Source organism: Astyanax mexicanus, chromosome 4 (assembly GCF_023375975.1).
Source record: "Astyanax mexicanus isolate ESR-SI-001 chromosome 4, AstMex3_surface, whole genome shotgun sequence".
Classification (NCBI taxonomy): Eukaryota; Metazoa; Chordata; class Actinopteri; order Characiformes; family Acestrorhamphidae; genus Astyanax; species Astyanax mexicanus.
Window position 1 is genome coordinate 31,568,498 of NC_064411.1, and position 288,358 is coordinate 31,856,855.

The 288,358-nt window shown below is 39.4% G+C and overlaps 7 protein-coding genes and 3 non-coding genes across 13 annotated transcripts; 4 read left to right on the forward strand and 6 right to left on the reverse strand.

Moving 5' to 3' along the window:
* Nucleotides 1-62,685: 62,685 nt before the first annotated feature.
* Nucleotides 62,686-107,637, forward strand: mms22l (MMS22-like, DNA repair protein). Its single transcript, XM_007230946.4, has 25 exons — nucleotides 62,686-62,778; nucleotides 65,865-66,054; nucleotides 67,244-67,369; nucleotides 67,462-67,514; nucleotides 70,518-70,605; nucleotides 73,035-73,212; nucleotides 86,252-86,345; nucleotides 86,465-86,595; nucleotides 86,763-86,876; nucleotides 88,227-88,397; nucleotides 88,519-88,581; nucleotides 89,453-89,572; nucleotides 89,667-89,902; nucleotides 94,588-95,097; nucleotides 98,884-99,068; nucleotides 100,140-100,290; nucleotides 100,385-100,509; nucleotides 101,512-101,657; nucleotides 102,376-102,532; nucleotides 103,600-103,790; nucleotides 103,887-104,098; nucleotides 104,208-104,374; nucleotides 105,851-105,947; nucleotides 106,810-106,977; nucleotides 107,436-107,637. Exons 2-25 carry the CDS (start codon nucleotides 65,882-65,884, stop codon nucleotides 107,509-107,511), a joined length of 3,732 nt encoding a protein of 1,243 aa, XP_007231008.3. The 5' UTR covers nucleotides 62,686-62,778; nucleotides 65,865-65,881; the 3' UTR covers nucleotides 107,512-107,637.
* Nucleotides 107,638-117,052: 9,415 nt separating this feature from the next.
* Nucleotides 117,053-146,042, reverse strand: klhl32 (kelch-like family member 32). Of its 2 annotated transcripts, XM_049478496.1 has the most exons (12): nucleotides 145,816-146,042; nucleotides 142,000-142,096; nucleotides 140,551-140,654; nucleotides 138,202-138,382; nucleotides 133,717-133,824; nucleotides 128,897-128,995; nucleotides 127,860-128,066; nucleotides 125,527-126,256; nucleotides 123,411-123,469; nucleotides 119,588-119,780; nucleotides 118,931-119,025; nucleotides 117,053-117,719 (listed from the first exon to the last, which is right to left on the reverse strand). In XM_049478496.1, the coding sequence occupies exons 3-12, from the start codon at nucleotides 140,571-140,573 to the stop codon at nucleotides 117,558-117,560; spliced, it is 1,857 nt and encodes a 618-aa protein (XP_049334453.1). In that variant the 5' UTR covers nucleotides 140,574-140,654; nucleotides 142,000-142,096; nucleotides 145,816-146,042; the 3' UTR covers nucleotides 117,053-117,557. The 2 variants fall into 2 exon arrangements, with proteins under 2 accessions (XP_049334453.1, XP_049334454.1); XM_049478497.1 differs by lacking the exon at nucleotides 142,000-142,096.
* A 3,865-nt stretch (nucleotides 146,043-149,907) lies between these two features.
* LOC103034273 (calcium homeostasis modulator protein 5) lies at nucleotides 149,908-152,602 on the forward strand. The gene is made up of 2 exons (XM_007230948.4): nucleotides 149,908-150,740; nucleotides 150,890-152,602. The coding sequence occupies exons 1-2, from the start codon at nucleotides 150,171-150,173 to the stop codon at nucleotides 151,268-151,270; spliced, it is 951 nt and encodes a 316-aa protein (XP_007231010.1). The 5' UTR covers nucleotides 149,908-150,170; the 3' UTR covers nucleotides 151,271-152,602.
* A 17,632-nt stretch (nucleotides 152,603-170,234) lies between these two features.
* On the forward strand, nucleotides 170,235-179,023 carry rwdd1 (RWD domain containing 1). The gene is made up of 7 exons (XM_007230949.4): nucleotides 170,235-170,409; nucleotides 173,427-173,492; nucleotides 174,235-174,365; nucleotides 174,797-174,940; nucleotides 177,675-177,807; nucleotides 177,928-177,990; nucleotides 178,750-179,023. The coding sequence occupies exons 1-7, from the start codon at nucleotides 170,337-170,339 to the stop codon at nucleotides 178,860-178,862; spliced, it is 723 nt and encodes a 240-aa protein (XP_007231011.1). The 5' UTR covers nucleotides 170,235-170,336; the 3' UTR covers nucleotides 178,863-179,023.
* Nucleotides 179,024-182,386: 3,363 nt separating this feature from the next.
* Nucleotides 182,387-195,326, reverse strand: zufsp (zinc finger containing ubiquitin peptidase 1). Of its 3 annotated transcripts, none has more exons than XM_022673181.2 (12): nucleotides 195,193-195,326; nucleotides 193,001-193,548; nucleotides 192,797-192,904; nucleotides 191,226-191,288; nucleotides 190,998-191,105; nucleotides 190,184-190,293; nucleotides 189,811-189,979; nucleotides 186,684-186,878; nucleotides 186,018-186,180; nucleotides 184,380-184,543; nucleotides 183,078-183,218; nucleotides 182,387-182,615 (listed from the first exon to the last, which is right to left on the reverse strand). In XM_022673181.2, exons 2-12 carry the CDS (start codon nucleotides 193,533-193,535, stop codon nucleotides 182,581-182,583), a joined length of 1,791 nt encoding a protein of 596 aa, XP_022528902.2. In that variant the 5' UTR covers nucleotides 193,536-193,548; nucleotides 195,193-195,326; the 3' UTR covers nucleotides 182,387-182,580. The 3 variants fall into 3 exon arrangements, with proteins under 3 accessions (XP_022528902.2, XP_022528901.2, XP_022528899.2); XM_022673180.2 differs by having other exon boundaries at nucleotides 183,040-183,218; XM_022673178.2 differs by having other exon boundaries at nucleotides 182,998-183,218.
* A 31-nt stretch (nucleotides 195,327-195,357) lies between these two features.
* Nucleotides 195,358-210,914, forward strand: kpna5 (karyopherin alpha 5 (importin alpha 6)). The gene is made up of 14 exons (XM_007230950.4): nucleotides 195,358-195,467; nucleotides 196,791-196,929; nucleotides 198,730-198,831; nucleotides 199,984-200,083; nucleotides 200,436-200,530; nucleotides 201,157-201,288; nucleotides 201,558-201,646; nucleotides 202,588-202,687; nucleotides 204,566-204,729; nucleotides 205,751-205,829; nucleotides 206,226-206,351; nucleotides 206,705-206,832; nucleotides 207,725-207,903; nucleotides 208,603-210,914. Exons 2-14 carry the CDS (start codon nucleotides 196,801-196,803, stop codon nucleotides 208,788-208,790), a joined length of 1,611 nt encoding a protein of 536 aa, XP_007231012.1. The 5' UTR covers nucleotides 195,358-195,467; nucleotides 196,791-196,800; the 3' UTR covers nucleotides 208,791-210,914.
* A 3,923-nt stretch (nucleotides 210,915-214,837) lies between these two features.
* Nucleotides 214,838-214,910, reverse strand: trnar-ucg (transfer RNA arginine (anticodon UCG)). The gene has a single exon. It is a non-coding gene; the product is annotated as a tRNA-Arg (tRNA).
* Nucleotides 214,911-215,091: 181 nt separating this feature from the next.
* Nucleotides 215,092-215,172, reverse strand: trnas-uga (transfer RNA serine (anticodon UGA)). Its single transcript has one exon. It is a non-coding gene; the product is annotated as a tRNA-Ser (tRNA).
* Nucleotides 215,173-221,978: 6,806 nt separating this feature from the next.
* trnaq-cug (transfer RNA glutamine (anticodon CUG)) lies at nucleotides 221,979-222,050 on the reverse strand. Its single transcript has one exon. It is a non-coding gene; the product is annotated as a tRNA-Gln (tRNA).
* Nucleotides 222,051-237,257: 15,207 nt separating this feature from the next.
* gprc6a (G protein-coupled receptor, class C, group 6, member A) lies at nucleotides 237,258-249,095 on the reverse strand. The gene is made up of 8 exons (XM_022673182.2): nucleotides 248,695-249,095; nucleotides 247,012-247,318; nucleotides 244,712-245,100; nucleotides 244,079-244,338; nucleotides 243,708-243,814; nucleotides 242,448-242,639; nucleotides 240,989-241,112; nucleotides 237,258-238,949 (listed from the first exon to the last, which is right to left on the reverse strand). Exons 1-8 carry the CDS (start codon nucleotides 248,898-248,900, stop codon nucleotides 237,853-237,855), a joined length of 2,682 nt encoding a protein of 893 aa, XP_022528903.1. The 5' UTR covers nucleotides 248,901-249,095; the 3' UTR covers nucleotides 237,258-237,852.
* Between the last annotated feature and the right edge of the window lie 39,263 nt (nucleotides 249,096-288,358).

A 288,358-nucleotide genomic window follows, 5' to 3' on the forward strand; every position in this document is an offset into this window, starting at 1 on the left:
AACATACAAAACAAAAATAAAAACAGAAATGGAAAAATTGCAGTGTAAATGAAAGTTTTATCACTCTGTATCAATTTTCAAACTCTTAAACATCCTGTTCCTTAGTTTAATTTGTTGTTATATTCACAAAATCCGTAACAATTTAAAGCAGCCTGAACTGCAAGAGAGAGATCACTCACTGCAGTCCCATTCTGCTCGTCTTCGCTCGTCTTCATTCTGCCTCTCCATTTTCACCTCCTTTCTGCCTCACTGTCTCTTTCTTCTCCCACCTCTTACATCTTTTTCTCTCTCTCTTTTTCTCCGTCTCTCTGTCTCCACCGTCTTCATGTCTCCTCCTGCTTGCTGAGGTGGTGGGTGTAGGAGGTTGGTGTGTGTTAATGGGCCTGGCTGGGCTCTATGGGACTATGATAACAGGCTGTTTAGCAGATGAAATGAGAACGAGCGAGTGCGAGGTGTACTGCTCCAGCGCCGACCGGGGAAACGGAGAGATCACATTAGCAGAGCTGAGACCAACACCTTGAATTGAGAGAAAGATTTCATTTCCTCAGATCTGGAGCCTTTCTGGCTCTTTAAAACCGCACTGGTGGATTCAGGAGCGGCATTTCCAGCAGGAAGTGTCTGGAAGAGATATAAAGTAGTTGGGGAGGTCAATATGGCAGTATCTTGTGAAGAAGTTGTGGGTGGTTCCAGCAAGGGTGTCACGAGTAGGACCTACTTTTAGAGGTGTAAAGGTCTTGCCACAAGAGGGCATGAAAAAAGTTCTTCCTTTGCTGCCCTTTAAAAGGCTCTCAAAGGCAACTTTTGGGAAGTGTACCTCTAGGTGAGAGATCTCACTCAAGAATATTGTCTACTCAACTTTAAGAGGAGGCTCTTCACTGAACTAAAAAAGCTGCACAGTCTTTCAAACAGTTGACCAGCATCTAGACTGTCCATCAACCATCCACCGTTTGCTTTAATTTGTAGTCATTTGGCATCATGAACGGAAAACCTCGACTGCTATGGACTAGACTGGTATCGTCTTTAGTGCTCTGTTTTTTTGGACTCAGTCCAAAAAGCAAGAAATGATGGACCGCATAAGTAAAGTGGTGTACCAAGTTGGGTTGAAGCTCAACAGCAATAGAAGCAAAGAAAATACATGACATGAAAAACACTCGATAGTCAGCCGCACTCAAAGATCTTTGACCTCTTCTTCGGGCAAAGCCACTGAAGTTTTGGAAAGACTTAGCAAAGCTTTCAAAGTCTTCAGAGGCCTCAAACTGTTTTGAGGTTGGAAAGATTAAGAATAAAAAACATGCCGCTACCTTTAGGCCGACCTTCTCTATGCCTGTAAAACTTGAGAACCTAACTTAGCAGACAAGAAGCATCTAGAAACCTTTGACAACCATTGTCTACATTGACTCATTATGAATACAAAATGGAATGACGAGAGAGTTCAACGTAACTGCAGCAGAAAATAACCCCTTTCAATTAAGCTTTATGGTAGGTTTTGGATATAGGTTGGATATGTGCTCTGTATGCCATTTGATTGTTGGCCAAACTTCAGCCTTCTGAAGGATTTTGAGCCTGGTTGGAAAAAGCCAATGGATCTTAAAGACATCGCCACAGACTGACATCAAGGCGTGGAACGGTCAGAGTGAGTGGTCTGACACTTAGTGGTCTATGACCCAAGAAGAAGGAGAAGAAGAAGAAGAAGAAGAAGAAGAAGAAGAAGAAAAAGAAGAAGTTCTGTTTGAGATCCAAAGATGGTTGGGTTAAAGTACCATACTATGAAAGTAATACAAAGGATGTTAACAGAACAGCTTCTTCTTCTTCTTCTTGGGTCGTAGCACCACTAAGTGGTATAGACTACTCACTCTGACCATTCCACGCTATTAATGTTGATCTGTGGTGATGTCTTCAAGGTCTGTTGGCCTTTTCCTATTCTTCAGAATCCTGCAGTAGGGTGAGCTTTGGCAAACTATCTGATGGCATACAGTGCACATATCCCACCCATTTCCAAAGCCTGCCGTGGAATGGTCAGAGTGAGTGGTCTTTCTACGACCCAAGAAGAAGAAGCAGAACAAGAAAAGTTCTGTTTGAGATCCAAAGATGGTTGAGTTAAAGTACCAAGGTCTCTTTAGGAGGCTTCAATCATGTCAACCATGACACACTGCCACAACACTAGCCATTACATACTATAACAGTAATACAAGGGACGTTAACAGAACTCTTCTTCTTTTTCTTCTTCTTCTTGGGTCGTAGCACCACTAAGTGGTATAGACCACTCATTTCTGACAATTCCACGCTATCGATGTTGACATATCCCACCCGTTTCCAAAGTCTGGCGTGGAATGGTCAGATTGAGTGGCCTTTCTATGACCCAAGAAGAAGAAGCAGTAACCTACAAGTGTGCAGGATCTCTAGGCCTTGCTGTGGACAAATATGCCAAAGGATGACAAACGTTACATGTTTGCCGCCATACCCAACAGTATCTCATCTTGTATCCAGGCTAGCGGCTTCTCCTTACTTATATAATCATTATATTTACGCAACAGTTCCTATGAAAAGTAGTTCGAAAGTTTAGAGAAGAACACGCAGGACTCTTAAGAGCCAGGTTCAGCATGGTTGGACCTGGATAGCCATGATGTCAGGCTTAGCAGGGATGCTCCAGGTGAGCCGTGATGCTAACAACCAGGCTCAGTAGGGTTGGTACCGCAATGCTAAAAAGACACTGCAGCCTCGGGTAGTTTTGGAGTGGGTAAGAAACAATGCTAACAGTTAAAGTAAAAAGTATACATTTAAGAGTTGATAACTCTGATTTTACAACAGACTGACCGCAGAAAGCACTGGCTACTCACCATCATCTATAATGCTGACCACCACTCCCCTTCCGGTAATGTTCCTGAGCCAAACCGGCATCACGTTCAGGTCAAAAACACTGGAACCCACCTGACCACGGTTAAACTGGAGATAAGAGAAGAAGCACATATCAACACCCATACGCACTACAGATTAGATTCTCAGGTTGAGTCCTAGTCCGAGTCCTAGCCTGACCTGATGCCAAACTCAGGCCAGGTTGAGATTTTCCACCACTTTTCTCAGGCCCTGTTGGGTCTGGGTCAAGAAAATTATCTGTGATGTAGGTCGATGTTTTTAATGCTATATTTTATTTTGTATAAAGCTATACCGTGATCTTTACAATATAGCAAAGTAACAAATCACACTGTGATCGTAAAAAAAAGGACAAAAGTCAGAATGTTACGCAGGATCACGCAGCACTGGCCCTGGTGGTCGCTATGGTGTTGCTATGTTTAAATCTGAACATTCTGCTATTCATTCTGATGAGTAAAATTTGTATGAAGAGTTTACGAAAACATCAAATCAGTTAACAAAGCATATTAGAAATGAGAAAATTAGGAAAATATGTGATGAATTCAATGAAGTTGCCAAATTGTGTACACCAGAGCTGACAATTTTGACGGACACTTTTCAGTGTTTTCCAATAGGAATATTTTGGCTTTGGATTAGGTTTTTTCATACGTTTTTGTTACGTAACCACAAAAACTTAAATAATATGCCTGTGCTTCTTCCATGTTACACTATTTATTTACATCATTCTGAACAGAGTTCACTCATTTAAACAGCTCAGAATTGTAGTTAAAAGCTTTAAGATTAAGTTTTAACTCCCAACTTTTTTGGGCCCAACCTAAACTCTAACACACACACAAGCTACGCACACTGACATGCCAAAAGGGAATGTGTCCCATTCCACATGGGAAAGAAATTGACCTTTGTGTGGGTTCTCTTGCACTGAATGTGGATGGGATTTCTGCCTGAATCTGTTCGCCTTGCCATGAGCATGTTGGCCAGTGTTTAACCTCACAGGTGTTATCATTAGATAACACCTCACAACTTATACAGCTCAATGTGGGCATTCCTAAGCTGTTCTTTGATTTAACACTTTATGATCAATCGATTACATTTTGTCTCTCCCACACTCAGCTCTACCAGCGATCTCCAGTCTCTGGACTACAATACCAAGGATGCACTATATGTACTGACACTCACGATCACATGACACTGCACACGGCACCTCTAGGAAGCCAATCACCTGAATTCTGAACACCTGCTCCCTGGCCTATATAAACCTCACACTCCACTCCTCCTTTTGCCGAGTACTGTCAGTTTATCCACTCTACAACGTGTTTAGTTTCCTTGCCTGTGATTTCCATTTCGTGTAGCCTTTAGCCCTATCCAGGCGAGATTAGTTTCTCAGGGGGTGCTGGGTTAATTTTCTCTTTTAAGGGGGTCCTCTGTGATTTTATTCCCGTCCGGACCGATCATGTATGTGTTTTTCTCAGATGTCCTTTTCTCAGATTACAAGCTGAATTATCTACTGTTTTTCGCTGAACTCTGTGGTCCTCCGGACCCACATCTCTGACTTTCGTCTCCTCACGTTTAATAAAATAGCTATTTGTCCACTATCATTTTGAAACCTCCTTGCCTGTGTGTGACCCTCAGACTGTTACTAGTCTATGGTATGTTTTCTCTCTCTTGCTGCTGTTCACTTGTTTTGACCCTGCTCATTTTGACTATCCCTTGTATTGCCCATTTTCTATTAATAAACCTGTTTTATTGTATCTGCCCCTGTCTGAGATCTGCCTAGTCATAACATCTGGCATGGCAGTGGTTATTAACAGCTATAGTAAAAACAAGGCCTACCCTCTCGTTTGCGCTTGAAGATTAAGACACTCTGTTTAAATCAGTGTAAACTCTCTTTTGGGAAGGGTGTGGGCTCTCAGATTGGTTTAAAAGACAACCTTCGCCATGATGAATCGCAACAAATGAAGAAAAAGAAAAAAATATATAAAAAGCTCATTTCAAGCAAATGCACCTATAACAGTGAAAGTACAAAATGTTCCCAAGCGTGTTTTTATTGATCTGAGCGATCAATGAGACATTAGTACAGAGAGCTTTAGAACTAAACTGAAAATAGACTTAGGAAAAAAGGACAGGAGTTTTTTTTTTTTTTGCAGGAGCTGAACAGCAAGGTGTTTGTGAAGAATTACTTTATTGAGTTTTTAATGCTGTAATTACCATCAGTTTCAGAATCTGAGCTCAAAGCAGGAGGGTCCATGTGTAGGTCTGTATCCAGTGTTGGGGTTAAAGCAATATAAAGTAAATTAATACAGTAATTTAATTACTTTTTTCTGTAACAAAGTAATGTAACATTACAGTTTCTAACCTAACAAAAGCAATGTAACTTGTGCAGTCATAACACATTATAATGCATCCACAAAGCATTATTAACTTGATTGTTACATGTTTTATATCCATTAGGTAAATTTTTAACATGATGCTTCCAATTATTGAGCTTTACTTTGGCTGGTTTGTCAGCTCCGCCCCAATTTCAGTAGTGGGTTCTGATTGGATAGTGATTACACGAAAAAATGCTGCTCCTAGACGAAATGCAATCCTATGGATTGTAAAATATGCTTTTTAACATTTGCAGCGCCACACAGTGGAAAAAAATGCAGTTGAGCTGATTCAATTTCAAGGAGGTTCGTGTGAAATTCTGACACAAATTCAGCATTTGGTTTTGAAAATGTAAATTCTTGTGTATTGTTTATCAATAAAGAGATCAAGTGCAGTGTACAGGGTTCCTCAGTGTAGCGCTGTCAGGCAGCATTAGCGTTAGTGCTAGTGGTTAGCAGCTAGCGCTAATGCGCCAGCAATTAGTGCTGGAGAAATTTGGGAATCTAAGCTTACTGTAAATAAACGGAAGCACTTTACTCACCCAGGAGAGAAATCTGTGTAGATTAATATCCAGCACTAGTTTAAAAAGAAAATGTTTCTTTAAGAATTACAGTTTTGTTTACTTAGCTAAGCTTTACTTAAATTAATTAACCCCCCCACCACCACACAGCGGCGAGACCTGCTGAAAGGCAACACCCTTGTTTCTTACTAGTGTTGCATAAAATGCGCCTTATAATCCAGTCTGCCTTATAGTGCGAAAAATACAGTACATACTTTTGCTACTCACTATAATAATGTAAATATAAAATATTGGATCATTTTCATTAACCCTTAGAACCCTACGGACGTGTGTTCTCATCTTTATTACTCAGGAATCCCTTCACACATAAACATAATCCATATATGGTTAGAAAATAACTCATTGAGAAAAACACCTAAAAAAGTGAGATCTCCTTTCTCAACCAATATTATTTACCTTTAGTGCTTCAAACATATTTATATGATGTTTTAAACCAAATAATATCAGTAAATGACTCAAAAGTGTCCAAAGAAAAAGTGTGAAACTACCACTACCTCAAACTACACTCAAACTAAAGCTTGGTATGGTGTGCGCACTACTTTATATAGTTTTTTTATTACTTGCACATTTTTACTAAGCAGTTATTTTTGCACTACATTTTTTTTTAGACTGACAAGTTTGCATTTTTGTATATAGTTTTCTTTCTTTCAAAATACTGAAAGGCATAGGCTGCTCTGAGTGTCAGGTTTTAAATAATAAAGAAAAATAAATCTGCCTGATGCTCTCCATGTATTTTGTCAAAGTAATAAACCATGTAATGAACAATCGTTAATATTCTTATGCTTTCAACTCATAAACACTCTAATCTAACCATTTTTGAAAAGATATCTTCAGTGTGAATATATTAAAAGTCTATACATTTAAAATTAAGTTAAAAAAAACAGGCGCTTTGTAAAATTTTGAGCAAAACATGGCCAGTTCCAGGAAAATATAACAATTCTGCTTCCTTTTACATTTTCAATTATTACATTTTTGAGCAGCCGTATGTCTTCTGGAGTAAAAGAGATCAGGGTATGTGACTGTCTGATATAATTACTGTGTTATAAGACCTGAAAGAGGAACTGACAAAAACAAAGAAAAAACACACCAAAACAGCCTAGGGTTCTTTATCAACTTCTAGGACTTTTGATGAGGAATTTGATGATGTTTCAGATCACGTTTGTGTAGAAATATAAAAAAAAAATCTTAACTTTAGGCAACACTGTAATACTGACATTCTGGTCACTCTGAGTGCAGCACAGTGTAACTTGCTGAGTGTGTGTGTGCGTGTGTGTGCGTGTGTGTGTTTAATGTGTTATAAAGAACATGACGTACCAGTTCCCACTGCACTGGCCACAGGGGGTCGTTAAAATAAAGCGAATCAGGAGAAGACTGTGTGAAACTCTGCCCACTCCGCTTCTGCCCAGAATGCTTAGCAAACTCTGGTGTGAGAGAGAAAGACAGAGAAAGAGTGAGAGAGAGAAAGAGAGAGAGAGAGCGAGAGAGAGAGAAAGAGAGAGAGAGAGAGAGAGAGAGAGAGAGAGAGAGAGAGAGAGAGAGCGCAGTACAATGCTAATGGTTCTAATAATAATGTCTTAACAATTCAGAAAATCCCTCTGTTTGCAGTCTGTTAGCATTAAGCTAAATGGTGCCTGTTGTTTTCCATTCATAGTTAGCTATAGTGTGTGTGTGTGTGTATGTGTGTGTGTGTGTATTTGTGTGTGTGTGTATGTATCCTCTGCTGATGGAGAACACTGTTGTCAGATTAGCATCTCATTAACATCTCTTTAGCATATCATTATCATACTCCACTTCATGTTGCGGATCAGCATTTAACCTCTGTAACCTCTCATTCTCTCTCTCTCTCTCTCTCTCTCTCTCTCACTTTTGCTATCTCTTTCTCACTCTACCTCCTTTCTTTCTCTTTGACTCATTTCTTTCCGCTCTCCTGTTTTTCTCTTTTTTTCTCACCACCTTTCTCTCTCTCCTTCACTCTTTCCATTCCGTGTCCTCTCATTTTCTCTCTTTTCTCACCACTCTTTTCTCTCTCCCTCTCTTCCCACCAGTCTTTTCTTTCTCTCTCTATCTTGTTCCATCCCCTCTTTTCCTCTCTGTCTCACTACTTTTTCTTTTCTCTCTCTCTCCTCACTTCCTCTTTTCTCTTTTTCTCCAACACTCTTTCCTTCCTCACACTCTCTCTCTCTCTTTCTCTCTCCTACTATCACTCAATCCACTTCATCACTCTCTTTTTTGTTTTCTTTATTATTCTCACACCATTTCCCTCTCCGTCTCGCTTTTCGTTCCCTCTCTTTTTCTCCACCACCATTTCATTTGTCTCTCTATCCTCTCTTTTCCTCTCTCTCCACTACACTTTCCTTTCTCTCACCTCTTTTTCTCCAACAAACTTTCATCTCTTTCTTTCTCTCTCTCTCTTTCTCTTGCTTTCCTCCTGTATTTCCTTTCCCTGTCCTCTCTTTTTCGCTTTTTCTCATCACTGTTTTCTTTCACTCTCTTTCTGTCACTCTCTCTCTCTCTCCACCAGTCTTCTTTCTCCCTCAATCTCTCTCTATTCTCTTTTTCCTTTTTTTCTCTTTCCCTCTCTGTCTCCACTATTGTATCCTTTCCTTCTCCTCTCTTTTCTTTTTTCTCACCACCATTCTCTCCATCTCTCTACCACTCTCTTCTCTATACCTCTTTTTCTCCAACACCCTTTCCTTTCTCTCTATCCCCTCTTTTCCTCTTTCTCTCTACTTTCTCTCACCTCTTTTTCAATCTTTCATCTCCCTCTCGCTCTCTTTCACTCTCTCCTTTCTTTTCCTGTATTTTTCTCACACCATTCCTTTCTCTCTCTCGCCTCCCTTTTCCTCTCTTTTTCTCCATCACCCCCCTCTTTCTCTTGCTCTCTTCCACTATTTCCTCTCTGTGTTCTCTCTTTTTCTCTTTCACTCTCTCTGTCTCTCTCTATCATCCCACCAGTCTTTTCTTTCTCCCTCAATCTCTCTCTATTCTCTGTTTCCTTTTTTTACCCACTTTCCCTCGTTTCCTTTCTCTCTCCTCTCTTTTCTTTTTTCTCACCACCTTGCTCTATGTCTTCCTCTCTACCAATCTCTTGCTTCTCTATCCTTCTCTTTTTCTCCACCACCCTTCTCTCTCTCTCTCTCTCTCTCTCTCTCTCTGAAATTGAAAGGGAGGCGTCGCTGTGGTGATGGGAGCATGTTTCTGTCGGCTCTCGGAAGGAGGCTCACTGCAGAGCTACGTGAGTGTTCACACACACACACACATACACACACACACACACACACACACACACCCCTCCCTAAAGTAATATAATGTATTGACATACCTAATTAACAACACTGAAACACTTCACACACCCAATAACACACACACAGACATGCACAAACACACACACACACACACACACACACACATACACACACACACACACAGCTGTACTGACTGTAGTGTGTGTTGTTGTGCAGGGCTGCTGTAGCGGCTCTTCTCGCCCTGTGGTGTGTGCTCTGCCTCTGGACCCACTTCACCTGTAAAACACACACACACACACACGCACACACACACACACACACACAGGGCTTTGATGTTTTAAACATGCAGTGAGAGCACTTTACTAAACACAGTTAGAACCCTTAACCCTGCAGACGACCAGACAGAGAGAGATAGAGCGAGAGAAAGAGAGAGAGAGAAAGAGAGAGAGAGAATCATAGACAGAGAGAAAAGTGAACACTGTGAAAGATTCATTTCTCAGAATGATTCATTACCCTGATATATTCTTTTTTTTGTCTTGGAGGTTAGAGATTAATTTCTCTGAAATATTTGTTCTTCTAAGAGCTTCATTTTCAAAAATAAAGATTCACTTATCTGTGACAGTATTTATTCTAATAGCAGTATTTTTTTCAGGGAGAAGAAGAGAGATGCCTGAGAGATTCTTCTGAAAGATTCATTCTTTTTTGAGATTTGTTCTTGTTAGAGTATAATTATTGTAAATATACAATAAATTATTTCTGTGAGACATTTGTTTTTCTGAGATGTTTCTAAATTGTCTTTGACAGTCTTTTCTATGACAGAATCATCCTTCTGCCAGATTTATTTCTCTGGTATTCATGAGAGAATAATATCTCTGATATTTATGATAGATTCGTTTCTCTAAGAGAGATTTGTTCTTTTGAGAGAGTTGTTCTTTTTAAATATTTGTTTCTCTGAGAGAGTCATTAATTTGTAAGATTTGTTCTTCTTAGAGATATGTTTCTCTGAGATTCATACTTCTAGGAGCTTCATTACTCTGAGAGATATGTTAGTTTGATAGAGTCATTCTTTTGATAGAGTCGTTCTTTTAAGAGAGTCGTTCTTTTAAGAGAGTCGTTCTTTTGAGAGAGTCACTCTTTTAAGAGAGTCGTTCTTTTAAGAGAGTCGTTCTTTTAAGAGAGTCGTTCTTTTGAGAGAGTCACTCTTTTAAGAGAGTCACTCTTTTGAGAGAGTTATTCTTTCAAAGATTTGTTTCTTTGAGAGAGTCATTGATTTGTAAGATTTGTTCTTCTTAGATATATGTTTCTCTGAGAGTCATACTTCTAGGAGATTCATTACTCTGAGAGATTTGTTAGTTTCATAGAGTCGTTAGTTTGATAGAGTCGTTTTTCGAGAGAGTCACTTTTTTGAAAGAGTTATCCTTTCAAAGATTTGTTTCTTTGAGACAGTCATTCATTTGTAAGATTTGTTCTTCATATATATATGAAACATTTATACTCTTAAGAGATTTGTTTCTCTGAGAGATTTGTTCTTTTTTGATAAAGCCCTTCTTTTAAAAGATTTGTTACTCTGCGAGATTTTCTCTTCTCTCAGAGATTCGTTTCTCTGAGAGATTTGTTCTTTTGAGAGAGTCGTTCATTTAAAAGATTCGTTACTCTGCAGAGATTCTTTCTTCTCAGAGATTTGTTTCTCTGAGAGATTTGTTCTTTTGAGAGAGTCGTTCATTTAAAAGATTCGTTACTCTGTGAGATTCGTTTCTCTGAGAGATTTGTTCTTTTGAGAGAGTCGTTCATTTAAAGGATTCATTACTCTTACTCTGCGGAGATTCTTTCTTCTCAGAGTTTGTTTCTCTGAGACATTCAGTCATTTGTGAGATTTGTTTTGTGTTTGAGAGATTGTGTTTTTATCTGCCTGGTATATCAACACAAATTGCTGTAAGAATCATTCATGCTTCCGCACAACACACACACACAAACACACACACACACACACACACCACAGTGATCAATAGGACTGATGCAGAGCTGATACAGAGCTGATGAGCGAGTGTGACCACACTGACACTGATCCTTCAGCAACTAATTCATCATCTAGAGGAGACACACACACTCACACACACACACACAGGAGTGATCAGTTTATATCACAATACCAAGACTCAGAGCATGTTATACATTCACTGCACCCCAGAGTGAACCGTTTATAGTTTGAGAGAGAGAGAGAAAGAGAGAGCTGTAGAGAGAGAGGAGAGGAGAGAGAAAAAGAGAGAGGAGAGAGAAAGAGAGAGAGAGGGGGAGAGAGGGGTTAGGCAGCTGTGTCGATGTGATAGTACCCCGTGTGCTCTGGAACTGAGGCTGATATCACCGCTGACATTTCAGACTTGGACACACACACACACACACACACCCGTCCTGAGACCACCAGACTCCCCCTGTCAGTCACAATGTTTATCACCCTCTCTCTCTCTCTCTCTCTCTCCCCTCATTATCTGCAGAGTGTGTTTCGTCCTCTGAAAGGATCACTGATCCACATCTCCACTCCTGACCAACATACTGAGAAAAAAAGAGAGAGAGAGAGAGAGAGAGAGAGAGAGAGAAGAAAAGACTAATTTCTCTAAATGATTCATTATTCTGAGGGATTCATTTTTCTGGAAGGTTAATTCTCTGATACGTTTGTTCTACTAAAAGATTAATTTCAAAGAGTGATTCATTCTTCTCTAAAAGATTAATTTCTCTGAAAGATTAATTTCTCTGAGATCCTTGTTCTTCATCTGAAAGATTAAATTTTTTGAGATATTTATTATTTTGAGAGATTTATTCTTCTGAGAGATTCATTTCTCTGAGATACTCGTTCTTTATCTAAGAGATTCATTCTTCTGAGAGTTTCTGTCTTCTGAGAGATTCATGTTTTTGAGATACTCGTTCTTCATCTAAGAGATTCTTTCTATTGAGAGATTCATTTCTCTGAGATACTCGTTATTCATCTGAGAGATTCATACTTCTGAGAGATTCTTTCTTCTGAGAGATTCATTTCTCTGAAATACTCATTCTTCATCTAAGAGATTCATTCTTCTGAGAGATTTATTATTTTGAGAGATTCATACTTCTGAGAGATTCTTTCTTCTGAGAGATTCATTCTTCTGAGAGATTCATTCTTTATCTGAGAGATTCATTCTTCTGAGAGATTCATTCTTCTGAGAGATTCATTCTTCTGAGAGATTCATTCTTCTGAGAGATTCATTCTTCTGAGAGATTCATTCTTCTGAGAGATTCATTTCTCCGAGAGATTCATTTCTCTGGGATACTCATTCTTTATCTGAGAGATTCATTCTTCTGAGAGATTCATTCTTCTGAGAGATTCATTTTTCTGAGAGATTCATTCTTCTGAGAGATTTATTCTTCTGAGAGATTCATTTCTCTGAGAGATTAATTTCTCTGAGATAATTATTCTTCTGAGAGATTCATTTCTCTGAGATACTCGTTCTTTATCTAAGAGATTCATTCTTCTGAGAGTTTCTGTCTTCTGAGAGATTCATGTTTTTGAGATACTCGTTCTTCATCTAAGAGATTCTTTCTATTGAGAGATTCATTTCTCTGAGATACTCGTTCTTCATCTGAGAGATTCATACTTCTGAGAGATTCTTTCTTCTGAGAGATTCATTTCTCTGAGAGATTCATTTCTCTGAAATACTCATTCTTCATCTAAGAGATTCATTCTTCTGAGAGATTTATTATTTTGAGAGATTCATTTCTGAGAGATTCATTCTTCTGAGAGATTTATTCTTCTGAGAGATTCATTCTTCTGAGAGATTCATTATTTATCTGAGAGATTCATTCTTCTGAGAGATTCATTCTTCTGAGAGATTCATTCTTCTGAGAGATTCATTTCTCCGAGAGATTCATTTCTCTGGGATACTCATTCTTTATCTGAGAGATTCATTCTTCTGAGAGATTCATTTTTCTGAGAGATTCATTTCTCTGAGAGATTCATTCTTCTGAGAGATTCATTTTTCTGAGAGATTCATTTCTCTGAGAGATTCATTTCTCTGAGAGATTAATTTTTCTGAGAGAATCATTTTTCTGAGAGATTCATTTCTCTGGGATACTCGTTCTTTATCTAAGAGATTCTTTCTATTGAGAGATTCATTTCTCTGAGATACTTGTTCTTCATCTGAGAGATTCATACTTCTGAGAGATTCCTTCTTCTGAGAGATTCCTTCTTCTGAGAGATTCATTTTTCTGAGAGATTCATGTCTCTGAGAGATTAAGTTCTCTGAAATACTCATTCTTCATCTAAGAGATTCATTCTTCTGAGAGATTTATTCTTTATCTGAGAGATTCATTCTTCTGAGAGATTCCTTCTTCTGAGAGATTCATTTTTCTGAGAGATTCATGTCTCTGAGAGATTAAGTTCTCTGAAATACTCATTCTTCATCTAAGAGATTCATTCTTCTGAGAGATTTATTCTTTATCTGAGAGATTCATTCTTCTGAGAGATTCATTCTTCTGAGAGATTTATTCTTTATCTGAGAGATTCATTCTTCTGAGAGATTCATTCTTCTGAGAGATTCATTTCTCCGAGAGATTCGTTTCTCTGGGATACTCATTCTTCATCTAAGAGATTCATTTCTCTGAGAGATTCATTTCTCTGGGATACTCATTCTTTATCTGAGAGATTCATTCTTCTGAGAGATTCATTTCTCTGAGAGATTCATTTCTCTGAGAGATTCATTTTTCTGTGAGAATCATTTCTCTGGGATACTCGTTCTTCATCTGAGAGATAAATTTTTCTGAGAGATTAATTTTTCTGAGAGATTAATTTTTCTGAGATATTCATTCTTCTGAGAGATTCATTCTTCTGAGGGATTCATTTTTCTGAGAGATTCATTTCTCTGTGAGATTCATTTCTTAGAGATATTTGTTTTTCTAAAATTAGAAATGTGTTCTGTGAGATTTATTTGTCTAAAGGAATACATTTATTTGAGGCATTCGTTCTTTTGAAAGATTCCGTTTTCTGAGAGATTGATTCTTCTTATAGATTCATTTGTCTATGAGATTCTTTCTTTTTTGAGAGAATAATTTTTCTGAGAAATGTGTTTCTTTTAGGTTTTTCGTTTCTTCAAGAGATTTGTTACCAAAAGAAATTCGTTTCCCTGGGAGATTCATTCTTCTGTGAGGTTCCACGATGTGAAAGATTAATTTTTCTGAGAGTATTGTTTTCTCCTGAGACATTCATTTCACTTTTTGAGAAATTAATTTCCCTGCAAGATTCCTATCTCTAACAGAAGGTTCCCCTTTCGTAAGAATTGTTATTCAGCAGGACACATTGTTCTGAGAGATCAATTCTTCTGAGATATTTGTTCCTCTGAAAGATTCGTTCTACAAAAAGATTTGTCTGTGAGACTTTTTATCTGAGAGATTCATTTGTCTGGAATATTCATTCTTCTGAGACTGAAAGAGAGTGAGAGAAAAAGAGAGAAAAGAAAGAGAGAGCAGAAATGAGAAAAATGAGACCGAAGAAAATGACATGAAGAGAAAGAGTATATGAGGGAGAAGAGAAAAGAGATGGACAGATGAAGAAACAGATTGAGACAGAAACAGAGAGAAAAAGAGAGGAAACGGGAGGATAAAGAAGAAGAGGAGGATGAAGAAGAGTGCGCCCCCTCCCCCCTGCTCCAGTGAGGTGGTTTCTGTGGTTTTGATTGGCAGCCGGTCACAGCTCAGCTGGCTGTGAGGCGTCCTGCGGGGTGTGTGTGGCGGCGGGTTTATCACACACAAAGGAGAGAGGAATTAAACGTCTAAAGCAAACCAGAGAGCATGAAAGCTCCTTATAGAGCCGCCGTGTGACCAGCATTCACAATCACACACCCCGCCGAAATTAATAAATACGCCGCTCCGGAGCAGAGATGATCCGAAAAGATCCCGCAGAATTCCCAGCAGCACCGCACCACTCCCGAATCAACAAACAGCTTCACACTGAACCTCACACAGCCCTGCTGCTGACATCAACTCACCTCATAACTACACTCACACACAGCTACACCACACCTCTCACCACGCAGACCATGCAGACTGACAGGCCAGTCTGTCTTTCAGTCTTCCTGTCTCTCTGACGGTCTGTCTGTCAGTCTGTCACATCTGTCCACTCAGACTGACAGGCAGACCAACAGATACATCTGACTACACAGACTGACAGACAGACCGTCAGAGAGACAGGAAGACTGAAAGACAGACCCAGAGAAAGAGAAAGAGAGAGAGAGATAGAAAGACTGAGGCAGTTCGAGAGAGAGACAGCAAGACTGACAGACAGATCAACAGATAGGGAGAAAGACTGACCGTCAGAAAGAGAAAGAGAGAGAGAGAAAGACAAGAAGACTGACAAACAGATCAACAGAAAGACTAATAGACAGATCAACAGAAAGACAAAAGACTGACAGATAGATTGACAGAGAAAGAGAGACAGGAAAACTCACAGTCAGATTGAGAAGGAGAGAAAAGAAGATTTACAGACTGATCAACAGCAAGAGAGAGAGAGAGAGATAGAAAGACTGAGACAGTTTGAGAGTTAGACAACAAGACTGACAGACATTTTGAGAGAGAGAGAAAGAGAGACAGGAAGACTGAGACAGATTAAGAGAGAGACATCAAGATTGACAGACAGATCAACAGAGAGGGAGGAAGACTGACCGTCAGAGAGGGAGAGCGAGAGAGAGAGTGAGAGACAAAAAGACAAGAAGACTGACAAACAGATCAACAGGAAGACTATTGACTAATAGTCAGAGCAACAGAAAGTCAGAAAGACTGATAAATAGATTGACAGAAAGAGAGACAGGAAAACTCACAGTCAGATTGACAGACTGATCAACAGCGAAAGGCAGGAAGACTGAAAAACAGACGGAGAGCGAGAGACAGAAAAAACTGACAGACAGATTGGGAGGTAGACAAGAAGACTTACAGATAGACAAACAGATTGACAGATAGAGAGAGAAAGACTATCATATGGCAGGTGGAAAGACAGACAGATCAACATATAGATAACAAGACAACAAAACAGACAGGAAGAGTGACAGAAAAAGATAGACACACACATAGAAAAAACAGATTAAACAGACTGTCACACATTGACAGAGAGACAGACAGAGAAAAGGGAAGATTGACATATTAACAGAAAAACAAAGACACAGACAGACAGACTGACAGAGACAGACACAAACCGACTGAGAGAAAGAAAACTGACAGAATGACAGCTAATAAGAGGTAGATGAAAAAGTTAGATAGACAGAACATCATGGACATGCAGGCAGACAGACAAATCAACAGACAAACAGATACAGATAAAAATACAAAAAACAGAATAACAAACTTAATTGACAGATAGACAGATGCAGCCAGTGACAAACAGACAGAGCTAGAGAGAGAGAGGCAGATATACAGGTGAACTGCCTTACTGATATTTAAACTAGAGGGCAGACAGATAGATAGACAGACAGACAGGTCAATAGGCAGGCAGACAGATAGACAGACAGACACCCAGAGAAAAGACAGAGAGACAAACTGAAACATGAGCAGAGAGACAGACACAAAAACAAAGCGACAGACACTGACTATCTATCTGTCTAGCATACAGGCAGATAGACAGACAAAGAGACAGACAGGCAGAGAGAAAGTTTATAGAGATGCAGAGAGTGTGTATTTCGGTGTGAATCCTGTGTTGTGTCTGGATCATGCTGGCTGTGTGTGGCTGTAATTATGTAATTACTGGTGTGAGTAGTGTAATTAACACAGTGGCTAAACAAGAGAAAGCCTGAGGGTCAGATTACACACACACACACACACACACAGGTTTCTTTTCTATCTTGTCAAGGCATGAGACATACCCTGACATACGAATAAGAATCAAAGTCTGAACATAAACAAGTGTATACACACACACACAGACACACACACACACACACACACACACACACACACACAGCGTGTGTTTAAAGGCAAATGTTAATGACCATATCAGCTCCCTCAGTGAGGCCTTGGCTGTTAGCCAGTTAGCACACTAACTGTATTTACTCTCTCTCTCTCACACACACACACACACACACACTAATTATTGTAATTTATTAGTTGCGAAATGTCTATACATATAGAAAAAAACAGACATTTAATGTTTATTTAAACAACACTGAGAGATGTAGGAAATATAATTAAACAAATAAAACTATATTGGGTTATTATTTGGAAGCTTAGATTCCCAAATTTCCCAGCACTATGGCTGAAGCATTAGCTTAATCTGCTAACCGCTACTGCTAGCTGTAGTTAGAAGCCAATGACATCCGACAGCACTACACTGAGGAACGCTGAGTGTTCCGATAAGCCAGGGAGGCCACGTAACTTGTTTTAACACATTAAGTGCAGGCTACAGTCCCATATACTCGCCTCTGAACGGCATGGTTAGCAGCTAATGCTGCTCCAGTAGTGCTAGCCAGGGTTAGCAGCAAGTTACAGGCTGATGATACTTACCTCTAAACGGCAAAAGAGCTAGCGCTTAGCGTGGTTAGCTGCTAATGCTAATACTGCTCCAACCTCCAACTCCTGTATAATGCTGTACTTCAGCGAAGTGGCTTTACTGCTCCCTAATACCTGACTGGTAGAATTCATACATAAGGAGCATCGGATTACAGGGTGTACTGACGATTTTTGGGAAAATTAAAGGATTTTAAGTGTGCATTACAGTGCGGAAAATACAATAATTAAAAATTATATATATTTTTTTGACATAAAAATTTTCTTTCTAGCTTGGTAATTCATTGATGTGCCTTAATGTTTGCTCAGTGCAATCTTGATTTTTAAATCGTATACCTTTACCATTGTTTTCTGGTACCAGATGCATTTACATATTGTGTGTGTTTGCACTCCTGTCGCACCATCTGTGTGTAGTTTTCTTCCCCCAAGGCTTTCCTTATATGGTAACTTACTATATAGTGCTCAGTGTTGTAGGCTGTAAGAGCAAGTTACCACTTAAATTACTGCTTATATTGCAAATAACTATTTTTTAGTATATACAGGTCTGGAAAAAAATAGAGACCACTTAAAAACTTATGAGTGTCTTTGATTTTACCAAATTGAAAATCTATAATCGAGAGGAAGACGGATGATTACAAGCCATCAAACCAAGCTGAACTGCTTGAATTTTTGCACCAGGAGTTACCAGCAGTCTCTAAGCAAATATTGATTTCTGAACTCTTAAAACTTGAATATGAATATGAACTTGTTTTCTTTGCATTATTTGAGGTCAGAAAGGTCAGCATCTTTTATGTTATTTCAAACATTTCTCATTTTCTGCAAATAAAAGACAAAATATTTATTTGGAATTTGGGAGAAATGTTGTCTGTAGTTTATAGAATAAAACAACAATGTTAATTTTACTCAAACATAAACCTATAAATAGCTAAATCAGAGAAACTGATTCAGAAACTGAAGTGGCCTCTTAATTTTTTTCCAGACCTGTTTATACACTTAACTGACATTACTTTTTGTAAAACTAATTGTTAAAACTTGTTAAAAAATGAGCATTATTTCATTTATAAAAGTAGGCTTATATACAAAAATGAAATGTGTACACTGGACATCATAAATGAAGAAGTTATATGAATGAGGCAGATTCAAATCTGTGGTTTCAGGAACTTAATGAAATCCTAAAAGCCCATATGGACTCGTTAGGGGCTGAACTAAATGAGGGTAATTAATCAGAGGTGATTTTACACACACCCCCACACAAACACACACATACACACACACACACAAACACTGGGAACTGTAGAAATGCCTTTTCACACACTCATACACACTCTTTACCTCCTCCTCTCTCATTTTGAATGCTAATCAAAACAGAATTTGCATAAACGCACAGGTTATAATGAAGCACACGGCAGAGTGTGAACGCTAGTGTAGACGACCTGCACCACCGTGATCCACAGTGTTCCGCGTTAACACATTAACACATTCCACACACACTGGGAACAGTGGTGTTGTTCTGTGGTGATGGATAATAAATAGTCTTAACACACGCCCCCTAGTGGTGCAGACACTGGCGTCTACACCATATATGAAAATATGAGGGGCTTTAAATAAATATTTGAATAAATAAACTGTAAAAAATAAATAAATACAATATAAATAATTGTAATTATATGTGAAATAAATTGTATTAATGCATATAACTATTTATTTCTACTTACAAATACACAAACTCTTTTAGAACACTTATTTATTTTACGTTAAAGTGACAGTATGTAAGTTTAGAGGATTTGGGGATTTGGAGACCTCTCTGGTGAGAATGTGTAATTGCACAGAGCATGTGGATGAGTACTTTTAATGCAGGTTGATATAAACATATTTCTGTGTGAAATTCTGTGTTTTTCAGTAAATTGTTTTTATTAACTATATTTATTATCAAAAAGGTGATAGCAAGCACATTCAACAAACCTACTAGACCACTTTTTTTAGATTAAATCAGATTAGATGTTGCAAAAATGGTTATCACAAGACACTGATAGCATTAAATACAATATTTTGTGTTCTCGCAAATAAGGAGTATTAGTCATGCTTTTAAAAGAAAGAAATGTTAGGGACTGCTGCTTTAAACGTATTTACTGTCCGTCCATTAAAATGATTTAAAATAGTCTATACACTACACACACAAATCATATAACTCTGAAATAAACTCTGTTTTGTGTGTGCACGTCTAGGGGTAGGTTGTCCCGATGTTTGTTAGGCTGGAGGGGTAGGTCAAGGGAAGTGTTAAGGTCCTTTAAACAGAGATTTTTAGAGGCACACTCCAAACAGAGGCATATGAGAATCACTAGCAAGATGGCAGCACAAGCGACCAAAGAAACCCTCAATGTTTACAGAGTATTTTCCTTGTTAAAATTACGATAAACACTATGATATACCATAGTTTAATGTGTAGTTTCAATGTTTTATGGCCATTTTCTTAACAAAAAGCACAAAAATATCACTAGTAGTTCATCTCACTAGCTAGCTAGCTAACATTCTCGTTCTACCTTAAATTGTGCAACAGACGGTAGCGGCTGCAGTTTTTAAGGTGGAACGGAAAAATAAAAGCTAATAAAATCAAATTTCAGCTCCCCATCTGACTCTGTACAGTGAAACACACACACAGACCTATAAACACAAATACTTAATCAGACTATTTTTGATCAACTGGTGTTGGTAACATTCACAGAAACAGTACAAAGTTCTTTGCATTTTGTTCAGGTAAGCTTGATGTGTGCGTAAAATGGCCAGTGTGATCCAATTAATTGTATTATGTACTGTATAATATATATAATATTAGCCACCCAGCTAATATTAGTGTAGTTCGATATACTTGGCTATGAAGTGTTCATCATAGTTATTTTCTGGTCCAATGTGTATAATGATTTTTTTTTTTTTAAGTTTGGGGGTTAAACTGCATTGTAGTAACTTAAGTTAATCTAAGCTGTAATCAGATCTGAGCTCTGGTTCTGTTATTTAATGGAAATGGAAATGGTTTGTTAAAAAACATATTTAACATAAATAATTACACCACCAAGTTTGCCCCCAACTTCCACTGTAACCTGACCCGCCCCCACTACGCGCTTTTTTTCTGGATTGGTTTGCTTGTGGTGAGCACATGATCTCGCCTCGATCCAACCCAGCTATCAACTACACATAGTTTTAATTGAGCTAAAATGCTGATAAGGCACAGTTTAATTCGGTATATTAGTCAGATAATATACTGCTATGAACAAACGCTGTCTCTGCTGCTTCATGCTGTTTACACACAAATGCAGTATGTGCAGCGTTCACTGCTTGCAGCTGCACTGTGCGTCCCGTTGAGAACACTTTGTTTAAAAGCGCAGCAGCTATTTTTCAGCATTCTGAGTTAAAGCAGCTTCACACTGCACAGATATACGGGCTGGAACACGAAATCTTTTTACTACATTTACTTTCTTGGTCCCACGCCAGACAGCTCTGACCAATCAGAGGAGACATTGTGCTGGTGTGGTTTATTAGTGCACAATTTGGTGCTTTTAGGTTTGTGCCTGTGTGAAACCAAACCAAACAGAGGGAGAACACACTTTAAGTGAACAAACTCATCAACTGATCCAGACCATAGAAACCAACTACAGGTGTGAAAACGCCCTTTTATACTTAATAAAAATTGGATTCCTTAATTTAATTTGTCATGTATTCTTTATTCCAGCACCCTACGTTGATTTTATCTCCCCTCAAACATACAAATATATACTAGTATTTCAATTGTCACCACTAATATAAATATAACTGCAGTTTACATTACATACATTAAGTATTTTATTTACATTTAAATATCCACTATAAAAACTTGTGTCTTAAGAAGAACAAGTGTGATTACTCAGATTATGCAGTTAAGCACAGAATATTGTTTTGATTTTTTTTTATTGATTGACACCACTAAATTAAACATATGAAATGCACTTTTACTGTTGAAACATAACATACTGAACAAACTGGGTATCCAGTGGAAAATCCACTTTGTTTCAGGTCCTTAAAGCTGCACTGTAAAAGTTTAGAAGTGTAGAAGTTCTAAAAGACTCTTGGTTTGGAAGAAGGGTGCAGGTCAGTTAAATGAGTAGGTGAGTTTGGCTCAACCTCTGTTCTCTACTGCGCAGACTCTGGTAGCAAATTAGACAACAAAATTTGCTTGGTTTCTAGAGAACGCAAAGATATAGAACCCCAATGTCAATAAATAAATACAGTCAATTATTTAGGCTTATCTACTGCCCCCTGCTGGATTACCTGTTTTCTTTTTCTTTTTTTCTTTTTTTTTGATGAGGTCCAACCTCAGACTGGCCAAATATTTGTCCACTTACCCCAGTGTGGAGAGCCAGTGTGCGGTCCAGTGTTGGGCTGCTGGCATTGCCTTTGAGTGTGTAATGCCCCTCCAGATTCCCAATCTGCCAAAACACACACACACACACACACACACACACAGGTACAAATGGCTTTAAAATAAATAATCTAAGAATTAATAATAATAACATCACAGGGACCATGTCCGATTGTAAGATCTTATATACACACAGCCTGTCTGACTACAGGACCTTTCATTACCACAGGACCTTATGTAGACCATCTCATTCTGACTACAGGAGCTTTAAAAGACCATATGACTTTAATGACAGGACCTCACAAAGACCACCTAAATCTGAATAAAGGATCCTACTGAGTCTGATTACAAGATATTGCAGAAACCATCCAAGTCAGGATACAGGACCTCTGTATTCAGTCTAAGTACAAAATATAACAAAGATTATTTAATTCTAATTTCAGAACCTTACAGAGACCATTTGAGTCTGACTACAGGACCATACCAAGTCCTTAGATTTAAATAAAGAATCTAAAAAATCAGAGACACTCTGGTTTTAAATACAGGACCTCATGGAGCCCATCTGAAGTCTTATTACAGGAACTTACAGAGACCATCATCGGCTAAATACAGGACCTCATACAAAACCACCTGTGTTTTATTACAGGACCTTAGAGAGACTATTCAAATCTGATAACAGGACCTGCTTAAAGAGGCCATCAGAATATAAATACAGGACCTTCCCAAAAGCATCTAAATTTTAACTCTGGACCTCATGGAGTCTGACTACAGGACATTGCTAAGACCATCTGATTCTAAATACAGGACCTCAGGGCTACAGGGCAAAACCACTCCAATCTGACTACAGGACCTTACAGAGCCCATCTAAAACTGACTAAAGAATCTCACATAGACAATCTGTGTCTAAATACAATACCTTTCAGAGACTATTTAATTCTGACTACAGGATCTTACCAAAACAAACCTAAGCCTGATTGCAGGACATTACTTAGACCATCTATTACTTAGTTGAAAATACAGTACCTCACAGAGACCACTCAAGTCTTAATACAAGACCTTACAGAGCCCACCTGAATCTAACTACAGGTCCTCTGCAGAAGAAGATCATTTAAAACTGCAATTAATCAAAGAAATCAATTTAGATGTATTTCCATTAGGGCACTCCCTTTGTCTCTCTCTCCACACACACACACACACACACACACACACACACACACACACACACACACACACACACACACACACACACACTAATAGAGTGGGTTTGGGGCAGTTATATAACTGATGGTCAGTAATTAAAGTCAGAGGGAGAGCTGTCAGTGTCCATTACCCTCACCTTCACTCACCGTCAACGTCTCACACACACCTGCCTCACTCATCAATCACACTTCACCCTCACACACTAATCTCATTTAGGCCCTGACATACACTCAGATCACACACACACACACGCACACACATATGCTTGCATTTGTCTGCGTGTTTATTATTGAATTATGAGAGTTATTAATGAAGTAATCAGCTCCTTCATCCACTCTCACTCCGTCCACTCCTTCACTATTCATATTAAACAGCTCTTACAGTGTGCTGACATTAAAGAGCCCATAGCCCAATTTACAGTTGTTTTGTATTTCTATTCTTTGTTAGCTTGCTACTGAATGTTAGCATCATTTGCTTCAGTGCTAATTGCTGGAAACTGACTTTATAAACACTTCAACATTCAATATAATTTTGCCCATGTTAGTCATTTTTAATGTTCTTTTTATGTAGAGCTTTTACTATAGTTGGTGCATCAGCATGTCTTGTATTGTATTAATGAAAACTATGACGAAAAATGATTGATTGATGACCCATTTCTCATGACAAAAACTAGATGAGAACTAAATAAAAATGAATTCTTGAAAATAAAATTAATAAAGAAATTAATAATACAAATACAACAAAAATGCTAACGTGAAAAACGGGTAAATTATTAGTAGTACATTTTATTATTGACCAGTGATCAAAACACAGCTGCCCCATACAGTGTCATGTGACCAGTCGAACCACAGTGTTAACCAGAGCCCCTCACACATGCCCCCTGATTCACACAGCATGTCTTCAGTTTAGTTTTAGGGCTGTTTAGTGTCTAAAAGGGCTCTATGCAATCCATGATCAATTAGCTGGGTCGTTTAGATTATACTGGCCACAAACACCTGTTGAGGTCGAGCCACGAGACACATTTCATTCAGCTTTCAGTGCATTTTTACATACTGTTAATTTAATTTGCGTTAGCCATGTTAATTCATTTTACGTGTAAATTAATAATAATAATAATTAATACCAGCATTCTTAAATAGTAAAACCATAAAAGGTAATACATACTAAAGACTAAAATGGATTTTGTAAAATGTAACTAAAACCAGACTAGAACTAATAATAATTTAATGACTAAAATGTGACTAAAACTATTATACATTTTAGTCAAAAGACTAAAAGTAAAACTAAATCACTTGTCAAAATTAACAATGTGCAGCGCTAGCGTCCACACTTACTCAGCTTCATTGTGAAAAAAAGATTGTATTTTTCTGACTATAAGGCTATAGACCATAAGGCGTGCCCTGGCTTACCGAATACTCAGGGTATCGCATTTGCTAGCGCTAATTTGTGGCTGGCTAGCACTGTTAACCACGACTGTCTAGCACTGCTAATCGTGGCTGGCTAGCACTGTTAACCATGGCTGGCTAGCACTGCTAACCACAGCTGGCTAGCACTGTTCACCACGGCTGGCTAGCACTGTTAACCACGGCTGTCTAGCACTGCTAACCACGGCTGTCTAGCACTGCTAACCACGGCTGGCTAAAACTGCTAACCACGGCTGTCTAGCACTGCTAACCACGGCTGGCTAAAACTGCTAACCACGGCTGGCTAGCACTGTTAACCACGGCTGGCTAAATGCTGCTAACTGCGGCTAGCACTCACCTTTGGACAAAATACTGGAAATTATAAGTTTATTGTAAATAAACGGAAGTGCTTTATGGAGTCAAAAAAGGGTCATAAAGATTTTGAGTTTGTAAAACAGAAGTCACAAATGTACTGAAACTTGTAACTGCGTTTAAACAACTACATGCACAAAAATCCAAATCCACAAATTAACTGGAATGTGCAAACTTGAAACAGAAAGTAATATTAATAATAATTCAAATGTACGAATGCGAAAAAAATATTTTAATTATATATAAATATATATTTTTTAATTTGTAAATCCAATCTCTTGAATGTGTGAATCAGTACTGCTCAAATGGCTTAAGCTGGGTCAGACCAAAAATCACATTGAATTTGTGAGGTTGTAAATGTGACAGTGGGCGTTTTTCACTGTGGAGCTAAAAATCCTCTCATTCATCTTCTCTGCTGCGGGTGCGAAGCTCTAGCTGCAGTTGCGAATTTTGACCCTGTTTTGACGCCTGATTGATGGACCAATAGGAAAGCTTTATCCGGACCAATCAGATTACGGGGTTTGTTTAACCAATCAGAACAATGGGTGGGTCTCTGCAGCTCAGAGTACTGGGCGTGTCGAAAGGTGTGGGCGTGTCGAAAGTGTGGCCGCCATTTTGGAGTCAGCCACCATGCGCCCCCGGTGGATTAATTTACACAGAGGAAGGAGTTTAATAAAACAATAATATTCATAACTCTACCAATTTTTTACCTGATTTACACATTACAAATACGTGCTTTCATGCTGAAATACTTTATATTATGTTCTAATTATATGAATTAATTTTATACTTATGTACATAGATGCACACACACACACACACACACACACACACACACACACACACACACATATATATATATATATATATATATATATATATATATATATATTAATAAATTAATTAATTTATGTACTAATTAATATGCTATACCATATGTCTGTCTTTGATAAAGAGCATAATGTAAAGTATTTCAGCATGAAAGCACATATTTGTAATGTGTGACAGCGTCCTGTATCATTACTACATCTCTGCTGTTTGTAACAAACCAAACCGTGTGTAAATTGGTAGAGTTGTGAATATTATCGGTTTATTAAACTCCTTCCTCAGTGTAAATTGATCCACTGGGGGGCGCATGGTGGCCGACTCCAAAATGGCGGCCACGTGGAACGTCAGCTCCAATAGACCAATAGACGACCACCTTTCGACATGCCCAGTACTCTGAGCTGCAGAGACCCACCCATTGTTCTGATTGGTTAAACAAACCCCGTAATCTGATTGGTCCAGATAAAGCTTTCCTATTGGTTCATCAATCAGGCGTCAAAACAGGGTCAAAATTCGCAACTGCAGCTAGAGCTTCGCACACGCAGCAGAGAAGGTGAATGAGAGGATTTTTAGCTCCACAGTGAAAAACACCCACTGTCACATTTACAACCTCACAAATTCCATGTGATTTTTGGTCTGACCCAGCTTAAGCCATTTGAGCAGTACTGATTCACACATTCAAGAGATTGGATTTACAAATTAAAAAATATATATTTATATATAATTGAAATATTTTTTCACATTTGTACATTTGAATTATTATTAATATTACTTTCTGTTTCAAGTTTGCACATTCCAGTTAATTTGTGGATTTGGATTTTCGTGCATGCAGTTGTTTAAACGCAGTTACAAGTTTCAGTACATTTGTGACTTCTGTTTTACAAACTCAAAATCTTTATGACCCTTTTTTGACTCCATAGTGCTTTACTTAGCCAAATAAACCATTCAGGGAAGAAATCTGTGTAGATTAACATCCAGCACTCGTTTGACTTTTTTTTTTTTAAGAATTACAGTTTTGTTTACTTAGGTACTTTCCCCACTGCCAAGACATCAGGACACCCTTGTTCACTTCAGTTATGCATTCGTACTATTAACGCTTAATGTGCCTTATAAGCTGGAGCGCCTCATGTGTGGAAATAGACCAGAAATGAGATGTTCATTGATAGTGCACTTTATAATCCAGTGCGCCTTATAGTCTGGAAAATACGGTATAAAGGCAACATGTTCCCCATGTAAACATTAGAAGCACCTTAAACCCCACAGCTAACAAAGAGCCACGCTGTGGTAATTCTGCTTTAAACTACTCGCAAACACACTCTGCTGAAAGTCCACACTGAATTATATATTGTTTTCATTTTAATCTAATTTTAAACTGAACCAGTTCTAACTGAAGGTGTATAAACTTCCAAATGCTTGTTTGCTTCAGAGCTCTAGTGCTAATTTTGGGAGTATGAGCTTCCATTACTGGTTTACTGGTCAAAAACATTAGCCTCTTAGCTTCAGTGCTAATTACTGAAGAGTATGCTTCCATTAGCTGCATTAGCCTTGTTAGCTACATTAGCCTTTTAGCTTCTGAAGTAAACTTCAGACAAAAGATTAGGTTTAATTTTCACCAATCTGTCACTTTAAGACTGCTTGTGTGTGTGTGTGTGTGTGTGTGTGTGTGTGTGTGTGTGTGTGTGTGTGTGTGTGTGTGTGTGTGTGTGTGTGTGTGTGTGTGTGCACGCACTCTGGTTTAAAAGCAAGACTTTTCAAAAGAAACCTTAGTTCTTCTCCACTCTCTTGCTGAACAATGCTGAGCTCGGCCAGTCCTTTGTCTGCACACACAGCAAACTCCACAGAAGGTAATTGAGGAAGAAAATTACTTTTCTTTCAGTTTAAAAGCTGAACAGTCCTTTAATCTGTTCTGGAGCTTCTCTTGAATTGGCAGAGAAATATAAAATGGCTTGTTTTATTATTACGAGATAATAAGATGTGTTTTGATTTGAGTTTAGATCTGAAGCCTGTACACACACAGCAAGCCTGCACAACACACTCTCTTTTATCCAGATATGAAGCTCGATCTCACACCACCAACATGGCACAGCATCCAGAGGTCCCTCAGACAGATTCTGTCCATTCTGATGGAATATTAACTGTTCAGCTACATGATAGCTAGGCAAGAGTCATAGCAAAAACTTTGTTTTTCTTGGAGGTACGCACACTAGCGTGTTTGGCAGTGTCAGCACCTGGGGCTCTATCTTACACCCTGTGTAAGCATTGATACGTGCGTAACGATGCTTATTGCTACCTTACACCACGTTAACAGTCTATTTTCGTACTATGCATGCCTTTCATGAAGCGATCTCACTTAAGCAATTCACTGCTAATTCAGCGACCCTGTGTGGATAAATCCTGCCCACAAAGCACACTGATATGTAAACTTAACACAAGGCCAGACCAGTCAAGCTTCATTTGTATACAATATAGAATGTTCTGATTTCCAGAAGACCATTTGCAAGCGTTAGGGAGCTGCTATCAATGTGCAGTAGAATCCCGGTAGTCATGGGAGAGGTGGGATGTTTGTATAAGTTATTTTCAGCCATGTTTGCCTTGTTGGAATACACTACCTTAGCAAGTCTGCATGCTCCACTAATGTGCACTTCCTAACATCTTTTTCTTTCCTTCCTTTCTGTTTATCTCTTTCCCACGTGTCAAGATGCCTTCAGATGTTTCTTCAGTCGTCTCCTGTTGCTGCCCAGCCTGGATCCCCACTACCCTGCTGCCCACTGCGATGCTGTCCTGCTCTGGATCTCTGCAGTGATTCATTAAAATAAATTCAATGGAACTTTGTAATTAGTGAAAATTTATATATATATATATATATATATATATATATATATATATATATATATATATATATATATATATATATATATATATATATATATATAAACTAGATACTATATTTACTGTATTTTACACACTGTAAAGCACACCACATTATAAGGTGCACTATCAATAAACGTCTAACGCTGCACACCGCATTATAAGACACTAGTAAGGAACAGGGGTGTTACCATGATTTCGTTTTAATGGAGGTCTTGCTGCTGGGTGGTGGTGAGGGGTGTAGGTTAACGAAGTTATGCAAAGATAAGCTAAGTAAACAAAACAAATTCTTAAAAAAACAAAAAACAAAAAACTTTCAAAGTCAAACGAGCACTGAAGTTAATCTACACAGATTTCTGTCCTGAAAACTTTTTATTTTTGATTTTTGAGTATAGACTAACAAATTTCTCCAGCACTTAGGATGGAGCATTAGCATTAGTGGCTAGCGCTTTCATCGTTTAGAGGCGAGTATATTGGACTGTAGTCTGCGTGTTTACCATGTTAAAATGTGGGAAGAACTGCAAGCTAGTTTTCGCTAGCTAATAACCGCTAGCTAATAACCGCTAGCTAATAACCATGCTAGTGCTAGCAGTTATTGGCTGGCGATATGAATTGATAGTTCTTCCCACATTTTAACACGGTAAACATATAGGCTACAGTCCGATATACTAGCCTCTGAACGACGAAAGAGCTAGCGCTTAGCACGGTTAATGCTAATGTTGCTCCAGCTGTGCTGGCCAGGGTTAGCAGCAGGCTACAGGCCGATAATACTGACCTCTGAACGGCGAAAGAGCTTGCGCTTAGCGCCGATAATGCTGATACTGCTCCAGTCTTGGTGCTGGAAAACTTCACTGAAACTCTTGTATAAATCTGTACTTCAGCGAAGTGGCTTTACTGCTCCTTACAACTTGACTGGTAAAATTCATACTTAAGGTGCACTGGATTATAATAGATATAATAAATTTTTGGAAATATTAAAGGATTTTAAGTGCACCTTTTAGTGCGAATAATACGAAACAAGTCAAGAATACTTTTTTTAGCAGGCTTTCTGCTAGAGTGTAATCTGTAATAGACATGCTCAGCATCTAAAAGCGTGAATGTAGTCTGTGTTTATAGATATGCTATTCTGGCATGACCTGTCAGTCAAAGCCTCTGCTCGGGCTGTCGGAGGAAAAAACACACAAAAAGACAAATCAAACAGAGACATCAGTACTGCAGAACCACGCCGAGCAGCGCTCCTCCTGCGGAGACAGAGTGTGTGTTTGAATGTATGGTGCATGCACACGCATACATGTGTGTGTGTGTGTGTGTGTGTGTAACAGCTGGTGAGTGCCTCTCCCTCAGTGGGGGTATAGTGTGTCTTATCTCTGCGTGGAAGCTGCAATCATAAAGCATGTGGAGCATGATTCCCTCAGGCATACACACACACACACACACACACACACACACACGAAAAGAGAGAGAGAGAGAGAGAGAGAGAGAGACACAATGTTGGACGTGAAGTCATACATGTTCCCTATATTTAAGGAACTACATAAAAAGAAATATATTCAGTTCTACTGATCTGATCAGATTTCTATATTTATAGAAAATCTTCTCTTCACATCACATGTTTGTGGAAAGTATATGATGGAAGAACAAAGGAGATTTCAGAGGACCTCAGAAGAAGAGATGTTGATGCTCATCAGGCTGGAAAAGGTTACAAAACCATCTACCAATGGAGGAATTTCAAGAACATTGTTACCCTCCCCAGGAGTGGTTGACCAACGAAGATCACATGAAACCATGAAACCATGAAACATGGTGGTGGTAGTATCATTGTTTGGGCCTATTTTGCTGCATCTTGGCTAGGACAGTTTGCCTTTATTTATAGAACATTGCATTTTGAATTATATCAGAGAATTCTTATATAAAGGAAAATGTCAGGACATCTGTTCATGAAATAAACCTCAAGACAGGGTGGGTCATGCCACAAGACAATGACCCTAAGCACACAAGTCGTTCTACCAAAGAATGGTTGAAGAAGAAAAATAAGTTTTTGGAACCAGAACCTTTTGGGTCACACCAGATATAGAAAGCAAAGGTTCACATACTTTTGCCGTTCTTAAATATGTAATATTGGATTATTTTCCTCAATTAATAAATGACCAAGTATAATATTTGTGTCTTATTTGTTTAACTGGGTTCTCTTTATCTGATTGTAGGATTTGTTTGAAAGTGTGATGATGCTTCAGATCATATTTATGCAGAAATATTGAAAATTCTAAAGGGTTCACAAACTTTTAAGCACCACTGTAGGTAGAAGTGTATAATAGAGTGGAGGACAGTGAGTGGACACAATGTTCAAGAGCACCAGCAGCACTGCTGTGTCTAATCCACTCATACCAGCACAACACACACTAACACATCATACACCACCACCATGTCTATGTCACTGCAGTGCTGAGAATAAATGATCCACCACCCAAATAATAATAGCTGTTCTCTGTGGTGGTGTCTTCTGTGGGGTCCCGACCAGGGGCTGATTTTACCACCACGCAAACCATGCAAATACTTGGTTTTGGCCCCTGCTGGCCAAAAGGTTGGCAAAAAGGTGCCCAAAAAAGAAAGAGCTTGATTTTTTCGCAGCAGCAAGAAATTAAACGTCTGATGAGGATGAGGTGCCTGAGACAGTTAGGTTGTCAGAGTCAATATTGCATTTTGCTATACAAAAAAAATCCATTTGATCAGGGCCCCTGTAAAAAAAAAAACATTGATTGGGGCCTTAGAACTTCCAAATAAAAGGAGGATAATAAAGTATGCAGAGAAATAGTAGAACTTCAGTCTTTCATAAAAAAAACTATATATATAGTGTCAGTGGATCTGCAGTAATGGAGAGTGAGTGTAAAAAATGGTTATAGCTTCTGTAAATTAGAAAACCCCCAACCCACCAGTCTACAGGTCAGGACGGAGTTAAAAGACAGCACTCCAAGGCAGTGTAAGTGTGTGTGTGCATGTGTGTGTATGTGTGTGTGTGTGTTTCTGTGACAGAAAGGGAGAAGAAAGGGGAAGGTGTGTAAAAGAGCAGGACAGTGAGATGAAAAGAGGGCATAAGGCCAAGAGAAAGGATAAAGGACAAAGGAGAGAGAGAGAGGGAGAAAGAGAGAGAGAGAATGACTGAAATATGAAGGATGCAGTATGAATCGAGAGGATGAGGATGAAGGAATGAGTTCTTTCTTTCTCTCTCCTTCTCTTTTTCTCTCGAGGGCAAAAGGGGAGCCAGTAATGATGGCTATAACTCTCTCTCTCACTCTCTCTCTTCTCTCACTCTGATTAAATATTCATATCTTCCACAGGCAGCAGAATTCATCAGCAGTGTACCAACCTTCACCAGCCAAAGCTCAGCCATGCAGTCCATTCAGATTTCAACCAAATGCAAACAATTCATATCAAAATCTTATGTACACACTACATTTCAAACCAGATCAAAACCAGAGGTACAAAATTCTAGAGTAGATCCAATACATACCAAACCACTTTTAATTCATATACACCACATCCTAAATCAGATCCAAACCATAAAAAGCAGATTCAAATCAGATGTACAACATTCTAGAATAGATCCAAAACCACTTTCAAATCATGTACACCGCATCCTAAATCAGATCCAAACCATTGAAAAAAAAAACACATCTAAATCATACAAGCCACATTCTAAAACAGATCCAAAGCAGATTAAAAACATAAATAATATATCCCACATTCCAGAACAGATCCAAATCAGATGCATCACATTCCAAGACAAATGCAAATCATATACACCCCACAATTAGACCACATCCAAACTATGTCAAAACCCGATCCAAATCATTTACACATCACATTCTTGAACAGATCCAAATCAGATCAGAAACAGATCAAAATCATATACACCTCACTCCAAAATTGATTAAAACCATGTCAAACCCAGATCCAAACCACATACCACATTCTAGAACAGGGTCGGCAGATATTTTCCAAGCCATTACGTGGTGGGCCACAAAAAAAATCTGTTTTTAAAAATGAAGTGTAATGGGATGGAGTGCTACAGACTAGTAGCTCTCCAGCCCAGAGGGTTGTTGAACCCAATTGCAGAACAGCTGATCTCAAAGCAGGTAAACCCAAGAAGAAAGGAAAAATTTAATGAAGAATCACACGCTCCTCACCTGGGATCGAACCCGTGTCGTCACTGTCCAATACACTACCGCTGTCCCCAGCTAGTAAAATGGGACACGGCTGGAAAAAAACGCCCATATTAGGAGATAGGGAGCCCTAGAACGGGTGGAAAAATGAAAACTGGCGAGACAGAGAGACGGGGATGAATGTAAACAAAAGCTCACCAGAGAAGCATTTTTTTTTTATTATCGTTATCATTATTATAAGCTTAAACAACCTAACCGGCCAAATATTTCATGCTTGCGGGCCACATTTGCTGACTAGATTTTGCTAGACAGATTCTGTTCTAGAATCTGCTTACATTAACGCAGATCTAACCAAACTAGTGTCTGAACCAGATCAATCCAGACGCACACAGAAAGGCAAAAACAAAATGCAAAACAGATCTAATCCATACCTAGACCCTAAAACAAATAAAGAGAGTAAACCGATCTAGACCTTCATTTTCATTGTATGTCAGGTTCAATCAGATCCAAACCAAATTCAGACCAGTGCACTTTAGTTTATCTATGTATAATACATAAGGGGTATATTATTATTGCATATAGATACTTGATGTCCTGTATAGTGTCCTGATAAGACATGAACCAAAGGTCTGTATGTGTGTGGGTGTGAGTGGGTGTGTGGGTGGGTGGGTGTGTGTGTCTAGACCTGTGTGTGGGTGTGTGTGTGGGTGTGTGAGTGCCAGTGTGTGAGTGGTGAGACAGTAATTTTCTTACAAAGTGCTTTAATCTATCACACTGCCTTTACAGCCATATGTCATACACACACACACACACACACACACACACACACACACACACAGACTCACTCAAGCCCAATTTTTACTTGTAAATGTATCTATTTTAAAATTTTGAAGGGGTTTGTGGATAAGCATAACCAAAGCTGGTTCTCTCCAACCAACCAACCAACATATAAGTACACTTCACTCATGAATGGGTATTCACATATTCACTTTTCATAACTATATTCATTACGTATGCATATTTAATTTTGTATTTATATTTTTATTTATATGGTACATCAGTCACTTTCATAATCAATGTCATTGCACCTTGCACTTTGCTCTGTTAATTATTTAATGACCATTAACAAAATCTACTGCACTGCTCTGTTTACAGATAGATTCTTACCTTGTACAGAACGTTGTTTAAGCCCTATCTATCTATCTATCTATCTATCTATCTATCTATCTATCTATCTATCTATCTATCTATCTATCTATCTATCTATCTATCTATCTATCTATCTATCTATCTATCTATCTATCTATCTATCTATCTATCTCATAGACTGTATATAGCTGGACAGAGCATCGTCTCTTAAAAGTGAAGCCACCACAGGTCAGGCGCCCCCTGCTGTTCGGCTGCAGAAAGCTGTGTAACTCCACCCACCCCCATAGGTTTCAATGGCAAAACAGACAACTTTCAATCACATTTTTTCTAATATACTGTAATTCTACCTCCATTATTTAAATGCAACAGTTAGTGTAACCTCTGCTTATATTGTCAAATTTTTATATCCCCACAGAATTCGGTTTTTAAAACTTTATTCAGCTCTATTCAAAAAAGGTGTGGTTATGGTAAAAGGGCTGCTTATGGGCGGGACCAATAACAGACCGTCAGCCCCGCTCTGCAGTCTGTGACCGCGAGGCAGCCCTCAGGGGCGGGGTTATTTAAATGAGTGAATCTGTCTGTCTATCTATCTATCTATCTATCTATCTATCTATCTATCTATCTATCTATCTATCTATCTATCTATCTATCTATCTATCTCAAAATTTCTAGATTGCACAGTTTGTATTGATAAGGACACACAAACACACACACACACACACACACACACACACACACACACACACACACACACAAGGATGTGTGTGGATGCATCTCCAATAATAGCATCTTTCCTCACACACCCAAAACTGACCAGCATCTTCAACACACACACACATACACACACACACACACACACACACACACACACACACACACACACAAGGATGTGTGTGGATGCATCTCCAATAATAGCATCTTTCCTCACACACCCAAAACTGACCAGCATCTTCAACACACACACACATACACACACACACATACTCTCTCTCACTCTCTCTGTAGAGAACTCTGCATAAAAGGTCTTTGGTGTCACACACTCATTTTCGATCTCACAGCAGGTCTGTTTCAACCTTCAGCACACACACACACACACACACACACTTCCTGCATTAGCATAATCAAGCTCCGCAATAACAGGACCTTTTTATTGCACAAATAAATAAACAAATAAACAAACAGGTAATAAAGGAGTGCTGGTGACTCAACTCTGTGGACTATGTACAACTATATATATATATATATATATATATATATATATATATACAAATGTCTGTGGACAGACATCCCTTGTAATTAATGCATAAAGCTACTTTGGGCCCATCTTACACCATGCGGAGGACACATTGCGATGTTCATTGCTATCTTACACCCCACCAACAGTCTATTTTCATGCCTTGTGCCTGCATCCTTTAAATAGCAACAACGCATGTGCATGTATCTACACTGATGGATGCGGTGGACTGGAAATGAGGTATGTTAAAGACAATTTCTGGCGTATTGATATCTTGGCAATCGAAAACACAGGGGTGCCACTGACTGATTCGAACCTTGAGAACAGTCACCCATCAGACGTTAATTGCTATCTTGGCAACGCAGGCATACAGCATGCTCCACGCGTGTACACCCCCTGCTCCTTACACACAGACAAGGATGAGCAGCAGTGCGCAAACCCAACTTTTACATCAACAATAAACTAAATAAAATAATTTTACTGTTCCTGTTCCTTCACAGTGTGAACAAGCAGGTCAGTTATCTCTGCAGAGAAGTGCAGAAGCACTGTATCGTTAAAATACCAATCCACCAAAGTCAGAGCGCATCTGGCTCTTAAAGGGAGCGGCATGTGACATGCTGATTTTGGTTTGTTTAAGACTTTTAAGTTACTACATGATTTCTCATATGCACCTTCATAGTCTAGGAAAAAAATAAATAAACACATTGTGTGAGATAGAGAGACTTTTAACGGGTACTGTACATACACACATATGGCATATATTATTTTTCTTGTATAACTTCAAAGATATTCCATATCCAACATGATGTCCTGATAAGACACAAAACCAAAAGTCTGTTTGTGTGTGTGAGTGTGAGGCAGTCATTATTTTATGGCTTCTGCTCTGAAATATCATATGTATAATAGCTGCAATTACGTCCATCTCCACTCCAACCACACAGATGCTGTTTCACACAAGAATGCATAAACTGCTCCAGCATGTTCCAACAACACTCATTACACTGACAAACACAACTAGGGGAATAGAGAGCCAGAGTCTGATCAAATGTACAACCCCAAATTACAAAAGGTTGGGACAACATGAAAAAGGGTATTAAACTTTTCCACACATCCTCTGTTGAGTTTGGGATTGCAGTCAGGCCAGGCTAGGCCAGTACCCATACCAAGTGCTGGAGTTTACACAGGTGCTCCACTGACTGAAATGAACCTGGACAACAGTCAGTCTTCTGAGTCTATTCCTATAGGTGCGCTTGACGCACTGCAGAGTGCAAACCCAACTTTTAACTCAACAATATACAGAATAAAGAATAAAATAACATTGCTGCTCCCAGGACAGTTTACTCTACTGAGATGCACAAAACGCTGCGCTGTTAAAATATGAATATGAAGTCAGAGCTCACCTGCCTCTCACTTTAGGGAATGGCAAGTTACACACTGATTGGTTTATTTTACGTTACGCCTAAAACACACCCTTGAATAATTAAGAGAATTAGTAAGCCTTTTAAGCGTTTTAAGCTGCGCAAGGCGTATTTTTTAAACCCTCACGATACCAAAGACACACCAACAACAACAAGCTAGTTCATTTTTAACTCTGATAGAAGCACAAAATTCATTATTAGAAATTACTTACATCTCCTTACTTACATCTGCTGACTTGCCACAGACAGTAGGTACAGATTCTTCCCTCAGAAGAAGTCTGCTGGCTAATCCTGCTGTGTACTGTCTGAGGTTCTTCAACTGAGTGGGGGTTAACAGGTGCGTGGTGGTGGCAGGGTGGTTCTATGCATGTTTCCTTATTGTGATTTCACAATAAGTAAGCATCCAAAAGTTTGGCTTCTTTATAGAAGCAGTTGATATACAAAAGAATGCAAAAAAGAGTTTTGCTAAATATTTTATTTTTATTTTACTTTAACACAATCCTCATAGCATGACAGACCCTGGCTTTTGGTGATAATAGTCCAGGCGGTCCTTTTTGTCATTGTTTCCACTGGTTTTTACTGGGTGATGTTTCAACCCATATGCCTCAAAGAAACCCAGAGAAGTTGATGTTGTCTGATTGATCAGAAATCATAAGTGTTTGTTCAGATTAGGCTTACTAAGCCTTACCCTTTACACAATGAAAATCATTGAATTGTTTATTGATATTCAACACTGTAGAAGAATACATATGATGTTCCCAATCTTTCATTGAGGAACATGGTTTATTTTATTGATATTTTATGCATTTATTGACTAATTAGAGATCTGCCCATTTTTGCCCCTTAAAGACTCATGGATTTTGACCTTACGTCCCAACCTTTTTGGAATGGGTTGCAGATCTGACAATCCGTAATGATTGTTACCAATAAAAGGTGCAAATGTGTTAAATGTCATCAATGTACAGAAAAATGTACAGATGTTTTTAACCACTGTAAAACTTCAACTATGGTACAGGTTGATTTAAGAGAAAAACAGAGCAAAGCCGATGCTGACATCGACACATCCCCACCGACTGGAGAGCAGACAGAGAAAATCACCAGTGACACAATTAAGCTGGACTTATCGCCACAAAGGGGGGATTTAATGCCGATGACATTTAGAAGAAGCCCGAGGTGACAGGTAAAAAAGAGCAGTCAGCCTTTTCAGCTCAGGATATACTTCACTGAGGGGGAGGGGTTCATTAATGAACTCTATTAATTAAGTGATTAAATTAACTATAGCACTGTATAATCATTCAGCATAACAACAGAGCTTACAGTAAAGGGACACATTCACAAAAAAACACACTAAACATCAAAAGAAGCTACATATCCTTGCTGTCAAATGGGAAAAAAAATTACTACATAATTGGAACACACAAACTGTCCTTTACACTGTTTCACAAATTTCTTTATGAATCTCTCCATACAAATTCTCCGGAATGACCCGAAATACCGTTTTTTTTTCTCACAATAAGGTGCATCGTATTACAAGGCGCCTTATCAATGAACGTTTATTTTCTGTTCTATTTTCATACATAAGGCGCACTGAATTATAAGACACATTTTAAGAGACACTATAAGGAACTTCTAATTCAGTAGGTCTTGCCGCTGGGTGGTGGTGGGGGGTAAGTAAACAAAACTGTAATTAAAAAAAGATTTTCTTTTAAAGTCAAACATGCACTGGATGTTAATCGACAAAGATTTCTTTCCTAAAAAAAACTGTTTATTTGGGAGAGTAAAACACTTCCATTTTCTTACAGTAAGCGTAGAATCCCGAATTTCTCCAGCACTAAGGCTGAAGCATTAGCATTAGTGGCCAATCACTAGCGTGGTTAGCGGGTTATGTTAATGCTGCTCCAGCAGTGTTAGCCTGGCTTGGCAGCAGGCTACAGGCTGATAGTACTCACTTTTGAGCGTCGAAAGAGCTAGCGCGGTTAGTGGGTAAAGCTAATGCTGCTCCAATTTTTGGGATAATTAAAGGATTTTACTTCTGCCTTATAGTGCGAAAAATAAATAGACAATAGTCAATAAATTGACTTTACATTAATTTCCATTGAAAGCTAAGAAAATTTAAGCTCTCCTGTAAAATTGCTATTTTGGAGATGTTTCTCATCAAGTTGACAATATGAACCCATTCATTCTGGAAGTACTCACTTATATATTTCTCCACACTTCAGTTTCCACTTTTCTTTTGCAAAAATTAGATGATGAAAAAGGCCACGTAGCTTAGTGCTAGCTGGTGAGGTGTACGCTTAATTTACCTACATCACCACCATCTACCAAAACGAGGCTGTGGTGTACGAAAGTAACGTTGTACCGGTGGATACTACTACCGTACTTTACTGTGAATGGATTCACAAAATCAATAGAATTCTCCATTTCAATTTAAGATGTATGTTTCTGTGCTAGCTAGCTAGCCAAGGCTGGCCATATTAATATTAATCAGTTGATAAGTTTGTTTACTTGGAGCGTTTCTCCCTCGGTTTGGTTTGTTGTCACACAGGCACAAACCTAAACCCACTAAAATGCACCACAACACACCACAAGAGCATGTTGTCTCCTCTGATTGGTCAGATTTGTCTGGGGCAGGAGCAAGAGAGTCCTGTGTTACAAACCAGCACACACTAAATGCGGAACATTTTGTGCACCTGAACTGTAAAACACATAGTTTTTGCGGGATTCAAGGTGCGGATGTCCACACAGTGGTGTCGCTTACTGGAGTTGTGCCGGAGTGAGAGGCGAGCTTTGATCTTACTGCATTCAGTGTAAAATCGGCTTAGAATGTAGCAGCCGCAGAGATATCATTAGTTGCTGCTAGTAATGCTGTAGTAATTATCTGGGCAATAAATCAAGTTAAACTGCACCTGAACAGCCGGAGTTGGTTTGGGACAAGAACGAGATCACCTCCTCTTGTGAGTCTCGGTGCGGCTGTTTTTGTCAGCACCCGAGTGTGATTAGTGTTTTCACACCTACACCAAGAGTGCACACATAAGTCATTTTAACCAGACCCAGTAGTGCTGGTGTGAAAAGGCCCTAAAGCAATATTTGGATTCGGCCCAAGACAAGAGATTACAAATTACGGAAAACATGACTGAAACACAGTATCTGGTCTAGACATTTTCTCTCCACACACACACACACACACATTAATAAGAGTATGCGGAGGGGTTGGGGAGGTAAAGTGCCAGGCAGCAAGCAGGCCAGCAGGACTCCTGCACCAGCCAATAAACTTCAGTGAAAGGTCAAACCTATGCATTATTCATGAATTACAGAGTCAGCCAGTTTACAGAACACTCGGAGTCTAACTGTTAAAATGGTATAGTGTATTTATATAGAGAGAGAGATTAAAGTCGCCATGGGCAATGCCAAGAATGGGCTACTGAGGCATAAAGCCCCATCAGCAGTGGCCTAACATCAGCATCTTACCTCACTGATGTTCTTGCTCTCAGGGGTAATGGCAATTGAATCATCCTAAGAGCAATATTCCAGTATCTAATGCAAAGTTTAAAAAGAAAAACAGGAGAATAAAGGGGTGATACATTTTAAATGTCTAAAGCAAAATTTGATCTGACCAAAACAGGTGTTTTTGGCCTGGATCAATTAAAAAAATGGTTTGCTTTTTCTGCAGCATGAAACTACTTAGTTCGGACCAGATAAAAGAAGTTGAGGCAGGCTATCGCCATCCATTAAACAACTGAAAACGTAAAAGAAACAGTGTTGTGCCAAAATCTGATTACCCTTCCTGTGAATACACGTTACTCAACATGGGCACAGGAGATTACACTGGTGATTCCTGTATCTACTGTAACTGTAGATTAGCCCTTATTTATAAACAGAAACCAAAGAAAATATAAGGGGAATCTGACACACTCATCCTAAGCGTGATGTAAATTTGGCATGGTGGCAGAATTTGGCAACTGGAAACATGGCAGATTATTCCACCAAATATTGATTTCTGAACTCTTAAAACGTTATGAATATGAAATAGTTTTCTTTGCATTATGTGAGGTCTGAAAGCTCTGCATCTTTTTTGTCATTTTAGTCTTTTTTCATTTTCTGCAAATAAATCTTAATTTCTTAATGACTATTTTTATTAGGAATTAGGGAGAAATGTTGTCCATAGTTTATTGAATAAAACAAAATGTCTTAAAGTGGGATGAAAAAATACATCAAATAGGCCAAAATTTGGTCCGACCAAAACAGGTGTTTTTGGCCTGGATTAATAGAAAAATGGTTTGGTTTTTCTGCAGCATGAAACCGCATAGTTCGGACCAGATAAAATAAGTTGAGACAGGCTATTGCCAACATTAAAAACCGAGGAAGTTAAAGAAACAGTGTTGTGCCGAAATCTGAACACCCTGTGCATACACGTTACTCAACATGGGCACAGGAGATTACACTAGTGATTCCTGTATCTACTGTAACTGTAGATTAGCCCTTATTTATAAACAGAAACCAAAGAAATATAAGGGGAATCTGACACACTCATCCTAAGCGTGATGTGAATTTGGCATGGTGGCAGAATTTGGCACAACACCTGGAAACATGGCAGGTTGACAATTCACCGAACGCCAAACGTGCCAATGCCAGACACATACACCCTTCTACAAACCAACCTGTGTAAGTGATGACAGCAGAACATACAAACTTATTTAATTTGCTTACAAAACTGCAGTGTAAAACCAAAACCAGACCAAATGCACAGTACACAATTGACTTATGTATGCCATAAACATTCACAAGCCAGTTCAAAAGGTCAATTTACTCAATCCATGCTCATATGAACTCTTCTTATCACTAGAAATGCCCCAAAACTAGAAAAATTCTGCCACAAATATAAAAACAGCCACTGGTTCTTTTCACCTACTGCTGCTGATGCAGCATAACTTTGCAGCCAACACAACTGGAGGAAAGCACCAGATCCCCAGCTCTGATACATCAGCTAGCAGATGCCTGTGCCAACCAGCATCACAATAGGAGTGATAAGAGGCAAGAGCCATCTACACACCCTACCTAGAGAGAGCAAGGCCTATTGTAAAGCTCTCTTGGGCTCTGGCTGCTGATGGCAAGCAGCACCCAGGAATAAAACAGCAGTCCTTGGATCATAGTGATAGCTCCTTAGTTTAGTATACATGGACAAGTTTGTCTCAGTGAAGAGGAACTGGATGTGGATTTTGCAGGCTGAGAGAAGTGTGTGGGCCTGTGTATAAAAACATATTGGGTGACTTCTGACTTCAAGCGTTCGATAGCGATGCAGGAAAAAGTGCTTAAATCCAATCTTTTTCGTCATACAACTCTGGAAAAAAATAAGAGACCATTTGAAAATGATGAGTTTGTTTGATTTTACCAAATTGAAAACCTCTGGAATATAATCAAGAGGAAGATGGATGATCACAATCCATCAAACCAAACTGAACTGCTATAATTTTTGCACCAGGAGTGACAAAGTTATCCAAAGCAGTGTGTAAGACTGGTGGAGGAGAACATGCCAAGATGCATAAAAACTGTGATTAAAAAAACAGGGTTAATCAACCAAATATTGATTTCTGAACTCTTAAAACTTCATGAATATAAACTTGTTTTCTCTGCATTATTTGAGGTCTGAAAGCTCTGCATCTTTTTTGTTATTTCAGCCATTTCTCATTTTCTGCACATAAATGCTCTAAATGAAATAATTTTTTTATTTTTATTTTTTTTGAATTTGTAAGAAATGCTGTCTGTAGTTTAAAATAGGTTTAGGAAAAAAAACTGTGTTCATTTTACTCAAACATACCTATAAATAGCAAAATCAGAGAAACTGATTAAGAAATTTAAGTGGTCTCTTAATTTTTCCCAGAGCTGCATAAATCATTTGCGTGTTAGTGAACCTGACATTTCCATATTTGAAAAAAAAAAGGACACAATCAAAAGAAGTAGATGTGGTTGAAAATGTGCCTTTTGTACAGTGAGGTATAATCAAACAGAGAGATTAGTCCAGCTGTCATGCACTGGAACTCCGTGATAGCCCCTGTGGTGCTGCCAAAGATGAAACCGAAACTTCACGTGAAGCATTGTGTTTGTACATGCGCATCAATTTAGGAGTGTGAACTGTTCAGACTAAAGTGAGAGATTTGTAGGACACATTCAAAAAGATACAACAGTCTTAAATAAATATTGGATTTGTTAAGAAAAGTTTGGGTCACCTGCTGTGTGAATGCAGCCTGAGCTTAACAGGATATCTATAGTTCTTAAAGTGGCAGTCCGTATTATTTTGTTTCTAAACTGAAAGCAGAAGCATTTCTGAGAGGAGAAGTAAAAAAATATAGTGCTGATCAACCATCCCTGCTAAGCCTAATATATTCATTCTAAAATCTGGGGTGTCGGTCGCTTTTCGCGGGAGTTCTTCTGGCCATGTCACGCGTCTTTACGTATTACGTCACACATACAGCCTCTTAAAGAGGATCCGGCTCAGCTTTACTGAACACGAGCGGCTGGTGGAGCAATGGAGACTTCAGAAGGGGAAATTCAGAGCTCAGTAGCTCTTTCATTCACTCATAGTAAAAACAAAGTGTGTAGTTGAAGTGAAGTTTATGACTGAGTGCTCTCTCTCTCTGACTAAAGATAACCTAGAATTGGATTCATCCACTCTGAAAGGAGACCACATCACACCCACCCTGTTTAAAATGATTCTTCCGTATGCTCTGTGCAATTACCCATTCTCACCAGAGAGGGCCCTACATCCCAAAACGTACGTACATCAAATTAATCAAATTAAACACCTGTAGAAACATTGCTTGGTTGGCTAAATTGTCTTCATCTAAGGGTAAAAAGGACAACTGTGTGAACTACGTTTTTTTTTTTTTTTTTTTTTTACCAGACCATCCTTTTCACTCACCACTGCAAGGTCAGTTAAAGTGTGATGATGTTAGTGTCTTTTATTCTTGTTAGATTTAAGAATGTGAATCTACCGGAGTGGCCGTTCGTAAAGGATTTTTTAATCAAACATGAAACACATCAAATATTCAACACCCCCCACACTCATTGTAATTTGATGAAAGTCAGATATCTTTAAAACGGAACGAGTGGTCAGCACTTTCTGAATTTCTGCTTATAAAAGACCCTCAGTAAACGGATTTGGAAAGGTGGGGTGAACTGGTGGGGGTGCGGGTGAGTGTAATAAAGGGAGTTTAAAATAAGCGCTGACCCGTGAGATGAAGTGCAGGCCGTGTTTTTGGGCCAGAGCTCTGGCAGCACTGCCGCCTCCCTCCAGCTCCACTGCGTAGAAGATGCGTGTTTCAGCCCAGCGCTGCCCCCCGGTGGCCAGGCAGAACCACCGCAACACGCACAGCAGGGTCAGCACAGCGGGACGCATCACATGACCTGAAATAACAACACAGAGGATAACGGTTAATTACAATATTGTTACATAAAGTTCAAATAGATGTTAATCGAGATACTAAACCCATCGTCATGTTTGTAAAAGCAGTTTGAGAGGGTTTGGTTTTATTTTGTTTTGTGACATGGTTCGTTATCATGCTGGAAGTAGCTGTTAGAAGGTGTGTAAACATGACCAGCATCACTACCACAGTGCTAGCATGCTGGCTACCTGCTTTGTCCAGCACTAGTGATAGCTACCACTTTCACTACTTTCTCTACTTTCACTGCTACTGCCAGGCCCATTGCAACAAGGCAAGTAAACCAATAAACTGCCTAGGGCCCCAAGCTCAGTGTTGCCAACTTAGCGACTTTGTCGCTATATTTAGCGACTTTTTAGACCCTCTGGCGACTTTTTTTGTAGAAAAGCGACTAGCGACAAATCTAGCGAGTTTTTGTGGTGTTATTGGAGATTTTTGGCGACTCTGAGATGAACACACATGTTCTTCAGTTACTGTTCTCAGCGTGCAGCGCGTGCCGTGAGCCCCGCCCACATTACTCACAGTGCAGTCTCTCACAGTCAGAACAGACCTACACCGCTCCACGAACACACTGTAAATAAACTGCGCATGCCCAAAGCTGCCGCTGACTGACCCCGCCCCCTATTTACAGAGCAAAAATATAAATATAAATGTGTCTTCAGTGTGACACGAAAAGAAATCACTGAATTTAGCTCACACAGTCTCAGTCAGTCAGTCACCTCATTCACCACACAGCCTGTCACTCACCTTGTCCACAGTGTCTGCCTCTTTGTGAAACCTCTAGCTAGCTAGCTCATTATTGAACAATTTGTATACAATAGGTTTAAAAATAAAGAAAACTTAGAAAAAAAAAAAAACTAACTGCTAACTGCTGCTCTTGTAATAACATTTAACAAAAGGGGAAAAAATGATTCATGTAATTTAGGTAAAAATGTTATTTTGTAAAAAGTTATTTTGAGAAGTGACTGCCTATTTAAAAAGCAACAGAAGTTGTTCATTTGTTGGAGTTCATTTTTAACATTTATACCATATTTAGGGTGTTTTTTACTCACTTTTTTCTCTCCCACAACGTTAATCCTTTACAGCTTCAAAAACATATATTAAGCAAATTAGGCGATGACATAATTTAGCGACTTCTAGCGACTTTTAGGACAGCCAATAGCTACTTTCCTTACTGAGGAGTTGGCAACACTACCCAAGCTGGCTTGGTGCCCCAAGAAAATGACTGGTTATGAATTGAATCCAACAACAACCTGTATGAGCACCCCTTTAAAATATTCTGTGAAGATCAGTACAACGATACTGCTATCAGAATCCCCCTCAAGGTGGCCCCACCCTTTTTGCTGACGAAATTAGGCCTACATGTCTTTTAGAAATTTTCACAAAATACATGGGTAATGTTTTTGTTAGCTACCTGCCTTCCAGTCAATGCTAGTAACGAACTAGAACCTTAGTGCAACCTTTTAGGGCATTTTTACTTGGGGCCCCAAAATGCCTTGAAACAGCCCTGGTCACTGCTGTGTTAGCATTCTGGCTACTGGCCTCTTACTACTGCACCATTAGGGCTCTCACTTCCAGTCTTCTGCTGCATCAGTACTGCAGAGCTGGCATGTCAACTATTGGTTTTGTCCCACATTAAACTGTGGCATTATCAAACCTGCTACCGGTTTTGTCCCACAGTGCTTTTTTGGTGTTAGCATACTAGCTACTGACCATATCCATTTTTTCTGCCATGTAGCAAACATGCTACTGGCCTTGTCCCATATTGTTACTGGGGCATTAGCACGCTGGCTACCTTGTACAACATTGCCAAAATGTTAGCAAGCTGGCTATCATCCTCAATGCACATTGCTACTGCAGACGTAGCCCATTAGCTTCTGGCCTTATCCAAGGTGGAACAGTTTAAATTTCATTAGAAAGGAAGGATCTAGTCTTAGTTACATCTTTTAATCTTGGATCTAGCAAATAACTACATTACTGGTCAAAAGTTTTACTACAATACACATTCAGACTTAATATAATTAAGTCATAATAACTAAAAATACTAAGAATACTGTAACAATTAAAAGTCTATACTTATACTTATAGAAATTACAAATGAAGACAGAGTTGAGTAGGTGAGTACTGTTTCCTACACATTCAAAAGACTCTTGAAAACAAGAGAAAACTGGTACAGGAAGACGTCTGGCTGACCCACATGGCAACGTCTTTAGCTCAACTTAACAAGTCTCAGACAGTTTCAGCAGTGAAGAGAAGAATTAGAGTTCTGACAGTTGAAAAAGTGCAGTAATAAAGTCACTGTTAAAAAGCAGCTTGTCTGGGTCATACAGCACTGCTACTGGACAACTAAAATATAGGGGGGGATTCTAGAAGCACTTTTAAGATTATAAAATTTGGTTCCAAACTCAAAATATTGCCATTGACACAACAGTGGCGATTAGGCTGGCCTGGTCTTCTTGTACCTCACTCTAATGGCTGATGTTTTTTTCCCTTTTTCCTATAAAGTTCTCAATTTGAAGGAGCACTACACTTTATATTAAAACAGCAGCAGGGTTGTGAATATACAAGCAAAGAAATCAGCCATAACCTTTGTCCTCATATGATAATCCTTATGTCTTTCATTTTACTGCTCTCATAGTTCTGGCACTGTGTGTGGGTCTATATATCATGCAAAGCATCTGTTCTGAGAAACAGCACACCTTACCAGAGCTTTTAGTCCTACTACTTATTGTGTTCTGAGCTAATTTGAGAAAAAAAAAAACAGTCTGAAAAATGTTGTTTTGCAAGTACATAGCTTATGGCTGTTTGGGAAGAGAAGATGAGGGAAAGAACTCAGAGAACTTTGGGCTGGAGTCCAGGAAGCTTCTGCATGTCATAGGAAGCCAGTCCCCCCTCTCCTACACTGCAAAAAAACTAAATCTTAGCAAGTAAAAATTTCTAAATTTAAGGCAATAAATCTTATTTTCTTCTCTGATAAGACTTTTTGTTTGGCTAAGCATCTTAAGTGCTTATTATTTTGCTTGTTTAGGGATAATTATCTTAATCATTCTTACTTAGAACTTGTACCTTATTTTAAGTAATTTGAACTCAAAATAAGCACAATCAAGCAGCAGTCAAGTTATTCTGATTCTTGTGTCCAAAAACAGTGACTTTTTTTGCTTGATTTAGGTGTTACTTTACTCATTTTGAGACTTTGCCATTGCTTTTTGTAAGAACTCTTACTAAGAAAATTTAGCTTGCCCCATTGGCAGACTTTTTTGCTTAATATACATATATTTGTCTTAATTTGCATATATTTAGTCTAGTTTTTGCCAATGGATTTTTTTGCAGTGTATAAGTAGAGTCAGAAAGGAGAGATAACAGACTTAAAAGGTAGAAGATGGGGCGGTGGAGGGTTGCAAAGACTCATCATGACACGCAAGTGAGGTGCAAGATATTTATAGAGTGTTAAATTGGAAGAAGGAGGTGCTATTTCATAACAACACTTGTTTAACCATATGAGCTTCAATGACTTGTCCACACAGGGCATCTAAACACACTAAATGAATTTGGATTTTTTTTTTATTTAATATTGGTTGTTTTATCAGTCAAAAAATCAGCAAGCATTTAAAATGAATAGATAATGTTATTAAAAGTGTATAAACTTAGGGATGCACAGAAAAATATTAAACAACCACAATTATTTGTCCAACAACGCCAAAAGAAAAAAAAAAGTTCTGCCAAATAGTAAAAATAAATTAAGATTTTTTTTTTCATACAATGACTAAAAGCATTTTCACACTAACCTTTTTTTCTGTATGTTTGGTCAAGTGTAAAAACTCTGGTCTTCCTGAAATTGTTGGTCTGGGGTTCAATTTGAACAGACTGAGCCACTTTTGGAAGCTATCTGCTCCCAGTACCGCGTGTAGGGTTGTGTGATTTGTTCATTTTTTTTTTGTAAAAAAACTTTTCCCCATTTTATCTCCACTTTACGAGGCCAATTACTTAACCCACTTATTAGAACGCCCTGGTCACTAGTAATCAGTAGTTATGTCCCAACACCAGGAGAATAAAGACTAGCACATGCCTTTGTAGAAACATGTTTATTCAGCCACCGCCTCTTTTTGAACTGCTGTTGATGCAGTATTGCCGAATAGCATCACAGCGCGCTCGGAGGAAAGCGCACCTACTCGGTTTTGATACATCAGCTTACAGACATCTTTACATCAGCTCACCCATCACCCTTTGGAGTGATGAGAGGAGAGAGCGTCATGTACCCTCCAAGAGAGAGCAAGGTCAATTGTGCTCTCTCAGGGTTCCGGCAGCTGATGGCAAGCAACATGAACGGGACTCAAACCAGCAATCTCCAGATCATAGTGGCAGCGCCTTAGTCCTCTGGACGCCCTGCACTGATGTTCCTCACTACTCGACTGTTTGTATCCAAGCTAAATAATCCAGATTGCTCAGTCTGATATTTGCTATTATCACAGGATTTGTTCCCAATCAGATTGAATGGGGTGCAAATGATGCAAACGATACAAATACACTAGACCAATCCCTTGGGGTATACACAGCAAAACATTTGAAACATTGGAACATCATGAAATGAAAAATCTGAGAAATAAGACGCAGGACTGTTGAACAGCTAGAATCCTAAATTAGACCAGAACGGGATCATATTTCACTCCCAAAACTTCAGTATGACTCTCTTCTCTTCTCAGACATTTACCAAGCTAACAGAGAATGTTGTAGGAATGTTTAGCAATGTTTTAAAAAGGTTCCAGGAAGATTAGCGTAGTATTAGTCATGTTACAGGAGTGTCCTGAAAAACATGTGACATAATAATCATTTGCATCACAATGTTGTTAGAACATTTCTCACATTATGTTCCCAACTAAACAAATACTAACATTAAGCTACAAATTTAAAGAGTGAAAATGATAAGTGATGCTGCGGCGAAGTTACCAGAATATTTAATGATGTTGAAAGTGTCCTTCTGCTAAAATGCACTTTTTCTTGTTCTTTGTGAAATACACTAGGTCTCTTTGAGACAACACTGAAGCCAGCCAGGCATGTCTTGTCAGGCAGGAGCTAAAATTGCTAGGAACAATATGGCCGTTTGTTCCTGTGTTATTTGTGCAAATATCACATCAGTGTTATATGCTTTACCCAGTAATTCAGAGCTAAGGAACAAATGGTTAGAATTTTTCTATTGAACACCAGCAGTGAAGTACAATGGAGACAGGTAGGTGTATTTTTAAAACAGTTCTTTTCACACCAGTTAAAAGTAAAGTAGATTTTTACTTTTGGACCTGGACTACCCACCTCTGTGTTTAAGTATATGTAACAGTATGTAAATCACTTGGCCTTGGCTATAGAAATAACCCAGTAAAGTACACTGCTACAGTAAAATGATTCACTTCTGAGCAAAGAGACAAGTTTCCAAAACAATTAATTTATTTTCCACACAAAATAGAAATCTCATTCACATTTATTTTTACTTTCATTAAAACATTGGTACCAAATCAAGAATATAGTTATTCAATTAAAACACAGGGCTCTTTATGCAACTGAACACCACTGCTTAAATCCACACATCCAAGGGGCCTGGAGATAAACAGGTAGACAAAAGAGAAAGGGAAATTTAACACCCAAAAATCTGATTAGTCACACGTGTTTATAAATACCCACAAAAGATCTCACAGCTTAAAACCTCACACTTTAAAAAGTGACAAAAGTATTTCCCTAATTGTTACTCTTAGGTCCAACCAGGCTTCCAAGAACCACTAGCAAAAGTGTTATGATGGCAGTGACTTAATACAGCCCATAAAGTCTCTAGTTTAGTCTACTGAGCGAAATATTATACAAAATAATATTAATCAAAAGAAACAAATAAAACAGAATCAAACAAACCAATATACTCAAAATAAACCAAAACGATCTCCAAACAAATCAAAATAAAACAGAATAATTACAAAACAGCATTGGCTTCAAAACAGGAGCTTCCAGCAGCAGCTAGAGGGGCAAATCAAAATGGCGAGCAAGGGTGCATGTGTCTGCTTTAAGGAGGCCAAAGGGGCTAATTAACAGGGCCTAAACCAATCAGAGCATGGAGGAAACCATTTTGCTAATTAGCCACTACATGAAGGGGGGGAAAACAGCAACAATAAGCCTAACCAGGAAGAGACAAAATGGCCGCTCCAGGAAGTGGAACACAGCAAAAAGCAAAATAAAAGTCCATGCCATCACAATCTACCTCCTAATTTTTGTATCGTCGCCCCCACGATAAACCCACTACACCCAAGGTCTAAACATAACCCCTTGATCAACAGGCAACTGGGAATTCACAGTCCCTCTTACCCTACTCCCCATCGCCTGTGGTAGATGGTGAAGGTTTGAATGTTGACCAGCTGTAGACCTGCTAGAACGTCTGGGCACAATCTCACCAACTCCTGATGGACTGAGCTGCACTTCACCCAAGTGAGAGGTTCTTGACGGAAGATTTGAAGATGGTGTGCATGGTGACTCCAACTCTTCACTGGGATCTTGACAAGGCTGATTTTGAGTGGAGACAGAGACCTCTGACTGGACCATCCATACCTCCTCTTCCAGAACGTCTTCCTCACTCTCTGTGACTTCTGTATCAAGTTCAGAGGACCTGGAAAACTCCACAGAAAGCTGGTCTACTGGTTTAGCTTTTAGCAGAGTTCGATGAATATGCTTGACTTTTGATAGGTCGTTGAGCGGTGCAATAGTGTATACAGGCCCCCCATTTCTTGGTGCTCTTATAACTTTATAGACCACTGAACTCCACAGATCTTGAATTTTTGACCGCCCTCGTAACCCCAAATTCTTGAGATAAACCAACTGACCTTCTTCCAGTGGTACAGCAGTTACATTGTGATCATGCCTCGCCTTACGGTGTTCTGCCGCAACCTTCATCCGTTCTTGTGCTCCCTCAAAGGCAGTCTGTAATCTGGCTGCATGTTCCTGAATCCAGTCATGCACTGTGCCCCCCTTTGGAGAATCAATCCTACCCAGAAGAAAATCCACTGGTAAGTTAGGGTCCTGCCCAAACATCAAAAAATGAGGGGACTCACCCGTAGACTGATGAGGAGTAGTATTATAAGAAAACACCACTTGTGGCAGACATGCAGCCCAATCTCGCTTTCTGGTAGAAGGTAGTGTTCTTAAGAGGTTATGTAAAGTGCGGTTAAACCGCTCACATTGTCCATTTCCACTCGGATGTCTAGGAGTCGTATGGCTACGCTCGACCCCATACAAACTGCATAGCTGCTGGATCAAGGAGCTTTCAAAGTTCCTCCCTTGGTCGGAGTGAATTCGTGCTGGGGGTCCAAACTTGTAGAACCACTCGTGTACCAAGACTCTTGCCACTGTTGATGCACACTGGTCCCGGGTAGGCACTGCTTGGGTATATTTTGAAAAAACATCAGTCAAAACCAAAACATTTTCCATGCCATTTTGAGATGGCTCAAGAAGAGTAAAGTCAATAGCCAGGATCTGATTAGGCCTGGCAGCTAACAAATGGCCCATAAAAGTCTGAGTTCGAGGGACTACATCTTTAGCTAGGGCACAGCGTTCACATTGTTGGCACCACTGCTTAATGTCTGTTGTCATACCAGGCCAAAAACATCTCTGCCTTACCAGTCCAGTAGTGCGTTCCACACCTTGGTGACCATGTTCATTGTGGAGCTGCTGCAAAACTTCTGCCTTTAAGGCCAGGGGAAGAAGCAGCTGTAAAAACTCTTCACCCCCACCAGGAGGTTGGCATCTCCGGTACAGCACCCCCTCTTTCTCCACCAACTTGTTCCACTGTTTCAGAAGTTGCAGAACAGCAGGAGACACTTTACATCGCTCTGAAGCGGATGGATATCGTCCCTTTCTCCATAGTGTCCAAAACTCTCCAAGTACAGAGTCAGCAGTCTGTAACCTACACAGATCCACAGAAGTATACATTGGCAAAACTGTAATAGATGACTGAGTACCTTTGACTGGAGGTTGACTGATGGCAACTTGCAAAGACTTTGGTAAGGATGTCCCAGGAGAGACCTCTTGTACAGTGCTCTGGTCAGCCATATACTGTCGGGACAGTGCATCTGCATTCTGATTGTTACGCCCGGGACGGTACCTAATAGAAAAATCAAAAATAGCCAATTGTGCAGCCCAGCGCTGTTCCAATGCCCCAAGTTTTGCTGTGTTGAGATGTGAAAGGGGGTTATTGTCAGTGTATACAACACATTTCTGTCCCAAAAGGTATTCACGAAACTTTTCACTCATAGCCCATTTCAGAGCCAAAAACTCCAACTTCATTGAGCTATAATTAGACATATTTCGCTCAGATGGTCTCAAGCCACGACTGGCATAGGCTACAGGCCTTACTTTACCCTCTTGCTCTTGAGAGAGCACTGCCCCCAATCCCCTGTGGCTAGCATCTACTTCCAAGATAAAAGGCAGAGAAAAGTTGGCATAAGCCAGCACTGGTGCACTCACCAAACGCTTCTTCAACTCCTCAAAACTCTGCTGGCACTCTGCATCCCAGATTTCATGCAACGAAGTCATCCGACCCTTTTTCGTCTTGGTACCAGTCAGTGCTGCCACTACTCTATGCAAGGGAGCAGCCAACTTGGCAAAACCTTCCACGAACCTTCTATAATAACTGGTGAATCCTAAGAAGGAACGCAACTCGGACACATGATTAGGTGTAGTCCACTTGGCCACTGCTTCAATCTTCTTAGGATCAGTAGTCACTCCATCCTTAGAGATTACATGTCCAAGATAGTTCACCTCACCTTTAAGGAAAGAACATTTGTCCAATTTGGCTTTCAGGCCTTCCTCCTTCAGTCGCATCAGCACTCCTTCGAGTCTTTCAAGATGTTCCTCAACTGAAGAGGAGAACAAAACAACATCATCCAGGTAAAGCAACAAAGACTGATGGTGCTGAGAACCAAATATTCGTTCCATCAATCTTTGAAAAGTGCTAGGTGCATTGCAAAGACCAAAAGGCATGCGATTCCACTCAAATAATCCGAATGGAGTGCAGAAGGCCGTTTTTGCTTTGTCTTCTTCTGTAACCGGCACCTGGTTGTAGCCACTAGCTAAATCCATGGTGGTAAACCAACGGGCCCCCGACAAGGCATCTAATGATTCCTCAATACGAGGTAGAGGAAATGCATCCTTCCTGGTCTTGCTGTTTAGTTGTCGATAGTCAACACATAACCTCAGGGTACCATCCCTCTTCTTCACCAGGACGATGGGGGAGGCATAGGGACTGCTACTCTCCCGAATTACCTGATTTTCAAGTAATTGACTAATATGAGCCTTGACTGACTCATATTCTGATGGAGGAATACGTCTATAACGCTGTCGGATGGGAATGTTATCGGTTAAAGGGATATCATGGGAAATTAGAGTAGTACATCCTAAATCGCCATCATGAGCTGCAAATACTGAGCTATATTTGGTCAACAAAGACCTCACCTTAACCTGGTCTGTAGAAGACAAAGCAGACAAGTCCAGAGAATTAATCTTTTCATGCACAGGGTCAACAGTCTGGGAAAAACTGGTAGCACTTATGCCTACTCTTGACTCAGAAATGCCTGACGGTAGACTAACAATAGTTCCAACGCTTGCGGTGCCCAGAACTGTATGTGGATATAACTCAACATCCACATGGCCAACATTCAATACTGGAACATAAGCCAAGCCTTGCGTCACCTTAATTACAGCAGGAGATGTCAGCAAACCAGCCGGTAAACCCTTAGCTGAAGGTTCAAAGACCATGGACCCCTCCCTAAAATGCACCTGAGAACATGTGACTGGAATCACCTTCATGGTACCACCAGGAAGCTGAAAATTATTTTTCCCTTGAACCCTTACTTGACACAAACGGTCCAATGGAACACTAGTTTGAGCTTGATGGCATTTTTGTAATGCATATTGCAAAGAACGAGGGGCATGCTGAACTTCTGTACTTGCAAACAATGAGGAGCCATGCTTTCCAAAAAGCTCATTGTAGCACTCTCTAATGATATTCATACCTAGAACACCTGGAGCACTGGGCAAAGAACCAGGAGTGTCTTTAACTATCAAGATGCCACGATTGGAAATAACCTTACCTAAAACTTCCACATCCAGTTCTAAATAACCACAAAATGGAATCTCTAACCCGTTAGCTGCCTTAAGCTGCAGCCACTGACAAGCATGTAGCTTCTCTTGGCCCCAAGGTGCAAAATGCTGATGGAAAAAACTTTCAGTGACAGTGGTTACCATTGAACCAGTATCCAGAAGGCACCTTACTGGAATACCACCCACATTTACAGTTACATAAGGGCAAGGAGAAAGCAAAGAATCTGTACTTTCAATAGTAGCATGACAAGAGCCAGTAGCAACCCCTCCTGAACTGTGGCTCAGAAGAACAGAGGGAATTAGTTTTCCGACATCTGGGGAGCTGGTTGAGACCTTCCTGGATGGAACCTAGTAGAGTGTGTAGGCCTTGCTGGCCTTGCCATCCCAGGGTTTGGGCTAGTACAGTCACGGGCATAATGACCTGGTTGCTGACACCGCCTGCAAATAACTGAAGTTCTAGGTACAGAGGGAAGTTGGCTAGGCAAAGTATGTAATTTGGCAACACTTTGTACTAACTGATTCAGCTGTTCTTGTTGCAGTTTTAACTGTTCCCGAAGTTCAGCTAATTCTCCTGTCCCCAAAGGTCCTCGGGCTCCCTCAACCCCATATTGTAACCCATAAGCAGAAGCAATAGAATGACTCCGCTCCCGACTACTCTCTGGCATACCTTCCCGTTCCCATCTAATAGCTTCCCCCCTTACCTCCAACAAAGTAAGGCTAGGTCGTCTGCGCACCAGCTGCTTTAACTCCCGACGAAGGGTGGAGTCCCGGACAAACTCAACAAATTGGTCCCTCAGTAGGGTTTCAGAGTTAGGCATCCCCCTAGGTGCACTTTTTATTACACTCTCCATCAAGTGTAAAAGAGCATGAGAAAACTCCTGCAAAGATTCGCCCTCTAGCTGCCGTCTGGAAAAGAAGTTCTCCTGCAAAACAATATAAGATTTTGAGCATCCATACAACTCTTGCAATATGGTAATAATCCTATTAGGATCTTCCCTTTCCTCCCGTGACCTATATTTTATCTCTGCACGCGCTTCTCCATCCAAATGATCATAAAGAAAATGTGCTTTATCTAGGGGCAACAAATTACGTACATGAGAAATGGTCTGAACCTCCTCTAACCATTCAGAAAAGGTAATACCAGTGCTACCCCTAAAAACAGAGCATTTCCTCTCCTTAGGAATATAGATCAACCTCTCAGTTACAACAGAAGGTCCATTAATTGATGGCTGCTGGACTCGCTCCCTAGGACCAGGACTCCCTGCTTCTGAAACAGATGTAGAACGTAGACTAGCTCCTGACGATGGTTCCTGGCGCAAGCGTTCATTCTCTGCTTTCAACTGTTGAACCATCTCCCGCAGCTGCTGCAGCTCCTCTTCCATTACTGAAGCTTGAACACAAGACAGTCAGAAACCAGCAGGAATGTGCAAGTTGCAGTTGGTCACCACAGTAGTTCACCTCTAGACTAACTGCTGTTTTGTAAAGAAAATAATAAAAAAAAAATAATTTAACCAAAAATGAAACAAAAATAAAATAATTATGAAAACTCTTGCCTGGACTCTTGCCGACTACGCCAGATTGTAACAGTATGTAAATCACTTGGCCTTGGCTATAGAAATAACCCAGTAAAGTACACTGCTACAGTAAAATGATTCACTTCTGAGCAAAGAGACAAGTTTCCAAAACAATTAATTTATTTTCCACACAAAATAGAAATCTCATTCACATTTATTTTTACTTCCATTAAAACATTGGTACCAAATCAAGAATATAGTTATTCAATTAAAACACAGGGCTCTTTATGCAACTGAACACCACTGCTTAAATCCACACATCCAAGGGGCCTGGAGATAAACAGGTAGACAAAAGAGAAAGGGAAATTTAACACCCAAAAATCTGATTAGTCACACGTGTTTATAAATACCCACAAAAGATCTCACAGCTTAAAACCTCACACTTTAAAAAGTGACAAAAGTATTTCCCTAATTGTTACTCTTAGGTCCAACCAGGCTTCCAAGAACCACTAGCAAAAGTGTTATGATGGCAGTGACTTAATACAACCCATAAAGTCTCTAGTTTAGTCTACTGAGCGAAATATTATACAAAATAATATTAATCAAAAGAAACAAATAAAACAGAATCAAACAAACCAATATACTCAAAATAAACCAAAACGATCTCCAAACAAATCAAAATAAAACAGAATAATTACAAAACAGCATTGGCTTCAAAACAGGAGCTTCCAGCAGCAGCTAGAGGGGCAAATCAAAATGGCGAGCAAGGGTGCATGTGTCTGCTTTAAGGAGGCCAAAGGGGCTAATTAACAGGGCCTAAACCAATCAGAGCATGGAGGAAACCATTTTGCTAATTAGCCACTACATGAAGGGGGGGAAAAACAGCAACAATAAGCCTAACCAGGAAGAGACAAAATGGCCGCTCCAGGAAGTGGAACACAGCAAAAAGCAAAATAAAAGTCCATGCCATCACATATAGGTTTACATAGGATCTCCGGTGGACTCTTAGACTAGGTCAGTGGCTAAACTGAGCATTACACATGTTGTAAAGTAACATATGACATTGCAAATACTAATATTAGTGTAAAATGTCTTTATTTAAAAACGCCAATCAGAGGCGATATGTTTGCATGTATGAATATTCACGAGCAAGAGCTGAAATCCTATTGTCCCCCCCTCCACTTTTCCACCGGACTAAAGCAGCGTTATACAGGATCACCAGAGCAAAAACAGCTCGCATGGCATTCATTCATACTAAAGACCACAACTAGATATTTTAAAATAAAATGAATATGAAAAAACGATGGAATGAGACCTTTAAGTAAAAACGTTTTAAGAACATTTAGAAAACTTTACAGACTGAACTTTCTAAGAATGTTAAATATAACATTCAGAAAACTTTACTTTAACAGTGTAAACTGTTGTTAGAAGAACATGGAATCACACACAATGGTGGACATGGTCCTGTCCCAACTTTTTTGAACATGCTACCATTGAGTTTTTAATGAAATGCTAAAATATCTCACTTTCAACATCTGATATGTATTCTATGTACTATTGTGAATAAAATATGGATCTACCCAAATATGGAAACTAACAGTAACACTAAGGACTGGATGTTAACCACGTCTCTTTTAGCGAATGATAAGAAAGCTTTTGGCTGGACGTGGCAGAAGCACACCCCACACTGCACACTCCAGTAAAGTCGAGTTATTAGAAGAAATAATGTCCTAACAGTTACTGAACTCAGCGCTCTGCTCAGACACTCGAAGCAGTTTAATGTGCATTTAGCTCTTAGATATGTGTAATCACACACATTACCGGTCCAGCAGAACACGTCCATCCCCCGGAGCCTTCACTCTCCAGCAGCAGCTCTCCTCCTCCTCCTACACACACCCTCATACACCCATACACACACACACACACACTGCCACACTGCCATGCAAATAACCTCCAACCCAGAGACTCGCCACTTTCCTACTGTACGCTGCTATCAGCATGCAAATGGCACATTTATCTAAACCCTGTATCCACACACACTCATACACACACACAGAGCGCTATACACTCTGCTCTAGAGGATAATATCCATTAGACTGTTAATTCTACCTCAGATACACAGATACACACTTTTTGCTGAGCCATATCAAAAATACTGTATATATGATGCCTGATTTACCAAGAAATATTTTCCTTCAAAAACATTGTTAGTAATGCAAAACAGAGCATTTATTTTTTTATTGTAAGGTACATACAAAAAAAATGTTTACCTGTCCTGTTGTGTGATGTAATATAAATGAAGTATGAAATATCAACATTAATAATGTCTAGACACGTGCAGATGTAAATCAAAGAATAGTTAAAGTATAAAGTATAAACCAGGGTTGTAAAGTATAAGTATAAGACAAAAAATGTAAGATCAACTGAGGGCAAATTAGCCCCTTTTTATAGGGCTAAATCATGTGGTTAGAACTCAGGTGATCTACTTCCTGGAAGTGTCACATGCTGTTTTATGTGATCAGGATTGGGTGTAATGTCCCAACTTTTCCATCACTGAAAACCACAATTCTGTATAGGATCTTAAGATTATACAGTTCTAGTTCTAGTTCACAACAGTACAGCTTGCGATGGTGCGGTGCTGACATATGGCCTAGATAGTAGCCAATTCATAAAAACGAGCATATTTCTTGTTTAATCCGATAATGCGCCCCCTCCCAATGTCTTTCAACTGGTAAAATATCTTTAAAGTGCATCATAAATGCATATCTAGCAGTCAACAATCTCTCACCGAGAGGACACCATCCTTTTGACGAGTAGCCTCTCAGAGTTAACATTACCAATACTTAAAATATTTCATGACATGATTGTCTGGGTTGTGTCCCAATTGCATACCACATAATTGTAAGGGCTCACCCAAAAAGGGGCTTGAATCCAGGTCTTATGGTTCTCACAGCACAGCCTCCTAACTGGGTGAGCTAACTAGTAGAGGTGGTTAATAGGAACCAAGGGCCTTTTATGAGCTTTCGGCCATCCTTTTGATTGTGGATTTTCCTAGTCACTGCAGTGGATTGGTGGCCTGTCCAGGGTGTATACTGCCTTTCACCCAATGCCGGCTGGGATAGAGTCCAGCCACCAACACGACCCTGATAGTTAAATTGTTGCTCATTGCAGAGAAAATACTACATTTCAACAGTTTTCTAAAATAGGCCAAAGAAATGTTGCAATCTTGCAGAGACATACCTAGGAAACTATTTTTTTGTGTGGACAAATATTATCCTACTGAAAAATGCCTGTTGGAGGCCCTGCCATGAGAAACATATTGTTGAACTGCTAGTAACTCTTGTATCACTACTAGGGTTGAACAACTTTTCATCACACCAGCAGTTTTGGGGCAGTGTGTTGCTCCACAGTAAATTGCTTACAGGACTAAAGCGCTCACCAGGAGACCTCCATACTCAAACCTGACTATTGTTGGATCTGAAGAAGATCTAACAAAACCGTTCTAGTTCTAGTTCACAGCAGTACAGATTTCTCATCTGCCTAAATAGAGGCAATTCATTGAAATGATAATGCTGCTTGTTTTAGTCCAATAATGCGCCCCCTCTCAAAGTCTTTCAACTTGTAAAATGTTTAAAGTGCATCATACATACATATCTAGCAGTCAACAATCTCTCACCAAGAGGTACACTACCCAAACAAGTAGCCTCTCAGAGCCTTTTTTGCGGCAGCAAGGGAAGTACATTTTTACACCCTCTTGTGGCAAGACCCAATGTCTTCTACCTTGAATACCACACCTGTAATTGTTTAAACATGCATGTGGATGAGGCATGTATGTATACCAGTAGTTTAGCACTTTCACTGTGTTTGGAATAAGAGAAAACCATACAGACAGCAATGAAGTAAAGGATTAGCGCCGTGCTGGACTGCTCCTACAGGCGCAGTGTAGAAAAAGAGAGAAAGAGATGTTCATCTTAACTGAAGCAGCATGTGCACTGCTAAGCCACCAGGCCTGGGGCAGGGAGAGGACAGAAAGAGAGAAATAAGAAGGAATGATTTTTACCACAAGCCGAACGTCATGCTCTGGGTCCAGAGGCCCTAGAGGGACGCTGATAAAGCACCTGGACATTTTTATAGACAAACCACTTATTCCTGTCCACCGTATCGCTCGGGAAGACTGATAACTTTCCATTTCTCCCGGGCTGAGAGTTGGAAGGGCCGCAGGTTTGAAGAGGCCTTTCTCCAATTTAATTGATCAAACAGAAGCCCCCCCGAGGCCCAGATAAAGCAGCCCTGGCCCGATTTGCAGCACAATGGCCGGACCGTTTTGGGGGAGAGCAATAACGAGTAAAATACGACTCATTATGTCCCCTCATTGTACAGTATTAACCGCATGTCACTTTTTTAAAGAAAGGTCATTATATGCGTTCCTATTATCCTCGGAGGTCGCAGAGCAGGTCATTTTTAAAGTGCACTTTTTACAGTACTGACTCTCTACTACTCTACACTGACTAAAAAGAGCATTTGGCCATAAAATGGGAATGTAGAATCACCTGACAGAATTTTCAGTAGCTTGCAAAAGTATTTATACCTCCTGAACTTTTTTTTTTACATTTTGTCACCTTACAAGCGCAATCTTAAATGTATTTTCTTAAGATTTTAAGTAATAGACCAACAAAAAAATAGCACATACAGTAGTGTGAAAAAGCATTAGCCTCCTTCATGATTTCTTTTTTTTTTTTTGCATTGTTGTGTTTTTCGCATATCTTAAAAGTTTCAGATCATCAAAACAAATTTAAATATTGGTCAACCACAACACAAGTAAACACAAAATGCAGTTCTTCAATTAAGGTTTTTATAATTATGGCACAAAAGTGAAAACAAAACTTAACTGTGGTTTATAACACTTAAGTTCAATTTCTTTAGCCACACCCAGTCCTGATTACTGCCACACCTGTTCTCAATCAACAAATCACGTAAATAGGACCTGCCTTACAAAGTGAAGTACACCAAAATATACACAAAAGCTAGACAGCATGCCAATCTTCAAAGAAATTCAGGAACAAACAAAAAAAATAAAGTAATTGAGATCTATCAGCCTGGAAAATATTTTAAAGCCATTTTTAAAGTTTTGGACTCAAGAGAACCACAGAGAGATCCACAAATATCGAAAACCTTAAACAGTATTGAATCTTGCCAGGAGTGGCCGCTGACCAACATTATCCCAAGAGCACAGCGACGACTCATCCAAGAGGTTACAAAAGACCCCACAACAACTTCCAAAGAACTGCAGGCCTCATATGCCTTAGTTAAGATCAGCTTTCATGACTCCACTATGAGAAAGAGACTGGGCAAAAATGGCCTGCATGTCAGAGTGCCAAGATGAAAACCACTGCTGAAAAAAAGAACATCTCAATTTTGCCATTTTGCTGATCCCTAAGACTTTTGGGAACAACACTCTGTGGGCCGATGAGACAAAAGTTTAACTTTTTAAAAGTGTGTTTCTTATTACATCCGCCGTAAAAGAAACTCCACATTTAGAAAATAAAACATCATACCTACAGTAAAACATGGTGGTGGTAGTGTGAAGGTATGGGACTGTTTTTCTGCTTCAGGACCTGGAAGACTTGCTGTGATAAATGGAACCATGAACCCCACTCTCTGCCAAAAAGTCCTCAAGAAGAATGTCCGACCATCTGTTTGTGACCTTAATCTGAAATGAACTTGGGTTCTGCAGCAGGACAATGATCCAAGTCCACCTCTGAATGGCTATCCTATTAAGATGCTGTGACATGACCTTGAGAAGGCAGTTCATGCAGAAAAACCCTCCAATGTGGAGGAATTACAGCAATTCTGTAAAGATGAATTGAACCAAAATTCCTCCACAGAGATGTGAAAAACTAATTGCAAGTTACCACAAACGCTTCATTGCAGTTGGTGCTGCTAAATATGGCCATAACAGTGATTAGGTTTAGGGGATCAATTAGTATTCATCCCTTGGAGAGCTTCTGTGAACTAAAATTTTCCTGTCTTGCCACAGAAGCTCAATGGATTTAGTTCAGAATTTTGACAGGGCCATTCTAACACATGAATATTAAACATGAATATTTAAAAAAAGTACTTCAGTGAAATTTGCTAGCAAACCTTTTTTTTCCCAATTTTTGTGTTGCTTATAAAAAATAAAATCGTGCTGATGATTTTGGATGTTAAATACTTCACACAAATATACTTAATATACTTCACACAAATATACTTAATATACTTCACACAAATATACTTAATATACTTCACACAAATATACTTAATATACTTCACACAAATATACTTAAATTGTATTAAATGGTGAACATTACAAATGACTAATATACTGCAAATTTATATCATTTTAATTACAAACAAGTAATAATATAGTATAGTCCGAAATAACATAACTTATGTACAGACCTCAGCATAATTTAAGTATACTTTTTTTTACAAGGGCGTGCTCAGAAAACATCAAACCTGACTGAACTGGAGATGTTTTGTAAAGAAAAATGATCCAAAATACCTTCAACCAGAAGCCAGACCCTCATTATAAGCTATAGCAAGTGTTTAAAGTTATTTCTATTGTTATTTCTGCCAAAGGACGATCTACTAAATATTTATGTCATTTTCCTTTTTTTGTAAATCCTATTTTTCATTTCGTGTTCGTCTGCTATGTGATATATTTAACTGAAATTCCTGATCCGAACAACCAATGATTTATAAAGGAAAATCATGAAAATAATCAGGGGTGTCCAGACTTTTTCATACAACTGTAAAAATCAGTATTCAGTGGTCTTAATGTTGCGGCTGATATGTGAATATTTAAATAGTTTTATTCTCTTTACCTGGCAGTGTTCCTAACGTTATGGCTCATTGTATTCTATGTAAATAAAAGTCCGTACATTTGACCGCACTATTATTTTGTAGGCTCTTGTTTTGTTTATAATAAAGCCCCGTGATTGGTCACAAGTCCTAACGTCTCACCCCTTCGGAGAACTTTGAACCAATCACAGAAGCGAGTCGGAGGATTCTGCAGTCGTGCGCATGCTCAGTGTAAGCGCGGGATTGTGAACAGCTGTAAGCGGAGCGGTGAGTTAAACGCGTTACTCTATAAATACTTAAATAATAGTCGATTAATTGGGGATCGTTTTGCTGATGTTGGATAGTAAGAGCTGTCACTCATTTAAGCGCGAGGCTGTAACGTCGCGAGAAGGTTTAAGAGACGGATTTTGGTTTTAGGCTGTAACGTTAATACTAATGCTGACGGTCAGCAACACCGATACAGCCTCGCGCAGTTTAACAGTAACGTTAAGAATATGCACGAGCTGCAGTAAGTGTTTCTATTAAAGTGTCCACTAGTGAGTAGAAGCACTAGATACAGTAGGTGTTTCTAATAATGTGGCCATCAGTGAGTGGAATCACAAGATACACTAGGTGTTTCTAATAAAGTGTCCGCTAGTGAGTGGAAGCACTAGATAGAGTAGGTGTTTCTAATAAAGTGGCTGGTAGGGAGTAAAAGCACAAGATACAGTAGGTGTTTCCAAAAAACTGGCCACTAGTGAGTGGAAGCACAAGATACAGTAGGTGTTTCTAATAAAGTGGCCAGTAGTGAGTGGAAGCTCAGGATACAGTTGGTGTTTCTAATAAAGTGGCCGTCAGTGAGTGGAAGCACTAGATACAATAGGTGTTTCTAATAAAGTGTCCACTAGTGAGTGGAAGCTCTAGATACAATAGGTGTTTCTAATAAAGTGTCCACTAGTGAGTAGAAGCAAAAGATACAGTAAGTGTTTATAATAAAATGGCCAGAAGTGAGTAGAAGCACTCTATTGCACACTGTGTAATAGAGTAATTACTACCTCACCTGGTCACCTGGTCTTTTTTGCACACTGCAAAATTTGCACACTGTCTTGTTATTTATTATTCTTTGTCTGTATTGTGTTGTATTGTCTGTCTGCACTTTTGTACTGTTGCACTATTGTTCTGTCTACACTGTGTTTATGTGCACCATGGTCCTTGGAGGAACGTTGTTTCGTTTCACTGTGTACTCTGTATATAGCTGAAATGACAATAAAAACCACTTTGACTTTGACTTTGAGATACTCTAGGTGTTTCTAATAAAGTGGCCACTAGTGAGTGGAAGCACAAGACACAGTGGGTGTTTCTAATTAAGTGGCCAGTAGTGAGTGGAAGCACAAGATACAGTAAGTGTTTCTAATAAAGTGGCCAAACAGTTTTAGAATCAAATGCACGTTTGAGCTGCATGGGCACGAGCTACAGGTGACATGAGGTGAAATGAGAATTGATTGGCTGCATGCCTTCACTATCCACCAATCATTTTTCTTCAGTCTTACGTGACCTTTTGTGTGTGCACTTATTACAGAATTTGATTTAACTCCAGTTGCCTTCAGTAGCTGCTATCGCATTCATGATCCAGTCCTTTAGGCTCCAGGACCGAGGTTGAGAATCACTTTTATAGTTTATAAAACAAAGCCTTTTAGAGTGAGTTTGGTGTGAAATGCTTAGTTCTAGAGAAACATCTAGTAATTGTTCAGATTTAATCAGATGTTATGAATACACTGCCAGATACCCGATACACTGTTTGACGGAGTTGAAAAGATTTCAGGAAAAATATATATATTTATAATAGTGTGTCTTTAAATTGTGGAGGCATACATGCAGGTTGTATTCTCTGTATTCGCTTAGATTCTCTGCCTGACCCGAGGCCCGACCTGAACTCCGGCTGGGTCGGGCCGAGATTTCCCACCACTCCTCGGGTTTGGTCGGGTCGGGATGTGTTTTTAAATGCAATGTTGATTTTATATAAAGCTATGGCATAACAATTGCAATATAGCAAAGTAACAAATCAAACTGAGTTTTAAATCAAATGTTGCACAAGTTAGAATGTTATGTGTTACTGTTACTGTTTTATGTGTTTTGCACTAAGGCTATATGTTTAAAATAAAAATAAAAAAATGTTTGTCCAGTTTTATTTTCATAGACATTATTAATTATATTAGAGTAGACGGGGAGATCTGTTCTTAATAAACATTGTTCTTAAATAATAGGTCTATGCTTCTTCAGTGTTGTAATGTTAATTAACATTATTCTGAACAGATTTAGCTCATTCAAACAGCCTGAAAATGTTTTTGAAAAGCTCAGTTTTAACACTCCACTTACTAAAAAAATGTCTTGTTTAATTCAGGCTCGGGCTCACAAAAACAGTTTACAGGGCGGGACGGGTCTGGCTCAGGCCAGGTCGGGCTGGATTTTTTGGGCCCGATCTAAGCACTAGTTGTAGTGCAAAAAAAAGTCCCCAAAGAAAATGTCAAAGTCAAGTCTGAATATTATGACTATCTCCTTGTTTCCGCTCGTTGTCCGACTTATTACTTCCACATTTAGTAGTTATATATAAATACTATATATTACCTAATAACTTTGTGCAACTCTTGGCGGCAACAACTTCAATCAAGCTTTACTGATAACTGGCAATGAATCTTTCACATCTCTTTTGAAGGAGTTTTGTTCCACAATACAATTTATCAGATTGTATCGATACGTAAATGCAAAGTTTATGTATCGTCATCAGTATTGGATCAGCACAACCCTAGTTCCTTTAACCACCACTCTCTCTACAAAAAGAGAATCTACAGCTCTAGAAAACAATGAGACCACTAATGATGAGTTTCTTTTATTTTACCAAACTGAAAACCTCAAGAATATAATCAAGAAGAAGATGGATGATCACAATCCATCAAACCAAGCTGAACTGCTTGAATTTTTGCTCCAGGAGTGGCATAAAGTTATCCAAAAGCAGTGTGTAAGACTGGTGGAGGAGAACATGCCAAGATGCATGAAAACTGTGATTAAAAAACAGGGTTGTTCAACCAAATATTGATTTCTGAACACTTTATGATTGTGAACTTGTTTTCTTTGCATTATTTGAGGTCTGAAAGCAAATAAATGCTCTAAATGACAATATATGTTTATTTGGAATTTGGGAGAAATGTTGTCTGTAGTTTATAGAATAAAACAACAATGTTCATTTTACTCAAACATAAACCTATAAATAGCAAAATCAGAGAAACTGATTCAGAAACGGAAATGGGCTGTTAATTTTTTCCAGAGCTGTATATGAACTTACTGTCCTGTAACGCTTGTTTTGTCTGTTTCCACAGTTGGCGTCAGCAGTGTGATGGAGGATGATTTCAGTCCGTCTCTCACTCCACCCATCTCCCCGTTCATGCCGGAGGATGTGTGTGAGCCGATCACACGTCCGCCCTGCTTCACCTGTGTGTACGAAGCAGGAAGAGAGGATACACACGCTCTGTCTTCTGACGGCTACGTCAGCAGAGGAGTTCTAAAGAGGTCTAGCACCTTTATTTCTGCATATTTTATCATGGATAGTAATACTATTAGAACTTTATTCTAGATATTAAGATTATTCAAACTGGATTAATGCAGTATTATATTAGGAAATATAAGATCTCAACCGAAATAAAAAAAAAAGGTTTTTTTTTTACTAAATCTAAAATTTTAGTAAAATTTTACTAAATCTGATTGCAGACAGTATAAACCAAAGATATTTCAGGTATTGTCTAATCAGCTTTATTTTATTTGCAACACCTATCAAAAAAGTCAGGGCAGGTATATTTTAGGGCTAATAATGTGGTAAAAAATTAATCATGATTTGTTATAAAAACAGTATCCACAAAAATCTAAGCACTAATGATCAGAGAAAGAAAGAGGCCATCCAGACTGTTATCAGAAACAAGTCCTAAAGCCAGGATCTGACATGCTAGATCCATGGTAGGACATGGAGTGTATGTCTCGGAGAGGGAGAGTCCACGTGGGTTGGCGAGAGACAAAGCAAGTGAGTTTTATCACAGTGGCGGTGTGTCAACAATGTGAATGACCGGGTTGAATGATCACCTAGTTTCTGCGTGTGCTGTTTACCAAAAAGCTCTACTTTTTTTGCTTACCCTTTTTTATGTTTGCTGTGGAATTATATCCAATTTGGCTTTTTGACAATTCTTTTTGTGGTTTTCCATTGAAGACAAATTAAATTAACATTTTAATATCAAAACATTTGTAATTGCAATCCTTTTCTGGGAAAAAAATGGAGCATTATCTGACAGAATTGCAGGGGTGCCAATACTTTTGGCCAGCACTGTAAGTACAGAGACATTTTGCTCAGTGCCTTTTTGGTATTGAATTTTGATACCCAGCCCTAGTCTGGCCTCAATAGTAAATGTGGAGAATTTTCAAACTGAAACTAGAATGATGATCCCATACTGTTGCTTGCCTTAAGTGAAAAACGCAGGAATGGATGTACTGTATTTTAACAAATGAAATGACGTTGACCAGTCTTTAATATTTAAAATATAGAGTTAATGTTAAAAACTTTTTTTCATTTATTTGGGATTTTGTATGAGGGTCAGGCCCAACTCTTTTTTTGTCATTGTTGTGAATAATATCATGTTCATCATTACACTAGTTGTCTTGGCACATGTGCAGACAGTCTGCTGCAGCTCGTAATTTTACCGCTCTCCCGCAGGTTGCTGTTGAAGTTGGACCCGTTTCCTGCGTGCTTTGAAACAGATACTGTAGATATTTTTGGCTTCTCCTGGGTGACTGAGACAGCGCTGGTGGAGTCCACTAAACTTCTGTTTGGCTTGTTCAGGTGAGCATGTGCAGATTGTGGATTTGGAGCTTGGCCACACTGTCTGCTGACTGAGTTAATTTGCTAATTTCACAGTCTGTCTGTCATTTCAGACAAAAAGTGTTCCGACTGGAAACTCTGGTGCAGTCCAGCTCTCATGATTTCGGTAAGCAGCACTTTTAAGTCTTTAGAACTGTTTTCTGCTCTTTTTATGACACACTTTAAAGGCATTTTTTTTAGAGTAAAATCATTGAACGCAGTTATTTTTTTGTGGAAAAAACGAAAATGGGTGGAAACTAAAAGAAATAGGAGGAATGTTTTTTTTTTTTTTTTCTTTCTTTCATTATAATTCATTATAGTTCAAACAACCTCACGGGCCAGATGTTTTATGCCTTTTGCTGACCTATGCCGTAGCAGTGGACCCTATACTGTAGACTATAGGTCGGCAATCGGCGGCCCACGGGCCAGGTTGGGCCATTTTTGTTTTTCCGTCTGTTCTCAGGCTCCTTCTCTCATTATGAGGCCCTTTTTCCCAGCTGTTACTCAGTTAACTAGCCGGGGCAGCGGTAGTGTGTTACTACTCTGGTTCGATTCCTGAGTGAGGAGCGGTGTGTTTATTTATTAATTTTTTCCCTTTCTTTCTGGGTATATCTGCTTCATTTTCCAAAAACAGATATTTTTTGTGGCCTAACCCTCTGCCGTAGCCGCGTTCCCTCTGCCGTAGCCGCGTTCCCTCTGCCGTAGCCGCGTTCCCTCTGCCGTAGCCGCGTTCCCTCTGCCGTAGCCGCGTTCCCTCTGCCGTAGCCATTCAGCATATGTCGTAGCCTGTGCTGTAGCCTATGCTCTAGCCATGGACACAATGCCATAGCCTATGCTGTAGCCTGCAGTGAAGCCTACACTGTAGCCAGAGATGCAGACACACAAAAGCAGAAGTATAAACACACTCATACATACATACACAGAAAAACACCCATTACTGAACTAAAATCCAGCTCTCTCTATCAAACTTTACTCCAACCGCAGGTCCTTCCTTTCACACGCCATCAGACTGTACAACACACCGCGCTCTCAGTAAACACTAGTTTACTATCTCAGTACTTCATACAAACTTACATACTACTCAGTGTAGCTGTAATGCTTACCGTGTGCAATATCCATCTCACTACATGTAGTGTGATCCGCTTATCACCATTTGTGCAATATGTTTAATGTGCAATATTTTTCTCACCTTTTTTATCTACTTTTTTTATTTTTATATTTATTCACTGTTACTCTTTGTGCAATAATACTGGTCCACCCTACCATAATAATATCTCTATGCACTAGATGTATATATTTTTTCTTACTATATATAATTTTTTAAGTTTCTTTTATATATTTCATGTAATAGTTTTTTGTATATATAGATTTATCATTATTTGTTTTTTTTTCTGCCCTGTTTCTCTGTCCTTTCCTCTGTACTGCTGTAACATTGTAAATTTCCCCATTGTGGGATTAATAAAGGATTATCTTATCTTTTCTTATCTTAACCTAAAAAAACAGCAGACAACTGCAGAAATATATAAATATATATATATAATGTGATTTTATATATATATATATATATATATATATATATATATATATATATATATATTAGGGGTGTCACGATCTCGATATTTTATCGAAATCGAATCGAAATGAGGTCACGATCTCGAGTATCGAAGTCAAAAAGAGGATCGACGATCCCTCCCGCGCGCGCTACGCAAATAGCGCAGCGCGCTACGCAAATGGCGCGGCACCAACACAGCGCATCCTATTCATTTAAATAGAGATAGCCACTGCATGAGCGCAGTCGGCGGGAGTGTGATCACTGTTTTTATCTGTCCAACGGGGGAGGGGGGGCGGGGGTTGGGCGCGCAGGTTTTGTATCTGTATCTAACGGAGGGGTGGGTGCGCGCAGGTGAGAGCGTGTGAACTCGCTGAAATGCGTGTGTCAGTGTGACTTGAGAACACTGACTATAGATCACAGTGAGGTGGATTAAAAATCTTAAACTTATAATTGACTACACCTGTTGCTTTCCATTGAATTAAAAAAACATCTTTCTCTCAGATAAAGTAAACACAAGCGTGTTTCTGACTAAAATAAAAGCTTTTCAGGAGAGATATAAGTTATGTGTAAATATTTATAAGACAATACCCACATCACTTATCTAACCAGCCTGTACTGATTTCTGCCCCCCAATAATGCTTTCAATAACCTCTTGTAACCCCTGGGAGCCAGGGGTTACACTCTAATAGCCTTTAATAGTCTTCAGTAGCCTTTAAAAGACTTACCTGGCGGCCGTGGTGTGTCCACTAAACTCCGTAGTTATAAACATCCTGAGGTTAGCAGCGCGCTAACTGACCTGTTTCTAATGTAATCCGAGCAGTGCCTCCGTGTCGGCTGTTCTAACCTGCTGCTGTTAGCTGCTTGGGCTGAAAGATGAACTGTAGTGAGCTGTATTATCCGGTTAGTGGGGTTAAAACCTTTATTTGTTTACAGAAACAGTAAAAACGGACTGGCTGAGCTCTGTAGCCCGTGGCTGGGCTGTACTGAAGTAGTGACTGAGTGAAGAGAGCGGGGCTTGTGCTGCTGCTGCTAGTGGTTGGATGAAGAACTGCAGCTTCATGTAATGAGCAGTTTCACCAGCCATCCACACACAGCTCTGATAAACTGCTTGTTTTAATAGTGCACACTGTTGCTACCAAAAAAAGTCACTAGATGGCATTACCATATATATCTTAATAAATAATAATAATAATATTTATAATAATAATAATAATAATAATAATAATAATAATAATAATAAATATATTATTTAAATTTTATGAGGCATAAAATAATAACAAGAAAAAAAAAACAAGAAAATCGAGAATCGAATCGAATCGTGACCCTCAAATCGAAAATGAAATCGAATCGAGGATTTAGAGAATCGTGACACCCCTAATATATATATATATATATATATATATATATATATATATATATATATAATCAGATTACTAAGTATATGAAAACATATTCAGTTCTATTCTATTTCACATGTGTGCCTGGATGATGTTTAAAATGTTTGAAATCTTTTTTTAACTGTATTATCGTGATTTCATGAATAAACATGTGAAGAACTCTCACGGTCACCTCCTCCAGGTCAGGCGAGTGGTCTTCATTACGAAGCAGAAGAGCTGAGACAGCAGTGTGTGCTCTTTCTCAGCTACATCAAGGTCTTCATTCACAGGTACATCTTCACGGTTTCAGCCTTTTTTCCACTTAATGGTATAAAAAACTGCTTAGAGGCCGATTTTATACGCGTGTTGTGGCGGAGTGTTAGTTTGCCTTTTTTTGTAGCTTTTTTTTTTTTTTTTAATGATTAGACTTCAGAAAAAAGTATCATAGGAAAATATGTCCCGCACCCTGATATCAGTTTTCGAATTTAGTATGTCTTTAAAGTTAGAGCTTGCTGGAAGGTGAATCTCCTTTCCAGTCTTAAGTATTTTGTAGCCTCCAACAGGTTTTCCTCCAGCATTTTTCTGTATTTAGCTCCATCCATCTTCCCATCAACTCTAACCAGCTTTCCTATCCCCACAGCATGATGCTGCCACCACCATGTTTTACAGTAGGGATGTTTTTTTCAGAGTGATGAGCAGTGTTACTTTTTTTTTTTCACCACATATAGCTCTTTGCATTTAGGCCAAATGTTCAACTATGATCTCATTTGACCGCAGGGCCTTCTTTTGCGTGTTAAGGCTGTGAATTGCGATATGCGGTAAGATATATGTGTTATGTTATAGGGGTTACAATTCAATTTAAATCTGTCATAGTATACAGAGATTGTTATACTTAGATATATTGATTTTCAACTTTTTTTTATGACGTATTTTTCAAGGATTCATTGTGAGTTTGATGTAATTTTTAAATAATTTAATGCTAGGAATATTATAATATTATTATATTAATCATAATATTACATGGTTATAATATCATAATATTGCGAAATTATAAAATCGTAGTATTTTTAGGGTGCTGTAGTTCTAACTACTTGGGCTGCAGTTTAAGAGCTGAGTTATTTCCGTTCATGATCTGTTACAGGGCTGCTGTGGTTGCCATCAGTTATCTATATTTCTAACCTCCTGCTTATTAATGCTCTAGTATTACAGTTAAATACATACATAAATACATTGTCCAGATTTTCCCGTGGTGGCCTCCTGGTAGCCTAGCCTTTCGCTCTCCTGCTGTGAGAAGCCTCCTGTGTGTGGAGAGCACAAGTTACTTTGCAGAAGTTTTTCTGCTGCATTTTAGTTTGGCTTTTGTGACCAAAGGAACATAAATACAGTAAATCAATTAAACCTTTTACCTGATAAAGGATGACTGTCTGTGTGTTATTGCAGTAAGACTTTAAGGAGGAATTGAAAACCAAATAAGACTCTGGTGAAAAATCTAAATCAAGTTTGCAGGGGTGGGTGATATGGCCCTAAAAGGATATAGCAATAACGATATTCTTGGCAAGATGACAAAATACTGAATAAAAAAAATATTTCAAGAATACACTACTGCAACAAAATAAAAATGTATTTGTATTATTGCATATGATATGATATGGCACAACCCTAACTGAGATATTAAAAAAAAAAAAAAAAAAAAAAAAAAAAAAACATTTTTCAGATTTGTAGTAGAAGTCAATGATCAAGAATGATATAATACTAATAATGCACTGCAAATTTGTCTATACATTCAGGAATAAAGTAAAATAAATGATACTGAATATTATCTGTCTCTAGTAGATATATAAGTAAAAATGAGAACAATGTTGTAAAAAACAGCAAAAAAGTAATGTTATGTGATAATTAGGGGTGGGTGATGTGACTCGATATTTCAGGGTATAATATCGTTCACGATATTCAAAAATGTTGATTATGTTATTGCTTACGATACGACACGTCACACCCCTACAAGTTCGGCTTCTTGTCCATTTTTTTTCTTTGTTTTTTTAATTTCCTATTTTCGTTTGGATCATCAAATAAAAAACAGAAAATACAATCCGTTATTGTTTTTTTGGTGTTATATATTTAAAAAACTTTTCTCAATTGAATATCAAAGAAACAAATGATACTCAGATTGTTCCCGCTGATTTCCGAGCTTTTTGCTGGGAAGCAAATGCAGTTTTGGTTTGTCTTGCTTTGGAAAAGAAATGACAGAAGTCTGTAGTGAAAGTCAGTGTGAAAGACTACAGCAGCAGTAAAATGATCGACATTATGATCGACGTTATGTTTATGTAATTGTGCGACAGGCTTTTACACCTCTATCTGCTGTTGTGATGCTGCTGGCTAAAACATTTGAAGGCTGATTTAACAGAACCTCTGAGCACATTGACTGCCTACAGATGTATTGGATGCATTAGCAGCGTTTTAAAAAGAGGCAGTACCTGATTTCATATGTATCGGAGGAGGCATGTGCTCGTCCTTACCCTCCAAGTGTTGGGAGCATTGAAAGCGGTAGGGGGAGTCCTAGTGAGCGGGTGTGTTGGATGTTTAAGCAAAATTGAGAAGAAAATTAGGTAAAAAGTAGGTAAAGGAATATATAGCTAAAATAAGAAATACATTTGCGATCGGTTATTTTACCAACTAATTTCTACATCAGCTTATATGTTCTTCTTTATGTGTTCCTCAGGTTCCTGGATGTTTCTCAGCCTATGGATGAAGGCTTTGTTCACCCGTACTCTGAGCTGGAGGCAAAATTTCCCTCCTCTTTAGTGGAGGAGCTGTTCGGCATCACGCTGCTTATTGGTCGCCTCAAAGACCTGCCCGCTAATGTCCAGAGCGCACTGACCATCCACCACCAGGGAAAGGTACAGCAACACATCAGAAATAGCTTTAAAAAGTAATTGGATTAATAGCAACAAAATTCTGTGATTAATCACACCATTTCTGCTTCCTAAGACTAAGCTTTTTACAATGGGTGTTTAAATGAATATAAAGGAATCGGTGCTAGATTGATAAATAAAAAGGTAATAAAATAAATTTATATTAGTGGTATCTATCACCTATTTTTTTTTTTATTAATTACAACAATATTATGATTAAAATCATGATTCTATATTTTTACTGTATCATAATATCTTTTTTTAGCTTTCACTTTTTAGCTCCATATTTCACACCTTCTACAACTTTGTAAGGAAAAAAACGTCTGTGAGAGAGAAAGAGAGTAAAAGAGAGAGAGAGGGAGAGAATTGTTGAATGGTGATGTACGATATACAAAAAACTAAAACTAAAGAGATCACTTCAGTTTCTGAATCAGTTTGTCTGATTTTGCTCTTTATAGGTTTATATTTGAGAAAAATGAACATTGTTGTTGTATTCTATAAACTACAGGAACATTTCTCCCAAATTCCACATAAACATATCATCATTTAGAGCATATATTTGCAGAAAATGAGAAACAGCTAAAACAACAAAAAAAGATGCAGATCTTTTAGACCTGAAATAATGAAAAGAAAACAAGTTCATATTCATTTTCGTTTTTAGAGTTTAGAAATCAGTATTTGGTGGAATAAACCTGTTTTTTAATCACAGTTTTTATGCATCTTGCCATGTTCTCCTTCACCAGTCTTACACACTGCTTTTGGATAACTTTATGCTACTCCTGGTGCAAAAATTCAAGCAGTTCAGCTTAGTTTGATTGTGATCATCCATTTTCCTCTTGATTATATTAAAGAGTTTTTTTTTATTTTATTCAGGGACTTTTATCATTTTGTGCCATATGTGATGCTAACACATGTGCGCAGGGTGAAAAAGACTCAAGAAAGCAGGATGTCTGGTTCTATTCTCTGGTCTTTATTTAGCCTGCACATTAGGGGTGGGCAATATTATATCGTATACAATATATCGTGACACAGAAATATCATGATATTAAAAATCCATATCGTGATAATAGATATGTTTTGTCTTAAAGCTTCACAGTAAATAATGGACTACTTTTAAGTGTATTTATTGTATAATTGTTTTAGTTTGCAGTTTATATGCATGAAAATATTCTGCAATCCTTTTGCTTCATTATATTATTTTATGCTATATTATTCATTTTGCCACATAATGATTATACTGTTATACTATTATACCATATTCCTAAAATTAATGAATTATTTTTCTGTTTTCCTATATCGCCAAGTATATCGTTATCGCAAAAATACCCTGAAATATCGTGATATTATTTTAGAGCCATATCGCCCACCCCTAGAGGATACTTTGTTATTCCAGATGTAGTATCTTTGAGGAGAAAAAGTATGCTTATACAGGAGAAAACATGTCAAAAGCATTAGTTAATGAAAATGTAAGAATTTTTTGTACATCATAGTTACACGATAAGACAAACTTTAGTCCACCAATTTTGGAAAGCACAATATTCGGGATTAAATTCTAGGGGTGGGAATCGTTTACTATCTCACGATTCGATTCGATTCCGATTTTGGGGGCCACGATTCGATTCAAAATCGATTTTTGATTCAAAACGATTTGATTTATAAAAATTTCTGCTTCTGGCTTATGAATCTTATTGAAAAAAGCCTCCAAAATATACACTGGTCCTGAAGCAGGTAATGTGTTACAAAAACAATAAAATGTGCAGGAATATGGGTCCTCAGTGACAGAGGAATCACTGGGATATCACAATGACGTTAATGAACAATAAATAAATAATAAATAACACTGCTTTATTACCAGGCTACTAGCGGTGGTGTGTAGGTGACGCTGCTGGGCTGATGTGATGATAGCACTGGAGCGCTAAAGTTCAGGAGCAGCTGCTGATTAACTAGTTAATTTAAGGTCGTTGTATTTCTTCAGAAAGGGAGCAGGAGGTGGAGAAATTAATTCATATTGTCCATTCCTTAATTCCTCTGTGATGAGGAGCTGAAATTAGCTCTGATTAGCTTATTGTTATTTTTCCGTTCCGCCTTAAATGCTGCAGCCCGCTGCCACCTGTAGCGTTATTTAAGGTGGAACTGGAAAGTTAGCTAGTTAGCTAGCTAACAGTTACTGAAACTAACTACTAGCGATCTTTTTTATGCTTGTTATGAAGCATTCTGCCATAAAACATTAAAACTACACGTTAATCTAAGGTAATATAATGCTTGTTCTGCCATCTTACCGGTGATTCTCAAACACCTACGCTCTGTGTGTGTCTGGAAGATCTCCGTTTGAAGGGACAAGCGTCGTAGAAACACTAGCAGGGAAGTTATACCAGCGTTTTGCTCCACATGGCGGGTTCTTCTCTGACGGTTCTGTTCCGCACGGCGCTCCGCAGCACCCTCTAGAGGTATGGCAGTGTGAGAGAATCGCATACCGGTTCTAGTTCCCCGCGCGATATACCGAATGAACTGGTATACCGTCCAGCACTAGAATATGTCATAGACCACTGAAGTCGTGCATCATTCTGTAGTCCACATACGGCTTCCGTGTCTAAGCGATTTTTCCCTATGAGGAAAATAAATGAGCTTTTCAAAAACTGGTCTCTATCACGTTGTGTGGTAAATAACCCTGTACGTTTTATTCTGTGTACATTTTACTCCAAAACATCACTGAATCTTCTGAGCTTATTGAGCAACAATTTACACAAATACAGTCAGTTCCAGATATGAATAAAGTAAACAAACATTTTACTGATGCAGGACGGCTGAATGTGTGTTATTAAAACCAGATCAAATTAAAGATTTATGATGCAGTGTGGAATTGTGTTTATTTATTTCCAAATAACATTAGGCCAGCCCCTAAAGAAAATGCACCCCATCTTAATTTTGGTTACATCATTATTACTTGTATGATACTTCCCAGCTGGCACACAACCGACCTTCATCGCTGAAATGTGGTTGAAACATGACTAAAGTAATGCATGTTGTTATTTCAACGTTGAAACAACGTTGAATTACCATTTAATGTTCAATAGTTGTGCTAACGTTGAAATTTTAACGTTGAATCAACATAATGTCCTCAACCTTCTGCCTTTTTAATCAGCATTTTACATGTCATCACCATATCATTTTGTAAAAACTGTTGAAGGAAGGAATGAAACAGTGTTTTACTTCTATTTGCAGTAACTGCTCTTTAATTTAACATCATGTTCTAATAGTTTTACGGTTTTGTTTTTTTTGAGATCAGATGTTGAATCAGATTGGTAGTGGTGGGTAACTTTCGTTACACTCAGTTTTACTACAGTGATGTGAGTTTATTGTTAACAATTTGTTAACCATAGTATTTTCTAATTTAATAAGCTATGGTGTATTAAAGGTTGAACGTATGACGTTAAAACAACGTTGCTATGTCAACGTTGATTCACTTTTTAAAATCAACAGTTGATTCAACCATAACATTAATGTTGATTCAGCGTTTATTCAACGTTAAAATGCCAGCTGGGAAGCTGGGAAATGCCAGATATAGAAGCAGCATATGTTATACATTAAATGCAATTTTGTGTTTCCATCATTATATAGGCTACCAATGAATATCCCACCGGTATCACTAAAATATGCACAAGAAACAGTGTCTGTAATTACACTGTTAATGGATGTTTTTAAGCTCATAAATCTGCATTATAGTTTTGATTTGTAGTGATGTATCAAAAATAGTATGTTCAAATGATTTCATTTACATATAATTTGCATACAAGTGTAATTTAGATTATACAAATTAGATGTATAAACCGTTTGACTGTTTTTAGTGTAATATTATGATATTAATGTACATCTTACAATTACATTTTGTCATATCTAAAACACATTTTTAGGAAACATATTGGAATGAATGATCAAATTGATCCAAATTATTATATGAACTGCCCATTCACTAAACATCTTAAACATTGAATTAATAGATTTTAGACCAGCTATTTTGATTTAGTATAGTGTTTCAGATTTAAAGTACCTCTTATATAAGGCATTCATAGACAACTGTCACATATTACATTAATTTTGTATTATCTTTATTTCTTTTACATTACATTACATTATTTCTTACATTTGGACCTAAATCTTTAGCTGTATATTTATAAAATAATACCTCTTTACGTGATACTTTTGTTGAAAATAAGAAATTAATAAACACAATTCTACATTGCGTCATAACTTTGAGTTTTGAGTTTTAATAACACAGATACAGTCATCCTGCATCAGTAAAATGTTTGTTTCCTTTATTCATGAATGAAATTGACGTAAATGGTTGGTTAACAAGCTCCGCAAAGCAGTGGCGCGGGGTATGCAGCGTATGCGACGCATAGGGGCGCTGCACTAGAGGGGGCTCCAAATCGATGCCGGAAAATTATTTCTAGTCGGTATTTTCTGTAAGAACTGTTTGTTCATGTATGATAACACATAGGGGGGTCACCTGGCCTGGGCTTTCAGTAGCCCCGAATCGTTTCGCTTAGCTCAGCTGTATTATTAGCAGTGATGGTAGGTTTTTTTTTCAGTAACGAGTAATCTAACTAATTACTCTGACTGTAACTATAACGCCGTTACCATTTCCGACACCCCGTTACTGCACGTTACTTTAGCAGCTGAATGACCTTTTTTTTTTTTTTTTTTTACAGACAAAGGGCCTATGGTACACTCCGCGCAAGGCGTGTAGCGTGGCGCGTTGCCACCCGTCAACAGTCTATTTTTAGGCCTTGCATGCGTCCTTAAAATAGCGTTGGACATTTGGATAAGTTTAACGCTGATGGGCGTGGTGGTCTGGAAATGATGTGTGTTCAGGTAAATTTCTGTCTTGTTTCTATCTTTGCGGCGGAAAAAAGCTTTGCGCGATTGATCCCCCTTCTTTACCACAGAAAAATAAAGCTCACCCAGAGCCTTGAGCAATCAACTATAAAAATAAAATATACTTAAAAATCTGCACAGTAACTATAAATTATTATTAGCTATATTTATTTCTGTCAGTTATAAGGATTTATAGTTATGTTTAGTACACAGACTAAATAACTGTAACTATAACTGTAGCAGACAGGCATTCTGCTGTTTAAGAATTTCAACAGATGCTTATTCTCACTCTGGAGTTTTTGATATGGAAAATTAAAAGAGAAAAGAACTTTGACTAAACATAAATTTATTTTATTTAACTTTGCTATTATTTAACTGAATTTCACTTTTATATCTGAAAAATAAAGCACATTGTCGGCGTCTGGTGCTGCCCGTCAAGTATATAAAACCTAAAACATTTGAAATACACAAATATAAAGCTATACGTAAAATTCGTTTCTTATAACCAGGGCAAATTTATTAAAATATTAAATATATTAATTAAGATCTCATCCAGCGCTCTTAAATGTTGCAGGCACGCAAAGTGGTGCTTGGCGCAGCACGCGCGGCATTGCACGCAGAATAACATCTCTCTTCTAAAAAAAAAAAGCGTTTTAATAAATAAGGTCGGACAAGTAAATTCATGTTATTAAATTGACTAAAGCCAACAAATGTACTGATAATTAATCAAGAGAAATCAGGCAAAATGCGCTGCGCCTCTCTCTCGCAGAGCAGAGCTGAATTCAGCGCAAGGCTATAAATATTATAAAACTCAGTTCAGTTAAATAAAAATAAGTAAGGACCTGTAAGTTAATCAAATATTGTCAAATATAAAGGATAGGTTAAGGTTTTGATGAGCTGTTTTCATGATTTGAAACTGAAACTAACCAAAACTTTTATTATTATGCGCAGAAAGCCTGTGATTATTTTAAATGAGTTTTTTAATGGATTGTTGTTTTTGTCCATTCTTTTGTTTTGTTTATATATACATTTTTTCTTTGAGTGTGGTTTGGTTTGTTTAATTTGTATCCCCAGATGCTATTTGGTTTTTCCGTTTTTTTTTCAGTATTACAAGTCTTAGTAATTTTCTTTGGTTGTGTGGAGTTTTTCATTTCTTATTTTTTTTTATTCGTTAGATTATATTTGTGTCAACATTTTGGGTTTATTTTCGTTTGTTATTCTTCTAATAATAATAGTAATTACATAATTTATTTTCTTTAGTTCATTTTTTTTTTCAGGGCAAGTAAAGCAATAGTTACTTTTACTGGTAACGTGCCCAACGCTGATTATTAGTAGGGAGACTGTGACTGGAACATCTCCTAACGCGAATCACCCAAAAAACAGAAGCACAGCACTAATCAGGCATGTTTTTTTCGTCGTGACGCACCTGCAGGAGCTGTATTTACAATATAACAAGTAAGTAAGTAGATGGTGAATCATAAAACGAATATGTTATACAACAGGGTGGGGGATGGTATGTAGTTGCCCCCCGCCACCACAAGGCAGGCGTCTCGCGGCGGGGAGCGGACGCGCTGTGGAGATCTGCGCACTGTATTATCTAACTAACACTAGAGCATTAATATCAGCAGGTTATAAGTGTGGATAACTGTATCATCACCGCAGCTCAAGAGCGGAAAATGCTCCTTTCCCTCCAAGCTTCTTATCTTAATGCGCATAAAAATCGTTCGCTCCAGTTATAGAAATCGTTCGCTCGAATTACAGAAATTTTGAGCATGAACTGCTATATGGTTCATTTATTTATTTATTTTTTATCCACGGCCCCCCTCCCCGGGCTCCGTATTATACAAAGTTCTTATAGACAGAACTTTCCTTCTGCGTCTCTACTATCACCTGACAAAAATGTATTGATGCAGGACATAAGGACAGTGGGACAATTTGGGAGGCAACAGTCATACATTTTGATGGTATGATTATAGGAAAAAATTATCATTTCACACTTTATTCATCACACGTAATTTATTCGCCAAAAATATGGATTTATAAAATCACATATGTAACCTGACTTTTTATTGTTGTTTTTTTCCCACACTTTTATTGTTGGTGTTTTTAAATTGTTGCCTTTCAGCAGATAAATAATACATAAAAGTATTAAATAAAAATAATTATTAGAATTATTTAAAAATAAATATTTTTGTATAAAATATTAAGCTTTAAAAAAATCATGTGTGGTTGATGCTCTATAATTGTATTGTACAGTAATAACAATAATAATAACAATAATAATAATAACAATAATAATAATAATAATAATAATAATAATAATAATAAGCGGTGACCTAGACCTTCTCAGTCATAGTTACAATTAGATCAAATATACTGAAAAACAAATAAGGGAACTTAATGTTGTTCTTGTCATGATATTCAGAAGAACCAACTGAGTTGACCTCCTGTTGTAGATGTGACTTGTAGAATGTTCCAGATTGTTCACATGGAGCAATGTGTTACGGTAACAGGACTAAGTGAAAACTAAAGGACACAACTAAAATGTGTATTTTAACTTATATATTATTAATTTATTATGATTTTTTGTATTATTTGTGTTATTATACTGTTAAACTAAAACTGAAACATATTTCAGGCCTAGAGCACAGCTCATACCTCGTCGTCCTACTCATATAAAAAGTTATATGAATAAATATATCTTATCCCTTAAATATATAATATAATCCCTTAGCTCTATGGAACTGAATGACACGTTAAAGAAGCGCAATCTAGCCATCATTACCAGTAACGGCCTCCCCGTACGAAGACGCAGCGTTGTTTAGACCGGATTCAGGACTCCGGGTGTTCGGGGGAGTTTTGCGATTTTACAGCGCTGTAGACAGATTTATTAATCTCAGGTAAGCTTACCGTATTTTTCGGACTATAAGGCGCACCGTATTATAAGGCGCACGATGAGTGAACGGTCTATTTTTAGTGTTAGTCCATACACAAGGCGCACTGGATTATAAGGCGCACTAAATGAAACTTTATTTATATCAGTAACAATAACTCTGAGCAATAAATCCTTCACAATATCTGTGAAAAATAACAACATCTCTGAGCAATAAATCAACAAGCACAGCAAGTACGTATTACTCCGCGACGCTCCTGACAACGGTAGCCGCAACGCTCCGACAGACCATAATATTATGTTGAAGCACAGCAAGTACGTATTACTCCGCGACGCTCCTGACAACGGTAGCCGCAACGCTCCGACAGACCATAATATTATGTTGAAGCACAGCAAGTACGTATTACTCCGCGACGCTCCTGACAACGGTAGCCGCAACGCTCCGACAGACCATAATATTATGTTGAAGCACAGCAAGTACCGCATTACTCCGCGAGGCTTCTGACTATAATAGCGTGTTGTGCCGAATTCGGTGAATAAAACGGTTTTAAAACAGAGATAAAGATTGGATAAGTTTCATTTCTGGATGAAGTGATTTCCAGCGCTGTTTGGATATAACTGTGGATTACAGGAGACTGGATTGACGGATTCTCTTTAGTCTGGACGCGTTTTGAAGGTAGGACCCGTGGCTGAGCGCGGGTGTGTGTTCGGGGGGTGGCGGCAGTGACCGGAGGTTACCCCAGGACAAAAGGAGAGCCTTTTATTACTGGAAACATGCGCTCTGACGCAGCTCTAATTCATGAAACATACATCCTACAGTAAAAGCACAGTTCTGGAATCCGGAGAGCCAGACGGTTCGAATGGTGTATGACAAGACCGCATTCGATGAAATATGGACGAACGATAAACGCAAATATGAGAGTTATGAATTATTAAAATCATAACCAAGGCATATTTCGCCCTAAATGTTTATTTTCTGAAAGGATATTCCGCTAAATAGGCTAAATAGCTCAAAAGCAGAGATTCTAAGCTTTAAAATGGTATATTGGATGTCTATATTGAACCTGTAACTGTTCATAACTATTCAGAAACACAGCCAGTTATGAAATATTAAATATTTCTGGCCCGCCGGTGGGCCAGCGCGTGTTAAGAGGTTAACTTTACTTAGAAGTGGGCGCTAAAAAGAAACAGTTTGTGCTATTACCCCAGAACGGGTGGAAAGGAAAGTTTACCGGCACCTTGTTCTGGCCACGGAGCTACAGTGGAAACTAGCTACCTTGAGCCACAGCCGAGAGGCAGTACGGCAGTCAAAGGTAACCGCGCGCTAGCCCAAGAGGGGGATCTTTTTCTGGCGTGGGTGAGGAATTCTGCACAACAGAGCGCCGTGTACCACATAAAAATCGAGGTCAGTAAACACAAGCAAAATCCATACACAAGGCGCACTGCATTATAAGGCGCAATGACGATTTTTGGGAAAAAATAAGTATTTTAAGTGCGCCTTATAGCCCGAAAAATACGGTATATACGTGTATAATTGAACTACAAATGAATAAAAAACGGTCTTGAAGTATTGACTCGCTGGAGGTAAACACATTGAATGTTAACATTATTTTAGGCTCTTTCACCCCAAGAGGAGCACTGAAACTGCGCTGGGACAAGCGTGCAAATCATTGATCGCAGCAATACACGAGAAATATGTTTTTCATATTTAATAAAAAAAAAAAAAACAGCAGATTGCAGCATTTACTTGTTTCTTGTATGCCACAATCTAATAAACAATAGAATTTAACTTTAGAGACGTTTAAAGGAGGGAATACCATAAAAGACGTTTAAATATGTTTTTATGTTAAAAAGATTTGGAGCTTTTTAAAAAATAATAATAATTGGAATTAAAAAATAAAAAGATTCTAAAAAAAATCTAAACAAACCAAAAAAATACATGAAATTATGAAAAATACAAATAAACCGGATAGTTTTAGCAACCACAAAAAAATAATAACATTTTAAAAAGCGAAAAAACATAGTTAGAATCAGTCTACCACATTAAAAAACAACCATAAAAACTCAAAAAACTACCATCCATAAAAAATCAAAAACAACCACAAAAATAATTAAATATTAAAAAAACAAAAAAAGATTAGATTAAAAATCATTCACAAAACAACTAAAAATAAAACTACCCGCAAAAAATCCCCAAAAAATAAATATTAAAAAACTACCAAAAAAAGTTTACATAAAAAACAACCATAAAAAAACAAAAAACTACCCCCTCAAAAAAATAACCACATAAATCAACTTCATTTTTGGAGTTGACGGCCCACAAGAGGAAGATCAGGCTACTCTCATCATGGATGAGGCACCAGAAGCTCCTAGCCTGCTACAGGTCAGCGACTTAACAGAGTCAGAGGAAGCTGAGGTGACCCTTAATACAGAGCTTTGTGAGAGTGTGGTGGAAACACTGGTGGAAGATGGAGGAGTTGACTGCCCACAAGAGGAAGATCAGGCCACTCACATCATGGATTGGGCTGCCAGCCTGCTACAGGGCACTGACCCAGCACAGACTAAGGAAGCTGAGACGGAGGCTGAATGCAGACCCGAAGCTGAATCCAAAAAGAAGCAGAGGAAACGAGGGAGACGAGGAAGATCACGAAAACTGCGAAGACTAGGAAGACTACGAAGACGAGGAAAACGAGGAAAGAGGCTGTATAAGTAGGACAGTGTAGGATTAAGTGGTTTTGTGCCAACGCAAATTAGAAATAAATCTGCATGAATCAAAATTTCAGTGTAAGTGGTCTTTTTTAGGTCTTTTAGTCCTTTTGAAGTCTTGTATGTGAAGTACAGTAGCACACTGTAAAAAAACAACCACAAAAATAATTAAATATGAGAAAACAAGCAAAAAAAATAATACATAAAAAATCAAACACAAAAAAAACAAACAAAAAAATACCCTTAAAAATAAAAAAAATAAATAAATAAAGTTTACATAAAAAAACAACCATAACAACCAGGCTGAAGCTGAGGTGATAGTGGAGCCTGTACTCTGCGAGATTGTGATGGAGTTGGTGGTGGAAGATGGAGGAGTTCACTGCCCCCAAAAGGAAGACCAGGCCACTCTCATTGTGGATGAGGCATCAGAAGCTGCCAGACACTGGTGGATGATGGAGGAGTTCACTGCCCTCAGGAAGATCAGGCCTCTCACATTATGGATGAGGCATCAGAAGCTTCCACCCTACTACTGGACACCGACCCAGCAGAGACAGAGGAAGGAAACTAAAAGATGTAACTGCTACAGAAGCTGAGACAAAGGCTGATAATGAGCAACCAGGAGGTTGTTGGGGCGGAGGTGGGATGTGAACTTTCGTCACGAAAAGTAGGTAGTTGGAGCAGGTATTCATAGGGCGGTTTATTGATAAGAGTTAGAGGAGTTAGAGCGTGGAGTTTGGGCGTGGTCCTTCTCCCAAACTTTTTTTTACATAACATCATTTATGGATATGAAAGAAACCAAGCAACAAGAACAGATTGATTATAAAATACTTATCATCACTAGATGATAAAAAATACTAAAAAAATATATCTGTGTAAGTAAAAGAAAAATCTTTAATAAGATGTATTTGAATAAAATGTAATAGTTGAGACCAAAACTTGCTGCTTTAGAAGTATTGCCAAAACAAGTAACATCTTCAGAAGCACTTTTACAAAATGAGCAGTCAGTTTCCATATCACACTTATATTTTAAAAGAAAATTCTTCACTGAGTAAATTTTATATATTAATTTCAGCCTAATTTCTCCACACTATACACTCTGCAATACTATTGAAAAATGATATTACAATGTCTTTCTGAAATAATTCTCTTATCAGCTTATTATTTTGCTGCTGTTTAGCTGAAAGCATAGTCCCAACATAAGTATCCAGAAAATCAAGTGAATGACAAAATGGCCAAGGAAAGTTTACACCTCTCAGCAGTAAATTTGCACCAACTGGTATAGCATTTATCACTGTAGAGTATTCCGTAATTGGGATGTCAATTTTGTATTTATGAATCAGGTCAATATAACTGTATGGTCTACTATTTGATTTAAGTAGTTGACCAACTAAAATACAATTATTCCAGTTTTCATGAAAAAGCGACTTGCTTTTGTAGAAGATACTAGGGGTGGGCAATATTATCGTGATATTAAAAATCCATATCGTGATAATAGATATGTTTTGTCTTAAAGCTTCACAGTAAATAATGGACTACTTTTAAGTGTATTTATTGTATAATTGTTTTAGTTTGCAGTTTATATGCATGAAAATATTCTGCAATCCTTTTGCTTCATTATATTATTTTATGCTATATTATTCATTTTGCCACATAATGATTATACTGTTATACTATTATACCATATTCCTAAAATTAATGAATTATTTTTCTGTTTTCCTATATCGCCAAGTACATCGTTATCGCAAAAATACCCTGAAATATCGTGATATTATTTTAGAGCCATATCGCCCACCCCTACTGCACATACACTTAAATAATTGGGCGTCTGTGAGCTGATGTATCAGAACCGAGTTGCTGCGCTGTCCTCCAAGCGTGCTGGCTGCTCTGCAATGCTGCATCAGCAGCAGCTCGAAAAGAAGCGGTGGCTGACTTCACATGTATCAGAGGAAGCATGTGTTAGTCTTCACCCCCCTGATGTTGGGGCATTACTAGTGATATGAGTCCTAATGAGTTGGTTGGGTAATTGGCTGTGTAAATTGGGGAGAAAATGGAAAAAAAAATTAATAAAATTATAAAAAAATAAAATAAATAAATCCCAGGTGTTTTTATTTTCATTCGTAACTGCATGTAAGCCTCTCTAAAAGTAAGAAAACAAAAGAAAACAATAGATACAAATATACGTTTCAGATTCATTTATTCCTTTATATGTAGTATTTTGGCGCCAAAAAGGCCGTAACTCGGCACTGACAACCAAACTGAGGCAAATATTGTTCTATAAGAGACAAAATATGCTACAGTACCCACTAAAAATGTATATATAAATATATCGATTTTACTTAAAAGCTCAATATATCGCCCAGCCCTACGAGAGATCATACATTACTACCTTCTGAACTGGACAGTAATTGATGTTGAGTTATGTCATTAAAATAAAACTGCTAATGTATTTTAACCCCAGATGTTGCTGGTTAATCAGGCCCACATCATTGTGTTGGTGGCCCACTGTGTAGATCTACGTTTTGTAGGATTTAATAAAATCTTTTTCTGCAGCTTTTCCCTCCATCCTGGCATTTACTGCACCTGCACCTTGACGTTCACTGGGCTGTGCTGGAGATACTGCACCTTCTAGGACAGAAGACGATGGGTAAGGACTATCTAGTCAAGTCATATCACTGCATTTCACAATAAAGCAATCAAACATGTGAATGTGTGAAGAATATAATTTTTTTTAGGTACTATAAGTGTTGTTTTTATGACTTGCAGGTCAGGTGGTGTACGCGCACCAGTTTGTGGACTTAACTGGAGAAACTTTAACCAACATCAGCCTTTTTGAAGACCATCTGAAAAACCTGCTGTGTGACCTCATCGGCCTGGCCATGAACAAATACAACAAGGTACGTAGCTAATTTAGTCTCCCTCACCAAATGTAAAAGAGATTAAAATGCTTTTTAGGTAGTGTACCTCCTGGTGAAAGATTGCTGACTGCTATACATCAGTAAAGTACATAAATACACATAAGATAAATCTGCTTTGCCGGTCTCTTTCTCTTTCTCGTGTGTAGGTGAGACCGACTGAGGCATTAACCAGCCATCATTTTTACTGCATCTGCACCAAAGAACTGTGGATCCTCCTCATACATCTGCTGGAACATCGGAGTAAAACACTACACTCACAGGTGAATACACTCGCCTTGATCATGCAACTGGGAAAGTCTCCTCTCATCCCTGTGCGTCTGCATTCAGTGCGCTCATTGGCTCCTGGGAAATTTAAGGAAATTCTGATATGATAAGCAGAACTACATAGTAAAAACATCCCCTGGGTCCTAAACAGCCCTGAGTATGTGAGCAGTGTGCACATAAACACATATTAATATTTACGTTGTCACCAGCGAGTCAGATAAGGACAAGAATCACACAGAAAGTATTTTTTTTATGCAATAAGCTACTCAAATAATAAAAGTGCTCAGGCTGGGTATCAGTACTTATTTTCCAAATTCATTCCGATTCACAAGGTCCAGATTCGAATCGATTCAATATTGATTAATTTAGGGTTATTTCATTTGCAGTTACAGCTTCAGTTATATAGTGGCCCAATCCCATTTAACCCCTTGGCCCTACCACTTACCCCTACCCCTTCTTTTTGCGTGTAAATTCGGTTTCAAGGGTAAGGGGTGAAATCCTCTCCCTAAAAATTGGGACAACCCTTCAAGCTCCCGATACGTCATCAGGAGCGCTAAAGTTCAGTAACCTAGCTGCTGCTGGTTAACTAATACATTTTAAAGCATTGTATGTCTTTAGACAGGTGGCAGGTTTTGCAATAATGAATTATTATCGTCCATTCCTTAATTCCTCTATAATGGCTTTGATTGATCTAATTAGCTTTTATTTAAAAAAAAATTCTGTTCCGCCCTAAATGCTGCAGCCCCTGCTGTCTGTTGCGCCATTTAAGGTGGAACGGGAAAGTTAGATAGCTAGCTACCGAGACAAACTTCTAGCAGTCTTTTTTTTGTGCTTTTTATGAAGAATTTGGCCATAAAACATTGAAACTACACATTATTCTATGGCAATATAGTGCTAATCGTCACTTTTAACAAGAAAAATATTTACATTTGTTGGGTTTTTTTTTGGTCGCTTGTTTTGCCATCTTACCAGTGATTCTCATACCACTAGTTTTGAAGTATTGGGGTAGGACCAAGAGGTGAAATGGGATTGGAGAACTAATTTTGAAATTGTACAAGGAACACTCGACCTAATGATAATAAAACATTTGAAATTGTGATTATAAAAATGTAAGGGATTAAATATTAATGCACACATTGAGGAAAAAATATACTTATTTTAAAGATCAATGTCTGGCTTATTAAAATTAATATCGGCTCAATAAAATGTACATTGATTTGGATGGGAAAAATATTTTTTAAACCCACCACAGTAATATAAATACATACTGAGTGTGCACCCTGATAAAGAAAGTATAGTGATTTATTTCCTAATATACATACATTAATGTTGGCCTGTTTCCTCAGTCGTTTTGGGGCTATCTGAACGCACTGCTGCAAGCTGTACTGAAGGGGGCGCCGTCAGGTGACACAGGGCTGCCGACACACTGTAAAGATCCCCTGGGGTTCACCTGGTGGTTCCTTACGCACATCGCCCAGCTTGGCATGCACAGCCGCAACGGATCACTGCAGAGTGAGGTATGGCATCATTACACAGTGTGATGGAGTATTTACTGTAGCTCAGCCCATACAATCTGATTGGTTGAAAAGTGAAAAAGTGGAAAAGTTAAATACAGCTGTGGGTTTGTTTGTCTTTCAGAAACAGATGGAGGACAACTGGAGCTTTGTATTGGAGCTGCTGAAATCCAGCTGTGATTTGAAGGTAAAGCATTAGGTTTTAGGTTTGGCTACTCGGTAGGCTAGGTTTGGTGATATCCAGGTGTCTCCAGGTCTCCTTCAGGCTGCCTTTAATTTTCCCCAAAATCGATAGTGTGCCTTATAATCCGGTGCACCTTATGTATGAATTTTACCAGTCAAGTTGTAAGGAGCAGTAAAGCTACTTTATAATCATGCTAAGTTCTAGCTCTTTCGCAGTTTAGAGGTGAGTATTATCGGCCTGTAGCCTGCTCCTAACCCCGGCTAGCACTGCTAGAGCAGCATTTACATTAGCTGCTAACCACGCTAAGTGCTAGCTCTTTCGCCGTTGAGAGGGGAGTATATTGGACTGTAGCCTGCGCGTTTACCTTGTTAAAACAAGCTAAGTGGGGATGAACCTCTAGCTAAATCCCCCTATAACTGGAACAGTCAGGGTTCCTCAGTGTAGCGCTGTCGGGCGGCATTTGCTAGTGCTAGCAGTTAGCTGCTAATGCTGATGCTGATGCTGCTGCACCCAGCCTTAGTGGAAATCTGGATATTTAAACTTACTGTAAATAAATATAAGTGCTTTATTCAACCAAGTAAACAGTTTTTTAGGAGAGAAATCTGTGTAGATTAACATCCAGCACTCGTTTGAATAAAAGGAAAAGTTATTTTTTTCTTTCAAAAATTACAGTTTTGTTTACTTAGCTTAGCTTTACTTAACTTAACTTACCCCCTCACTCCCACTCAGCAGTGAATTAGAAGAAAAACATGGCCACACCCATGTTCCTTCCTAGTGTTGCATAATGCGCCTTAGTGTTTCTTATAGTGTGAAAAATACTGTATACTTTTTTTTTAATACCATTAACCCTTTTTTTTTTTTAAATGAATCTCAGGCTGCCTTGCAGGAGGAGCAGGTGCGCATGCATGTGCACTGCTGTCTCTCTCTCAGTCTGCTGTGGGGAACCAACACTAGTGCTGTTAACACGCTATGGGAATACTACAGCAAAAACCTGGTATGTCATCAATCACAGCAACGCCACATACAGAAACAGCATAGGTAATATTCGCAGCATCTTGCATTTATCACATTTTTCTATCTGAATTCAGAACGGATCGTTCTCTGTGCCGTGGCTGGGTGTTTCTGGTTTGGGCAGCATTAGCCCCACCCCCCTTACCCTGCTGGAACAAGCCAAAAACTGCTGCAGCCCCGACCCCGTGACCTCCGCCAGCCACCTCCAGCTCTACCGCTCTGCCAACTCCTTCCTCATCTTCCTGCGGATGCTGGCGTTACACCTGAACCAGGACAGTGCACCTGGAGCACCATGGAGGCAGATCAAGGGCAGGTGAGCGGACAGGGATACACACGGTGTCTAAAAGTAATCAGACAGCCCTTCTAAGGAGTTGAACTCCTTTTTGTAAACCTACATAGAATAGCACTGATTAAGTGTATGGGGGAGCAGCTATAAGCACCTGAGGCTGAGGTAATCATACCCATGGCTGACAGTGTCCAGGTTTAGTGGCTTTTCTGTATTTTGAACAGAGCACATTGCTTAGCTTACAACTACAGTGGCACTGTTTTTTTTTTTTTTTTTTTTTTTTGGTTTTCTCCCCCCACCGGCTTTCAGAAAGTGCCCCCATCCTGTGGCCATCTTAAATGGCCATTAAAAAATTACTGTACTTTTTTTGCACTGTAAGGCAAAATAAGGCTGATTATAAGGCGCACTAACAATTGAGCATCTATTTTTTGGTGTATTTTTATACATAAGGTGCACTGGATTATAAGGCACATTATGCTACACTAGTAAGGAACAACGGTGTTGGCATGTTTTCCTTCTCTTTTTGGAAGTCTTGCCGCTGGGTGGTGGTGGTTGGCTAAGCTAAGCTAAGTAAACTGTAATACCTAAAAAAAAAAAAAAAACATTTTCTTTCAAAGTCAAATGAGTGCTAGATGTTGATCTACACAGATTTCTCTCCTGAAAACTGTTTATCTGGGTGAGTAAAGTGCTTCCGTTTAGTTACAGTAAGCTTAGATTTCCTGAATTTCACTAAGGCTAACCACTAGCGCTAGTCAATGCTGTTCGACGACGCTACACTGTGGAACCCTGAGTATTCCGGTAAGCCAGGGTGATAATACCTCTGAACGATGAAAGAGCTAGCGCTTAGCGGCTAATGCTAATCCTGCTCCAGTCTCGGTGCTGGAAAACTAAATTTAAACTCCTATATAACACTGCACTTTAGTGGAGTGGTCCTACTGCTCCTTACAACCTGACTGGTAGAATTTATACATAAGGCGCAATGGGTTATAAGGCGCACTGAAGATTTTTGGGAAAATTATGTAATATATAGTGCAAAAATACAAGTTATTTTGGTCTGTATTAGCAAAACACAGAGCAAAAAAAAAAACAACCCTACCACTAAGACAGTCTAAAAGCTACTGCAGTTTAGTCCAGTTTACAATTAAATGACAAAAAAATAATGTTTCAGACCAGAATATAAAATTGGCTACAACCTTGTCCAACACATCTAACTACACTGAAGGTAAGATGTGTGGCTATCAACTAACTTCCTACAGAGTGTCTGCTATTATTACCAACAGAACATTGAAATTTAAGTTGTGAGATGTGATAAATAATAGTACAATTGATTAATTCCTAAGTGTAGGTCCACCTTTTACATATAACAGAATATTAGAAAACCAGATTTTTAAAAAACAGATTTTTTAAATTGCAAAATTTTAGATAAAAAAAAACAATGGCTATTCTGGGGTGCCGAGTGGTCCAGCAGTCTAAAGTTCTGCCCCTATGATTGAGAGATTGCTGGTTCGAATCCTGATCATGCAGCTTGCCATTAGCTGCCGGAGCCCTGAGAGAGCAAAATTGGCCTTGCTCTCTCTCTAGGTGGGTAGATGTCGCTCTTTCCCCACATCACTCCAGAGGGTGATGTCGATCAGCACAAGGCATCTGTGAGCTGATGTATCAGAACAGAGTTGCTGCGCTGTCCTCCGAGCGCACTATGATGCTACTCAGCAACTCAGTTCAAAATTAGACGGTGGCTGACTTACGTATGGGTAGCAGCTTGAATGGTTGGACAATTGACAATCTAGCTAAAATGGGAGTAAAATGGGGGAAAAAAACTAGTAATACAATTAAATAAAAAAAAAAATGGAAACATATGGAAATGGATACACCTCATACTGCAACCAGCCAGTAGAGGCGCAAGACTTGTGGTGACTTGACTTTCAACACTTTTTTTTTTTAATTTTTTTTAAAGATGCTGCTCTGTCCATGCTTTACTAGTTACTAGTGCACTTATATGGTAGGGGTTTCCAATAAAATGGCCAGCTACAGGTAGGTGAATCCTACATTGATGAATATAAAGATGATTAGCCAAACATTGGCGCAGTGATGTCTAGTCTAGAGACAGGATATCAGTATAATACCAACGCATTGCCTCTGACTTTTTTTCTCTGTCTCTCTCTCTCTTTCTCCCTCCTTCACTTTTTCTTTCTCTTTCTTTCTCTCTCTCACACACACTCAGCAGGATTTTCAGCTGGTTATATTGGGGGCAGGTAGGGTGTGTGTGTCCTGCGGTGAGGAATGGTCAGTGTTAGAGGAGTTCATGAGCGCAGAGCTCGCAGCATTGTTTGTGTTTGTTTGTTTGTTTGGCTCTCTGTTTATCCTGGACAGCTTTTTTTTCTGATGAGCAGATGCTACACATTCTCAGAGCCCCGACACACCAACACACACACACTCGCTCACACACACTCACAAATAAGCCCAGCGGGGGGCCCAGTGTGTGTGTGTCTGTAGGGGTTGGCCCAGCCCAGCCTGGTCCCTGCCAGCGCCTGCTCCGCAGCGGCTGGAAAACCGAAAGCCTTCGTTAAGGCGAATTAACCGCCACGCTCATTAGCTAATTAGCCTTCATGTCTGTCGTGTGTCTGAGCACGCTCCAGACAGAGGGAAGTCATTATCCGGATTTATACACGTCCCAGACGTGCACCGACCCCCCGGCAGCCGGAACCGGGAGCGATTCGGAGTTCTGTTCGGGTTTGGAATTTCCTGATGGGTCTTTTATCCATTTGTTTTACTCTAAACTTCCTGTTTATGTCCACCTTTACTCCTCGGTCATTTTATAGAAAAGATTAGTTTAGTTTAGTGTCTCATGATGATTATATGATTTATAATACAATCTATAATACCATATTTTTCGCACTATTAGGCACACTTAAAATCCTTTAATTTTCCCCAAAATCTCTTTAGTGTGCCTTTATGTATGAATTAGTAGAAGTACAGTGTTGGCTCCGAGTGGTCCAGCGGGCTAAGCGCTGCCTCTATGATCAAGAGATCACAGATTCGAATCCTGTTCGTGCAGCTTGCCATTGGCTACCGGAGCCCTGTGAGAGCACAACTGGCCTTGCTCTCTCTGGGTGGGTAGATGGAGCTCTCTCCTCTCCTCACATCACTCCAAAGGGTGTGTTTTCAGCTAAAGACGGTGAAAACAAACAAGTGAGAAGAGATAGAGGGATGTAATGGCCGTGTTGTCTTTTATTTACACACACCGATTCACTCCTTCAGTTGGCACCCTCACTGTTTGGTTGGGATGGAGCCAGAGTGGGGGGTGGTTGGTGGTGTTTTGGGGGAAATGGGGGGGAAATGGGTACTGCTGGAGGGCACGGGGGGGGGGGGGGGGGTATTGATTTCTTTGCTGTGCTGCAAGTCTGTGTGAGTGTGTTTGAGTGCAAGCCAGTAGCCAGTAGTGTGTGTGTGTGTGTTTGACATTTAACATGCTCTTTACAGCCATTTTGCCACACTTCCCCCGAGGATCATACAGCACTTTCAGCTACACACAGAGAAATGTCTGATCACAAAATGAATGTACACAATTCCACAGACAGTTTTCCAGTTTGCTGTATCTGCATGACTTATGTCAACACCTTAGCAACCACCTGGCAAACCCTTAGAAACCATAGCCATGCAATTTGTCTGGTATGATTATAGTGACTGAGGTTTTGCCAGATGGTTACAAAAGTGTTGACATAAATCATGCAGATGCAGCAAACTCCAAACTGCTTATCGTACGGCTGTATATAGCAAGTGTGCAAAGTCCTGCTGGAAAATGAAATCAGCATTTCCATAAAAGTTGTCAGCAGAGGGAAGCATGTAGTGCTGTAAGATTTATGGGAAAACAAAACTGCACTGACTTTAGACTTGATAATAAAACACAGTGGACCAACACCAGCAGATGACATGTCTCTCCAAACCATCACTGATCATCAGTAAATTTTACATTTCATTTGGATATGAAGGAAGCAGAGTCTGGAGGAAGAGTGGAGAGACACACAGTCCAAACTGCTTGAGGTCTAGTGTGAAGTTTCTACCAATCAGTGATGGTTTAGAGTCATTTGCAAATTATATGCTAATGAGGATGATGTGAAGCATGTATCCACATTTTTTTATTGCCATGTTTCCCTTCAAATGAGGAAGTGCCTAAGTAAACCAAAATGTAATTAAAAAAAAAAAAGTTCTGGATGTAATTCAACACAGATTTCTCTCCTGAAAACCACTTTTGGGTGACTAAAGTGCTTCTGTTTATTTACAGTAAGCTTAGATTTTCAGTATTTTGTCTAAGAGTGAGTTTTCAGTGAAGTTCAGGAACTCTGATTCTGTTCTGGTAACCCAGGGTGTTGTTAGCTAGCAGTTTGTCCCACGTAGCTTGTTTTAACACTGTAAACACGCAGACTGCAGTCCGATATACTCTCCTCTGAATGGCGAAGGAGCTAGCGCTGTGGTTAGCGGCTAGTGCTAATGCTGCTGCACCCAGCCTTAGTGCTGGAGAAGCTTCACTGACAACTCACCCTTATATCGCTGCACTTTAGAGAAGTGGCTTTACTGCACTTTAATGCCTGATTTGAATAATTTCATACATAAAATGCACCGAATTATAAGGGACACTGTCGATTTTTGGGAAAATTAAAGCATTTTAATCTTGGTAATACTGTAATCTCAATCTCTCTTTCTCACTCTCATAGGATCTACTCCAAGTTCCACGCCCGTCGCATGGCAGAGTTGTCTGACTCAGGCTTGCATCACTTCCTGTTACTGTTCCTGGTGCTGGCGCGCTGCGGTGACCTGGAAGATGCGGCCGGCAGGGCAAGTGACCTGCTGACCCTGCTGGTGCCCGGCTCGGTGTCCCCAACCCTGTGTGCCCTGCAGTGGCGCGGGCAGCTGGCACTCCTGCTGCTGTTCGGTGGGCATGGCCTGGACCTGGCCCCGCTGGCATCCAAGCTCTCGTCCTCCTTCACCAACGCCGCCCGCGAGTTCTACCTGAAGACCACAGAGCCGGCCCGCCGGGCAGCGCTGTGGCAGCCTCTGTCTGCGTACCTGGAGGGCGCGGCGGAGCTGTGGCAGACCAGCACCACCCTGTGCCAGTCTGAGGAGGCTCTGCTTGGAGAAGGCTTTGGCCTGCTGCTGCCAGCCTGCCGTACCTCAGAGCTGAACACGGCACTGAGCTTCCTGTTGACTGCACTGACACAGCTAAGGTCAGTATCCACACACACACACACACACACACACACATACACACTGAAACTCACAAAAACACACACACACTGCACTTTTGACCTTCGTTCTCCAGGTGGGCTCCAAAGTCTGCCGTATCTCTGTCTTTCTCATGCTGGCGAAAGGCTGGACGGTCACTAAGTTCATCTGTCCATAATGGTAGTGTGTGTGTGGGGGACCTGGAGCCACTGCGTATGTGTCTCTGGAGGTCCGCAGCCCCCGGGTCATACTCTACAGGTGTTGGCAGAAAGCTGCGTTGGGTTTCAGTGGTGTGTGTGTGTGTGTATGTGTGTGTGTGTGTGTGTATGAGTGCCAGAGGGAAAGAGTGTGTGTGAAAAGGCCAGAGAGTGTGAGAGGAAAAGAAAGAAGCGTGTGGAGAAGATGGTGTGTGTGTGTGAGGGGAACGGAAGGGACAGTGCGTCAGAGGACTGTGAAGACTTTGTGTGTGTGTGTGTGTGTGTGTGAGAGAGAGAGAGAGAGAAACAGAGAGTTCACTGCAGGGACGATGGTGTGTCTTACATTCCCACAAGTCACAGAGAGCATCTGGCCATTTCATAACAAAAGTGTGTGTGTGTGTGTGTGTGTGTTGTTTTATTGACACAAACGCTCTTTCATTTATTTATTTGAAATAAACTGATAATTCACACCTTGGTGAGACTGATGATCAAGATTATAATCCAGTCCAATGTTTCACTATTATGGTGCATCTTTTTCTTCTATACAGGAATTCTTTTTCCTCATTGCATCATTGCTACTCATTGCACTACCTGCTATTGTTAAGTAAAGTATCTAATTATTCATAATGTATCCCGAAATTTAGTAGACTCAGAGATTATTTTAATTTATTACAAAAATCTAGGACCGATATTGTTAGGGTAATATTAAAAACAGCTACAAGGCAAGTAGAAACTAAATGTTGTAAATAATTTTATTGCTGATGAGAGTGTTGTATATACAGAGCTGGTTTTAATGTTGTGGCTGATTTGTGTTTGTTCCATATATAAATTAATATTATGCCAAATATAAAGTTACTGAGTTTAACTGAGAGCTTTAATGGAATGTGTGCGAGACAAAGAAAGAGAGTGAGTGAGAAAAACAGAGAAGGGTGTCTTCAGCACAGTGACACTGTTTGGTCAGTTTGGAGGAAAATGAAGTGGAGGAAAGGCTCTATAAGTAACCTGCTGGATTAGCATCGTGCTAACCGGACGTAGTGTGAATCAGCCCCGATAAACACACTCACACAGACACACTTGGGAGGTCATGAGGGAAATACAAGATCAAATGATATGCATAGTTAAGAACATGTAGAAGCTTACTAGGACGTCAATATGCGTACCTGTTACGAAAAAAGCGTAACCACATGTTGGCAGGTCTGAATCGATTTAGAACTGTCCGTGTCCCAATCGAGATACATCTAACAATCAAAAATTTCCCCCACCCCTATTAATAAAGCATGCACTCATCCCTCAGTATAGAAGCAGCGTCACTAATGTAAATCTTCTCCGTTAAGTCAGTTCCCAGCATGCTCGGGTTGGGGGCCGCTCGTTAGCTCATTAATAGCTGATAAGACGCAGTCGGACAGTGTGATTGACACACACAATCACACACACACACACACACACACACTGACCCAGTTTAAGAGAACCGGCACCCGTCCATCCGTCCCCACAAATTACTCTTAATTCCTGACCGCTGGGTGCTATCACTGTGATTAATGCGTTTTCAGCAACACAATTAACGTGTAATTACAGCCGTGTGTAAATGAAGCTGCCGAGCTTTAGCTGAATTAGCCCGTGGAACACACACACCGCCTCCGACTGCATCTGACCAGTGATACACACACGCATGACACGAGCCAAGAGCCACCCGCAGTCTAATTCACCTCATCTCATTCTGTCCCACGATCCTGCGCGCGTGTGAGGTGAGCCAATTGCCACCGAGGCGACCCCCGCCGTGTGCCGGGCCGCTAATCGAGTTCTCGGTAATCGATTAATCAGGTTTCTCTCCTGCTGTGCTCTCCCCTCGTGCCCTGTTTAACTGTGTGTGTGTGTGTGTGTGTGTGTTCATGTACGCGTGTGTGCTTTAGTATTAGTAATAGCAGCATTGTTTTTGATATTCATACTATTATTAATATAATTATTAGTGTTACTCCTTAATACACATTTTGTCACCTCATATATACATGCAGATCATGGGACAGTTCAAAATAAATAAATAATGATCATCATTATAATAATAATTATTATTTTTATTATAGTCATAGTAATAACTAACAGTTCTAAAAAAAAATGTCAGAATTAATTAATTCATTAATAAAATAAAATGAATAAAGGCAGAAAAAACATTTTTCTTTTTTTTCAGCGTCAACCCACTACTAGTAATAATAATAATACTTATATAACCATATTATTATTATTTTTATTATTATTATTATTATTATTATTGTTGTTGTTGTTATTAGCAAATAAAACAATAGGAATTACAAGAATATTATTAATAAAAAAAGTGTCAAAAAGTACTTTAAACAGTGACAGTTAAAAATAAATAAATAATAATAATAACAGTAATAAAAAGAATATAAAATAATAAATTCAGATAAGGGCAAAAATAAACACTTAATTCGTTTTTTAAGCGTAAAAACAACTCTCACTAATATTATTATTATTATTATTATTATTATGTAATAGCGATAATAACAATAGAAATGAAAAGAATATTAATATTGAAAAAAAATAAAGTCTTGCTTTTAAACAGTGACAGTTAAAAACAATTAAATAATAATAGTATTAAAAAGAATAAATATGTCAGAATTAATGTTTTTTAAGCTTAAAAACAACTTCAATGTTATTATAATTATTATTATCAACAGACTTCACAAATTAACAGATTTTGATTGCAATAATAGCACTAAACTAAGTTATATTTTGTATATTTTGTACCATAAGCTGGACTTAAAATCCCTTAATTTTGACAAAAAAAATCAAGTGCGCCTTATATCAGTCAGGTATTAAGGAGCAGTAAAACCACTCAGCTGAAGTACAGCGTTATAAAGCAGTTTTAGTGAAGTTTCTTCAGACTGGAGCAGTTTTAGCTCTAGCTGCTAACCATGCTAAGCTCTTTTGCTGTTCAGAGGAGAGTATATCGGACGGTAATGTGCATATTTACCGTGTTAAAAGAATCGCTAGCTGATAGTGCCCTGGTTCACTGGAACACTCAGGGTTCCTCAATGTAGCGCTAAGCACTGCTAACCACGGCTGGCTAACGCTACTGCTAACTGCGCTAAAACTGTGCTGGAATTCTAAGCTTACTGTAAATAAATGGAAATGCTTTAATCTCCCAAATAAACAGATTTCAGGAGAGAAATGTATGTATGAAAATAGACCAGAAAATAGACTTTCATTAATAGTGCGCCTTATAATCTGGAGTCCCTTATAATGCGAAATATATGGTAACGATAAAGAATAGATATGTGAATTTGGCAGAAATATATATATATTTTTAATATTAGCATTATTTTAAATGTGTTATAAGTTAAAAAGTCACTCTCAATAATAATACTAATAATTTAGTACATGGTATTATTATATAGTATTAAAATTAGTATTAAAGTAATAATAAGTTAACAGTTAATAGTTAACAGTGTGTGAATTAAATAAATAAATATTTATATAATTCTATCTTTTTTTTCATTCTATTTCTCTTTCTCTCCCTCTTTCTATTTCTCTCCCTCTCTCTTTCTCTCTCTCTCTCTCTCTCTCTCTCTGTAGGAGTGTGCAGCAGCGGTTTAAGCAGCTTGGTCCCTCTGACTGCCCCAGTTGGGCTCCTCCTCCCAGTGTGGTTAAAGAGCGCCACCTAGCGGTAGCCGTGGCTCTGTGGACTCATTTCTTCCCGTTTCTGCGCAGCTTGAGGCTCTCTCAGACCCCCCCGCCACAGCTGGCTGACGCAGCCACAGGTCAGAGCGTGAGAGGGGCTGAGGGGTTGATAGGGAGAAAAAGCTAAATACAAACAATGCTGTGTTTAGATATGTTAATGAACCTACAGTCTGTGTTTATAGCTATAGGTAACAGAGACTCATATACCAGAGTCTTAAACCACACAAGCAAGACTGTTGCTACTTTAAACAAAGCGGACATGCTGGTTTATTCAGGTTAATGGAGTCTTACGTTTTAGTAAACCCAATGAACAAGCATTTAATCTCAGCAAAATAATCGAGGTTATGTCCATATATTGTACAACAATTTAATAATTCTACAGTAACAGTTATCATGACGTAATTCTCTTTTAACTTTACTCTTGTCTTCTAAACCCCTTGTAAATGGAGCCAGGTGTGTCATGTCTGGGTCAGACTGATGCCCACCTCCAGGGTTGCCAGGTCCAACCAAAGTATGCCCAAAATCAATCTAAAACCCACCCTTCAGAAGCTTAAAGTAGCCCAAAATATATGTCTGTCACACATTTGAAGCAAATGTCAAAACAACTGAGTGTACGACTTTATTTTGTATTTTATTTATAAGAGTTTTACTATCAGTACTGCTTTTACCTTAAAGTGATTTAACAATACTGTAACTTTAGTTGTTTAGTTAAGTTCTTTTATAACAGTTTCATATCCCAGTCAACAATATTTAATAGTAACATAATTAGCAAAAAAAACTGACTTTTATTTACTAATTTCTGTTCTTGTTCCCTCCTAAACCCTCTTCTCTCCTCTTTAACATTTTTTTTTAATCGCCTTGTGAGTTGGGCGCCCCCTGCTGTTCGGTTGCAGAAAGCTGTGTTACCCCACCCATCCCCATAGGTTTCAATGGCAAAACAGACAACTTTCAATCACGTTTCTTTCCAATATACTGAAATTCTACCTCCATTATTTAAATGCAACAGCTAGTGTAACCTCTGCTTATATTGTCAAATTTTTATATCCCCACAGAATTCTTTTTTTAAAACGTTATTCAGCTCTATTAAGGATCATTTTCATTGAATGAATGGGAATGGCAACACAACGTTTTACAGTCTCTGGTTTCACCAGGTTTCACTCTGTTGGCACTGGACATGCCCAACTCCGCCCCCCAAGACCTTCAGCCACACCCACTCCAGTCTGTAATGAACAGCTTCGGCTGGGATGAAATGCTCTGCCCCCTGCTGGTGACTCGCTACCTCAGCAACCTGCTGCAGAATGGGTACCTCACTTTTCTTTGAATACGTTTCTTTAACAGTGAATGAGATCTATATGAGCTGATGTTTTATTCTGAACTCTTCTCTCCGGTGCTGCAGGGAGCTGGTGGGCTGGATGGGGTCTGGTTCCGGTTCCGGTTCCGCTCAGGCTCTGTGTGTGAGAGCATGGATTCGCTGTGTTTTACAGCAGCATCTACACAAAACCCCTGACAACAGCAGAGCAGGTACACCCCACACCAGACACACTCATTAAGCCTCAACGCAGTATTATAAACTCCAGTTATGATTTATTGCCTTTACTGTATAAATGACATGCACAGATAAATAAACAGAGTAGATTGAGAGACAGACAGACACTCAGACAGAGGCTGACTTTCAGTTGAATAGATTGTCCAGCAATCTGTCTATATATCCACCTGTCTGCCTGTATTGTTCTGTCAATACCTGTCCGTAATTCAAACATATAGCCACGCATATAGGTAAAGAGACAGAAAGTCATACCCATAAATGGACCCAGTTCTACCAAAGGGTACACAGATAGACAGACAGCCCTACATGTGGATACAGAGACAGACAGACTAATGGACATACACATAAATAGGTAAAATTCTACAAAAGGGTACAGAGACGGGCATACACAGTTGTAGACAGGCAGATAGTCAGACAGATGGGTAGAGAGACAGTCCTACAAGATGGATGGAAAGATAGACAAATAGTTAGACATATTAGTCGATAGACAGAAACACATAAGGAAAGAGAGACATAATGATGGGTAGATATACAGCCTTTGAGATTGGTAGAAAGAGAGACAGACAGATATGTAGGCTGACAGACAGTTATACACATAAGTAGACAATTTTTTACAGAACAGTACAGAGACAGACAGACAGGTTTGAAGAAAAGTAGTCATGCAGATGGAAAGAGAGAGAGACAGATAGTTAGGTAGATGGATTGATAGAAAGATAGACTGATGAGTAGACAGATTGGTATGGAAGGGTAGACAGGAAATGGGTAGGAAGACAGTTACACATGGGTAGAGAGATATATGTTGTATGTAGTGACCGAAATCAAAGAGGTAGACAGACAGGCATACAGTCATACAGATTTGTAGTTGCCTCTTCTTACAGATGACAGAAAATTGAAATGATGTATTTTTTCCTGGGTTAAACAGTTGTTTATATATTTGTGTGTGTGTTTGGGGGGTGTGTGTGTGTGTGTGTGTGTAGGTAAGGTGCTGGATGAGCAGTTAGCTGAGTTAACCAGGCTGGTGCTGCGGCTTCCAGAGGTTGATTCCCTGCTGCAGAGAGCGAGTCTCCAGGCCCCCACTGCAGGAAAGCATGAGCCTAAACCTGCACTGGCACTGTTCATCAAAGTAAGACCACACACACACTATTTAAGTCGTCACATAACTATTGTTTCAATTGGGGGCTCCAAATGGTCCAGCGGGCTAAGCGCTGCCACTATGATCAGGAGCTCGTCGATCTGAATCCCGGTCATGCAGCTTGCCATCTGCTACCGGAGCCCTGAGAGAGCACATTTGGCTTTGCTCTCTCTGGGTGGGTAAATGGCGCTCTCTCCTTACATCACGACTAGGGTGATGTCGCTCAGCACAAGGCATCTGTGAGATGATGTATCAGAATACATCATCGTCGCTGCCCTTTCCTCCGAGTGCGCTGTGATGCTAATCGGCAAAAAAAACTAAAAATTGCTTCGATTGAAGAGCACATGAACCTTTTAGGAGTGCATTAGTAAGCAGCATAGTGTACCTAAATTATGTGACTGCATTTATCTTTAACATTAAAAATCAGATCTGTTTTGGAGAAATTAATATTTAACTTAGCTGAAAGTTAAAGTGCTAAAAATGTATCATCATCATGTGGCCCACACATCCACCTTTTTGCCAGTCCATTTTTATTTTCATGTTATTAAAGACTAGGTGTGGCATGATACAATTTTTCATGCCCAATATTCATATCGATTGTACAGCCTTGAGTATCTGCCGATACCATTCCGTACACCTCTAATAAAGACGCACGTGTTTCACTTAGTGATAGTATTTGTGTGTGTGTGTGTGTGTGTGTGTGTGTTAGTCAATAGGTCGTGTGTATTCCAGTCTGCAGCTGCTGTCCGAGCGCTCCTCTCTGGTGTGTAAAGCGCTGGAGTACTTGGGTGACGTGCTGAAGTTTATTAAACCCTACCTGCTGAACCGCAGCTCGGATGGACTCCACCTCACCTACTGGACACTTGGTGGGCAACACACACCTACTACTACTACTACTGCATACTACATACTAGACAGACTATACACACTTAAGGAGAAGGAGGAGTTGCACCCTGGTTATCTGCAAATCTTTGCATGCAGTTATGTCTCAGGAAGATATGTTAATGACTACAGTTGTGTTCTGGTTAGACACTGGGTTTTTCCCTATAAAAAAGGCTCTCAGATGTTACTTTTGAGTAGTGTACCTCCTGGTGAAAGTTCTCTGACCTCCAGGCATACCTTTATGATGTACCATATTTTTAAGGTGCACTTATAATCCAGTGAATTCTACCAGTCAGGGTGTAAGGAGCAGTAAAACCACTCCGCTAATTACACTGTTATACAGGAGTTTCAGTAAAGTTTCTCCAGCAGCAGTATTAGCATTAGCCGCTAACCGCATTTACTAGCGCTGCTGCTAAGTGCACTAACATATTGGAAATATAAACTTACTGTGAATAAATGGAAGCGATTTACCCACCCAAATAAACAGTTTTCAGGAAATAAATCTGTGTAGATTAACATTTAGAGCTCGCTTGACTTAAAAAAAAAAAGTAGTGTCGCTTAAAATGCACCTTGTGTATGAAAATAGACCAGAAAATAGACATTCATGCCTTATAGTCCGAAAAATACTGAACACAAAAAAAATTGACAAAGTGCATCGCTGGGAACAGATGATTCCACGTTCTGTTACTATGTATTCTCAAGCAGTTGCATTGTTTGAACCCCAGAGGTCAGAATTCCGCTAGTGCTGCCCAGAGAACCAGTGGGCGTAAGCAAAGGGTGAAGGACACGTCAATCATTTTAGACTGGAGCCAATCACACAACCGCTTTTTGATGTCAGTCACTTTTTTTTTTTAACCCAGTCAACAGCAAGTTCATGTAGCTGTCCATCATTTTTTGTTGCAGCCTCCTAAAAGGGTTTGTTATGGATGTCGTGTCTCTTGGCTTAAGGGAATCCTCCAGGCTGCAGTGCCTCTGTCTTGACAACCACCTGATAAACCGGAGACAAAATCTTTCTGTTGCTAATGCTAATGCTGCCGCTGTTTGATTTCAGGCTGTGTGGTGAAGCAGTGGAGCCCCCTGCTGGCCACAACCAAAGGGCAGCCACTGCTGCTGCGTATAGTTGACGTCTTGCTCCTACCTCGTTCACTGCTGCAGCAGGACAAAGCCCCGTCCACACAGGACAAGACCCCGCCCACTCAGGTGCTTTCTGCCCTAAAGGAAACGCTCCCGCTGTATCTGCAGGTGATTTAACAGTTACTGCTTAATGTCATTATAATATTACTCTGAGAGTGTTTGCATTACTCTTATTATATATGCGTGTGTGTATGTGTTCTGCAGGGTCTCTCTATAGCTGCGAGTGTGTCTCAGACACAGGGTGTGTATCTGAGGCAGCAGCTGCGCAATGTCATAGTCCAATACCTGAGCCGCTTTCTCCCAGCCACGCCCACCGCAGGAGCTGTGGCCAATCACCCCGTGCTCTTGTCTGGTTGTGAGGCCACACCCAGCCCACGAGGGGCAGTGCTAAGGAAGACTATCATGCTGGTGCTGAGGTACTGTATTCCTTCATTTACATATCACTTATTTTTTAAATGTCATTTTATCCTTTGCCTTTAAAAAAAAAAGATTTTAAAATGTAAGTTTCGGGTTATTTGGATGCAGGGATAATTTCCTGCAGTTTAAAGGCCACGCCCCTCCTCCTCGACTGGCTGCAGTGCTGTCTTTCCAGCTGGAGCTGCTGAGAAGAAATAATGACTCTGATCCCGACCTCCTAACCGTAACTCTCCCACCGGTGCTGCGCTGTCTGATGCTTGTCAACGAGCCACAGGGTAGACAAACAAACAAACACACACACACACACACAAAACATTTCATGCCACTGACATAATGATAATACAAGTATACCCTTTCACAGTGTACCTTTATTTATTTTGAATATTCAGACATTGTAAAACAGTATAAAACAGACTCTGGATGTAGTGAAACATAATTACAAGTACACACATTTGCCTAATAGCCCACCTTCACTCCCCCTCAGTGAAGGCCAATGCTCCCAACAGGCTAAAAGCTATTTTTACACAATTAAGAAACTGAAAGTAGCTCCACTATGGCGTCACATCAATGTAAAAATTTGAGTGTGCAAAAATACAAGGTGAAAAAAAATTAACCAGCGTGATTTAACATTTTGCGTGTGCAAATTAACTTCTCGTGAGCACAAATGTGAAACTAGTGAGCAAAAAAAAGGCAGTAGTGTGCGCGCTGAAGAGAATGTTGCTCTCGAGCTTCATTTTTTTCCTCACAAGTGTTTTTTTTTTCCCGCGTGAATTACCTGCCGCAGCAGTTTGTGCTCGACTGAGTTTTTTGCGCTCGAGTTTTGAAAGGGGTGGTTTTGACAGTTTGGGGGCGGGGCCAGGGTCACCTCCCTCAGCGAACGCTATTGGCTGATATCTCCAGGGTTCGTGACGGACTGCCCACCTCCACGATCGCTCCAGGCGAATGACGGTCGCTACAGGCAAGAGCCCGGGCGGACAGAGCGGGTCGCTCCGGACGCTAAACCCTGGCATACAGAACCAGTGTGCCGGAGACCGGGCAGTTTGGAGGTTAGCAAAGCCTTCTAGCTAACTCTCCTGCTGGCTGCCATCCTTTTTTCCCCGCCCTTTTCCGGCTTGTGGATTTAGGTGGTCCGTCGTGAACCCTGGAGATATCAGCCAATAGCCCCCAAATTGTTAAAACCACCCCTTTCAAAACTCGAGCGCAAAAAACTCAGTCGAGCACAAACTGCTGCTGCAGGTAACTCGCACAGCGTGTGAGAAAAATGAAGCTCGAGAGCATCATTTTCTTCAGCGTGCACAATTCCTTTGTTTTTGTTCGCTAGTTTAACGTTTGTTACAAAATGTTAAAACACGCTGGTTATTTTTTATACCTGGTATTTTTGCGCCCCCGACTTGTATTTTTGCTCCCTCGCCTTTTGACATTGATGTGACACCATACTCCACTCTTTATTGGTTGAATTCTGATATTTAAAATGAGGCACTGATAACTTTAAAAAAGATGCACAGAGTACCTTCAGGTAGTTCTCTGGGAACCGCTATCTCAAAATTAAGTCCCGATAAGTCTACTGATGAACACAAATGAATAGGTAGGGTAGGGGAACATATATATTCAGCATTTTCAGTAATCATTTTTTAAGCTTGTTAATGGTATGGGAGATGTGTCCCTATGTCCCTATCGCTAGCATTGTAAGCCTGTTGGGAGCATAATGATTGCCTATACGTTAAATGACACGTTGTGTATGTGTGTTTCAGTAAAGAGGCTGAGTGCAGACTGTCTGCAGCTGATGGTGGAGAGATGTTTGTGTGCAGCTGGAGATCAGCCGTGTGAGCAGCTCATCAATGTTTTCCGGTAAACCTGTCACTGCTCTCTCTACAACACAGATACTGTAGCTTCATCATTCATATACTACTAGTGCATCTCAAAAAAATTTGAATATAATTGGAAAGTTACTTTATTTCAGTAATTCAGCTGAAAAGCGTGAAACTCATATCATATAGATATATTACACACAAAGTAGAGAGAATCTTAGAGAGAGGCTTAAATCGGTACCACTTTAAAATAAGACTACCTTTATAAACGGTTTATAAATGGTTTACAATTAGTGTATTAATGGTTACTAATTAGGTTGTAAATGCCTTAAATCATTAATAATCAGTTACACATACGTAGAAGAGGCAACATTGACCTGTTGTTTGCCAAATAGTGAACCCCTTTATTGTTGTCCTTTCTATGTACGTGTTATAACTGATTATTCATGATGTTTAAGCCATTTACTACCTAATTAGTAACCATTAATAAACTAATTTTGAACCATTCATAAACCCTTTATAAAGGTAGTCTTATTTTAAAGTGGTACCCTTAAACGCAAAAATCTGTGTCTCAGAAAATTAGAATATTATATAAGACCAATTGGTACTTTTGGCAGTGTGTCAAGTCCTGCTGGAAAATGAAATCCGCATCTCCATAAAATTTGTCAGCACAGTGGACCAACACCAGCAGATGACATGTCTCTCCAAACCATCACTGATTGTAGAAACTTCTCACTAGAACTCAAGTAGCCTCACTGCTCCCCAGGAGCCACAGTGAAGGATGCCCACCCCTCTGAGCACATATGCTCACTCATTGTGTGTGTTAACTGCACAGATGTGTTATAAATCCTAATGTACAGTATGCATTTATATTAATTGTGTGCGTATGCGTGTGTGTTCAGGACGTTTGTGGAGGAGAATGAAGGTGTGTATGAGCTGCAGGTGTACAGTGTGCTGGAGACCGTAGCCATCCTCAGTCCGTCCACGGTGTCCACTCTGATTCCAGATCTGTCTCGCTGTATGAGAAACACAGAGCAGAAACGAGGACTCGGCAGGAATATCTCTCTCAGGTAAAATAAATAAATAGGTAGATGGCACTATTTCTCTCAACACTCCTAGGGTTATGTCGATCAGCACAAGGCGTCTGTGAGCTGATGTATCAGAACCGAGGCGAGCGCACTGTGATGCTACTCAGCAATGCTGCTTCAGCAGCAGATTGAAAAGAGGCGGTGATTGACTGCATGTATCGGAGGAGGCGTGTGCTAGTTTTTACCCTCCTGGTGTTGGGGCATCACTAGTGAAGGGGAGTACAACTAAAAAGTGTGGGTGGGATTATCGGCATAGCTAAATTAGCGAGAAAAGTCGGATAAAATTAAGAAAAAGGAAAAAACTGATCTCTCTGGCAAAATTAGCACGGGGAAGACTACAATGGAAATGGAAAGAGAAGTTTACAAGAAAATGATTTAATGGAAAATGGGCTGTTTTGTCAATTTATATGTAATTCTCTCTGCTTGTCTCTCTGTCTTAGGAATGGCTATAAGTCTCTCTTGGCGCTTTTGGGAGAAGCAGGTCAGGCTGAGTTGGTCAGTCTGGAGGCAGATTGATTACTCTGACCTGTGTTCATCACTGCTGTCCTGAATGTAAATACTGTATATTATGTGTTGAAAGTCATTTCTGTGTTTTGTATCTGAATATGTGCCAATTTAATAAATTGTTAGAAATGTGTGTTTTTTTATTGGTATTGTTTGACATTATTTGTATTACAGCTGCAGTGCTAAACTTCTGTTTACTTTATACAGTTTGTAACAGTTTATATAATCAGAATATTTGTTTATTAGTGTTTTATATTGTGTTTAATATCTTGTAAACTCTTATTTGCTGTTGTTGGTCGACTACTGATGTGTAATAACTGTTTTATAGTACCATATTTTTTACACTATAAGGCGAACTATCAATGAAGGTCAATTTTCTGGTCCTAGTAAGGAACAGGGGTGTCTCCATGTTTTCCTTCTAATTCAGCCGGTCTAGCCGCTGGGTGTTGGGGGGGAGGTTAACTAAGTTAAGTAAAGCTTATCTAACAAAACTGTAATTCTAAAAAAAATGTCCCATGTAGCTTGTTTTACCGTGGTAAGCGCACAGGTTACAGTCCGGTGTATTTACCTGTGAGCGGCGAAAGAGCTAGCTCTTAGCGCGGTTAGCGACTAATACTAATGCTGCTCCAGCAGTGCTAGGTGGGGTTAGCGGCAGACTACAATTTAATATACACACCACTTTTAAGTGCGCCTTTTAGTGCGAAAAATGCGGTATATTTTGAATAAACTACTTGCAGTACTTAAATACGTAAAATGTTGAATATTTTAGTACTTCCAGCTTAAAAAACACTTCAACTTCTACTGCAGTCACTTTTTTGACAGGGCACTGGATTTCTAGTACTTTATACATGTCTAATAGTACATGTAAAATAGTTATATATAAAAAAAAAAAAAAACAGTCTACCCATTATTTTACCAAATCCTACTTTTTGTATCATGGGATGCTTATTAGTGAACATACAGGTGAATGGCTTAAAGGACTCAGAACAGTCAGATGTATTGCACAATTGCATAACTGTTGATTTTATTGAAATAAGCTTGAATATACAATGACCAATGGACCAATGAATAACTTATTAATTCGTTTCCAGACATTCAAAACATGTAAATCCCTTTATTGCTTTCCACAGATTCAGGGTTAATATGCAGTTTTTTGTATGTAATGGTTCAGAAACTTTACTGGTGAATTCATCTTCCTGCCCATTTTAAAGCACAATTCATTGCCATTTTGTTATTATTTAAAATACAAAAATCTAGATTTCATGATCTTTAATCAAAACATGAGGTTAAAATGACTTTAGGCCTAAGCTTTAGAGGATATCCAGTTGGCTAGCAGGCTACATAAATGAGTTACCTGGCTAAAGTGTGGGTGAGGTTAGCGACATTTCTAGTATTTCACAATCCATAGTTTCAAAGGGCTAGCTTTAGACTAGCTAGCCAATGTTACTTTATTTTAAAGAACCAGATTTACCAGTTCTTCATAACAAGCATAAAAGAAAATGCTAGTAGCTAGCCAGCTAAATCTTAGTAGCTAGCCAGCTAACTGTCCTGTTCCACCTAAAAAATTGCTGCACCACCTGCCCCCTTTCTGAAGACATACGATGCCCTAAAGCAGGGGTCGGCAATTAAGTTTGGCCGCGGGCAAGATATTTTCCAAAGGGCACAAAAAAAATCAGTTTTTGGAAAATGAAGTAGGTAAACCCAAAAAGAAAAAAATAAATAAATAAATAAACATTGCTCCTCATGGGGATCGAATCGCTGTCTTCAAGATCGCGGTCCAATACACTACCGCTGCTCCGGCTACTGAATTGGGACACAGCCGGGAAAAAAAGGCCTTATAAAGGATGGAGCCCAAGAATGGGTGGAAAAACGAGAACGGGCGGAAACTAAAGTCATGCCGAGCGCAACAGAGAGAAAGGGGAGGCATGCAAACTAAAGTTCGCCAGAGAAGGATTTTAATTTTAATTTTTATCATTATCGCTCTTTATAGTTGGGCCGCCTATTGCTGACACCTGCCCTAAAGTTTACTAGTTAACCAGCAGCAGTTAGGTTGCTGAACTTTAGCGCTCTACTGCTATGCTATAAACTTACTGGCCACTTTATTAGGTACACCTTGTTAGTACCGGGTTGGACACTTTTGTCTTCAGAATTGCTTTAATCCTTTGTGGCACAGATTCAACAAGGTACTGAAAACATTCCTCAGAGAGTCTGGTCCATATTAACATGATAGAATCACACAGTAGTTTTATCAGCTGCACATCCATGATGCAAATCTCCCGTTCCACCACATCTTAAAGGTGCTCTATTGGATTGAGGTCTGGTGACTGTGGGGCCATTCGAGTATAATGAACTCACTGTCGTGTTTAGAAAACCAGTCTGAGAGGATTCACACTATTTGACATGGCACATTATCCTGCTGGAAGCAGCATCAGAATTGTTGCTGAGTTGGGATTGGCTGATTCAACATTTGCGTTAATGTGCAGTTGGACAAGTGTACCTAATAAAGTGGCCGGTGAGTGTATATCTGTATGGGTTCTTGAAGAGTTGTGCCAATTCTTTTATTAGGGACAGAAGTTCTGTTCCACGTAGAGTTTAGATTCTCTGCCTGAGCCCGACCCGAACTCCAAAATGTTTTTAAAAAGCTCAGTTTTAATGGTCTAAAATGCTGTGTTTAAATCAGGCTTGTGCTCATAATATCAGTTCATGGCATGAAATGTGGTCAGTTTGTTTGTCATTCCTGGCTGTGACATTAGTAAATAGAATGCAGCTTTGTTTTCCCCAACAGCCTATTTTGCTAAGTGCGGACCACGCCTTATAGAAGTAGAAAAGGAAGAAAAAGGGGAGGGAACTCGGGGAAATTTGGGCTGGAGTTCTGAACTGCGTGCTGAAGAAGCGTGCAGTTATATCCCCCCCTTTTTATTTAATGAGAAGTGGAAGAGTAGAAAAAAGGGGGTTGTTGGGCAGGAGGTGGGTTGCGAAGTTTTCGTCACGAGAGATAGTTAGTTAGGGGAGGTATTTATAGGACGGTTGATTGATACGGGGTGGAGTTAGAACGTAGAGTTCGGGCGTGGTCCTTCTCCCAAACTTTTGTTATTACATAACATCATTTTGCTAAGTGCGGACCACGCCTTATAGAAGTAGAAAAGGAAGAAAAAGGGGAGGGAACTCGGGGAAATTTGGGCTGGAGTTCTGAACTGCGTGCTGAAGAAGCGTGCAGTTATATCCCCAAAATATGGAGCTTATAATGAAGCTAGTTTGAGATGAGCCTGTCTCGAATCGTCTGGTTTGGAACGGATGTATAAGTGGTACGCCTGAGAAGACCACCGTCCGAGAAGCTTGATGACGTGCTCGGGGATTCCTTGTCTGGAGGCGTTGGATGCTGCACCGATGCGGAATGAGTGGGCGGAGAATTGGTCTGGTGAGTAACCGTTGACTGAAAGGATGAGGCGGAAATGTGTGTGGAACCAGTGCCTTGTGATTATACTACCAGATTCCGTAGTGAACGGAGGATCCGAAGGTGATGCTTGTTGAGAGAGCCGGAGATTTAGGTGGTGGACGAGTGGTTCGTACGGGCTGAGGGGTGAGTCAAGTTTAAACAGATGGAGGATCGTGGTTTTGCCAAGTTGGTCAGTTTTGCTTCGCTTGATTTTAGAGGTGAGAGTATCCGAGTCCAGGATGCTGAGATCTGATATGAGGGGGTATGAAAAGGAGTTGTGGGAGATTTTAAGTGAAGTGAATTCTGAGCATCTGAGGAATCCGACGTATGCCAGGAGAAATAGCGATTGGAGCGTGGAGGATGTTGTCGGAGGGTAAAAGCCTGATCGGAGGGTTTGAATGCAACGATGGAGGATTTCTGGTGAGATGGGAGCTCGTTCGTGTGAGGATGGAGTTTCTGATTTTTGGATTCCTTTCAGGAGAAGGGAAATTTGAGGGTGATTAGAGGAAGGGTGTGGTATGCCAGTAATTAGTTTAGTGAAAAAATTGATAGCTGCCAGATGGACTCTGAGTGATGAGGAACGGGCTGAATGTTGAATGTGAATGAAAGTAATATAAGCTGCTATTACGGATGGATGATGAGAAGGGAAAGATATATTATGTGTGGAGTGGAAATTTTTGTATGCTTTCCAGCTTGACCAGTAAGTAGAGAGTGTCTGTGGGGAAACGGCTGAAAGGATGGTTTGTTGTGCTTGGAGGATTAGTTCGTTCAGACGGGGGTTAGGTGTAGTGTAGTTAGTGAAAATGGAGGTACCGGCGTTGGGTTGCAGTCTGCATGCGGAGCCAAGGATCTGGATTTCTGGAATTGAAAGCGAGAAAGAGAGTCAGCAATAGAGTTGGATAAACCTGGGATGTGGACAGCTTTAATTATAAACTGATGCTTAATGGAGTGCCAAGTGAGGCAACGGATAAAAGGCATTATGTCTAGCGATTTTGATCGATTTTTGTTGATGTGGACCGCGGCGAGATTGTCTGAATGGAGTAAAATTGATTTTCCTGACCATTCATGTCCCCAAAGGAGGGCAGCGACGAGGACCGGATATATGTCCAGAGAGCGCAGAAGAATCGCGCGGCTGCGCGGCGGAGCAGATGAAGTTCTCCGGCCGAGCAGAAGCGACCAGAGGAAGGAGCGGCATCTGTGAATAGCTTAATATCAAAAGAGCTGGAAGCTGCGTTGGCGTAGAAGAAAAACCCGTTAGATTGCAGAGGAGGCACAGCCAGAAATTGAGCTCTGACGTGCAGTATTAGTTGAGCATAACGAATGGTGGAGGGCTCGGACGAAAAGCCAAGCGGAGGAGGCGGGAAATGAAAGAACGACCCTGGGTTCGATTCGGGTTGTGAATAATGTGGCCGAGAGGGGAAAGACGGTGCTAGGTACGGGCGGGGAGACTTGAAAGGAGGCGGAGTCCAGAAAGATCCCAAGAAACTCGAGAGATGTGGAGGGACCAACGGAGTTCTCCGACAGCGGGGCACGGAGGCGAGTGAAAGCGCTGGTCATGGCTTCAAGACCCATCGAGAGGGGCGAGGAAGGAGGATCGATGACGAAGTTACCCAGGAGGTGGAGCACGAACTGGGGCCCGTGTTAAGCAAATCCAGCAGAGCGCCTTAGCAAAGGAGTCGAAGCTTGGGGTTACTTTTGCACCCGAAAGCAAGGTGAACTGAAAAACGGGCTCTGAAAAGGCGCCAGGAGTCAGGATGGAGAGGGAGGATTTTTGAAAGCCGAAACCACGTCAGCCTTAGACAGCCAGGCCCATCGCGGGATGGGGAGCTTCGTCCCGCAAACACACGTCAATGAAGGTCCAGATCCGGGGCGTCTTGGAATGTAGCAGGGTTCCAGTGTTGGAGATGAGCCGCAGCGCGAGCTGAGAGGGGGCGGCGCTGTAGATGGAGAATGAAGGTTAGGAAGCTCCAGCAAGGAGCTGAGCGGGTGCTGCAGCCCGGTGAGAAACGGCGAGAGAGGAGGCGGGGAGAGAATTGACGGAGTAAAGGAAGGAGAAAGGCTGGCTGGAAGGGACGGGTTGGAGAATAGTGTTGCCAACTGCTCAGTAAGGAAAGTAGCCATTGGCTGCAGTTTGTGAGTAAAACCCCTTAAATGTTAGAAATGTTACAAATGAACTCCGTCTGTTGCTTTTATAAATATAGGCAGAGACTTCTGAAAATAACTGCATTTTAACGTAAATTACATGATTAAGTTTTTTTTTTTTTTTTTTTTTTTTTTGACAGTCAGCGGCGGCTGTAGGTATGCGCAGTTCGTTGCAGCGTGTTTGAAGAGCAGTGTGAGTGTGTGGTCTGACTGAGACTGCGCTGTGAGTGTCGTGGGCGGGGCTCGCGGCAGCACCTGCTGCTCGCTGAGGAGAAACTGAAGAGCATGTGTGTTCATTTAAACTCTCAATAACAAACAAAAACTAAGTCGGCAAGTTGGCAACACTGTTGGAGAACAGCAGGAGGAACGCAGAAATGGAGAAGGAGGATGACCGAGAGAGGGGGTTTGAACGACTGAGGGGAAGAGGGAAACGAGAAAGACGAGAGAAACGAGGCGCTGAGGCGAAGTTGGTGCCGCGCCAGGTGTGCGAGAGCTGCAGCAGCGGCGAGGGGGTTTGGACGACAGAGGGAGGGGGAGTTGGACGACAGAGGGAGGGGGAGTTGGACGACAGAGGGAGGGGGAGTTGGACGACAGAGGGAGGGGGAGTTGGACGACAGAGGGAGGGGGAGTTGGACGACTGAGGGAGGGGGAGTTGGACGACTGAGGGAGGGGGAGTTGGACGACTGAGGGGAAGAGAGACGAGAGAGACGAGAGACGAGGCGCTGAGGCGAAGTTGGTGCCGCGCCAGGGGTGCGAGAGCTGCAGCGGCGGCGAGTTGAGCGGGTGACGTCATCAGGCCGCGACACTGGTGCGGCTCATGTGCGCTGTTCAGAGGTTCAGTGAAAAGTTCCGCTTTTGGAGCAGAACGGGGGAAAGGGACGCCACGGTCCTTCAAAAACCCGCTGCAGCTTAACAACAGTCCAATCGGACATGCGACGAGGCTGGGACTTACTAGGAGAGAGGGGCTCAGGGCCGGCGAGGCCGGCCGAGGAAGACGGGCGTCCGGAGCGACTAGCCCGCGCAGGAGGAGTAGGGGGAGAAGAGCGGCGGGAGCGCCGAGATCCGGGGGTGCACTGGTGAGGACGACCGACCCGGGAGGAAGAATAAGCAGTAGCCGGAGTAGAACCAGGAGTAGCCGGAATGGAGATTACGGAATTCAGACGACGAGCCCAGCGAGGTGGAGTAGGGGAAGGGGGAGAAGAGCAACGGGAGCGCCGAGATCCGGGGGTGCACTGGTGAGGACGACCGACCCGGGAGGAAGAATAAGCAGTAGCCGGAGTAGAACCAGGAGTAGCCGGAATGGAGATTACGGAATTCAGACGACGAGCCCGGCGAGGTGGAGCAGGAGTGGAGACAGGCTGGCTAGGAGGGAAGAGGTCCCCGTCGGAGGCGGTGAGTTAAAGGTCCATGGTGGAGAACAAGCTAATGCGAGCAGGCGGGTGCGGCAGATTCGACTGATGCGAAGTTTTCGTCACGAGAGATAGTTAGTTAGGGGAGGTATTTATAGGACGGTTGATTGATACGGGGTGGAGTTAGAACGTAGAGTTCGGGCGTGGTCCTTCTCCCAAACTTTTGTTATTACATAACATCATTTAAAGTTAATACAAAAAAAAAAATCACCCTCAATCATCAGAGCTACCAAAGTGTGGATTACAGTTGAGTATAATCAATGATCCACACTCAGAACCAATCATGTTTTTTGGAGTGTGGTTACCATGAAGTCTATTCTCCCACAATGCAAAGCATAAAGGGAGGAGATACTCGTGGATAAGAATGCATGTACAGCAGCATTGGCAGGTGAGTATACAGTGTAAAACAAAGTTTTTAACATTTATCACTGCGCCACCCTATTTTAGGGACCAGAATATAGAGTCCTAAACTCTTCCCCTTCACAAAAACAAATGATTGCCAGAGAATAGTAAGTATATTCATAAGTTTACTCTCTTAATGTGATGGCTGGGTTTGCACTGAAGCACAATGATGTTTTACATGTGATATATTATGGCTCAGAAACATTCTTAAATAATCTTCTATGGTGAGATGGGCTCTGTATTTTTTGGAATTTTTGTTTTGCATAATATCTTTAGCATTTCTAAAGAGTTACATTTTTAAATGCAGGCCCACGATGTGCATGAGTGAATCTGAATATGGTTTATTCTCCTGACCCCCAGTAAAGAACACCTGGTACATAATATTATATAGTTTTTAATAGTATTAAAGATTAGTATGTGATTGGGACACAGCTGTGTATTTTTCGCACTATAAGGCGCACTTAAAATCATTTAATTTTCCCAAAAATCGTCAGTGCGCCTTATAATCCTGCGTGCTTTGTGTATAAAGCCACTCTGCTGAAGTACAGAGTTTTAATAAGGCGTTTCAGTTAAGTTCTCCAGCAGCATTAGCATTAGCTGCTATCCACGCTAGCTCTTTAGCCATTCAGAGGGTATTGTTGTTCTGTAGCCTGCTGCTAACCTTGGCTAGCACTGCTGGAGCAGCATTAGCAAGCGGCTAACTACAGCATTAGCCCTTTTGCTGTACTGGACTGCAGCCTGTGTGTTTACTTTGTTAAAAGAAGATATGTGGGATGAACCACTAGCTAATATTGCCCTCGCTTAACTCAGGGTTCCTCAGTGTAGCTCTGTCAGGTGGTATTAGCCGCTAATGCTAATGTTCTAGCTTTAGTGTAAAACTAAGCGAACTTTACTCACCCGAATGAACAGTTTTCTGAAGAGAAATCTGTGTACATTTACATCCAGCGCTCATTTGACTTGTCTGGAATGTTTTTTTTTTTTTTTTTAAGAATTACAGTTTTGTTTACTTAACTTAGTTTAGCTTTACAGGTCTCGCCACCCAACGGTGAGACCTGCTGAATTTAGAAGGAAAACATGGCAACACCCCTGTTCCTACTACTATTTACTAGTTAGTGTCGCATAAAATGCGCCTTATAATCCGGAGCACCTTATAGTATGAAAAATACGGTACATTGTTTGTTAGAAAATATCTCAACATATTTCCCCCTTCATCCAAAATGTAGTCGAAATGTGTGGTTTGTATTTAGCTTAAATCTGGATCTATAAGGCTAGTGTTGCCTCACATTCGATGTACAGCAGTTTAGGATGCCCCCAATTAGCCTACAGTATTTTAATGTCAAATATGTTGATTTTTATGAAGATACACTATATGGCCAACGTTTTGGGACATGTGTTTTGAAACTTGTTCACTGTTCTAGTAGATGGAAACGTTCTACTAGATGTTGGACCATTGCTGTAAGGATTTGATTGCATTCAGCGACAGAAGCATTAGTAAAGTCAGGATGCTGGATGATTACCACTCTAAGTCATCCTCACCTCATCCCCAATATGTTTAGAGTTCAGTATTCTACAAGTGCATTCATTAAAAGGCATGTGCACAAACATTTGGACATATACAGCTCTGAAATTGAAACCAAATTGAAAACCTCTGGAATATAATCAAGAGAAAGGTGGATGATCACAAGCCATCAAACCAAGCTGAACTGCTTGGATTTGTGCACCAGGAATGGCATAAAGTTATTCAAAAGCAGTGTGTAAGACTGATGGAGGAGAACATGCCAAGATGCATAAAAGCTGTGATAAAAAAACAGGGTTATTCCCCCAAATATAGATTTCTGAACTCTTAAAACTTTTTTTAATATGAACTTGTTTTTTTTGTTATTTCAGCCATTTCTCATTTTCTGCAAATACATGCTCTAAATGACAATATTGTTATTTGAAATTTGGGAGAAATGTCCGTAGTTTAAAGAATAAAACAACAATGTTCATTTTACTCAAATATATACTTATAAATAGCAAATCAGAGAAACTGATTCAGAAACTGAAGTGGTCTCTTTTGTACTATCAGGAATGTTTTAGCCTGGATTGCTTATAAAATGAGGCACAAAACAGGGCAGCTAATCAGAACAACGGTCATTTACATATAGAAGTCTTAAAGGCACAGTAACAGACACAGTCTCTTTAATTGCAAGGGACAGATGTACAGCCCCTTAAAAACAAGGAAAGTGCTGAAATTAGTCGTGCAGTTAGCACCATGCTAATTGGTAGGCGCTCCAGTTAATTGTTCGACTACAGTCTTGGGTTAAGGGGGAACTTCTCCTCCGTTGGGCGTTTACTGGCACTTAGCTGGCAGTCTTCATTAGCTTCATTAGTAGTTTTACAGCAGTTGCAGTTTGTAGCTGGATGAGATGAGAGAAAACAAATGTGCTAAAAACATACGTTTGAGTTACAACAAGAATTTAGCTCCAACTTGAAATAAACTGTATGAATAATGAAATATTATAGTGTGTTTAGTCCGAATGTAGATCATCGTTCAGGTGGTCCACAGCATCAAACTCCCAAAGTCCATACATTTCTGTGGGAGTCCATTGTCTTGGTCCATGTGAAAAAGTTTATGTTTTCTGTTTGTTTACTCTGTGTGTGTGTGTGTGTGTGTGTGCATGTTTGTGTTAGAGTGTTCCTATGCGGTGATGGGGCATCTGTAGCGTTTGCAGGTTAGGGCAGGCGAAATACGGGGCAGGTAAAAAGCATGTTGCTATTCCATTCGAGGCGAATGGGAGAGTCGGCCCATAAAACACTTCTTCTTTTCCTTTGGTACTCACATCCAGAACCTGTCAATCACACAAACAATCGATTACTATATGACTCACTCAATATATGCACAATTTATCATATTTATCCTAAATATGCACTAATTACTTAACACGTTATTTACATTAAAGGTTTTTCTTGTTCTTTGTGAAATACAATAGGTATCTCTGAGTTGTATATGATGCTGCACATAAAACTCTTCCTCAACCTCCATTATCCACAGTAGTTATGAAAAGAATAGCCTCAGAAAAATGTGTTGATCAGAAAAGCACACAGGTCTACGTCAACCCGTTAATAAGTATTCATGGCCTCGCCCACACCTCGACTTGGGACCACCCACAGGTCTCGTCAGCTAAAGAGCTTTTTGCTAAAGCAACTATAGGTTTTAAAGCGGATGTCTGGTTGATTCCATGTTTTACCGAGACCGTAAATAAACACTGAGAAGCACGGTTTGACAAGGCAGCACAACTCGACAGAACACCGGTTAAAGCGGATGCCGTTCATGTCAGATTTTATGATATAGAGCAGACTCTGGGGCTTCAACGTGGTCAAACTGCCCAAGCACTGAATCAGCAAGTCTGAGGTAAGAGTTTAGAAGAGTTGGTTTAGCTCAAAGAAACGTTATCAAGGTCGTGGGAAGAGTGGCGCCGCTATGACTTTACCTAGCACTCAGTGCTATATCTTTATAACTAAGGCTGTACCTCTGAAAACATTTTGTTTTTTAAGTTTTAGAGTTTTTGGCATAGCTTGCTAACTTTTCAGGTGTCCTTCATCGCCCTCCTCTGTTTCGGCTTTCTAAAGAAGGCTGTTCTTTGTAGGTGGTCACTCATAAAACATGGAGATATTAGCATTCGCTGAGGGAGATGACCTTGACCCCACCACCAAACTGTCAAAACCACCTCTTTCTACACTTGCACGCAAAAACTTCACTCGAGCAAAAAGAGCAGCCGCAAGCAATGCAAATAGTGTGCAAGTACAACAGTATTTCGTAGCGGTACTTCAGTGCACACATTATTTAATTTTATGTGCTCATGAGTTTCACAGTTGTGCTCGCCAGAAGAAAATTTGCACACGCAAAATGTTAAAACTCGCAGGTTAATTTTTTTGCACCCCCCGACTTTTGACATTGCTGTGACACCATACTCCAAGGCACCCTAACACCAGCAATTTAATTTTATTTACCCTGCTTCTTAAGAGTTATTTATTTAGCTTAAAAAGACAGAATACTGACCTGAATGCAGGCCAAAGGTTCATTAGTCCAGATTGAGTATCCACCAACCACGTAGATCCTGTCATCATGGACCGCCACACCTGCCTCGTTTTGGCCTGTATGAGTGAGAGACATTATAACACAAAATTTACAACCATGTCAAATATACATGTGTAATATACACGAACACCAAAAACACATAAACAGACCGAATAAAATATGTTCACGCTATTATGTGTCAGCTGGCCACAAGTTACGTAACAAATACAGTGAGTAGCTTCTCATTTGTTACAGAAACATGTCTAAAGACACATCCTGTGGTTGTGGAAAAGATGTGATGATGTCAGCTGAAGACCTGACTACCTGAATATACTGAAGGACAAGGTTATTCCATCAATAGAATTTTTTCTTTTCTGATGGTAAGGGCATATTCCAAGATGACAATGCCAAGATTCATAAAACTGGAATTGTGAAATAGTGGTTCAGGGAGCATGAGATCATCATTTTCACACAGTCCAGACCTTAACCCCATTGAGAATCTTTGGAATATGCTGGAGAAGGCTTTGTGCAGTGCTCCAAATTACCCATCAGAAAGCATTAGGCATTTCATGAACAACTAGAAGACTATCAGGTATATAAGAGAGTGTTTGTTTTGTGTGAATATATATTTCTATATACCGGTCAGTAAGCTGAAGGTGCAGCGTGTCCACTGGTCCAGGTCTATATTGTAGGAGTCTATGTGCCGGACCAGGATGCGGTCATTATTAAAGTCCAAGTCGTTTCCTCCCAGCACGTACAGCTGCCTCCGCACCGCCGCCATCACATGATACACCCTCCTCTGCAGCATGGGGCTCCGCATCAACCACTGATTCTACATCACACAGATGAATCAGACTGCATTAAACATCCCTAAACCAACACTGCCTTTCAATTCTGCTGTTCTAGCACCTTCAATGTATTTTAAATTTGAAAGGCCTTTTACCAAAAACAGTCTCCGCTGTTTACAAACAGAGGTAAACAAACATTGCATCAGTAGCAGATTTTCCATCCACCAAGATTTTTATGAATTCTGAATGTATTAAAAACTGATGGAAAAAGTTCACAATTGGGAAAAACACTCAAACAGCATCAAACAATCCAAACAATTTGAAATCTAATGCTTATGTTTTTTTTTTGCATGTGGCCCATAAACTATGTTTTGGCTCATGCAGTAAGTGTGCGCACATATGTGTGTATGAGAGAGAGATAGAGAGATAGAGAGAGAGAGAGAGAGAGAGAGAGAGGGAGGGAAAGGGACAGAAAGAGAGTATAGCCATCTGTGTGGATGGGGGTTGGTGTTACTGGCAGGTGAATCTAGAGCTTCTATGAATACCAATGAGTTTATCCTCTCATTCCACTTCAGTATCATCCTCTCTCTCTCTCTCTGTCTTTCTAGTTGTCTTTTTTCCTCTTTCACTGTCTTTTTTGTTTATCTTTTTTTTCTCGTTCTGCACCTTATTTTCTCTTTCCATTCCCTCTTTGTTTATTTTACCTCTTTCTGCTACTTGGCCACTAAGCTCCAGTGCTAATTAGTGGGGTATAAGCAGTGTTGGGCACGTTACTTTGAAAAAGTAATTAGTTATAGTTACTCGTTACTTCTCCAAAAAAGTAACTGAGTTACTAATGGAGTTACTCCACTATAAAAGTAATTAGTTACCAGTAAAAGTAACTATAGCGTTACTTTTTATTATTCGCCCGTCAAAAAAGGAAATCAATTATGCATTTACTATTATTATTAGAAAAATAACAAACGAAAATTAACCCAAAATGTTGACAAAAATATAATCTAACGAATTACAAAAAAACAAAACGAAATTCTCCACAGAACCAAAGAAAATTACTAAAACTTGTAATACTGAAAAAAACGGAAAAAAACAGAAAAACGCGTCTGGGGATGAAATTAAACAATCCAAGCCACACTCAAAGGAAACATGTATATATAAACAAAACAAAATAATAGACAAAAACAACAATCTAATGACCGTTAAAATGGTATTAATATAACAGCTTCACCCAAAAAATCCGACCTGACCCAGCCCCACATTCTGCCCAAGCCCGAACCATGAACTGTCATTATGAGCCTGACCCGAACCGCCCTATAAACTGTCTGTTTTCGGGCTGATTGAATGAGCGAAATATAATCAGAATTATGTTAATTAACACTGTAACATAAAAGCACAGAACTATTATTTAATTTAAATGATTTTTAAGAACAGCTACACACAATGCTGCAAGTCAAATGCGGAGGCGTTCACGTGCGCCCAGAGCTACGTGATTACATTTTTCATTTTTTATTATAGTTTAATTTTATTTTATTTATTTTTTTTTAAAAGTAAGTTTTTAGGGTGGGCTTGCTAGTTTGTATTAGTTTTCACACATCTCATCAGAGAGCTCAATCTAAGAAAGGTGAGAGAGAAAGAAAGAGAGAGAAAGAGAGAGATTTGCGTGTTCTGGTATGAGCTACTCACAGGTAAATGTTCTCACACACTGTATCTCCTGTTTCTCTTTCATCTGCCTCGCACGCATATTGTAATCCCATACATAATTCTGCAGTTTCTCAGTGTTTTCTGTCGTATTTTGCGGCTAGCGCGAGCGCTGTACACAAGAACTAACGCCACGGACCACGAGGTGCCGCGCGCTCGGCACAACACCGCCCGCTGTACAACTCCGCTGTACAACAGCGCTTATAAATAAATTAAACACGAAAATGATGGTATTCTATCAGTAATTTCAGTTCGTTTTAGTTAGTTTTATAAACACAAAATACAGTTCGAGATAGTTGTTTTTTCCTTTTAATTACCGTTTTTATTAGATTCAGTTAACACAAATGTTTTTTCACTTTCAGTTTTCGCTATTTCGTTCGCTTTAGTGAACAATAATAATTGGTTACTTAGCAACATTGTGATTATCAGACCAGAGCTTTATATAAAATAAAAATAGGAGCCCGATTTCGGGTCGGTCCTCGGGTCAGGTCGGGTTCGGGCAAAGAATCTAAGCTCTAAAAGAGAAAGCAGCAGCACCACAAAAACCGGAGCAGCTTAAAAGAGCTTAACGTCTTTAAATCGAAACTTGGCCTGTCCACGGCAATCACTGAATTAATTAGAGCACGCAAATCGTCACAATTGTGCCTCACTTCACCACGCCAAACCACAGGCACAGCGGCCAGAAGCTCAAGTTCACCGGACAGAGGAGGGGTTAACCAGGTCAAAGCGAAGTTAAAAAAAAAAAGTTAATAGAGCGGCTAAAGTAACGTGCAGTAACGGGGTGTTGGAAATGGTAACGGCGTTATAGTTACAGTCAGAGTAATTAGTTAGATTACTCGTTACTGAAAAAAAGAACGGCGTTAGTAACGTTAGTTTTAACGCCGTTACTCCCAACACTGGGTATAAGCTCCTATTACTTGTTAGCTGCATTAGCCCAACTACTCATTGTTGGGGTGTAAACATACAGCATAACTTACAGCTAATAAGTTAATTTATATATAAGCCTTTTAGCTTCTTTCACGGCTTTATAGCTACATTAGCATTGTATCTTTTAGTGCTAAATTGGTAGTGTACAAGGTTTCTTAAATTTATAGCCACTGGTACATTAGCTGTACGTAACTGGTATGTTAGCTGGTACGTTGTGTACTGGTATGTTAGCTAGTTTCCTTACATTACAGCTACATTAGCCGTTTAGCTTTAGTGCTAATTTATTAGGGTATAAGTTTCCTTTACTTTATAGCTATATTAGCCATGTAGCTTCAGTGCTAATTGGTTGGGTATAAGCTTAATTTTCATTATAGCTACATTAACCACATAGCTTTACCGTGTTTAGCTTTACTGCGTGTAGCTTTACCGCTAATTGGTTTGGTATAAGCTTCCTTTACTTTATAGCTTCCTTTACTTTATAGCTTTGTAGCTTCAGCGCTAATTAGTTGGGTATAAACTTTATTTACTTTATAGCTACATTAGCCCTGTAGCTTCAGTGCTAATTTGTTAGGGTATAGGTTTTCTTTATTTTATAGCTACAGCTTCTATAGCATTGTAGCTTTTAGGGCTAATTCTGTAAGGTTCAAGTTTTCTTTACTTTATAGCAAAATTAGCTGAAACAAACATACAAATAAACACAAAAGATGATATGATTATCAAATATTATTCAGGTTGTGTCCCTTTATTGTACGATAAGTCGATAATTATGTAATTATCATGACAGGCCTAGGTATAAGCATCCACTGCTGGTTAGCTTTATTAATCTTGTTAACTAGATATTTATAATCTTCTATTACTTAGCTACAACAGTCTCATACCTTGAGAGATAACTGTTGGGGTAAATGCTTTAATTGTTGATACATTTATTAGCCTTTAGCTCCAGTGTAAAACTAGAGAAGAACCAAAAGTATTTGGCTAAACCTTAAACACAGTAAGTCAATGTCACAGAAGCTTAATTATCCAAAAAATACACACATATACTTCTTGTTTACCTGCTCTGGGTCAAACACCATCAGTCTGTTCTGGTACTGTGCTGTATTTGTTACACCACCTATAGAAGGGGAATCAAAAACGGTTAGTATTGATAGTATTCCAGGCAGACATATCAGCTAAGACAGGGATAACACTTGACCTGTAATTTACAATAATAAGCAATTTTATGCTTGAATTTTCTCCCTTGTTAAAAGCACATTTCCAGTTTTGAAAAATTAGCACACAAATTCCTAGCGTCTTTCACGAGATACTGTCTGGATCTGATGGACAGTGACAATGCCATCCATTTTCCAATCAGAGCCTGCTCTAGTTTCTACATTGTTGGATGTATTAAAATCAGCATGATTTTAAGTCATCGAGCATCAAGACAATGGCAGATCAGCTCTTATTTGTAGCAGAAAACAAAACCTAAAAAGGCACTATAAAAATGCTTAGGTTAAAGTAAATACATGTTGGAGCAGAGCTGAAAGCCTGTGAATGTTGGGGAGTTATTTACAGAGACATTATGCAGTCATTTTGTATGTATGTACAGTACCAGCTAAAAGTGTGGACACACCTCTTCTCATTCAATGTGTTTTCTTACTTTTTATGATTTTCTACTTTGTACTTTTAATATTAAAAATATTAAAACTATACAGGAACACATACAGAATTATTAAAACAACCAAAATATGTTTAATACTTTAGATAAATACATTTATCTTTGAGGACAGATCTGCACACTCTTGGTATTTTAATCTCAGTGTCTTCATGAGGGAGAGTCACCTGAAATAGTTTTCTCAGCATCTTTAAGGAAGGAGTTCCTGGAGGTGCTGAACAATAGCTGCTACTTTTTCTTTACGCTGTGAAGCTCCAGCTTGTCCCAAATCACCATCTCAGTTGATCAGGTTTAGATTAGGGAATTGTAGAGGTCAAACACTTTTTTGTTTACTATGTAATTCTATATGTGTCCCTTAAATGTTTTCATGTCTTTAATATTAATGTACAATGTAGAAAATAAATATATTTTGTGCAGCTTTCCAGACAGGGGTTAGGCAAAGTCATGCACTATATTTTTATTTTAAAAGAACATTCCCATTCAAAATGCTGTGTAGTCCAATACTAGACTTAATCCCTATCTGGGAAACTGAAGATGAATGTTCACAAACAACTGCCAGTTATAGCTTCCCCCGAAAATGAGCAAAAGGAGACAGGGAGAAAAGATAAAGAAAGCGCGAAATTCTGTGTTATGGAGATTCTAGACCTTTCAACAGAGCACAGAAGGCAAAAACACATTTGACTTGGGCCCCGTCAAGTTTTTTGTCTTCGTTTTGGACTTCCGTCCACACAAAAATTGTGTTTCGGTCACTGAAAAGGTAGCTTTTCGAAAACGCCTGACAAGGTGGACATTTTTAAAAACTGCTTTCAGCAGAGAAATGAGGGTGTGGAAAACGAAACTGTCTGAAAATGCTGACGTCACACTGTGAGTTTACATTTGCTTAGCCTGTTCAGAATCAGCCTGAAACATTGACAGCGCCTGCATTGGTTCTGTTCCCTTTGCGATTTGCGGATTAATTACATGTTTACAGCTTAATTTAATGTTACTCTCACATTATCTAACACAACGGAGGCACCAAAATGCACTGTGTGCAGTTTTTTTCCAAGCCTTCTGTCCAGAGGTACAAACCTTCTGGATCAGGCCTGAATGAATAAGCTCCTAGTGAGACAATTTTTTAAATGAAGTAGTTGTTGCAGAGGAGTAGCGAGAAAACTTCTGAATGTCTAGTGAATAGACTATGATTAAGACCTTCACTGCTATGGGCTAAGAATAAAAATATTATCTATTAATGACCAACAGGCAATTGCTAAAACACAGAGATGAAAACAAAGTATGAGAAATGTTTTTGGCTGAAAACTTTCTGAAAAATTCAGCTGATCTAACTGGGATTTCCCTGATTTAAAATATTTCATCATATACACGTCACCCTCAAAACACCTTTCCCTTCCCTTGTCTTGTGGAAGTAATCAAATTATTGGTAAAAAAACATCTTGATATAAGCATCAGTAAGCAAATGGGGAATAGCTGACGATTTTTTTGTCAATGTGACTCGTTTTCAAATTGAACCATGACCGTACCAGATATCCACAGAAGATCATCTGCCACACACCCGGCATGGCAAGACAGTGACCGGTCAAACGGCTGGACGTAGCTCCACTTGTTCCTGCGGGGGCAGTAGCGCTCCACACTGGGCAAAACCTGCCTCAGTTCATTCCTGCCCCCAACCGCGTACAGGTACTGCCCCAGGGCGGCTAGCACGAAGTGCTCACGACAAGCCTTCATCGATGCCACATCTGTCCAGCAGTTGGCCCGCGGATCGTAGCGGCACATGCTCCGTACGGCACATGTGCGTCCACTCGCGTGTTCCACCTCACCGCCTGCCACGAACAGAAAGTTACCCATTACTGCTGCGCAGTGGTGGCTCCGCCCTGTCGGCATGGGTGCAAGTTCACTCCAGTTGGCTCCACCCCCCACCTGTCTTAGGTTTTCCTGAGGGGCAGGGTTAAAAAAGCGCAGCTCTCGGACGCGGCTGACCTCGCGTTTGCGGCCGCCGGTGATGTAGAGCGTGAGCGACCGGTAGCGGGGGGTGGTCCGCGAAGTCTGGTGCAGCGGCTGGGCGAAGACGCAGCTGTGGTAATCTAGCGCCTCCTCCAGCAGGGCGGTGGCGGTGGGGCAGGTGCGCAGCAGGGGCAGGCTGCAGGACACGCGCTGCAGGGTGGACAGGTCCATCAGGCCGAAACGGACGTGCTGCAAGAGCTCCTCTGAGTGATGAAGCCGACAGCCGTGCTCCAACCAGCGCACCAGCAACTAACAGAGAGAGAGAGAGAGGGAGATTTGACTGAAGGTTGTGATGGATTAGAGAGCTTCCTCAGGGCAGAATAAATTACCCTCTGACACACACACACTGACACATACACACACACAGACACACACACGCAGTGAAAGAAGAAGAAGGAAAAAAACAAAGAGGCAGAAAATGTGATTTCCAGAGCACGAGGGTGTGATGATGATTGACAGGTGCAGTATATCAGGGCAGGTCTGATTCGCGCACACACACACATGCATGAGCTGCCCATCATGCTGCCCTCTGATGGCTGAATTAACCCGGAGTGTGTGTGTGGGTGCCAGAGAGGGAGTGTGTGTAGCTGGGTGTAATCAGGCAGTGATGAGGCTGAAGCTGGATGGTGGAGAGGTCAGAACGAGAGGCCATCAGAGGCGGAGAGGTTTTTATCAGCGGGTGGGGGGAATTATCCATGGGTTGGGAGCGTAACTGGGGGGAAAGGAACAGGCACATGCAGACACACACACAAACACTTAGCAAAGGCAGGACACAGTAATGCTATAAAATGTTATTTATATATAATTTATTCAGTGGAAATATATTAACAACAAAAATGTGTTATTATTGAAATGATTTGGATGAATCATCAGATTAACTATTAAAGTCACAATAATCTGTGTGGGTTGTGGGTTCCCCAGTCCCATTTCCACAAACAGAGTTGACAGGTATAGACAACAGCAGCAAACAGTGGTACAGGTAATCACTGAGCTTCAGTAAGGTTGCTTACTATAGCTGGCAAATTGACCACCACTAGCATAGTAGAGACATTTTGGACACTAAAACACACACACATATATATTTATATTTTTAGGTTGAAAAGTGTCCAAAATGCCTGTCTCTACTATGTTAGATATATAAATATATATTATGATTATCTACAGGTCGACTAAGACTCATCGTGTGTATCAATCTATCAACCTGTGTGAGCTTCACATCTAAGGAGATTGGGACATGTTTGGAAGTTGGACTACTGTATCCAATTCAAACACTCGCTTGTATTTATTACAGATTGTTCCCTTAACCCCTTAACATGCCTTGTCCTCTATACAGGCTACAGGTGTAGGTGATACAAAACCCTTTTTTTCTGAGGTAAAATAACTTATTTAGATATCTCCTACAGGATATTTGGAGAAGCTGCCTGTTTTCTCTCTACTCCACTTAATAATTTCAGATCAGTAACAAGAATCCATCCAAATTCTGCATGTTAAAAAACAGACGAAAAACTAGACAAACATAATGAAACTAAAGGTTTGGAGGACATGAACTGTTTGATTTGTATTCAGGAAAATATCGATTTTAAAATGAAGTTCAGAAAAGAGCCAATTTTAATGATTTCATTTATTATATTTTGACATTAGCATTTACTTAACTATTTTTTATATATTTTTTATTACAATTACAATTAAACTTATCAAACATGAAATTTAATGTTAATGTAATGCCTGAATACAAATCCTCAAAGTTTAGTGGTGTAATGTCAGGCAGACAATTGACAAAAATCCTGGCCTTAAATCCACGTTTAAGGTGACACACACACACTCACACACACACTCACACACACACACAGACCTGCCATATCTCCTCCTCTGTGACGGATGTGAGCTGGTCACTCTTTAGAACTTCCCGCAGGAGACAGAGTGGCAGCAGTAGAAGCTCCGCCTCCTCCAGCTCCGCCAGGTGCTGCACCAGGTAACCAATCACAGCCTCCTCCAGCACGGGCAGGTGAAATAAGTCAGCCAATCGGTACAGCTCCAGATAATTCACACTGCTCAGCTCCTACACACACAAACATTCACCAACTTTATACACTGCCTGGCCAAAAAAGGAAATGATTTGGGTTTGATGCTGCAGTTGGTCTGCAGGTCTAGGTTCAGTAACAGTATGTGCTGAAAGAATGAGATCAGCTGACTACCTGAATATACTGAATGTACACCAGATTATTCAATGGATTTTTTCTTCCCTGATAGCACGATCATATTCCAAGATAACAATGTCAGGATTCATGGTGCTGGAATTGTGAAGGAAGAAGACTTTGTGCAGTGGTCAGACTCTACCATCATCAATGCTGCAAGATCTTGCAAGACAGGATTAAAATAAATCTTGTGACATTGAAGAAGCTTATCAAAACAATGCCACAGCGAATGCGTTCCTTAATCAAAACTAAAGGTGATCCAACTAAATATTACAGTGTGTGACCTTTTCCTTTTTTTTGGCCAGTCAGTGTAGATAAATAAACATATTTAAATAATGAAGTCATACATATCTGCACAAATTTAATTCCAAAACAAAAACAAACATTTTAAAGTAAGCGACTTGAAGGCATCGAGATTGCTAAAAGTCAGGCCCTGCCCCCTGTGATAGTACTTTTGACATGTCAGTATATATTTTCCTACATTTATTTTCAAAACAACATAAATACATGTACGTTTTTGAGTAGGTACCAGCAGGTGGATGCAAGATGCATGGAGCCACACTGCCATCTACTGGCAGCAACTTTAATAAACTCCCAAGATCTCTTCAGTTCTCCTTTATACACCAAATACAAATAATGTACCAATACACCAATACAAAATTTCCTTCTCATTTCGCCAGTGCTGTGTGTGTACCTGTATCAGGTATTGTGAGCAGAGTGTGAGGAGCTCCAGAAGCTGCAGATGACTCCCAGCAGATAAAACATCCTGAATAACTCCTGGATCCAACACTATCTACAGAAAGAGAGAAAGAGAGATATGAGCTGAGGTGTAACAGATGTTAAACCAACAGTTTAAAGGAGAAATCCAGTGTGAATTGAACTTGGGGTGTAGTGAAACATGATAACGAGTACAAACTTTTGTTGAAAAACCCACCTTCACTTACCCTCAGTATTCCAAAATACAGAGCTTTTAGCAGATACTCCCAACAGGCTTACAATGCTAGCGATAGGGGCATTCTCTATGCAAAGAAATCACTCATTTTTACACCATTAACAAGTTCAAAGTAGCTCAACACTTCACTGGTAGAATTCTAAGGACCCTGACATTTACAACAAGGCACTGAGAACTTTTAAAAGACTGTTAATACAAACGGTACATTCAGATAGTTCTTTGGGAGCTGCCATCTTGAAATTACGTCACGATAAGTCTACTGACGAGCACAAATTAATAGGTAAGATAGGGGAACAGCCTGCTAAATTAATTCTGTGGAAATTCATGAATTCAAGCTGTTGCCGAAAAGATCCCTATAATATTTATGCATTTTCGCATAAATATAATAATGTTATCTGTTTCTCTAGCCTACCTATTCGTTTGTCCCATGTGTATAAACAGTGTTTTTTAATATTTTTAAAGTTCTCAGTGTCTCGTTTTAAATGTCAGAACTCTCTGAACTCTACCAATGAAGTTTGGAGCTACTTTACGCTTGTTAATTCTATTCTATTCTGGGAACACTATGCCCCTATCTCTAGCATTGTAAGCCTGTTGGGAGCAGCAGTTAAAAGTGCTGTATTTCAAAATGCTGGGGGTGAATGGAGATGGGCTATTTGACAAAAGTTAATATTTAATATCATGTTTCACAACAACCTATTTCACAACAATTCCATTTTACACCGGATTTCTCCTTTAAACTATTTTGAAATGAGTGCACAACTGTGCCTCCTGTTGACTGCATCCAAATATACCCAAATGCGATATGCTGGGTGCAGCACACACAGAGAATGCATGTCACATTCAGTGGTCCTTGACCATTTGTGAACCAATTTATTTCTGCATAAATGTGATCTCAAACCTAAAAACTAAATGATAAGTGAGACCCAAATATTAGCTGTGTTTGAAAATGAATTGATGAATTGTATATTACATATTTGTAAGAGAGAAATGCTAAAAATTAGATTTCAATCCATGAGATGACAAAAACAGCTGTGTTTTATTTGAGGAACAGGCATCTATCAAATCTGATCTAATTCTTATCTTCACAACAAATGTCTGTGGAGGTGTATCACAGCACGAACAAAGGAGATTTCTGAGAAGCTCAGAAGTTGATGTTGATGCTCATCAGACAGAAAACAGCAATTAAACCTTCTGTAAACAGTTTGGACTCCACCAATCCACAGCCAGACAGACTGTGTACAAATGAAGAGAACATTTTCAGAACCCAGGAGTGATCCACTAACAAAGATCATGCCCAGAGCAAGGAGTGTAATAGTCCACAAGATGATAAAGAACCCCAAAGTAACTTCTAAGCAACTAAAGGCCCTTTTTCTCTACATAAACAGTAGTAGTACTTTATCACAGTCCGTTTCTTTATGAATAAAAGCGCTGCACCATCCTCTACCTTCAAGCTAGAGCCAACCTGATTTCCTGACTGTGTTGAGTTTATTAAAGCACTGATGGATGTGGGGGGAAGATGATGTATGTCAGAAGAAGCCTAGATCTTCCTCAGAATGTGCTGGCCTAAATAACACTCCACACATCTCCAGGGGAAATGTGATTAATCATAGTTACTAACCTACCCTCCCAAGACTGCACCAAAAACGCACATACACATACCAAACCATAATCATATCAGAAAGCTGAGATTACCTGAAACCTCACATTTCTGTTCTGCAATATTGTTACTACTGTTCCAGCTGTGATATTATACATGCAACTCATTACAACAAATGACTTAGATGACTGTTGCTAAAAGGTGATTGGTTGAGAGTTACACTAATCAATAGTAGTCAATTTGCATTAGTTTTAGAAAACATAAAGGATGGTTTTGTACGGGAGATAGAAGGCTAATGTGGCTAACAAGTTATGCACATGCGGTCTGAGGAGTGTAGCATTTGGCACATGGTCCAAACAATCATTTACATTGGCTTTCCTCAGGGGTAAGCTTCATAAATCATGACCTATTATTAGGGGTTACTAGAGGTCATAAATAGTATCACAATATTTTTAGGGTATATTTATGATAACAATATTCTTGGTGATATGAAAAAATTGGCAATTTTTTTACATTAGTTTTCAAACTATTATACTGCAACAAAAAACTAAGAGAAAAGAGTCTAATGGTCCATGAGGTCAAACCAACAATTACATATTGTTTGTTGACTTTTGGTTTATTATGCCAAAAGAATATAGCTTAAGGCGCCCAGAGGTCCAGCGGTCCACTATAAGAAGGAGGTCGCAAGTCAAACCCCCGCTCATGCAGCTTTGCCGGCGCTCAGTGGGAGCAAAATTGGCCCTGCTCCCTCTGGGTGGGTAGATGACGCTCTCTCACCACATCACTCCTAGGGTGATGTCCACAGCACAGGGCGTCTGTGAGCTGATGTATCAGAACCGAGTCGCTGCGCTTTCCTCCAACCTATGAGAATATTAGCTCAAGTGCTCTTTTTTCACATTTATGGCATTTAGCTGATGCTCTTATCCAAGTTATTCCCATTACAGAGTTGGGTCAATGTAGTGTCAGGAGTCTCACCCATGGACTCTTATTGGTGTAGAGTAGTATGGTCATCCAGATTAGGAATTGAACCCCAGTCTCCCACATGATGTGGTAGCTCACTGGCATGCAGTGGTGTTATCCATTTCTCCACACCAACAATTTGTGGGATTTAAGCTTTCAAAACATGCTAACTACATTAGCCCCATAGTTCCAGTGCTGATATATACAATGTACAAACCTAAACGTCTTGCTATGTACATTAACCTCATAGCTCCAGTGTAAAAGTACAGAAATAAATCTGACACAGAACCGAACACGACTTGGCTGATTTACTAGAATCAGGATGATGGGAAAATTGTGTAAATATGATTTTTGGGCTGCTGAACTATCACTTTAAATTTCCTGTCATCTGTACAGAGCGTGATTACTAGGGGTGTCACGATTCTCTAAATCCTCGATTCGATTTCATTTTCGATTTGAGGGTCACGATTCGATTCGATTCTCGATTTTCTTGTTTTTTTTTCTTGTTATTATTTTATGCCTCATAAAATTTAAATAATATATTTATTATTATTATTATTATAAATATTATTATTATTATTTATTAAGATATATATGGTAATGCCATCTAGTGACTTTTTTTTGGTAGCAACAGTGTGCACTATTAAAACAAGCAGTTTATCAGAGCTGTGTGTGGATGGCTGGTGAAACTGCTCATTACATGAAGCTGCAGTTCTTCATCCAACCACTAGCAGCAGCAGCACAAGCCCCGCTCTCTTCACTCAGTCACTACTTCAGTACAGCCCAGCCACGGGCTACAGAGCTCAGCCAGTCCGTTTTTACTGTTTCTGTAAACAAATAAAGGTTTTAACCCCACTAACCGGATAATACAGCTCACTACAGTTCATCTTTCAGCCCAAGCAGCTAACAGCAGCAGGTTAGAACAGCCGACACGGAGGCACTGCTCGGATTACATTAGAAACAGGTCAGTTAGCGCGCTGCTAACCTCAGGATGTTTATAACTACGGAGTTTAGTGGACACACCACGGCCGCCAGGTAAGTCTTTTAAAGGCTACTGAAGACTATTAAAGGCTATTAGAGTGTAACCCCTGGCTCCCAGGGGTTACAAGAGGTTATTGAAAGCATTATTGGGGGGCAGAAATCAGTACAGGCTGGTTAGATAAGTGATGTGGGTATTGTCTTATAAATATTTACACATAACTTATATCTCTCCTGAAAAGCTTTTATTTTAGTCAGAAACACGCTTGTGTTTACTTTATCTGAGAGAAAGATGTTTTTTTAATTCAATGGAAAGCAACAGGTGTAGTCAATTATAAGTTTAAGATTTTTAATCCACCTCACTGTGATCTATAGTCAGTGTTCTCAAGTCACACTGACACACGCATTTCAGCGAGTTCACACGCTCTCACCTGCGCGCACCCACCCCTCCGTTAGATACAGATACAAAACCTGCGCGCCCAACCCCCGCCCCCCCTCCCCCGTTGGACAGATAAAAAACAGTGATCACACTCCCGCCGACACTCAAAACTTGAGAGCCCTGTCTATATTTCTATAAATCCGTTTTCAGTTTCTCCTCCGTGGTTGAAAGGCAGCTGTCTCTCACACAGCAGAACTGAGGGCGGGGCTGCGCTCATGCAGCGGCTCTCTATTTAAATGAATAGGATGCGCTGTGTTGGTGCCGCGCCATTTGCGTAGCGCGCTGCGCTATTTGCGTAGCGCGCGCGGGAGGGATCGTCGATCCTCTTTTTGACTTCGATACTCGAGATCGTGACCTCATTTTGATTCGATTTCGATAAAATATCGAGATCGTGACACCCCTAGTGATTACACATGATGAATGGGCGAGTGTTATTGACTGTAGTAAATGACTGTGATCCACTGATTTGATTAGACTGGCTGAGCAGAGCTGGTTCGATTAGAGTGTGAGGAGCAGATTTGATTAAAGAGGGTGTGTGAGTATGTGTGTATGTGAGTGTGTGTGTATGTGTGTGTGGGTTGGCCTTACCTGGCCTGTGTAGGCGAAGTCCAGTGCATGTTTTAGTCCGACACCAGACACACCCTGCAGAGTAACCTCATCAGCCTCACTCTCAGCCATACACAGACTGAACATGGCCTAAAAAACAAAACACACACACACACACAAATCAGAACAGCCACACTACAATAGTACATCATCCACGCTTTTAGATAACAGTGAGTCATACATCATGGAAAACTACATTAGCAAGCCTATTAAAGGTGTCAAAATACGCAGACACCCATTACTGAAACCCAACATTTCTCCACATAATCTCCACAGAAAAGCACTGCCATTAGAACAGGATGCTCTGGAGCAGATGTGGGTGATTGGAGCTCCATCCAATGCCTCTGGTATGAAATGCTGGCAGAATTAATCATCAAACATCAGTTTTTCCCCTTACTAATGCTCTTTCTCGCTGTGCTGAATGCTATCAAATCATCCTCACGGCAATGTCCCAACAGCAGAAGTGTTTCCAGAAGGGTAAAGCAACTACTACTGCCAAGGGGACAAACAAGTCCATGGTCACTCTGGAGGAGCTGCAGAAATCCACAGCTCAGGTGGAAGAATCTGTTCACAAGACCACTATAAGTCGTGTATTCCACAAATGGAAAGAAGAAAACTATTGTCGAAAGAAAGACATTAGAACTTACATTTGCAGTTTGCCACAAGCCATGTAAGAACACTGCAAACATGTGGAAGAAGATGCTGTGGTCAGATGAGACCAAATTGAACTTTTTGGCCTAAATGCAAACCGCCATGTGTTGCAGAAAGATAACACTGCTCACCACCTTGACCACACATTTTTTTAGCAGGGACAGGGGGGCTGGTCAGAGTTGATGGCAATATGGATGGAGTTAAATACAGGGCAATCCTGGAAGAAAACCTGTTGGAAGCTGCAAAAGACTTGAGACTGGGAAGGAGATTCACCTTCCAGCTAGACAATGACCCTAAACATACATCCAGAGCTACAGTGGAATGGTTTAGATCAAAGAATATTCATGTGTTAGAATGGCTCAGTTAAAGTTCTGTTGTTCAGAGATGCTCTCCATCCAGTGTGGGTTGTTTTGCAAAGACTTGCAACTGAAAGGTGGCTCTACTAGGTATTGATATAGAGGGAGCTGAATAATTTCGCACAGCTCACTTTTTTCAGATTTTTATTTGATTCAATTTTTGAAAACAATGTATCGTTTTCATTACACTTCACAAGTATGTGCTATGTTGTGTTGGTCTATCACTTAAAATCTTAATCTTAAGTTTGGGGCTGTGAGGTGACAAAGTGGGGAAAAAAAGTTCAAGGGGTATGAATACTTTTGCAAGCCACTGTATATACAGTATGTACAGCATGCTCTACTTGCACACAGACAGATCAAATGTAGAGGGCAGACTGACCCACTGGGTTCCAGCGGGAGTTTGCTGATCAAAGGCATTGATTAGTGTAACACAGCAGGGCATCTCACACACACACACACACACACACACACACACACACACACACACACAGTGATCTACAGTCAGGAACAAAACAAGATGAATCATACTAGCACACACACAGCCCAGCATCTGATTGGGAAACACTCTGATTAGACCTCTGGCTATACCCACAATGTCCTGATTAGATTATTTTACCCCTGATCCAATCTAAGTCTGTTAATGTTAAGTATCAGCTGATACCAATCCAATCTGATATTTACATCTTTGTGTAACAAATAATTGTTTTATAACTGTTTTGTTTTATAATGGGCAAACATTTTCTCACCAGCACAAATGTTAGGTGCACCTAAATTTTTGACTACATTGCCTTAAACACCACAGTTTTACAGGTCTGATCAGCATAAAAGTTCTGCACAATTCTAGAAGAGAGGTAATATACAGGAAATGTGTTGGTATTTAAAGTGCTTTACTGATCTTACATTTAAACTTAAATCTCTCAAGATAAATATAATAAAAATAAAAAGTAAAAGTGCACGTGTTTTAAGGGCTTCAAACTGAACATCTTAATATCTCAATATCTTATGGATTATACTCCATGACCCAAGACCAATTTTATATAGTTTGATGCACCTTTATTCCTTTAAATTACAAAGAATTTTAAGGAAAAATAATCACACATGCCTTAACATGTCTTAAAGACATTTTTACATTAGTAGTTGAAATGTGTTGCACTGTAGTAATAATCTATATTGTCAGCCCTGCTTAAAACACTTACAATTAAATGTAATTATTAAAATAATTTAAATATTTGACCATATTTTGATCAAAAGTTTACTTAATAAAGTCAAAATAAAATAAAAGTGATTTTCTTTATTGTTTTTGGTTTACAAGTGTAAGTTACAAGCTGAACTGATGACTTTTATTATGACACACAGCGGACAATGAATTAACTGCAATGGCCCCCTCTGTAAATATGTTACACTCGTTTGGTGACAAATTACAGCAGGTGTGTTTGACGTGTGTGTATCTGCAAATATGTCTGTGCATGTGAACAATCTGAAGAACTTTCTATTATTTATGATTTTATTTTAATCTTTTTAATACTACTTCATTATTTATTATTCAGAGTTCTTGCTCCATTTTAAAAGTCAAATTTAATGCTTTTTTAAGACCTTTTAAAAATATATAATTATATAATATATAATTATAATAAGGCCCAAAATGTAGTCATAAAAAATGTAGTCATAACTTCATAAGTAGAAAATAAATTATTGTACAGTTAATAAATTAAATATCAACGTTTCCCCTTTGTTATCAATTTCCTTTAAATTTTGTTTCTTTGTGATGCAGAACATGTTAGCATGTTCGCTAGCTCACCGCTAATGTTAGCTAGCTCTCCGCTAACCTTAGTTTTCTCCCCAGTAACTCGCCGCTAATATTAGAGTAGCATGTGCTTTCCCACTGGCATTAAACGCGCCATCTAAAAATGTAATACCTACAGCAAATTTACAGAAATTTTAAGACAATTTAAGACCTTAATTATCAAGATTTTAATTTTAGACATTTTAAGACTTTTTAAGGACCCGTAGGAACCCTGTTATTATGTCAAAGTTTACTAAAGACAAGAGTGCTTTTCATTATTTCCAACAGTTTGTTAATAGTTGGTTAAAGGGAAATTTGGTAATATGAAGTAGGTGTTATTGAGTGCTAAAATTAGATTCTGATAATGCTGTATGTAGGTTTGATTGCAGTGCTTAATTTAGCAGTAGATGGGCGTGTGGTTTTGTGAATTGTATTAATTATTTTGATAAAATCTGTCTAGTTCACAAAATTGTGTTTTTGAAAATTGGAAAAAATGTATATTAAGTATTCATGCTCTTCTGCAAAATAATTCCACACTGCATGATCTAACTAAACTTTTTTTACATTCTGAGAAGTATTACTTTAAGTGTTTCATTAAAACACAGAGCTTCTAAACTTCTCAGAACCACTGGTGATTCCTGGCCTTTTCCCCCATTTTCATAATTTTGTACTGCTTTGCATGTATTTACCTACTAGACACAGGCATAAGGGGTCAAATTAACAGGGCAGCAGTGTGTGGCTGATATGAGGATTTACATAGATTGCAGATATCGCTGTGTTTTGACTATGTTGGAGCTATGCTGTATGCTGTACGGAAGCAGATACACTACAAAGATAAAAGAGGTTGGGACACCGGTGCTTTTGTGGACAACTTGAGGTTATGAAAGGACTATCCAGGATTATATTTTCAGTAGTAAATAATAAAATGATCAGGATGTGTCATCAGATGATAAGAAAACATGGAAAGTTAAAGCACTGTCATCTCTTGTTAGCAGAGCTAAAGCCAGTAATTTATAACTAGAACTGTGCAGTAAGACCACAACACACATTCCCAACCCCTGAGGTTGCCAGGTTTAATAACACAACACCGGCAAGGGCAGAGTCCATGAAAACGCTAGCAAACGGGCTGGTTCAGCCGAAACCTTAGCTGCTACACAATCTGAAAAGCTTTGGCATTCGTACAAAAGGCCAAATGACCAAAGACGGAATAAAATTCCCTTAAGAAGTTTAATTTAAATTCTTTACTGTCCAGGGATTTGTTTCTACTCTTTTGGCTGTTTTGGAGCATTGCTGTAAGGATTTGGTTGCATTCAGATACAAGAGCATTAGTGAGGTCAGGATATTGGATAATCATCATCATACCTCACTCAAGATTCCCCAAATCATCCCAAAAATACTGGATGGAGCACCATACCACTCCAGCCCATGACTGGTGCAAACAGGTGCATGTTTGTGGTCTATAGAGAGTCTCAATCAATCAGACATTATGAAATTTTAAACTGTTAATCTATAACTATTAATTATCTGTTTGACTTATAGCTGATTGTTGCTTGCTGTTTAAAGCAGCAACACTACATGGACAAACGTTTTGGGACACCTACTCATTCACTGTTTCTTCAGAAATCAAAAAAGTAGTAAACATTTCTTAACCCACAAGAGGAAAACTTGACCCCTTACCCTGAAGTAGTCGCTGCAGGCTGCAAGCACGGCTCTGTGGGCGTGAAACTTCTGCTCTCCGGCCACCAGCGTCACATCACACAGCAGGCCGTCCATCCGCTGCTGGTTCAGGGCCGCCAGGACGGAATGCTGGTGAGATTTGGACTGGCACAGCCTCTGACCCGTCAGCATGGTCTGGGGGCTGACATACACACGGATAAATAGAAATTACTGCTCAATTCTATTTGGCCACGCCAACGGGTTGATGGTGACAAGCAATTTAAAAAACAAGGAATTTAATGTGGATATCCAGTTGATAAATCACACCCTGCTTTAGCCTGTGTTACTGCAGCAGCAGCAGAGGCGTGCCAGATCACTGCAGATTTATTACTGCAGCTCCAAAACCCCCTGAGGACAAACCGTCTCTGTCTGACCCTCTCCCACTCACGCACACACACAGTCACACACTGCAGCCCATTGCTAACTCACTGATACATATACATGTACACCGTAGTTCACACCACCACAAACCTCAAAAACCATAATAAAAGTAGCAGAGTAACGTAACTGTTACCAATTAGGTGCAGATTAATTCATATTGAATACTGAATAATTCATAATAGAAATTGTATAGTCATAGTAAATACTGACTAATTCAAAATATGTATGGAAAAATAGTTTTTAAATAGTTTATAATAAATACTGAATATTTCAACTGCATGATTTACAGTTGACAGTAAACAATTACAGTAAACATAGTAAGTGAAGCATACTAGTTACTGAATGATTCATAGTAGCAACTGAAGGATTCATAGTAGCTACTGAAGGATTCATAGTAGCTACTGAATAATTCATATTATATACAGAATAATTAATTGTAGTTACTAAATAATGAACTGTAGTTACTAAATGATTCATATTATATACTGAATAATTCATTGTAGTTACTGAATAATAATTGTAGTTACAAAATTATTTATATTATATATTCAATTAGTCATAGTACTTACTAAATGATTCATTGTAGTTACTGAATGATTCACAGTAGTTACTGAATGATTCATAGTAAAAGTGTATATATTATTGTAGTTACTAAATGATTCATAGTAGTTACCGAATAATTTACACTAGTTACTGAATGATTCACAGAAGTTACTGAATGATTCATTGTAGTTACTGAATGATTCACAGTAGTTACTGAATGATTCATAGTAAAAGTGTATATATTATTGTAGTTACTAAATGATTCATAGTAGTTACTGAATAATTTACACTAGTTACTGAATGATTCACAGAAGTTACTGAATGATTCATTGTAGTTACTGAATAATTCACAGTAGTTACTGAATGATTCATTTTGGTTACTGAATGATTCCCAGTAGTAACTCAATGATTCATAGCAGTTACTGACTAATTAATAGTAGTTGCTGAATGATTCACAGTAGTTACTGAATGATTCACAGTAGTTACTGAGTAATTCATAGTAGTTACTGAATGATTCATTGTAGTTACTGAATGATTAATTGTAGTTACTGAATGATTCATTGTAGTTACTGAATGATTCACAGTAGTTACTGAATGATTCATAGTAGTTACTAACTAATTCATAGTAGTTGCTGAATGATACATATAACACTAAATAATTTGTAGTAGTTACTGAATAATTCATTGTAGTAACTGAATAATTCACAGTAGTTACTGAATGATTCATTGTGGTTACTGAATGATTCAACTGAATGAGTCATAGCAGTTACTGAGTAATTAATAGTAGTTGCTGAATGATTCACAGTAGTTACTGAATGATTCACAGTAGTTACTGAGTAATTCATAGTAGTTGCTGAATGATTCATAGTAGTTACCGAATGATTCATTGTAGTTACTGAATAATTAATTGTAGTTACTGAATGATTTACAATAGTTACTGAATGATTCATTGTAGTTACTGAATGATTCATTGTAGTTATTGACTGATTTATTGTAGGTACTGAACAATTCATAGTAGTAACTGAAAGATCCATAGTTGTTACTTAATGATTAATAGTAGTTACTGAAAGATTCATAGTAGTTACTGAATGATTAATAATAGTTTCTTGAAGATTAACAGTAGTCACTGAAAGATTCATAGTAGTAACTGAAAGATTCATAGTTATTACTGAATGATTCATAGTAGTTACTGAATGATTCATAGTAGTTACTGAAAGATTCATAGTTATTACTGAATGATTCATAGTAGTTACTGAATGATTCATAGTAGTTACTGAAAGATTCATAGTAGTCCCACAGAATTCCACTCATAATAGGTGTGTCACCGTGTGTGTTTGTGTATACAGTGTGTGTGTGTAAAGAAGTGTAGAGAGGAGGTGTTTGTACCTTGGAGGGGGCTCTGAGGGCATGCTCCTGAAGGACAGAAGAGGAGCTTTAGTCTACTGGGATTAGAACACACTGCAGGGGCCACACTGAGCATGTGCAGAACTCTACAGGGAGAGAGAGGACAGACTGGTTTAAGCTTGGTTTCAGATTCCCGTGCAAAAATACATTACAGTTTTTAAATAATCATTTTATTAATTAAGAAACAAAAACAGGTTTTAAGACCTGCAAATTCAATGTGAAAAAGTACAATTAATGGGACAAAGCCTGGTGCTTAAAACATTAATATAGAAGCAAACAACTATATTAAATAACATTGCAAAATTGCAAAGTGAAAGTGACCATTCAAATATTTCTAACTGGTTGTCCCACATTTAGTGGCAGCAATTGAAACCACTGGTAAATAGTCACATCCCTGTGGAGAAAATGCTTTAATTATCCATACTGGAGCACTTTTGAGTTTCTGCCACAGCATCTCAAGCCAGGACTGAAGCTTCTGGTAATTATAACCATCCACATACCATAACACAACCATCACCATGTTTGACAGTCAGTATAATGTTATAGTGGAGTGCTGTCAGATTTACAGCAGCAACTTTTAACTTTTGACTGATCATAAGAATGATCATAAGGGTGTTTGTGGTAAACATGAGACAAGTATATTCTGTTGGTAGGCAGTGTCTTTCTCTTCTTTCACTAATACCATTCAAATCCCATCTCTTTCTAATAGTACATGAATTCTAACCTCCTGCTGCTCTTAATGTATTTTGTTGGGCCATCCACTGCTGGGAAGTTCATTTGAAGATAATGGATAATGCTGTGGTTCACTGGAGTCCCACAGCTTCAGGATAAGCTCTGTAACCCTTTCCTGACAGAGGTATGCTAATAATTAGTTTTTTCTTCTATGGTAGACATTCATAGCGCTTCATAACAAGCAAGTGCTGCTTGCTTACACCTTTTATATTTACCTCACATTGCTAGAAAATGGTCTGTGTAACTGTGTGTTGAGTTTAATCACACTGCCCCACACACTTTAAATGATACGTTAGTGCCTAATGTTTACCAGCTAACATTTACATTGAGAATGAATACTATACTACTGCTTTGAATGTATGTAAATATGAGCTAATAAACCAGTTCAGTATAAGCTACATCTTTTGCGTGTGTGTGTATGTTTGTGGTCTTGTGGAACCCCCACACAGCCGCAGAGATAAAGGGCTTTCAGAAGCTAACGGCTACGATGCAAATCTCTCAGGGATCATATTACATGTCAACAATATGAATGTCTGTTTTCTTGGGCCTAATGGATGGCCATGTAACAACAACACAGTGCTTCAGGCTGGAACACAGTCTGCCCATTTTATAACAGGCTACAAGGTGTAACCACAGCAGACACTCTACTCTGCCCAGTGTGTGTGTGTGTGTGTGTGTGTGTGTGTGTGTGTGTTTTACCCCAAAAATGATGGCAGATGGACAGCAGGTTAATGAGCATTTGACAACCTTCAGCATTGAAGCCATTTTCCAACTATCGATCTGATCACTGACTGACCTTCAGACACAGAGGAGGGCAGAGAGAAAGAAAAAAAAAAACATAAATATACTATTGTTATTTTTATATATACTATTATATTATATCTACTGTTATATATATTATATACACTACTTTATTATATAATATAATATTATTATTATTATGATTATATCTGATTACTCATTTGTTGTTGTATAGCCAGCATGTTAGCTCACTGCTAGTGTATTAAGTCAGGGTTGGTATATTAACTTTACTTTACTAGTACTTTAACCCTGAGCTAACTAAGCTAAATATGAATAGTAATTTACCCTAGGGCTAACATAGTAACCAATATTTACTAATGGCTAATGGTTTAGACTGGGGCTAACATTAACTAATGGCTAATGGTTTGTATTGAGATTAACATATTAACTAATATTAACTAATGGCTAATGGTTTAGACTGGGCTAACATAATAAAGCATGGCTAATGTTTTAGACTGGGGCTAACACATTAACTAATGGCTAATGGTTTACACTGAGCCTAACATATTAACTAATATTACCTAATGGCTAATGTTTTAGACTGGGCTAACATAATAAAGCATGGCTAATGTTTTAGACTGGGGCTAACATATTAATTAATGGCTAATAGTTTACACTAAGGCTAACACATTAACTAATGGCTAGTGGTTTACACTGAGGCTAACATATTAACTAATATTAACTAATGGCTAATGTTTTAGACTGGGGCTAACAGATTAACTAATAGCTAATGGTTTACACTGAGGCTAACATATTAACTAATATTAACTAATGTTTAAGACTGGGGCTAATATATTAACTAATGGCTAATGGTTTACACTGAGGCTAACATATTAACTAATATTAACTAATGACTTATATTTTACACTGGGGTTAACATACTAAAGCATGGCTAATGTATTACACTGTGGCTAACATGAACTAATATTAACAAATAACTAATGTTTTAGACTGGGGCTTACATACTAAAGTACGGCTAAGGTTTTAGACTGGTGCTGTCATAGTAAAGCATGGCTAATGTTTTACACTGGGGCTAACATATTAACTAATGGCTAATGTTTTAAAGATTCAAGGAGACTCAATTGTCATTCGCATCACATGTGGTACATGAGGTGGAACAAAATTGTAATTTCACGGTCCAGTTCCAGCCAAAAAAAAGAGCAATTGTTTGTAAGATAAAATAAAATAAAATAGAATAAAATGTCAAATGGGAATAAAATAGATAACAAGATAAATACATAGAATATAAAAAGGAGAATAGGGAGGTAGGAAAATAGCAGCAACATAAAAACCAGAGTGCAAGTTTTGCTACAGCAGCATGGATGAGTGTGAGTGAATAGCAGTAACATGTTAAAGTGTCAGTGTTGTTTTAAGTACGTAATTGTCGTCGTAAAGTGTCAGTGCAGTGTGTTGGCTAGGTGGAATTTAAGAGTCTTACAGCATCTCGAATGAAACTGTTTCTCAGTCTGGTTGTTTTGTCCAAAAACTCTTGGTAAGATAAAGCATTAAGAGTCTCTTTCACTAGAATGTCTTCACTGCTCTAGAGTCCAGTGGCGGCACGCTTTACACCACTGTATCTGATGCTTTGCATTGCACTTGGTGATGTAAGGGATGGATGCAGCTGGTGAGCCATGGAACCCCATTCACCGAAGCTCTCTACACTCTGTTCATGAGCTAATATAAAGTTTGGAGGTCTTGTAGCGATTGACTCTGCACTGTGTGCTCAACAATGAGCGTGTTGTTTTTCACAGTCACTTTCACATTGTTATAATACCACTGACAGTTCACTGTGGAATATTTAGTAGGAAAATGACATTTCATGAGTGGACTTGCTGAACAGGTGGCATACATAAAAGCTCGGTATACACTGAGCTCCTGAGAGCGACCCATTCTTTCACAAACATTTGTAGAAGCATGCCTAGATGCTTGGTTTTATACACCTGTGGCCATAGAAATAATAAGAACTTGAGTTCACTGGTTTGGATGGGTGAGCGAATACGTTTAGCAATATACTGTATGTATTGATACTACTTTTACACAAACATTGTATTATACTGACAGCAGACCTCAGCAGCTTATTAAACAGCAGGACTCGAGAACAACACCACAACCATGAAGCACAGTGCAGGGACGTGCATGCTAACCATCACTTTGGCATGAGGTAAGTTTCTATGGAACAAAACATTTCACACCAACCCAGCCAACATGTGGGGCTCACGTGGGTAGAATGTGGGTAAGATGGGTTCCAGGTAGGCCTAGGCTGTTAGTGGGTATGTACTCTACACAGCTGGACCTCCAAATTGGGCCCCACTGTTACAGCCAACCTTAATATCACATTTAGTGCTTTTCCACCAAAAGAACTCCGGTTCTTGAACCAGTTCCATTCAGGCTTATAAGAACCATTGTGCTTTTCAAACAACCAGCCCTCATTTCCAACAGTTTGAGTGGAACCGTCAAAACGTCACATCATGAATCATCAACAGAGAGATTTGCACAGCGGCAGTAAACCATGCTTAAACACCTCCTGTGGGTCCCAACACTGACTGCTCTGACCATAGGTGGGTACAACATGGAACCTGTGGTCAAAACCTGATGGCCCCACATGGGGTCCCACATGCATGCAATCTAAATTAGTTACTTTGTTTCCATCCTAACCATTAAATTACATTAATTAAAAATGTTTAAGTCAGATTTGAGTTTACCTTGACCTGTGTCATTCACACTTAGAATATGCATCATTTTCAGGCACTGAGTGATCCAGTGGACTAAGGCACTGCCACTATAACCAGAAGATCGCTGGTTTAAATCCTGGTCATGTAGCTTGCCATCGGCTACAGGAGCCCTAAGAGAGTGCACAATTGACCTTGCTTTCTCTGGGTGGGTAGATGGTGATCTCTCCCCACATCACTCCAAAGGGTGATGTCGCTCAGCACAAGGTGCCTGTGAGCTGATGTATCGAAACTGCATGGATGCGCTTTCATCCGAGTGTGCTGTGATGCTACTCGACAATGCTGCATCAGCATCACCAGCGGTTCGAAAAGAGGTGGCGTCTGATTTCACATGTATCAGAGGAGGCATATGCTAGCCTTCACCCTCCTGGGGTTTGGGGCATCACACTAGTGATAGGGGGAGTCCTAATGAGTGGGTTGGGTAATTGGCCTTGTAAATTGGGAGAAAATGGGGAAAAAAAGAAAGAATATGCATCATTTTCATTACATAAAATGCATTTAATTATATCTGATGCACTCATTCATTCTCTCATGCATTAAATAGCTAACTACAGTCACTCGTTAATTCTGGGAGCGCGTGCACGAGCGTGCATCGCCCACGTTCACGCGGTTCGTGCAGGCACTGCTGGCGATGGGGTCTCCTAGCAACAGGGTAACCAAAACGGTGATTTGGGGATAAAAACACAAAAGGCAAGTTCGTGTTTGCACTCGCGCACACACACACCAATACACACCTATACTCACACTCCCTTACACACACACTCTTACACACTCACTCACGCGCGCGCGCGCCCGTACAAATCTGTCCCACCATTTTGACTCCTAGAAAATACCCCACGCTCATGTGACGGGTGTTGTGCAGGTTGTGGTGTTGTTGTGCTCGAGCCCCGCTGTTTAATGAGCCGCTGAAAGCTGCGGTACAGCGCTGAGAAACCACCATAAGATCAGCCACAGTAAAACACTGGAGGTGTAGGAGCTCCGTTACCGCCGCCTCCAGCGCTGCTGCTGCCGCTGCTCCCCGCCGGTACCGCCGCCGCCCGCCGCCCGCCGCCGCTGAACATGACTGGAGCCCTGTCCGCTGAGGGTCAGCTGGGTCCGGCTGTAGAGTCCAGTAGTGTTATTGAGACGCGGTCACACACACACATCCATCTATCTGTCTATCCATCCATCTGTCCGTCCCTCCAGTCTCCGCCTCCTCAGGTCATGTGCGCTCAGCTGAGTCATGTGACATGCCTGTTTTTTAATCACACCTGTTTTCCGCCAAGACTCGCTGTGATTGGACAGTAAACTGGCACTGAAGAAAAGATCTAAATTACCTAAAGGAAGTTTGATTGCTACAATTCCTTATGTAATATCATGTGTGATCTTTACCTTTAAAATATTTACCATCCAACAAAGTGAGAGAAATTAGGCTGAAATTAATACCTAACATTTACCCAGTGAACAATTTTTCTTAAAATATAAATCATTTGAATAAGTTTGATATTGAAACTGACTGCTCATTTTGTAAAAGTGCTTTTGAAGATGTTCACTACACACTTGTTTTGGCAGTGTATCTACAGCAGCAATTTGTGGTCTGGTCTTATGGTACGTTCACAATACCAGATTTTTTGCTCAGTGTGGCTCAGATCTGATTTTTTCATGGCTGTGTGAATGTGCCTAATTCGACTTTATCAAATCAGATCTAAGCCACTTTTATATGTGGTCCTAAATCGCATATGTATCCAGTGACATGCTCATAATTGTGAACAGTCAAATGCTCTATGTGCTTCTCTCTTGTACCCACACATCTCTTGGTGCAGCTGTGCAGCTATATCTGCAAAAACAGCAAAAGCAAACCGCCTGGCCTTTTTTCACCTCCTCGACCTGAGCAGACCAGCTGTTTACTCTCCACTCCAGCAAGAGATGCTCCACATATGAGCTGCTAACAAACGCATCCATTTCACCTTTATAAAGCTATGAGTCGTCTGCCATATATAAAATGTTTTGTTGTTGGTGAAAAAGGTGACCTTTATACACATATCAATGTGCACTGAACAAACATCTGAACAAAAAATTGGATTTGAGCAATGTGGCCTGTAATGTGAACATAGCACCTATCTTGAAACAAAAGCTGGGGGGCGGGGAGGTACACTTCTAAATCGTAAATTCCAAGGCAGCGAGGGAGCCATCACAATATCCACTAGTTTAAATGACAGCGCCTAACCTCGCACACCTCCCTGAATTAAAGGTTAAAAAAGTAAAAAAAATTGCAGAAAATAAATGCAGGATTCCCCGGATGTAGAACTGTGCTACTATACTTTTAATGTGTTAACATGTTTGTGTTTTGTGATTAATAAATAAAAAAAAAAACCTAAAGGAAGTTTGGGACAAGCAGCTTGGAGAGAGCCGGTGTCCTGTCGAGTTGTGCTACCTTTTCGGTTTGTGCTACCCTAGTGTACATTTGAACATAAAAATACAAAAATAAGCCATCTTTTAGAAATATGCTTCCAACAGGATATTCGGATAAACTAACTAACTATATTTTAATGACTTATTATTGCATTATTATTATTTGTATTATTTTATTATTATTATACTATTATTATTTGCTATTTAAACTTTTGTATCCTTCAGACAATCAGGTTTAAAGCATGCAAGAAAAAGATGAACTGAAAAATCATAAATCATAAAAACGTGAAACTGTGGGTCCGTGCAGGCTCACTGGTGATAAGAAACATATATCGATAAATAACACAACTTGACCTGCACAAGCATCTTCACAGCGTGAACGCTCATGTCAAATAATACTCCAGTAGAGACAGGTACAGAATTTAAGTACTTAAGTACAGAACTAAAGTAGTTCTTCTTTGTTACTATAAATGTCTAATAAAGAGCCTACCCACAGAAAATGAAGAGGGAGGCCACAAGTGAGTCCAAAATAAATAGGGTGATTGGAGCTAAACGGCTAAAAACTAAAAAAATAAATAATAATAACTATTATTTAGCCAGGATATTCCTTTTATTTTGGGAGAAAATAGAAGGATTCAATTCTCAAAAAAATATTACAGTTACAGTCAAAGCACTGAATCTAAAATGTTCATAACTGGAGTTTAAAAGCTTTAAAAATGTGCCTATAATACTTGAGGCAAAAAAAACCAAAAGAGATATTATCAGACATATTTGACCTAAGTTTGAAATTATAGGAATACAAAGGCACTTTAATTGCACTATATTGCCAAAAGTATTTGCTCGTCTGCCTTTGCACGCATATGAACTTGAAATCCATAGGTTTTAATATGATGTCAGCCTACTATATAAGCTATAACAGCTTCAATCCTTCTGGGAAGGTTTTCCACAAGGTTTAGGGGTGTGTTCATGGGGATTTTTGATCATTCTTCCAGAAGCGCATTTGAGAGGTTAACAAAAGGTGCAAAACTTTTCTTTACAAAAATAAAAACTAACATTTTAAGCTGATTTATGGCCTTTTTGGTCCACAGAGAATAGAAAACTGTATAAAATTAAAAAAAAAAATATTATAAGTGAAGATCAATATTGCAATATACAATATATTGTAATAATATGTTTATTGAGAGTAAAATCTTAAAAATATATATTGTTACACAGTGTTTGTTTGACTTTTTATATTGATACTGACCCAAATATAAAACTCAGAAGGTAAATGTAGGTCCACTGCTGGACTTGGTTTGTACATAAATCAGCTGCATTTATGTAACGGTGTAACAGTGACACCTTGTTCTTATCACCACCACTGTATAGAACATTTTATGTCTGTCATTTTCTGTACAGTCAACCACAATTTCACATCAAACCACAAACTAAATGTGCTAATCTCAAACTCATCTCATGAAAAATATCTTTACTTCTGTGTTTTCTGACACTTTTATCTATTAAAGATAGATTAATGCAATGAAAAAAGAGCAAAATGTGTTTTTTCCATCTTAATTCATTTTAAAGAACAAACAATGACAAAACAGGTACTGGGAATCTTGTCAAAGTTGAGGTTCGCATAGATTCCAATCAATATCAGCAGATACTTGAGAACAATGTTTATGATTCAGTGAGCAAGTTGAAGTTGAGCCAGGGCTGGATATTTCAACAAGACAATGACCCTAAACACTAAACACTGCTCAAAATCTACTAAAGCATTCATGCAGAGACCATCACACCTGACTGAACTGGAGATGTTTTGTAAAGAAGAATGATCCTAAATACCTTCAACCAGGGGCCAGTGTCTCATTGGAAGCTATAGGAAGCGTTTAGAGGCTGTAGTTTCTGCAAAAGGAGGATCTACTAAATACTGATGTAATTTTTCTGTTGGGGTGCCCAACTTTATGTGCCAAATTTTAAAGATTTTAAAGATTATTGCACACTTTCTGTAAATCCTATTAAATTAATTTTAGTTTTTAAATATCACTGTGTTGATCTGCTATATGATATATTTGACTGGAATTGCTGAACTGAACAACAAATGATTTATAAAGGAAAATCATGAAAATTATTTGGGGTGCCCATTTTTTTATATCTCTGTACCATTGAAGCACAATGTTATTATATTTTTTTTACTTTAATCCAGAAAGTGCTTTTTCCATTATCAGCCAATATTTTAGAATGCTATGTTATCTATAGTCATGGACTAACATTGACTCAGCTGCCTGAACTTTTCAAAGACAAGTCAAAACCACAAAACAACTCACACATGGCAATAAAAGCAGTTTCAACCCCTCACCCCAAAGCACCAGCACCTTTCTCTCTCTCTTTCTCTTTCTCTCTCACACACACACACTCGCACACAAAACAAACTGTGAAGAATGTCTGCAGAACTTAACACTGGGCCAAAGTGTCAGCTGCTATTTCAGCTTTAAAAACTAGAGACATTAAAACAGAGCAAGCATGTAAACAACTACATGAAACCCTGTCATTTACCACAGATTGTACCACCCTAAGCATGCTCTGTGGTATTCATTGCATGTCTGTTCTGACAGGAAGTCAGTTTGCTGAAACCAGATGAGCCAGTCTGGAGCCTGTGGGGAGGGAGGAGAAAGAAAGGGTGGGGTTGGCTAGAAGCGAAAGAGAGAGAGAGAGAGAGAGAGAGAGAGAGAGAGAGAGGAATATATATGTGGGCAGGAAAGAAGGAGAGGAGTCACAAAGAAGGGAAAACAAAGAAGAGGAAAACAAAGAAGAATGTGAGCAACGACTGGAATATTCTGAAAAGATCTACCACAGTTTACGGGTTACAGCTTACAGAGGTGTGAAGATTGCAGAGACTGTAAAGTGTTGCCCAACACAGTCTCTGAAGAACTCATCTGAGAAGAACTTCACCATAGTTCAGATCTTTCGATGTTTGCCTCTGGCTTAAAGCCTACCATGGATTCCTTCAACACTGTGCTGCGCTTTCTGACCAATCAGAAGACCACTATCGGCTATGGAGTTATGGCTATTGCCACTATTGGCAGTGAAAGGATTTTCTCACTCTTTTCCTTTCAGTGTCCGTGCAATACTCAGCAGAACTTCGCCTATGGGATGACCTACCTCCTCGGACCGGCTTTGGTGCTGCTAACAATAGGGCTGTTCCTTAGTACTAGCCTGTGGCGACTGTACACAGGCTGTTGTCTGAACCCTATGAAGTTGTGCCCCAGGGGAAACTGCATAGGATGTATTTCCATCCTTCTGAGGGTCCTGGTGGGTGCTCTGGTGCCTCCCATCATGTGGCTGAGTGTGGCCCTGCTTAACGGGACCTTCTATGAGTGTGCGGTCAGTGGGTTGGAGGACAAGGTGATCGTCGACCTTTTTTGCAAGCACAGGAACAACACCTGTAAAGAGGAATTGGCCAAGGTGCCATGCAAAACGTCCAACTTGCCCGTGGCCGAGACAACAGAGCTCCTGCTGATGCTCAAAGCGCAGTCCCAGGTGAGGGCACTTCATTGGTATGGACCTTTATAGGGAAAAAATATACAGTACTGTGTGAAAGTCTCGATCCTGTAGGTATTTCTAATAAAGTGGCCAGTGAATGGATGTTCTAGGTAGGTATTTTTAAGTCGTTATGTTTGTGATTTCAGATTCTGGGCTGGGTCATCATTATAACATCGGTTCTGGCTGGGCTGATTGGGACCTGCTACAAAAACTGCCGCTCTCAGGTGAGTTACCTGCAGCTCACCTTCTGGAAGGTCTACATGCAGAAAGAGAAAGACAAGTTTGACTCATTCGCGGAAGACTACGCCACCAGACTGGCGGAGAGGAACATGAAGAGCTTCTTTGAGAACCAGGACCCGGAAGCCTTTCCTTTCCCTAACCATACGGCCTGGGAGCAGATCTCATCCGTGTACACGTTCAGCAACAGCGAGCAGTACTACAGCACGCTGCAGAAATACGTGGAGGGCCCTAATCGGGATTACAGCTCGGATAAGACGCCGCTGCAAATGGAACACAGCCTGGAGTAGAGACATGTGGGAGAGGCGTGAGTGGGTTGCATTAAAGGACCCAGATCCTACATTTTCTTTCTATTTTCCCTCCTGATCTCATATATGTACCCTTTTTGTGGGTTCCAAAACCAATTTTTCAAAAAAGGCACAAAGACTTTTTTCTAGGCTCTTTTAAGACCTTTATGACTGATACTTGTTTTGATTGGCTGGCACGTGTCTAAAATGTGATGTAATCTGATGTAGTCTGTTAAATCCTCAGGGATATGGGATATAAAACAACCTTCAGGCACTTTCACTTTAAATGTTTTCCCTTTATATTCCAGCAGCTCCACTGCAGTCAAATGAAACACAGCACACAGCTGTTCATCATAACCATGATGAATTTGGAATCACTTGTTTTTGCAACATTTTGCTTGCATGTATAGCCCTGGCAGTGGACTATATGTTAAGTGCCAAGAAAATTAAATTTTACAAGATTCAAGACTCAACTTAAGCCCTTTTTGGATTGGATTTCTCAGATCAGGGCAAAATAACTTGATAGAAGCTTTCATAGTTAACATGCAGATGTGTGTCTCTGATGAGATCTTGTCCAGGACTGCACAGACTGCTTTTGCAAATGTTTTGCATAACTTTATGTAAGCATGAAACATATCAGATTCTATACCCTTAGCTGTGCACCATTAATAATGCTCTAAAGCAGCACTGACTATAATTTAAGTTATTTGTAGTTAGTTGTTTGTTAGTTGTAACTTTATGAATAGTGCCCACAATGACTTCATGTCTAATGAGTAACATTATCTTTTGATAAGTGTTGTATGACCAGCCATGTCAGTGATTTTAACACATGTGAAGTCAATGTTTTATCAAGGAACAGCATCAACAGAGTTGAATTAACATGTTGTTGTCCATTCTTGCGGCTGTAGGGGTAGATAAGGTTACTAGCACAACCAAAGAAGTTGTAAACATGTCGGCCTCAAGTACTCTAACAACACAAAACACTCGCACACAGAGACTCAAGTCTCAACTCAGGACTTGTACCCAGAGACTCAAGACTCAAGTCAGCCTCACAGCCATAGACTTAAGACTCAACTCGGGACTTGCACCCAAAGACTGAAGACCCAAGTCTGTCTCACACCCAGAGACTCAAGACTTTACTCAAACTCCCACCAAGACACTCAAGACTACACTAATTCTTGCATCCAGAGAATCAAGACTCAAGTCAGACTTGCAAACAGAGATTTAACACTCAAGTCAGACTCGCTTCCAGAGACTCAAGACTCATGTCAATCTTACAACCAGAAGATCAAGATTCAACTCGGACTTGACACCCAGAGATTCAAGACTTGTAGATAGAGGCTTTAAATTGCACTTAGACTTGCACCCAGATACTCAAAACTCGAGTCAGACTCACACCCAGAGACGCAAGACTCAAGTCAGACTCACATCTAGACTCCAAGGACTCAACACAGACCCTCACCTAGACACTCAAGACTTGACACCCAGAGATGCAAGACTCAAGTCAGACTCACATCCAGACTCCAGGGACTTAACACAGAGCCTCACCTGACACCCGGCGATTCAAGACTTATGTTAGACTTGTAACCAGAGGCTTTAAATTGCACTTAGACTTGCACCCAGATACTCAAAACTCAAGTCAGACTCACACCCAAAGACTCAAGACTCAAGTCAGACCCTTACCTAGACACTCAAGACTTGACAGCCAGAGATTCAATACTCAAGTTAGACTTCACACCAAGAGACTCAAGACTTAAGTCAGTCACATCCAGACTCTCAAGACTCAACACAGACTCCCACCTAGACACTCAAGACTTGCACGCAGAGACAGAATACTCAAGTCAGACTCAGACCCAGAGACTTAATACTTGACTTAGACTCGCACCAAGACACTCAAGATATGATTCGGACTCACCTTCGGAGACACAAAACTCACTCCCGGAAACTCAAGTTAGACTCATACCCAAAGACTCAAAACTCAAGTCAGACTCCAACTTAGACACTCACGACTCCACTGAGCCGTGCACCCACATATTCAAGACTCAAATAAAACTCACATCCAGAGACTTAATACTTGACTCTGACTCAAGTCAGACTCTCACAGACACCAAAGGTTTTACTCAGTCCCACACGGAGAGACTCAAGGCTAGACTCGCACACAGACACTAGACTCAAATAAGACTCACACCCATAGACTCAATACTAGAGTCAGACTGTAAGACATAAGACACTTAAAACTCTACTTAGTCTCACACCCAAAACCATAAACCATTATACTGTCCTAAACACAAATTAAAGTACCTCACATAGTGAAGAAACAGCCTCACTAAACCAGACATTTGTCTATACATTTGATTGAACAACAAACATATTTGAGTGGCTAAATTTGAGTAAAATGTGTGTTAATCGTGTATTCTTTTTTTAACTGTCACAATGAAATATTCATCTGGTGCTACATGATTATGAAGTGTTATGTACAATACACAGTACAAACTGCAATGCTGAACTATATTTTGCTTAAATAATATGTATTTAATTTCTGTTTGCCTGCCTTACACACGCAAAAAAGAGCTGCCTTACTCTGTAAGCTTTTTGCTGCATATTTTATATATCGTATCTTTTACACGATCAGGAATACTGCGGTAACCTCAGTGTGTGCATGTTTATTGCAAAAACAGTGTAAACCTTAAACATATGACTGCTGCCTGATTCCTGTCTGATCATGTAACCCATGCGTCTATTTTTATAAATAAAACATACACTTTCAGTTTTTAGGACTGTGCTTTATTCATCAGTGAACAACAATGAAAACGTTTATACTGTATGTATATTGTAAATAATATAGCTTTGAATCTAACCAAAAACCAAGTGTCATTTAGACCTTTATTACAATAGAAACAATAAAAGAAGACGGAAGTGACTGCCCATTGACTTCCATTACACAAGTCCAAATTGGAAAAAGTTGATGTCGCACAAAAAAATTTAAATACAACCAGAAATCAGTGTTTCGTTTGACTTTTAATGGATTGACTGAAAGAGGGTGAACTTTTATGTTTTGACTGGTCGGCATAATTAATTTGGCTTGGAAAATCCAACTTACTGTTCTTCATATTTTTCTTTTTATTAATCCGTCCTCAAAATTGAATCACTATCTCTTCCCACAGTTTTTGAATAGAAAACCCAGATTAGGTTGTTTGTAATTTTTTTAGCAATATATGTACCCATTTTTACACAGCCAACATTTTTAGGCATTTCCCCATAAACATCAATACAAAATTATCCAGAAACTTTTGGCAAAAAATTCGAATGGCTCTACAGATCACAATCATTTAGCAAGAACCACAGAATTCGATATACTGTTATGCTTGTCAAACCGATGCGATTTATGGTTTTTATACAATTAAAATAAATTTTTACCCAATAGAAACAACACCTAAGCAACCACCTAAGATATTATAGAAAATCAACACCTTAGCAACCACATGGAAAACTTGGCAACTGCCTAGCAACACCTTAGCAACCACCTGTAATAGTTTATTGCAGAAAAGTAAATTGGTATCTTTTAGCAACATAGGCTTTCTTCAAGATGACAACTCTTTTCTAGGGACATCCATGCATTTTTCAACAAGACAATGCAAAACCACATGCTGCATATATTACAATGGCATGGCAGGGTTCCTGCACCATTTTAAAAGTCAAATTTAATGCTCTTTATGAACTTTTTAAGACCTCAATACATATAATTTCATACCCAAAGATGTAGTCATAATTTCTTTGGTTTAAAATAGTTTATTGTATTGAAAATCAAAACTTAACCTTAGCTATTTGTTATCTTTTTTTTATTTGTTTACAGAGTCAACATATATGTAAAGTTGCATTACGTTAAACAACACACTGAACTGCATGAAGGAACCATAAAGAATAATGAAAGAACACTTAAAGCAGTCTCCATTATTAATAGGCTCAAAATAAAAAGCCTAAAAGTACTAAAAGTGTGAGAAGGAGTGGCAACATTAAAAAATAAGTAGTGAATTGTTTACTGTTGCTGGCCTGAAATGTAGGAATAGATGTATAGTTATAAATTAAATAAGTTTTATCAGACAAAACATGGAATATCTTGGGTTCATACTGTCTGTAAAGAAATCAAGGTTTTCTCTTGTTAAAAAAAACACTGGAATGTTCCTTTAAGGTTACCAACAATTGCATGTTAAGACATGCATGCACACTCACACAAGCACACACACACACTTATCTGTGATGAATCACTTTGGTTTGCATATCGGTCATGTGACTTTGGTTTCCATGCACACTTCTGCTTAGTCTTTCATCCTTTTAATGCGATATTTAACAGCAGAATGAGCCGTAACTGTTTACTTCATTCTCAATCCGAGCCGGATCCAAAGTATTTCCCACTACATCACAGGATGCTTAAAAACTGCAGTGGTTTAATCAGAACTGAGACATTTTGCTCTTAGGACAAACCGGTATAAAGTCTTGGTGTGTGACAAAATGTTTAACACACTGCTTATGAAAATGTACATTTCCAAACTATCCGGACACTCCCTTTGGGTGTCAGTATGTGTTTGGTATCGTGATGATGCAAAAAATGGTCACCTGTCAGACTAGAAAAGGTTACAAAGTCATTTCGAAGGCTTTGAGACCCCAGCGAACCACAGTGAGAGCTATTATTCACACATGGAGAAAACATGGAACACTGGTGAACCTTCCCAGGAGTGGCTACCTTACAGAAATGACTCCAAAAGGGCATGGACAACTCATCCAGGAGCTCAGAAAAGAGCCACAAACAACATTTATACAACTGCAGGTCTCACTTGCCTCGGTTAAGGTCAGTGTTAATGAATCTTTAATAAGAAAGAGACTGGTCGAAAAAGGCAAAAAGAACACAATTGCCCATCTCATTTTGGTCAACATTTTTTTTTGATGATCCTCAGGACGTTGGTTTCTATGTAAACTTCTACTTCTGGACCCAAAGAATTTCCCACTGCATCACAGGATGCTCAAAAACTGCGAGCAGATAAATAAATAAAAAACAGTGAGTGAACTTTAAACTGAACTGAGACATTTTGTTCTCAGGAAAAGACAAACCGGTATAAATGCTTGGCGTGTGTTAAAATAAGATCAAAACACAGAAAAACACATCGGCGCACACCGCGCAGCTTGATTTAGGGTGTGTTTGGGTTCGAGAGGATGCAAAAAATAGCCCTTACACGGCTCGAAACACACAGAAGGCATGTACCAATTCTTTTAATTAATCATGTGTGTGTTTGGGGGTAGTGTGAAATAAATCAATCATTATGTCCCTTGCCGTTCCCTTTAAGAGCCAGGTGTGCTCTGACTTTGGCGGGTTGGTATTTTAACAGCACAGTGCTTCTGCGCATCTCAGCAGAGGAAACAGACCTGCTCGTTCACGCTGTGAAGGTGCATATTCTGTTTATTGTTGATGTAAAATGTGGGTAAGCGCACTGTTGCATGTATTTGTGTGTGTAATAAGCCGGGGTGCAAGCGTCCGTTGGTATAGCATTGCAATAGTCGAGGCGTGGGATGACCACTTGTACCAAAAGTTGGCCTGTTGTGTTACGCCTGTTGTAAAGTGCAAGGCAGCAAGACCATGGCCATGGTGTGTGAAGTAAAGCTGATCATCAAAGATAACGCCCAGGTTCCTTGCAACCTTTGTTGGGGAGAGAGAGGGTGAGTTGATGGTTATGGTGAAGTTGTGTTGGATGGATTGTTTTGCTGGTAGAACCAGAGGTTTAGTACTGGATAGGTTAGTTAAAGGTGGTGTTCCTTCATCCAAGCAGAAACAGTACAGGCCAAAAGTTTGGACACACCTTCTTTTTTTTATGTGTTTTCTTTATTTTCATGACTATTAACATTGTAGATTCTCACTGAAGGCATTAAAACTATGAATGATCACATGTGGAGTTTTGTACTTAACCAAAAAAATTATGTTCTATTTTCTTTTAAAGTATCCACCCTTTGCTCTAATTACTGCTTTGCACACTCGTGGCATTCTCTCAATGAGCTTCAAGAGGTGGTCACCTGAAATGGTCTTAAAGGAGAGGAGTTCCCAGAGGTGTTTAGCACTTGTTGCCCCTTTGCCTTCTTCACTCTGTGCTCCAGCTCACACCAAACCATCTGGATTGGGTTCAGGTCTGGTGACTGTGGAGGACAGCTCATTTTTTGTTAAGTACATAAAACTCCACATGTGTTCATTCATAGTTTTGATGCCTTCAGTGAGAATCTACAATGTAAATAGTCATGAAAATAAAGAAAACGCATTGAATGAGAAGGTGTGTCCAAGCGTTTGGCCTGTACTGTATATTAGAGACATAACCCTATTACTGTTTGGGTAATCAGATCATGGGGAAACCATCAGTTACATGAGTAGGTCAATTATGGATTTTTTGCTTTGCTACTAGCCTACGCTGCTCTGAAAGTGTTGTGTCTCAATGTTGTGGGTGCTGTGTTGAACACTGCTCGTTAATTTCTGCTACCAGGCTCTGTTTTCACACATGCACAGACTGAGAAATCTGAAAAAATAATATAAATAATATTCCCCCAGGTCATTTAAATGGTCATCCCCCTTCTATTGTAAGCATGTGTGCAACACTAAACAATGCCTGGGGTTTTTATACCCAGCAAATTTAAGTAAAAAAAAGTTTCCTATATCCAATTCATCATGCATTCTTCATTCCAGTGCCTCATGTTGGCTTTATCTCCCCTCTCAAACATACAAGTATATATTAGTATTTTAAATGACACCACTAATATAAATATAATTGCATTTTATCTTTCTTACATTCATTCTTACATTTACATTTAAAAACCTTTTATAACAATAGGTGACTTAGGAAGAACAAGTGTGAATAATTGCAGTTAATCACAGAAAATTCTTGTGAATAATCTAAATAAAGTTTTTAATCCACTGACACCACTAATATTTAAATTTATCAGAGTTTTGCCATGATTTTTATGTAACATCTTGTTATGTGAGATTATTGGTTGGTTGCATAGTTAAGATCTGATAATCTTTCTTATGGTCACTGTGCCCAAGGCAGAATGTGGGCTAGAGGTTTATAAAGACTCACAGTGGAGCACTATAGCTGCATTTTTGGAATGATGATGTGCCATCCAGTATCTTTAAGATGAGCTGTGTGGGAAATCTTACGAAGAAACCTCGTTTTACCTTGAATATATTGACAAACATCTCACAATCATGATTACTTATCTTGGTATCTAAAATTACATAATCATCGTGTGAAACCTTGTATTTTATATGCACTAACCAATACTCACACTACATTTGATCATTTCATAACTATTTTATATGCATTAACCAATGTTAACACTATATTTGATCATTTTATTACTCACAGTATATTTTTTACACATTTATATAGAAAACTAATAGTGAAGCATTGTTTTTAACAAGCATGTGACTAAACACAGGCCTTAGGCTGACAAACTAACCCACATGATACATAAACGTATAGACCTAATTGTATAGCGGACAATCACGCGCCACTGACACCTCACTGAAACCCATTGTGTGATTGCATGTTTTTCTCACTAACAGCTACAAAATCAGCAGATAGTGCATTCTGCATGACCTCGCTTAATACAGAGACTTTTGGGCAGACAATACGGTCTTTCTCTCTCCGTGCGCGTGAAGACCTCCACCTGTCAAATTGAGGAGGGCATGCGCACGGGGAGAGAAACATTGTCTAATTACTGAACAATGCCGTGCTGTCTGGCTACTCATTCTCAAGGCCATACACTAGCGAATCTTGAGCTCTAACACGTAACACCATGCCTGCTGACATGGGATGATTTTTAGCAACGCCTCATCGGCAGATTTCGCGTCATTTTTGGTATATACATGGAGTCAGATCATTAGAGGTTCAGAACGTATGCTGGACGGTCGTAACCGTGTTTGTATGTTCTCCTGAATTCAGTAATAAATACTTGTTTTGCTTTCAACTTCACCTCCATCTGTTTTGACTCTCTATTCAACGAACGCGCATGGGAGTTGTAGCCCAGGAGAGAGGTGGGTGCGGACACACCTTGTAAATTCATTTCTACAACAATTGGTGACCCGACGTACGAGTCTAACAGAAGGGCAGCATCCGACGCCAACCCACTCACGGCCGAACTTCTACTAAAAAGGTAAGCAGAGCCGGTTTTATCAAATTCTGCATATTGGTTATTTCTAAATTTGAGTGGAGCGGCGGCCTGGCTGCTGTCCGGAGGGAAGCAGACAGCATAACAAGCTATTTAAATGAGAATAGAAGTTGTGCCTATTCCAGGATATTAAAGAGTAGAAGCTGTTCCTACTTAAAGGTTTATAAAAAGATTAGATGTTGTTCCTAATCACGGTTACGGATTGGATGCTGGCGTCTCCCCCCGGCTTCTGACGAGAAGTTCGGATTACGGCCAGGTGTACGGCTCACCTCGATATTGATCCGCTCGCAAAAAGCCGGAGTAGACGCTGTTCCTACTCATCTCTATTTTTATTCGGTTTAAAAGAGCAGAAGTTGTCCCTGCTCGGGTAGACGAAGTACACTACTTCTCTATTTTAATTTGGTTAAAAAGAGCAGATGCTGTGCCTGTTCGGGTAGACTCTGTACACTACCTCTCTATTTTAATTCGGTTAAAAAGAGCAGATGCTGTCCCTGCTCGGGTAGATACTGCACACTACTTCTCTATTTTGATTCGGTTGAAAAGAGCAGATGCTGTGCCTGTTCGGGTAGACCCTGTACACTACTTCTCTATTTTAATTCGGTTAAAAAGAACAGATGTTGTCCCTGTTCGGGTAGACGTGTACCTACTTCTCTATTTTTATTCGGCTGGAAGAAATAACAAAACAAATAAAACGGGGTATACTTAGCAGTATAAACTATAAGTATAAGTGAAGTGAGTCTGTGGCCAATAAGTGTGAGAGAGTATGCGTGTGTATGTGTGCTTATTCCAGGGACTGAGTGTGTCTGACTTTGTGATTGTGTATGTGCGACTGACAGAGAGAAAAAGAAAAGGGTCTACGAGTGTCTGTTACAGGGATTAAAAGTGTGCGTGTCCAGTTTTCCGGAGAGAAACACAGCCTTGTGTGGCGGAGAGATAAAATGTGTGTGCGGCAGCGAATCAAAGAGTGTGTGCGAGAGAGTGAGCGCTGCTGAAATGTGTGTGCGTATGTGTTAGACTTGTGTGTGGAACTGTGAGACTGAAAAAAGTGTGTGCGTATGCGTTACAGTGTGTGCGAGACAGACTGAATGCAACATAAGTGTGTGCGTATGTGTTGGAGTGTGTGGGTGCTCATGTGTGATTGGTTGAGTGTACGAACTCTTGTGTGTAAACGAAATAGGAATGGATGAGTCCCACTGCAGGGGAGGAGTCCAAGGTGAAGTAGGTGGAGTTGGTTAAGCCTATTGGTTTTCGACTGTGAAGTTGGTTATTTGTGAATTAACACTTGTGAGATATCATAGAAAATAGAACATCAGTTCAGTAGGGAAATAGAGTAATACATTGTGAGATGGGGGACAGAGGTGAACAGGGGGAAAAGGTTTTTGTATGGATAGAAATAGATATATATATATAAGAAAATATAAGGATATACAAAACCTAACTATACAAGGTAAAGATCTATCTGTACACGGAGCAGTGCAGTAGATATTACTAATGGTCATAAATAATTAAATAATTAACAGAGTAAAGTGCAATGACATCTATTATGACAGTGACTAATGTGAAATAGAAATATAATATAATATACATATGCCGATCCAATAAAGAATCTAATAACCATCGCATTAGAGTGGGAATCCGATCCTAATGGGGAAAAATCTTCGTCATTTTTCATAGGGGTCGGGGTGGATGGAGACAGAATTGAGGAAATAATTAGCTTAATTTTGGGTATTGGACTATATCTTGGGGGCGCTAACCCAACAGGGACATATGTCTAACTCTATATTCTATTAGCAAAGCTAATAATGAAAAAATGACTGTGTGTGGCTGTTTCGGAATCGTCTCCTATTGCAGAAATACTAAGCAATTTGGATTGGCCATTTTTACAATGCTTTGTCGAAACTCAGCAGTATATTTTTCCCCATATAGTTCACTATTAATTACATTATATTATAATAATATTGTACAGAAGATGTATGCTAGAAATTCCAAAATATACTATGCCATGCAGTACTGCTGTGTAAGATGTCCTCAGAGCAGGACACATAAATATGGTTTCTTGTTTGATTCTTAAATAACCAGTTCAATAAATAGAAAAATGCTACATAGTTAATAGTGAATGAATTAATGAGCGAGCCATTCCAAACACAGCTTTTTCTATCAGGTGATTTAGTCAATTATCTTACTATTCGTTTCTTATTCAGACTGATCTCAGTTCAGTGCTGGCTGAATGAGACTTATATAAGACAAATGTAATATCTCATTTCTCTATGATCTCATGTATATCCGTCTATGCTAATATTTTGATTATCTTAAGAGCGATAGTAGATTTCAGAAACCAGTGAGGAAAACCTTATTTTTATTTTTTTATTATTATTTTTTAAAGGAAACGCAGTGTTGCATCTATTTCAAGCTACAGGGAATTTGGTATCTTTCTGATAAGGGGACATAATCAAATATATTAAAAAATTGAGCCTTCTATTTTGCTTTCAATACGCTTTACTTTCTGCAATGAAGAACTTGCTTTACTTTCTGCAATGAAGAACTTGCTTCACTTTCTTTCTGTATAGTATTAAATTAGACTAAAAAGAGATCTGGAAAACAGCATAAATTTAGTTTTCATGCTTATACAATGCCACCTATAAAACAAATGCATTCTGAAATTTTCTGGCTGTAGCATAAACAAAATCAGCTAAGCACTATAAAATTGTTTCATCTGCATAATGGTAAAGTTTGCAATCTGAGAAGCAGAGCCAGCACTATAATTTATGTATATATATATTAAATAAACCTGGACCAAAATTTAACCTTGTGGTACACCTTTAAGGTACAGATGCCAAATCTAAATAATTATTCATTGACATGCACTCTTTTGGGTCTATTTCAGAGCAGTGGCATAAAAGCAAATAATTTAAGCTAAATTAAGTGGAAGAGAAGTGGTGATAATGATGGTAATAAATAAAATATGTATACAATAATAACAAATAATAAACCATGGGTACTTGGTGCCTTGCACAGGCTTTCACAGTAAACACCAGAGTGTGTGTTTATGACAGTGTGACATACCTGGGTTTGCGTTCCCTAACTGTACCCTGCGGGGGCACTACGGCACTGAATGTTGATTAAACAGTGCTGCTACGCTGTGTGTGGTTCAGTGGGCTAGGCTGGTTAGCCAAAGACGGGTAAGATCCCAACGTACTACAACGGGACAACCTAAGGCAGGCACAGTTTCGATCTGACCACCACATGCATTTTAACAGAAAACGGAGAAAACATCGTGGAAGGGAAGCGCAGCCCAGGGGGAGAATGAGTGGATGAATGGAGTGATGGGGTGTGTGTCAGTGGAGGCTTGTGCAGGGTAGACCAGCCCAGTGGACAGGGGAAAGACAACAGAGGGTAGAGCAATTTTGTGTTAAGTTTTCTGAAACAGAAATTCTGTTTCAGAAAAAGGGGGAGATGTAAATAGATAATCATTATTACCACCATTATTCGCCCAGCCATTATTTTTTACCTTTTTTCTTGACTTTTTAAACCTATTACCTTTTTCATCCCTCACCACTATTACTAAAAATTTTTGACCAATCATTATTTTATAGACGTAGAGCATTTTCTTTTTTAAAACTTTTAGCTTGTTTATCTTTTTAAAGTATGGTTTTAAAACAACCACTATGCAGATGAGCAATTACTTTCAGCAATATTGTAAAAGTTTTAGCTTTTAAGACAAACTCAATCCTAACTTTAAAATATGAAATGTAGACACAAAATTAACTTTCACTATTCAACATGTAAGCCATTTTTTGAACAAGAAAAACAATGTGTGAGGTTTGATAAATTGTTTAAGGAAATAGATGTATTGTTGATAATTGTGAAAAGCAATCTGCTTGGCATTGTATATGCATAAATACATATTTAACATATTGAAAAGTAAATGTAAAGCATTGTTCGGATTTAGTTGCTAAAATAACGTGGACAAAGCAAAGCATAACATCTGTGTTTATGGATATTGCTAATATTATTGTCTGTAATGGAACGATTGATACAGAGAAAAATAATCACATTCCACTTATCCCAATTCTTAAAGCACTAAATAAAATCAACTAAATATAGAAATCAAGTCTTTATAAAATCTTGGGAATTGAAAAAGTCAGAAACATAATTTCTTAGTAAAATAGCACACCGCAGAAAATTAAAGTGGCAGGTAAAATAATATAGCCACAAGCGGTGATTCTAAAGTCCAAGCAAAAGTAACCCAAGAAAGCCCAGTACATCAATATGGAACCATTCCTGAGACAGAAGCCACATTATGTGTAGTTTGTGCAGAATTTAAAACTTTGGGCCCTGATATTCTATCAGTCAGTGTGGATATGGAGGGGAAAATAGAGCAGCTGATCATTACGATCTATGTAAAAAACATGATTTAGATGTATTTCCAGGTGTTTGTTTCTTATCTATTATCTATATAGTATTACCAATACAATATGAGAAGATCTACAGGAAGCTTTAAGTGGGAGGCTTAACAGCAGGTGCGTTTAAAGCAGCAGTTTTGTGCTGTGAAGCAGTAAAATATGGTCTGTACAATGATGCTGCAGAGTTGAGGTGTGTGATCTTTAGCTTGGTTAGTGTTTGTGAGAGTGGAAGTGTTTGAGTTTGTGAGAGTGGAAGTGTATGAGCGTGTGTGCATGCATGAGAAATAGTGTGTGTCTAGTGGTAAACTGGGTGGTGAACATTAGTAGTGTTTGTAAGATCTAATTTGGATATAAGAGATTGGTTGGTGTGACAGGGAAGCAGTTACACTAAAAGGGAAAGGGATGTGAACAAAAGGAAGGTAAAAGCAAGTAATTAATGGTGATGATAATTAAATGTTGCAATTTAAAATTGAAAATTCCTAAAAGTTAGGGATTTAAAGTAATGACTAAATGTTAGGGATTTAAAGCACTTTTGACAGTAAAGATCATGATTGAGTATAACTGAAAATCAGGACAACTGAAGAAGGTAAGAAAACAAAAATTGGGCTGAAATCTGTGCACAGACAAAATTTAAATATGAAATAATTAACTTCCAAGGGAAATTAGAGCTCAAGTTAAGTGTGATAAATGTATTTTAACCATGTACTTTAACTTACAGGAAGGAGACACGGAGGACGCCTTAAAAGACTTCCAAAATGAATAGAGAACCTTAAACGTGATTATAACGAATACAAAAGTTTCGTTTCAGATCTGTTTACACAGGGGGAGAAGGAGAACGTGGTGCAAAGGTGGACCAGTACAGACACAGAGTGAGGGCTCCTCCGCCATTACGCACGAAAGGGGAACGAGCATGGCTGGATTGAGCCTTTCCAGGTGACTGAGAGAACAACGTATGCAGATCAACTGACAGGCGAGGGTTCTACAGCTGTGCAACAACAGAGATCGCTTAGAGAACCAGAGGGAGCGGTGAGCACAGCAGCTGAATCGTCTGACCCAGATGGAGGCCCGCAGCAGGAAGGAGGGGCAGCAGAGCCCCCGCAGCACGGGCCTGGCCTGGCCACAGCAGAGAAAAGATTTCTCAGAGCACAGCAGCAGACAGCACACAGCATGGCTGTGACTGAGGAGCAGAAGTGAGGGAGTGACTCATTCAGCAACGTTTCGATTGCGTCAAAGTACACTACATACAGAAACTCTAAAACACATCTCATTAAAAAACACACATAGTCTTATCACACACCAACTCATACTTTTCATTCACTGATATTGCAGACATCAAGGTAGTATACCTTCAAGAACCCTGAAACAAGAAGAAAGAAGAAACGAACAACACGAATTGCAACTTTAACATTTACACATATAGGGTTATAAACTGTGATTTGCTAAAGTAGGGGGAGGAACACATTATTTTTTCTTTACAGGTTGTACTGAACATTGCTTTCCTTTACAGGTGGCCGAAAGACTCTTGAAAAAACGAAATTGTAAAAAAAAATATATACACTCTGTAACCTTAACACTTACACATATAGAGCTATAGATAACAAGTTTACTAAATACTGGGAAACTTAGAGGGAAAACACATTTATGGTTTAATAATGGCTTGCTTGGTACGGAAAAAGGGGGTGGGACAGGTCAAAGTACGGAAACTATAACGGACAAGCATTTCCTCTGGCTATTCCAATATGGCTCCAGATAATAATAACCGTTGCCCTCATGGGTATCATGATAATAACATTGGCCATCGTATCAAAGCAAGAACGACTAACAACGGTAGAGGGAACAATTGTAAACACATCAGCAACCGTGCACCCGACAAACGCAACAACTACAGACCAGACAACACAGCTTAATAGAACCTAACGATCAACCATCAATCAGCCTAACTTAAAATGCATCAGGCGCTGGGGAGGTATAGAATTAGACTAATATTGGGGTGAGATGACAATATGGACAGTGGACTTATGCGACGTGGTTACTTGTGGTAAGCAGGGGTCCAAGGGGGAAGCGGTGTACTTGTGTTGGTCCCGTGATGATAATCTTAAGTGTAACCATAAGGGGGATTCTCACGAAGACTTTCACATTAACATAAAAAAGTTTTTCACCTCATTGCAGCATTTTTTCAAGTTGAGATGCTCTTAGCTAATTTCACAAATAACTTAAAATGCTAATATGATAACAACCTATAACTTTGCCAGCTGTAAAAAGCCTTATATTGTGATAATATTCATGAAATAATTTATTTTTATATTTTTAAAGTAATGAGTATTAAACCATAACGGTAATGAGAAAAAATTCTTCGGAAACAGTTATTTTGTTTAAAATCAAGTACATTTTTTGTTCAAAATTATTTATATTATGTATAAATGTTGATATTTTAAATGACTTTAATCTATTTTATTGATTCGATATGCTTAGTACTTTTAATATGGTTTAACTTGAAATTAGAAGGAAGGGGTACGGACACATAACGGTGATGAGAATTTCCATATATATTTTTTTTAATTAATTTATATAAAAATAATTTTCTATGATAATGAAAACAATTGATCCATACAGTACTACCTATTTGCTTTACACACAATATCAGAGTTTTTGTGAATTAAGTACTGATTTTAAAAATTGTCATGGACATGTTGCATGCAGCTTCATGAGAATCACCCATAACACCGATTAAGCAGCTTATAAAGCCAGACCTTGTAACAAGTGGGAACACGTAATTAGGTCGACACATGTCAATTGGGATCGGCCTATACTGGAATGTGAGGAAGAGCAAGAGGAACTGCTGTAGATCACCTAGTCTGGGGATGACTTTAAGGTTATGATGTCACTTCCTCCTTTGATAGAGTTCATCTCATTAGCCGCCTGGGTGGCAGAGGGGCTGTGAGAGAATTTTTCCTGTCAAAATAGGTTGGAAGGCTGCCGCGACAGGTTTTCGCTCTCACATTTTAGTACAATGTTCACTCACATGTTGATCAAGGGTTGAACATATGTAAATACATGATTGGAGGAATTACGGTTTGTCGACGTATCTGTTTGATACGTCGAAAGGGGGAATTGTGGGAAATCTTACGAAGAAACCTCGTTTTACCTTGAATATATTGACAAACATCTCACAATCATGATTACTTATCTTGGTATCTAAAATTACATAATCATCGTGTGAAACCTTGTATTTTATATGCACTAACCAATACTCACACTACATTTGATCATTTCATAACTATTTTATATGCATTAACCAATGTTAACACTATATTTGATCATTTTATTACTCACAGTATATTTTTTACACATTTATATAGAAAACTAATAGTGAAGCATTGTTTTTAACAAGCATGTGACTAAACACAGGCCTTAGGCTGACAAACTAACCCACATGATACATAAACGTATAGACCTAATTGTATAGCGGACAATCACGCGCCACTGACACCTCACTGAAACCCATTGTGTGATTGCATGTTTTTCTCACTAACAGCTACAAAATCAGCAGATAGTGCATTCTGCATGACCTCGCTTAATACAGAGACTTTTGGGCAGACAATACGGTCTTTCTCTCTCCGTGCGCGTGAAGACCTCCACCTGTCAAATTGAGGAGGGCATGCGCACGGGGAGAGAAACATTGTCTAATTACTGAACAATGCCGTGCTGTCTGGCTACTCATTCTCAAGGCCATACACTAGCGAATCTTGAGCTCTAACACGTAACACCATGCCTGCTGACATGGGATGATTTTTAGCAACGCCTCATCGGCAGATTTCGCGTCATTTTTGGTATATACATGGAGTCAGATCATTAGAGGTTCAGAACGTATGCTGGACGGTCGTAACCGTGTTTGTATGTTCTCCTGAATTCAGTAATAAATACTTGTTTTGCTTTCAACTTCACCTCCATCTGTTTTGACTCTCTATTCAACGAACGCGCATGGGAGTTGTAGCGGACACACCTTGTAAATTCATTTCTACAACAGCTGGAATGGCAGAACTTCAGAATCTTCCATACCTGATCTGATCAATGCTTTCTTATCTCCTCACAGCAATACTACAACACCAAGTATTGCTGGGCAGCGCTAAGTTGCTCATCTTTGGCACTCCGGCCTCTGGAGGGGAAGCAGCTAGCCGCAGGTTTCTATCGTGCAGCCAGAGCACAGACAGGAAACCCTGAGTAGGTTTACGACCACATAAAGGAAGGAAATGCAGACTTTGATAGTGTGGTTTTCATCAGCAGAAAGACAACATACATTAGTAGTCTAACATGAGTGTGCAGATTCTAACTGTAGCTAAAGTTAACTAAATGCTCTTGCATATTAATGTTTGAGATTTGAATCATTTGGACTGCACCACTAGCATCCGCATTTGTATGTAGTTGTAGTAATGCAAACCAATAAGGATGCAATGACAACTAATCAACACTTAGTAGCAGCAATGCCACCCAATCAGCATTCAGTAGCAGCAATGCCATCCAATCAGCACTCAGTAGCAGCAATGACAACTAATGAACACTCAGTAATAGCAATGCAAACTAATCAGCACTCAGTAGCAGTAATAATGCAAACCAATCAGCACTCAATAGGGGCTATGACAACTAATCAGCACTTAGTAGCAGCAATGCAAACCAATCAGCACTCAGTAGCAGCAATGCAATCGAATGAGGACTCAACAATTCAGACTAATCAGCACTCAGTAGCAGTAATGCAAACCAATCAGCATGCAGTAGCAGCAATGACAGACAATCAGCATTCAGTAGCAGCAATGCAAACCGGTAATGACAATGGTACTCAGTACTCAGAAGCAGCACTGCCATCCAATCAGCACTCAGTAGAAGAAGTGCCATCTAATCAGTACATTAGCAGGAACAACAACCAATCAGGACAGAGTAACAGAAGCGTCATCTAAGTGTACTCAGCACTCAGTAGCAGTAAGTCTAAACATACAACAATCAGTGCTCAATAGCAGTAACACCAACCAATCAGCATGCAATAGCAGTAACACCAACCAATCAGCACTATGGAGAAAAAATCTGATTTAAGTAGCATTCCATTTAAACAATTAATTTTACTGTGTACTTTGGTTACTTGCAAGGTCTTTTAATAATGCATAGTCATAAGAAATTACCAGGTGCCTCTAAAACTGTTTAAACTGTTTAAAATCAGTACGTTACTAACTTATTTTTTTCAACTCGTAGTTGTAGTGTTTATATATTTGCTAAATAGCACTAAAGTGTTTTTTACCTGAATTGTTTTAATGCGATCAGCGGATAGCGCTTTTTAACAACATTATTCTCGGCCAAGAGCTGTTTGAGCACTTTATGCACTATAACTAGGACACTTACCTAGTGACCTCGCTAGAGCGCAGTGTGTCTGCGTTCTGTATTCTTACCGACTTGTAATGTCTCTTACTGTGGCCGCGTCCCATTAAGAATGAGTAGTGGCTTACTTTAAGAGTACATTTCAGGATCGTTTTACTTTGATATAGTTATTATAGTTTAGTATAATTAATATTACTTATATGGCTTATTGTATTATTTATTGTATCGTCAATACAATCTCTACACTGTGGCATCATCAAACAATTAAAACGATTTTTTTATTTATAACTGGTTAGACTGCGTGCTAACTTACAGCTTGTAAACTAGCCAACTAGAAAACTTTTAAATTGTATAGTGATATGTATTAAAATGTAAATTTGTACATGTTGTAATGGGACGCGGCCACAGTTCTTAGTCACAGACCTTAGTAGTCGATATAGATAAAATCGTTTTTTTTTTTTTTTTTTGCTGAAGGCGCAGATAAAGCCTGAGCCCAATTCATATCTCAGTAAATTACAGCACACCGCCAAAGGGAGCCCGCGAGAAAGCTCAGAAGTAATGGGGCGAATAAAACTAACTAACTACTTAGCCTGGATATTCCTTTAATTTTGGAACGTAAAATAAACTATTTTGCTTAAAAAAAAAAAAAAACAAGTAAAGAAATCTTACATGTTTACTTTTTCTGCGCTAGAAATGCGCACGCTCTCCGCTTTTAGACTCTTTGGCTCGTTTCTGACACCTAGCGTCTTTGAATCTCACATTATAAAAAACAGCGGGCCAACTTTCATTCTATTTCTAAAATACCTCGCGGGCCGCTCCAAAAAGGAAACGGGCCGCAGTTCGGACGCCCCTGCTTTAGTTCTTCTATATTAAACGGGTTTTAGTCAGTAAAAGCGCTACATTAAATTAGTATGAACTGAACTTTCAGACGTTAACTGCTAAAGCAGTGCACCTATACCCGTGTGAATTGGGACGCGGTCAGAGTTTCAGGCATTACTAGTCGATAGTGGAGAAGATCGAGTGCAGCCTCTCTTCAGCGGACAGGCACGTTTCTGAGGGCCGGTGGGAGCGGAGCTGTTGATGGACAGCAGTGAAATAAAATGACCGACTACGGAGAGGAGCAGCGGAACGAGCTGGAGGCGATAGAGTCCATTTACCCAGACTCGTTTACAGGTGCGGCTCAGTGGTGGGGTTAGCCTAGTAAGCTAGCTGTTAGCCCGGCTGGCTGCTCCACTCTCCCTACTGGAGCTTCAGAGCAGCGGCTAGAGCTAACCCTGTGTTCTGTCGAGTTGTGCTACCCTGTCAAATCGTGCTACCCTAGTGTATGTTTAACTGTAAAAATACAAATAATTAGAACATGCTGCATGCAGTTGTGTTGTTGGTATGATCAAATTTGAATAGCCTAAATCGCTGTATCAGGAAAAATGTATAATATAACGTTAGGTGGTTTAAAATGTAAAAAACATTTATATATACATTTTTTATTACTTTTTTTTTACACGGTTGTAACACTAAAGCAAGCGATGACTGTGAGTCCAGATTGTACAGTGCACCCGGGAAAAATAAAACTAAATTGGCAGGAAAAAATAGAAAAAGCACATGAAAACAGTAAAAGTGTGAGTTTTGCGCATGCGCAGAGCCGCTAAGTAGCGCATATCGAAGGGTAGCACAACTCGACAGAACACCCCGGCTCGGTTAAACTAGCCTGGCCTAGTTTAGTTTAGTTAATTTAAGCTAAACTAAGTGTAATTCCTGGTTGTCTAATATGAGTAAGATGTGTTTTTTAAACGCTGTAAATGTGAGCAGGGTCTGCGTGGAGCTTAATCTAACAAAGTTACTGAAATTATCCGTTCCACCTTAAAAATAACTGTATTTCTATGCCACTGCTGTAGCAGTTGACGTGTATTATTGTGTCGGCTAACGTAGTTATGTTGCTTAAGCTAGCTAACCTGGCTTAGTTAAGTTTAATATGTGGCTATATGAGAGTAAATTATGGTTTATGCTGTGTGGAGCTTTATCTAACAAAGTTATTGGAGTTCTCTGTTCCACCTTAAATGAGCAGTAGTTATACGCGATTGCTATACCATTTAAGGTGGAACTGTAAAGTAGCTAGTTTAATTGGTGGCTGTTTGGAAGTACATTAGGGTTTAAATGCTATGAATGTGAGCAGGGCGCTTGTATGAATTCAATAACTAACAAAGCTATTAAAATTCTCTTATTAAAGTTCTCTTAAAATGAACAGTAGTCAAACGCGACTGCTTTATAATTTAAGGTGGATCGGGGAATTAGCTGACTTAAGTTTAATATGTGGCTATGAGAGTTCTCCGTTACACCTTAAAATGACCAGCAGTTATACCCCGCTTCTATATTATTTAAGGTGGAACGGAGAATTAGCTTATCAGCTAACGTAAAGTAACTTGTTAGCTAGCTAAGTAACTTAGCTCGGTAAGCTGACATGTTGTACCTTAGTTAACGAACCTACATAACGCTAGCCAGTTAAGCTAGGTGTAATGTGTGGTTATATAAGAGTAAAGTGGGGTTTAAAAGGTTGTGAATGTGAGCATGGTGTTTCTATGAAGGCTGCGTGGAGCCTTAACAAAATTCCCATGACAAAGTTATTGGAATTTACGTTACACCTTAAAAGTAGCAGCAGCTATATGAATCGCTGTACCATTTAAGGTGGAATGGTGAATTAGCTTGTCAGCAACGTTAGTTATTTAGTTAGTTAGGTAGCTAAGTAGCTGGCTAGGTTAGCTAAAACACAAGTACCCAGACAACATGCCCATGTGGAGCTTGTGTGGGTAGCAAAACGTTTGGCCCCCAGATGTAATGTTGGCCCCTCATGTGGATGTCAGTGAGGGGACCAGGCAGGCCCCATCTGATCTGTACACTGCATATGTGGCCTAGTTGGGACCCACCTGCAAAGGTGTCAAAAGTATTCACATTAATTACTCAGGTAGAAGTAAAGATTCTAAGGTTAAAAATACTTCTGTTGAAGTATCTGTTGAAGTTGAAGTATCAACTCTACTCGCTTCTTATTCAAATAAAAGTGTAAAAGTACTGCTTTCAAAACTAATTGAAGTATAAAAGTAAAAGTAATGTACCTTAGGACATTTCGCTTAAGTTCTCGTAAGTCTCTGTACAGATTTTCTTCATACTAGATTACATACAGGGGTTGGACAATGAAACTGAAACACCTGTCATTTTAGTGTGGGAGGTTTCATGGCTAAATTGGAGCAGCTTGTTGGCCAATCTTCATTAATTGCACATTACACCAGTAAGAGCAGAGTGTGAAGATTCAATTATCAGGGTAAGAGCACAGTGTTGCTCAAAATATTGCAATGCACACAACGTTATGGGTGACCTACCAGAGTTAAAAAAAGGACACATTGTCGGTGCACGTCTTGCTGGCGCATCTGTGACCAAGACAGCAAGTCTTTGTGATGTATCAAGAGCCACGGTATCCAGGGTAATGTCAGCATACTACCAAGAAGGACCAACCACATCCAAGAGGATTAACTGTGGACGCTGTAAGAGAAAGCTGTCTGAAAGGGATGTTCGGGTGCTAACCCGGATTTTATCCAAAAAACCACGGCTGCTCAAATCACGACAGAATTCAATGTGCACCTCAACTCTCCTGTTTCCACCAGAACTGTCCGTCGAGACAATAAATTATTGTGGTCTAAAACCAGGTGTTTCAGTGTCATTGTCCAACCCTTGTATGTCTGCTATGTTCTTGCTGGAGTGTGGGCGTGACGTGTGCAGGTGTGATTGTATAAATCAATAGGGTGTTGGAATGGTATATGTTTATACTTCTCATCCCACCACAGTCAGATTTACTCTTTCTGGATGAAGAGGTTTATCTGGATAGGGTTTTTTATAAGATGCAATTAAAACAAGCTAAAATTAAATAGGAGTAACAAGGCTAGTTTTAAAATGTAAGAAGTAGAAAATTCAGATAATTGTGTGAAAATGTAGAAGTAAAACTGTGTCAGAAAAATATTTACTTTAGTAAAGAATAGATATCCAACATTTCAATTTTGATGGGGTAACAAAGTATTTGTACTTCATTACTTGACACCTCTGAGTTTTTAAGATTCAGGTGGGCTGTAGTGATGGGCACTATTAGAGGATTTTTTGTTTGTTAAATCAGTGTTAATACATGTTCTCTTTTCTTCCTCTTCTTGCAGTTCTTTCTGAAGCACCCACGAGCTTCACAATCACAGTCACTTCAGATGCTGGAGAAAATGATGAGAGTAAGTCAGCTGCCAAACACCCTGGGACCTTCTGTCCCTGCCCAACACATCTGTCTGTTCCAACTTTAGTAGTACACAAGCTTAAACTTACGGAGCTGAACTGGTAAACTTGATACAGCAGGAATTACTGGGAACTGGATATATGAATTAGTCATTGTAGTCATTTAGTGTTGTTCACTTAGTATACATATGTAACAGTATCTAATCTAAACATATCAAAACTCTTCCATAAACTTAGAAATATGGACTAGACAAGATTTATCTGGGTTAGAGTTGAGGTCACTCACATTTGAAACCTAAACACTAACAGACAAAAAACTAAAAATAATATACTCTGGATACCCCTTGGAAGGCAGACATGTAAATAATTACAGGTGTGATCTGATAAGACACTGGTTCTTGTTTACAGTTGTCATTATAAAATGACAGATGATGCAGGACGATGTCTTAAAGGTTTAATGTAATTGTTAATAAAAGTTGAAGCCCACAATGCAGGAGATGGCTGTGAGAAGATAGGAAGGTTTTTTAATTAGCTATTTTCCCAGTTTCTCAGTGTAGTTTTCGAGTTTCTTATTCAGGAGTCACCAAAAGAAAATCTCTTTTCAAGAAAAAGAATGGGCGAAAATCCCCCACAAAGAACTGAAAGACTGTTAACTGCTCAAAGTGTTTACTAGCTGTGATTCTCAACAAAGTGGGCTTTCAAACTTTGCTTCATGTATATTTCTCTCTCTCTTTTTACCAGCTGTCCAGGTAACACTAAAGTTCACATACGTGGAGAAATACCCAGATGAAGCCCCTCTTTGGGAGATCCATTCCCAAGAAAACCTTGAGGATTCGGACACAGAGGATGTGCTGACGCTGCTGAAGCAACAGGTGTGTTAATAATCTCAGTGTTTTTTGCTGACCTCACTGTTAATTGCCCATTGCATTTACTTAGTGAGAAGAAACATGAATGAGTCGACTTTATTTAAAAACAGCAGAACTGCCAACTAGTACTCATTTTGACCTCCTAATAGGCTTCTATGGTTCCTTGATCTGAAGTATACATATTCTTTGATCTCGCTGCGCCTTTAAAATACCAGTCCGCCAAAGCCGGAGCGCACTTGGCTCTTAAAGGGAATGGCAAGTGACACACTGATTGGTACCTAATCTCACTGATGCTGATGAACTCCTTCTCACAGCAATGTTCCAACATTTATTGTGAAGGCTGAAGAGCAGTGGAGTGTCGTTCTCTTTATCTTAATAAACATGAACCCACTTGTTTGTTACAATATTGATTTTTTGTTTTGTTTATTGGTTTATAGGCAGAAGAAAATCTGGGCATGGTCATGATCTTCACGCTGGTGACTGCTGTGCAGGAGAAACTGAATGAAATGGTCGACCAGATAAAGAGCAGGAGAGAAGAGGAAACTCTGAGAAGAGAAAGGGAAGCTGAAGAGGCAGAGAAGGTAAAGATTTAACACCTCTTCATTACCAATGTCACATTAGACCAGAGTGGAAGGGAGGGCTTTTCTGCTTTCTTTAAAGTGATGATGATCATAATAAAACACATTTTCAGGCTTGGCATGATGTCCATGTTAAAGTCAAGATTTGATTCCATAGAGTTCTTCAGCCCTACCCTCTAACTAAACACTCAAAAATTACAGCAGGGCTAGAACAGGGCTCATCACGAGTTCAGTCAAGGCTTCATCTCCTTCTTCCCTCTTTAATTTGATAAGCTATGTTTAGTGTGCAGTGTGTGGATGAGCACTGTACTGTTGCACTGCAGTGTTTGTAATGCCTGTAATGATGAGGAACGGTGATTTGGCATAGTACAAAATTGCAAGCCAAACCACGCATTATGATCTTAGCACTGACCGTGGTACCTTCACACTCAGCTTTGTTGGTCGAACCTACCAAAAGCCAGACTCAACATTGAAGAGGATCTGTGATAGTCTGGCACTGCCCACACACTCAAGGCACACTTATAGTCCTTTAACCCTCTCATGCATGAATTATAATAAACTCAGTCAGGATTTTTTTTCTAAGTGTTTTTATACATCCTTAGGGATGTAAAACAAGGTTTGAAAAAAATATATATTCTATCTTTATTCGATAAAGAAATATTTATCTGTCCACTCAAGTGTACTTCATGCATTTTTTGTTGTAAAAAAAACACAAATGTAATTCAGTTATACAGTTGTAATATGGTATTCTGTTGGAATAGTGGAACTGAGGAGGATATTGTGACACAAGAAAATGTCTCTGAACCGTAGAACCTTATAGAATCTTGATTGTGACTGGTATTATCATACTGTATTCTTGTCAAGTCTCTGAACTGTTAAGTGAGCATATTCTCTTATAGTATTTTATAGCATGTATCATATTTCCTGTCAAATCATGCTTGTTGCTAATTTCTGAGACTATTTTCTATGATGGTTGCCAAAGCATACAGGGCACAAAGCTACAAGACACTGCATGCAGATGTACTTGGTTCTTCGTGTGCTGGCATTTTATACTTTCTTGAGCTGGGGCCAGTGGTTTCCAGGGGCATACTGGATATTGGGGTGCCCTTACTTTCAACAGCCTCATCTCCTTCATCTCCGTTCCTCAGCCTCAACTCCCTCAGTAACATTTCCAGACTCACCTTCACTATCACTGCTTGACCCTACTTCTCTGCTCGCAACTGTCTGTACTGGCAGACATTCCTCAATTAAAGAAGTTGATTTACAGCCAAAACATTAAACAATATGAATTATTTTAAAAACAACACTGGAAGTAATTGACATTGCATAAAAGTTGAAAAATAGCTAATGATGCATGATGTACAATTAAGTGGACAGATGATTAATCTACAATTCCCTCCAATATAAAATCAAAATTTGAAAATCTTTACATAATATGTCACCTTAGATGTTACTTGATGTAATTATATATTTTTTTACCTGCGGTGATATAATTTTATAAAAGGTAGAAACAAAAATAGCCAAGGTGTTTGGTGGTTTTCCCTGTCTGCCGGCCATCTTGATTTCATTGACTTCTTTTTCCCATTACAATGACCAACCAATGGGATTTTTTGTATAGGATGATGCAATAGCTTCCACTACAGTGGACTATATGCAGCAGTGCCCAAAATTGCAAGCATATTTAAAGAAAAAAAAATTTTAAACAGCTGTACACTGTAGTGACCTCTATGCATGAAAGGGTTAATTTTCCCAGAAATCGTCAATCGCCTTATAATTCAGTGCGCCTTATGTATTAATTCTACCAGTCAGGTTGTAAGGAGCAGTAAAGAACAGCAGTGAAGTACAGCTTTATACAGGAGTTTCTGTGAAGTTTCTCCAGCACTGAGACTGGAGCAGTATTAGCATTAGTCGTTAACCGCAGCACTAGCTCTTTTGCTGTTTAGAGGCGAGTATATTGAACTGTAGCCTGCGTGTTTACTGTGTTAAAACAAGCTACATGAGACAAACTGCTAGCTGTTGGCACCCTGGCTTACTGGAACACTCAGGGTTCCTCAGTGTAGCGCTGTCGGGTGGCATTTACTAGCACTGAGCACTGCTAACTGCGCTAAAATACTGGAAATCTAAGCTTACTGTAAGTAAACGGAAGCAATTTACTCACCCAAAAAATCGGTTTTCTGGAGAGAAATCTGTGTAGATTAACATCCAGTGCTTGTTTGACTTTAAAAGGATTTATTTATTTTTTTAGAATTAAAGTTTTTATTATTTAGGTGTGAAAATAGAGCAGAAAATATATGTTCATTTATAGTACACCTTATAATACGGTGCGCCTTATAGTCCGAAAAACACGGTACTTTCTTCTGGGTGCAACTAGTTTTTTGTTTGACAGGGAATGTATAATATCAGTCAACTGAACTGTGTTTTTGAAAGCAGTACAGGGTTGTACAGTATAGTAAAACACTGTTTGACTGTGTGTAGAAACAGTAAATAGAAACACTAGTGTGAACACAGTCAATGCTTTGTCAGTGAGCATTGTTTATTGTATAAACAGTACCTGCAGGTCAGAAGGTAGGGGGAAAAATTAGACATATTTAAAGTGAAAACTGATCTAAAGCACCCAATACACAACCCTTTAAACAGGTTCTTCATTAAGTGAAAAACTAAAATTGTGTTGTTAGGTTTTGTCCAACAGTACAAATCAAAGCATTATTTTTATTTGTTTTTATCTGTCTCCCTCCAGCAAGCATTCCAGGGAACTGTAGTCACGATAGAGAACTTCCTAACATGGAAGGCACAGTTTGAGCAGGATATGTTAGAACTGAGGAGGAAAAAACAGAAGGAGGACGAGCAGTCTGGAAAAAATAAACTAACAGGTAATAAAATCTAATGTTTAACAAAACTGCTTTAATCTGTTTTCCTCTAGACAATACAATTGTTTAAAAATTATTTACAATTGATAGGTTATTAAATAAATCTGTTTTCTTTTGTTGCAGGAAAGCAGCTGTTTGAAACAGATCATAATCTTGACACTTCAGATATCCAGTTTCTGGAAGACGGTAAGGGGGTTCAGCATTTTCTCTTAGTCTTAGGAAACATTGTTTTTATATGTTTTTTATAAATTAAGCAATGTTGTTTATACACAACAGTGAGTCATACAGTGTTAAAACCCATATAAACTAATCATCTCTAAGCATTTACACCTGGGCTCCTCCACACAGTTTCAGAAGGAAGTATGCATTGTAAGGTTTTATGCTTACATGACACCATTAGTAACTGAAATAAAATCTTTTAACAAACTGGCTCTTTAAAGTAAGAATGTAGTAAATGACAGCAATTTAGTTAAAATAGCTACCATAGTCCAACTAAAAACACTGAAGAGAGCTGTCTGGTCTGCTGTAACCTAGCTGCACCTTGACCGCTGTGTATGAATCATTAATTAATATAATTAAGATATTAGTTATATTGTTAATTAATTAATATAATTGTTACAGTGACTTATCACTCTTCTCCACAATTGGTAGAGATCAGTTACCTAGCTAATGTTAGCTAACATTAACTAAAGGTCAGAGCTTAACTCTTAATAAATAGAGGGTTCCAAGCTGGTTCCATCTGTCGAACACATCCAAACACATATTTCTCAATTTTTGGTGAAACTAATTTTTGTTTTATTTCCTGCTTTTGTGTTCCATACCTGGCAAACTTGTGTGTGTGGAAATGGGCTAATACATAGACACAATTAGAACAACATTTTTTTAAAAATAAGAATACTTGCATAGATGTTAATGTTAATTCTTGTTTGTATTGTCTATTTACAGGTGGTAACAGTGTTGAAGTGGACGAGTCGCTCTTCCAGGACATTGATGATTTGGAACTTGAAGAAGATGACCCTGATTTTGACCCACTGGACATAGGCAGTGATGAGGACTAAAGTGGTTAAAAGGGTCAGCCCCAGGAATGGACACAACTGACCATTCATCCTGCCGTTTCTCCTGAACTGTTTCTGCTGCAGGCTGCTGCATATTTTACCAAAACTGTTAAATTTGTTCATTTCTACCATAATGCCATTAAAATCCCATCAGTTATGATTTAGCGCTGCTTGGCTACCTTTTTGTATTGTTCATTTGTATTGTTTTTTATATGCTTACAGAACATTGATAATATTTGAGTTCAATATTGCTGGGAGAGATTTTTCTCTTCTATGGAGACTGAGCACAGCTAACCCCCTGCCATGTTGTATTAAAACTGTTTGCCAAACAGTTGCAAGATTGGCTTATTATGCAAAATGCTGCTAAAAAAAATATATATACACTACCGTTCAAAAGTTTGGGGTCACTCAAACAATTTTGTGTTTTCCATGAAAAGTCACACTTATTCACCACCATACGTTGTGAAATTAATAGAAAATAGAGTCAAGACATTGACAAGGTTAGAAATAATGATTTGTATTTGAAATAACATTGTTTTTACATCAAACTTTGCTTTCATCAAAGAATCCTCCATTTGCAGCAATTACAGCATTGCACACCTTTGGCATTCTAGCTGTTAATTTGTTGAGGTAAGCTGGAGAAATTGCACCCCACGCTTCTAGAAGCAGCTCCCACAAGTTGGATTGGTTGGATGGGCACTTCTGGCGTACCACACGGTCAAGCTGCTTCCACAACAGCTCAATGGGGTTCAGATCTGGTGACAGATATGGCTTTTTCTTTGCCACTCTGCCCTGAAGCCCAAAATCCCGCAGCCGCCTCTTCACTGTAGATGTTGACACTGGTGTTTTGCAGGTACTATTTAATGAAGATGCCAGTTGGGGACCTGTGAGGCGTCTGTTTCTCAAACTAGAGACTCTAATGTACATATCTTCTTGCTTAGTTGTGCAACGCGGCCTCCCACTTCTTTTTCTACTCTGGTTAGAGCCTGTTTGTGCTGTCCTCTGAAGGGAGTAGTACACACCGTTGTAGGAAATCTTCAATTTCTTAGCAATTTCTCGCATGGAATAGCCTTCATTTCTAAGAACAAGAATAGACTGTCGAGTTTCAGATGAAAGTTGTCTTTTTCTGGCCATTTTGAGCGTTTAATTGACCCCACAAATGTGATGCTCCAGAAACTCAATCTGCTCAAAGGAAGGTCAGTTTTGTAGCTTCTGTAATGAGCTAGACTGTTTTCAGGTGTGTGAACATGATTGCACAAGGGTTTTCTAATCATCAATTAGCCTTCTGAGCCAATGAGCAAACACATTGTACCATTAGAACACTGGAGTGATAGTTGCTGGAAATGGGCCTCTATACACCTATGTAGATATTGCACCAAAACCAGACATTTGCAGCTAGAATAGTCATTTACCACATTAGCAATGTACAGAGTGTATTTGTTTAAAGTTAGGACTAGTTTAAAGTTATCTTCATTGAAAAGTACAGTGCTTTTCCTTCAAAAAATAAGGACGTTTCAATGTGACCCCAAACTTTTGAACGGTAGTGTATATGCACCTGATGCTTTTGCCTACAGCAGTTCAGGCCTGATATGTAAATAAGCTCTATTCTGGCTGTCTTATTCTATTTTAGACTGAAACCATAATAAATTTCCATGTAAAGATGTAGTGGAGTGAAGGCGTCCTGAGCAGAGAAGTAAACCACGCCCCCTATGAGTATATATGTCCAGTCTATCTGCAAGTGTGTTATGCCAACCTTACAACAAATTGTTTTTAAGCGATTTAAACGTGGCAGACAAACTTTGTGTCGGGATAAAATCATGAGTTTTGCTAGAGTTGAGTTGCGGTCGCATCTTCTCGATCGTTAAGTTTAAGGTGGTTAGGAATGAAGGTTTAAGTCAGGAGGTCGAGGAATACTACTGCATATCAATTATGGCTCCATGATGTCTGTAAGTCAGATACAATCTTCCGGGGTCTAGAATGCGCCACAAACGCGCACGCAGGCAACACAGACTTTTTTCCCCCAACTGCGTGTGTGGAAGAGAGTGAAAGAAAGCCGCTCCCCTCCTGTGCATATTCATGAAGCGCATGCAAAACAGAGGGTTCTGATTGGCCTGTTCTCTAAAAAAAAGATTCAGCCAATCAGTTTTTAGTGTGGCACAGAGCCATGGCTCTGGTGTGGCACGGAGTATTTTTTTTTCTCCTGGACGGGATGCGGTATTTCAGGGGCCTCATGTACTAAGACTTGCGTGGACTTACTACTAAAATGTTCCGTACGCTCAGACCTGAAAAGTTCCGTACGCACAAAAAAATCCGGATTTATCAAACCGTGCGTAGGCAGAATTCCAAATACTTTCTCTTAGTACATCACAATCAACTTGAAATCAAGCGCAAGTGCACGAAAACATCATACCTGCCACGACTCCTCCCTTTACACAGAGTATAATGTTATAATAATAATTATTAATATTATATACGCGTAGCGTAATAATTAATAATTAATAATTACCCATGTTTTAAAGTTGTATTATTCTAAGATGGATAATAAATGCTTTCATTTAAATGCTTTAAATGAGTTGCTAACCAAGAAGCCACCAGTCACGCACTCAGCTTGTCGTCTTATCCTCTTATGCTCTTGGAAATCTAAAACGGCTTATAAGCCAGTCACCATCATGGGCCAAAAAAACTCAATGAATTTGGCCATTAGCAATATTTTCCAATAATGCCAACGCTGCCATCTCCAACAACTCCAGCGCAAACTTTTATGCATGTTTATATAATCTAGGCTAAGTGGAAACACGTTGAATGATTATTTCAGTAAGCCAATGAAACTGTCTGATTAATTTACTTTATTTTACCCAATAATGGCTTACTACAATGTGTGCATAACAGATATCTTAACAGTTGTAATTTCAATGCATCGCCTCTAAGTGTCGCCAAATGACAAAAACACAATACATACACAAAAAAATATGCGTACGCCCGAAACGATCAAGTCAAATTTAGTACATCTGACCGTGAAATATGTCATACGCAATGTTTTTGTGCGTACGCACCTTTGGTACATGAGGCCCCAGGTCCGGAGGTATCTCCGTAAAATGAATTTTTGCAACTTGGAATGTCTGCAGGAGTGTGTCTTTGAGGTGTCTTTCCAATTATAATAATAAAAATAAATAAATAAATAAAAATATTCTCAGAAAGAATCTAGTTGCGTCATGCAAATAGTGACCCTGCAAGATTCCCAGTCTTTGCAAAATCGTAGCCTGTGATTAAAATGTCTGTGACTGTTTTTAGGCTTTTGGTGTGAGAGGGTGTCGGACTTTAGTAAGCAGTGCTAACAGCCAGGTTGGCGCTGAAAGCTATCAGACAGAGTAGCTGGGCTCGGCAGGGTTAGAGAGTGGATAAATGCTGGTAAATGCAATTTGTGACTGTATGTATGACTGAATTGCTAGGAAATGAATTAAGTGCAATTTCATACTTAAATCATATTTTTTAGAAATTGAATAATTGTTCACAAATTAGGCATCAGACAAAGTTAAAGAATGCTTATTTATTATCTTAGGAAATTAAAATTATCTTATAAAATAATGCTAAAAACAAACACACACACACACACACACATTTAATAACTATGTCCCATTCAGTGTAAATCACAGCAATGTTTCACCAAGACAGTCTAGACCACCAGTCTTCCATTTCCAAACAGGAACATCAGGGAATTCTCTCAGCACGTAATGTTCTGGAGTTCGCAATACGTTCCTGTAAAAGACACACAAAAGACCCTTTGAGTCACAAAGTCAAGATTTTCTGTTTCATACTGATCGCAACCAGTAGCATATGTTGATATTCATGTAGACGAAATGTAAGTATGTTTACATGCACACCAGTACATGCGTTTCATTAAATGTGAGATTTATTTTCCGCTTTAAATCACTGCTAATTGTCGGTAAAAATTATAGTTTCCTAAACTAGTTTTACTGAACTAAAAACATCTACAGGTACTTTGAATGCCCAGAATGTCACATGTAAGGAGGAGTGACAGTTATTGTATTACAGCTACTCTGAACTGATGCTGAATTAAAGTGGAAATATGATGACACCAGCTGATCAATAACTAGCCAAAAAACTGCCAAACCCGGACCCGTTTCTCCTCTGGAGTCAACACCCCCTCTGCCGTGACCACCTGGTACTGTGTATGTTTGAGGTGTCCGGGAAACTTGCGCATGCGGCTGACGGAAGCTGCAGCAGTGCTGGGGTTTAGTAGCTTCCTCATCTCTCCTGGAGGACAGCCTGGATCCAGCAGAAGCAAACACACACTCCCATTCTTCCGCTCCTCCACTCCCACGATGCTGCGACTGTGACCTGGTAGATGGGTGGAGTTTTGGTTTTAGATGAATGGTGGCATTCTATGAAGTTTGATTTAGTTTTAAACAATTATCTTTGCATCTGTCACTGTAACAGCATTTAGCAAGTAATGGGCATAATACTGCATTACTTTGCAAGTGGATGAACAATAACGTAAATAAATGGAAGTATTAAAGTAGGTGTATCATAACTTTGGAAAAACCCATAATTTAGGCCAATAAATATTTGGAGAGTGACACAATTTTCATGATCACACTTCTCTCTCGTATCCACACATCTCTTGGTGCAGCTGTGCAGCTAATATGAGTCGACTCTCTAATATGACGTTTTTTTGTTTGTGGTGAAGAAGGTGACATTTATACACATATCAATGTGCGCATGTGACGGGTTCATTCGTAATGTGGCTTGTATATGTGAACGGAACCAAAGTCTCCTCCCTTTACGAGCTCAAAAGTATTTAGTTATTTCATGGGCTGCATGGGATTCTCTTATTAATGCATAATCACTTAAGCCGGGTGTGGTATTTGCATTTGAAAGCTGTTGCTGTGAGCCCTGAATGGAAGTTAAACAGACCATCATTAGTCTAAAAAAAGTAGAAATGCATCATAGAGAGATAGTGGAAATGTTTGGAGCAACCAAATTAACAGTTTTCTGAAACTCAAAAAGACCTGGACGCCCACGGAGGACAACAGTGAGGGATAATCACAGAATTCTTTCCATGGTGACAAATAACTCCTTCACAACATCCACCCAAGTAAAGAACACTCTCCAGAAAATAGGTGCATCAGTATCTTAGTATACTATTAAAAGAAGACTTCATGAAGAAAAAAACAGAGGATTTCACCACAATGTGAAAATCATTAATAGAAAAGCCTAATAGAAAAAGATTACACTAAACATGTAAAGAAGCAGCAGAAGAAGAGTATGTCACTGTCCAACATTTTATAAGCCTAACTGTAAGGTAAAATAAATAAATAAACATTAATGGATCAGTTATCGGATATTGTAAACCAGATCCAGTTTCAATCCTTTGGTTTTACCATGGTGTTCAAGCAAAATAGCCCGTGGAGTCTTATAATCACTGTTCACAGCCCTCAGAATATAGGAGCACTGTGGTTCTAATGCTTTGACTTTGTTTAAACCACTTTGCTGCCTCACCTTGGTGCTGGAGGTAGATGGGTGGATGGTTGGTCTTCACCACTCTGGGTGGCAGTCTAGCGCCTCTGCTGGAGTGTTGGGAGAAGTAGTTTTTCACCCAGTCGAACAGTCTGGGATGTGTGTTTCCTGGGCCAGTGGGCTGGTGGAAATCCACAATACGGGCCCTGAGGAAACAACCCAAACTTTAAACAGCAGTAATCAATCAAACAACAGTGCTTAGACCAACGGACTTCTGGAACATTGCTTTAGAATTATACCTGTTGTGATAATCAGTTTAGTTTATATGGTGTATACTCTGGCAAAAATAAGGTCATTTTTTGCCACTGATATACACACATGGACAAAATTGTTGGTACCCCTCGGTTAATGAAAGAAAAACACACAATGGTCACAGAAATAACTTAAATCTGACAAAAGTAATAATAAAATAATAATAATGCTATGAAAATGAACAAATGACAAATGACTTCTGCACCTCTCAGCAGGCATTTTAATACATTCCTCATTAGCAAACTGCTCCAGTTGTTTAAGGTTTGAAGAGTGCCTTTTCCAGACGCAATGTTTCAGCTTCTTCCAAAGATGAAGGATTTACGTTAGCCATTCTTGGGCTTTTTTAGCTGTGTTTTGGGTCATTATCCTGTTGCAAGACCCATGACCTTCGACTGAGACACTGGGCAGCACATTTCTCTCTAGAATCCCTGGATAGTCTTGAGATTTCACTGTACCCTGCACAGCTTCAAGACACCCTGTGCCAGAAGATAACAGAGGCTCCTCCATGTTTCACAGTTGAGACAGTGCTCTTTTCTTAATAAGCTTAATTTTTCCGCAGAGCTGATGAGCCTTTGCAAAAAGTTCCATTTTTGTCTCATCTGTCCATAGGACATTCTCCCAGAAGCTTTGTGGCTTGTTTGTCAAATCCCAGTTGAGCTTGAAGTTCTCCTGTAACCTCTTTAGAAGTTTTTTCTGGGCTCCTTTGTTTCCATTCATATTATCTGTCTCTTTGATTTGTCATCAATTTTCCTCCTGTGGCCACGTCCAGGGAGGTTAGCCACAGTTCCATGGATCTTAAATTTCTAAATAATATGTGCAACTGTAGTATTAGGAACATCAAGCTGCTTGGAGATGATCTTATAACCTTTATTTTTTTAACTCTTTCCTTCACTTCTTCTGGTCCATGTTGAGTGTGGTGCACTCCATGTCACCAAAAAGCACAGTGACTACCTGTAGCCCCATATATAGCCGCACTGACTGATTACAAGACTAAAGACACCTGTGGTGCTAATTAGTGGACACACGAACACTTTGGTCACATTATTTTTAGGGGTATCATAATTTTTGTCCAGGCCTGTTCAAAGAGTTTAGTTTTTAAAATAATGCTGTTGAACCACAGTTCAAAATCAATGTGGAATTTTCATTTGTTCATTTTCATAGAATTTTTATTCGTTACTTTTGTCAGATTTAAGTTTGTTTCTGTGACCATTGTGGGTTTTTCTTTCATTAACCGTAGCATAATATTGTAGCATAATGTGTTTACACACTGCGGAACCCTTTAAGTAATCCAACAGTTGTTGTACATACTGTTCTGTGTGCTATCCAAATTAAACTGAACAGAATTAAGCTACATTTGAAATTGCACACCTAATTCTGTGAACAGTGAGAACGCTGTAGATTTCTGTGGCTCCAATCCAGGCCCGGGTACCCTGCAGTTTTCTGTTAAAGTGAGATGCCCCCTGAGGGTCAATGCCCTCTGCCCACGCTGCCTCGATCAGAGCCTGCACTCGGGGGATGCTGGGAACTGCGTCTAAAAAATAAATAAATAAATAAATAAAATCAGGGAGGTACACAAAAACATAGTACAGTAATTAAAGGCCAGCATGAAAACATAAAACCCAGGCTAGTATTATGAAGCCTAAAGAATGCTACTCTAATCTCAAAGCAATGCATATGGGGACTCCTGCACTGAATGCTGATGTGACTGTTGGTTCTAAGGGACAGTTCAAGACGGATAGCCCCAGTCACAATCATTACCACCTGCACTGTGCTGTCAACTGAGGGTGGTAACACCTTCTATGACATGTTCTTTTTACACATGTGACACTGTGGATTGAGAAATGTTAACACCCAGTACGAAAATTTACGACGCATTGACATTAGCACGCTGGCCAGTGTCCAACCTCACTCACAAGATAACAACTCGCAAAGTATATACACAAAGCTGTCCTTTTTTATATGAGCATATGAGTGGTCCAATAGCTTGAATATGACACTGACTAGGAGCTACAGCAGTGAAAGAGCAGAGTGTACCTGGCAGTGTGTGCGGTGCAGTGTACTCCTCTGTTCTCCGCAGGGCTGACAGCAGCATCTGGAAGTTTCTGTAGCCACAGCCCCAGCCCTTGTCTCCAGCCGAGCTGGAGTAGTGGTCAGTTTCAGCACACAGCCACACGCGGGCGCAGTCACGAGCCTCACGCTGATGGAAATCATACAGCGCCTCCAGAACACCTGATAAAAATAATTTAATATTAAATAATTAAGTTTAATTCCACCTTTAGCAGGTGAACGTGCAATGATTACGATGTGCATTTATCACCATGCTAATCGGTGGAACAGTTTCCACTACTCGTTAGCTACATTAAGCACATAGCTCAAGGCATCAAACACTGACAGATGATTGAATACTTTCGAAGTAAACATGCAAAGCAGGGATGTCCCGATCTAATGGATTAAGGGATTGTGCTATTTTAATGCCAATTAATTAATGACAATTAATCAGAGTTTTTGCTTTAATTTGGGTGTTCACTTCATGATATATGTTTGCATGTATGAATATTCATGAGCAAGAGCCGAAATCCTATCGTTTCTCCGCCCCACTCCTCCACCAGACTAAAGCTGCGTTATACTGGGTCACCGGAGCACTTTTTTTTTTTTACAAAAATAAACAGCTCACATGGCATTCATTCATACTAAAGACCACTGGACATTTTAAAATGAATGAAAAACTGACGAAATGAGACCTTTAATTTGTTCATTTTAAGGTTACATTATATATAAGCATAATTTCTTAATTTCTTTCAAATATGCTTGTATGGAAAATTATTTTAAAAAAAAATTATATATATATATATATATATATATATATATTTTTTTTTAAATACTTTTCCATACAAGCATATTTGAAAGAAATTAAGAAATTATGCTAATGATTAAAAATAGAGAATAGTTTTACTTTATAGACGCATGTTCATTTTCCCAGCATAATCATGTGACTCCAGGACCACATACCGTAAGCCAATCAGATGAGACTTATAAAAAATATTTATACGTCAATAAGCCAATAAGACAGTTTTTTTTTTACCAGGATTTTTTTTTTTTACTGCTGGGGATACAGTTGTGGTCAAAAGTTTACATACACTTGTAAAAAAACATAATGTTATGGCTGTCTTGAGTTTTCAATAAGTTCTACAACTCTTATTTTTCTGTGATAGAGTGATCGGAACACATACATGTTTGTCACAAAAAACAGTCATAAAATTTGGTTCTTTCATAAATTTATTATGGGTCTGCTGAAAATGTCACCAAATCTGCTGGGTCAAAAATATACATACAGCAACATTAGTATTTGGTTACATGTCCCTTGGCCATTTTCATGGCAACTAGGCGCTTTTGGTAGCCATCCACAAGCTCCTGGCAAGCTTCAGGTCGAATGTTTGACCACTCTTCTTGACAGAATTGGTGCAGTTCAGCTAAATGTGATGGTTTTCTTGCATGAACCCGTTTCTTTAGCACTGTCCACATGTTCTCAATGGGGTTTAAGTCAGGACCATTCTAAAACCTTAATTCTAGCCTGGTTTAGCCATTCCTTTACCACTTTTGATGTGTGTTTTGGGTCATTGTCTTGTTGGAACACCCAACTGCGCCCAAGACCCAACCTTCGGGCTGATGGTTTTAAGTTTTCCTGCAGAATTTGGAGGTAATCCTCCTTCTTCATTATCCCATTTACTTTCTGCAAAGAACCAGTTCCACTGGCAGCAAAACATCCCCAGAGCATAATACTACCACCACCATGCTTGACAGTAGGCATGGTGTTCCTGGGATTAAAGGCCTCACCTTTTCTCCTCCAAACATATTGCTGGGTGTTGTGGCCAAACAGCTCAATTTTTATTTCGTCTGACCAGAGAACTTTCCTCCAGAAGGTTTTATCTTTGTCCATGTGATCAGCAGCAAACTTCAGCCGAGTCTTAAGGTGCCTTTTCTGGAGCAAGGGCTTCTTTCTTGCACGGCAGCCTCTCAGTCCATGGCGATGTAAAACACGCTTGACTGTGGAGACTGACACCTGTGTTCCATCAGCTTCCAAATCCTTGCAGACCTGCTTCTTGGTGATTCTTGGTTGACTCTTGACCATCCTGACCAATCTCCTCTCGGCAGCATGTGATAGCTTGCGTTTTCTTCCTGATCGTGGCAGTGACACAACTGTTCCATGCACTTTATACTTTCGTATAATTGTCTGCACAGTTGCTCTTGGGACCTGTAGCTGCTTTGAAATGGCTCCAAGTGACTTCCCTGACTTGTTCAAGTCAATAATTCGCTTTTTCAGATCCACACTGAGTTACTTTGACTTTCCCATTGTAGCTTTTGTAGCTGAGTCTAATCACTGGGTCAAATGAGCCCTATTTAAATGGGCTCATGAGAAGTCAACAGCTGTAGTCAATCAGAATCACTTACAAGAAGTGAAGAGGCCATGACATGAAGCTAATTTGATTGACACAACTCGCTACATCACCAAAATTGACAAATTTTGTTGCTGTATGTATATTTTTGACCCAGCAGATTTGGTGACATTTTCAGCAGACCCATAATAAATTTATGAAAGAACCAAATTTTATGACTGTTTTTTGTGACAAACATGTATGTGTTCCGATCACTCTATCACAGAAAAATAAGAGTTGTAGAACTTATTGAAAACTCAAGACAGCCATAACATTATGTTTTTTTACAAGTGTATGTAAACTTTTGACCACAACTGTATTTTGCATTGGATGTATGAACTCTTTGATGTTAAGGTGGACTAACATCCACTCTGGGTTCAAGACCCCTTTGGGGTATTTGATGAATTACGATTTGCTGAGATGCTGGTGTTTAGACAGTTGCGTTCAGTTGCCATCTCCTGTGCTGTGGATCTGGGACTGAATATATATATATATATATATATATATATATATATATATATATATATATATATATATATATATATATATATATATATATATATATATAATTTGGACTTCAGCAATGAATTGTCTGTTTGTTAGCATATGACTGTGCACTAGGTATAGGGTTTTGGTATCAGGGCTCTGCTGTTGAGTACATTAGTCTGGTATTGGGCTGGTATTCATACATCCCTTCCTTACTTTAATCCACTTTGTATTACACCGACCGTTAGTTCTGCTGCGTCCATCGTCCACTCCAGAGGCCAGAGATTCCATCATTTCAGCTCGTTTCTGGTGAAATTCAGCAGGGTCCATGTGACCTCGGCTCACAGCTCGCTCCATATTACGCTCCAGTTGCCTGCGGTAGCCGCCGCTATTGTCCAGCCCAAACACTTTCTGCACAGATCACAACTTAATCAGTTTTAATAACTTAAATTCAGTTTCTAACAGTCATTTAACATTTTGTGAACATTTTGTGTGTTGTAGTCTATTCACTATCCCAAAGGGTTTAACACTAATGCTTCATATATGAAATCAGTGAGGGGAGAAGCTTTAGTATTATTTGTATTCCTCAGGTTTGTACGGAGTTGTAAAGTTTACCTGCAGCTGTCTGAAGTCTTCTTTTTCCCTTTTGGCCTCTTCCTCCTTTCTCTTCTTCTCGTCTTCCTCCTGAAGCTGCCTGGCCAACTTTAGGTCTCCAGACAGGTCTCCTGAAAAAAAAAAGAAGAAAGAAAAAAGAAAGAGATAAAACCCTGATGGCGCACCACTATAAATAAAGGTTTTCAATTCAGGTTTTCAATAATATTATTGTTATTATTATTATTATTATTATAACAGATACAATAATTACACATTTGCACTCCACACGTCTACCATGACTTGAGTGTAAATAATACAGTCACACATTTAGATAAGGTGTGCTGCTGATTAATACTGAAGAAAAGAAACTTTATTTTTCATGTCAGTTTGTATAATTAAATATTCTGCACTGATTTCTTTAGTTTAGTAGTGACTTTTTACAACATTACCTTTTACAGGGTGTTGAATATCTTATAAATTGATATGACTGACCTACCTGACCTTCCTTGGTACCACCTACCAAGGTGTGCAGTTCTCCTCACTGGTAAAACAGAGCGTTTCTGTGATAGTTTTATATTATATTTTAAGCTCCACTGTAAAACTATCCCAGACTGCAAATTCTAAATAGACTCTTTAGTTTATCATTTGAGAACTCTCCTCAGTGCTGCTGGCAGGGCAATAACATCTGTTATTGACATATTAAGGACACCAGACCCGAAACTCAATTGTCATAAATGGACATGATTATGTGTCCTACGTCTAATACACATTATCGCATCTTTATGATAGAACAGAATAACTGCATAATGCTTTGCTGATATTTCCATCAATTTACCTGCAGCAGCAGCCGTGCCATACTCCAGATGCAGCTCTACATGCTCCTGCAGCGAGCTGTTGTCCACACAGACCAAGGAACACAACGGACACTCGTACAGTGGAAAACCTACCGGTTCCAAATTAAAGCCCAGGTAATGCACAGCTGAATTTAAGCAATACAATGCATTTCCATTTTAGACACATTTTTTTAATTCATGCACCAATCCAATCAAATATCTTTTTTCACCTGGTTCTCCGTTTCTCACAGAAGAACATGCCTGTGCTGATGCTCCTGCTTCAGGAACAGCTCCTGAAAACAACAAAATAGCATATGCAATACTGCCTATATAGTAAGATTTATGGCTACGGCACAGAAAAACAACAGTGTTAATAGTATTATACCCTACTTGGATGCAATTCATTTTACAGTAAATGTTACATCAGTAAAATACACTTATAATCAAAAATGAATTGCACACAGAATTATGGCTGCACAATATATCATTTCAGCATCGATATTGCAATGTATATATTTTGTATACAGAACTAGTTTGCTGCTTAAGAAATAAAAATCAAACTATTCTTATTTTACATAATAATATCTACCAGATAAACAATTATATCTACCAGGTACCATTTATTTTACTCCAATCATTGGTGCACCGATTGCATTATTATTATTATCATGACGTACTGGATTATTGACAAGACAGATTGTAAATTAATACTAAAGCTATCCAGACTATGAAGAAAAGCATATGGAACAAAAAACAAATGTTGAAGAAAGCAGAATCTGTTTTATACTTTAGATTCTTCAAAGTAGCACCTCTTGCTTAGATAGAAACAGCTTTGCACATCTTGGCTGGATTTTCTCAGTCAGCTTTATGAGGTAGAGTCACCTGGATTGATCAGCTTTCGGTTAACAGCTGTGCTGAACTTGTCAAGAGTGAATTACTTGAATTTCTCTTCCTCTCATTGTGTTTGAGAGCATCAGTTGTGTTGTGGAGAGGGAGAGTTGGTAAATTGTAATGTAAATTGCCATTAAGTATGCTTATTATTTCTATATTATTCATTTATTTATTAGTATTTGCTTCTGTTAGTATAAATATATTGGTTTCTGTATTGTGACCTGCCACAGGACAGCTTTAAAACACGAGGCAGTGGACAGACTTGTCTTCCTGGCCCGCAGCCTGTAGTAGGGTATGTCTGGTGTGAAAATTTGACAGCACTAATAGACAGGACTGCACTAATGAGGATTTATTGAGCACAACTGAGTAAATTATATGTTCTCTTTTGTTTACATTGGAAAGTTGCTTGAAGATTTTGTTATAAAAAGAAAAGAATACTTTATTTTGTATGATAGGTTTTATTGATTTGGAACTGACCAAAGAATTTAGTTCTCTGCCTACTTTTTTATTCTGTAACATCTGATCTTTGAATGAAGTGTTATGCTTTTATTTATTTATTTATTTATATATATATTATAGTTATATAATGTTCATTTGTTACCTTCTGACTAAATAACTCCCTTATCTCTCACTTATGAGTAAAAAGAACCCTTTAAGTGTGACAGTGATTGATTTATATGGTGATACATATCGATATCGACTGACACGGAAAACTATATTGTGATAAGATTATTTTTTCCATTTCACCAAGGTCCTATTCTTGAGCACCTCTGTACACTCTGAGAAAATAGGCAATATTTAATAATATTTAACAAATAAATAGAAGAATCTATACAGACCCAGGAGCATCATAGCACATTTACACCAGACTAAAATCACTGAAAAACACCAGTAACAATCGCTATACTACCTTCAGATGCAGATGAAGCCTGGTCCTGGAGATGCAGCTCAACGTGTTCCTGAAGAATAAAGCAGTCACTGCAGACCAGACTGCAGAACGGACAGGGAAACATCCTCTCTGCAACAAAACGACCATAAATAACCAAACATATCCAAACAAAGGCCACTATAAAATAAATATAAGAATATATTAAGACATTTTATTGATGAATACCTTTCTTGGGGGAGGACAGGCGTTTCTGTTTGGCCTTGCAATGCTCTGCTGAGTAATCCTCAGACTGCCCAGGGTGGACGCTGGATGTTTGTTTTTTAGATGCGCTTGCTGTGCTTGCCGCAGGAGGTGAGGATTTAATCCTGGACTGGGCTCCTTGACCTTGAGTAAGTGCAATTCCTGCACTAGGCGCAGCCGTCTCATTAGCTGTTTTGAGAGTGTGATGACCTGATGTTTGAGGGGAAGCTGGAGTTCTCCATGAGTTACAAGAGGCTGGCGAATTCTTCACAGTCCATTTAGCACCATTGGTTTCAGTGGGGTCTGGTACCCGATCTGCTGATGCCTTGTCAGTGGGTGAGTTCTGAAGATCCATCTCTGTGTGTGCAGTACTAATGTGGAAGTTCAGCTCATCGTAGGAGACTCCTGATAGCGAGCAAAACGGACAGCTCATCTCATTTTCCAGGTGGCTCAGAAGGAGGTGGGTTTTTAATTCTGATTCAGATGCAAACTCTTGGCAGCAGATGTCACAAACAGGCATGGTGGGACAGCTTCTGTCAGTGGAGTACATAGTAAACGTGCAGAATCAGTAAGTGTTTCATGAAGCATCTCAAAATTGTACTGTTATAATATTATATTATATTATAATAATGTGCTTTTTAAAGGGGCGTAAAAGTGCTTCTCCCACTGCATTACATTAAAAGTCTCTCAGGGGCTACTTTTCAGTAGTGTATCACTTGGTGAGAGATTGTTGACTGCTAGACCTGCTTCTACAATGCATGTGAAGACATTTGCCAAGTTCACTTCAAAATGGGGTACATCAATGGACTCAGCAAAGCAGGATGGTCATTTTTGACAAACCATAAGCCAGTCATCCAGCAAACGTCGCCCTTTACAGTGGTGTTGTGACCAGGAAACCTGGACTGATAAGGACTAAAACCTTATTGACTTTAAGAAAAGCCTCAACCGCTGGGTGATACAACAGACAACCACTAAAATGTGCCACGTGATGCCTCTCACGGCAGGGCTTCCAACTGGAACAGTTGGAACAGGATAATGCTAACTCATTAAGGGTTTTAAACTCATCAAGGGTTTTACCAGGAATGCCTATTGCAACACTTCCTTGGCCAACTAAATTACCATATTTATCAACAATTGGGCAACCAGTTTGGTAAAGATTGTTATAAGGGTTGACCAGCTTATTCAGACTGGTTATTCTGGCTAACCTGCTTGGTAAGGCTAGTCTTGGTGGTCAACCTGCTTGGTCAGGCTGGGTATTGTGGCCAACCAGCTTGGTTGTGCTGATCATACAGGTCAACATGCTTGGTCAGGATGGTTATCCTGGCTAACCTACTTGGTCAGGATGGTCTTGATGGTCAACCAGTTTTGTCAAGCTGGTTATTCTGACCAACCAGCTTGGTCAGGGTGGTTATTCTGGCTAACATACTTGGTCAGGCTGGTTTTGTTGGTCAACCAGCTTGGTAATGAATGTTATGAAGGTTGACCAGCTTGGTCAGGCTGGTTATTCTGGTTAACCTGATTGGTCAGGCTGGTCTTAACGGTTAACCAGTTTGGTCAGGCTGGTTATTCTGGCCAACCAGCTTGATAATGCTGGTCATACAGGTCAACTTGCTTTGTCAGGCGGGTCTTGCTGGTCGATCAGCTTGGTCAGGCTGGTTATTCTGGCTAACCTGCTTGGTCAGGATGGTCCTGCGGGTCAACCGGCTTGGTATTATTTGTTTTGAAGATTGACCAGCTTGTACATGCTGGTTATTCTGGATATCCAGCTTGGTCGCAGAGCATGGTCAAGTTTGGATATCTAGCTAGCTTTTTTTGGTTTGTCATGCTTGTAGAGCAACTAAACCATCAAAGTCTGTGTTAACAAAAACAGAAACATACTCTACATTGGACAAAATCTAAACTGGTCAACCGGCTTAGCTTAACCAGCTGGAGCTGTGCAGTTTTGTTTACAGCAGGGATCTAAATCTAAATAAACACTCCCACATGCAAGTTCGTGCACTAGAAGTCAGAAATATGTTGCTTTTTTAATCAAACGAGGACGATGGCATGTTTTAGACAGAATGAATGAGCCCCTTCAATGTATTCAATCATATTCAACCATTCAGAGACAATAGAAACACACAGATAAACCTCCAGCATATCTAGCTACATTTAAATGGTGTAGGTTAAATACTTACTCGAGTTGTTTTAACCTGTTAATCAGTTTTTCTCGCTGCACCTCAGGTTCTCCGGGTTCTCATTTCACTGAAACTCAGCCTCTTTATTTTCGTTTTCCTCGCCTGACCCGCTGGAAACATCGCGGGAAGTGACGCGCTTCTCGGCCGTAACCTGGGGACGCCATATTGCCCTCCTCAGCCGGAGTGAATCGGGAAGGAGGCGAGAGGAACGGAACAGCAAATAAAACACGAAAAAAGCGACTATCCGCACAGGACTGGGGTCTAGAAGTGAACAGGTGAGCCTCAGTCACCGTCCGGTGTGACTTTAGGTTGGGTTAAGGGTGATTAGGGGCTTTAATTACGCTGAGAAAGGAGGGCAGAGGCGGAGTGACGTAGGTTAGCTAGCTTAGCATTAGCTCTGCTAACCTAGCGTTAGGTTAGCACTAGCGAGCAAAGCTGGTATATTTGGGTTGCGAAACCAAGAAAAAACAGATAAATTTCCTTCTTAGTGCGGATTAAAACACATTGTTCCCAGTTACATTGGTTTACCAGCTTGTAATGCTAACATACATCTTAGTTGGGTGCTGTTTAATGCTCCAAAATGCTGGAGTTGCCTTCTTAATCTAATTGTCCGTTCCACCTTATACAGGGCAGCAGTGCCAGCTAAATCCTGCAGACTCCAGAATTTAACTGCTCATATATGTTTATGGTAACTACTCTACTCTTTAAGGTGGAATGGGTGGGTTCAGTTTTGTGTTGCCCCACCTGGCATCTAGCTAGCTAGCTTAGTTAGCTAACGCTAGCTATCATAGCTTACTAATAAACCAGCTGTTATTTAGCGCTACCAGTTTTAGAACTCAAAATCCCACCTGATTTATTTTTTAAATACAGATTAACTTTTAAATACAGTACATTTTTAAGCTGTATAGTTAATATAACTTGTGGTATTTCTATAATATTGGCTGCTGAGACTAGCTAGCTAATGTTAGCATACAGTTATGCTAATGTGTTTAGTATAACTATATTCAGCTTTTCCATATTAAAATAAATAAAATAAAAACAGTTTGAGATTTTTTTAATCATTATTTAATGTTCTGTCTACACCACTTAAAGGATTGTTAAATATTGTTGTGCTTTAAAAGTGTCTTTAAGGGGCACTAAACCCCCTGATTTTTGATGACCCCACCTTCAGCTCAAATTTGGAAAAAGGCTAAAAATTGGAAGGGGCGTTGAGTGATGTATGGGTTTAGAGGTGCGGCAGGAGAGAGAGCTGATTGGCTGAGCTACTGCTGCAGCAGTATGCCTCTGATAGCAGTGAGACCCAGATGATTGGACGTCAGCAGGGGGGCGTTATTATTAATTGTCTGATCTGCATATTGTGAGTGTTAATAGTCACATATTAAAATAACTGATGTTATGTAAGAGCCAAAAATCTAAATTGTAATCGAAAAGAAAGTCGAAAGAATTTATGGATATTGATGACATTTTTGAGCCATCATCATGTAGTGCAAGTTTTAAATGTGAAATAAAAATGTCTGGAATTTTATATACTTATAAACTTGAAACTTTTGCACAGCGTGCAAGACCAATTTGATCAGCTTTTGCTGTATGACCACTAGGACAACAAAAATGGCGAGTCCAGGAAAAGACAGTTATCGAATGAAAAGCTACAAGAACAAGGCCCTGAACCCGCAGGAGATGAGAAGACGGAGGGAGGAAGAGGGCATCCAGCTGCGGAAACAGAAGAGAGAAGAACAGGTAGGCCTGTAAAGCAGTATTACTCAAGTACACTTTGTTGCAGAATCAGACAAATCCAAAGGGTGGAATTGGACCACGTCCAGTGGTTTGTTCCTATTAATTCGTATTAGTCTGAAATCCTGTAATATTTCCTCCTAATCTCTTTCTCTCTTGCTCTTACTCACACACATACACACAGGCTGTTTTTAGCTCAGAAATGATAAACTCCCGAAAGTTTTAAATACTCTTCTTACCCATGTTTTTAGCAGTTACACTCTGCCCTTCAGCTTCATTTAGTAGCTTGCTCCTGTACTTATGTTAAAAGTAACATTACCTCAACCAGGAAAACTGTAATTTATCCTGTGTTCTTCTAAAGCTAGGCAGTGTAATTGTAATAGATGTCCCACCTCTTACATGACTCCAGATTCTCCTGCATGCCAACCACAAATCATATTATATAATATCTTGGGGCAATCGAGCAAAACAGAGTGACCAACATTTGTTGTAGGCATGTGACAAGGAGAGCATCCTAATTGATCTCACATTGTGCTCAGTAGATCATTACAGAATTTAACACAGACATGACTCACATGAGAGATCTCATGTAGTTACAAATTAATGAATATAGGCATAATCTGGATTTGGTAAACAACTATGCTTTGTTTCATTTAGGCCAACAATTTTTGTACATACGATTCATATGATGGGCAGGTGCCTTCCTTTTGATGTTTCTTAGAAAGGTCTCTGGGTTTTCGGATCAGCACTAGCAGAAATCTGACGTCTGGTGTTCAAACAATGCAACTGCATGAGATTTCATAGTAACAGAATGTGGAATTGCCTGTTTCAGCCATGCACAACGTATAAGTTTATATATACAGCTCTGGGAAAAAATAAAAGCCACTTCAAAATAAGTTTCTTTGATTTTACCAAATTGAAAACCTCTGAAATATAATCAAGAGGAAGATGAATTATCACAAGCCATCAAACCAAGCTAAGCTGCTTGAATTCTTGCACCAGGAGTGGCAAAAAGTTATCCAAAAGCAGTGTGTAAGATTGGTGGAGGAGAACATGCCAAGATACATGAAAACTGTGATGAAAGACCAGAGTTATTCCACCAAATATTAATTTCTGAACTCTTAAATCTTAATAAAAAATATTTACTTGTTTTCTTTTGCATTATTTGAGAATTATTAGGAATTTGGGAGATTTTAGTTTATAGAATAAAACAATTATGTTCATTTTACTCAAACTAATACCTATAAATATTAAAATTGTAAAACTGCTTTACAAACTAATGTGGTCTCTTATTTTTTTCCAGAGCTGTACATAAAATATGTATGTAGTTCAGCATATTTTTGCAATTAAATGACATATTGGTGAAAATGAAATTTCACATATTCATTTTGCAATTAATGATAAATTAAAACGATAAATTCAGAATACAAACAGTTGTATGTCTAGGTGGAGGATGTGAAAGATGTTATGCAAAACTTTTGCATAAGTTTTGCATAACTTTGTGTCCAAAATCTTTCAAACACTGTTTTGGTAACTGTGCACCATTACTAAAGTTTTACAAAAGCTCAAAAGAGTGTGATGTGACTAACATAAATAGTAAATAGCTTGTTATTTATGTATTTTATTTTTTTTATGTATTTAGTTTTTTTCACACAAATTACCTATGCAAGTTAAATATATATTTTTGGAATCACACACAGATGGTAACTTGTGAGATTATTTAGAATGTTTTTTTGTATCCTGTGTAAAATAGTTATGAATTTATCTTTCTTTTTATATATTATGTATTTTATTCCTGAACTGCAGCTGTTCAAGAGGAGGAATGTTTATGTGCCGCCGGGTGATGAGTCCATGTTAGAGTGCCCCATTCAGGATCCTGACGTCAGCTCCACTGTCCCCATATCAGGAGTAAGTGTATTATTAATGCTCCAAGTGCTGTTAATTGTTGGCTGGGAACTGGGAATACATGCTTTTATCCAGGAGAGCACTAGAAATGGTACATTCCCATTTCACCACTTTTACACTGTTAGCCTAATTCTTGTTAGGCTAGAGAGGTAGAGGGAAGTGTTAGAGCTACATGACAATGTTAAACTGAGATTTTGTGAGACAGACCAAAGAAGACCCACAAATTTGAGTATTTTCCTTGTTACAAGTTACACTAACCACAATATTACTATAATATAATGTGTAGTTTACATGTTTTCAGGCCTTTTCCCTCATAACAAGCATAAAAAAGCTAGTAGTTTGTCTCACTAGATAGCTAGTTAGCTAACTATTCCGGTCCACCTTTAAGCAAACAGCAGAGGCTGCAGCACTTTAACATGGAACAGAAAAACAAAATAAAAGCTTATTTTAGCTCCCCATTACAAAGGAATTAAGGAATTTAAAAATAATAAATAATTGCTTCACCACCTGCCTCTTTTCTGAAAGCATACAATACCCTAAAGCTTTCTAGTTAACAAGCAGCGAGGTTGCTGGACTTTAGCGCTTCACTGCTATAACTATCTGTATCGGGTTCTTGAAGGGATTTTACTCCTTCTCCTTATTACTCTGTTCAAAGGGGAATGGTTCTTTTAAAAACAAGGTGTAGGGTTACAAATGAGAAATGGAATTTGGATTATATATTTTAAACTTTTAGTTTCTAATCACCATTAGAAAGCCTGTGACTGTTTTAAATGACTTTTTTATTAGTTTTTTTTTATTTATTTCTTGTTTATTTATTATTACTTAATTTTTTTTTATTTAATTTTAATGTTTTATATTTTCGTTCTTCTACTTAGTTCTGTTATTCATTTAATCACACATCATTTTTAACATTTTACTTTACTTTTACTATTATCTATTTACTTATTTTATATTTTATACATTTTTTACTTTTTATGTCAATTTTTTTTTTTTTTTTTTTACTATTTTAAGGCTCTGCAACATTGTAAATGAGGGTCACCCTCAATGTTTTTTTTCCCCGAGTGAAAATAAAGGTTGTTTGATATGGCTTTGGATTATATTGTTGTATTTAGTTCTCAGTGTTTAATAGCTGTGTTTTTGCTGCTGTTTTTGCAGGAGGTAGTTATAACTCAAGACATGGTTCAGATGATCTTCTCTGAGGACCCAGACCAGCAGCTTCTAGCAACCCAGAGGTTCAGAAAATTACTCTCCAAAGGTTCGTTCTTTATCTCTGTGCTGTTAATGTTCGAGATGAGTTAATATGACAATCTGAGAGCTGAGCAATATGACTACTTTATTTTGACCACCCCGCACAGTTCTTTATGTATCAGAATTGATATGTATGTACATGAGAGAGATCTGCATCTGCCAACAAGTTTTACATCCAGAATTGTTGCATACCTATTACTGAGTTAAGACGTTTCAAGGTTCCAAAATACAAAGTTAATTTAGCTTATTAAAAATACAAACAAATTGACATTATCAATATTAAATATTGATATTAATATTGAAACATTGTCATTCTAGTAGCTGTTTTTACATTTACATATTCTTCTAAACTATCACAGAGCCCAACCCACCAATCGATGAGGTCATACTCACTCCAGGTGTGGTCAGCAGGTTTGTGGAGTTCCTGAAGAGGAGCGACAACTGCACCCTGCAGGTAAGCACTTGGGGAAGACTCTTACTCTGCGTTCACATTGGCAGACGACAGAGCGACAAGCGACCATTCAGTTCCTATGGAAGGATGGAGTGAAGCGACTTCCTACATATGTTTTCTGAACAAATTCTTCAGACCCCACCTCCTGTTTCCTCTGCTCTGTGATCCTTTATTTCCTACCATTCTTAATTCATATGCCCAGCAGTGTTCTTTTGAAGACAACTGAGATGATTATAACCACATATTTAATTCTTTTCTGTTCTATTTGATGCAGTTTTTGCACAAATACAGGGGTGGTTAAAAAAAAAAAAAGCATGGGTAGCTTGCTAGCTTAGCCTCTACTAATGTGGTGTTTCAAACCCGATAGTAAATGAATACCATTAATACCATGATTAGTTTTAGAATAGTAAACTGAGTAACATCACTATTCAATTAAACATTAAAACCAAATATAGAAACCCAGTAATAGATGTTAAGTTGTTTGCTCTTTGATCAAGGACTACAAGAGACTCTTATCTTATAGAGGGTCAGTCAACAAAGACTGCAAATGCACAAGCTGCTTATTAACACACAGTGTGTAGTAAAAAGTCATTTTTGTGGTTAATGACTTGTGTTGTGCTTATGGACAGTTTGAAGCTGCCTGGGCCCTGACCAACATCGCTTCGGGGACGTTTCTGCACACCAAGGTGGTGATTGAGACAGGAGCTGTGCCCATCTTCATCGAGCTGCTCAACTCTGAGTATGAAGATGTGCAGGAGCAGGTAATCTACAGCTTTTTAGCACTTGGCTTTCCCTCAAAAAATTTAAATGAACATTTTTTGCTGTTAAGGTCTAAAGTGTTAAAGTCTATAGTGTCTCTGTCCAGTCACCTGAAATTATTAATTGCTATGGCTCAGTGATTTAATATTTGAGACAGTTGTATAATATTTCTATAGCAGATTTTGAAAAGATTTTAAAATATTTTTGATTGCTCATAAGTTGGCCATTTGGAATACTGAAACAGGTTTCTATTCTTTTTCTGTGTTTGCAGGCTGTGTGGGCACTAGGAAACATCGCAGGAGACAATGCAGAGTGTAGAGATTTTGTCCTGAACTGCGGCATCCTGCCATCTCTGCAGCAGTGAGTATTAAATGGACACACTTTTAAATGGGATGTAATTGGGAGCTGCCTACCTGCAGGTTTTAGCTACAACTTAAATCTGACATATCTCATTCAGCCAACCCAGGTTCTTTTAAGGGGTAGGTGAAATGTCCCTTAAATAATATCACAATATTTCAGGTTGTTTTTGCAGTAGCAATTTTCCTAGCGACAAGACTAAACATTGAATTAATATAATAATAATTTCAAGAATTCACTACTGCCACAAAATATAAAGTATGGTATACATATAAGGTCTATAAGGTACACTTATAATCCTTTAATTTTGCCAAAAATAGTCAGTGCGCCTTATAACCTGGTGCGTCTTAGATTTTAAGGAGCAGAAGCCATTCCGCTGAAGTGCAGCTAAATAAAGGAGTTTCCGTTTAGTTCTTCAGCACTGAGGCTGGAGCAGTATTAGCATTAGCTCTTTGCTGTTCAGATGTGAGTATATTGGCCTGTAGCCTGCACATTTACTGTGTTAAAACATGCTATGTGGGAGGAAGCGCTAGCTGATAGCACCCTGGCTTACCAGAACACTCCGAGTAGCGCTGACAGGTGCCGTTTACTAGCACTAACCGCTAATGCTGCTGCACCCAGCCTTAGAGGAAATCTGGAAATCTAAGCTTGTTGTAATTAAACAGAAGCTGGATACTGTCTCTAGAAGAATAGGAAATAAAAAGTGTTCATTTTCCTTTTGCCGAGGCCACTGGTTTACACTGTAGTGGAGTAATAGCCTAAGATTATGTTTCTGCCAACAAAATAATGGCTTACTTTACTTAATATTTCTCTGATGTTGAAGTACAAAATTCTGGGTGTTCTTTACTCCAGTGGTTTTTGTCCTGGATTGTCTATTTATTAAGATCAGATGTGTGCAGAAGCTATGTGGGCTGTATTGGGTCTAAAGTCTCTCTGTTTTTTAGGTTACTTGCAAAATCGAATCGTCTCACAACAACCCGGAATGCTGTGTGGGCGCTGTCTAATCTTTGCAGAGGCAAAAACCCTCCCCCAGACTTCTCCAAGGTAAGAAAATGGAATTATGCAGTAGATGTAGCAGCTTTCTTATGGATTTTGATTAGAACACTGTTTCTCAGACCGAGTCCTTGAGTCCCTCTGTTCTGCATACTGTAGTGTTTTGCGTCACAAAAATTTCACAATAGGCTCAGTAGACCAAGAACACTCTAATAACTAGGGCTGGCCCGAATAGCGTTTTTTGAGCTCCGGATATTCGGCACTGATTCGAAGCGAATATTCGAATATTCGTTTTTAAAAAAAGAGGTAAAAAAAAAAAAAAAAAAAAAGCAAATCACGGCCCCTTTAATCCACTGAAAAATGTTCAATTTGCTCTGACCGACGAGACATATTCACCCCGGATTTTTGGTGTTTTTATCCCCCATATTTTTGTGTTTTCACCCCATATTTTTTCTGTGTTTTTAGCCCAGATTTCTGTGTGTTTTCATCCCGGAATTTCTGCTGCCCCACACCGCGGCTTATCCGCTGCGTAAGCAGGCTAGGAGGCTGCTGCACGGTTTCTCCGCTGCGCAAGCCAGCCCAGTAAATTGCTGTTTGTGTTTTCACACTTAGGCTATTTGCTTAAAAAAACAAACAAAAAAAAACGTTTGTTCAGGAAGTATTTTATATTCTTAAACATTGTTAATTATATTAGAGGACAGTCATTGTAAACTGTATTTTTGCACTTGGGCTATAAGCTCAATATTAAATATTTCGTTTGTTTAGAAATTATTTTATATTTTTAAACCATGTTAAATTATATTAGAGTAGAGGAAAGTCATTGTTAATGACGTTATTGTACTTGGTCTATTTCGGTTTAAGGATTGTGCAGGGCATAGCCGTATTACTGATTTTGTATTTTTGCACTTGGGCTATAAGCTCAATATTAAATATTTCGTTTGCTTAGAAATTATTTTATATTTTTAAACCATTTTAAATTATATTAGATAAGAGGAAATTCGTTCAGACATCATTTTTGTAGGCCAGGCTTTTGTAACCGATTTAGCCCCTACTGTTGCCACATTACCCCTTACGTTTTATTATATAAATCAGTTTCGAAGAGCCTGCATTTTTTTTTATCATGTATAATAGAGGTCTGCGCGAGACTGATTTTTAAACCCACTCTTCCACGCTCCCGCGTTTCTGTCTCGTTACCGCTCCGCAAAAAAATTGCTTCTTTTAATCCCGCGCCCGCCCGCCACATACACATTTCTGCCGCTCCCGCCCCACGTTCCTAATATAAATTAAATAAACTACATTTAATGCTTCAAATTTACTTATATATTTATTAAAACAGCAGCGCTGAATAGTGAGGTCCCGTTCCTTACCCCAGTCCAAACACCATCGGTGTGTGCGTGTGTGTGTCGGTCCATCCTGCGCGCTGAGAGTTTTCTTTAGGTTTTTTTTTTTTTTTTACAATTATTACAGTTTTCTTGCTCCCGCATCGTCTGGATTAAACTCCCGCTCCAGCCAATAACAGTTCAGTTCTGTCCCGCGCGCAAGATATTCTGACGGGACCCGCTAAAACAGAAGTGGTTAGAGTGAGGTGGAACTCTGGAAAGGAGAAAAAAAACGAATATCCGAATACCAAAATTAAAAACCGAATACCTACTCAACGAACGAATATCCGAATACCCGAATATTCGGGTCCAGCCCTACTAATAACCTTTTACAGTCAAAGCACTGCTGGCTTATTGACATACCCTACTGCTTATATTCCAGCTTTGCATAATCATACAGCAGCTCACCCTGTTCTACCCAGATGCTTACATTTACATTTGCCTCCAATGTTCAGTGAAACAGGGTGCAATATCCTTAGCATGTAAATTTTTATGAATTGTTGTTAATGATGCACAAATCCTCTTCTAAGCACATTGTCTTATTTCACAGGTGTCTCCGTGTTTAAGCGTTTTGTCCAGGCTGCTTTTTAGCAGTGACCCTGATGTGCTGGCGGACGCGTGCTGGGCCCTCTCATATCTGTCAGACGGTCCAAATGACAAAATACAGGCCGTCATTGACTCTGGAGTGTGCAGGAGACTGGTGGAGCTCCTCATGTGAGACCCTTTTTTGTTATTATGTTATTATTATTATTATATAACTAATTATGCTTGACTGGGACTTTATATAGGTTTGAGGCAAAACTTGGTAATTTTATCAGTTTACTATAAAGGCTTTGAATTTCAAAATTTGACCCCTCAGAATGACGTGTGTGAAGAAATAATTAAATGCTTTATATGCAAAGAAACAGGAAACTTTGCCTTGGCTCCCTTTTTTATGACTGCATTTTTAGGGCCAAAGTTGACTTTGACAATAAACTCGCAATATTAAGAGAATATTATAATATTACAAGTTTATTCTCGAAATCCCATTCCGTAGGTCTTTTTTCTCAGAATATTACAACTTTATTCTCAAAATGCCACTCTGTAGTGTGTGTGTTTGTTTGTTTTTTTTTGTTTTTGTTTGTTTGTTTGTTTTTTTTGTAAAGAAACATTACAAGTTTATTCTCTGTCAACTGTTTTATTTTTTTAAATAGTTGCCCTAATGCTAATGTAGAAAAATAATTTGTACAAACTGTTGGATAAAGCAATGTAACAGTCAGTAATCAACAGCTGTTTTGTTACAATGACAATATCATGTCATGTTGGAGCACTGATTTTTGGTAAAATTTATTTTATATTAGAGTATATATCCTTGAAAAAGTAAAGTTTTTACCAGCATTTTTCAACCCTACAGTAAAGACACACATATAGGAACCACAAATCATATAGATTATTTATATGGTTCAATACAGAAAAACTACAATCTTTAAAATGCATTTTTAAGAGATTATGATAGAAAACAAAAACCTGATGTATGTAAAAACTTTAAAAAGTGTGCAGTTCAGTGTGTGTTCAGAAAGTGCAAAAAAAAAAAAGTGCTGTGAGCAATCTGACCAATCACAGTTTCAAGGAAGTTCTGTGGGTGATTAAACGAAACTTTGAGTATTATTGAGTGTCATTTATAATCATGTAAGCCAGGAAAGGTAGAGTGATGTGACATAACTAAGCATTCTTTCTCCTATTTTTTTTCTCTCAGGCACAGTGATTATAAGGTGGTGTCTCCTGCACTGAGGGCTGTGGGGAACATTGTGACGGGAGATGATATTCAGACCCAGGTACACAACGTCATTTTTCTCACGTCTGTAGCAGTAATGTGCGTTTTCACACTTGTTTTAAATGAACACCCATTTTAAGCTTATTATTTAGCTTGGATAACATATGCTTTTGGAGTGCACAGCATTTTACTGTGCAGGAGTAGCTTTAAACAAGCAGCCATTCTTGTACTAGAAGATTTGTCCATGAAGGCCAGGAAAAAACAGAACAGCTTTTACTCTTGACCAAACAAACCAGAGCTACAAGTGCTTCTGGGTCTGGATCAAAAAAGGCTTTGAACTCCCTTACTGTGTGTCTTATTGCTTATATACCACATAGTTGTTTATTGTGGTGCAGGTACTATAACACATCTATAATTTACATGCTAATACAGTACTGTATGTGTTGTGGTGCTGTAGGTAATCCTGAACTGCTCAGCGCTGCCCTGCCTGCTTCACCTGCTCAGCAGCCCTAAAGAGTCCATTAAGAAGGAAGCGTGCTGGACGGTATCTAACATCACAGCTGGAAACAGAGCACAGATACAGGTACATGCACATACACCTCACACACAAGTAGATACATTGTTATTTAAAGATTTTATTTATTTCTGTTTGTTAGTATATTTGCTAATATTTGTCAAAAAAAAGGGATGAGTTTATTTCTGCTCTCTGTATAAAGTATCATATGTAGATGTATTAACAATAGCAGACTGGATGTTTGTGTATCTGATAAATTATTAGTTCTGAACTAAATAAATTTGCACGAGCAAATTTTTTTCTCCCCTGCCACCTGAGGTGGATCTACCACGAGGGACCCTAAGTGGACACATTAATGCACAGAACATTGTAATGCAGCTGCATAGTATATTTATGTATTTATTTGTTTGTTTATTTTACAGACGGTTATAGATGCGAACATCTTCCCTGTGCTGATCGAGATCTTGCAGAAGGCAGAGTTCCGCACCAGAAAGGAGGCAGCATGGGCAATAACAAACGCAACCAGCGGGGGCAGTCCGGAGCAGATCAGGTTCACACACTTAAACCATAGATTTTTTTCTGGAGTTAGAAAAAATTGTGTAGTGGAAACTATCCTTTTTTTTTATTATTTTTTTTTTTTTTTATATGCTATCCTTTTTCATATGTTCACATTATGGAGAAGTGTTACAGAAGAAATACAAAGTAATTGAACACTGCTAAAAACAATGAACTCATTTATAAGACTAACATCACCATTATAACCTAAACATACACTACTGGTCAAAAATTTAGGAACACCCCCTATTTTCTTTCTTTTTTTTGACGCGTTTCAGATACGGTAAATTTTGCAGTAAACTACCGAACAAATGAACTAAAGATAAAAAAATTAAAAAGGCAAAGATATTTATAAAGTTAATTTAACAGCCTACAGTTTGTAAATAACAATGGAAAAAACAGCTCTGAAAAAGAACTTAAAAGATGTCAATTTATAACGCCTTTGTCATAAAGCAGTGCTGGAACAGAGTGTGTTACTGCACTGTGTACTAGAGTATTTACACAACACAGAAAACTGGTAAAGTGAGAGGTCAGCCTGATCCACTTGGCAACACGTTTAGCCCAGTTTAACATTGGTCTAGGTCTCAGTTTCAGCAGTAAAGAGAAGATTTGGATGTCTGACAGGAGAAGTGCAGTAATATAAGTGCAGTAATAATTGCTAAGATGAAAATTTCAAAAAGCAGCTTGTCTTTGCCAAAAGCACTGCTAATGGACAATTAAAAAATAGGGTATTGTAAAACTTCTAACTGGCAGTGTACTGATAGGCTTTGTTCAGAATCACAGTGCTCACCAATAACGTGGTTTAAAGTAAAAGTTTAACACCTATATTTTCTCCACACGTCAAAACTAATGCATAAAAATGTGTTTTTCTGTGTGTTATGATGCAGGTACCTGGTGTCTCTAAACTGCATTAAACCGATGTGCGACCTCCTGACGGTGATGGACTCCAAGATTGTGCAGGTTGCTCTGAATGGCCTGGAGAACATCCTCAGACTGGGAGAACAGGAGTCCAAACAGAATGGAACCGGCATTAACCCGTACTGTGCACTCATCGAGGAGGCATACGGTTAGTAAATGTTTAATAGTCTTATCAGCATTCTGGTCTAGTCTCAGGATTGCATAGTTTATATATAGATATTATTTTATTTATTTTGGATAATATTTTTTGGTACTAATTCTTATTTTTCCATTTTCTAATATACAAAAAAAAAAAACCTACTGTAGTAGGGGACTATTTGGAACAAACATTTTGTTCTTTGGTACTTCAGTTTTAACTAAACTTTCATTTAATTTTCATTAATTAACTCTCTCATGCTAACACATACAGCAGCTGGGCTTGGCAGCTTTGGAGCTGATTAGCTGTAATGCTAACAGCCAGCCCATGCAGAGTTAGAGCTGTGATGCAGTGTATATATTAGTATATCTTACTTATACTTACTGGCTTAGTGCTGGGCAGTATATCCGAATGGTATACCAGAGTGGAAATTAGAAAACGGTATGCATTTTTCACATGCCTCCGCACCACTAGAGGCGCTGCAGAGAGCTGTGTAGAACAGAGCCTCCAAAAAAGCACACTAGCAGAAAACTAATACATTTGTGTTATAAGTGTATATACTTTTGATGTAATTTTAATTAACTTAAAAAAACTGTAACATCACGTCACACCACATGATGGCAGCAGTGTTGCATTCAGAGTTTCACGCATGATCAATAATTTGTTTAATGTTGTATTATTTTTTTTTTATTATTATTTTTTTATACCCAGGTCTAGACAAGATCGAGTTTCTCCAGAGCCACGAGAACCAGGAGATTTACCAGAAGGCCTTCGACCTGATCGAGCATTACTTCGGCGTGGAGGAGGAGGACGCCAACATTGCTCCTCAGGTGGACCAGAACCAGGGCCAGTACATCTTCCAGCAGCCTGAGGGGCCGATGGAGGGCTTCCAGCTCTAAGCTGGCTTACAGAGTGAAGCTTCAGGTGCTGCTTCCATCCTGCCTGGAGCTACGGATTACACACAAACACTCTATCTCTGTCTCTCTCTCCCTATGTCTCTCTCTTTTGCTCTCTCTGTCCGTTCTTTTCCTCTCTCTGGATGGGGAAGGACCGTCTCCAAAGCAGGACCGGAACATCTGCCAGAGTTGTTTGCAGCTGCTCCTGCAGTGCCCTGTTATCTGACCCTTAACTTTTCTTTCTTTTAAGTCGGAGAGGAGAGTGGATGTTTGATTGAGGAAACTTCCGGAATCCTGTAGGATCTTACAGGAATATCAACCTGTTGTGACTACCCAGTCTCACATAGACTTCTAGTGTTTTTTGTTTGACTTTTTTCCCCTCAAAAATGAGGCAAGAACTGGTTGCTTTTCTGTTGTTTCTCATTTTCAGATTATGATGATTGATTATTATTATTATTATTATTATTATTATTATTATTAGAAGACATTGGCACTGGTGTCCCCAATAATAATAAAAAAAACTCCCTTTCGAAATGTGAATCTACCTCTATAATCATCAGCGTTAAAAAGTGTGTGGAAACAGCGCTGACGGTATAGTTTTCTCCTTCCTTTTCTTTCTTTCTTTCTTTCTTTCTCGAATACACACTGGTTTTCTGCTGTGTAGCCTGTGGCGCATTCACAGCCACTCATTATTAGTTCCGAACTAATTTAATTTGCATGAGCAAAAGTGTATTTGTTATAGTTTGTTTATTTTAGCCCCTAACACGGCCTGAGCGCTTTCTTTCTCTCTTACACACACACACACACACCTCTGTCTAATGCTGTGTTTAACAAACGTCTACGAAGATCTCAGATCCAGAGACTTGATAGGCATGAAACTGCTGCCCCCTAGTGGCTGTTCTCAAGTGTTGGCACTGATTTTTGTGCTAATAGACTTTTTAATGGGAGAAGAGGAGCTGAGCTTATATTTATTTTGTCTGAAGTTTTTTTCTGTGTGTGCGTGCGTGTGTGTGGTGGACAGCTGTAATCTCACACACTCAACAAAACACCCACCCACCCTGTTACACCGCTGCTCCGACGCGCATAACCCGGAGATGAACGCTATGGCACATCTTATTTAAATATTGTGGTCATGTGACCGCTCAAATGCAGTCTGGTTGGTGTTTCCACCCACAGTCATGCTTATTGATGAACTGTTGGAGAACTTGCATTAATTTTTCATTTTGAATCTTTTTTTTTTATTATTATTTTTTCTTGAAGTTTCTATTTTGGGGCTTGATGTGTTTATCTATCTGTTTAAAGAAAAAACTAAACTAAATATCAATCATGTGTTGGTTTGACTCTATTTTCATATTAATATTATTTAAGGTGGAACGACTTCAGCAAACACTCGGACTGGAATTTCTATATTGACTGATCAGTGAACACAAAGTTGATCCAGGACATTGAATACTAATGCTGGACTCTTGACGGAGATACAAGGCTTTTGTCTCGTTTGTGGTGTTGAACTGTGTTTCTGGTGTTTTCCTCCAGAGGCATGTTGCCCCGACCCCTTTGCCTCTTCTTTGTAAATGCCATAAACACCAGATAAATAACTGCCATCTCCCACCGTTGCTCATCTGAGACCTTCCCATCTGCACTCTGATATCGTCTCAGGCTTTTTTTTGTTTGTTTGTTTGTTTTTAGTTTGTTCTTTCTTCTCATTTTTAAGGAAACATTAAGTACCTTGAGCATCCCACTGTTTTCAGCATGCTCTGTGTTGATAAAATGGAACCTCATATCCAAATTCAGTTTTAATGAATTAATTGATTGATTAACCTGAACTGAGGTATAATTTACACAACAATTGAAAAAAAGATTGTAAAAGAAGCACATTTCAATGGTGTATAGTTTTCTAATATTTCTCATATTTGTACAATGTTTTTCAGGTTTGGGTTGCGCTTCTTTTTTTTTTTCTCTTTCCTCGCTCCCCCCTCCTCATCGGGGAAAGGGATTCGTATTTTTTTGGGGTCTTTCAAAGTCGACATTGGTACCAACCTGCAGTGTAGAGGATGTCGTTTTTCTCCTCAAGAATGTTGAAATTATGTACAATGATGTAGAACAAATAAAATGTTCTGTTACACAAGAGCTCCCCAGTGTTTTAAGCTGCCTGTAATTTTGGAGTGGAGTGGACTGAAGTAAAGCTGCTACTGTTTCTCTTAAAAGTGAAGCTTCCACAGGTCTAGCACCTCTGCTGACTGGTTACAGTCATTATCACCATATGTGTGTTTGTTTGTTTTGTTTTTTTTTGTTTTTTTTTATTTCCTCCCTAATTTACATGGCCAGTTACCCAACCCACTCACTAGGACTCCCCCCTATCACTAGTGATGCCCCAACACACCAGGAGGGTGAAGACTAGCACATGCTTCCGCCGATACATGTGAAGTCAGCCACCGCTTCTTTTTGAGCTGCTGCTGATGCAGCATTGCCGAGCAGCCAGAGCTCTTTGAGGAAAGTGAAGTGACTCGGTTCCGGTACATCAGCTCACAGACGCCCTGTGCTGCTGACATCACCCTAGGAGTGATGTGGGGAGAGAGCGCCATCTACCCACCCGGAGGGAGCAGGGCCAATTTTTTTTCCCTCTGAGCGCCGGCAGCTCACCATATGTTTTTAATGGCAAATTCATAATAATTTTATTTTCTCCTCAAAACTCTCTTCCCATTTCCAGTGTCTAATCCAAACAGCTATTTTTTTTATTGGCCTTCAGAAATAATTTGTCATTCTGCTTTATTGTAAGATGTTGGAGTGACACTTAGAAATGTAAGTGATTGACAGGAAGAATGGGCTGAAACAGACTGAAACGTCTGCATTACATGGAGTAGCGGAGTTGTAATTGTGTTTGTCACATTAACAGACATATTGTATGATGATGTTGTGAGCTAATAAGTTGTGTTGAAGAATGATGGTGGTAGTCAGTACTAGTCTGGATCACTTTACCCATCTCAAAAATTCACTGCCTTAATAACCCTGCCGACTGCTCCAATTTGATGTATATCGTGACTGATCATTATATCGGCCCAATCTTGAACTGACAAAATCACTTAAATTTCCCAAAAATCAATGGTGTGCCTCATAATCCAGTGCAGTTTATTTCCGCTAACCTCGGCTGGCTAGTGCTGCTAACCAGGGCTGGCTAAGCATGCTAACCGTGGCTAGCACTCACCCTTGGACAAAATTCTGGACTTCTCAGCTTACTGTAAATAAATGGAAGCGCTTTACCAAATAAACAGTTTTCAGGAGAGAAGTCTGTGTTGATTAACATCAAGCGCTCGTTTTACTTTAAAAGAAAATGTTAGCCACAGTTATTGGCTTAATAACAGTTAACACTATTATTAATCCACTGAAAGATTGTAGAAATATGTGGTTCTCCTTTTGCTCTTAGCTTTAACTTATTGATAAGAATTACAGGTTCTCTGAATCGCTAAAAAAACATGAAGGATTTGCAGTGGCCTAGTTAAAGTCTGATTGAGATGCTGTGGCTTGACCTCAAACAGGCCATTTACGCTGGAAACTCTTCAATGTGTCTCAATAAAAAAATATTCTTTAAAGAAGAGTGGAATAGAATTCCTCCACAGAGATGTGAAAGAATCATTACCAGTTATCAGTAAAGCTTTATTACAGTCGTTGCTGCACAAGCAAGCTATTAGGTTTAGGAGGCAAGTGCATTTTTATATAGGGCCATGTTGGTTTAAATGTTTTTTTTTTCCTTTAATAAATTGAATTAGCATTTAAAAACTGCTTTTATCTTTACGTAGACTATCTTTGTATATATATTTTTGTTAAATTGAAAAACATTACATGAACATGATAAAAAAGCAAAAACAAAACAAAGCTATAGTGAAGAAAAGAAATCTTTCAATGATATTGTCATTTTTTTTAGATGCTCTAGTTTTAAACGTTAGCTAAAAGGTGATTTTAGTATTCAGCAATAGCCCAATTTTATCTAAACTGTGGGGCTGAACAAAGATCAGCTGAGTGACCTGGACTGGATCAGGACATCCCTAACAAAAACATGTCTGAGAATAAGAGGCTGCTGCGTAAATCTCTGTACGAGTTTGTTGACGTGAATCTGAAAATGCTCTCATTGTTTTAGAGCCTCATTGTCTGCAGAGCTTCCTTCTCGGTGGTATTTCCACCCTCTGAACGTGTTTTCAGTCCGGGGTCAGACTGTGAGTAAGCTTCATTATTACTTCAGGAATGTGTTTAACATTAAGAGTTCGGTGAAGCAACGTCAGAAAATACACGATAAACACAGATGAATCACCTCCATGGCTGATAATAGAGAAGAGTTTCCAGAGAAGAGCAGAACATTTAGGGTTAGGGTTAGGGTTAGGGTTAGGGTTAGGTTAGGGTTAGGGTTAGGGTTAGGGTTAGGTTGTAACGTAGAACATTAGAGAAGCAGGAAACAGGTGTGTAGTGGTTGTCAGGTTTAGGTGTTCTGGTTTCTGTACAGACTTATTCATTTTCTATTGTTTTTCTTTTCTTAGCAAAAACAACTTACTTTAAATGACTGGCTAAATAGTCAGTAGACTAATTTTATTTTGGGGCCATTCCACCGAATGGGTGCCTTTTGCTTGTTGTAACTCTACCAAATTAAACTTATTTTTTGTAACATTTTTTCAAATGGACAGGCAACAAATGCTATTTTTTCAGTGTTCTAAGTAGTTTTTATTAATGTTTTTAATGAGATATCTTACTTTTGCAATTAGATAAATGTACAAGACACTAAACTTCATAATAAAAAGTAAGATTTTCTAAATAATTTAGAGTAAAATTCATAGTGGATACTAGTGCTGTGCGATATGATGATAAATATCATGGTGATGATAAAAAGAGTGTCTATCGTGCTACTTATCTTCTATCATCCCTATCGTTTCTACAATAATTTAATCAATTATTCATGCAAATATATAAAGTAGGCTATGATGAAATGTATTGCTGTGGTCACTTTGCATAAACGCGGTTTATATAAGTGATAATAAAGTAATCTTCGCAAAAAAAGCTTCATAATGAGGTTTTGTGACATGCTGCTGCTTTACGTTACTGCGCAGACACGCCAGTTTGCTACATGCTTTACGTTTTTAAACTCATGAGAGCTGAACAATGGAGATGCATTGTTCTTTTGAAAAAATTTGCTACTGCATCTACCTCATCTGTTTTCATTTGATATATATATATATATATATATATATATATATATATATATATATTGCTGCACTAAAAGGCAGTGATTCTTATTTGTGAAAGTTTGGTTTAATGTCACTTTGAAATAAAGTTAGAAAAAGTAAGCCATTATGTTATTTTGTCATATTTTTCGAAGAATAACTGAAAACATACCTAAATGTGGTATATCATGATATATATTGTTAACGTGATATAAAAAATTCCATAGCGTGATGTATGATTTTTCCCATATCGCCCAGCACTAGTGGATACTAGCAAATTCCCAGATACTAGATAATCAATAATGTTTTCTAAATTAGAGCAAATATCCACAAATTAATAGTGGACATCAACAAATTTCCCCAAAATAACACTGGATATTTCATAGAATTGGTTTCTAAAAAATAAGAGATCATACAAAATATTAGAGAGGAAAGAGGGAAGAAGAGGAAGGAAAAAAGGGAAAATGATTGACATAAGGATAAAATCTCAGCTTTTATTATTATTTTACTCTCCAGGAGCACATTCCAGAATTTTCCGTTCTCTGTTCCGTACACAGTCAGTTAAGTCAGTGGCGTTGTGGTCACACTCACAATGCTTTTTATTATTGCTCTCTGCCCTAATTATAATCATAATTAACCTATAGCCATGTGGATCTTCAATAGGAGGTATACTACTGCAACAAAATACAGTTTAGTATAAGTGTAACAGATTTAAACATTAGTTTACATCTGTTAGTTATTTTTTTTTACAGTGAAGAACAAGGGCCACCTTGTAGAATAAATAAGACCAGCTCTCTAACCACTGAGCTATGGAGCCGTGCAGGTTTCCCTCAAGCTACCTATCTGAGGCTCCAGTGAGGATCGAACTCGCAACCTCTGGTTCCGAAGACCAGTGCTCTATCCACTGAGCTGTGGAGCCTTGCAGGTTTACCTCAAGCTAGCTAACTGAGGCTCCAGCAAGGATCAAACTCGCAACTTCTGGTTTCGTAGACTAGCGCTTTATCCACTGAGCTATGGAGCCATGCACATGAACTAAACCACCAGCTAACGCTATTCAAACTTTGTTGTAAAGGCATTTCCAACTGAGTTTTACACAAAGCATTCGACGAGAGTGGGATTCGAACCCACGCGTGCTGAGCACAATAGATTTCAAGTCCATCGCCTTAACCACTCGGCCAGAAAAGGGGCAAAAGGGCCAGCTTGAAGGGGGAAAGAAAAAAAAATGAGGAAAGAGGAAAGGGGGAAAGAGGGAAGAAGAGAAAGGAAAAAAGGGAAAATGATTGACATTAGGATAACGCTAATAATTGCTGTTTTTGAGTGATTTATTGTTTTGACCAACAAGATGTTCCAAAAAGTGGTCAAGGCGGCCCTCTCCTCTCCCCTGACACATATTTACACCTCTTTCTGCCTGTGCAGGGCCTCAGTAAAGGACAGCTCCCACTCTGCATCTTACCTTTTTTACCTGCTGCCCTCATGACCTTTTACTGGCTTTTTCCTCATTACTGGCTTTTTTCTATCCCACCACCATGTCTTTTAATGTACTAGCCCAACAGTATTTTTCCTCAATCAGCCAATTATGGATATAGGATACCTATACCTGCCTAATTTATACACTATTTATTGTGTATTAGTGTGTTGTTTGCTGTGTATTTGTATGCACACTCTTGCCAGGATTTGCACCTGAAATCTCCCAACCAATGGATTGACATGTTACCATTACACCATGAGAGTTGTGTTTTTGTTGTTTGTTTGTTTTTTTCCCAAGTTTTAATGCAAATAGTTGCAACAACATTTTTTTTCTTTGCAACAGCAAATTTTTCTTTTTTTTTTTTTTTCGTTGCAAATTTTCTAATGAGGATGCTGAGGGTGGTGAGTGGGTGGAGGACCAAACATGGGAGTGTGCCAGGGGAGCCTGACAGGTGAACCAGCCTTCAGTGTGAGCTGGAGCTGGGAAAAGGGGCAAAAGGGCCAGCTTGAAGGGGGAAAGAAAAAAAAATGAGGAAAGAGGAAAGGGGGAAAGAGGGAAGAAGAGAAAGGAAAAAAGGGAAAATGATTGACATTAGGATAACGCTAATAATTGCTGTTTTTGAGTGATTTATTGTTTTGACCAACAAGATGTTCCAAAAAGTGGTCAAGGCGGCCCTCTCCTCTCCCCTGACACATATTTACACCTCTTTCTGCCTGTGCAGGGCCTCAGTAAAGGACAGCTCCCACTCTGCATCTTACCTTTTTTACCTGCTGCCCTCATGACCTTTTACTGGCTTTTTCCTCATTACTGGCTTTTTTCTATCCCACCACCATGTCTTTTAATGTACTAGCCCAACAGTATTTTTCCTCAATCAGCCAATTATGGATATAGGATACCTATACCTGCCTAATTTATACACTATTTATTGTGTATTAGTGTGTTGTTTGCTGTGTATTTGTATGCACACTCTTGCCAGGATTTGCACCTGAAATCTCCCAACCAATGGATTGACATGTTACCATTACACCATGAGAGTTGTGTTTTTGTTGTTTGTTTGTTTTTTTCCCAAGTTTTAATGCAAATAGTTGCAACAACATTTTTTTTCTTTGCAACAGCAAATTTTTCTTTTTTTTTTTTTTTCGTTGCAAATTTTCTAATGAGGATGCTGAGGGTGGTGAGTGGGTGGAGGACCAAACATGGGAGTGTGCCAGGGGAGCCTGACAGGTGAACCAGCCTTCAGTGTGAGCTGGAGCTGGGGAAACTATCATACAGTATTTTACTATATTTTTCTCATTTTTTCTGGAATCATCGCCATGGCAACCGAACGCTGTTATTTGAAGCTCTCCGGCTGAAGTCTACACACCACAACCTAGGCAGCCTCAACATACCTTAGTGATCATATTCAAAAGCACAGTTTGAGTGTGTACAGAATGGCTATAAATAATTATGGGTATTAATATGAATACGTAGTAATACATGCTCAATTTAGACAAATGACGATATTACCAGCAACAAAAGAAACGTAACGTCAAACTTCACGAAACACATTCAATGTAGCCTATGCCAAAGCAGAAGTGTTTACAAACACACCACATAATTTTTCATAACTTTCACTTAGTGATTTAATTAATTTTAGTAAGTTTTACTTGTAAGAATGACTTGTAATGACAAGAGAAATTTGCCACAGATAAATAGACTGATAAACGGTATCACCTTGCAGGCAAAACACTCAATCTTGATTGGTTCCTTTGCCCCTGGGAGCGGCCACTGTTTCGAAGCATGTGATTGGTTCTTTTGCCCCTGCTGTTGTTAGGAGTTGTTAGGATTCTGGTAGAATTTGTTAGGACTTAATTAGAAGCTGTTAGGAGTTGTTAGGACTTTTGTTAGGAGTTGTTAGGACTTTGTTAGGAGTTGTTAGGACTTTGTTAGGAGTTGTTAGGACTTTGCTGGGTCTCGTTAGGACTTTGTTAGGTCTCGTTAGGACTTTGTTAGGTCTTTGTTAGGACTTTGTTAGGTCTTTGTTAGGACTTGTTAAAGCTGTCCGTTTACTGGAAGTACGGCCTTGAAAAGGGGCAAAAGGGCCAGCTTGAAGGGGGAAAGAAAAAAAAATGAGGAAAGAGGAAAGGGGGAAAGAGGGAAGAAGAGAAAGGAAAAAAGGGAAAATGATTGACATTAGGATAACGCTAATAATTGCTGTTTTTGAGTGATTTATTGTTTTGACCAACAAGATGTTCCAAAAAGTGGTCAAGGCGGCCCTCTCCTCTCCCCTGACACATATTTACACCTCTTTCTGCCTGTGCAGGGCCTCAGTAAAGGACAGCTCCCACTCTGCATCTTACCTTTTTTACCTGCTGCCCTCATGACCTTTTACTGGCTTTTTCCTCATTACTGGCTTTTTTCTATCCCACCACCATGTCTTTTAATGTACTAGCCCAACAGTATTTTTCCTCAATCAGCCAATTATGGATATAGGATACCTATACCTGCCTAATTTATACACTATTTATTGTGTATTAGTGTGTTGTTTGCTGTGTATTTGTATGCACACTCTTGCCAGGATTTGCACCTGAAATCTCCCAACCAATGGATTGACATGTTACCATTACACCATGAGAGTTGTGTTTTTGTTGTTTGTTTGTTTTTTTCCCAAGTTTTAATGCAAATAGTTGCAACAACATTTTTTTTCTTTGCAACAGCAAATTTTTCTTTTTTTTTTTTTTTCGTTGCAAATTTTCTAATGAGGATGCTGAGGGTGGTGAGTGGGTGGAGGACCAAACATGGGAGTGTGCCAGGGGAGCCTGACAGGTGAACCAGCCTTCAGTGTGAGCTGGAGCTGGGAAAAGGGGCAAAAGGGCCAGCTTGAAGGGGGAAAGAAAAAAAAATGAGGAAAGAGGAAAGGGGGAAAGAGGGAAGAAGAGAAAGGAAAAAAGGGAAAATGATTGACATTAGGATAACGCTAATAATTGCTGTTTTTGAGTGATTTATTGTTTTGACCAACAAGATGTTCCAAAAAGTGGTCAAGGCGGCCCTCTCCTCTCCCCTGACACATATTTACACCTCTTTCTGCCTGTGCAGGGCCTCAGTAAAGGACAGCTCCCACTCTGCATCTTACCTTTTTTACCTGCTGCCCTCATGACCTTTTACTGGCTTTTTCCTCATTACTGGCTTTTTTCTATCCCACCACCATGTCTTTTAATGTACTAGCCCAACAGTATTTTTCCTCAATCAGCCAATTATGGATATAGGATACCTATACCTGCCTAATTTATACACTATTTATTGTGTATTAGTGTGTTGTTTGCTGTGTATTTGTATGCACACTCTTGCCAGGATTTGCACCTGAAATCTCCCAACCAATGGATTGACATGTTACCATTACACCATGAGAGTTGTGTTTTTGTTGTTTGTTTGTTTTTTTCCCAAGTTTTAATGCAAATAGTTGCAACAACATTTTTTTTCTTTGCAACAGCAAATTTTTCTTTTTTTTTTTTTTTCGTTGCAAATTTTCTAATGAGGATGCTGAGGGTGGTGAGTGGGTGGAGGACCAAACATGGGAGTGTGCCAGGGGAGCCTGACAGGTGAACCAGCCTTCAGTGTGAGCTGGAGCTGGGGAAACTATCATACAGTATTTTACTATATTTTTCTCATTTTTTCTGGAATCATCGCCATGGCAACCGAACGCTGTTATTTGAAGCTCTCCGGCTGAAGTCTACACACCACAACCTAGGCAGCCTCAACATACCTTAGTGATCATATTCAAAAGCACAGTTTGAGTGTGTACAGAATGGCTATAAATAATTATGGGTATTAATATGAATACGTAGTAATACATGCTCAATTTAGACAAATGACGATATTACCAGCAACAAAAGAAACGTAACGTCAAACTTCACGAAACACATTCAATGTAGCCTATGCCAAAGCAGAAGTGTTTACAAACACACCACATAATTTTTCATAACTTTCACTTAGTGATTTAATTAATTTTAGTAAGTTTTACTTGTAAGAATGACTTGTAATGACAAGAGAAATTTGCCACAGATAAATAGACTGATAAACGGTATCACCTTGCAGGCAAAACACTCAATCTTGATTGGTTCCTTTGCCCCTGGGAGCGGCCACTGTTTCGAAGCATGTGATTGGTTCTTTTGCCCCTGCTGTTGTTAGGAGTTGTTAGGATTCTGGTAGAATTTGTTAGGACTTAATTAGAAGCTGTTAGGAGTTGTTAGGACTTTTGTTAGGAGTTGTTAGGACTTTGTTAGGAGTTGTTAGGACTTTGTTAGGAGTTGTTAGGACTTTGCTGGGTCTCGTTAGGACTTTGTTAGGTCTCGTTAGGACTTTGTTAGGTCTTTGTTAGGACTTTGTTAGGTCTTTGTTAGGACTTGTTAAAGCTGTCCGTTTACTGGAAGTACGGCCTTGAAAAGGGGCAAAAGGGCCAGCTTGAAGGGGGAAAGAAAAAAAATGAGGAAAGAGGAAAGGGGGAAAGAGGGAAGAAGAGAAAGGAAAAAAGGGAAAATGATTGACATTAGGATAACGCTAATAATTGCTGTTTTTGAGTGATTTATTGTTTTGACCAACAAGATGTTCCAAAAAGTGGTCAAGGCGGCCCTCTCCTCTCCCCTGACACATATTTACACCTCTTTCTGCCTGTGCAGGGCCTCAGTAAAGGACAGCTCCCACTCTGCATCTTACCTTTTTTACCTGCTGCCCTCATGACCTTTTACTGTCTTTTTTCCTCATTACTGGCTTTTTTCTATCCCACCACCATGTCTTTTAATGTACTAGCCCAACAGTATTTTTCCTCAATCAGCCAATTATGGATATAGGATACCTATACCTGCCTAATTTATACACTATTTATTGTGTATTAGTGTGTTGTTTGCTGTGTATTTGTATGCACACTCTTGCCAAGATTTGCACCTGAAATCTCCCAACCAATGGATTGACATGTTACCATTACACCATGAGAGTTGTGTTTTTGTTGTTTGTTTGTTTGTTTCCCAAGTTTTAATGCAAATAGTTGCAACAACATTTTTTTTCTTTGCAACAGCAAATTTTTCTTTTTTTTTTTTTTTCGTTGCAAATTTTCTAATGAGGATGCTGAGGGTGGTGAGTGGGTGGAGGACCAAACATGGGAGTGTGCCAGGGGTGCCTGACAGGTGAACCAGCCTTCAGTGTGAGCTGGAGCTGGGGAAACTATCATACAGTATTTTACTATATTTTTCTCTTTTTTTCTGGAATCATCGCCATGGCAACCGAACGCTGTTATTTGAAGCTCTCCGGCTGAAGTCTACACACCACAACCTAGGCAGCCTCAACATACCTTAGTGATCATATTCAAAAGCACAGTTTGAGTGTGTACAGAATGGCTATAAATAATTATGGGTATTAATATGAATACGTAGTAATACATGCTCAATTTAGACAAATGACGATATTACCAGCAACAAAAGAAACGTAACGTCAAACTTCACGAAACACATTCAATGTAGCCTATGCCAAAGCAGAAGTGTTTACAAACACACCACATAATTTTTCATAACTTTCACTTAGTGATTTAATTAATTTTAGTAAGTTTTACTTGTAAGAATGACTTGTAATGACAAGAGAAATTTGCCACAGATAAATAGACTGATAAACGGTATCACCTCGCAGGCAAAACACTCAATCTTGATTGGTTCCTTTGCCCCTGGGAGCAGCCACTGTTTCGAAGCATGTGATTGGTTCTTTTGCCCCTGCTGTTGTTAGGAGTTGTTAGGATTCTGGTAGAATTTGTTAGGACTTAATTAGAAGCTGTTAGGAGTTGTTAGGACTTTTGTTAGGAGTTGTTAGGACTTTTGTTAGGAGTTGTTAGGACTTTGTTAGGAGTTGTTAGGACTTGGTTAGGAGTTGTTAGGACTTTGCTGGGGCTCGTTAGGACTTTGTTAGGTCTTGTTAGGACTTTGTTAGGTCTTTGTTAGGTCTTTGTTAGGACTTGTTAAAGCTGTCCGTTTACTGGAAGGTACGGCCTTTGTTTTGCTTTGTTGGAATGCCTTTGCAACAAAGTTGTAGAAAAGAGCCGATCTTCCTCTCCTAAATATACAGAAAATAAGCTTGGTCCCTGCTCTCCTTCACTATTGCTAATTAGTATAGTCCTGATAGGTGTGGCCAAGGGAGCATAAGTAGGTTCCACCGAGACTCGTAGGATTCAAAGTCCAGAGTGCTAACCATTACACCATGGAACCAGATAGAAGATCCTAGTGGTCACACTCACAATGCTTTTTATTATTGCTCTCTGCCCTAATCATAATCATAATTAACCTATAGCCATGTGGATCTCCAATAGGAGGTATACTACTGCAACAAAATACAGTTTAGTAATAAACTAAATAAAGTAAAATTAAGCTAATTCAATTATGTTAACATAATACTATATGCTATATCTGCAGGAGGAATCGCCATTGATATGCTTCTCCGTAACATTATCTCAGATTGCTTTATCTGCAAGTCTTCGTAATGTGTGGCTTAAAAAGCCTAATTAGGTCCCACCGAGATTCGAACGCGGATCGCTGGAGTCAGAGTCCAGAGTGATAACCATTACACCATGGGACCGGAAAGGCCTTTAGAACAAAGTTGTAGAAAAGAGCTGATCTCCCTGTCCTAAATGAGGAGACCCTAGGAAGAATGAAATACAAACTGTGTCAACAATTGATATTTGATTAAAAAAGATTACAATACCTTGCTACACTGCATGCAATAAAAAGTTCAGTTAGCAGAGGATGGTTTCGATCCATCGACCTCTGGGTAATGGGCTCAGCACGCTTCCGCTGCGCCACTCTGCTGTTTTTTTACCCAGGTGGGACTCAAACCCACAATCCAGGGGGCTTAGGAGGACAGTGCCTTTATCCATTAAGCCACTGGGGCTAGTGTGTTTGCATGGCTGAAACTTTATCCAGAAAACAATTTTTTAGGAGTGCCTAGTAAGAATTTTAAGCCAAGCATGTGATAAATGAAATATTTAGTAGAGGATGGTTTCGATCCATCGACACCTGGGTAATGGGCTCAGCACGCTTCCGCTGCGCCACTTAGTGACCTTAGGGCTGTTTATGCTGTGTGAGCAGTTGGGTTTCGCTCTCCTAGCCTTGTTAAAGGCTATAAGTGAGTGGCAAGCCTGTTAATAAAGAGCTGTTGAGTACTTGCAATGAGTCTCACGAGTCCTCCTTCCTCTTCCACGCCACATTTGGTGTCAGAAGCGGCCCTGCTGGATGATATGGAGCTGCTGGCAGGGGAAATCGAACGGCTGAAGAGGATAACAGCGGACGAGGGGCAAGACTCACCAGCGGAGTGGACCCAGACCGGAGGGCGCCAGCAGGCTGTCCGAAGGTCGAGCCCGCGGAACGGATGGCGTGAGGACGGCGGCGCCGGCTCCCAGAGTGGACGGCGCGATGACGTCAGCGCCGGCTCGCGGAGCGGATGGCGTGGAGTCGGTGGCACCGGCTCCCAGAGTGGACGTTGCGCTTACGGCGAGCTTGACGGCTCATTCCCGCCTGTCATTCTATGACGGCAGCGCTGACTGGACGGCCTTCGAAGCCCAGCTGGAGATCGCGAAAATGGTTCGTAGCTTCGTGGGGCTCGCATCGTATTACTGGCCTGCCGCTCGGCCGTGCAGGAGACGACAGGATTCACGCCGGCCCTGCTTATGTTTGGTCGCGAGCTGAGGACGCCGGTGGCTCTGGCTTTCGGGGCGCCTCCTGATGGGGGCGAGCACGCTACGGACGTGCCCACTTTCGTTTCGCATCTTCTGTCCTCACTGGATTTAGCGCACGGGCTCGCGCGCTCGAACCAGTCTGCTGCCGGACGGAAGCAGAAACGCGCGTATGATACGCGCTGCTTCGGGGAGCCTTTATCTGTGGGGGCGAGGGTTTGGCTGTACAACCCGCAGCGTAAAAAGGGACTGTGCCCGAAGCTTCAGTCGGCATGGGTGGGTCCGTGCTTGGTGCTGTCCAGGCTTGGGGAGGTGGTGTACAGGATCCGGTGGGGCAGGCGCAGAATGATTGTGCACTGGGACAGGCTGGCCCCATATAGGCCGAAACTGCTGAACACTGGGGACGGCGGTGCAGAACCTGCCGGCCCTGCACCTGAGCCTGACCAGAACTCTAACTCTGTGGAACCACTGGCGGGTGGCGCTTTGCCCGGCCCCTCCAGGCTGCCGCGGGTGAGGAGGCCGCCCGCCCGTCTTCAGGACTTTGTGTGTGACTGATTGTAAAAAAAAAAAAAAAAAAAAATGTTTTGTTGTTCATGGGGTTATTGTTGGGTTTGTGGGGTCGCCGGGACGGCTGACCCTTAAGGGGGGGGCTATGTGGCGTCTGTGTGTGTGTGTGTGGCTGCTGTGTGCCTGTCTCTGTGTGCCCGCCTCTGTGTGCCTGTCTCTGTGTGCCCGCCTCTGTGTGCCTGTGTGTGAGTGGATGTCAGGTGTGGGGCCTCCCTTTTAGGTGGGGTTATGCAGAGTGGGGGGCACCACTCTGAATCTACCATCCGGTAGATTCCTAGTTGGTTTAGTGACCTTAGGGCTGTTTATGCTGTGTGAGCAGTTGGGTTTCGCTCTCCTAGCCTTGTTAAAGGCTATAAGTGAGTGGCAAGCCTGTTAATAAAGAGCTGTTGAGTACTTGCAATGAGTCTCACGAGTCCTCCTTCCTCTTCCACGCCACAATATTAACATAAAAAAATATATTATTGAGGAGACAAGACACTGACCGCTGTGTGTCTCTTAACCAATCGTGGTGCTGGTGGAAGGAGAAAGTCCCGCCTTTCAGGAGAAACAGCCAATCAGCTTGCTGGTTTTGCAGAGCAGAGTTAGCTAGCTGGCTATTCTAACATCCAAACAGCCCGCTCTCCAGCGCGGCAGCTCTGTGTACCCAAGCTCTCGCCTGGAGCGACCGACTCGCCGGCACTGTCTGCCCGGCTTCAGTGCTTAGTGCTTTGCTCTAGGCACTAACCCGACAGAGCCGGAGAGCGGGTTGTTTGGATGTTAGCATAGCCAGCTAGCTAACTAACTCTCCTGCTGTCCTTCATTTCCCCACCCTCTAGCTCGTGGAGGGAGGCATCCGTCACAAACCCTGGAGATATCTTCTTCTTCTTCTTCTTTAAGGTTTTATGGCGGTTGGAAAACCAAATACAGGCGCATTACCGCCACCCACTGTACGGGAGTATGGAGCAAGACTTCAGGAGAGTGCACGGCAGGGAAAAATAAATAAATAAATAAAATAAATAATAATAATAATAATAATAATAATAAAACAAAAATAAATAGTAATTAAAATTAAATAATAGTATCAATAATAACAATAATCAGACAAAATTAAACATCTGGACATTACGTAAAAATAAAAGAACCTGCTTATGTACCCATCCCATACCTAAGCCACTTGACAGTAAACCCTTCATAGAGATGTCTGTGTGCCCCTTAAGTCTGAGGGAGTCAACTAAACTCTGCCTATGTTCTGAATATTTTATGCAATGTAAAAGCACATGTTCAGGAGTCTCTTCTTGTAAACAATGCCGACAAAGCCCAGTATCATGTTTATGAATTAACCGTAGTGAAGCATTCAATGAAGTGTGCCCTATCCGAAGCCGGGCAATTATCACCTCAGATCTACGGTTGTATCCCCCAACCGAACTTGAACCCACTTTAGGTTGAATATTAAAAAGATGTCTGCCCTTGGTGCTTTGCTCCCATTCCAACTGCCAAAAAGCTTGGAGTCTTTTTTAAACAAGAACTTTAACCTCAGCTTTACTAAGAGGAACAGTAAGGACACATGCTTGGTGATTTAAGCACTGTTTATCCATCAGATCCACCATTTCATTTCCTGCCACACCAACATGTGCCGGAACCCACAGAAATCTAGCCTGTATCCTCTGCATTTGGAGCCTAAATAGCGTTTGATTAACTTCAAGAAGTAGGTCAGGCCTACACGATGTTCGACCGGACTGAATACTTTGTAGAGCAGCCAAAGAGTCAGAGCATATCACCAGACCCAAAGGGCATGTCTCCTCGGCCCATTGCAAAGCCAGCAGGATAGCCACAAGTTCAGTTGCGAACACAGATATATTATTTGTTAGCCTCCTGCCTATGGAGACTTGCAATTCTGGAATAAATACAGCTGCCGCTGTTGTCCCTAAGGAAGGATGTTTAGAGCCATCTGTGTATACTTGTAAAATGCCAAAATAAGTCTGTTCTAAATATCTACCAACTATATCAGAAGTGGTCGACTGGCCGCCCTCAGCACGGATCCGCTCCTGAAGTGTTATATCAATATTAGGCTCAGGAAACATCCACGGAGGAATCACTGCTCTAGGCACTGAAGCACTCAGAACCACATCCTTGACACCCAGTGCTGCTGCCTCTCCAGCACACAGGCAGCCAAAGCTCCTAGGCACACCATGATATTGATTTATACAGTCATGTATAACAGGTCCCACAGGGTGACTGTCCTCATTGACCTGTAACATTAGTCCAATACACTGTGGACAATGCCAATCTACGCAAGTGCAATGGTAACTCCCCAAGCTCCACCTGCAGCGACACAACAGGGGAGGACTTTATCGCTTCACAACACAATCGCAGCACCTGAGCTTGAATTCTGTCCAACACTGCCAGATTAGTCTTGGCTGCAGACCTATAAGCTACACAACCATAATCAAAGACCATCGTACCAACGCTCTGTAAATATAAAGAAGTGAAGGTCGGTTAGCCCCCCAATCACACCCCGCAAGACATTTCATGACATTGAGGGCCCCCTTACACTTATCCACCATCTTGTTTATATGACTTTTCCATGACAGATTGGAGTCCATCCACATACCCAAAAACTTTACCACCCTAACTTGTGCAATCTCCAAACCATACAATCGTAGTCCTAGGTTGGCTGGCATTCGACGACTGGAAAAACAGATAGCCTGAGATTTTGACACAGATAACCTAAAACCCCAGTTATTAGCCCATTGCTCCACTTTGGTCAAAGCTTCCTGCATCTTCCTCAAAACAAACGGGAGATTCCTACCCCTTTTCCACAGGGCCCAATCATCCGCATAAAGTGATTGGCTATATCTGAATCGACCTCAGAGAAGATATCATTGATCATCACATTAAACAAAAGGGGGCTACAAACACTACCCTGCGGAGTCCCATTTTCTATGCAGTTGTATACCCTTCCCCAACCCCTAATTTATTTAATTTAATCAGCAAACCCTCAGTCCACAACATATCATATGCCTTTCCTATGTCTAAAAACACTGCCGCCACCACCTCTTTATACAGTTGTGCCAGTCTTATTTCCGATTCCAGACATAATACTGGGTCCATGGTCATCCTACCTCGACGAAATCCGCTCTGATATTTTACAAAACTCTTTCGCCTTTCAAGATAATGAGTTAACCTATCCGCTATCATACGCTCCATTAGTTTACTCACATGAGATGTGAGAGAAATCGGTCTATATCCTGCTGGACTGGATAAGTCTTTACCTGGCTTGCCTATAGGAACCACAATCGCCCATTTCCACGCCGATGGGATCCTACCTAAGACCCACAATCTATTATAAAACTCTAAAAATCAGATAAATGTTTAAACATGTCATAACACACATCATCTTTCCCAGGAGATGAAACACCAGACTTTGCAATTGCTACCTTTAGTTCCTGTAAAGTGAACTTGTCATTACAGTCATCTACATCATCAGAAATATCCAGCTGTTTAAGCCCAATATCACAGAGATCAGAAAAATTCTTCCAATTCGCTTTAGCAAAATTCCACTTGGGTAAAAAAGTCCTCTCCAACCTGTCCACCTCTAATCCAAATTCACATTCAACAGGAAAATGATCACTTCCGAGAGAGGTAAGCTGACACACATCCCACTTACTTATTACTTATGCTAAAGTAGAAGATGCAAAAGTGAGATCCAACACAGAAGTACTATTTTTACGAACATTCAACCGCGTACCCCTACCATCATTAAGGCAAACCAAACCCCACTCCAAAAAAAACTCTTCCAACACCAAACCATTACTATCCGTAACCAGACTACCCCACAGAGTGTTATGCGCATTAAAATCCCCACACCACATCATCTTGCGATGTCCTGAACCACCAACCCCTTCTAACCCTTCCATAGTAAGTTTAGTACATGGATTATAAAAATTAACCAAACTAAATTTACCAAATTTAACTTCCCCATATTTCCACCACAACCACCTCATGTGTCCCACCTACAGGGAGAGGACGGAACATCAATCCATCCCTCAAAAAGTTCACTACACCCCCTCCATTACCATGAACCCTATCTTTTCTAATTACAGTATATCCATACAATGAAAATATTGGGTTTTAACCACGTTTCCTGCACACATATTACATCAGGGACCCTTTTTCTGTTAGCCACAAAATGCTTAAATTCCTGCCTGTTTGCTATGAGACTCCGTGCATTCCACTGTAATAGAAGTAGACTGTTACTAACCATCAGCCTGGGAGGACATCACTCTCCCAGCTAAGCCCCCACTAATAGTTTCCCAAGTCAGACCCTGTACACCCAAAAACTTTTCTGCAGAACGAACAATTATCTTAATTCGCTCCATCCTACTACCCGTCTGGGCTGTGCAATTCACCACATCAGCAATAAACAAAACAAACTGTACTTTCTCAACAACCAAAGTATCCGGAGTTATAGCATTACGGACCGTAGGGGCCGGATCTACTCTAACATGATCTGCAGGCCTATCAACCTGCCTAGTGCGAACCTCCATGGACCTAGCCCGTTCCACCACTTTCACTTCCACACTGCCCATTTTGTTACCCAGTTGTGTTCACCCCCACAGACCCCACATCTCTTTCGTGCTCTTCACACTGAAGTAATATGCCCATATCTCTGACAATTAAAACACCTCACCGGTTGGGGCACATACACCCTGACCGGGAAACAAATGTATCCTAGATATACCTTCTCAGGTAGAGCTACACCATCAAACTGTATCATAATTGAAAGGCTCTCCGACCGTGTACCATCCCTAAAGCCCTTCAAACGTACAGCCTCAATTACGTTCCCCCTGGTCACTGACTTCTTAAGTTGATCCATAGAAATATCAAGAGGGACCCCAGTTATTACTCCTCTCAACCTCACTGAGTCCCTGAACAAACATGCTGTCAACGACTTGCCACCCAAGTTAGCAAGCTTCAAAGCTTTATCACGCTGTCGCGCATCTTTACAGGTAATCAATACCTTACCATCCCTCAGAATTTTCGCCCCAGCCAGATCACCCAACGCTCTCCTCAACTCACTCGTCAGCCTTATAGGGTTTAGCGGAGTCCCCGATTCAGCTCCAAACTTCAGAAGAACTACATGCTCCTCCTTCCTACGCTTAACATATTCCTCTCTACTTCCACCAACTGACTCTCTTTCATCAGATAACCTCCTACCTTTCTTAGGTCCTACTGTTTGCCACGCTCCTCCATCACCCCATGACCTGATCCCAGTCTCAACCAATTCAGAGTCACTCCCTTCACCTGCGTCACTTCCTTACATCTCCACTCCCTCCCACCCCTCGAGATATCAGCCAATAGCGTTCGCTAAGGGAGGCAACACTGACTCCGCCCCCAAACTCCGCCCCCAAACTGTGGAGGGACACGGCCGCGGCCCCCGGCAGCGATGGGGCTCGACAGCGGTGAGCCAATACTTTCCAAAATAATTCCCTTAATTTAAAAATATATATATTTCCATAATTTAAAAATCTCTCACACTCGCCACCACTCGCAATGCATGTTGGGATGCAGTACACCACGAAGATAGCTCTCCATGCACACTGCGAAATCGAAGCAGAGTAGTACACCATCCGGAAACCTGTAGTGCACTACAGATGCTCAGTTTGGTCGCATACTGCGTACTGCATACTAGTACTAGGCAGATTTAGTACGTGAGTGGTATGTATATGCCATTCCGAATACAGCCTCAGTCGAGCACAAACTGCTGCTGCAGGTAACTCGCACAGCGCGCAAGGGAAAAACGATTTTCCCTTTTTTTGCTCGCTAGTTTCACATTTGTGCTCACAAGAAGTTAATTTACACACGCAAAATGTTAAAACACATTGTTTTTTTTCACCTGGTATTTTTGCGCCCCCGACTTTTGACATTGATGTGAAGCCATAGACAAATCCCAGTAAATTCTTAATAGACACACTAGCATCCAATATGGACCATCTGTCTTAGTATTGTAACCATTAACTTATTTGACTTATTTATGTTGCTGCTTTTTTATATAAAATGGTAAAAGGTCTCACTTTCAGTGTCTGATATGTGTTCTGTGTTCTATTGTGAATACAATGAGGGTCTCTGTGGTTTGCAAAACCTCATGCATTCTTGTTTTATTGTCACGAGTGACCCAGGCAGGGAGACGAGGAGGCGGACACAGGTGCAGGTAGGGTGAAATCAATAAATAATAATTTAATAAATAAATAACAAGTAACAAAGAAACAAGAAACAAGTAAACACTTAAATACTGAACAGGGAGATATATACAAGGAACAAGGGAGTGAACCAAATAAATGAAACTAGATAAACAAATAACCAATAACCAAAACAAACCAGTAAGACTAGAGAACATAAACTAAGCAAAACAAGGAGTACTAATGATAAACAAACAGGGAGTAAATAAACAAAGAAACAAACGAGGTAAGAACACAAAGAAACTAGAAACTACCAAGAATGACCAAGAAGATAAACAAAACTAAACAGGGCAGGGATATATATATATACAAGGGAAAACAAACAAGAAGCTAAACTAGACAAGGATAAATAAACTAAGCAGGGAACTAAAGGGAACAAGAAACAAGAAGATGAAAACAAGGAACTAGGGCTAGGGCTAAGGCTTGAAATAACAAAGAGACACGGATAGACAAACAACAGGGGTTAGTGCAAAGACCGACGGAGACAAAGTGGTAGACGAGGGCTATATAAGGAAACAAGAAACACTATAATTAGAAACACCAGGGGCAGGGGCGGAGCTACAAATGAGAAACACATGGAAAAGTACTGAGACACAGGGGCACAGGTCACGTGGGACACACACAGAGACATGAGACAGGGCCAAGACATGACAGAAGCCTCCCCCTAAACGCGCAGCTCCCGAGGCGCGGAAAAACGAACCCCGGGGGCTGGCGGCAGGGAGAGGCCAGGGAAAACAGGAGTCGAGACCGGGGACTGAAACGGAGACAGGACAGAGGACAGAGACTGGACGAGAGACTGGACAGAGGACAGAGACTGGACGAGAGACTGGACAGGGCTAGGAGACTGAACGGGGAACTGGAGAGGGGATGGAGACTGGACGGGGAACGGAGACAGAACGGGAGACTGGACGGGGAACGGAGACAGAACGGGAGACTGGACGGGGAACGGAGACAGAGCGGGAGACTGGACGTGAGACTGGACAGGAGACGGAGACTGGACGTGAGACTGGACAGGAGACGGAGACTGGACGGGAGACTGGACAGGAGACGGAGACTGGACAGGACTAGACAGGGGAACAGGGACGAAGACATTAACAGGGACAGAAACAAACACGGTGACTGGGACAGGAACGGAGAAACGACCAGGGACAGGAACAGGAACAAACACAGACACGGGGACCAAGACAGGGAGAGACACAGGGACCAAAAACATGGGTGGATGCCCAGGACTGGCAAAAGTCTGAGGGGATAGCCTGGGCACAAAACTGGAATGAAAGTCCGGGGGCCTCGGTGCCTGCCTGGGTAAATGGGCCCTGGGGCCAAACAAAGTTCTGGGAGCAGGAACCGGCGGGGTAGTGACACTGGCAGCGGGAGCTGGTGCTGGCGGGGTAGTGACACTGGCAGCGGGAGCTGGTGCTGGCGGCGCGGCGACTCTGGCAGCGGGAGCTGGTGCTGGCGGCGCGGCGACTCTGGCAGCGGGAGCTGGTGCTGGCGGCGCGGCGACTCTGGCAGCGGGAGCTGGTGCTGGCGGCGCGGCGACTCTGGCAGCGGGAGCTGGTGCTGGCGGCGCGGCGACTCTGGCAGCGGGAGCTGGTGCTGGCGGCGCGGCGACTCTGGCAGCGGGAGCTGGTGCTGGCACGGAGACTTGGGCAGCTGGCTCTGGCACGGAGACTTGGGCAGCTGGCTCTGGCACGGAGACTTGGGCAGCTGGCTCTGGCACGGAGACTTGGGCAGCTGGCTCTGGCACGGAGACTTGGGCAGCTGGCTCTGGCACGGAGACTAGGGCAGCTGGAGCAGACTTGAAGGCTTGAACAGCTGGAGCAGACTTGAAGGCTTGAACAGCTGGAGCAAACACGGAGGCTTGAACAGCTGGAGCAAACACGGAGGCTTGAGCATTTTCAGCAGACACGGAGGCTTCAGCAGCTTCAGCAGACACGGAGGCTTGAGCAGCTTCAGCAGAGACGGAGGCTTGAGCAGCTTCAGCAGACACGGCAGGAGTCCGGGGGCGTGGCTCAGCAGCCGAAGACACCTCGGAGATGGGCGTGGCCGCCGAGAGAATTTCGGAGCTGGGTGTGTGCAGATCCAGCGGAGCAGCAGCAGGGCTTGAGACTGCGGTTGAAATAAAAACCCGGACCGGAGCTGCAGCTTCGCCGGCAGAGACTGTAGAAGCAGAAAGCGCGGGGCCGCCGGTAAAGTCCGGCGCGGAGAGAGTTCCAGAGCGCGGCTGATTTGCCGCGGAGATAGTCCCAGAGAGAGGCTGGTTCGCAGCGGCGGAATCCAGCTCTGCAGCCGCCATGAAAACCAGCTCCTCAGCCTGAGGTGCTGGCGCTGCAGCTGTGGGGCTTGAGAGTGCGTTAGCCGTAAAATCCCGGACTGGATTAGTACTCTCTCCAGCTGAGTCAAGCGCGGGGAAAGTCTCTGCTCGCGGCTGGCTCGCTGGGCAGGAGTTCCTGTAGCGCGGCTCGGCTGCTACCGCGGAAATCACGGGGCACGGTTCGGCAGCTACCGCGGGGATCTCGGGGCGCGGTTTCACAGCAGTCACGGAGCGTGGCTTAGCCACTGAAGAGGAGAGTGTCTTGGCCGCGGGAGGAGCTAGCTTTGGAGGCGCTGGGGAAGCTAACGCCTTAGCCACCGGGGAAGCTAGCTCTGGAACCGCCGGTGAGGAGCGCACCTTGGCTGCAGGGGATCGGACGGGAGTCGGAACGGCCTCTGGAGCTGTGCGGCCGAGAGCCGGGTAGAGCACCGCCCCTGGGGGAAACGGTAACGGAGCACGGACTGGTGCAGGGTAGAGCTCCTCTTCGTCCTCGGAGCTACTGGGAGCGCACCCGAGAAAGTCCCACGGATCCCGCTCCTTTAGCCTCGGGTACACGGAGGCACCGAGGCTAACCGCACCAGCCCTTAGCGCCCCCCCAAGAAAATCCTCCCCGGAAAAGGGGTCTTCTTCCGGCTGGCGGGACCCCTTAGAGCGCCTACCCCGAGGCCTGCGGCGTCCTTGAGGCCTCGAGGTGTCCTGCGCCGGGGTCCCGCAAGGAGCACGACGAATCGCCATTCTGGTGCCAGTCCAGGCAGAACCTGCTGTGTCCATGTTCGGTCGGTCTTTCTGTCACGAGTGACCCAGGCAGGGAGACGAGGAGGCGGACACAGGTGCAGGTAGGGTGAAATCAATAAATAATAATTTAATAAATAAATAACAAGTAACAAAGAAACAAGAAACAAGTAAACACTTAAATACTGAACAGGGAGATATATACAAGGAACAAGGGAGTGAACCAAATAAATGAAACTAGATAAATAAATAACCAATAACCAAAACAAACCAGTAAGACTAGAGAACATAAACTAAGCAAAACAAGGAGTACTAATGATAAACAAACAGGGAGTAAATAAACAAAGAAACAAACGAGGTAAGAACACAAAGAAACTAGAAACTACCAAGAATGACCAAGAAGATAAACAAAACTAAACAGGGCAGGGATATATATATATACAAGGGAAAACAAACAAGAAGCTAAACTAGACAAGGATAAATAAACTAAGCAGGGAACTAAAGGGAACAAGAAACAAGAAGATGAAAACAAGGAACTAGGGCTAGGGCTAAGGCTTGAAATAACAAAGAGACACGGATAGACAAACAACAGGGGTTAGTGCAAAGACCGACGGAGACAAAGTGGTAGACGAGGGCTATATAAGGAAACAAGAAACACTATAATTAGAAACACCAGGGGCAGGGGCGGAGCTACAAATGAGAAACACATGGAAAAGTACTGAGACACAGGGGCACAGGTCACGTGGGACACACACAGAGACATGAGACAGGGCCAAGACATGACATTTATTTACATTTTACAAATCAATGTGGAACAATTTATAGTGAATACCATAGTGCAATTTTTAAGTATATACTGGATAAATAATAGTGCTTATTAAATAATTCATAGCAGATACAAAATCATTAGTAAAGGAGCAGTTTAAGGGTGTTATATTACTCCTGCATATTTGAAGTTAATATCCAATTTCATTCCTGTTTTTTGCTCGAGGTGTGAAAATTCCTTTCATATCTGGTTTCAGGGAATTTTTTTCTGACTCTGCCACATTTTCTAGCGCAGGTTTCGGTGTCAGACTGCATATCAGTCACTGATAAAGGCTTACTGTCAGTAGTATCCCAATATATTTCAGTATTAACATTTTTTTCAGATTTAACTATTAAAGTGTGAAGAGGTGTGGACAATCCATCAGCGCACCAACACATAGAGACATTTGACTTTAATATTAAAAGAAATCATAAGTATGTATTTAACTGACTGCATTAATCATGTTAAACTAATGTATATATGTATATTGCATCTCAAAAAAATGATAAAATATTATTGAAAAATGACTTTATTTCTGTTGGAAATGTGAAACTTATATATTATATAGGTGTATTACACACAGAGTGATCTATTTTAAGCATTTTATTTTCTTTTATTGGCTTACAGCCAATGAAAACCCCAAAATCAAATCTCAGTGTCTCAAATTAGAATATTATATAAGACCAATTGGTACTTTTGGTGCATGTGCAGTGTGGGCAGTGTGCCAAGTCCTGCTGGAAAATGAAATCAAAAAAGTTGTCAGCAGAGGGAAGCATGAAGTGTTCTAAGATTTTCTGGGAAAACAAAACTGCACTGACTTTAGACTTGATAAAACACAGTGGATCAACACCAGCAGATGATATGTCTCTCCAAACCATCACTGATTGGTGGAAACTTCACACTGGACCTCAAGCAGCTTGGACTGTGTTTCTCTCCACTCTTCCTCTAGACTCTGCTTCCTTAATTTTCAAATGAAATGCTTTTAAAATTTACTGATGATCAGTGATGGTTTGAAGAGACATGTCATCTGCTGGTGTTGGTCCACTGTGTTATATCAAGTCCACAGTCAGATATTGTTTTAATTGGCAGTTATGTAAATGATTATAGGTGTGGTCTATTCAGACATTTGGTTTTGCCACAAGGGGCAGTGGTGGCATAGTAGTCATCGACAGGCCATCGACAACAAGGTTGTGGGTTCGCTACTCGGGTTTGTTTGTTTTTTGTACAGTACTTTAGGAGAGCGTAAAGGACTACAGGCCTGTAAAAAGGCTCTAAGAAGCTGATTTTGGGTAGTTTACCCCCTGGTGAGAGATTGTTGACTGGTAGACATGCCTGTATGACTCAATTCAAAATATTCTGCCCATTTGACAGACTTGGAAAGAGGCAAGTCATTGGACTGAGAGAAGAAGGATGACCTTCCAAATGTGAGCCATTGGAGGCTTAGTTTGCAGTCGTTTAAAGAACAAAACTTAAATCTTGGGGCTTATCCCATTCCTCTTTTGTACCCCCACCCCTAGTTTTTGTGTTGACGGGGAAAAAATCTGGAGGAAGAATTAGAACAACCTTTCAAACACCCAATACAGTGGAGCGCTAAAGTTCAGCAACCTAGCTGCTTATTAAATAATTCACTTTAGACAATTGTATGTATTTAAAAAGACAGCAGGTGGTACAGCAATTCATTATTATTGTCTGTTCCTTTGAGTTTTGGCACAGTTTTTACGGGTGGGTGGGGCTTAGAAGAAGGTTTTCAGCTTCAATCTTCATTGGTCAGTTGATTTTGGGCTGACTGGTGCTCTGAACCCTTGCCTGAAACTGACTACCACTGGCAGATTGGCAGCTTTGGCAACCTATGAATGTGCAGGATCTACAGGCCTAGCTACAACTTAAGTGGACAAATGTACAGCAAATTGCCATCTAGAAGATTCCCAACCATATCTCATCTTTCCTCCAGTTTGCCAGCGACTCCAATAATTATATATGTAAATGAACACGTTCCATTTCAAGCCTGCTTTGGCTTCTTGTGCTTTACTGTGGTTATATTGCAGTCCATTAGCGGTTTTGACATATCGAAAATCGTTTCTACGTTCTCCAACCGTCGCTTCCAGAGCTATAACAAATATTTACACATTTATCACTTTCCAGCTCTTAGTGTTTATGATCCGTGAGAGATACGCCACTTCAGGCTCTTCATCACGTGGACTGTTACTGACAAAGTCAAAAACATACATACATGTGTTTCCGACTCTTCAGCTCTTTTTACTGAAGGCAAAACAGAGCTCACAGTGCTGTAGAGCTGACAGAAAACTGGAAATGCAGGTCCGCTCAGCAGAATCTCATCTGACTGTGTGATAACCGCAGAGATACTGTCTGATTCACGACTGATGTCACAGCGATAGTTTCACATACTCACCGCCTGTTCCAACAACAACAAAAAAAAACACACACTTCCTAATGATTTCAGAGCCTGAAGGACCGGTTCAGAGTGCGCAGGCTGGTATCTCACATTTCATTAAGGGCTTTTCTTAGCTTTACTATTCATGACAGCTGAGACTAACTGAAACCTTCTACTGTCCTTAGGCCACATATTACACCATATACTCTATATACACAACATGTCTCAGGTCCTCTATGTCATAAATAAATGATTTTTTGAAGGTTTCAGTCAGGAAATGATGAGGATGGGAATTAATCTAAGAAAGTGGTTTCAACTGGTAATTAAATATCTGATAAAGAATACGAGAGAAACTTCTGATTCCTTGAGCTCACCTGATCGTTTTCAGCTTTTTCTGAAGCTCACTTGCTTCTTGTATGACCTGTAACATACCTGTATCTTACAGCTGTTGTATAAAAAAATATGTCTACATGTCTAAAGCCCTATCCGGACGAGATTAGTTTTTCAGGGGCTTCTGGGGTCATTTTCTCTTTTATGGGGGGTCCCCTGTGATTTTATTGCCATCCGGAACAATCATGTATGTGTTTTTTTTCTCAGACGTCCTCTGAGAAAAATACAGGCTGAATAATCTACTGTTTTTCACTGAACTCAGTGGTCTTCTGGTAACGTTAGTCCCGTTCGGGCTCACATTTCTGAGTTTCTTCACCTCGCGTTTAATATATTAAATTACACTTTGGGCGCACATTTTCACAGAGATCCACGTATACAAAACTGCGAGTGGAAGTGGAGGAGCTACTGAACGCGATGTCATGTGACTGAGAAAGCCAAAAAACTCATTGGTCCTCCTTTTTTTCAATTGTAGTCCGGATGCAGGAGTTTTGTCACTGAATAGAAGTGTGAAATATTTTTCACAGACGCCCCCCTGAGAAACTAATCCCGTCCGGACAGATATTAAGAAATACTATGGTAGTGCTGGGTTTATAATCCACTAAAAAGTGCAGTGCAGTGAGTCTTCACAACCAGGATTGAGAAACACTCCATAATAATTTATATATTTACAGATATTTCAAAAAGAAACAGCTTTGTTATCTCTTGACTGATTAAAAAACAGAACAGAACAGAAAGAAATGAACACACAGTGGCTATAATGCATATTTACATTGATCATTTCTGTATAGAAGTTTTGGCAGATTTATGATCATGATTCTGATATGATATGTACATTTTTTTATACATCACATGCAAATCTGAGACCCTGAGAAACATAAATAAACTTTAAACAGATCTTAGCAGTTCTTTAAACTTGTTTAAACTGTCTTAACAAACTGGAGTATGATATATGTGTTGGAGTATGATATAAGGATGAAAGGAAGCCCACTTTTTGGGAGCTTGGAGGTCACTGTATATAAAAAAAAGTGAACCACTGCTATAGCATGATTCCCATGTGATCCAACTGCATCATGTTGCCCTGAGGCAACATATGTAAAACATTTTTACAAACTGATTGGTGTCAGGTATAGGGAGATGCAACCTAAACTGCAGTGTGAAATCACACCAAATGTACAGCTAACAAGCTGTTACAAACACATGAACCTTAGTTAAGGTTGGACTTGATTAGCCTGGAGTTTTAGCTATTATAATTTTAGATTATCACCTTATGAGGACCAAGTCTCTGATGCTTTTATATACTTAATGTTCTTTTGCGTGTCAATCTGGGCATCGTCCAGGCTGAGGCAGGCGGAGCTGTGGGTTCCAGGCTCTGTTCAGACTCCGTACGTTTGGGAAAGAAGCAGGGTATGTTGGATATGACGTATGGACTTTCTTTACTCTTAGAAGCGTCAGGTAAACTGAAGTCTCCGAGGCCTCTGGTGCTCTTTTTGGAGTACTCGTACACGTTCCTCATGAAATCGTCTCTGGTGTTGGACATGCTCCTGAAGAGGATGGCGTAGCACTTTGGGAAGAAATGGCAGCACAGGATACTGTAGTTGGAGATGAGGATGACCGCCATCTCCACAGCTGGGAGGTACTTCCCTGCTGTTGTGACGTAGACTGGGATAAAGAGGACCCAGGCCATGAGGTAGACCAGCATGCCAAAGGTGATGAACTTGGCCTCGTTGTATTTCTGCGGAAGTTTGCGGCCTTTGAAGGCGAAAATGAAGCAAACTAGGGCCAGCAGGGCTATGAAACCCATGACGACACCAAACGCCACGTAAGAACCTTCGTCACACTCTTCCAGGATGGTACTGTTGTTGATTATGGATCTTTTGTGAGGACTAAAAAGGATCAGCCACCAAGTGTGGTTAGCTCCTTGCACGAGCATGCAGAAACAGATGATCAGGTACGGTTTATAAAGCCTGCGAAGAGACTTGAGAAGTTCCAGCTTCACCTGGAACGCCAGCAGGATCTTCAGAGACTTGACCAGGATGCAGGACACGCACAGTGTGAAGCTCAAGCCGTAAAGCACCTGCCTCACTTTGCACTGGGCGTCTGTCGGCTTCCCCACGAAGAAAACCGAGCTGACGAAGCTTCCCACCAGAGAGAGGAGGATGAGCTGGCAGAGGGGACCACCCGCTGCCTTGACGACGGGAGAGTCACGGTGCGACAGGAAGAGGAGCGACACCAGGAAAACCACAACGATGCCCACAGCAGCCAGAGTTAACAGGATCACAGCGAAGACGTCATTCCAGTCTAAATACTCCAGAGTCTTCAGCTCGCACTTCGAACTACCAGGGTCCGACCACTCTGAGTGAGCGTTGCAGCGGTGGCACTCATCCATGTCTGAAAGACAATAAAGGTAGATATTATTTTTTATATTTATTATTTAGCTTGACCGATTGTCCCACCTATTCAGCTGTTAGTCAGCTGTATATCCCCCATCATTATTAATGCCACAACACAAGTCAGCAACCACCTGTTTAAACTGTTGCTAATGCAGCATTGTCATGTAGCATTACAGTCAGGGGCGTCGCCTGGCCTGGGCTTCCGGGGCTTCAGCCCCGGATCATTTTCCAGCAGCCCCGAATCATTTCACTAAGCTCAGCTGTATTATTAATGAGGAGACAGGACACCGGCCGTGTGTACATGGAAAATCTCTTTGCGCCAATCACGGAGCCAGTTCAAGGATATGAATCAAAACACACAGATTAAACCCACTGTGTGCTTAATAAATTACAGCCTGTGACAGTCAGTTACCTTAACTTTAGAAATAGCTATATGTATAAAATTAACTGGGCTGAGCTCGGATCTTTACATATCCAGGCAACTCCCCTGATCACAGTGCGCTCGGAGTAAAGCACAGCGACTCAGTTCTGATACATCAGCTCACAGACAACTTATGCTAACCGATATCACCCTAGGAGTGATGAGGGGAAAGAGTGCTGCTACCCACGCAGAGAGAGCAAGGCCAATTGTGCTCTCTCAGGGCTCTGGCAGCTGATGGCAAGCTGCATGATTGGGATACGAACCAGCGTTCTCCCGATTACAGTGGCAGCACCTTAGACCGCTGTACCACCTGGAGTCCCAAACCTGCATTTTTAAAGAACGATGTTTTGTTTGTTTAAATGTTTGATTAGATGTGAATGTTGGGTTCAGTCTTAGCTGCACTACTCCAGGGGTTCTCAATCTTTTTCGCAAACCCTGTTCATAACAAGAATGCATAATGGCCCACAAGAAAATAAGAGATTTTTTTTTTATTTGTCATTTATTAAGCTGTGTGCATCAGGTTAATAAATGACAAGGCTGAGCTTTCTCAAACTGATGGTGTTGATTTTGACTAATGGCGCTAAGTTTGGTGTTTTATGATACAGTTTCTCTTCCACTTCCGCTGCTTTTACAATAAACGTGGTGGAAAAGACAGTGTCTCACTCTCTAGTGGTCAATTTCTTATTTTATAAGAGTTTAAATTCTGCTCTATATACAATCAAATAGGCTTATATCTAATTTTGTCATTACATTACTCCAAATTTCTGCAGTAATATAATTTGAAACTTACACAATTAATACTATAAAAAAGTGTCTTACAGGACATCAGTGGTTTCTTTAGATAACACCTTGTTTTTTTTTATTTAATAAGACCTTTATTTTTGGTCTATACATAACGTAAAATTTAAAATACAGTGGATTTAACCTATATATACTTAAGTTGTAATTTCCAAAATTGTACACCATTCTACACCAGATAGGTAGTTGTTCTTCTGGTGTTTATTTGATGATTAGGTTTGAATCCCGGTCATGCAGCTTGCTATCAGCTGCTGAAGCCCGAGAGAGCACAATTGGCCTTGCTCTCTCTGGGTGGGTAGATTGCGCTCTTTCTCCTCATCACTCTAAAGGGTGATGTGGATCAGCACAAGGCATCTGTGAGCTGATGTATCAGAACTGAGTTGTTGCGCTTTCCTCCGAGTGTACTGTGATGCTACTCTGCAATGCTACATTATAGCAGCAGTTTCAAAAGAGGCGGAGTCTGACTTCACATGTATCAAAGGAGGCATGTTCTAGTCTTCACCCTCCTGGTGTTGGGGATATACAGCCATAATATCTATAAGCCTTCTATGTCTGGGTGGGTAGATGACACAGCTTTCGCACATATTAAGCTTTTTCTCGTGCAAAAATGTTACTTTTGTATTGCTTGTACATATTAACATGCTTTTTTAACATATTTTTATTTTAAATATGTTGTTAATATGATTACTATTATTATGATGAAATCATGAGTCAGAGATCAGCACACACTGAGAATCAGGGCAAAACTGGGGCAAAACTTTTGTAGTGCAAACTCAGCTTTAGCAGTTCAGCAGCAGGTAGTGTAGGTGTGAACTTACCTGTACCGTTGGAGAACTGATTTTCAGGACAGTCAATACAGGAGTAGCAGCAGGTGTGCTGACCCTCATCAGTTTTCTTAAACTGGCCTGGTCTGCAGCTGTCAGAGCATTTTGACGTTATGTTCTAAATCAGGGCAGAAACATGAGTTTTGTTATTCAGTTCGTTCTATAGCTTATTTAATCCCCATTTATCCAATAGCATTTATTCAACATTTGCAATGAATTACTATGCATCTACACATCAAAGTCAAGTGTTGAATTAACTCCCACAGAAATGATTTTAACTATTTCCATGGTTTATATAGCTTAAATCAATTTTTAAAAATAGTTAAACATTTGACACCATGACAGAGTTCCTTTTTATTTTTTTAACTCCTTAATTTGTTACGCTAACACAAAAAAAGAGTTAAAAAATAAATTTGAAGACGATTAGTCAACAGATACTTAATCCTGCATTGCAGTTTTCAGTGCATTACCAACCCTTTACAAAAGATGGTAACTTGCTCTTACAGCCTAAAACATGCTGACTATGCAGACAACCATTATATAAAATATAATTGGGAATACCCAATGGTAGGTAGCCCTTGTGGGAAAGACTATACACTGATGATAAATTAGGGTGGGGGGTGGATGCCCATTATGGAAAAAAAAGAGTTTAATTGGGCAGGGTTGGGCAGTATTTTTTTGGATTTATTTGGGTTACCAGTGAAATATTCAACTATATTCTATTCTATATATACTATTCAAATAATTCCAACACTAAACACCAGTTAAATCTGAATTAAAAGAGAATCAACTCTCAACTGTTTAACTCTGAAATTTCAACTGTCCAGTTTTTGCTGTGTACAGTGAATTAGTCACAGACACTGTAAAAAAAGATGGACGCCGTGTCGCCGTTCCCATTCATTCAGTGAAAATGAAGCCAAAATCTTCCGCCATGTTGGCGATCCTGAAACCCGAGTCTGCGCAGTAGAGACCAGAGGAGGGAGAAAGACTGTGGAGAGACAGCCTACTCATTTGAATAACTCCGCCCCTGAGGGCTGCCTCACAGTCACAGACTGCAGAGCGGAGCTGACGGTCTGTTATTGGTCCCGCCCATAACCAGCCGTTTTTCAATAACCACACCTTCTTTGAATAGAGCTGAATAACGTTTTAAAAAATGAATTCTGTGGGGATATAAAAATTTGACAATATAAGCAGAGGTTACACTAGCTGTTACATTTAAATAATGGAGGTAGAATTACAGTATATTAGAAAAAAAACGTGATTGAAAGTTGTCTGTTTTGCCATTGAAACCTATGGGAATGGGTGGAGTTACACAGCTTTCTGAAACCGAACAGCAGGTGGCGCCCGACCTGTGGTGGCTTCACTTTTGAGAGATGATGCTCTGTCCAGCTATATACAGTCTATTATTAGTCAGTATTCACTATAAATGATTGAATATCTATTTTATGCTTACCAGTTGTAGGTTGCTGACGCTGAAGTTGGCGTTGCGCTGGTTGTAAATAGACACTACGTTGTGTGTTGTAACGCTTTGTCCAGTTGTGTCCCACAGAGAGATGTAGTATCCCAAATCAACATCTCCGGAGTCATCAAAGGAGTACGATACACCGTCCATCTTAAACGTGCTGTTCGTCATTCCCTGCAGCAGCTACAACACAGTGATGTTATTTGGCCTGTTCAGTTAGTCAGCAAGAGTCATGCTTCACTTCATTCAAAAAACAATTTTATAACTTTTAAAATGGTCAAAAAGAAGCTGTACAGAAAAAAGTCATAAAATACATAAAGACAAGTGTATAACTCTATACACTCCATGTCTTGTGTTTAATTGTATGTAGCATTTCTCTAACAATTTAATTCACAACAAATTAGAGTTGCTGACAGCTCCAAAAATAAAATCAAACCTGCTAGACAGTAAAAAGTCAGGACTAAAATCATGTAGTGTTTACCCGGCCTACTCTACATTCTTCCTAATCTTTTTTGAGCCTATCTGATGTGCTTAATAGGTTTTAATACACGATTACTGTTTATTTAGTACATTTAAGACATTGGAAGCAACTGTGGCCTAAAGTGTAGTGAAACTTGAGAGGTAAGTGGTAAAAAGTGGGGGTGGGGGGATTGAAGAAACAGCACTTTCTCCTCGTTTAACATTCAGAGTTAAGGTGCCTTTGGGCAAGCAATTTAATCTCTCTTAACTGCTCCCATGAAATTAAGAGACCACTTCAGTTTCTAAATCAGTTTCTCTGATTTTGCTATGTAGAGGTATATGTTTAAGTAAAATGAACATTGTTGTTTTATTCTATAAACTACGGATTTTTTTCCCCCAAATTCCTAATTAAAAATTGTCATTTAGAACATTTATTTGGAGAAAATGAGAAATGGCTGAAATAACACAAATAATGCAAAGAAAACAAGTTCACATTCATAAAGTTTTAAGAGTTCAGAAATCTATATTTGGTGGAATAACCCTGTTTTTTAATCACAGTTTTCATGCATCTTGCCATGTTCTCCTCCACCAGTCTTACACACTGCTTTTGGATAACTTTATGCCTTCACTCCTCATGCAAACATTTAAGCAGTTCAGTTTGGTCTGATGGCTTGTGATCATCCATCTTCCTCTTGATTATATTCCAAAGGTTTTTTTTAATTTGGTAAAATCAATTATTTTTTTGCCAGTGAGCTTTTTGTACACTTAAAAAACTTGAGAACATGGTTTTACCTCCCATGGTTGTAAGGATCCAGGAACAGTACAGTCTCTGGCACTGCACTGTTTAGCTACAGCCTGAGCAACTGCACTCACGGCCATCTGGATACTGAAGATTGTACCTGTATGTGGGAAAAGGGGGGGGGGGGGGGGGGGGGGGGGCAGAATATGACTGTTTGATATTGTTATCACCATAAATTATATGATGATGAGTATTTTTAGCACTTCCATAACACTGACTGCCAACATGGATCATAAAACAGACTGGGACAATCAAACTGCTGTTTCTCTATGCACACCGTACAGTTGTGGCCATACCTCTGGCTATATTTAACTGTGTATAATGAAACAGACACTAAGTACCTGATGGACAGTTTAACACCTACCTTTACCCGCATCTATGGTGTTAATCAGCTTCTCCACAGCCTGGGGTTTGTTGTTGGAGTAAAAGTCTTTAAGGAAGCTGTTGTTTGCCTGAACTTCGCTGTTTAACTCCAGGTTTTTCAGAAACTCCTTAAAAGGCGTGACGTCTCGGCTCTCGAAGGAAAAGCCAATGACCCGTGTATTCTGGTTAAGCTCCCCAGGGTCGATTACGTCTTCAGATGTAGACCAGTTGTCGCTAGCCACCCACAGCCTCGGGAACGAGCTACAGTGAGAGAGAGGTGGTGACTAGTTATGTTTATTATCTTCACTCTTAATGTACAAAGATATTGTCGCAAAAATAGAATAGAACCAGAAGCACCCATGTTGAAATTACAAAGCTATTCAGAATCTAAATGGAGATGTTGAGGTTCTTAATTGCAGAATATTCAGGCTTTTGGTGTTCCTCATATAATTGTTGCAAAAATAGAAAAGCACCCAGAAGAACATTGCCCATATTCGGGCAATTCCTGCAGATGGCCTTGGCCAAGTATCAGCATCTTAAAGGCTAGTTCTTGAGACAATATGTGGTAGCTGCAGTATGTGGACGGGCATTTGCAATGTGGAAACCTATACCACCCTTCCATCGTTGTACTCACCTCTGGCCACTGTGCAGCTCCTGGAACAGCAGTCTCATGTGCTCTGGTTTGGCGAACGAAACCACCACCTTCACTTTGGTGTTGAAATTTAGGGTCCGAACGGTCCGACTGACCGCTGACTGAAGCTTCGGACTGTTGGACACAGAATCAGGTAAGACCTCTTTGAACGCCAAGCAGATTCCAGCCAGAAAAGCCTGAGACATAAAGCTGTCCAAGGCTGAACGCCCATAATCTCCGTCTGTGGTGATCACACCAACCCAGGTCCACTTATTCTCCTTAAGGAGCTTGACCATCGCACTGGTCTGGTGCATGTCGCTCGGAACGGTACGGAAAAAGCCTGGGAACCGGCTCTTATCACTCAGAATGTCAGCACTGGATGCGTAACTGATCTGTGTGGAGGACAGTTAAACATGTGTTACTAATACATTTGCTTGTATTTAGTTAATAAGAAATAATAAAATCTAATATCAGATATTTGAGAATTCTGTGTGCCCATCTTTTACTTTTATAACAGCTTTAATTTCCTAACAACCACTATTATGCACAGTAACATCATCAGCCTGAGACACCTTTGCAACCACCTAAAATACAGTAAGTTATAACCACCATAGCTTCCACCTTGGATTACCTTAGCAACACCATATCACCTACTTAGCAACACATTAGAAACCACCTGGGATCCTTTATTAACTTCCTGTGATGCCATAGCAACTGAAAAACACCACCCTTGCAACCACCAAGATACACTTAATATTAGTAATATTATGGCAAATATCTCAGCAACCACCTGAGGAACCCCAGCAAACACCTAAAAAACCTTATCAAAACCAATGCATAGTCCATAGCATCCACCTTGGACTACCTTAGCAACACATTGGCGTTCAATCTGGGACACTTTATCAACTTCCTGCGATGCCATAGCAACTGGAAAACACCACCAAGAAGCACTTAGTAACAATGTGAGAAATACTCTAGCAAGCACCTGAGGAACCCTAGCAACCACCAAAAAAACCTTAGCAAAACCAATCCAACCACCATGAGATCCACCTAGGATTAGCGAGCAACAACATCACATCTACATGGCAATACATAAGCAACAACCTGTGAGAAAATGCCATAACAACTACAAAGCAACACCCAAGCAACCAGCAAGAAACATCTTATGACAAATGTTGTCAGACCTTAGCAACCACTTAAAGAACCCTAGCAAGCACCTGAAGCAAGCACCTGGAATACAGTAGCACCATGTTATCACCATGATATCCATCTAGAAATACCCCAGCAACACATAACACTTATATAGCAATACCTAAGCAACCACCAAGTACACTTCCTCTAATGTCATAGCAACTGCATATCAAAACCCTATCAACCACTAGTAAATATTTGCAACAACACAACAACAACTTAGGAACAATGTGGAACTCCTTCCTAACCACCTACAGTATACTAGTAACCAAAAAAAAATGAAGCAAACTGCTGCAACCACCTGAAATACTGTTGGATAGTCTGCGGTGCAGTAGGCTAAAGGTGAGTATATTGGACTGTAGCCTGCTGCTAACATTTGCCATGTTAAAACAAGCTACATGGGACGAACCACTAGCTAATATCACCATGGCTTACCAAGACCCTTAGGGTTCCTCAGAGTAGCGGTTAGCGGCTAAAGCTAATGCTCCAGCCTTAGCGCTGGAGAAATTGGAAATAAACGGAAGCGCCTTACTCAACCAAATAAACAGTTTTTAGGAATTAAAAACTGTGTAGATTAATATCCAGTGCTCATTTAGACCAGAAAATAGACGTTCATTGATAGTATAGAAAAATACGGTACCTGAAATGCCAAAACTACTGCATAGCAACACCCTAGTAACCCCCAGGAATAACAATGCAACCACCTAAGATAACAACTGCTTAGAAGACTGCTTATTTATTTTTGACAAAAGCAGGGATCACAACCAGAGAGAAAACAACCAGGCAACCAAAGATCGAAGGCTAGCAAAGGATGAAGAGACAAATCAAGCACAGAATGGTGGCAAACAGACAAAAAGCCAAGGTGAGTTGGCAATACTTTGCACTGTAACTTTGTACTGCTGGGGCGCCGAGTGGTACTGCATAGCAACACCCTAGTAACCCCCAGGAATAACAATGCAACTACCTAAGATAACAACTGCTTATTCCTTTTAGACAAATAGTAGCATCTGGACCCTCAAACACATGAATCCTGCATACAATAAGGGAAATAAGGAAATCTAAATAGTAAAAAAAAGAGGATTTTAATTAAAGTGAAATAGATAAAGGTATACCTGTGGAATCTCCTGCAGGTTCAGGTCTCTGGCCACTGCGATGGATGTTTCAGAGTGATACGCGCCGATCACAGCTGTGGTGGGCTGGATACAGTCGGACATGTTGAAAAAGTTTGTAGTGGAATAACATTCCATCTCACGCTGCATTAAATCCTCGGTGGCTCTCAGAGCAGTCGTAACATCTGAACACGTGTCGTGGATCTTGTAGCCCAATCTGATGCCGAGAGAGCTCAGCAACGTTGAGTTGTTCACCACTTCGATAGCGTGGATCATAGCCAGAGACTGGACCAGACCAGTTGTGCTGAAGCTGCAGCCAATCAGAGATAACAACAGTAGTGGGGATCAGTACACAAGAATTAATTTAATTGTAACTGTGTAAACAGCCATTGATCGGTCTAGTGTTACGTTTTCATTCTAATTCAGCAGGTTTTGCTGCTAGGCGGTGGTGAGGGTAGTTAACTAAGTTAAGTGAAGCTAAGCTAAGTAAACAAAACTTAAAAAAAAACTTTCTTTCGAAGTCAAATGAGCGCTGGATGTTAATCTACACAGATTTCTTTCCTGAAAATGCATAATTTATTTATTTGTTTACAGTAAACTTAGATTCCCAAGTTTCTTTAGCACTAAGGCTGGAGCATTAGTATTTGCTGCTGACCGCTAGCACTAGCAGTTAGCGGCTAATGCTGCCTGACAGCTCGAACACTGAATGTTCCGGTAAGCCAGGGTGATATTAGCTAGCGGTTTATCCCACATAGCTTGTTTTAAAACAGTAAACAAGCAGACAACAGTCTAATAATACTCCCCTCTGAACGGCAAAAGAGCTTGGTTAGCAACAAATGCTAATGCTGCTCCAGCAGTGCTAGCCGGGGTTAGCTGCAGGCTACAGGCTGATAATACTCCCCTCTGGGTGGCCAAAGATCCGCTTAGCGCAGTTAGCAGCTAATGCTAATACTAAAGAAAATTTCATACATAAGGCACACAGGATCACAATTTTTGAGAAAATTAGATCAGGTTCAAACTCAAACTGAGAAATATTTGTTAAGAAGATTTTGTCTTTAAATCAAGGCTAAAATTTCGCTTGTTAAGATTAGCTAAAAAATGTTTACTTTATTAATGTAAATAAGTGAATAAACAGTTAAAAAGGGGATAAACAGTGACAAAGCTAATCAATCAGTAGATACTGGCTTCAAATTCATACTGAGAATTTTTTCTTTTTTCAGAAAATTTTAAGTCTTCCAATCTTGGTTGAAATTTCACTTGTTTTGGTTTGATTTTAAAAGTTAATTTTTCTCTTTAGAAAAAAACTGATGATGAAACATAGACATGAAACAGATGGTGGTTTTGTTTTCCTGTGGCCGCTTTCATGTCTAAGTTACCTTCTGTCTTTCTCCTTTTGGTTATAACCAAATTCATTTCACTTTTTATCAGAACATTAAGTGCTATACAGATTAATTTGAGTTGATTTAATGGTTTAATTTCACTACTTTTCACATTTTTTTTTTTTTTTTTAGTTTAAAGGGAAAATAATAATACTGTAACATATTTAATTTCATCATAAGTGTAAATAAGTGAATACATTCTCTATGGCAAACAGACTTATACAGATTAATACAATTTAAACATTTCAACAACATTTCTAAAATTAAACAAGTTGACTTTTGACTATGTTAAGTCAGTGGTACTCACCCAGTGCAGGTGTATTCTTTTGGCTGGGACACGACAGCAGGCTTTTTCACGCTGCTGTGGATGGGAAAAAGACCTCCGATGATGACGTTTCCAGAAGCTACAGCCTGAGACTTTTTCGTTTTTCTTTGGAGAGCATCGCTGACCTGCTCCGTCAGTGCCAGGAGCATCAGAAGCACCAGGAGGCTCAGAAACGGACGGTAACTCATCGCACCTGTTTACATCTGTGCTCTACTTGCAACTGTGATCTACGGCCTCACCTGCCTGAATCACCTGTGTGACTGACGTCTTCTGTCCATGCATCTTCACTAAATGCCTCATCCTGCTTCCTCCACACCTGCCCTGAGGTGTCTTAATAACAGACAAAACACCCTCACACAGTCAAACATGCCCACTTCAGCCCCAGCCCCACCCCCTCCCTTACTGGAGGAACACACTTCTCTTATTCACCACTGACATTTTAGATCTGACTCTTATTCTTTTTTTAAACATTGCCTCAAGGCAAAGGTATGGAAGCCCATTCCCGCCACCTAAAAAATAAAAATACTCCAGCAATTTTTTTTTATTATTATTAAGTAAATTGCTATCTCAATATTTTGAGATACTTAGTCAATATTTTGAGATACTATCTCAATATTTTGAGATACTAAGTCAATATTTTGAGATACTATCTCAATATTTTGAGATACTAAGTCAATATTTTGAGATACTAAGTCAATATTTTGAGATACTATCTCAATATTTTGAGATACTAAGTCAATATTTTGAGATACTATCTCAATATTTTGAGATACTAAGTCAATATTTTGAGATACTAAGTCAATATTTTGAGATACCTTAAATGCTGGCTGAATATACATGCGGCCACCTGTAGATAATGACCTGGGAATTAGGCCAAAAGTGAGAGCAATAACGTTTTAATTCATATTTAATTTTATTTACATTATATTTCACTCAGAGTTAAACTCTGTCCCTCGCATTGTGTTCTCCCCTTTATTCAGAGCGTTTGCACAGCACTTTGCTTACATGCTGTTTTTTACTGTTAAAATGCGCCATCTACAGGCGGCCGCATGAATGTTCAGCCAGCATTTAAGGTGGAAAGGAAATCTGAATAAGACACTGGCGAATAAGAAGCTAACTTCAGCCTCGTCCAAGATCCGGAGGCTTATTTTAATATTGTGTGATTCCTCTAAAAGTTCGAATATTTCATGATTTGTGAATCCACGTCTGAAGTAGTCCTCAATGATGGTATCCATTTTGCATCTTTGTCTCACCTGCTTCTGTCTCTGTACAGCCTACTAGTATCTCAAAATATTGAGATAGTATCTCAAAATATTGACTTAGTATCTCAAAATATTGACTTAGTATCTCAAAATATTGAGATAGTATCTCAAAATATTGACTTGGTATCTCAAAATATTGACTTAGTATCTCAAAATATTGAGATAGCAGTTTACTTAATAATAATAAAAAAACATTTTGCTGGATTATTTTTTTTTTTTAGGTGGCGGGAATGGGCTTCCATACAAAGGTGTGCGTGATTCCAACAAAAAGAAAGAATTTCTAAGTAAATATAATTCCGCCTCATATCAAACAGAAACAAACAATAAGTAGCTGTTGTCTGTTACCAGAGCAGTGTGTCATCCACCAAATTGTTATGCTGTAGCAAGATTAAAACATGATTAAGACAGTACAAGTGATCCCAAATAAAATCTTATTGTCAGGGTTCCAGGTCAGGACAAATCAGAGTTTTAATCAACACAAAAGTTAAAAAAAGGCAAGAACTGTGTAACATAAGTAGAGATCACAAATGAAAGAAAACAACCAAGCCACCAAAATGCAAAGGCTAGCAAAGGCTGAAGAGACTGTACCAAAAAAAAAAAAAAAAGAAATCAAGCACACATTGGCGGCGAACAGACAAAAAGCCAAGGCGAGTTGGCAATACTTTGCACAGTAACTTTGTACTGCTGCGGAGTCAAATGGTCCAGTGGTCTAAAGTGCTGCCACTATGATCAGGACATCGCTGGTTCGAATTCTGAATTATATCAGAGAATTTTTAAAGGAAATATCAGATATGGACATCTGTTCATGAACTGAATTTCAAGAGAAGTTGAATCATGCAGCAAGACAATGACCCTAAGCAGACAAATATTAAAGAATAAAGTCAATCTTCTGGAATGGGGCCAAGTCAAAGTCCTGACCCTAATCCAATGGAAATGTTGTGGAAGGACCTGAAGCGGACCTGAAGGGAGGGGTTAATGTGTGGAAACTGAATTTAAGCTGTTCTTGTAATGGGTTGGGGAGCAGTAGCTCTCCAGCCCAGAAGGTTGTAGGAACCAAGTGCAGATAATAATAATAATAATAATAATCAATATATAATTGTATATATATATATATATATATATATATATATATATATATATATATATTAATAGGATATATGATAATATTATAGATATAATTATTATTATTAAACCCCGCTCCACGCGGGGATTGAACCCAGGCTGTCGCGGTCGCAGCCCAATGCTCTAACCGCTGAACCAGCGAGTGAATTGGGACGCGGCCGCTTTAATCGCCCTTTAGAGCCTCCGCCGAAAGGGGCGGAGCAACGAAAACGGGCGGAGAGGGAAAACAGGCGGAAAACAAAATTCACGCCGAGCGTGAGTGAGAGAAAGGGGGAGAATTGTAAACAAGACTCGCCGTGGAAGCTATGGCTACCACTTATGAGATGAGGTGAAACGTTAACTAAACAAAAGGGCTTCCAAAGAAAACAAAACTGAACTGAGGTGCTTGTGGATTATATGCTATTCCACCAGAGAGGGGAGGAACAGCGGGAGAGAGAATGTGAGCAAAACCGCGTGCCTCGCGGCTGCTTCACATACACACACACACACACACACACACACACACACACACACACACACACACACACACACACACACACACAGGAGAGAGCACACAGCTTAATCTCCAGCAGACTCGAGAGTGAGGAAAGGGACAGAGAAAGATACTTTTGCGGGAGGAGTTTTGCCAGCGGTGCTGAACAAAACTCTCTCCAAAGGGACAGCAGGAAGAGAAAGAGAAAAGAGCCGAGGCTCACTCGAAAAAACGGGCATAGATTCGCTCTCACGAGCTTCAAAGATCCAGCGCCGAGTGGCTAGTTGGCGTTGCTTATAAGCTGTTGAAAGCAGGTGTTGATAATTAGCCAACTAACCCTCGGCGCTGGCCTGGCGCGCCCTCCGATGCCCTGGAGGACGCCTCGATCGGGCACCAGCCCTTACAGTTCTGTACGGAGCAAGGGTTAAAAAGGGACAAAAATAAATAAATATAAGGTCAAATGAGGTCACAGTTAAGATAAAGAATCCGTGTATCATTCGTTCATTTGATATTCAATTGAGAATCAAAATCGGAAAATTAAAAAACCAATTCGTTTTTTCGTTTTTTCGTTTTTGAATATAATACCAAAAAACGAATAACGGCTTGTATTTTGTATTTTTATTTGGTTATCCAAACAAAAATTGGAAATTTAAAAAACGGACCAGGAGCCGAATTTGATTTTGATTTTGAACTTGACCCATTTGTGTGCCCCGGAAGTTACTGATTTGTTTATTCTTGGTGGGTTTCTGTTGCGCGGGAGTTCACTGCAGTGTTATCTACACAGTCTGTATTGCTGTAGGCAGCATGGCCGGACTGGAACCACATTCTGGCCTAATTAAAGATCTTTTTGAAGGTATTAACTAAATATGACATTTAGCTACGGAACGTTAGACAAACACCTGAAAGATCCTGCCGATTTTTTCTGTTGTCATATCGTCTTCTTTCACTGCAACGCGTTTAGTTCCTCTGAACAAGATAAAACTCTCCATCCTCAACTCCATCCAAAGCCTACAGCAATACAGACTGTGTAGATAACACTGCAGTGAACTCCCGCGCAACAGAAACCCACCAAGAATAAACAAATCAGTAACTTCCGGGGCACACAAATGGGTCAAGTTCAAAATCAAAATCAAATTCGGCTCCTGGTCCGTTTTTTAAATTTCCAATTTTTGTTTGGATAACCAAATAAAAATACAAAATACAAGCCGTTATTCGTTTTTTGGTATTATATTCAAAAACGAAAAAACGAAAAAACGAATTGGTTTTTTAATTTTCCGATTTTGATTCTCAATTGAATATCAAATGAACGAATGATACACGGATTATAAAGAATCCTTATTTTTTTCTGTGAAGAGAAAAGATGAAACAAATCTTATGCAGAGCTCCTAATTAAACTCCTGCAGCGCCCCTGTGTGGCTGTACAGAAGCAGTACACTTACATTAATGCTCATTACTTTATGAGCAAAGTGTGAAACAGCAATTAGCTCTCACACCACCCACCCACCCACCCATCCACACACACACACACACACACACACAAAGAGCCTGCTGTTTATCTCTCAGGCACGAGACCAAAGGCAGGAAACTACTTAATTACTTACAGACCTAAACCTAACCTAAAGAAAGCAGCTAGAACTAGAGCACTTATTTATTTAACTGCTCTTATAATGTGCCTAAAACAGAGCAAACAATAATTAAAAGTATAATAAACATGACAGGAAGTCACTGGAGCTGAGTACTGCTTCAGTCAGCATTCAGCTAAAGAAACAGGCTAGCCTAAGATTAGCATAGCATAGCTTAGATTTAGCTTCATTTAGAGCTTTTTAAATAATCTACTCTCTGACCGACAGCAGGGGGCGCCAGAGCCCTTCAGTAAGAATTTCACCACATACATTGTAACTACTGTACACTGTTATAGATAGATAGATAGATAGATAGATAGATAGATAGATAGATAGATAGATAGATAGATAGATAGATAGATAGATAGATAGATAAAGCGAGCTCTGGAAAAAAATAAGAGACCACATCAGTTTCTGAATCAGTTTCTTTTATTTTGCTATTTATATGTATACAGACAATGTTTCTTCCAAATTCCAAATAAAAATATTGTCATTTAGAGCATTTATTTGCAGAAAATGAGAAATGGCAAAATAACAAAATAACAAAAATAACAACAACAACAAAACAAATAAAGCAAATAAAACAAGTTCATATTCATAAAGAGAAATCAATATTTGGTGGAATATCACAGTTTGCATCTTGGCATGGTCTCCTCCACCAGTCTTACACACTGCTTTTGGATAACTTTATGCCTTTACTCCTGATCAAAAAAATCAAGCAGTTCAGTTTGGTTTGATGGCTTGTGATCATCCATCTTCCTCTTGATTATATTCCAGAGGTTTTCAATTTGGTCAAATCAAAGAAACATCATCATTTTTAAATGGTCTCTTATTTTTTTTGAGCTGTAGGTAAATAGATGGATGGATGGATGGATGGATGGATGGATAGATAGATAGATAGATAGATAGATAGATAGATAGATAGATAGATCGATAGATAGATGACAAATGGTATTGCACAGAAGTACATTAAGTAAGACTGAATATATTAATATAAGATGCTATATAGATGTGAAGACATCTAGAGATTTATGAGATAGATAGATAGACAGATATAATCTATCCCTCTTGCTTATTCTTGCCACAACTCTTTTATCATTCTTTTTTTCCTTCTCTCTTTTGCTGTATCATGTTCTCCCTTACTGTTCCTTGTCCTTTTTTTCTTCTCTCTCTTTCTTTTTCTCTTTTTTCCCTGCTCTCACTCTTTTTACTCTTGTCAGTTCCCTTTTTCCAATTTCTTTCATTCTACGACTCTTGCTTGTTTTCTTCTTTGTTTTCATCTCTATCGTTCTCCCTTTTCCCTCTTCTCTTTATTTTTTCTGCCCCAAGTTATAGATAGGTCGATAGATAGATAGATAGATAGATAGATAGATAGATAGATAGATAGATAGAATCACGAAAGGATAATTAGGTGAACTGAATAACTCCATGACTAAGCAGTGTAAGAATGTGTGTGTGTGTGTCTGTGTGTTAAAGGTAGGTGTGTAGGCAGCAGCACCTGTGCAGAGCAGAGCCCTGCTGTGAGGAGTCACCACACACAGACGGTGAGAAAACCACACACTGCTGTCTGATTGGCTGAGGCCTGGTGAACCCACTATATGGCCACCTCCAGAAGCCCCGCCCCCCGTGCTGTGTTCAGGTCACAGAGCGGCGCCACCAACACACTGATTGTTCAGTAACACGCCGTGAAAGAGGATTACCCACCCAGCATACAGCTCAGAGAGCCCGAGTGTGTGTGTGTGTGTGTACTGTAAGTGTGAAAGGAATAAAGAGAAAGGAAATCTCTCACAATTACTCTTCTACACACACACTCTCACACTCTCAGGGTCAACGGGGTCAGAAAGTGAGGCTGAATGATAATGTGTGTGTGTCCTTTTCTTTTCTTTTTTTTTACATCTCTTATTTTCTCATTTATCTCTTCCTTTTTAATCTGTCTTGCTCAACCAGCCCCGCTCTATTGTACTCCCTCTTTTTCATCCCTTTCATCTGCCCTTCGCTGTCTTCTCTCTTTTCTTGGTTTTTGCTTGTTCTATTGTTTGCCTTAATATTTTTCTGTTTACATTTTTTTCTCTCTTGCTTGTTTCTTTCTCTCTCTCATTCTTTTTCACATCTTTCATTTCCTCTTGCTTTTTCAGCCTAACTATTTTTTCATTCTTTCTTTCCTTCTCTCTTTTGCTGTATCATGCTCTCCCTTACTGTTCCTTGTTCTTTTCTTTCTTCTTTCTCTCTTTCTTTTTCCTTGCTCTCACGCTTTTTGCTCTTGTCAGTTCCCTCTTTCCAATTTCTTGTATTCAACGACTCTTGCTTGTTTTCTTCTTTGTTTTCATCTCTATCGTTCTCCCTTTTCCCTCTTTCTCTATACTCTTTCTGCCCCAAGTTCACTTGTTTCTTTTTCTTGCTCTCTTTCTCCCTCTGCTTCTTTTTTCTGTCCTCCCTTTTTCTTCCGTTCTCTCAATTTATTTTTTTCACCTTTTCTTTGTTTGTCTTTTCCCTCTCTCTCCCAATCTCACTTGTTCTTTCTTTCTCTTGCTCTCTCGTTTGTCTCTCTTGCTTATTCTTGTTCCGTCTCTTCTCTTGCCTGTGCTCGTTCTTACCATACCCTTCCTCTTTTTTCGGTCTCTCCATCTCTCCTTTCCTCTATTTTACTCTTTCTCAGTCTCTTACTCTTGCTCTGTCTCTTTTTTTTACCTCTTTCTCTCCTTTATTGCCTTCGTGGCGCCCCATTTTCTTTCTATTCTCTTTCTTTCTCCCTTACTTATTTTTTGTCTTTTATCTCTTTCATAGTCTACAACAGTGTATTAGACTAGTTATAATAATAGAAAAATAAATAGTAGACTTTGGAATAAAGTCATCAGGTAAGTCACATTTTTATGGTCAAAGAGTTTGCAAAAGGAAGATCACAGCATCTTAAAATGAGGGATGCTGAGGTTTTGATGCAGTTATCTTCAGTCTTCTGGTCCGTCAGCAGCAGAATATTATTAATATAAGAGCACTGAAATGGCTGTGTGTTTATTTAAAAGAAAATTTTGAATGAGAACTCGCTGGCAGTGCTGGTCTACAGGACTATCAGTGGTTACATCTTTGTGCCAATCAGAGAGGACATGTCATTTAACAGGAGACAATACGACAGCTGTTTCAGTGTTCTTACTAACAGTAATCTTGTGCTGATGTGCCACAAGACTGGATATTTCTTTTTTGGTGAAACCCATAAGAAATGTAACAGATTATTAAATCCTGATCCTCCATCATTTTAACATCCGGAGGTCTTTTCCCAAAAGCAATACCAGGAACTTGGTCAATTTAGGACTTAATTCTCAAAATATGATAAAAATATATTCTCTATGATTTTATTTTTTTCATCAGTAAGCTAAAACATTATCATACATTATCAACTGGACAAGATAACTGGGTTGTTATTGTTTCTCTTTCTTTTTTCTTTTAGTCTTTCTTTTTTTTCTTACTTTTCCTATTTCTTTCCTTCCAGCTCTCTGTTTCTCCCATTTCCCATTTTCTCCAGCTCTCTTTCCTTATTTCTTTCTCTTCAGCTTTCTCTTTTCCCAATTTCTCTCTCTCTCTTTAGCTTTCTCTTTTCCCCATTTTTCTCTCTTTTCAGCTTTCTCTTTTCCACATCTCTCTCTCTCTCTCCAGCTCTCTTTTCCCCCCATTTCTCATTCTCTCTAATTATTTTGGCTTGTTCTCCCTGTCATTTCTTTCTCTTCAACTTTATATCTTTCCACATTTCTTTTTCTTTACCTCTCTCTTTAGCTTTCTCTTTTTCCATTTCCTTCTCTCCAGCTTTTTATTTCGCCATTTCTTTCTCTCCAGTTTTCTCTTTTCCCCCATTTTTTCTCTCCAGCTCTCTCTTTTCCCCCATTTTCTTTCTTTCCAGCTCTCTCTTACCCGCATTTCCCATTCTCTCTAATAATGTTTAGCTTGTTCTCCCCATCATTTCTTTCTCTCCAGCTTTCTCTTTTTCCACATTTTTTTTCTTTAGCTCTCTTCTTTTCAAATTTCTCTCACTTTTCCCATTTAGTTCTTTTTAACTTTCTCTTTTTCCAATTTTCCAAATTTCTCCCCTCTCTCTCTCTCTCTCTCTCTCTCTCTCTCTATATATATATATATATATATATATATATATATATATATATATATATCTTTCTCTTTTTTACATTTCTGCCCCCCTCTCTCTCGCTCTTCAGCTTTCTCTTTTCCCACATCTCTCTCTTCAGCTCTCTCTTTCCCCCCATTTCCCATTCTCTCTAATTCGTTTAGCTTATCCTTCTTTCTTGCTCTCCAGCTTTCTCTCTTTCCAAATTTCCTGCTCTTTACCTGTCTTCTTTCACATTTCTCTCTCTTTTTCCATTTATTTTTCTTTAGCTTTCTCTTTTACCAATTTCTCTGGTCTCTTCGCCACTTTGCCAATTTCTTATTTTTTCTTATACTTTCAGCTTTCTCTACAGCTTTCTATTTCCTCATTTCTATTTTGTTTTCCTAATCTCTCTGTCTCTCTCTCTCTCTCTCTCTCTCTCTCTCTCTCTCTCTCTCTCTCTCTCCAGCAGTGTGAGGTTCAGTAGCTCTAGTGTCTGATGTTTTGTGTGGAGGGTCTCTCTGGACTGCTGGGGCTGAATACTGATGTGAGCAAAGAACAAGAGTTTATAAGCAGCTCTTTTACACACACACACACACACACACACACACACACACACACACACACACAAATGCACCCCACACAGAGTGCATCATGCGGACACTGATGCATCACTTTTCTCTCCATCTGAATGGGGCTGAACATCAGTGGCTGAAAAATTTCCACTGGTTTTGGGTAATGCGGTTTGCTGTTTTTGCACTAGGGGGAGCTAGCAGTCTATCCGTCAGTGCCGATCTGTGTGTGGTGGTGGATTTGTAATGGCATGGCATCCTTACATCATCCAGCACACACCATATGGCCTCCCATGCTGCCTAGACAGTGGAGAACAGTGGAGTTTTACTGCATGTCGAGCAAATATCTCACTTATTATCTCAATTTAATCCTCTAAATATGTACCTGCCTTGTTGGCAGTATGTGCACAAGTGTGAAAATGTGCTGTGATCACTGTCTGGACCAAAGGATCAACATTTGGTCAGTTTGAATGAGGTGGTCTCAGTCTGGATCAACTGATTCATGATCTGGTTTGTTTGCACTGTGAAAACACCTTTTTTAAATTATATTAAGGTAAGGAAAGGACATCATTAAACAATAAAAAAATCTGTAGATTAGCCTTTTTTCTATAAACAGAAATAAAAGAAATCCAAAGAAAAACTGTTACATGAATTCTGCTGCATGACGCTTGTGCAATGGCAGGAAGTTAGACACCAGCAGGGAGGCAGAATTCAGCACAGCATCTGGTCAGGAACTTTCCGAAATCACAATATTCTATTCTAGTGGCTTTGCTGCTCCTTACAACCTGACTGGTAAAATTCATGCATAAGGAGCACAGAACTATAAGGAGCACTGTCGATTTTTGGGAAAATTATAGGATTTTAAGTGCGCCTTATAGTACAAAAAATACGGTATGTATGTCAGACTAAGCTTTGAAAATCTTGAAATTTGATAAGGAGAGCTGGATTTTAGCTCAGTAATCTTATTTCTCAGTGCATGTAAACCATATCGTATCGTACGCGATAATATCGTCAACATTTTTTTATATCGTGAACGATATTATACCCTGAAATATCATGCCATAACATTCACCCCTAATTATCACATCAGGGTTCTACTTTTTTGCTGTTTTAAGCAAAAAAAAAATTCACACATTTCTCATTTCCTATTAAATATCTACAAGAGGCAGATTATATCTGTCCAGTGTCATTTATTTTACTTTAATCCTGGATATATTGAGATATTTGGAGTTCTGTTACATATCTGCTAAAATTCTTGTATTTTTTAATATCTCAGTTAGAGGTGTGCAATATCATATCGTATACAATAATAAAATGTAAGTTTTGTTTTGTTGCAGTAGTGTATTTTTTTTATTTTTTTTGTCATATCGCAAAGAGTATCGTTATCACAATAATACCATGAAATATCGTGATATTATTTTTGGGCCATATTGCCCACCCCTAATGTAAACTCTCTTAATCAGAGTATTCTTAGATTTCTCGGTCTGTGCATGAGTGAAAACAGACCCTGGTACAAGAAATTAAGGAGCAGTGTTTAAAACACACCCGCTGGTTGGAGACAGATTACGTTCGGAGCAACACTGAAACTTTTTTAGCTGATGTTTCTAAAAAAGCAGGGTTCCCGAAAGTCCTTAAAAATTCTTAAAATGTCTTAGATTTACTGTAAATTTTTAGGTGCAATTAATGCCAGTGGGAAAGCACATACTAACAAGGTTAGTGTAGAGCTAGCTAACATTAGCGCAGAGCTAGCTGACGTAATCTGGGAGAGTACTAAGTTAAGCCGAGAGCTAGCTAACATTAATGTCGGGTTTGCTAACATTAGTGGAGAGCTAGTTCACGTTAACGAGGAGAAAACTAAAGTAAGCGGAGTTAACATTATCGGAGAGCTAGCTAACGTTACTGGGAGTGTACTAAGTTAAGCCGAGAACTAGCTAACATTAATGTCGGGTTTGCTAACATTAGCGCAGAGCTAGCTAACCTTAACTGGGAGAGTACTAAGTTAAGCCGAGAGCTAGCTAACATTAATGTCGAGTTAGCTAACATTAGTGGAGAGCTAGTTCACGTTAACGAGGAGAAAACTAAAGTAAGCGGAGTTAACATTATCGGAGAGCTAGCTAACGTTACTGGGGAGAGAACTAAGGTTAGCGGAGTTAACACAAGCAGCAAACTAGCTAACATACTAACGTTAGCAGCGAGTTAGCTACGTAACTGGGGAGAAAACTAGGGTTAGCGGAGAGCTAGCTAACATTAGCGGTGTTCTGCATCACGAGAAAATTGATATCAAATGGGAAACGTTAAGTAGTCATTTTTAATACAATAAATTATTTCCTACTTCAGAAGTTATGACTACATTTTTTTGCCTTAAATTATATTTATTGAGGTCTTGAAAAAAACTCCTAAATCCTAAATGGCATTAAATTTGACTTAACATCACGTCTTATTCTGTGAGTTTATTGGATGGTTGCAATGCAAAAATCTGATTAGTAACTTACTTGTGTAAACTTTGCAAACAATCACCTGATTACCCAAGTTCCTGAAAAAGTGTTAATTAGATTACCGACAAACTCTGATGTGAAAATTCACCCATTGTAATCTTAAAAAAGAGGCTGCTGTATAAAAAATAATAATAAAAAATGAATTATGACTGTTTTATATTCATATACTCACACAGAGCTCAGTGGGGGAAACACAACTATAGTGTTGAATCTGAGCTCTTTAAGTCCTCCAGCTAAACTGAAAAGTCCTGCTTTGTTAAATTTAAAGCTGAATTATGACTGACCTGGGCTCAGTGCTTAGTGCCTCTGGCCCCCTAGCCTAGTTCACAGCTGTGCACATTGTGAGATTTCTCTTGTTGCTTTTTTTTTTTTTTTTTTTTTTTAACAATCCAGCTCAGCAGAAACGCAGACCTCGCCCCATCCAACATGTGGGTCAGATTTGTCTCCGGTGCTCCACATGGGCTTAATGGGCTTTTCTGTTTTACTGGAGCAAGCGTCATAGAAGCCAATGTTTTCAATAAACACTGTTTAACTTTCTAACATGCGCTCAGTCCGTTAACGTTTGGCTTAATGAGCTTGTTCGTTTCTTCTACCCGCCAGGTTTTTCACACGCTGCCATTTACAACTCCAATACAGAGACATCATCGCAAAGCGTTGCAAAGTGTGACTTCGCAATATAGAGAGATGAAAGAAAACACAAAACTCATGTTCATTTATCTTTGTTATTCTATTTCAGGGATGGGCAACTTCCATGATGGAGAGGGCCACATTTTTTTCAGCATGACCATTGGAGGGCCACATGACCTCGCACTTCAAATAATTGAATATGAAAAACGCTACAAATGATTTTCAATAAGAACAAATTTTATATGAATTTATATCTGTATGTTTACAGCACCAACATTTATCAACAACTATTTTCTGCATATTAATGCATTTTAATACGGCAAAAGACAAACCGTTTGCTTAAAAAAAGTGCTTCATATCAAAGAACAAAAAGTTTGCTTAAAAAACTGATTGCAAATACAGTAGTTCCTCTGTGTAAAATAAGTTCATTATAACAAGTCCTTCATAAGCAACAAGGACAAAACATTTGCTTATAAAAGTGCAAAAGGCATTTGAACTCATTTATAACAAAGAACAAAAAAGATGTAAAAACTGATTGCAAATAGCTCATTCAATAATAGCAGAAAACTAGACCACAGAGGCCCAACATTTATTGAAGCTAATGAGAGAGCTGTGGTTTGGCCTGCTGGCTCACAATGGACTGGATGTCAATGTCAATTTTCGTGGTTGTTTGGCAGCGCCCTCTAGCGGTCAAAAGTAGAATTACGTTTTTTTTTTTTTTTTTTTTAAATTATGAAATTATGAAATTATTTTTGATCTATTCGCGGGCCGCACTGAGTGATGACGAGGGCCGTGTGCGGCCCCCGGGCCGCCAGTTGCCCATCCCTGTTCTATTTACACGTACAAAAAGCCTTAAAAGTCCAGATCCAAGATCCAAATCAAACAAACGAGACAAATATATTAGTCTTCTTCATGTATTTACTGTGCAAAATGATCCAATTTTGCATATCTGTGAGAGGCAAAAGTAAAATTAGAGTCAGGTGTTTTCAATCAATGGGGTGATAAATGTTACACATCCATAGTCAGACAAATTGTGTACTAACGTAGGAAATTCAAGACCATTATTACCCTCCCCAAGAGAGATCCACCAACAAATATCACACCAACAGCAAAATATGTAATGGTCAACAAGCTCAAAAAGAAAGCTGAGGTAACTTCTAAGCAACTGAAGGCCTTTTCTCACAACTTTGGTTAATATTAATGTTCATGAGTTTACAAATAGAAGAACACTGAACAACAATGGTGTAGCATAGCAAGGGTCACAAGGAGAAAGCAGCTTGAATTCTAAATTTTTTCGAAGATTGGATTTATATTAGGATTATTTTGGAATTATTAAAAAAAAAACTAAAATATAATCTATTACAATTTGATTCTTTAGGAATCTATTCAGTACAGCCTGAAATCTATAATTCTACTGTGATTTCATTTTTTTAGGAAATTATTCAATGCAGCCTGAAATCTATAATTCTACTGTGATTTGATTCTTTAGGATTTTTTTCAATGCAGCCTGAAATAAAAATTTTACTAGGATTTGATTCTTTAGAAAATGATTCAGTGAAGCTTGAAAAAAAAGTCTTGAAAGTACAGATTCAAAATCCAAATCAAACAAACGAGACAAATATATTAGTCTTGTTCATTCATTAATTGTGAAATATGATCCAATTTTGCATATCTGTAAGTTGCAGAAGTAAGATTAGAGTCTGGTGTTTTCAATCAATAGTATGATAAATGTTACAAATCCATCTCTAAAGAGTTTGGACTCCTCCAATCCACAGTCAGACAAAAAGTGTACAAAAACACAGGAAATTCAAATTCAAGAAAACCATTAGTGATCCACCAACAAATATCATATCAACAGCAAGGTGTGTAATAATCCAGCAAATTCTGATAATATCAGAAAAAGTCTGTGAGCTGAATCTCAAGAGAATGTGGGTCATGCAGCAAGACAATGACCCTAAGCACACAAGTCATTCTTCCACAGAATGGTTAAAGAAGAGTACACCATGTTACAATTTATTATGCAAATTATATTGTCCCCTGATTTTCCTAAATTAGAGTATAAATAGAATTTTATTGAACAAACCTCCCGATGATAACAGTATATTCTTAAAAAAAAAAAACACAATATTATGCACAGCAGAGTTTCACAACATTGTATAGGTTGTAAAGAACTGAAAATTTAAAAGCTATTTAAATCAAGTTACATGTTAACATAAGAACCCTTCTTTGATATTGCATCCACTGAACTTGTGAGTTTTGGAGAGTTTCTGCTTTAATTTCTTTGCATAATGTCAGAATAGCCTCCCAGAGCTGCTGTTTTGAGGTGAACTGCCTCCCGCCCTCATAGATCTTTCGCTTGCTGACACTCCAAAGGTTCTCTATAGGGTTGAGGTAGGAAAGATGATGGCCACACCATGAGTTTCTCTACTTACTTCTTTTTGTACCATGGAAGAAAGTGGTCAACCAGAAACTCTATACTTTGCTGCTGAGGTCACCAGCTCTCTCTCCATGATTCCGGCCCAAAACATGACTCCACCTCCTCCTTGCTGACCTTGCGGCCTTGTTGGGATGTGGCGGCCACCCACCAACCATCCACTACTCCATCCATCTGAACCATCCAGGCTTGCACAACACTCATCAGTAAACAAGACTGTTTGGAAATTAGTCTTCATGTATGTCTGGACCCTTTAAAGAATCACCAGCAGCTTCAAATACCTGTTTGCTGGTTTGTATTGGTATTTTAGCAGCTACACTCCTAATATAATGAACTTGCCTGGCAGAAACCTTCCTCATTTTGCCTTCATCTGCACGAACCTGTCTGTGCTCTGAATCAGCCACAAATCTCTTCAAATTACGATGATCACGAATCAGTTTTCGTGAAATATCTAACATTTTCATAACGTGTCCAAGGCACGTTCGGCAGCATAGAGATCAATCCTTTTTCTATCCCCTGTTGCTTGAAACCTGTGGCCTGCCTGCTTAATAAAGTGGAACATCCTTCTTAAGTAATTTTCCTTTGATTGGGCTCACCTGGCAAACTAATTATTATAACAGGTGTCTGAGATTGATTTCAGTGATCCAAAGAGCCCTGAGATACAAAACCATCCATGAGTTTACTTAAGAAACAAAACGATTCATCTTTATGACACTTTGTAAAGCAGTGTAAAGTTTTTTAGTGTTTGGAACGGGCAGTTTATGGGAGGAAAACCACCAAACATATAAGAGCTGATGCTGTTTTTTTTTTATAAACCTAAATTTATCCAAGCTGGTGTGTGTTAATCTGGAGTTATTGCGGCACAAGGAGGTCACACCAGATACTGAAAGCAAAGGTTCACATACTTAACCAAATAGCAAGTGCACTGAGGATACTGTGTGTGTGTGTGTGTGTGTGTGTGTGTGTGTGTGTTCGCAGGGGTGTAAGCTTCAGGAGGCCAGTGATTGGACTGCTTGGCTGGTCAGCGTGCTCAGGGTACGGGGGGCGGTGGGTGGGGGGGGGGGGGGTGGGCTTGCACAATAAGCACTGGTTTAAATCTGAAACAATAAACACATGTAATGCAGTAAAAGAGAGAAGATTGAGCAATTGCTTCTCTATTAAGCTGAAAACATCTCCCAATCTCCCAGAACCACAACTATTGAACCACAACTCCAACATCAAACCACCGTCCAACACAGAACAATACAGACCCACCCACCCAACAGCAGCTACTGCACATTACAGAAAAAAACAACAACTCTGATCTTTAGAAAACAGGTCAGTGTGTCACACAGTGTCATTGTCTACTACTATTAATTCCTTAATTCAATTCCTATTGATGCATCCCAAAAATAAACATTTAACCAATGTTGAGTATCACTCTGAAACAAAGAAATTAATCAAAATATCATAAACCTATAAATATCTTTGATTTGTTTCATCCCATAGAGTCAAATTTCACTTAGATTCAATTAATTCAATTTTTAAGGAAATGATTCACTATGATTCTTTTTATTTAATGATTTAGTGTATAAAGTAATAACATGCCAAATTTCTCAATTACTGTATTATGTTTTTTTCCTTTAGGAAATTATTTAATGATGAATTAAATATTTTATTTAATTATGAACTCCCAAATTTGATCAAAATCCAATAGGATTCTTTACAAAACAACTTACTTAACTATTACATTTTGAAATTCATCTCAATTTAATTCCTTGAACACTTTGATTCATCACAAAAACTCAGATTTGGCCATTACTCAATTTGAACATTTAGGAAATGATTCAGTGCAGCACAAAAATATGATCTGATTCTTTAAAATATTATTCACTAGGTCATGACCAGAGTAAAACTTTAATTTAATCATGCTTTTATTTAATTTATTTTAAATGAGTCACCATATAATGTAGGGCAAAATTCTATTCTTTAGGAAATGATTCAAGGCATTGTAAAAACTCATATGTGATCAAAATAATAATAGCAAATTTTAACAATTTATTATTTAGTGAATCATTACTGAGTGAGCCATAATAACTGAAATTTGACCACAAATGTAAAAATATTATTCCTTAGCAAATGCAGCCAGATTTTTTTTTGAAAATGAGTCAGAGCCATCTGAATTCTAAATGTCTTCTAGGATTGGATTAATATTAGGATTATTAAAAAAAAATCTAAAATTGAATATATTACAATTTGATTCTTTAGGAAATTATTCACTGCAGCCTACTATCTAAACTTCTACAAAGATTTTTTTTTTATGAAATTAATTAATGCAGCCTTAAGTGTTTGATTCTTTAAGAAAAAGATTCAGTGCAGCGTGAAATAAAAAAATGTTAGAAATAAAAAAAAAATAGAACAATCTGATTCTTTAGGAAATGGTTCAATAAAGCCTAAATTATAAACTTCTGTTAGTATATGATTCTTTAGGAAATAATTCAGTGCAGCCTAAAATAAAAATACATCTAAAACAATCTGATATTTTAGATTTAAGCCTGAAATCTATCTTTTTATTAGGAATTGATTCTTTAGGAAATTATTCAGTACAGCATGAAATAAAAAAAATCTAGAACAATCTTATTGTTTAGGAAATTATTCAGTACAGCCTGAAATGTAAAATTCTACTGCAATTTAATAATTTAGGAAATTATTCAGTGCAACCTGAAATGTAAAATTCTACTGTAATTTGATTCTTTAGAAAAAAATATTTGGTAAAATATGAAATGAAAAATGATACCGTGATTTGATTCTTTAGGAAATTATTCGGTAAACCCTGAAATAAAAAAAAACTATATTGTGATTAGATTCTTTAGGAAATTATGTCTTGATCTCTAAAATAAGAAAAATGAAACCGTGATTTAATTCTTTAGAAAATTATTAATTAAACCCTGAAATAAAAAATGTGATTTGATTCTTTAGGAAATGATTCGGTAAATCCTAAAATGAAGAATAATACCATGATTTGATTCTTTAGGAAATTATTTGGTAAACTCTGAAATAAAAAAATATATATATTGTGATTTGATTCTTTAGGAAATTATATCTTGAACTCTAAAACAAAAAATGATACTGTTGTAGCACTCGTTATGTGCAACGCAGCAGCCACATTAGCTAGTTCACAAAATATCAGAAATTTTATACAACAGTATTACAATAGAAAAAATATATAGGCAGTAAATCCGGGGTTGGACCAGTATCAGAAGACTCTTTAGATTCGCTCGGAGGGCTCTGATTAAAATACAACAGACCGGAATATTTATACAGAGTTCAAGATGCAGGTTATTTATTAGAAGAACAAAAATAAATAAAATGTACCTTTAGTGACTATGAAGAGAATATGGGTGTGGATGAAATTAAATGGGGAAAGGAAAAAATAATAAAAAGGGGATGTGGCTTAATTCAATGGGGCTTAATACTGTAAATTCACTGAATGAGTTAATAAACAAAACAAAATCCAAAACCTCAAAATAAAGAAATACAGTGCATCTATGCAGTATCAAGTAAATCAGAACACAATCTGCTCAACAACCCTTACAGAACTCATTAACTAATCACAATCTTCTTCGTGAAACAGCATTTAAATGTAAAAAAAACCCAACAGTCCCCTTTTTTTATGTTTGTTTCAGTCCGTGTCTCTTCTTCTTTTTTTTTTTATGATTTGAGTTTGCTATTGTCAGAAAAAGTGGGTCTCTTCACTACCCGGGTAGACTACGTTTTTTTTTTTTTTTTTAGAGAGTGTGTGTGTGTGTGACTCTGCTCCTCTTATCTGTTTCCCTCCTTGAGGCGCCGTTGGGGCTCGGGTGGCGGGAAAACGCTCGCATAGGATTCTGGGGATCGTAGTTTCAGGGTTGGCTCGCCATCTTGGATTTGACAAGTTCACTCGTTTCTCCCGTCTATTAAAACAACCTATATAATGCAGGACTTTGTTAAGTAAGTCTGTATAGCGCGAATTCATCTTAACGTGTCTCTAACCGAGTAAAGAGCAAAAATACACACTTATAATCACATATATACACATATAAACAAAACGCTGGCTTAGCCTACAAATTAATAACGTTACTGAACTCAGTCATTTCACAGCACTTTATCTCACATATTTCTCACTCCGGTTGTATTAATAACCTTCTAACTTCACTATCAACACTTTTAACAGCTTAGAACATGAAAACACTAAGTTATATTCGCAAACTCTTTCCTAATCAGCAATATATGAACTCACCGGAGTCTCCCTCAATCAAACAGCGCAAAAGTTTATCCAACTCGGTTGATAACTAAAAAATCTCCAACGAGGGTACTTGTGTATCACTGTAGTACAGTTTAAACAGCGTCTTTACTCAATATTTCCTCACACACAAAATGGACATTTATCTCCAGCTCCGTGCAACACACACACGCTGGGAGAGAGCAAGGTAGAGAGAGAAAGGCTCCTCACAGGCTCCTCAGAATGGCTTTACCCAAAGAGTGCTTATTTTCACACTGTGATTTGATTCTTTAGCAAATGATTGAGTGCATTAGAGAGTATCAAACCTATTAGTATTGAACTTCAAAATCAATTTTATGCATTCAGGCTGACAGGTTCAAATTGTCATCGAATATGAAAAATATGATGATGTCAATCTGGTGTGTCTGAACTTTTGAGCAGTACTGCCCGTACTGTCCCGTCTTGTCGCCGACGGCGTTTTAATGCTGTGGTAGATATGATTACGTTACACGCTGCGTCCCCCTCAGTGTAATAAAAGCGGGTGTGTGTGTGTTTTCACATGTGCAGAAGCGTGCAGGCCTACATGTTCAGCCACACGTGCTGAAGAGCAGCTCTGTGACGTAAACTCCTGGATCTTCTCCCGCTCTTCTCCCACTCCTCTGCTGATAAACATCAGCGGGAGTAATGGATGGCTCTTGACGGCTCGCGTCCGCACCTAGCCTGGCCCCTCTCGGCCCTCCGGAGGGAAGGACTGTGTTCCAGGAACAGAGCGTGGAGGGGTTTCTGACCTGGAGAACTCCAGAGATCAGTCCGAGGGGTCTGACGCTGCTGGACTTTCTCTGACTGAGAGCTTTCACTGACTGATAACTGATCTTCCTGTATCTGTGTCTGCTTTCTCACATTATCTTCAGTTAACTCTCTGACTGTTTTCAATTACAACAAATTAAAATGTGACGTTTGCCAAAATCAACCAGGTTAGGGGTCACTTTTTTATTTTATTATAAAAACATAGACATCCCACCTCTCCCATAACTAGCGGGATTGTCCCACATAAATAGTGGCACTCTGATATGATCATAACTTTTTTGGAAGCAATAGAGCAGGGGTGTCCAAACTTTTTTTGTTGGGGGCTAGAAGGAGAAATATATTTGAAGTCACGGGCCACAGACAAACAAATAATGAAATATACCACGTTACATAATACATTTTCCTGATTACTTTCATTTACACACCATTTTACTTGACTTACTATCTTTATCTATCTTTGACAGAGTTGTGTAAACTAAGATTTTTCAAATTGAGGTTTAATTTCATGATGTCTCTTAATATTAAACTCCTTTTTCTGCGCTACCACTTCACTCTCTTCACTTTTAGAGTCTTTGGCCCGTTTTTCTGCGCTACAACTGAACACTCACGCCGCTTTTAGACTCTTTGGCCTGTTTTTTCTGCGCTACAACTGCAATAGAGCGAGACAGGGTGAGTGACGGACATAGAGGACATTCTGATTGGTCTGTCTTTGTGTTCTCTGTGGGCGGAATTTATACTTTTTTTACTCAACCCCTTTCTCTCGTAGTGCATCAGTTCAGCTTAGCTAATTCTGCCTATATTGCCTGTGGTGGTCTAATGAGTAAAACACATGTTGAGGTAAGTTTACTGGTGACATTCAGCTATACAGGTGTTATAGCTGAATATTGTGTTGCTATTCTTTCCATCAGTATATCCTTAGAATTGTTTTTCAAGACTGGAGTGAGGGTACTGTAACTAGCTTGGCTTTGCAGAGTGATTGTAGTTACTAACAGCATATAGTGTCCTATAATATTTGCCTCCTCACAAATTTCTTCAGTTTCTTCATACATATATATTTTTTTTACAGATTGTCAAGCTAACTTTAATATCAGTCAAAGATAACCTGAGTAAATACAAAAGGCAATGTTTAATGATGATCTCATTTATTAAGAGAAAAAAGCAATCCAATCCAACCTGGCCTTATGTGAAACTCCTGGTGAACCTTTCCAGGAGTGACCAACTTACTGAAATTGCTCCAAAAGGGCATGGATAACTCATGCAGGAGGTCTCAAAAGAACCCAGAACAACATTTAAAGAACTGCAGGACTTCCCCACCATACTTCTCACTTAAGTTCAATGCCGATGATTCAATAAAAAGAAAAAGAGTTGGCAAAAATGGTCTCAATGGGAGAGTTCCAAGGTGAAAACCACTGCTGACCAAAATGAACACAATGGTCCATCTCACATTTACCAACAAACATCTTGATGATTCCTGGGACAACATTGGGGAAACTATTCTGAAACAAAAACTTTTTGGAAGGTGTGTTTTCCTTTATATCTGACATAAAAATATATATTTATTTATTTATCTATTATAATTTTAGAAAAAGAACATCACGCAGAAAAGCCAACCATGTTAGTGCTAGTCTAATGGTTTGAGACTGAGTTCTGCTCTCTAGCACAAAATCCTAAAGAAGAATGTACGCCCAACAGTTTGTGACCTTAATCTCAGGCGTTCTTGGCTTCTGTAGCAGGACAATGACCCAAAGCACACCAGCATGTTTTGGAGTGGCTTAGTCTAAGTCTGTTTGAGATGCTGTGGGATGATCTTAAACAGGAGGTTTATGTTCAAAAACCCTCTGATGTGGCTAAATTCTGCAAAAACAATTATCTAAAGAAGAGTGGAACAAAATTCCTCCACAAATGATTAACTGCAGTTTTAGGGGGAAATAAAAACACACTACAAAATATAAACAAAAAAGTGACACAAGGAACTGAGCAATCAACGCACAGATTGGACGTTCCTCTGTGTGAAAACAAACCAACCTTAATTAGCCCCTCCCAGTGCAGCCCATTTCTGTTTTCTTAAGCATAGTGCTGATGTTCTACCAGACGTCTTCCATCAGAACATATTTAAGCTCTCAAAACAGAATTTGACTGATGAAGTGGAGAGCTAAGAGCCGTGTGACCCTCAGTGTTGTGAGGTTGTGCTACACTGTGGGTATTGGCACGAGTGTGTTGATCTACTCATCCTTCTGTAGAGCACAACTGTATGAGCAACAAATGTATTATGGATGTTGCATGTCATAAACAATTCCCACACTCTTAAAACGGCTGCAGTTGGCCTGTAGAGTCACTATGAAGAGTAAGTTACACTAATTCACACAATATTACTCAATTTACCTATTGTGTTATACAGTAGTAACCCCATACCAGATGTTATCAGTCCTAAAAAGGACCAGAAACAAAACTCATTCCACTGTAAAGTTCCCTTATAGTGTGCACACCAACTGGTTCTCTTTTGGATTCACTTTAAGGGGATTTTACATGTGCACTTATTAGTCCTGGTAAACCAGACTCTTGTTCATTTTCGCCTTTGATGCATTTTGTTTCGGCAGGTGTGAAAACAATAATTGGACTCGGATGCGGATCAAAACAACTGTACAGTAGCCACTAAATACTAAATAACTAAATACTGCAGGTGTAGTTTAATCTGATGCTAATCTGATCTGATTTGTCTCTTCACAACTACAAATTAAATGTATTTTATTGAGATTTTAAGTTATGGACCAACACAAAGTAGCACATAATTGTGAAAAGTGTGATGCACAAAAGTATTCAGCCCCCATATATCACAGCTGCAAGTCTTTTGGGGTTTGTCTCTACCAGCTTTGTGCATCTAGAGACTGACATTTTTGCACCATTCTTCTGTGCAAAACAGCTCAAGCTCAGCCAGGTTGGATGGAGAGCATCTGTGAACAGAAATGTTCATGTCTTTTCACAGAAGCTCAGTGGGATTTAGATCAGGGTAGATTAGGGTCATCGTCTTGCTGGAAGGTGAATCTCTTTTGTGAAAGTCTTTTGCAGCCTCCAACAGGATTTCTTCTAGGATTTCCCTGTATTTATATCCATCCATCCATCCATCCATCCAATTTCCTGCTGAGAAAAAAGCAGCCCCACAGCATGATGCTGCCACCACTATGTTTCACAGTGGGAATGGTGTGTTCAGGGTGATGAGCAGTGTTGCTCGTTTTCCACACATGACGCTTTGAATTTAGACCAGAAAATTCAACCTTGGATTCATCTAACCACAGCACCTTCTTCTACATATTTGCTGTGTTCCTTACATGACTTGTGGCAAACGACAAACCGAACTTCTTATGTCTTTCTTTCAACAATAGTTGTCTTCTTGGCCTCTTCCAGACCTGATTTGTGGAGTACATGACAGATTCTCCCATCTGAGCTCTGGATTTCTTCAGCTTGCTCTTGGAGACATCTTTGTTGGTTGACCACTCTTGGGGAGGGTAACAAAATGGTCTTAAATTTCCTCCATTTGAAATATTTGCCACCCTGATGAGCATCAACAATGTTTTTTTTCTGAGATCCTCAGAAATCTCCTTTTATCGTGCCATGATACACTTCCACAAACATGCATTGTGAACAGAAGACTTTGATGGATCCCAGTTTGGTAAATAAAACATCCCATTGATAGGAAACACCTGAATCTAATTTCAACTGCTAATCCTAGAGGTTCACATATGTTTGCCACTCAATATGTAATATTTGATCAGTTTCCTTAATAAATAAACTTCATTCAAATATTTGTATCCCATTGATTAACTGGGTTCTCTTTATCTAATTTTAGAACTTCTGGTGATCTGATAATGTTTTAGGCCAGATTTATGCATGAATATACAGTAGAACATTCTGAAAAGTTCCCAAACCTTCAGGCAGAACTTTAAGTGTAACAGGGCACCCCGTATAGAAGAGTTTATAGAGTTAATTTAATTTGTGTAGAACTATATGTAAAACCCCCTCAGTCTCCAATCAATTACATAACTGTTCCCAATGAAAACAACATCTAAAACTGGATGGAGACTGGATTCATGGTCCAAATTTAAAGTTCTTGGGCTTTTTTTGTGTGTTTTTGGCTTTGCACTTTAACATTACTGGGGGTCAGAGGCAGAAATCTTGCCAGAAAGTCCTGGGGACACAACAACTCACAATAAAGCACATAAAAACATGCCGTGTAAGTGTCACTTTGGTCCTCTCTGGGCTTTACTCAGGAGGATTGGTAATTGTATTTGCGAGATTTGAGGCAATAATATGTTCGGAGTTGGGGTTCGAGCAGTTCTCATCACTGAGATTCACACGGGAGAATAATGACATTTGGAAAGATAACGAAGAAGACCGTGAGCCTCGGGACATGAACTCCTGCAAAGACCTGTCAAAACATAATGACCACACAGGGCTTTCTCTTTCTCAAGCTCCTGGTAGAGCTAAGAGAGGGGAACCCTAAAGGCATTTTAGAGATGGCCTTCCATTCTAGGCATTTAGAGAAGACATGATGATTTCTTGGAATTAAAAAACAGCTGCCTGCAGAATGGAGAATTGTCCTGGTTTTTAGGATCTGCAGTGTTACAATGCTAGTCAAAAGCCTGGTACAGATGGGATTCGTTTGACTTGGGGAGGTGGAGTAAAGTTATTGCACCAGAAGGCTTTGGAAAAAAGTGAAGCAATTTTAGACCCAATATTGACAATTTGATAAAAAAAATATGTGAAGTAAAAGACATTTAAAGTAATGATTTGAAGTAAAAGTCCCAAGTTGCCCCAAGTCTTGTAGCATCTAGAGCCTCCTGGAGAAGTTCCTGCTTTACATTCCAGCCCCTTGGCCCAAAGGGTGGCCAATGGACCTAACTGGTGGCGATAAGGCAGCCAAAAAACAAGCAAGCAGCAAAACAGACATGTAAAAACACAAACACACATTCGCACCAATAACATAAATCAGAGTGTGCTGGGAGCTACCTTGCCACAGCATCATGAGCAGATACAGCTAAAATGAGCTCTCCCAATGGTCTCCCAAGATCTTCAGTGGTACAACTTAAAGTAGAACTCTGATGTAAAAAGTATTTACCTTTGATGAAGAGCACACCTCCTTTCTCCCACAGCATTCTGAGATCCAGAAATGTTAGCAGTTTGTCCAAAACCCTTCAGACTGGGTGACACGGGGCATAATTTGCCACAATAAATCACTTTTTCCACAGTTATTCAGGCTTAAAGCAGCTCCACACCTCATTGTTAGAATCTGGAGAGCCCTGACATTTAAAACTAGCCATTAAAACCTTAAAATGTGCACAAGAAGCTTATTAAAAACCACTATTTACGTCTTATAGCGCGAGCTTCAGCTCCGTGCACCGCCATTACTGAACTGATAATAACATAGACATATATACAGTATACAGCATCTCAAGGAGGTGTGGAGCTACTTTGAGCTTGGAAAAAGTGATTTTGACTCTTTTGCCCGGTTTTTCTGCGCTAGAAATGCGTATTCTCTCTGCTTTTAGACACTTTGGCCCGTTTTTCTGCGCTAGAAATGCGCACTCTCTCCGCTTTTAGACACTTTGGCCCGTTTTTTTTTGCGCTAGAAATGCGCACTCTCTCCGCTTTTAGATACTTTGGCCCGTTTTTCTGCGCTAGAAATGCGCACTCTCTCCGCTTTTAGACACTTTGGCCCGTTTTTCTGCGCTAGAAATACGCACTCTCTCCGCTTTTAGACACTTTGGTCCGTTTTTTTTTGCGCTAGAAATGCGCACTCTCTCCGCTTTTAGGTACTTTGGTCCGTTTTTCTGCGCTAGAAATGCGGAAATACATGGTAGTTTGAGCAGTTTTCACATGTTAGTGGCGGCAACTGAAGACACAAAATAGAGTGTTGTTGTGCTTTGTTCTGAGTGTGTGTGTGTGTGTGTGTGTGTCGTGCTTTGAGCTGAAAGTGTGTATGTTGTGAAGAGGGATTTGTTGAAGGAGGGATGCTGTCTGAGTCTTAGCCCCTATCACTCTGGAACACAGATAAGTTTCAAAGCATTACTATCAGCCTGGAGACTGCAGAAAAACAGCCCGCAGTACACACACACACACACACACACACACACTCTGGAGTGGCTTCAGAAGGATACAATCACATGCCAGCACACGGTTTCACTATGGCATGCAAACCACCTTTCTATTCAACCCAAACTGATACAGTAGCGGTTAAAGTGATTAAACATCGCGCATTTAAAAGGATTTAACATCTTGTTACGAAGTTTTGTCAATGAGCCCACTTTCATTACTACAGCTCTGGAAAAAAATAAGAGACCACTTCAGTTTCTGAATCAGTTTCTCTGATTTTGCTATTTATAGGTTTATGTTTGAGTAAAATGAACATTGTTGTTTTATTCTATAAACTACGAACAACATTACTCCCAAATTTAAAATGAAAATATTGTCATTTACAGCATTTATTTGCAGAAAATGAGAATTAACAAAAAAAGATGCAGAGCTTCTAGACCTCAAAAAAATGCAAAGAAAATGAGTTCATGTTCATAAACATTGCTTTTGGACAACTTTATGCTTTACACTCCAGGTGCAAAAATCAAGCAGTTCAGTTTGGTTTGATGCTTTGTGATCATTCAGTTTCCTCTTGATTAAATTCCAGAGGTTTTCAATTTGGTAAAATCAAAGAAACCCATCAATTTTAAGTGGTCTCTTTTTTTCCAGAGCTGTATATACACATCAATCAAGCATAACATTATGACCCATCTTCAGAATGGAGTGCTCTCTAGGATCAAGATTTTTGGTACAACTTTCTAGGATCAAGATTTTTAAGAATTGTCTTATGGGTGAAGGCTTTAGAGAAGAGTGTCCAAGATGTAGGTATTGCTGGATGTAGGTATTTAAAAAGACTCTCCAGGATGGAAGATTTTGCAAATGCTCTCCACCAGACTGTACAGAATGGAGGATTTTGCAAATGCTCTCCACTAGGGTGGAGATTTTTGAAAGTGTTCCTTAAGGTGGAAGGTTTTGAGAATGTCTTCCAAAATGGAGATTGGTGAAAACACTCAATAAGAATTTTGGTTTAAGTTGATAGTTGATATTTCTGAAAACACACCGCTGGCTTCACAGAGTTGTTTATAGCTTTTGGCAACCAACAGCAACCAAAAATCTAGGATCAAGATTTTTAAGAATTGTCTCATGGTTGAATGTTTTTGAAAAGAACATTTTCGTAGATGATTTTTGATACGACTCTCTAGGATCAGGTTTTTTAAGAATTGTCTTATGGGTGAAGGTTTTTGAGAAGACTGTCCAAGATGTAGGTATTGCTGGGTGGAGGTATTTCTGTAGAACATTTTCGTAGAGGATTTCTGGTAGATTTTTAAGAACTGTCTCATGAGTAAAGACTGTCCAAGATGTAGGCTTTGCTGCGTGAAGGTATTTAAAAACATTCTCCAGAATTTTGCAAATGCTCTCCACTAGGCTGAAGATTTTTGGAAGTGTTTCTTAAGCTGGAAGGTTTTGAGAATGTCTTCCAAAATTTGAATATTTGTGAAAACACTCAGTAAGGATTAAGATTTTTGAAAACACATCGCTGGCTTCACAGAGTTGTCCATAGCTGTTGCCAACCAACAACTTTCATTATCATAGATAAACAACAGAAGATGTATCTGAGAAAAGTTAGATTGTTAGATTTTTAAACTATTGCAGCACTCTAAAGTGCTAAAGTAGTGGGGGAAGGTAAAGTAGGGGTGTTTTGTGTGTGTGTTTGCATGGCATTCTTCCCGTACAAGCGGGTCGCTTCCACTTTGAATCAGCCGCTGACCCTTTACCAGCTGGGTGTGAATAGGCGGTCGCTGACGCTCGGCTCTAATGCCATGTTTAAAGCTGAAAAACAAAGAGAACAAAAACAAAATTAGGCTCCATTGAGGGCAGAGAGAGAGAGATAGACGGAGAGCCATCGCTCCCATCATACACACCTCCGGGAACATGCGGGCGTATTGAACTCACACGCACAAACCCTGACGCTGCGGCAGCCCCGTCTACAGTGGGCCTCTCAGCTCAAGTGGGTTTCTGTCTTAACACATCACCCCAGATTAACTCTTCACAAACCAGAGGACAATAAACACAGAAACGAGAGCCTGGCCTTTCAGCTCTTCACTGAGAAACAATGTTTTGGGTTCATACACCCCCGTTTTTCCAGTTTTTATTGAGATTTAAAGCAACATTTAAAGGGATTTTCTTGGCATTTCTTGTTTCTGGGCTCCTCCAACATTACATTACATTACATTACATTTGGCAGATGCTTTTGTCCAAAGCGACTTACAAAAGTCAAGTACAAAAGTAATAGAAGTTAAAGGTAAAACATTTTTAGATAGGGCCTAAAGGAGGTCAAAGGGAAATAAGGGGATAGAGGAGTGAAGCAGGGGAAGAAGGAAATGAGGTTAGAAGTAGTTAGTGTGTTAGAGGTGTTAGGAGAGTAAGTGCTATTTGAAGAGCTCTGTCTTCAGGAGTTTATTAAAGATAGTGCGAGATTCTCCTGATCTGGTAGTGGAAGGTAGTTTGTTCCACCATTGGGGAACTCTGTATGAGAACAGTCTGGATTTGTGCTTGGTGTGAATGTTTGTTTGGTAAAGCGAGGCATTTATTAACATTTATTGGAGGAGCGCAGTGGCCGGGAGGTAGCGTAAGCCTTCAGGAGTGAGTGCAGGTAGGAAGGAGCTGTTCTGTCATCACATTGTAGGCGATTGTAAGAGCTTTGAATTTGATGCGAGCATCAACTGGTAGCCAATGGAGCTCAATGAGCAGTGAAGTGACATGAGCCTGTTTTGGCTGGTTGAAGACCAGACGTGCTGCCGCATTCTGGATCATTTGGAGTGGTTTTACTCAACAGAAACAACACAACAACAGAAACAGGGCAGCTGGTTAGAGTTGATGGGAAAATAGATGGAGTTAAATACAGGTAAATCCCGGAAGAAAGCTTGTTGGATGCTGCAAAAGACTTAAGACTGGGAAGAAGATTCACCTTCCAGCAAGACAATGACCCTAAACATACGGATTAAAATCAGATTTTTTAAAATAAAGATGGTAACAGTATTACAGGGAAAACCAAGCACAGGTGTAGCTAACAACAGTAAGGCAGCATAAACAAACAACATACTAACACTAATCATGGGCAAGGCAGAGAGCAGGGTCCCAAAACCGGCAAGGGTCTAAACCAGAACACAATTAGAAACAGAGGGGCTAAGCTAAGACAGTAGTCAGTAAACAAACAGGCAGAGGTCATACACAAAAGGCAAAGAGGACAGAGAGAAAGCGACGTAGAAGAGCTAGAGACTAGAGTAAATCTCGGGCACAGAGAACAGGAAATGAGGGGTGTTTATACAAGGAAGCACAGGTGAAAACAATGAGACTACTAAATAGGAAGGAGAGTCCGTGAGACGCAGTGGCACGTGACTGGGAGAGTCTGGGGGAGAGAGCAAAGGGGAATTCTGGGAAGTGTAGTTCTGAGTCACTGAATTAGCGGCCATGCCAGGCAGACAGGAAGTGGTTGGTCTGACACATACAGTCAGAGCTACAGTTGAATGGTTTAGATCAGAGAATATTCATGTGTTAGAATGGCCCAGTCAAAGTCCAAAAGACCTAAATCAGGAAAATTGCTGTTCACTGACGCTCTCCATCCAACCTGGCAGAGCTTGAGCTGTTTTGAAAAGAAGAACGGGCACAAATCTCAGTCTCTAGATGTGCAAAGCTGTTAGAGACAAACAGAACCTTAAAAGACTTGCAGCTGTAATTGTGAAAAGTTAAAGGTGTCTCTACTAAGTATTGATATCAAACTTTTTAGATCATTATTTGATTTAAATTTTGAAAAACATACAGTACAGGCCAAACGTTTCGACACACCTTCCCTTTTTCACTGAGTTTTCTTTATTTTCCTAACTATTTACATTGTAGATTCTCACTGAGGGCATCAAAACTATGAATGAACACATGTGGAGTTTTATGTACTTAACAAAAAATGGTGAAATAACTAAAAAATTATATTCCAGTTTCTTCAAAATAGCCACCCTTTGCTCTTATTACTGCTTTGCACACTCTTGGCATCATTCTCTCAATGAGCTTCAAGAGTTGGTCACCTGAAATGGTTTTCCAACAGTCTTGAAGGAAGGAGTTCCCAGAGGTGTTTAGCACATGTTGCCTCTTTGCCTTCACTCTGTGCTCCAGCTCACCCTAAACCATCATGGATTGGGTTCAGGTCAGGTGACTGTGGAGGCCGGGTCATTTTTTGTTAAGTACATAAAACTCCATTCATAGTTTTGAGTGAGAATCTACAATGTATATAGTCATGAAAATAAAGAAAACGCACTAAATGAGAAGGTGTGTTCAAACTTTTGACCTGTACTATACATCATTTTTGATAGTTTTTTTTTTATAAAATTCATTTAAGTTTGTGGTTGTAAGGTGACAAAATGTGAAAATGTAGATTTGTTGCTTTTCGCTTTGACACCATGTTCATTGCTACTTGTTACTTGTCTGTGTGAGACCCTGAATGTGGGGGGTCTGTACATATTTTTGCCAAAGCTGAGAACTGGTTAGGGGAAAACTACCCGCAGGGGGTTAGGATAGTGCTATCAACCCTGAACAAGGGGAAATTAACCCTGGGGTCAACACACCACTGCAAAGGTTGAGAAAATGACCAATAAATATTTAGCGAAACCCACAAAGAGACAGGTTGTGTGCTCTTCTCAAGGTTATAAATGCTTCTTATGTTGAGATTTTAGGCTTTCGTTGGCAACAATCGAAATCTAAAGAGCCTTTTTGTCTCCCAAATGTGAGGACTGAGACTCTGAATATGAATTAATATGAATATGAAGCAATACAACACAGCACAGACACCAGTGCTGCTGTGATGAGCTATGGTGATATAATTGTACAGCAATGGTGTTGTCTCTTCCATACGCCAAGTCGTATGTTTCTGCTGGAACGACGGGCCGGGGCGAGGCCTCTTGGGTAAAATACAATAAAGGCCCATAGATTAGATATGACAGATATTATAGAGCTACAAATGACTCCGCTCTCCGTTCTTCTTGTTGTAACGATGAGGTAATGTTAGAATGGATCGTTGGATTGTACCGCTGTGCACCTGCCACGTCTTCTCATCAAGCTTTTCCTCAATAATAAGTGCGTTCCCATCGTTAATGACCATTAAATGTTACAGACTCTACATGTCAACACTGAGGAGGATTTCCACAGAGACTGATCTGATCATATCTGATTAGATCAGGGCTCATCCAAACGTCAACAGATTTAACCCACCAGTTCATTACCTTACAACACTTTAGTTATGGACACATCAATCCAGATGACTCCACCAGAGTCATCACATGATTCTCATTGTCTTCTCATTGTGTTGTTTTTAATGTTAATCAAATTCAACAGGTGGTGTTTTCCCTCCAAAGCAGCTACAGACAGAAATCTGGCTCATTCAGAAGCCGAGTTTTAATTGCTTTAATTGCTGCTAATAGGCAATGAACACGAAAACAAAGAGGAAATATTTCTTCTTATAAAAACTTATAGGAGCTCTATGCGATTCTGTCAGTAGAATATCTCTGGTAGCATTGCGGCTCCAAACTAGCAATGCCCGGATGCTGTGTCTCCTAACATCACATCACTTCAACCCTGCCGAGGTTGGCGGCTGTTAGCATCCTGACTAACCTGCAGCAACCTTGCAGATACTGGCCGCTGACCCTGGTAGCACTGCGGCTCCAACTCAGCTCAGCCTGGCTGTTTGCATTGTGACTATCCTGCTCCAAACGAAAAACTGGTGTAAAATGGTTTTTAATGCATTAGCATACGAGTGGATTGAGTAAATAAAATGTAACTATGGGACTGTTCTGCTGTGTGGACAGCAGAAGCTGAAGCTTGCCTTTGCAGTGCAGGGTGGACAAACTGCACATCAGGGTGGACTCATGAATGACAGAAAATAAGAATAAGTGCAAATAAGAAGTGTATGAAGCATGCAAATCAATTTTTGCTGTACTCCAGGACTACTGAATATGACATTCCATTAACATGACACTGATTATTTGAACAATATTTCTGTTTTATTCCAAGACTAAGAAGCATTGGACACGCTGGTCCAAGAAGCTGCCCCAAATAAAATAGCAATGCGTCTGTCAGCAGAGCCAGGACAAGGTGAGACAAGTGCTAATTAGAATACACAGGTTTATTACAAACACAGATCCCAAAAGGGATTGGTGTACACAGTACAGCAAGTAAACAAATGGGCAGCAATAAATAGCAACATACCAAAACGTAGAGCCAAAACCAAAGTTGGTACACTGTAAGACAAGCAGGAATAAAAGGCAGGAGGCAAGAGAGTAGTCAAAGAGGAAACTTGAGGGCTAGGCAAGAAAAGAAACTAAGAGCAGAATAGGGTCGAAAACAAGAAGGCAAAAAATCAAGGAAAACATGTCGTAACAGAGCTAGAAAACTAGATAATACTCGGCAAAGAGCAAAGGAAACAGAGGAGTCTTTATACAAGTGAAAACAGGTGTGACAAATGAATAATCAGAAGGTGGGAGAGGCTGAGCGCCGCAATGTTGCGTGTTCAGCCGAGTGATTGTATTCTGTAGGCTGAGAATGCTGGGAAATGAAGTCTTTAGGAGAACTTTTGTCCTGAATAGGCAGACTGACAGCGTCAGGACTGACAGCATCAAAAAAAAAGTCAGAGAGCACCTGGCTCTTAAAGGCAATGGCAGTTGAAACGCTGATTGGTTTATTTCATGTTACACCCAAAACACATCCATGATTTGAGCCGTGCAAGGCATACATTTCCCGTTGTTATGATAGCAAAGACACACTGACAGACCCTTAATGAAGCTGCACAGTGCAAAGATGACGAGTGAGGGCCTAAAGTGTTTACCACTTAACAGGACAGCATTTTTGTAAATTGTCTGCCTGATATTACACACCTAAATCGTGAAGATTTCTATTGAAACATTACATAAAAAGCTTTCATGTTTGATAATAAATGTTACTGCAAATTCTAATTGTAATTTTAATAGAAATTATTTAAAAATCTAAGGGTATCACTTTAAAATAAGACTACCTTTATAAAGGGATTATGAATGGTTTATTAATGAGTTTATTAATGGTTAATTATTAGGTTGCAAATACTTTAAAAAACATTAATAAGCAATAATTAAGTTATAATAATTAAGTTAATAAATATATGAGAACACATAAACAGAAATGTTTAGCAGTGAGCTAATTTGCAAATTTGATTCCACACTCATTTCTACTGTCAAACCTCATATCTCCCTAAATACTGATCTTATTTTGTGCTTAAAGCTGTCAAATGAATATATTTTTAGGTATATTTAACTATTTACTATATGACTAAGCAAACAATGGATCACTGTTGCCTTTTCAACTGATGTGTTGTAACTGTTTATGAATGTTTTTTTTAAGCATTTACAACCTAATAAATAATAATGAATAAACTCATTTATAAACCACTTATAAACTCTTTATAAGGGTAGTCTTAGTTTATATTTAAGTGGCACCAATGTAAGTAAATCTACAACTTTAAAAATATAATGAATAGTCATAAAATTGGCTCTTTCCATTTTAAATTCAGTATTTTGCTGAATACAAATCAAACATTTCATATCTTCCAAACCTTTAGTTTCGTAAGAGTTGTCTAGTTTTTACGTCTATTTTCAAACATGCAGAATTTGGGTTTATTCCTGTTACTGATCAGTAATTATTAAGTGGAGCAGAGAGAAAACAGGCAGCTTCTCACAGTGTTCTGTAGGAGATTTCAAAACCCTCAAATTTTCAGAGTGTAAATAACTTATTTTACTGCAGAAAAATAGGAGTTTTGTATCACATACGCTTGTAGCCTGTATACGGAACAAGGCATTTTAAGGGATTAAGCAGGATTAAGTGCAATAAATAGTCCAAAGAATCTAAAAGTTTTAGTAATTATTATTTTTTTAATAAAAATTGACAAAAGACACAGTATTGATGATCCAGTTGTTTTTAAGTTTTTGAAGGTAGAGAAAAGCAATAAAAAAGACAGAAATAAATAATAATGACCCAGTGGGCTACAAACCACCTGTTAATTATATCATTTTACAGACAGCCTGTGAAAAAGCTCCACAGTTAGCCCCTTCTTGCTTAAGCGTGAATATTGATTCTAAGCGAACAGATTGTTCCTCAATCTGTTTCTGAGTCATCGTCCTCCACGTCTCCTCGAACGCTGACCATCTCCATATCATAAATCCACACTAACAAGCTCCATTGGGTGATAAAAACGCTCAGTGTCTCCATTTCCTCTGATTGGAGGGAAGATTTATCTGTTGATGTTGAAGAGCTTCCAGAGCGCTTTAATCACGCGCCACGCCGTTAGAGAGGAGCAACAGCTGAGCGAGTGCGTCTGCAGCCCGTCACCAGTAAACACCAGCTCCAAACCTTTCCTCTGGGCTGGAACTGAGAATTTAATAAAACCCATAGAGTTTCGCCCCAGTGAGACTTCAACTCAGCAGTGGGATAGAAGTGCTCGTCTGCAGGGATTCAGACTGACAAAGATCTGGCAACTTATCTAGAAATAAGGAATACACAGAAACGCTTGGACCCACCTGAATGAATCAATGTTTTCATAATTGAAATGACATTCGGTTATAAAAGCTGAGAGCAGTTTACATTCTGCAGTGAGTGTTTATTACTGAATTTAAGGAATTACTTTTAAGCATTTTAAGCATCTATAATATATTATCCAGTATCTATCCATAATCTATACATTATTCAGCACCTATTCTGATATATTCAGTATTAATTATGAATTTATCAGTATCTACTTTTAATTATTCACTACGTATTATGAACAACTCAGTATCCACTATAAACTTGCCAGTATCTTTTAAGAATTCCTTACTATCCACTATGATTCCTCTAGCATGGATTATTCAGTATCTACTATGAATTAGTTACCATCCACTATAATTTGTTTTGTATCTACTATTAATATTTAGGGCTTGCTATGATTTATTCAGTTTCCCTTGTGGACATTTTTTAACGACTACAAATTATTCCGTATCCATTTTATTATTATTTTTAGGATCTAATATGAATTTCTAAGTATTCACTATGAATTATTCAGTATCCACTATCAGGGTTTCAGTATTTATTTTGAATTTCTCAGTATCTGCTGTGAATTATTTTGAATCCTCTTTCAGAATTATTTATTAGCTATTATGAATATTTTTAAGTATCCATTAAAAAAAATCATATCAACTGTGAATTTTTCAGTAGCCACTATGAATTTCCCATCATCTATCCTGAATGATTCAGTGTCCACTATCAGTTTTTCAGTATTTCTTTTGAAATTCTCAGTATCGATTAGGACTTATTCAGTTTCTACTGTGAATTATTCTGAATCCACTATAAATTATTTAGTATCTACTATGAATATTTTTAGTGTCTATCAGTCTCTACTGTATATTATTTAGTATTCACTATGAATTCTTTAGTATCTATTATAATTTCTCAGTAAACATTACGAATTCTTTAGTATCCACTATGAATTTTTCAGTATCTACTGTAAAATCCTCAGTATCTACTATAATTTTTTCCATATTTATTGTGAATCATTCAGTATCTATTATAGATTATTTAGCATTTCTTTTATTTAGTGCCTGTGATTATACACTCAGTATAGCAAATAGATTACTTGTTAACTACTATGAATAATTAGATATTTAGTTTGAATTACATATCATCCACTGTGAATAATTTACAATTAACTTCAAATTATGAATTAATGTAAAATATTAGTATTTATTGTGTATGATTCAGTATCTATTACATATTATTCAGCATCCACAGGGAATTATTCCGTATTCCATATTTTTAGGATCCACTATGAATTTCTAAGTATCCAGAATGAATTATTTAGGATCTACTATCAGTTTTTCAGTATTTATTTAGAATTTCTCAGTATCAATTACAAATTCTTTAGTGTCTACTGTAAATTATTCTGAATCCACTATGATTTATTTGGATCCACTATGAATTCAGTATTTTTTCAGTACCTCCTATCAGTTTTTCAGATTTTTTTTAGAATCCATTACAAATTCTTCAGTATCTGCTGTGAATTATTCCGTATCCACAATGAATTACACAGTATCCACTATAAATGATTTAGTATCTATTATGAATTTCTCTGTTTACATTACAAATTCTTTAGTATCAACTATCAGTTTTTCAGTATTTATTGTGAATGATTAAGTATCTATTATAGATTATTTAACATCCACTGTGAATTATTTAGTATCCACTATGAATTCAGTATTTTTTCAGTACCCCCTATCAGTTTTTCAGATTTCTCAGAATCCATTACAAATTCTTCAGTATCTAATGTGACTTATTCCGTATCCACAATGAATTACACAGTATCCACTATAAATTATTTAGGATCTATTATGAATTTCTCTGTATACATTACAAATTCGTTAGTATCTACTGTGAGCTATTCAGTATCAACTATCAGTTTTTCAGTATTTATTGTGAATGATTAAGTATCTATTATAGATTATTCAACATCCACTGTGAATTATTTAGTATCCACTATGAATTATAATTTAGTGTCTGCGATTATATACTCAGTATATCAGTATATCCGTGTGAATTACTCCTAATCCACTGTGAATAATTTACAATATACTATAAATTATCCATTATCTACTGCAAAACTTTCAGTATCAATTAAGATTTTTTTAGTATTTACTTTTAATTATCCACTATGTATTATGAACAACTCAGTATCCACTATAAACTATCCAGTATCTTCTATGAACTTCTTGTTATCCATTATGATTTATCTACCGTGGTCTATTCAATATCTGTTGTGAATTAGTTGTGATCCACTATAATTTATCTAGTATCTATTTTAAATGATTAAGTGTCTGCTATGATTTATTCAGTATCTCCTATGCGTTTTTTGTAACTACTACAAATTATTCCTTATCCGCTATGAATTATTTAGTGTCTACTACCAATGATTTAGTTTTATTGAATAATACACTATAATCATTTATTTAATGAATTTCACAGTCAGGTTATATGGCAGAAATTGGATGTAAAGAAAGTGTTGATGGGTTAAGCCGTGATTTACGTTCTGTTTTGGCTGCAGTTTTGATAAACTTTATATTTGACCCTCGAGCCACAGCGCTCTTTCCTTATAGGGTAAATTTATCAGCCCGTGCGAGCTGTTTACACACGAGTCTAAATGTGTTAATAAGTGGTTTATACACACACACCAGTGACCCGATTCTGCTCTAGCGGCTTAAACATCACACTTCCCCCCCCTACATCTCCAGCGGGACAGTAATGGAGGTGCTGTGTATGCGTATGGTCAATAACAGAACAGGAACAGCTGCTGGTCTGGATGCTGGAGTGTGAGAAAGCACGGCTCAGGCTGCATATCACAGTCAGGTCAGCCTGAGCTTTACTGGATAACGTCTGATTTATTCAGCTTCTGCTGCACGATAAGCAGTGATTAGCTGTAGCTCGTTACTGTTTCCAACTAACTACTGAATTGTGAACAGCGGAAATTAAATCATTCATGGTATCTTTTAGATAAAATGCAGTGCAATCAGTTGTCTTTAGAACTCACTTTATTAGTGAATAGAGTCTAGCTGTGTGTAATTTAATCTCAGTATAAATATAAACACCTGTTCTGTGAAGACCTCATTGGTTTGTTAGAGAACACTAATGAAAACAGCATCATGAAGTCCAAGGAACTCACCAGACAGACCAGAGATGAAGTTGTGGAGAAGTTTTTGAGCATTCCAAAGAGCACTCAATTCAATTCATCAACCAAAAATAGAAATAATATTGTACAACTAAAAAAAAAAAAAAACTACCAAGACATGGCCGCCCACCCAAACTGACAGATCGAGCAAGAAGAGCACTAGTTAAAGTAGCATCCAAGAGACCCATGGTCACTCTGGAGGAGCAGCAGAAATCCATAGCTCAAGTGGGAGCATCTGTCCAGTAATGTACTTCAAAGATCTGGCCTTCACAGAGTGGCAAGAAGAAATCCATTGTTAAAAGAAAGACATAAGAAGTGAAATTTGTAGTTTGCCAAAAGCCATGTAGGAACACAGCAAATATGTGAAAGAAGGTCATGTGGTCAGATGAGACCAAAGTTAAACTTTTTGACCTAAATGCAAAGCGCTACATGTGAAAAGTAACACTTCTCATCACCCTGAACACACCATCCCCACTGTGAAACATGGTGGAGGCAGCATCATGCTGTGGGGATGCTTTTCTTCAGTAGAGACATATAGAGAAGCTGCTCAGAGTTGATGGGAAGATGGATGGAGCTAAATACAGAGAAATCGTAGAAAAAAAAACAGTTGGACACTGCAAAAGACTTGAGAATGGGAAGGAGATTCACCTTCCAGCAAGACAATGACCCTAAACATACAGCCAGAACTACAGTGGAATGGTTTATATCAAAGAATATTCATGTGTTAGAATGACCCAATCTTAAATCCTATTCAGCTTCTGTGGCAAGACATGGAATTTGCTGTTCACAGACGCTCTCCATCCAACCTGGCTGAGTTTGAGTAACAAGTCCGATCTTCTGAAACATTTTAAACATGCCATATACCACCAATGTAGAACATCCATCCATCTGTTTGTGACCTCAAGCTGAAACGAACTTGGGTTCTGCAGCAGGACAATGATCCAAAACTCACCAGCAAGTCCACCTCTAAATGTGTGAAGAAAAACAAAGTGAAGACTTTGGAGCAGCCTAGTCAAAGTCTAGGGAAAACATTACAGACCCCAGCTCCGTTTTCTGGTAAAGGACAAAAAAGAAAAGCAGGAGAATCAACTGGATGGAGGTTTTGCATCAAACAGACATCAGATATTACAATATCTAATTTCCACAGCATCACATGCTAATTCAAATAACGTCAAGACACTGTAGTGACTTAATCCAATAGTAGACTTCAAACATCACAATGTCCAATTCTAATTGCATGTGTGTGTTTATGTGTGTGTGTTTATATGCGTAAGTGTGTGTGCGTGTGTGTGTGCATGTGTGCGTGTGTACTTCTATTGGACCCCAAGCAGTGCTCCTCTGTTCCTGCCAGCAGTGTAAGGAAGTCAAGGTGCAGTGTGAGATAGAGGAACAGCGAGGTAGACCAACACAGAGCTCTGAACCTGTTACTGCCAGAGCTGAGTGTTCTTCACTAATCAGGACCACACACTCCTCAGGGAGAAACACACACACACACACACACAGTCCATGAGTGCACTCCACCGTAGCCAGGGTGGGGAATATAAGAGAGATTGAGTGTGTGTTGTTTATCTATGAATGAGAACATGGCTTTGTGTCTGCAGGCCCCTGTGTGTGTATTTGTGTGTGTGTGTGTGTGTTTGGAAGGGAAAGACTGGACGGACTTCACAGAGCAGCTTTAATCTGTCCGGAGAGAGAGAGAGAAGCGAGTGAAATTTACAGGAGAAACAAACAGAGCAGGGAGTTTTCTTTTATTCCATCAACATCAACTCTGTGATTCTCCATCAGAGCCTGAGTTGCACAACAACACTGAGAACCAACAGACAACTAAATCAAAGACCACTGGCCCCGTCTTCCCACAGTCCTCTGCAGTGATCAGCTCAGCTGCACGTACCGCAAATATACATTATATATATATATATATATATATATATATTATATACAGTCCTGGTCGAAAGTGTTGGGACCAAGTTTATTATCGTTCATGAAAACGGACGAAATAACGAAAACTGAAACTGAAAAAACATTTTGGTTAACTAAAACTAATATTTATTATCATTAAATTTGAATACAGGTACACAG

Excerpts from the sequence above, each read along its gene's own strand:
- mms22l (XM_007230946.4), top strand. The coding sequence starts at position 65,882 with ATGGAGGATGATTTCAGTCCGTCTCTCACTCCACCCATCTCCCCGTTC. Across the intron at positions 100,510-101,511 it reads CCCTGACAACAGCAGAGCAG|GTAAGGTGCTGGATGAGCAG; the intron begins GTACACCCCACA and ends GTGTGTGTGTAG. Across the intron at positions 106,978-107,435 it reads GGCAGGAATATCTCTCTCAG|GAATGGCTATAAGTCTCTCT; the intron begins GTAAAATAAATA and ends TCTCTGTCTTAG.
- klhl32 (XM_049478497.1), bottom strand. The coding sequence starts at position 140,573 with ATGCCCTCAGAGCCCCCTCCAAG. Across the intron at positions 128,996-133,716 it reads ACTTCGCCTACACAGGCCAG|ATAGTGTTGGATCCAGGAGT; the intron begins GTAAGGCCAACC and ends CTCTTTCTGTAG. Across the intron at positions 126,257-127,859 it reads CAGAGGAGGAGATATGGCAG|TTGCTGGTGCGCTGGTTGGA; the intron begins GTCTGTGTGTGT and ends TCTCTCTGTTAG.
- LOC103034273 (XM_007230948.4), top strand. The coding sequence starts at position 150,171 with ATGTTTGCCTCTGGCTTAAAGCCTACCATGGATTCCTTCAACACTGTG. Across the intron at positions 150,741-150,889 it reads TGCTCAAAGCGCAGTCCCAG|ATTCTGGGCTGGGTCATCAT; the intron begins GTGAGGGCACTT and ends TTGTGATTTCAG.
- rwdd1 (XM_007230949.4), top strand. The coding sequence starts at position 170,337 with ATGACCGACTACGGAGAGGAGCAGCGGAACGAGCTGGAGGCGATAGAG. Across the intron at positions 170,410-173,426 it reads TTACCCAGACTCGTTTACAG|TTCTTTCTGAAGCACCCACG; the intron begins GTGCGGCTCAGT and ends CTCTTCTTGCAG. Across the intron at positions 177,991-178,749 it reads TATCCAGTTTCTGGAAGACG|GTGGTAACAGTGTTGAAGTG; the intron begins GTAAGGGGGTTC and ends GTCTATTTACAG.
- zufsp (XM_022673178.2), bottom strand. The coding sequence starts at position 193,535 with ATGCCTGTTTGTGACATCTGCTGCCAAGAGTTTGCATCTGAATCAGAA. Across the intron at positions 191,106-191,225 it reads TGTGAGAAACGGAGAACCAG|GTTTTCCACTGTACGAGTGT; the intron begins GTGAAAAAAGAT and ends TGGAACCGGTAG. Across the intron at positions 184,544-186,017 it reads CTCACTGTTCACAGAATTAG|GGCCCGTATTGTGGATTTCC; the intron begins GTGTGCAATTTC and ends TTGTTTCCTCAG.
- kpna5 (XM_007230950.4), top strand. The coding sequence starts at position 196,801 with ATGGCGAGTCCAGGAAAAGACAGTTATCGAATGAAAAGCTACAAGAAC. Across the intron at positions 205,830-206,225 it reads GAGATGATATTCAGACCCAG|GTAATCCTGAACTGCTCAGC; the intron begins GTACACAACGTC and ends GTGGTGCTGTAG. Across the intron at positions 206,833-207,724 it reads GGCAGTCCGGAGCAGATCAG|GTACCTGGTGTCTCTAAACT; the intron begins GTTCACACACTT and ends GTTATGATGCAG.
- gprc6a (XM_022673182.2), bottom strand. The coding sequence starts at position 248,900 with ATGAGTTACCGTCCGTTTCTGAGCCTCCTGGTGCTTCTGATGCTCCTG. Across the intron at positions 245,101-247,011 it reads ACCTGCAGGAGATTCCACAG|ATCAGTTACGCATCCAGTGC; the intron begins GTATACCTTTAT and ends TCCTCCACACAG. Across the intron at positions 243,815-244,078 it reads CACCATAGATGCGGGTAAAG|GTACAATCTTCAGTATCCAG; the intron begins GTAGGTGTTAAA and ends TCCCACATACAG.